Source organism: Temnothorax curvispinosus, unplaced genomic scaffold, assembly GCF_003070985.1.
Source record: "Temnothorax curvispinosus isolate PA1 unplaced genomic scaffold, ASM307098v1 QBEX01007734.1, whole genome shotgun sequence".
Lineage (NCBI taxonomy): Eukaryota > Metazoa > Arthropoda > Insecta > Hymenoptera > Formicidae > Temnothorax > Temnothorax curvispinosus.
In genome coordinates this window covers 16,304-304,661 of record NW_020217514.1, presented here as the reverse complement: position 1 = coordinate 304,661, position 288,358 = coordinate 16,304, and the positions used below count along the sequence as shown (strand labels likewise).

General features: G+C 39.1%; 21 protein-coding genes across 39 annotated transcripts; 11 read left to right on the top strand and 10 right to left on the bottom strand.

Moving 5' to 3' along the window:
- The first annotated feature begins 847 nt into the window (after positions 1 to 847).
- LOC112457374 (putative ATP-dependent RNA helicase me31b) lies at positions 848 to 10,370 on the top strand. Of its 2 annotated transcripts, none has more exons than XM_025020384.1 (8): positions 848 to 1,379; positions 2,706 to 2,880; positions 3,166 to 3,372; positions 3,457 to 3,628; positions 3,717 to 3,867; positions 4,421 to 4,616; positions 4,716 to 4,886; positions 5,084 to 10,370. In XM_025020384.1, exons 2-8 carry the CDS (start codon positions 2,740 to 2,742, stop codon positions 5,378 to 5,380), a joined length of 1,335 nt encoding a protein of 444 aa, XP_024876152.1. In that variant the 5' UTR covers positions 848 to 1,379; positions 2,706 to 2,739; the 3' UTR covers positions 5,381 to 10,370. The 2 variants fall into 2 exon arrangements, with proteins under 2 accessions (XP_024876152.1, XP_024876153.1); XM_025020385.1 differs by lacking the exon at positions 848 to 1,379 and adding an exon at positions 1,738 to 1,845.
- Positions 10,371 to 14,772: 4,402 nt separating this feature from the next.
- LOC112457313 (leucine-rich repeat-containing protein 24) lies at positions 14,773 to 27,258 on the top strand. Its single transcript, XM_025020276.1, has one exon. It carries the CDS (start codon positions 16,019 to 16,021, stop codon positions 17,924 to 17,926), a length of 1,908 nt encoding a protein of 635 aa, XP_024876044.1. The 5' UTR covers positions 14,773 to 16,018; the 3' UTR covers positions 17,927 to 27,258.
- Positions 27,259 to 41,465: 14,207 nt separating this feature from the next.
- Positions 41,466 to 44,574, bottom strand: LOC112457329. Its single transcript, XM_025020310.1, has 6 exons — positions 44,515 to 44,574; positions 43,210 to 43,272; positions 43,038 to 43,100; positions 42,911 to 42,952; positions 42,748 to 42,822; positions 41,466 to 41,540 (listed from the first exon to the last, which is right to left on the bottom strand). Exons 1-6 carry the CDS (start codon positions 44,572 to 44,574, stop codon positions 41,466 to 41,468), a joined length of 378 nt encoding a protein of 125 aa, XP_024876078.1.
- A 738-nt stretch (positions 44,575 to 45,312) lies between these two features.
- On the top strand, positions 45,313 to 48,022 carry LOC112457328 (arginine kinase-like). The gene is given in 3 exon segments (XM_025020308.1): positions 45,313 to 45,325; positions 47,762 to 47,847; positions 47,849 to 48,022. Coding segments are annotated over 3 exon segments (258 nt in total). The 3' UTR covers positions 48,008 to 48,022.
- A 2,999-nt stretch (positions 48,023 to 51,021) lies between these two features.
- LOC112457327 (arginine kinase-like) lies at positions 51,022 to 61,453 on the top strand. Its single transcript, XM_025020307.1, is given in 4 exon segments — positions 51,022 to 51,048; positions 51,051 to 51,246; positions 60,907 to 61,018; positions 61,417 to 61,453. Coding segments are annotated over 4 exon segments (372 nt in total).
- A 5,774-nt stretch (positions 61,454 to 67,227) lies between these two features.
- On the bottom strand, positions 67,228 to 67,941 carry LOC112457293 (venom allergen 5-like). Its single transcript, XM_025020237.1, has 3 exons — positions 67,876 to 67,941; positions 67,419 to 67,589; positions 67,228 to 67,320 (listed from the first exon to the last, which is right to left on the bottom strand). The coding sequence occupies exons 1-3, from the start codon at positions 67,939 to 67,941 to the stop codon at positions 67,228 to 67,230; spliced, it is 330 nt and encodes a 109-aa protein (XP_024876005.1).
- A 1,756-nt stretch (positions 67,942 to 69,697) lies between these two features.
- LOC112457347 (transient receptor potential cation channel subfamily V member 4) lies at positions 69,698 to 94,373 on the bottom strand. Its single transcript, XM_025020337.1, has 13 exons — positions 93,190 to 94,373; positions 92,612 to 92,837; positions 86,563 to 86,678; positions 83,922 to 84,158; positions 81,696 to 81,847; positions 76,416 to 76,632; positions 75,466 to 75,627; positions 74,899 to 75,096; positions 74,319 to 74,431; positions 72,810 to 73,159; positions 72,364 to 72,615; positions 71,966 to 72,278; positions 69,698 to 71,119 (listed from the first exon to the last, which is right to left on the bottom strand). The coding sequence occupies exons 1-13, from the start codon at positions 94,012 to 94,014 to the stop codon at positions 70,945 to 70,947; spliced, it is 3,336 nt and encodes a 1,111-aa protein (XP_024876105.1). The 5' UTR covers positions 94,015 to 94,373; the 3' UTR covers positions 69,698 to 70,944.
- A 7,019-nt stretch (positions 94,374 to 101,392) lies between these two features.
- On the top strand, positions 101,393 to 129,891 carry LOC112457351 (icarapin-like). Its single transcript, XM_025020341.1, has 4 exons — positions 101,393 to 101,573; positions 117,472 to 117,555; positions 126,453 to 126,559; positions 128,118 to 129,891. The coding sequence occupies exons 1-4, from the start codon at positions 101,507 to 101,509 to the stop codon at positions 128,358 to 128,360; spliced, it is 501 nt and encodes a 166-aa protein (XP_024876109.1). The 5' UTR covers positions 101,393 to 101,506; the 3' UTR covers positions 128,361 to 129,891.
- A 1,030-nt stretch (positions 129,892 to 130,921) lies between these two features.
- On the top strand, positions 130,922 to 133,437 carry LOC112457350 (syntaxin-5). Its single transcript, XM_025020340.1, has 5 exons — positions 130,922 to 131,294; positions 131,638 to 131,894; positions 132,193 to 132,387; positions 132,459 to 132,580; positions 132,699 to 133,437. The coding sequence occupies exons 1-5, from the start codon at positions 130,922 to 130,924 to the stop codon at positions 132,856 to 132,858; spliced, it is 1,107 nt and encodes a 368-aa protein (XP_024876108.1). The 3' UTR covers positions 132,859 to 133,437.
- Positions 133,438 to 133,580: 143 nt separating this feature from the next.
- Positions 133,581 to 141,513, bottom strand: LOC112457348 (transport and Golgi organization protein 1). 2 transcript variants are annotated; one of them, XM_025020338.1, is made up of 17 exons: positions 141,317 to 141,513; positions 141,087 to 141,220; positions 139,060 to 140,914; positions 138,809 to 138,952; positions 138,666 to 138,736; positions 138,442 to 138,582; positions 138,098 to 138,214; positions 137,908 to 137,985; positions 137,595 to 137,819; positions 137,120 to 137,287; positions 136,793 to 137,015; positions 136,558 to 136,696; positions 136,382 to 136,471; positions 136,109 to 136,205; positions 135,901 to 136,024; positions 134,986 to 135,498; positions 133,581 to 134,202 (listed from the first exon to the last, which is right to left on the bottom strand). In XM_025020338.1, exons 1-17 carry the CDS (start codon positions 141,438 to 141,440, stop codon positions 134,147 to 134,149), a joined length of 4,299 nt encoding a protein of 1,432 aa, XP_024876106.1. In that variant the 5' UTR covers positions 141,441 to 141,513; the 3' UTR covers positions 133,581 to 134,146. The 2 variants fall into 2 exon arrangements, with proteins under 2 accessions (XP_024876106.1, XP_024876107.1); XM_025020339.1 differs by lacking the exons at positions 133,581 to 134,202; positions 134,986 to 135,498 and adding an exon at positions 134,628 to 134,816.
- A 3,859-nt stretch (positions 141,514 to 145,372) lies between these two features.
- LOC112457302 lies at positions 145,373 to 166,892 on the bottom strand. Its single transcript, XM_025020252.1, has 8 exons — positions 166,409 to 166,892; positions 151,389 to 151,653; positions 148,397 to 148,669; positions 147,888 to 148,183; positions 147,356 to 147,663; positions 147,030 to 147,213; positions 146,770 to 146,948; positions 145,373 to 146,625 (listed from the first exon to the last, which is right to left on the bottom strand). Exons 2-8 carry the CDS (start codon positions 151,552 to 151,554, stop codon positions 146,178 to 146,180), a joined length of 1,854 nt encoding a protein of 617 aa, XP_024876020.1. The 5' UTR covers positions 151,555 to 151,653; positions 166,409 to 166,892; the 3' UTR covers positions 145,373 to 146,177.
- Positions 166,893 to 167,195: 303 nt separating this feature from the next.
- LOC112457304 (EARP-interacting protein homolog) lies at positions 167,196 to 169,692 on the top strand. Its single transcript, XM_025020256.1, has 7 exons — positions 167,196 to 167,283; positions 167,382 to 167,692; positions 168,067 to 168,292; positions 168,461 to 168,678; positions 168,791 to 168,972; positions 169,043 to 169,339; positions 169,417 to 169,692. The coding sequence occupies exons 2-7, from the start codon at positions 167,651 to 167,653 to the stop codon at positions 169,577 to 169,579; spliced, it is 1,128 nt and encodes a 375-aa protein (XP_024876024.1). The 5' UTR covers positions 167,196 to 167,283; positions 167,382 to 167,650; the 3' UTR covers positions 169,580 to 169,692.
- On the bottom strand, positions 169,685 to 171,136 carry LOC112457306 (RNA-binding protein pno1). The gene is made up of 3 exons (XM_025020257.1): positions 170,664 to 171,136; positions 170,416 to 170,505; positions 169,685 to 170,326 (listed from the first exon to the last, which is right to left on the bottom strand). The coding sequence occupies exons 1-3, from the start codon at positions 170,781 to 170,783 to the stop codon at positions 169,796 to 169,798; spliced, it is 741 nt and encodes a 246-aa protein (XP_024876025.1). The 5' UTR covers positions 170,784 to 171,136; the 3' UTR covers positions 169,685 to 169,795.
- A 4,825-nt stretch (positions 171,137 to 175,961) lies between these two features.
- LOC112457301 lies at positions 175,962 to 191,254 on the bottom strand. Of its 6 annotated transcripts, none has more exons than XM_025020245.1 (11): positions 191,051 to 191,254; positions 189,267 to 189,403; positions 188,677 to 188,805; positions 188,371 to 188,537; positions 188,013 to 188,229; positions 185,094 to 187,916; positions 184,622 to 185,002; positions 181,867 to 184,428; positions 180,955 to 181,075; positions 180,336 to 180,754; positions 175,962 to 180,022 (listed from the first exon to the last, which is right to left on the bottom strand). In XM_025020245.1, exons 3-11 carry the CDS (start codon positions 188,801 to 188,803, stop codon positions 179,931 to 179,933), a joined length of 6,909 nt encoding a protein of 2,302 aa, XP_024876013.1. In that variant the 5' UTR covers positions 188,804 to 188,805; positions 189,267 to 189,403; positions 191,051 to 191,254; the 3' UTR covers positions 175,962 to 179,930. The 6 variants fall into 6 exon arrangements, with proteins under 6 accessions (XP_024876013.1, XP_024876016.1, XP_024876014.1 ...); XM_025020248.1 differs by having other exon boundaries at positions 175,962 to 180,003; XM_025020246.1 differs by having other exon boundaries at positions 180,336 to 180,748.
- A 1,051-nt stretch (positions 191,255 to 192,305) lies between these two features.
- LOC112457307 (cytochrome c oxidase subunit 6C) lies at positions 192,306 to 193,675 on the bottom strand. Its single transcript, XM_025020258.1, has 3 exons — positions 193,543 to 193,675; positions 192,759 to 192,916; positions 192,306 to 192,500 (listed from the first exon to the last, which is right to left on the bottom strand). Exons 2-3 carry the CDS (start codon positions 192,914 to 192,916, stop codon positions 192,422 to 192,424), a joined length of 237 nt encoding a protein of 78 aa, XP_024876026.1. The 5' UTR covers positions 193,543 to 193,675; the 3' UTR covers positions 192,306 to 192,421.
- A 2,038-nt stretch (positions 193,676 to 195,713) lies between these two features.
- On the top strand, positions 195,714 to 199,979 carry LOC112457303. 3 transcript variants are annotated; one of them, XM_025020253.1, is made up of 10 exons: positions 195,714 to 196,153; positions 196,732 to 196,920; positions 196,998 to 197,237; positions 197,324 to 197,563; positions 197,682 to 197,777; positions 197,862 to 198,136; positions 198,218 to 198,316; positions 198,419 to 198,692; positions 198,785 to 199,029; positions 199,112 to 199,271. In XM_025020253.1, exons 2-10 carry the CDS (start codon positions 196,780 to 196,782, stop codon positions 199,269 to 199,271), a joined length of 1,770 nt encoding a protein of 589 aa, XP_024876021.1. In that variant the 5' UTR covers positions 195,714 to 196,153; positions 196,732 to 196,779. The 3 variants fall into 3 exon arrangements, with proteins under 3 accessions (XP_024876021.1, XP_024876022.1, XP_024876023.1); XM_025020254.1 differs by having other exon boundaries at positions 195,714 to 196,358; XM_025020255.1 differs by lacking the exon at positions 195,714 to 196,153 and having other exon boundaries at positions 196,780 to 196,920; positions 199,112 to 199,979.
- Positions 199,980 to 201,689: 1,710 nt separating this feature from the next.
- On the bottom strand, positions 201,690 to 205,230 carry LOC112457314 (serine/threonine-protein phosphatase 2A 65 kDa regulatory subunit A alpha isoform). Of its 2 annotated transcripts, none has more exons than XM_025020277.1 (10): positions 204,929 to 205,230; positions 204,405 to 204,596; positions 203,911 to 204,130; positions 203,657 to 203,817; positions 203,424 to 203,579; positions 203,060 to 203,331; positions 202,784 to 202,978; positions 202,469 to 202,712; positions 202,143 to 202,386; positions 201,690 to 201,937 (listed from the first exon to the last, which is right to left on the bottom strand). In XM_025020277.1, the coding sequence occupies exons 1-10, from the start codon at positions 205,010 to 205,012 to the stop codon at positions 201,933 to 201,935; spliced, it is 1,773 nt and encodes a 590-aa protein (XP_024876045.1). In that variant the 5' UTR covers positions 205,013 to 205,230; the 3' UTR covers positions 201,690 to 201,932. The 2 variants fall into 2 exon arrangements, with proteins under 2 accessions (XP_024876045.1, XP_024876046.1); XM_025020278.1 differs by having other exon boundaries at positions 201,690 to 201,932.
- A 1,411-nt stretch (positions 205,231 to 206,641) lies between these two features.
- On the top strand, positions 206,642 to 216,169 carry LOC112457315 (ornithine decarboxylase 2-like). 2 transcript variants are annotated; one of them, XM_025020281.1, is made up of 8 exons: positions 206,642 to 206,782; positions 213,203 to 213,484; positions 213,573 to 213,649; positions 213,936 to 214,108; positions 214,244 to 214,544; positions 214,660 to 214,899; positions 215,202 to 215,410; positions 215,632 to 216,169. In XM_025020281.1, exons 2-8 carry the CDS (start codon positions 213,301 to 213,303, stop codon positions 215,729 to 215,731), a joined length of 1,284 nt encoding a protein of 427 aa, XP_024876049.1. In that variant the 5' UTR covers positions 206,642 to 206,782; positions 213,203 to 213,300; the 3' UTR covers positions 215,732 to 216,169. The 2 variants fall into 2 exon arrangements, with proteins under 2 accessions (XP_024876049.1, XP_024876048.1); XM_025020280.1 differs by having other exon boundaries at positions 213,090 to 213,484.
- Positions 216,170 to 217,323: 1,154 nt separating this feature from the next.
- Positions 217,324 to 223,827, bottom strand: LOC112457336 (dipeptidase 1-like). Of its 8 annotated transcripts, none has more exons than XM_025020325.1 (12): positions 223,562 to 223,591; positions 222,672 to 222,721; positions 221,174 to 221,336; positions 220,603 to 220,765; positions 219,996 to 220,279; positions 219,384 to 219,441; positions 218,799 to 218,975; positions 218,633 to 218,723; positions 218,046 to 218,121; positions 217,804 to 217,954; positions 217,620 to 217,735; positions 217,324 to 217,509 (listed from the first exon to the last, which is right to left on the bottom strand). In XM_025020325.1, the coding sequence occupies exons 3-12, from the start codon at positions 221,296 to 221,298 to the stop codon at positions 217,410 to 217,412; spliced, it is 1,341 nt and encodes a 446-aa protein (XP_024876093.1). In that variant the 5' UTR covers positions 221,299 to 221,336; positions 222,672 to 222,721; positions 223,562 to 223,591; the 3' UTR covers positions 217,324 to 217,409. The 8 variants fall into 8 exon arrangements, with proteins under 8 accessions (XP_024876093.1, XP_024876085.1, XP_024876086.1 ...); XM_025020317.1 differs by lacking the exon at positions 223,562 to 223,591 and adding an exon at positions 223,390 to 223,475 and having other exon boundaries at positions 222,672 to 222,730; XM_025020318.1 differs by lacking the exon at positions 223,562 to 223,591 and adding an exon at positions 223,390 to 223,475 and having other exon boundaries at positions 222,672 to 222,724.
- Positions 223,828 to 226,957: 3,130 nt separating this feature from the next.
- Positions 226,958 to 229,058, top strand: LOC112457345. The gene is made up of 2 exons (XM_025020335.1): positions 226,958 to 227,040; positions 228,762 to 229,058. The coding sequence occupies exons 1-2, from the start codon at positions 226,966 to 226,968 to the stop codon at positions 229,044 to 229,046; spliced, it is 360 nt and encodes a 119-aa protein (XP_024876103.1). The 5' UTR covers positions 226,958 to 226,965; the 3' UTR covers positions 229,047 to 229,058.
- Positions 229,059 to 248,598: 19,540 nt separating this feature from the next.
- Positions 248,599 to 280,737, top strand: LOC112457344 (beta-1,4-glucuronyltransferase 1). Its single transcript, XM_025020334.1, has 4 exons — positions 248,599 to 248,974; positions 264,732 to 265,702; positions 266,093 to 266,273; positions 278,537 to 280,737. The coding sequence occupies exons 1-4, from the start codon at positions 248,876 to 248,878 to the stop codon at positions 278,741 to 278,743; spliced, it is 1,458 nt and encodes a 485-aa protein (XP_024876102.1). The 5' UTR covers positions 248,599 to 248,875; the 3' UTR covers positions 278,744 to 280,737.
- Positions 280,738 to 288,358: the final 7,621 nt, after the last annotated feature.

Genomic DNA, 288,358 nt, shown 5'->3' with positions numbered 1-288,358 from the left:
TTGTAATATATGTTGAATTTATAACTCTGTGACCAACTTCAGATAGAACTCTATAATGACATGATTATGATGACATTATCATGACCTGGACATGTCCAGATAATTTTTAAGTGATGAACAAAGTCACGATAACGTTATCATGATGCCATTATGAGTTTTATGTTCTACTGGGACTTTATTTCGAATATATGAGGCTTGAATATCGCTTTGACGAAAATATTCATGTCTGATCTTATATTTAAGAAACGCAATCTCAAGACACTTCATTGGATGGAAATATTTTTAATTTTAAAAATATCTGAGACTAGATTTAATATGATTTTATATTAAAATTATCTGAAATTACTTTTAAATATAAAATCGTCTCGAAATATTATATAACTATTTTATTGATCGGATGGAATCTCAAGTTCATCTGATATTAGACTTAAAAATGATCTTGAACGCAAGATCGAATTATGAACGCCGCTTTTAGTTTCGACAGCAACGTGTCGCTCTCATATACTTGGCACGCGGTGATTGGCCAAGCCGCCGCATACACAATTCGAACCACGTGGCACGTGATTCGTGCCGGAACCATGTTTCCGGGTCTGTTCTTTCCGGTTGTTTTATGTTGCGCTATCTGAAATGTAAACGACAGGCCCGTATGATCGGAAGACGGAGTTGAAAAACGGAAGAACAGAAGGTATGAAAAATTCAGCAACAAATGACAGATCCATTGGCTGATCTCGCTCGCCGCAATCCGGCCGCGTCGCCGCGTGTCCCTCTCATGAATACCGCCTTAAAACGACGCCTGGCGGCCTGGCCGGGAGCCGGGACCGGGGCGCCACGGTGGCATCGCCGTCTTGCTACCGTCGCTCTTTCATGGTGCGGATCGTGTACACCGAACAAGCAATAATCGTCGCTCGCATTCGACGCAGTGCATCAGTCGGGATTTCGGGATACTGCAAGAGGAACGCAAATTACGAGTCGTAGAGACAGACCGAGAGACTGAGAGTCGGGACCGCGTGTTAAACACTAGAACGCTTTTTTTCCGAAGCGTAACGAGTAGAGAAGCGGTAGAGAGAGGTAGAGCGAGAGGGAGAGTGAGAGCGAGAGCGAGAGAGTGAGAGCGAGTGTGAGAGAGAGAGAGAGAGTGAGAGAGGGCGAGAGAGTGAGAGAGAGCGCGAGGAGAGTGAGGAGAGGGAGAAGCGACAGCGCGGCATCGCACCGAACGAGAAAAAACGGTGCCCCGACGCGGTTACTGGCGCTGCGAGAAGTCGGCGAAATCCATTGACATTGGGGGAACGGCCATTTTGGCGTGTTGTTTCCCACGATCGAGTGCCCGAGGCGCGCACACGCATATACACACACGGCATCGACGTCCATTCGTTTTCAAGGTAAGGAGCAACCACGCGGACGACGACGTTACGCGTCCGCCCGGCGACTCCCGCACAACCGCCACAACCCCATTGTTCTGTCCGTCCGTCCGTCGTCGTCCCCCGGCCCCCGCGGCGGCGCGCCGCGAGAAATTCCACGCGCGGAGCCCCCCTCGTGTTGGAACGGTTCAAGTAATATCGCCCCGGGGGCTTTTTCGTCGCCCCGAAACGCCCCGTTCGCGCGAGCCGATCTAGACAAGGGTGTAAAAAAAAAAAGAACCCCCCTTTTGGCCCCCCTTCGCGATCGGCGTCCGTTGGAGCCGCGTGGAGACAAGCAAGCCGGCCACGGTATATTTAACGCGCAAATCCCTCACTCGCGTGAGTTCTGCCGTTATCGACGGTTCGAACGGTTGAAATTCCCGTGACGGGTATACTCAGTACTCGCCCGGGCGGCGCATATCGGCTACCGTTAATCACTCGCGATTAGGTGAGTACTGAGTATGTACGTGTTTTCCTTACGCCGTTTTTGAATTTACGGAACTTTCGGAACGGTCGCGAACTTTCGTCATTCGAAGATACAACGAAATCTCAAGAATGTTCCTTTGTCTCTTTGTTGTATGAGTAATACTTCAATACATTCCGTACATAACAAATCTTAATAGCGCTTAAGAGCCTCTCTTGTTTTCTTAATCTCTTTTTCTTAACGTGCGTTAAGTATACGATTAAAACGAAAAAGTGTCGCTTTGTTTGAATAAAATCTTTTTGTAAAGCTTAAAATTAGCTTCATAATTCTGTTTTTCTAAAAAAATAATTTATTGAATTCTTTACTTCACTCAAGAAAGTTCTTATTTCTTGTGTAATTATATTAAATTTCGTGTTCATTGAAAGTTACAAACGATATGGAAATCGAATTTTTTCGACTAACACAGTCAACTGCTTCATCTATAGAGTTATTCATGGTTGCTTCCTGTATCCAAACACACAAAAACACTTAGCATATTCGAATGTATTCATAACGGCAAACACAGAGAGATACCTACAGGCATACACTGTAGGTCAATTGTGTTTGGCCTTGCTCCCTTTCCATCTCCTTCTATTTAGACGTTAATATAAAACCTGATACATACTTTCGAATATGCTTACGGGATCAGAACTATTATGATATAATTCAATATTTTACAAGTGTAACTGTGATATAAAAACGTTATGAGTAAAATTTATGTGACTTTAAACATTTACACAAAGAAATTTATATCGTAATTCCTACGTAAGCTTAGCTAGCGTGTATGCGTATATTAAATGTAATTATAGTAATAACGTGTCTTTTATTTTCTTTTCTGTCGTCAGGAAAAGATAGTAGATATACTACAATATTTCCAAAATGATGACCGAAACGCATATGAACTCTAACCATATGTTGAATTCTGGTTTGTCTAATAAATCAGAGATAGAGAAAATGGATGATGTGGGTTGGAAAGCCAAATTAAAGATTCCACCAAAGGATAAAAGAATTAAAACAAGTGTGAGTTCTATGATAGAAAAAGACAAATTAATAAATTATTAAGTAACGAGAAATTAATAACGATATATAAATATGTAACAATAAATTAATATAAGTATACATAATAAATATATAACTAAATGTATAACAAATTTTTATACCTTAAAATTTGAGTTATTCTTGCAATATGAAAAATTTTAATAAGTCTTCAAAATTAATTTTACTATTGTTTGCGGATAAAGATCCTTGAGAAATTGAATACTTAAGTTTTCCACATTGAAATTTAGTTCGAAATATACCTTACAGGATGTTACCGACACACGTGGTAACGAGTTCGAAGAATTTTGCCTAAAACGAGAACTATTGATGGGAATTTTTGAAAAGGGATGGGAGAAGCCATCGCCGATCCAAGAAGCTAGTATTCCTATTGCACTTTCTGGTAAGGACATCTTGGCACGAGCGAAAAATGGAACTGGTAAAACTGGAGCGTACTCAATTCCAGTGCTGGAACAGGTATGATGAAGGCTTTAGCTTGAAAAAAAAAAAAAAAAAGAAATATTTGTTTTGAATGTCGCGTGCTTATTATTGCCACTTCAGGTTGACCCGAGGAAAGACGTAATCCAAGCACTGGTAATTGTGCCTACAAGAGAATTAGCGCTACAAACATCACAGATTTGTATTGAGCTCGCAAAGCACATGGATATAAAAGTTATGGTTACTACTGGAGGAACTAACTTACGAGACGACATTATGAGGATTTATCAAAAAGGTAAGGTCTAGGAAAGTGTGTGATTTATCGATAAATTACATTAAATGAGTCGACCGATGTATAATTTGTCTGTAATTTATGTTTTCAGTACAAGTGATAATCGCAACGCCAGGAAGGATCCTTGATCTGATGGACAAGAATGTGGCAAATATGGAGCATTGTAAAATTCTAGTTTTGGACGAAGCAGATAAGCTGCTGTCGCAAGACTTCAAAGGAATGTTGGATCATGTAATATCGAGGTGCGTTTGTACAAAAATATTACATTTTATTTTACACAGAATTTCTTTATTTAACCACACACTCCTTTTACGGTAGGTGGATAACTATGAAGAACTGTGCAGAAAAATCTCAAGTTCAATATTTTTTTTGTATGAGAGACAATTAAGGTCGACCATTCACAACGCTTTGCTTCTTTTATGCGCTCGTACATGCAATGCTGCATTTCGTATAATTAAAGTGCTTGAAATGTAAAACGTGTCATATTGAATTTAGGCATGTCATGTTGCAATATATTCACATTCCCGAGTGTATCAAATTGACTAATCAATGACTAACTTTAATTGACTCTCGCTTAAAATTCACTGAAATTGTACTATTTATTTCACTCGCAATTTTAACTCGTTGCCATATTTTCTATCTGATACTATTAAAACACAATTTTTAGCTAATATTACAGAAATTTAATACATATCACGCGTGTAATATAATACTATCAATTATTCCAAAAAAAATAACCATATTACTCATCTCTGTTATTTTGTGTTTATTAGTTTTCTATTATTTTCATTCTAGATTACCACATGAGCGTCAGATTTTGCTGTATTCAGCTACGTTTCCTCTGACTGTGAAACAATTTATGGAGAAACACTTGAGAGATCCATATGAGATTAATTTAATGGAAGAGTTGACTTTGAAAGGCGTAACACAATATTACGCTTTTGTACAGGAACGACAAAAAGTTCACTGCCTTAACACGCTATTCTCCAAGGTAAGACTTAATTTGATCTTATGTAATTCTTTATCAATGATATAATAAATCTTTTGGTTTCAAGCAAATATATTATTAATTTATGTATTACTTTTATAGCTGCAAATAACGCAAAGCATAATCTTCTGTAATTCAACGCAACGCGTCGAATTGCTGGCTAAGAAAATAACAGACCTTGGGTATTGCTGTTATTATATACACGCGAAAATGGCGCAGGCACACCGAAATCGCGTATTCCATGATTTCCGTGCAGGATTATGCCGAAATCTTGTAAGTTAATTAATGTATAACATTTTTAATTAGAAAAATTTAAATCTTATTTCAATTTTAATTACATTATATATAATGTATTATCTCTAGTTCAAGTAAATGTAAATATTGAAGCAAATTGTACATTGTACTAATGTATCTATAATTGAAGATTGTAATTTATTAATGTTTTTATTAAATGTTTTCTTTTTTTACAGGTGAGCAGTGATCTATTTACCCGCGGTATTGATGTTCAAGCTGTGAACGTCGTAATCAATTTTGACTTTCCGAAGATGGCAGAGACATATCTGCATCGAATCGGCCGATCTGGAAGATTCGGCCACTTAGGTATAGCAATTAACCTAATCACGTATGAAGATCGCTTCAACCTACACCGTATCGAACAAGAGCTTGGAACAGAAATTAAACCTATCCCAAAGGTGATAGACCCCAGTTTGTACGTGGCGAGACCAGAAGACAATAATAGTATGGAAGAAGGCAACGTGTCCAAGTAGTTTCGATGCATTGTGGTAAAATGAAGCTTCACACACGCTCAAAGAGTTTAAAGTGTGTGTCAAAGTGTGTCAAAGAGTGAGTTTACTTGTAAATAAAACGTACTAAGTATGAGTAATGATGAGTTGAGTGATTGAAGTGTCGGGCAAATGTCAGTGCGAATCATTTCTTTGTACATAAATACATTTAAATGTACATAAGCTAAAGCAAATCAGAGTCAAGCCATTATCAAGATGCACAATATGTAAACAGATATGTGAATAACATAATAATCAATCATTGCATTTTATCATAACTGTAAATACTACATGCGAGGACATACAACATCGTTTTAATAGAGGATTTTTATACAACGGCTTCATTCTTCCAGTATTTTTTTTCCTTCTGTTGTTGTGTAACAATGAAGAAGAGGGCATATATGATTTAGAAAATCTATCGGCCAATCTCACCGAGTACAACATACTGATTCACATGTGCTCATTACTTTTGTACTGTCATGCATATATAAATTGTCCTTAATACCAATAAGGTCGTGTGTATATATATACATATATATAAATTGCCCTTAGCGATTTATAAAATTTGGATATTAAATATCAGTTGTAATATTTGATCATGGCTTGATTTTGCTATCTGTCAATATTGTCATACAACTCTGAAATTCAAATCACTTGTCAACGCTTAAACTATCTTTTTCTGTTCATTCAACCGCTAATGGAATTTGCTTTTCCTTTTTTTTTTCTTTTTTTAAAAACGCAATTGGATTTTCTTTTTACTATATCGTGATTGAGAATCAGAGGTTGTACAATTGACTAGTTTTATATAATTATTTTTTTATAAAGAACTGGCTGGTGGATTCCCTAACAAAAAAAGAGGTTCTATGGCTGATGCTGATAATAACGTATATGTCCAATCGCAGCCTACGTTTAATTATACAACAACAGTCTATCGAGGCTAAAATTGAGAACTAACAAATTGCGAGGATTTATTGCTAAAATTAATAGAAAGACGCGGAAAACGCGGAATAAATGGATTGCAAGTGAATGCACATGAGGAACTGACAGCTCACACTAAAATGTGAGCTTAAGGGTGCACTGTGAAATACTCTATCTCTCGTGAAAGATAAAATAACTGCCAAAGTTATTGTATTATTGATAATATCAACATAGAATCTCTAGAGATCTCCATGAAATTATGGCTAAACACGAGAAAGAGTAGAAAAATATGCAAGAAATGTACTGTTTGGTATGCATGACTATTATAGGTGAAATTTAAGAATTCGAAAGCCACCAGCCAATATGACTTAGGTTTTTGGATGCGAAAGATATGGAACAATATGCGATACCAGAATATTTCATATTTGAGGGGAATCCTCTTTGAATGGAATATTAACGGTGACGAGAAGGCGGTTTAAAATGTATTTAGGGCTGTAATATCAGGCACTGTGAGCTTATCACGGAAACTGTAGATAATAGATAAACAGTAATGAGATAACTGCTGACACAAAAAAAGAGAAAACTGAAATTGCAAATTGAATATTGTGAACAGATGTGTACAGAACGTTGATCTGGACGAATGGTTGTTCATGCTCGCTGCCTTCAACCTTCGACCAATATACGTAATTTTCGTTCGTAGCGACACCGAGTACATGGCTTAAGTTTGACGCAAATTCTAAGTATATTTTCGAGTCGAGATATTTCGCGAATCTCCATTTTCGTAGAGGGTTCCATCGTCAGCTGAATATCGAGAGACAGATTTCGCATTTTTGTAAAATCTAATGTAAATGAATATGCGCTATCATACTCGCGAGTTTAGCTTATCATGGGCTTTGCAAGTTCTCTTCTCGTCTTACGAAATGTAATTCATTTCGTGTATACAACTCTACGATTCTGGAAAATTTACACATTCTTGATTGCGTATGCCATAAATCTGACTCGTCAATATAACATGAAAAAAGAAATATTTAGGTAAACGTAACACAATCCTCGCGCGATTACTGCTTTTGTTTACCGCGGATTTATTGCAAATCGAATTATAAGTTGCAAAATAATCGTTCACCGCGGATTTATTGCAAAGCGAGTTTTAAGTTGCAAAATAATCACAACTTAACCGCGTAAGAAGTTACTAAATAATCACATCGGGTTACAAGTTGCAAAGCAATCGCACTTGCGACTTATTGCCCGGTTTGTAGACACATACACGTGCATTTGTGATTTCTGCGCGATTCCTGGATGAAAGGAAGATAAATTAATATAACGTATCGCGCTAAGATTGAACTCGACCGAAGACGACGATTGAAATACGTTGAAATACGATGTACCGTACTCAACAACCGTTACGCGTCTTTCTATTTCTATTTGCTTCCTCGATAGTCTTCGATTCGGCAAAATTTTTCTAACAACATATTTAGCTATTGTTGTAACTACTATACAGGCAGATAAATATCTATTGAGTACAGGCGAGAAGTCAGTATTGATATTGCGAGAGTTTCGTTATCGGTGATGTCCATTAACGATTACGATCGAATGATCTCTGATCTATTCAGAACGCTGTCTTCTGCTTGACCGAGATAACGAAAGCAAATAATCTGCCAGATAATGATGGTGCCCCGTTGACTACATAAAATGAACAACCAAAGCAGACCGGAAGACCAACAATTATATCTGCTATACGATTTGATAATTTATTGAGTTCTTTTTTGTGTCACTGTTAATGCAAAGATACTGTAATGAATTAAGCTAATGTGCGATTTTGTTGATCAAATAATCTGTCGCCCACTGCATATTAATTTGATCGATCGGAATCGCATACGATTGCGTCATAGTCTAATATTACGGTCCCCTTTCATTTTATTATCTACTTAATATACAAACGTAAATGGGTTCAATGTAATAACAATTGTTTCGCCAAACGATCTGATCCGCGAAATGTTCCCATTTACAAACTACGAAAAATCTGCTCTTATTCTATTAGCTTCTCCTGTTGTTTTGCTTACGGCGATTCTTTGAAAATTCTTTTGGCAATATTACATAGACTAAGAAGAAAATACTTAGTCTTACTGCGCTGTAATTGGAAACATCGATAGATCCATTTTATGGAGTCTATTTTGCGAAATGTATTTTATTCAGCTTTCGAAAGAGTCAATAAGCTAATAAGTGGCTAATAAGCAAGCGGTTCAACTTTTTTGATTTTATAAAAATTTTACAAACTATTCTATTCCAATCAAAAATTATTTCTAACCAAAAATTCTTACTGATCTTTAAATGTGATCGATGCACGATGTTCGTACATTTCACCCATACAAAAAATTGTAAACGAAAACTCGTCCATTGATATTAAAAATCTACAAATTTGCGTGCTGTATTTGACTCTTTCTAAAGAATGATGTTTATGCGAAGTATATAAACTTAGAAAAAAGTGGGCTTAAAAAAATCAAAAAAAAAAAAGAAGAGAAAGAAACATTGATTAGCAATGTTATGTGAGCAGACTGAAGAACGTGGTAATTTTATAATCTTTACCTCTCTTGCAGCCATACCTATATATTGCCTATATTCTAAATTACAGACGAGTATCCTTTTCTGAAAAAAATTCTGGAAAATAAAGTTAATGAGTATGTTCGTGGCGCGTTTCACAGTTGCAAGTTGCCAAAGTAAACATTTTTTACTTTGGTATATTTTACCACGTCTTCACGTCTGCTCCATGAGGTATATTCAAGTGCGGTTCCCGCAACTAATCTTGGATATAACAAGGAGTGCCCTTGATATGAAAGTAAGCGAGTGTAATTCGTGCGACGTAGAAATACCTACGGAAGATTTCGGAAGTAAATGTGTTAACATCCGGGTATATGCGAGAATTGCGGAGGACTCTCTCCGATCCCATCCAGGGGAGGGTAAATTCTACTTCTCAATATCTACGATTTAAATCGTAAGTGTGAAGGGGAACATCATAAGAACGAGCTCTCTAACAGCACATCTAGATCTCGTACCTTCGCCTGAATTTATTTCCATTGGTTGATCCAATGCGGCGAGCTGCGTGTAAGCACATTCCCAACAAACGAGCCGAGAATTGATCGCATCGGAGGTTTAAACATCTAAACAAACGATCTTTCCGCGTTCGAATAACATACGCAGCTCGATAATAATATTGGAATTAGATCTCCAATATACATAAAATATTTTTAAAAAAGCAAAAAAAAAATAATTCGTTCGAAATGTAAAAGTCAGTTTATTGACTATCCTGCTTTACCGTTTTGTTAAAGAACTTATTATTTACACTTGTTTTTAAAAAAAATTGTAATAATCACTCAAATGTCATATCTGAACGGCTACTATATAATGTGATATTTTGTTACTATTATTAATATTGCTGCTATTAACGATATATGAACGAAGGATTTTCGACCCTGTGTAACGGACATCGATTTATTTTGTGACGTTGAAATCTCTGAGTTTGTTGTTCGTAAATTGCAAGCGACATAAGATTGCGAAATTTCTCTTGGAATTCTAGAAACAACTTGTTGAATTTTATAATTGATGCAATTAGGATTACACGATTAATGAAACTAAAAAGTGCGTCTCTAAATGGATAATAAAATGATTTCGCAGTATTATGTAGCTTGCATATCATTTACAAATAACTCGCGGCTCACGCGTAATTGTGCGCAGATGAAATACTCTCTGTATTTCTGATTTTTATGTGCATTTGTCAAGACAATATTCTCATTGTGTGTTATCCTTTCGGAATCTGTAAGCGGTATAAAACAAAATTATAAATAGGTTTTCTTGTTCTAAGTAACATTACCGTTTTTCTTTCTTCAAATTGTAAAGATGGGTTTGCGCGTGACTATGAAAAGAACTTTTTTTTTTTATTTGTCTTCGCTATTCTGTTAGCTCAAACCCATTCTAATAAGTCGTGTCAATTTTGTTTCCTTGAAGGGACAGAACAGCTCAACTGTCGTCCCTTAATAAAAATTCTGTTTCAGTACACACAATACACGAGATTATATCTATTTTTCACGTCATAAATCCCGACGTACTAGATTTCATCGTCCCAAGCTTTTTTCCCCCTTACGTAAAACGATCCTCTCTCATGTAGTCTCAGCAAGATTATTAGATAAACAAGGTGAATTTTCTACGTGTTATATATTACTTGAATTTTCAAGACTATGTTGTGAATCGCACCCTGCATTTTAAAACTTTCTAATTATTAAGGCATTTCTTTATCGAATGAACATTTTAATTAATCTTACTATTTGTTAAAAAGTTCGCCATGTGACCGGTTTCAAATAGCATCGATATACAATTGTTTGCAAATTGATATAAAATTTATGTTATAAATGATATTGAATTATCAAATGTATAAGAGAGAAGGAAATTGTTCTGTGTGGATGTATCTTGTTACCCACAAAGTTATTGCCGAGGTTTATTTATTATTTACTCGTATTTCGAAACATCTGCGGGCACTTATTGTTACAGTTTGCAATATATTTTGTACGTATATCCGAGGATTATTGCGGCTAATGCACGTTTAAGCGGATTACGTCAAATGCGACGTTACATGGAGGTATCGAAGTATCCTCCTTATAATACGGCTCACATAATTTGTCGCTCTAGACGTAGTATGCATTTTCCTCTAATACTACACTTAATACTACTTAACATTTAACGTTTAGTACGATTTATCAGATAAATCAGATAATTGATATCGGACAAATGTAATAAACGTCTCAAGGATACTATTGTTCTCATATCGATGTTGATTTTACAATTTAAAAAAATTAATGACTTGATTGTGGGATATAACAAGAATACGTGCATCATATTTGTAATATCGTTAGCACCCTCAAAAATTATACAACAAAAAATCTAATATAAATGACACGAGCTATTCGTGAAAATAATATTTCCTAAAATTAATTTAAAAAAAATGATAAATATAATATGTATAAAATCCTGTCATATAAGAGGAATGCTTTCTCAAGCCGTCAGCAAAAGAGTATAGTACCAAACGCATTCACTATCGAAAATGAAACATTGATACTTCAATACCATCGGATAACCATCCGTATTTCGATTCTACTGCCGTTATTGTAAGCTTTCCCAGCTCCACGCGATCCTCCGCGGCTCTTTCAAAAGAGGAGGATCTGCGGAAGTAGAGAACAAGCCGACGTGGCTCGGTGAGTGGGCGGAGAAGAGGGCATAAGAATTATGCTGTCAGACCCTTGGCGCGATATAAACGTTGGGCCGCTATTGATTTTAAGTAGTCGCTTAAATAGCGTCGTTCAGCCGTGCCACCACGGCGTCCGCGTCGTCGGGATGCATCGCGCCCGAAGATGCGTTAGCGACTCTCTCTCTCTCTCTCTCTCTCTCTCTCTCTCTCTCTCTCTCTCTCTCTCTCTCTCTCTCTCTTTTTCTTTCCCTTATCTCTTCGTAACGTTTTATGAATCCACCTTCCGATTCCACGCGTTTTGCATTCTCATACTCTCCAGTTATATTTATTTCTTCTTATCTTTGTTACTCTCGGTTCAGTTTTATTGCAGGAAATCATGCAATCAATGATTTATTGTTATATGGAATACATGCGATCACTTACATTTACATGTATTTTTTTCCAATTTTACTGCAAACCTTGGAAAACGGCGAAATTTACTTTCATACCACGCAAAAGGGATGATGAAATTCTTAATTCAATTTTATCAAAGTCCGATACATTTATAAGGTGCTTTCAGTTTATAGGTTTCTGAAATCTTTCTTGGATTCTTTTTTAACTAGTGTGTGGAGGTTGTAATTTTAATTTTAAAGTAATATTTCATCTTAAAGACTTTCCCTGCCAATAAATTAATTCATCGTACTAATTAATGTGTTGCATATCAAAGAAAAAAATATGGTTAAAGTTTTTATTTTACCCTTTTTATCTTTCCTACCGATCGATCAAGTTTCAAGAAGAACATCTACATTTTTGTATACCCATCTCTTCGGCTACGTTCCCTGGCCGGCGTTTCAAACAGTTTATATCAATTTTACTGCTGTTTTTAAAACAAACAAAACAATACAGTCAATTCTATTTATTTTCATAAAGCGCACTAAATGAAATGACGAAAGAAAGCGCAATTCTACGACCGACCCTCTTCTAGACTAATTCTGTAAGATTTATTTTCTCGTCACTTTGAATCGTTACTTCCCTCTTTTTTCTCGAAAAAGAGAAAAAGAGAGAGAGAAAGGGGAAGGGAGGCAGAGAAAAAGAGAGAGGAACACATCGCAATTTTGCCGACAACGGACGAGCAGATATCGATTCAGACGGTCAATTAGGTCTAAGAGGTCCTCCAGGGAGAATTTGTACATGACACACTACGAATCACTCCTCCGTCTCATCCGCCACCGCTAATGTGTCATTCTTCTCGCCGTGTAGCCAAATTCAGCCAGCCGTCCCTATTACCCTCCGTCTCTCTCAGTCTCGACCGGATCCCATCTTTCTACGCGGTCGTGGCTCTCTCATTTTCTGAATTATTTTTCCACGAGTCGTTTGCAGGGTCGAGACTCTGGAGACGGGAGGGGGGGGGTAGAAAAGAGCAAGGGGGTAGAAAAAGAGAAAGAGAGATTCGTACGGTCGAGGAAGTCCGTATGCCACACACATTCCCCTCCGGCTCGAATATATAGGCGACGACAATGCGACGATAGCGACGGAGAAGGATACAAGGATGCTGTGTGGAAGAAGACGGAGCGGTATAAAGAAACGAGAAATACTCTGAGACCCGTATTCCTGCTTCTATCTTCGCCGCCACATTTAGCACACTAAGCGTAGCCATCGGAGTGTGTGACCATCGGGTTTTAGGAGACCGATCCCTGGAACGTATACTTTAACCCCCAGATTGGAGGTATGTTACCCAAGTCCGGAGATACGAAAGAATGGGGATGTTTTCAATTACGGTGAATGATGATGAATAAAATATCTATCTTTCTGTTACCTTCTCTGTAAATTCATCACGAAGGATACTATATTTTTTCGTGGTTTTTAACGCCAAGTGAATCCCCTCTAGCAAGTTCAACGTTGATCTCTTCCGTTTCTTTCCAATCATCGAACGTGGAGGGAAAACGGAGAGACAATTGAACTATCGTTAAAATTAATCGACGCGCGACGTCCCGAGGAAACGTCGCTTATTTGTACGGTACGAGAATCGGGCAGGCACGCGTTTGGCGCCGAGTATGCGACCGGAATACGGGATCTTAGGGGACCACGAAATCTCGCTCGCCTCGCGGGCGGAATTCTACGATGGAATTCTACGATTCCGTAGCCGATATCGCGGTCGGGCCGACGACGGCGGTGCCGGGGCGCCGGGACCGTCGCCCTCCGCCCCGTAATCTGGCAGTGCATTTAACCACTTTGCGAAATAGCCGTATATCTCTCTCGCTGTGACGTAGCATTCGATATGTCGAGAGTGTGGGTTTCGGCGGCGAGATCGGCAGAACGAGGTGGCGAGGAGACGGTGGAGACGGGGGAGAAAGTTCCCGAGGATATAAAGAGACGCGAAGCGCCGAGGCCCTCGTGTGACGGGGATGAGAGGGAACCCGAAGGGGGGAGGCGAGAGTATAGCGACGACTACGATATGCGCGCGCCCCCCGTCATACCCGTTTAGGGATAGAAGGTGCCCCCCGCCCCGCGACCAGGGTGGGGTTACCCGTCCGTTGGTAGGGGGTGGAAATGCTCCCGATTCGACTCGGCGTGTAGGGCGCACGAGCCGACCGCCGCCGCCGGGGGTTGGAAGTGGGGATTTGTTACAGGGAGAGTATCTGTAGGTAGCAGGGGGAGAGAAGAGGGTGGAAATGAGACAGAAAGAGAGACGGAGAGAGAATGAGAGAGAGGGTGGACGTTGGGGCGCTGGAGAACGTACGCGCGCGATTGCAGGGTACGAGGGGTATAGAATCACGATGGTCGCGTATATGTGTGTGCGTCTGGCATACAGGGTGTCGTGAAAAATTCAGATTATAATGGTATTCTCTGACGAATTTTTGCATTATTTGATCTTGATGAAAATTTCACTGAAGATCTGATTCTTGGTTATCAAACGTCGTAGGGGCTTCAAAAAAGATTCTGCTACTCCGATCTCTTAAAACCCTTTAAAGCTTCTGAAGTTAAACAATTCGGACTCCATCTCCAAAGAGAGAATTCCGATACCGTCTCGCTACTATCTCTCGAGTGCTTCTGACCACCCTGTAGCGAAAGCGGAAGAAGGGTGCGCCCTACTTCGCGTCGGCGTTTTCCCTCCCAAGCGGCCCAGCGGGTGCAACGGGGCGCGAGGGTAGAAACGCGGGGATGTTAGCGGGGTACGGACGTACGGACGTACGAACGGACAGACGGAGAGAGACGGAGAGAGAGGGCGACGCGAGATGAAGATACGAGGAGAGGAAAGCCGCGCGAGAGGGTGTCTCTCTGTTTCGCTGCCGGGGGTTTCGCAGTCTCGCATTTCAACAACGACGACGCCGAACGTCGCTGGTGTCGCCGTCGCCGTTTTTTCCCTCGAGCAAGGGAACGCGCGCGCGCGTGTACGATAGATAGAAGCGTTAAGAAAAGAAGAGAGAGGGAGAGAGAGAGAGAGACAGATGTCGACAGATATAGAGAGTGGGTGAAAGGGTGAAAGGGGGAAAGAGAGAAAGAGAGAGAGAGGAAGCGAGGGGGCTCGCTCGCGAACCCTCGTACGTTGGCCCCCGGCGCAACGAGAGCAGCGTTACGCTCGGCTAGCACGACGGGGCACCTCGTGAGAATTCGGGTATCAGGGGTGCTTCCGTATAGTAGCGGCGGTGGTCGGTGATGTGAGTGGTGGCGGTGGTGGCCTGGTGGTAGCGGTGGTGGTGCCGTCGCTGGTGGTAGTGGTGCGGTTACAGTCGATACGGCGTGGCGGAGGCGCCGAGGAGCTTCTCGTCGGGGACGACGCAAGTGGTGCACGTTGGTGGGCGCAGATTTACGTAAGAACGACGACAACGACGGCGACGACGAGGACATGTCCGCCTGCTCGTCCGCTTACTAGTGACGTCGTATGTGCTGGTCGCTGGTCGCGTGTGCGCACGTGTGACGCCGCCAATGGATACTCGACGAAGTGGCTGATCGAAAATCCGAGGGGACGTCCTCGGTGGTTTGGGCTCGTCGAGCGCGCGCCGCTCGCAGAGCGAAGACGAAGGAACGCAGCGAGTGCTATAGCGGCGAGGGGTGCTGGGAAAAGATTCGCGAATGGACGAGACGGGTCCGTTCAATTTCGATTCTCCTCCTCGTAATTCGCCACAGTGCCCAGCGAGGACTCCGAAGAGCGGGCGGCTCCGGATTAATTTCGAGGTGTGTGAAAAAAGCAACAGCCAATAAAAGAAGAATCGTAAGGAAGAAAACACTAGGGAGAAAGGAAGGAAAGGGTACAAGTGCGAGAACTCGGAAAGCAGGAGGATGGGCGTAAGATCGGTCCCGAGAGGCTTCTCCGCGCGGAAGACGCTTCTCGGCCGTCGTTGAGACGACGCGAATCTCGAGTGTCGTCGGGAGAGAGCAAGGCACAGAGAGAAAGAGGGAAAGAAAGAAAGAGAGAGAAGAGTCGAGTCGAGTTGCGGGACGTCGAAAGTTCGCTACGACGACGACGACGACGACGACAATAACGATCCATCATGGGGGTCTCGGTGTTCCTGCTTTACGCGGTAACGGTGCTCGGCGTGGCAGCCAGCGACAATTGCGCCGACAAGTGTTCGTGCAAGTGGAAGAGCGGGAAGCGCACGGTGGAGTGCGTGAATCGCGACCTGACCAGCATACCGGAGTGGATCGATCCAGAGACCCAGGTGCTGGACATGAGCGGCAACAACATCTGCCACCTGCCGAACAACATATTTATACACGTGCGGCTGACGAATCTGCAGCGTCTCTACCTGCGTGAGTGCCGTATCGACCGGATCGACAGCAAGGCACTGGCCGGCCTGACGAATCTCGTCGAACTCGATCTAAGCAGCAATCTGCTGGTCGCGGTGCCGAGTTTGAGCTTCACCGATACGCCATTCCTGCGCGATCTCGTGCTCGCGTACAACCCGATCAAGCGGATCCGTCCGAACGCGTTCAAGAGCACGCTGAATCTGGTGAAGCTCGATCTGTCGCACACGCAGCTCGCCGAGATCGAGGGCAAGGGCTTCCACGGACTGGATATGCTCGAGAGCCTCAAGCTGAGCAACAATGCACTGTCCACTCTGCATCCGGGCACCTTCGAGCCGCTCAACAAACTCACCAGTATCGAATTGCACGAGAACCCGTGGGTCTGCGATTGCCATCTACGCGAGATGAAGATGTGGCTGGTGAAGCATAATCTGCCGATGATCGTGGCGCCCGTGTGCCACGGGCCTCAGCAGTTACTCAATCGTGCCTTCACCGACCTCGGTATCGACGACTTCGCCTGCCGGCCGATCCTGCTGATAGCCAGCCGTTACGCCGAGGCCACCATCGGCGAGAACGCCAGCATCGAGTGTCGCGTGAGCGCGATACCACCCGCAAAAGTCAAGTGGTATTGGAACGGCCGGCTGCTGACCAATCACTCGGCCTTTAGCAGCTATCAAAAGATCCTCATCTTCGAAGAGGGCCAGTTTAGAAAACGAAGTACCCTCATCCTGACCAACGCACAGGAGGCTGACTCCAGCGAGTTCTACTGCGTCGCCGAGAACCCCGCTGGCTGCGTCGAGGCAAATTTCACCCTACACGTGTCCCTGAGAACGGCGGGCATGTCGACTTTAGGTTCGGGTCAGATCGCGGGGATATCCGCCGCGTTAGTGGTGCTCATACTCTTCATCCTACTCATCATCCTCGTCCTGTTCATTCGTCTACGTAGAATGCCGCTGAAGGACGTTAAGTCGTCGGCGCCGATGGAAGCGGCGACCGGCGACGGTGTCGGCAGCGGCAGCGGTGGCGGCAGCGGTGACAACAACCCGCCGTCCGCGACCTCGACCACCCGCAGGAAACACGAGGAGATCGAGACGACGTCGTTCGCGCTGGAATCAAAACCGCCCGCTTCGTTGCACCTGAGCTACGTGCAGAGACCGCACGCGGCCGTGGTGCAGGAGAGCGAGTACAGCACGATCAGCCGCTTCGACGACCAGAATCAGTCCGCGGTGGCGGCGATGCCGGGCGCCGGGTGTTTCTCGTCGACGACGTCCTTGATGCCGATCGATAATCCGGATCTCATCAGGGACACCCGGCGCGGCTCCACCGAGGACATCACGCCTTACGGCGTCGCCGATTACGGCCGCGTCGAAGCGTTGGACGACGCCGGCAAGATGCTCTACACCAGCTGCCTGTGGGAGGCCAGGGACAGCTGCGGCAGGACGTCCGCCGTCTCGGTGAACGCGTACCCGTCGAAGGAGCAGCTCGCGGTGGTCGCGCCGGTCGTCGAGCAGTTTCCGCCCGGGGCGAAGCAGATGAGAGTCTGGCAGAAGGGCGTTCCGGTGCTGCCGCCGGTCTCGGCGCTGAAACGCGTCCTGGGATCCACGCGCAGCTCGCCCGACGAGGGTTATCAGGAGGGCACCGGCACCGACGTCTAGGTACCGCTACTTCATTACTGCGACGCCCGGCACCGTTATCTGGAGCTACGTAGACGGCACCAGGAGGACGACACCGACTGCTAAGAGAGGAACGAAGGAGAAGAAGAAGAAGAAAAAAAAACAAGAGTTGTCCTCGCGAGTGCCGGACGGGCGGTAGTGAACAGGAGTAAAAATGTGTCGGACGAATCTCGCGTTTAAGTGTGATCGCGTCCAAGTGTGACGATGACCGATGATAACGCGCCATTATTGTTGTGCTCGGACTGCTTTTCGCCGCTGGACGAAAGCGTTATGCTCGCGATCGCGTTCGCGTATAGTGATCGAAGATACCGCATTATATACAGTTTCACATCCAACAGATACCACTCAAGTCGGCAGGTGCGATAACACCCTGCGATCGGGAAGGAAGGTATGGTATACAATTGCATGGAACCATGGACAAGGCGCGAGCAACGCACACAGCCCACCCCTAAAGACTGCCATAACTAAACTACCATAACTACGCGAATCGAATATGCTTAGGCGTATGCAAGGAGCTTTCGAGAGGTCGACGAACGCGTGGATCGTTACTGCAATAGGTTGACATCGTGGCCACCGAGGAACGTCTGCGACATGCATAAACGTCTCGCTCGATGCGAATAAACTGGCTCGCATGGTTGACCGTGTTAAGGATCATCGCGTGCGATTAGCACGACCTTCTCGAGCCGGGCGCAATAGGCGACATGGCGAAAACGACGGCTGGGCCTTCTCGAAGAACCACCCGTGCCCGTGCTCGTCGCGAACGAACGCCCGCAAACAAGTGTTTGTAGTGGTGTGACTCTTCGAGGCGGCAATTAACGACAAAGTTAATTAAGTTGAGATGTCTTGTGTGCAATGCGTGTGGTGCAACCAGTTGGTAGATGTTCGGTTCCGTTTGTACGTGTCACGAGGGTTGTTGCCTCCAGTGTTCGATATCGACAATGTCAACTTGTACAGGATGTTCCGAAAAAATGGTCAACGAAAGACGATGATGCCTGTCGTTGCGAGTGAGACGAACCCTCGTAAATGTGTGTTCTGAAATAACTCGGAAGCTACCCACGGAAGTTGTTTGTACTTAAGAATACATAAATATCGTGATTGTTAATAAGACTTTACGATTAAGACCTTCGAGTATGCAGAAATCATCTTCAGATTCGCAGTAATCTCTCGGGAATCGTAACTGCAAATTCGATGAGAATCCAAATTTAGATACGTGTTCATTAAGATTCGCTTACACTCGCAACGATTGACACTATTATCTTTCAAAATATTGGCGTTCCCCTCTGGAAATATTCTGTGTAACGGAGCAATGAAAGATCGGTCGATCGTATCAACCGCAAGGCGACGTCTCGCGCACACGGAGTGCATACAGGAAGTGCATACACATGACGTGCATCAAGTCAGGGACGAGGAAGCGATGACGATACGCTACGTCGGCCACGTCATTGTCTGGGCAGCACAATATCGACGGGTAATACATTTGTATAACGGCTAAAGCCAAAAGCAGTTTGGGGTCTATTGGGAGGCCGAAATCTCCCGGGTAAAAAAAAAATACGTTAGGTGGCACTCCCCTTAAGACGATAAACGGCGAGTACGAAGACTGGCAGTGCACGTTTCCGATGATGGGGATGACGCGTAGAGTTGCATAGGAAGCGAGGAACGACGCTTAATCTACGAAGTATCTCTCGCGGATTTTTTCTAGTCAATTCGGTGAAAGAAAGAGAGGAAGGAAAAGAAAGCGGAAAAAAAATACAGAAAATGAGAACGGATTTTCACGACGGAATTATTTATTCGGCGGGATGGGAAACTCGCGCTGGCAAAATGGCGCGTATTCTCAATTAAGAGAATACGCGAGGTAGTCTCGTTGTGTCAACATCTGGGTTATTCCCTCGAAGCGCTTCGGTCGACAAACTCTCACGATTACGGACCGGCGAGCCTATATTGTTGCTTCGAGTGGCCGGTCCGAGTGGCTCTCGTGTCCGAGACGAAGCCTCGCGAGAACGATCGAGTAAGGGATATGGCGGCCGGATGCCGCTCTGGATCCATACTCACGACTCCACGTTTCCCGGATTCGATCGCAATCGCGGCCTCTTGGCGGATAGTACCAATTTTTCTCGAGTACCCTATATCAAATTTGCTACGTTTTCAACTGATATAAATTTATTTTTTCAATTTCCATTTTATCCGAATACACAGCTTGATTGAATTTCTTATTTTATTTAATATTCAATTTAGCAGTAATTTTCGATATACGATTATTGTTACGCGTGGTATAACAGCAATTTTGTTTATTTCAATATTTATCAGCGTTAAAGATATATGTATATCGTATTAAATTCATACAACAAATGTACAACGGTGCCGATCAATAATATTGATGACATCGGATATTAAAGCTTTCTTAACATAAATAGATAACGTGCCATTTGCAAGCACGTGTGTAGTGACGGTGAATCCAGAGTATATGTAGGTCTCGATCATTGTCTTTTTGTGCGTGCAACGGGAACCACTGGAATCAATTACATAAGGCTGCGTGATAAGTCCTTAAAACCAATCGCGAGCGAATGTATACTATTGCTCAATCACTAAAGCTGGATTTCGCGATTGATTGGTTGGCTTATGTCTGGCGTTGGCGTCTTACGTAAGTGAGACTCTGTCGATCCACGCATTCGACGGTGAACCGTACTGTCAAGTTGAATTACTACGCTCCTAAGGGTAACTTTGAGTCGCGCATTGAGTGATCAATTCAAAGAAAACTCGAATATTTCACAAAATTATCAGTAAGCAACGTGCCTCCGAACAGCCTACAATCATAAAATACGTTATAAAATCTTTGCAGCAATAGAAAAAAAATCTTTTGGTCATATATTATTATATTTTTCAGTTCAGTCATTGGTTTTTATTGGATGTTCTTATTTTACTGAATGTTTTTAGTTTATTACGCGTCATGTATTTTCCAATTTGGTATGCTGTCTTTTTCTGGAAGAAAAAAAAATTACTTTCTTTAATCTATCTGCAACAAAAAGGCTTATGTTCTTGCGGCGAACAATTTAATCAAAGTTACGAGCCATTTCCTCAGGCACCAATTTGTCCTGGAGACATTTTTTTACCCCTACAAGAAGGCAAGCAAATTCGATCTGATAAGTCAAAAACGCCAGTCGCGAGTTTCGTTCGATCCCCATCTAAAGTGTGTCGACGTGCGTTTATTTTGTATGTCGTATATAAGCATGTACCCGTGTGCGTGCGCGTATGTGTATGTGGATGAGTGTGGATGCGCGTGTATCCGTGTTTGCGCGTACGCGTTTTCCGTTCGTCGAAAAAGCTCGCGGCCGAGATAGCGCGCGCGCAATTCGGCGCTTTTGCGTTTATCACCGATTGTTCTATAGCGTATCGCGCGGAACGACCGGGTTTTCTCTGCTCAATGATCTCGAAACCGTATCCGTCATATCGGAAAAAAAAATAACAACAGCGCCCCGGAAATAGCGCCCGCGGCCACTCCGGACGATATGTCGCGTGCACACACAGAACTGGATCGCTCGGACTTTTGCATTAGTTCTTATATCTAGAGAAAAAGGGGGCGAGAGTAGACGACATACACGTGACATATAAGTAAATAAGGTTGACTCTACGAGCTCTGATACGATTGTACTGAATATTCTAACAGCAGTTACAGGGATTACTTACGGAACTTCTCTATCTGACAATTTCTATTTTCCGTTGCCCGTAATTAAAAGTCGTAGTAATTAGCCGGACTTAAGTGACGAGGAAAAAGTTCATAGGGATGTAAAGCGAGTGACAACAGTTACGTTGCTTTGAAACGAACTGGTCGCCGTTTGGCTACCATTCTTCTCACACGGATGTGAGTTGGTATATACGTGTAAAAGAAGACGAGGTCTTCGTGAAGCTAGCGACCCATTTTTAGAATTTTCAACATAATTAATGGAGTCCCCCGTCTTTCTTTTCATTTATTTTTTTATTTCCATGACTTTAATTGCTATCTTATCCGAGTAAACGGATTACGAATAACCGAGTTTCGTTTCCTCCCTTTTTTATTTCTCGCGGAAATTTTCGTTTCGTAACAATTTCGATTTGAGGAATGCGCCGTTACCCAATCCTACCTATCATTCGTAGTGATCCGCTCGTTAATCTACGTGAACCGAATTCGTCCTCGAAAAAAATTTCGTTTGAAACTTCTACGTGCAGTTTCGCTTACATACACGATGCTAAAAAAAATTGTATGGTATACAAAGCTCGCGAGTTTTTCCGCTTTACGGACGTCGTTGCGCGTTACTTCCGAACTTGCAATCCCTCATCTTGGATCGTGTGACCCTTGCATTTCGTAAAATTACATTAAAAACGCGAACTAACGAAAAAAATGTCGCGTTCATTTTTTTACAATTATTACCTGCTTATACTTTAAAATATGCTTTTGGGCGTTCTCGCGCATACCGGCATGTCGATCGCTCAAAGCAGCCGAGAGTCAACTGTTGCGTGCAAGTGAGTCTTTATATCTGATTTCCACTAGTTTTTTTTTTATACCTTTCGATCGACGTGGCACACAACTGAGTGCCGTAACGCCACATGCCAGGTCAATATACGCAGTGATAGCACTCGTTGTCTATAGTGACTGTAAGGCACGTGAGGTCTAGAACCTCACAACTCAATACGAGCTACATCGATCGAGGAATCAGGAAACGCGATGTTAATTGCAATTTATTGTCAAAATCAAAGTGCGAATCTTTGAGGTGTAGTCGTTCATGCGATATCACAATGTTATTTAATAAAAATTTCTACAAAACGCGCTGGATAGAGCAATCTAACGAGTTCGAATCTGATCCAGCTCGTCGGAAAATTACACAAACGCAATACTGCCAGGAAACACTAATTATTTATGAAACTATAAATTGGGACACGATAGAGATCATATTATAAAGAATTAATAATGTAATGAAATACATTATGTATTTCATTATCCGTTGATATCATTCAACTCATAAAGGAAAGATATTCTAAATTTGAACACGTGTATGTGATTTCACTCTTTTACAAGTGATGACGTAGTCGTTTTAATTCTCATCATGTACCTACGCTATTATGCAGGGAAATAATAAATATTTCAAACTTTGGTATTGGACTTAAAATTCTATTTTACGAGAATCACTTTCAATAGTAAGTCCCCGGGGATCACAGAACTAAGAATGATTGGTTGCCCCATTCGTTGCTCCATTGAAAGTTTTGCGTTCTGAGAATGACTCAATAATAAAACTTAGCAAGTATACTCAGAATAATGCTGTTTCGTCTCATCATTGACTTTGGTTTTCGCTTTTCTGAATTACTGATCAATATAGACGCCTTTTATTTTCTGGAATCCTACTTTCGAAAAATAAAAAATTGTGTAGTTAATTATTCACACGTGGCATGCGGTATTGCGTGAAATGAAACTTTCATCGTACACACGAATGTCTGTTCTACACAGGCATAGCGATTTTATATTTGTTAATGAGGATAACTTACCGAATAATTTATTCAAATTGTGTTCAACATTTCCACGTGCTGTTTCGCACACAACATCGGACTAATATTAAATTAATAGTTTTATTATGACATTTTCTATAATTTATCATTGATTAATTTAATACTGTGACAACAATAGCTTAGAATAAATTAAAATACATTTAACGCTAATGAATCATGAATAAACATCAGTTATATAAAGCTAGTTTAACTTTTAATGTATAATTAAGCTTTTAATCCAAGTTTTGACAACGTTTTATAAAGCTCAATTAAAATTTATTTGCAAAGTTTCGTTATGCGTCGATATCATTCGATTTATAAAAGGAAGGATATTTTAAATTTTATGCACGTGACTTTCTTTTTTCTACAACCGACAGGATGATGCAGACATCCTAATCTTTGTAATTTTTGTAACGATAACGCGATTACGTATTTGCATATTTTTACGAGAAAATATATTTGAAACACTGCCGAGAAAGGAGAAGGGGGTACACAAGACGAGCGTAAACAACCCTGTGCACATATTTTCTCACTTCTTAAGGTAATTTCGCTCGCTGGGAGAAGCTCGTTCTTCGCTCCTAGCGTGAAAATATGCTTTTGCGACCGCGACGTTCGATGCCGCGGGTCTTCGTAAAATTTACACACCTTGAATTTTCGTACTTTCGGAACCATATAGACGTATTAACATAATGTTACGCAGCGGCGGATTTAGAATATTTTGGGCGCAAAATGAGGTATTCCGAGCCCTTCGAAAAAAAAAAGATATAAAATAAATCAGATGAATTTTATAACATATATATGTGTATCCTATATCATAAATATTTTTAACTAGAGTTTATAAAATTGTTATAATGTTTTAATGTTTCTTATTGATGTGGCCGAGACCGGCCGTATAGCTTTATTACCTAGGCCAAAGTTTGCATCAGTTGTTACGGGTCATTATTATCAGAATATAGATACAGCATTCAATGGTATTTTCCCGTTGTTGTGACGTAACAAATGAGTACCATCTGTCTTAACAATTGGCAGCAATAAATCGTAGTAACTACCAATCGACCGAAAAGTATTTTAAATTAAAGCGGAAACGGGACAAGTGCATGTGTGAGAGTGAAAGAGAGAACGAGAGAGGGGGGAGAGAAAAGGAATAAGAGATTAAAAGACAAAGTGTTAATTTTACTGAATTCGTGAAGTTTTGTATACATAGGCAATAATGTACGGCAACTTTTATGGTGGACAAGCGAAGTAATGCAAGAAAATCGTGAATTATCTACAGCACTTGATAATAATGAAGCAGAGATGGACACGGCAAATAAAAAAGAAGATATTTATTCGCGGTGGCTTCGCACATACAACAAGGTGTGAATGATAAGTGTTTTCTACAACCTCGAAGTACGCGCGGCAAATTAATTGTCGTTACACTATAATAACGCGCCACGTTGTTAATTTTGTACCCGGTTGAAGTAGCGAGATTAACTTCTAATCCGGCGTTCTCTCTTTTTAACTTAATTGAAAAAAATGTGGACAGACAGAAATTAAAAAAGCAAAAGGATACTGAATTTTAAAATAAGGACGCATATCTTAGTCTTTTTTAAAGACATTAAGGACAAGTTGCGTTTTAAAGTACTTTAAATCGCGTCTTAAGATACTTAAATCGATTTTAAACACATACACGTGACTGCCAGATGTGTAACCACGGGTCAAGAGTTAATTTCGTTCATGATGCGTGACGTTATTTCTCTCCGATTTGTTAAAAAGAATTATACAGATATCCGGAAATATATCTAACATAACATCTATTTATAAATATCCAGTTGTTACATAAATAACGTTCATGAAGGTGCGATGTATTTTTAGATGGAAGTAATTGAATGAATTTCTGATACAAGTACTCAGGTATGATTAGGGTTGCCAGAGATCTTTGTGTATGTGGATTTGCCCTAGATTTCAAGGCGACGAAGATAACGGCGTTATATCACAAATTTAGGAACCTAATTTAATTTTTGAAATCTTATAATTATATACGTTTCAAAACGAGAAGAGTAAACAGATTGAATCGAGGAACATATTGAAGGTATAGAACAGAGAATAACGCCCTTATTTATAAAATACAAACTTTGTCTTTACTGTAATCGTAAACCGTACTAGTTCCTGTATGTCGAAGGGAAAAATCTGGCAATCCTGAGAGCACGAAGAAAGGCACCGAGATACGCATCGACGTAACGCGTCGACCTCGGCCTTAAAAGCTGCCCTTTACAATTAGACCGAGTGTTACAAACCGCGTTGCCGCGACTCGTAACCGGCTATGCGCTCCGTGTTAACGCTAGTAATAACATTAATGAGTAACTCTTTAACGTGCGCCCCAACAAGCGGCCCGAACACGCGAGTCCTGCGAAAAATCCTCGCTACAGGTTGTTGGCTCTGTTAATAACCCGTGCGGTAACACATCCGTAACGTATGCATCATCCTTATTATTGGGACATAGACCTTCGTATATATGTATATATATTATATATATACGTCCTGAGTTTTCTAGCCCCTCTCTATCAATTTTACATTTTTTATCGTAATTTTAAAGCGCTGAGCGCATATCTACGCTTCTATTGCGGACAATAAAAATTTCAGTTTTAAAGATAATAGGACGTCGACGGCGTCTACAGGCTATTGTTTGAAACAATAGTATCGCGTACATATGCGCTCCGTCCGAAGGGATATCACATACACTTGTACGTACCATCGCGACACATCAGATATAATCTGAAAACCGGATGAGAGGAGGAAATGTAAATCTCTCGAAAATCGCGGGAAAATGATAGGGTTGCCAACGAGATTATTTTACAAAATCTTTAGATTTGACAAAATGTAAATCTCTCTTCGAGCTTGGAATTCTTTATACATTCCTCACATATCCACATGCTCACATATCCCATACATTCACATATCTATATGTTTTACATATCTATATGTTTTATTACACATCATTTTACACACTTACATATCGTTACATATCTATACCTATAAGTAGTTTTTCAAGATGTCATAGTTCTCGAAGGAAACTTTGTTATTGAATTAATCCGAATTAATCTAAATTTTTCTCCTCAGCGCGGAACCAATGCATTATTGTTGGCAATCTCAAAAAGTGAGCAGAGAACGTTATTATATATCCTGCGTGCGCGCGTGTACATGTTCGTGTGCGTTGTATATGCGTATGTAAGTATGTATGTGCATTTGCCTGTAAACCGAGTGCTCGCGTGTAAGTTATAAAGGAACCGGACCTAGTTTACGACCCTTAAGACGTGCCCGCCAAAGGGGGCAACCACTTTTAAGGATGTTAACGATGTACAAATGTGTAATTTAGTGTCGCAGAAAGAATCCGTCTAATGGCGCGGTGTATGACGACGAATATATAAGAAAAATAAACGAGAAAAAGTATATAAAAATATTTCTTTTATTTTACAAGTAACGAGATGGAAGGGCGTGCGTATGATTGCGATCCGTTTTAGAGGGCATAGGCGTATCTATATTTCCAAGATTACGCACTTTTTTGAAGGTATACATAAATAGAGCAGAATATACCGTTCAAGACGGAAATTGTTGATGAAAGAAAGGGAGGCGAGAGAGAGGAGAGAGAGAGCGCGCGTGCGATACGCTGTCATAAACCCACATGTACGGTAAAAATCATGTGCTATAAGGGCAGTTGTCGAAATAAAATTTTTTTCGATCGAATAACTGGTTTTTGTTCTTCCTATCCAGCTACAAGTTTGTTATTTTTTAAGATAATAAAAAAAATGCGAAATTGATAGAAGCGAAATGTAGCAACATTTGAAACAAACTGAGAATATGATTACAGAAATAAATATAAATATAAATCCTGTAGTTTTTGTAAGCACCAGAAATAATGAAAAAAAAAGGAATAAATATTTCAGACTTCGTCTGCGCATAACTATTTAAAACTAATGTGATTACATTTTTATTCATGTTCAAGAATTATTTATTTGACCTATCTGTCCATCAAATTTTCTGAATAAAATATGAGAGCCTGATGTGCAATTTATATATAATTTGTTTTCAAATATCTTTACAAAATATATTAATTTCACCGCTTAAATAACTTATATTCCTAAAGTTTATGAATTTAATTTAAATGCATCTTATACACCTAAAATAGTGATTAAAAATTATCGCATATGTTGAAAAGGAACCTCGATAATTCCAGTGCACTGTATCATAAATATTTATCGAGGATTTAACATTATTCGCCATTTTCGTACGTTTATTTTCTACCGTGTTAATGATCATAAATGTCTACGGGCACGTGCGCTAACACGATCTGTCGATATGTCGTTATTTTCGTCATTGCGTTTATCTGTTGACATTAAAAAGAGGTATTGAACGGGAATGTGGACTCGAGCCATGAGATTTCGAGCGACTGTCAAACAAACGCCGGGAACGAAGAGCGGAGAGATAGATCGAAGACAGGCAGGACGATGGTGCTCTTGACGTTTGACGAGGAGGAATCCCCTATCCGTCATTATTATAAGCGGCACTTTATCAATAGAAAGAGGGTCATCTCGTGTCAGATCGATCCGCTTGCATTTGTCAAAGTGAGAAATTATGATGGGTCTCGCATACATACATCATGTAAAAGGATCGCGTGAAAATTCAATTGGAAAGTATTCCGCGACGTATAATATGCGAGTAATATATGAAGGGAGGGATACGCGTCGAATCGTGATGTGCGTATATAACGAAAGAAAATCAGCAAAAAACGAGAGAAAATGAGCGGATAAAGGAAACGTCATGTTGGATGTCAAATCTAGACTGAATTCCGCAATTTTACGTATACCCAATTACGACGTTCATAATTAAAGTCTTGAAGCATGGATTATTAAATCAGTCAGTTTACTACGCACATTTCTCGTAAATATATTATATTATCTTCGCGAAAACGGAACATATTCATCATATTTTATTAATCAATTTCACAAACGTCTCTTCCGGCCTCTTCTGTAACGCGTATCGAGATAAATTATAGATACATATAATTTATCCCGGATCCCGGAGTCGCGAGTCGCGAGTGAATTGTCTAAAACGGATTTTAAGTAAATACGGACACGCAAATTCTACAGCAAGACCGCCGATAGCATTCCGCCGGATTTCTGGCCGAAAACGACGCAGCCTGATTGAAACCTGAACGGCCGAATTGCATCCGGCGACACGGGCGTTGCATTCTGAAATTTCATATCCAACAATCGCGTTATAGCAACAATGCCTTGATTGGTATCATTCTATCTGTGCCGTCTGTCCCGCGTTTCTATTTGTAACAAAAAATCAATATATCCGCATGATGTTCTCTGTCCCCTCCCCGTCAATCTGTCCCACCATTCCCGCGCTCTCCTTTGCTCCCAATCTTTACACGGATAGCACAGTTATTCTACATCCATATATGTATCTCTAACGGGATGAACGCGTTGTTGGGATACACGACAAATGCACGAGCACATGCTTTAGCGTTAGATTTAACGGTATTGTGCGTATTCATGTTTTTTCGAGTGAAAAAGCACGACGGCTGTAAAAAGCTGCAACTGCATTGTACAATGAAGAGAAAGAGAGAGAGAGAGAGAGAGAGAGAGAGAGAGAAAAGGGAGGAAAAAACAATATCGTTTGAAAGGGCAATCGGTTATTATTTTCTGTACTACTGTGATGTATCGGGTATCGATTGTGTGTTAGCAGAAATACCGTTATCTGCGTCTACGAGACAAGGCAGGTATTGTTTCTGATGTTAACCGTAATATTGCCACAGTCGTGCGGTTGTATATAATATTTATATTTGCATCATGCAAAAACGCGCAGTAGCACGACAACGATGCTTCGTTCGCAATAAATACACGCAATATTTTTCGTGAATGCAAAGCAATCATAATGAAGTTGAATCATATATATTTCGTATAACAAGCTTGTCCAAATTATAAAATTGAAAATGTCGGGGGAAAAAATGAAACTTTTTTTTGTACCAAATATATGTATATATGGCCAGATACAAAACACCAGTTTATTTAAATTATTTAACTCACTTTTAAATTAAATGATAAATTTTAACGCATTTGATGAATTTATCTTTTCACGTTCATACTAAAATTAAGAGTCACGATAATTATTAAACATTCCATATTATATAGCTGTTGTATTTTGATCCCTCGTCTCTCGTCCTAATTCTAGGCAAAGTATTCGCTTTATCATTTACATCGGGATCTTGGCAGCGGCTCCAATTCAGCAGCGAGACATGGCACGAAAAAGAGCGCCTACACCATGACCGCGATGCCGAAATGCATATACCGAGTTTCATATCCATGCGCCGAGGCTTCGAATGCAGCGCGCGGACTATCTCGAAAACGTCATTATTGCGCTGCGGCATACAACTCGCGAGGGTAAACACGCGTGTGCACACGTATTAACGTACGCACAACGATACGTCGGGCATACACCGGGAAAACGACATATTATTTTCCCGAATGGTAATCGCGAATTCAGCCACGGTCTGAAAATGCGTATCGTACGGTCTTCATAATACGGCTGTTACCGTGAACTATTGCGGCGCCCGCAATTCTGGCCTGTCTCGTATTTTAGGTCGTACTCTTCAGGGATAACGCGATGTATGCACGCCCATGTTATTTGAAAGAGATATGTACATGCATTCCTATGCTAATACGAAACTTCAGATAGTCCGCAACGATATCACACACATTTTCGGTTAAAATCTAATTTGCTACAATCAATTATATAATTAAAAAGAAATATCTAAAATAAATAATGTGGATCATTTTATATCCTTATTTATGACGATAAAAATTGTATTTTAATTACAGGATTTTTGTATGAATTATAATTGTAATTGCTAATTAATAAGAAAAGGTTTGGCTTCGAAGAAAGAAACCGTAAGCTCTACATATAAATAAAAAGAATCGGTTATAGCATCGCGAATGGAGTATTCAGCGACATGGTTTTGACCTCTTTTTTTTTTTAATCGCCCGTTGCTATTCTCGCTGATTAACCGGATCTCATGTTAATTAGACGCGAGCGGAATTGCACGGGCGACTGGCAATTATTATTTACGCGCGTCGTTCTTTTTCACGCTCTCGCGTGCTAGCTAGCTCGGGCCGTCAGCGCTGCCTCCGCTTCGAATTTACTTCGCGCAATTACCCATGGGTGTGTTCCTGAAATATCGCGTTCTCCACCACGTTTTGCTTTTAATTTCGTGCAGGGCCTCCGCCGCCGCCCGCGTTAGCGCGCGGTTATCCTTGGAGGGCGATATTCATTTTATTAAGCGCGCGTGCGCCGGGCATCGCGACGTGCAAAGTAAAAAAAAAAAGAGGGAAAAGAAATGGGGAAACGAGAGAAGAGAGGAGGAAAATTTAAACGCGTGTGGGATCTTTTTGCGAGGCTCCTAAGCCCGTATTTTATCGTCCGACGTTCAAATTCGCGTGTACGTAATTCGCGCGTTACTACGTAATCTTGGGTGGCCCCGCGGTCTTGTACACGGACTGATTCGCGATCGAAGATATCGCATCGCTCGAAGAACCGCTTTCTGAACCGTCTAGATAAAGCGCCGCTGCAATTAAATCTCGAGTAACACCGAACGAGTTTTTTGAGCGCAAAGTTTGAGTATCGTTAATTGGCAAACGCCGTAGAGTTTGCTGTGCTATCGTAGACGTGTATACCTTCTAAATACCTTTCCCTCTTCTGAGTCACTCGCGAATACGCGGATTCGCGCGATACGATAAAGTTTGTTCTCCGAAACCAATTTAAGAGGCGAAACTTATACGATAATATCGAAACTCATTCGACGAGTGTCAAGGCCATTTTTTCGCATCAAGTCCATTACATTGTGTTTTCTTAACGCACGAAGAGCCCGTCCAAAAATATGACACGTTTACTTAACGTTACCTAAATGACCCACCCGATTAACATTAATTTTAATTGCTGTGCGTAATTTTCCTGCATAACTCCTAAAGTAGATGTCAATTTAAAAAATAATAATAGGCTAACTTAGTTAAATGTCAAGTTATTTACATGTTAAAGTACTATTTAGGCGATTACGATTTTGCAGATATATATTGATGTTTTGGTGAAATTGTCATGAAATCAAACTTGCACAATTTTAAATAAATGTATATGGAATTATTTGAGTTTACATTATGCATTACATAAAATTACATTACTTTGAAGAGTACAGCTGCTTTGAAGTGATATGTAAATATATCTAAAAATATCCATAGTTGCGTGTAATGCACTTTGCGATATACTTATACACTGATAATATTTACAGACGTCATCGCGCGCTTGGCTTTTCCCGGAATAACGATAAGCAAACGCTACGGTAGAGTGGGAGTGAAAAATCTCGTTTTAAAGTCCGCCAGGAGCCGCACCTGTAAATTAAACTTTAATCAAAAATTCCCGCGGAGCAAAGAATAGCCCCGACCGAGTTACGCTCTTGTAGTGAACCATAGGTCCGTTGGGTATACCATGGAAAAAAAGATACGCGCCATGATCTGCTTAACTCCCAGCAGCTTTATCGAAGTTGAATTTCAGATCGGGTCGATAGGTCCGCACCGCGCGTCGCGAATTATTTCCACTTGCGAGATTAGAAATACGTTTTTAGCCGCGATATCAGTAGTATACGGGTTAACGTCGCTCCAAATTACCGCACGGTTGGTCGATTAATTCCATTTTCTCTAATAACTATATCGAACCCACGGGCATGTCCCCGATGTCCCGCTCGCATCCGAAATCGAATCACCGCGCGTCGACAGTCAATCCATCGCGTCAATTTCTAAGTGATTGCGTGTCGATACGCTCGATTAGTCAACCGAAATTCGGTGACAGCTTCGCGGTGGGACGTGTCAAATCGACGAGAAAAAATTTCAAGTCAATTCCGCTGTCTGGGATTCACCCCCACGATTACAGCCATACCGGAACTTCGGCATCTAAACCTATAATCAGTGTATCTTATAGATAATATATATATATTTATATAACTTTGTATTCTCGTAAATTCTATTTTAGTTTTGAAAAAGACTTAAGTGAAGTCGAAACGTTTATCTTATATCCATTACATTTATGAATAAAATTTATTTCTAATATACTACCTTGACTTTAGCTCGTTAGCATTGTTAGCCCATCATTCCCTCCCTAATATAACTTTATATATATCATGTAAATATAGTATATATAATTTTACTTGAGATTACTTGATTTTATCTCAATCTTGTAGAACAAGTTCTAAAACATTCCTCCTATTCTGTAATTACATTTAATAGATCATATTTAACTGAGATATTTAAGTACAATCTAATTAACTTATATTAGTAAAACGATATATTTAATCTTTTAATTAATTATAGTTGCAGAGCTTGCGAGCACGTTACGACGATCCGCGATAAGAAATCACCTCTCTCCATTTCACATTTTATGTGGCACATTTTCATCGTGGGGGAGGGAGGGGGAGGGGGGAGCGCCGTTTAACAGTTCGAAGAAGTTTGCGCAAACGAGTGAAATTACTTCAAATTTCCGTACGGAACAGCGGCCGGAGAATAACGGAGGAACGTTACGCCGCACGGCGGCGTACGTTAATACAGATGTATGAATTACTGTCACGTACCGCGAAGGTTTTCTGTACGCGATGCGTAATTTGTACCGCTGCCTGCGCTCCGTCGTGAGATGAATAAATCATTCGCCACTTATCACGCGGAAACTTTCGAACATGCAGACGCACACACGCACACAGACAACACACAACGTCGTTGATCCCACACGCTGGTCGTTGCGGAGTCATATGTAATATGCGCAGTTTAGCTGCAGTTTACCTATTCCCCGAGAGCCCTTTTTCGCCCCGACTTTCAAACATATAGATATATACGCGTATACGTATATATATATCTTATTTTTATACATATATATATATATATATATATATATATATATATATATATATATATATATATCATATATACGTGTGAAGAACGACGTAACATCCAAACGACAATTTATCCTAGAAGCGTCTCTCTCGAACGACGTTAGATATTATTCATCTGAGAATCTCGGGACTCTTCCTGACCCGACGAAGATCCAAGAGGGCCGACGGGCTGCTTTTCTTCGCGAGAGATGAGAGAAATGGACGAAGACGGATTTCCGGCGAGTCGCTTGAGGGATTAAAATCTTTTTCTGAAAGACATCGCTGTAAAGGGAGTACTTTAAACCGCAACAAACATTAGTTTATTTCGTATGTCTCGTATAATAATTCTAAAAATTTTATAACAAGAAATTAATGATTAATCTTCCCGGTTACAGATGCATTTGACTTTGCTTTAAGAAGAAATTAAAGTGGTTGTCAAGAAGATTTTCTAAAAAGTGATTATCTTAAAAGGCAAATAAACTTTCATAGTGTATTTAATTAAATATAACAGCTTTGAATCAATAAACTGCTCTTTTCATAATTGGAAATAATAGAAGAAAAAAATTTAAAGTGGAATCTTTACTCTATACTTAAATACCTAGATAATATAATATTCAAATTATGTAAAATAATTATTATCCGATTATATATTCAAATTCAGATGTTTTAATTATCTAAAGAACTCGAATTATAACATCTAAAGTCTAAAAAATTGGATCCGTGATAGATATCGTGAATTCGGATCCAGACTAAATTAAAACAATTTGATAAAAAATTGATAGCAACACACACACACACAATATGCTAAAATCTATATTAAAGTTATATAAGTTTCATTTATATACGTATATATAAATCGTTTTAGGTTGTATGTATTTTATTACATCACGGTAAAAAATAAATACGATATTCAAAAAACTTTTGGAATAAATTGATGGAACTTAAAAAAAATAAATTTAATTAAATGTTACTTGATTTTGAAATACTAATCGATTTGCATACACAAATGATAGCTTCTTTCAGCTGTAACAACATTTTCCGATGTAAAGAGCAGTCTTTCGGAGTCAATGGAAGAAACATAACCAGAAGAAAAGCTAAATAAATTCTTGGTACCTTATTAATCAGTTTCCTGATTTATTCTTGTAGCAGACAATTCGAATCCGAATTATTAATAAATTTGCAAATCAGGCTAGATTTGATTCTCATTAAGATTCGACTCATTAGTTCGGATATCCGAACTTGAGTAATCGGATAATTCGGTGAATTAATTATCAGGATATCCGAATATTAGCAAATCCGGATTGTATTTGTAGCCCTATACGTATATATATCTATACGTATATATCAATAGATGGAATATATACGTTATATGCTAGAGGAAATAATAAAGATACATTGCAGTTATCGTTACAATAATTTATGTGGCAGCGGATAACAATAACAACGAGACGTAAAACACAATTAAAGCCAAAGGTATTCTAGTCCATCCCATCTCATAAAATTACAATAGTGCAGATGGCGGACTGATAGTACACTATCCTGTATTAATTAAAGACTGGGCACAAAATGGTAGCATTTGGCGAGCTAATAAATTTTAAGTGCATTAAGCTTTTAGAGCTGAAACTGCGCTCGCGATCTGCATTAAAGCGCTAATTCTGTACTAAACTATCTTGTTTTCTAAAAACTTGTACATAATTGAAGAAGAAATGAAGAAAATAATTGCAGAATAAGGTACAATATTAATTATCTGATTCTGACATTCCATTTTCTTTGGCAGCCGAGTCTAAGAAATAAGTTCGTATTTATTAATACAATCCTGTGCGGAGAAAACACGCGATTTTCGAATTCCCGGTCGCGATAAGGGAGTAAAGTGCCAAGTGTCCGCGGCACGTGGTACACCGGGGATAGGGCGACACCGTGACAAGTGTAAATCACGATTCCGGGGAGAGCTCCGCGCGAGTTCGACTTGCCTCGCTTGCCAGTAGCGAGCTGCGAAATCGACGATGCGGGGGCGTCGGTGCCGTAGGGTGGATGAAACGAAGGAAGAAGGGGGAGAGAGAAGGAAGGAAGGAAGGAAGGAAGGAAGAAAAAAGAGAATGCGCGGCACACGTGTGGCCCATTCGTTCCGAATCCTCCCGCCGCCACCCGGTGTGGGCATCGCACGGGGTGCCGGACGAGGCCGAAGAAGAGGAAAAAAAAGCCGGAGGGTAGTCACGCTCCAGGGGCATTTTTCAGAAGCTGCTTGTCGGCCACCATATCCTGTCAGCCATCCACCCTCTCCCTCCTCTCCCCTTTCCTTCTCTCACGTTCACGAAAAAGTCGATAGTTGCGTAGACAGCGTTCTCGGGAGGCGGTGAAGAGCGGGTGCCAAAACGAAGAGCGGCAGAAGAGAAAGGGGGACCGCGGGCCGTTGTCAGAAGTTACCATCGATTTTTCAAATTCCCCGTGGATACATAGGCAACTGACACAATCGGATTTTCTTCATTCGCCGAGCGTCACCCGGGATATTTGTCAAGAACCCGTGAGTCTGACCATACTCCGGATGCTTACTACTTGCGCGGGCACAAAAAACCGCCTAATCCATTGAGAAATCGTTTTCTCCTATTCATAAAACTTTGTTCAGAATATATGCGAGATTGTATTTTGTTTGAAAATTAATTAACTGTGGGATGATCAGAAATTGAATAATCACCTTGACGAAAACGAAATAATTCTTTTTAAATCTATCTTTTTATAGATATAGTTATGGATATACGAGGGTTGGTACGAAAGTAATGCTTTCTAATATTTTTCTTTCAAATCTGGCGCCATAGAAATTTTTGCGTTTTAATGAGTTATTTGAAGTGATGTGTCTAGTTGCGTTATATTGAGTGGTATATTGTGATCATTTACGTGTGTGTCACACGAGCAGTTCAAACTTATGTGTGTTTCAGATGTGCGTAACAGACAAGGGCGGTGGTTGAATTTCTTACCGTGGAAGAAGTGAGTTCCAATGGCTGCGTTCAGCAGAGAAAACAGCTCAATGAGCGCTCAATGATTCTTTATTACGATTGCTTTCTACACTTGAATCCAGGGAAGAACTAAAGGCAAGCTCCAATTATTTTAAAAAATTACCGATCGCTGAGTTGCTTTTCCTGCTGAACGCAGTCTCATTCGCAAAAATTCATTCGCGTCTCAGAAATGTTTATGATAACACGATTTTTAAAATACGAATGGATTTCAATAGAACTCACTTCTTCCACGGTAAGAAATTCAATCACCGCCCTTGTCTGTTACGCGTATCTAAAACACACACCAGTTTGAACTGTTCGTGTGACACACTAATGTAACTGATCACAACACCACTCAACATAATGTAACTAGAGACTTCAAGTAACAAGTAAAACAAAAAATTTTCTATGACGCCAGATTCGAAAGAAAAAAAATGAGAAAACATTACTTCCGTACTGACCCTCGTAATTATTTTTTGAATAAAATATACGTTTATAGCAATGGCGCAATGATATATCTTGCTTGTCAAATTTCAGATTTTTTTTTCTTTTTTATGTGTTGGGTGTAAACAATACATCTATTGGTTTCGGTCAGTTTGATCTAGATTACATAGTGAGGCAAAGTCTTTATGAGTCGAGTGCGAAAACCACGTCCATAAATGCGAAATCATTGTCAGCCGCGTGTCCGAAATTTCCGAAGTTCGAGCGTTACAGAGATACGTGTCAGAGCTATTGGGTTATTTCGCGGTAAAGCATGGCGACGCGAGACACTTGCCAAACGAGGCTATCGGCGTGGTAACGTAACCGACACTTGCATAAACAACCTGCCTGCTGCGGTACGATCGATTTCTCAAAGGCTTATCGACACGTAGAATAAATGGGGTTTTCGTGTAATTCCGTCTACAACCGAAGTCATTCCCAAATTGTATTACCATGCACTTCTACTACTGCGAGACATTGGTAGTAACATGTCAATCTGCGAAAGGCTTCTTATAAAATATATAATCACTAGCAATTTGCGCATCTCTCGACCGCATTTGCACTGCAGTGAACCACTTCTATGGTATAAAATATGAAATACCAAGTTCAAACAAATCTTAAAAAGCATTAAGTACATTCTTAAATTATTTATTTTTTAATTGCACTGATCGAATCATGTCATGAATAAAAAAGAATAATCGACACGTACATAATCGCGGCACCGGTTTAATTAATAAATTATACTTTTTAATGCTCTAATCTCAAATCGCGTCATGCCACGCTCAACTCTATAGTCTTCTCTAATAAACCTATTTGCACATAATTTGCGAGATTGTTTTCGCTTTAAAGCACCTTCTACACCCGTTACTATAATCGCCTTTGTCGATCAACAAGATCATTGGGCAATGCCCGTTACTGAATACGTGTCAATCGATCTATGCCAGTTGGCACAAAATGCCGATCAGCATATATATGGCTTTGCTGACTATAGTCGATGGACGACAAAAGAAGCCATGCCGAATCGCGTATTAGAAGCACAAACATCAATCAATCCTTCATACCAATTGTTATCAGTTTCAATCTTCACGTACTAGCAAAATTTCTGAACGTATTATGTCCAAATTATATTCTAGATTTGATATTCGTCGTTATTTAATATCAAGTTTATTAAATCTCTGCTGAATCCCGCTACCAGCTAACTTCGATTCTACGTCACAATGCTATGTCTCCGCTATACTAAACTTAATTATATAGACACGCGGCTTTACAGCATGCGGGAAGCATGCAAATTATGCTTTTAGACGTCTATGCTATGCCAGCAATAGTCTGTTTGCTGTAAGGTTTCTTCTACTTTAAAAATTCTCCGCACGGTTCAGTGACCACGTAGTGGTACGGGAGATATAGAAGCTACTCTCTATACCCGATTCTCCAACGTCAACACTACGGTTGCCATTTCACGAGGTTTAAAAATCCGGAGATCGTAGCACGGAGATGGTAGAAGTAGGAGTAGGGGTATATCGCGTCCCCGCTAAATTTTCAAGTCAAATATAAGAAAAATTGTCAATATTTTTTTACCATGTATCTCTAAGACAGGCGCATGATGTCGCAGATATTTAATGTAAGCTGTTTACCGCAGTTTATCGTACGTCGCATTTGTATCAAGATCGGCAATAATTTTCTTTGTGATGTTAACACGTGGTCTGCGGCTTACGGAATATTTCGCACGGAAGAATTAAGCTTTAAGGCCGGTTCTAAACTTCGCGAACATTATCCATTCATCAACGTTACATCGGGCAAACATGAAATATTCCCTCGCGTTAGTTCCCACAAGCATCAAATGTGGCTCCATATATCATAGGTTTAAAATATCGACCGATTTTACTGTTCTGCAAAGTATCAAGATTTTTGACGTTATAAAATAAATTCGTTTTATTCTCGTAAGAATTGTTTCGCGTCGTATTTAAAAAACGATTATCAGATCAATTCAGAATCTAAGAAAACGATCAATAAGAAAGAAAGAAAGTGGTATAATATTGGGATTAAAATTCCTGCATAAGATGTCTTATTTCTTTAGATTCGGTTTGCAGTTTCCCTTTTTGTCTTTCGATCTTATATCGTCGAGGAGGCAGGACAGAGAAATCCGAATTTAACGATACAGTAACGATCTACCCATATATAACGAGGTCCTTTCGAAGCCCGTTCTCTCGCGAATCGGTCGGAATGCAACACTTCCCGTCTCCCGAACCGTAAGCGGCCGCTGCGGTTCGATAGCTGCGGGATCGATGGCCGAATAAACAGGCCGAGCGCGCGCGGCGCAAATCGATCCGTCTCATCCCCATATCGATAACGGATGCCGCGTAGCGCATTCGTTAGATAGAACCTCGGAGTTGAAAGTCCGGTCTGACGTAACGAGGCGTGCGAAAAGCACGGCGTGCCGTGCCGTGCCGTGCCGTTCCGTGTCGTGCCGTGCCGAGCCGAGCCGAGCCGAGCGGAACGGAGCGAACCGAAAGCCAGAGCGCATGTCGATGCCTCGGGCGGCAGCAGCCAATGGACTGGCTAAAATATTAAACGGGAGCAAAGACCCTGTTCTCGTACGCCACGTAGCCGCGTTCAATTCCTGAGCCAGTCTCTCCAACCCCGCCGTGGCGGGGGATCGAAAGTGGAAACAGACGGTCGTGGCCAGACTCGCCGCGCCGCGACAGACCGGACCGGCACTACTGGCGACATCCGTAAGCTCGGGCGAGAAAGGAAGAGGGATGGTGCGCGATATCGGTCGGCACCGGGGTGAGTAAACTTTAATCGGGGGATAGAAATCGAAATTTATAAACGAAATATAGGTCGCATAGCGTAAAGTATTATTTTAGAAGATAATATTATCTTAGCTCAATTTAGAAAGATAAAAGTAATTCGCACGATTCTTTCTATCTCTACTTTCTCTCTCTGTTCTTCTTCTATCCCCAAATTATTTCAATTTATGTTATAGTATATACTTTCACGAAATTTTCTATATCTAAATGTTAGATTAATCTATTTCAAAATATTCTCGAAATGAAAGGATCATTCATTACTTGCACATACAATCAGACATGGTAATCTTGGCTCCAATTTATTTATGTTTTCTCCGCAATGTGGATTTATTATGGCTATAGAGTTATTAATAATTACATTAGTGATACGTTTTGCACAGGTACAGTATTGTGCAAAGTGTGTATTGCAAGCACACGTGATCGTCTTGAGATAATAGACGTTAAAGTTCGGTAGATTGCAATCATGCTAAATTGTCTTTTCTTATTTCCGAGTTAGATAATAGTGTTAAACTTTATTAACGGTTATTGTCTCGAGACAATGGTGTTGTGCTCACAATAGCTCTTATTGTTACATAACGTATATTGCCTATATATGTATTCAAGTAACTTCTCTCGATCTTAAGAATTATTTGATTAATTTTATGTTGGACGAGTTGTTTTAAATGAAAATAACATTCTTAATTTTATCGAAATAAGGTCTGATTTCTTCATAATTATCATTAAAATATAATTTGTCTCACAGAATTTTTAGCAACGTTTTCAGCAACGACTTAGGTATTTTTGAACAGAAAGTGGTTCAAGTTAAACATTTAATTTTTCAACGTATGATTTCTGACACAGATCGTAACGTATCATCGATTTTTACGTATCACATACCTAGAATACTCGAATGAATATATCTATATATATAATTATATGTGTAACGTGAAACGTACTTAAAAAAATTGGCGCATCTGAACAATCGACTTTCGTGACTTTTTACACTCTAAAATAACATGGTCTGACATGGTTGAATATTGAAGAATGGAAAAGTAACGTAAGCGACGTTATGGCGTTTACTTTTTACAGAACGCAACAGCACTCGTCGTTCACATGTGGTCGACCGCAAAAAAGGTCGCCACATTTTTTTTTTTCGGCGAGTTTCGGCACGTACTAGAGTTTCAGCATCCTGCGGCGCCGCCTGTTTCAGTGTAAAAAATTTTGTCAGAAAAACTGTGACGTTTATACGTGATACACAGTTCATTTAATAGGTCATGATTTATACTGCTTTGCATGTTATCCGAAAATTACGTGTGTTTGATCAAGGTGTGTCAGAACAACGATACTTCGATTACAAAACCATTGTTTGCAACTGTTTTTTTTTTTTCACTATGTGTGAAAATGTTTTCGAGTTTTATCGAACGCGGTTATAATACGTTAAGTTTTACAATTTACATCAATTCGTATCTGATATGCATACTATAGTATTATAACGTGTGCTCGGTATCCATAAAATACAGATACAGCGGGCGGACTTAATAATTCCAATATAATTTTGAGACATTTATCAAGTCGCAAAGGGTCATTAATGCTTACAACTGACGGAGATATGTGCAAATATATATTACTAGTTCACTATGCCACAAGATTTATACTGAGTGTTTAAAATATAACGTCAGACAACAACCATTATGTTTATATCAATTATATATCGTTAACAAAAACATCAATTACAAAATTCAGAATAAAATTTTATCAGATTTTACATATGTATGCGTCTTCTTTTCCTGTATATAAATTACTTTCTACTTTGATGCTTCCACGTTAATAGGACGATGGTATACCTTTGGTGATCTACTACGACGCCACTTGGACTGTTCCTACACAAGAGAGTACTATTAATAAAGAATTATATATAATATTTGTATAATAGATACATTATATTAGCATAATAATCGGACGTAGTTACTATCAACAAATTCGCATTATGACGATATTCAATTAGTGCAAAATACGCCGTTATTATATGTCAATAATTTTATTAATAATAATTATTATTTTATCAGACAACAAATAAATTAATTCGCACAATATAATGACGCACGAGTATCGCGGGAAAGATTCGTCACATATATCGATTAAAAGAAACAAAGCTAAGCAGAAAATTCCTAAATTATCACAACTTCGAAAGTTTCGATGATCACTTTGCCGACGAACAGAATATCTTTTGATGCTCAGAATTACCTTAATCCTCTAACGAGAATATGACATGTATAACTCGTAATTTCCGTACGATATACCCTCTCATTAATGATACCTGTACCTTCAATGATTCACTAATTCGGAGGTTTATGCTTCATGTTGAATATCAACTCCATTGTCGGTAAGAAATAGAAGTATGACACGCTTAATTAAAGACAAGTATCGAAATATCCCCGTTCAGAAAGGGTTAACAGATGAGTAAAAATATCCCGTCATGCAATATAAACTGGATAGCCACAGAAAGGTCTGAGATAGGGTCGAATCTAATTTTATGTCTGCCAATCGAGCGCAACTGCCTGCCGGATATACCGAGACTGATCTAATGCCCGACGCAACGACCGAAAGTCTTCGAGGCCATGATACGTTTATACGACCTTTGGTAATTCAGAATTTATAGATCGTCCCGCGTGCAGCAAAAGAGATACTTCTTTCTATCGTAACAATATCCCCCGCGTATACGCGGAAAATCGCATAAATGCGTTTTATTAAATCTCTCATTCTTCGACAGCGGCTAAATTTTAATTAAAAACGAGCTCGTGATCGACACACGGTTTATCCCTTTGTACGAGTCCCCCGCGCGAGTTTCATCGTATTCATCTCCGCGACCTGCTGGTTATTAAATTATTTAAGGTCGATGATCGCGCGTAAATTCTGAATAGGTATGCGAGTTGGCGGTGGAGTCGATTATTTTTATCAATATAGTGTTGAGTTACAGCGCGACAAAGAATACGCGCGTGAATGGCGCTCAAGTTTGAAACGGGTTTTTTTTTATTTATTCTAGTAACGACCCACAATGTGTCCCATTTATTGCGACAAATAATTTACCTCGGGCTTCAATAGCTTCTCGATGCACGACATTTTGCTGTTCATTATTTCCAGCTCCAGTTGCTCTTTGCATAACTGTTACAGCGAGATCCGGAAATCCGGAAATTAAAGTATTTAATTAGTGAGAGTATAGCAAGCGACCGAACAGATTATCGATACCCACCATTTTCTTTGTTTTCTCTTGGAACACGCTCATCCGCTGTAGCTAGATGTCGAAATAATTAGACAGCGTGACGCAAAATATTAATCGTGTTCTTTAAAAATGTTCGGTACTTAAGTAATAAGCTTACATGCTTGTGAATGCATTTGTACGGAGGTATGATGCTAATGACGCTCTCCATTCGCGGTAGCTTCTACAAATTATTGGCAGTCAACGTTGACGCTTTCAAAGTGCGATTCAATATCACTCTAGTCTCGATCAAACTTCAATTTAGCTGTGATTGCCGAAACTGCCCAACTTACCTTCTCCGCTTTCTCGAATAATTCACGAAAAAGTATATCGTTCAACGTCACCGTGTTCAAACTCTAACATCAGAATAAAGATTTGAATATTTGAAGCAATTAATATATAAAATTAAATTTAAACTAACTTTTACACTTTCTTATATATTCGTTTCTGATTTCCTACCGCTCACTGTTTGCTTATCTTTTTACAAATAGTTACGAATTGTCACGAAATTATCGCGTGCTTTCTAATCCGTTTTATCAAGAAATAAACCTCGTAGATGTAAAGCTAAAAATAGCAGACTGAAAATCAATAAAAACTTTTGTTTGTATATTTATTTGAAGTTCGAAATTGTAACTTCTGTACGTCGTTAGCTCGATAAAAAAAAAAAGGATTAAAGCAAACGTTATTCGCGTGGGAAATAGTTGAAATCTCCTTCGTCAAAATTGAAGAGGCATGGTATAGGTACTTTTTCGTGTGTATAAGAATTATATTTGTTACAACGTGGCACGTGCGCGAAAACATCAGTATTCAAGCGATTGCCTCGCAAAGTTGTTTACATTTTCTTTAAGCCGGCAAGAGAGTTCGGCGCTGGCAAGGTTTTCGAAAGATACGTGACTCGTTTTCTTTCGTACGATATATATAACGATGAGCATTATCTATTCAAAAATCGGCCACGATACGACGGGGAATATATCGATAATTCCGCGATTTCGATCGCTTATTGTTCCTTGATTAATTACACGTTGAAATAATATTATTACGTTGGATTTAAAGCAAACAATTAATTATAGAATGGTGTACTCGTATTGTCATGGCGTTTTAATTATTGTATCGAGTCATACGGGTATCATATGCAAATTAATTGCCAGAATAATAAGCTCACTTGAATTTTCTCTGTCAAATGAATAATTGTGCATAGAAGCTTTCGTGCTTGCTATTACGGACGAAGTTAATTAACAGATAAGTTTTTTAGACGTTGCTAATATAATCTAAACCCTTTTGTTAATTATCTGATAAATTCCGTATCTAATGAAATAAAATAATTGCTACATGTATCAAAGAAGCGAAACTATTCTATTACCCGTTCTGTAATTAAAAATGCTCTATATTAAACTTACTGCTATCGAACAGACAGCCATAATCACTACGAAGATGAACGTAATAAAAGTCACCGCTCCGCAATAAGCATTCAAGTTGAAGAACCGCCTGAGATTGTAATCGGCGATGAGAAATCGGTATATCTGAAACGAAGCACGGTTCGTGAAAAATTGAGATCCTCGAACGGAATCGAGGTAACCTAATCGATCGGCATTTCTGACCAGCGAATTCAAACCGTATCCGGACGTTCGATAGTACTTGTACAGTCTGGTGTCGTCCATGATGGGGAGGGCGATAAGTACCGAATAATTTGTCGAAATTGCACGATACCGCGTCGATTCTCGGAGGTGGGAGGCCGGGAAACCGGCGTCCGGCGAGTCTACCGTTCAAACAATTCGGCAGGAGACGGTGGTACGCATCGCGATCAATCGACAAACAAATGATAGTAAATAAGCGAATTGCTGTGACGTTGGTCAAACAATCATCCAGTTCGACACTCTTTAGTAAGAATCTTACCGACATTATCTTCACCAATAATCACATCCAGATGATGTCATTATACATATATCTATGATAGTTACGGACAAGTAGCAATTTTAAGAGAGAAAAAGAGAGATTTTAAGAAATTAATTTTTAAATATATATAAATTCAGATATTAACAAATGCGTGAACTAAATTCAGTTTCTTAACAATGCTAAGCAGCAAGTAACATTTTTTATAGAAAGTTGAAAGTTAAAAATATGTTCATCAACACAGTATTTCCACTTTCTTTAAATAATCAAAAGATCTCGGCCTTCTATTTTATAAGCCATTATTCAAGGAACCTATCGAACATCAATTAACAGCTTGACGTACCTACTTCAGTATAATTAATTTTCACATTTATTCACCTCTGGGTAATATCGCCCCATTTTCTTGCATTTCTCCCTGCCTCTTCAGTATTTACATGAGAGCTACCCCTCGCGTTTTGAAGTTCGAGCATAGTTCGTGTCAGTCGCGTTCGTTACGTGTCATTAGGATGTTCGTGAAAGGTTTGTTTAGTTTTGCGTGCGCCACCGATATTCTTCTCGCACCGAAGTTTCCTAACATAATTTATAACCCGCGGCATTTGCCTGTATATAACACGGAATCCGTTATTAAGTTATAAAAGCGCGGTGTTAAATGGAGAAGCATTATTCACTCAACTTTCTATCACTTTGATTATATCGAAGCTGAATTTATGCGGAAATATTTAATAATATAAAATATAGATAAATATCTCACGCGCTTGTACCCAAAACAATAAAATATTATAATATCTACACTTGGAGTACATATCAAAATTTATAATATACTTACAATATAATTAAACTTAAGATTAAATTAATAAAGGATAAAATTGATTGAATCGATATGAATCAATTGAATGCTGTTTTAATTAACACGTTAAAATCACAGATTTCTATAACTATAACTCCGTAAGATGGACGTGAAGCTAATTTGATAGGAGAGAGGATGACGGCCATCTTTATCTGGTCATGACCAAACTGTAGCATCTTTTAAGAGTCACTTTAACCGTAAGTTTATTGAATACTTTATATACGTGCTCTCAAAGAAAATCCTTCTCTCTGATGCTGTATATATTTTTTTATTTTAATTATTACTTCATTTCTTTATTTGTGTAAAACTAATATTTATTAATTATAGATACACATCGAAATAAAGATATTAGAACTTTTATTGTTGCAATTGCAATGAGAAACTGCACACTTATAAGGCATCTTTTTAATTGTTCCAAAACGAAAAATAAAAAAAAAATATAAGATTTTTTTTTCAATTTTATTGTAATTTTACAAAATATAAATGTAATCAAAGCGAAGTGAGCACACTAACACTACTTCACAAAGCACTGTATGTGATGACCGGGTAAATATGGCGTCCGTGGCCTCAAACTGTCTCGTAACAAATTATATCATGTTAGCGATCTAATTATAGAAATCTGTGGTTAGAATCAAATAAAGATTATAATACGTTTTTAGTTACATAACATTTAAATTAAAAGTGTTTCGATGGTCTCATATATGATTATATCAGTAATACAAGTAAAAGTAGATAATGAAGTCAAGTCTGGATAATATAAAGAGAATAAGAGAATAAAGTATAAAAATATTACGAATTTAACGTCGAATGTAACGATTAAAATAACTATTATTACTTTAAATTATTTTTCTTCATCGTTTATTATCAATTTTCTTCAACGCTTATTATCAATTGTACTATAGATATGCCTGTCATTGCTATTATCACAGCAAGTAAAAAATTGCAGTTTTTTATAAATTTAAGTATTTTCAAAAGGAAATATTCAACATATTTAATGAAAATTAATGTATTCTAAAAATTGATACAAGTCTATCTTACTTTACTTTATTTAATCGTGCATCTTATTCTTTATCTTGTTCAGAATAAATGAAGAATTTTTGCTTGCATAATGCATCGCCATTTTCAGTTGAAATTTCGCGTTCTCTTTCTCTTACAGAGTTCTCCTGACTGCGACGGATGTCAAGAAAGAGGAAAGGGGAATATATATGAAGAGGAAGAGAATGAGAAGTACGTGAAAAAATATGTAATTAAAATCCAACGTTGTGAGTGAAATGCATCTCGAGCATGGGCGAAGAAATCAGGGCGAGGAGACGAGAAAATTAGAAGATATAAACGACGCCGACGGCAGATAGGATAGAGAAAGACAAGTGTGTGAAAAAAAGATTACGATCACGTGAAGAGAGAAAGAAAGAACGAACGAGAGAGGTTGAAAAAATGTGCGACAAGCGATCGTGCGCGGTGCGTTTGCCGAAAAAAAGCAAAGCTCTATCAGAATAGACGATAAAAAACGGAAAAGAACTGGAAGGCGCTTACATAAAAAGTTTATGCAGACTAAAGGTATAGAATAAAATAAAATATATCTTCTAGTTTGCACTATACTCAATTCGATATTAAACTCAATATTAAATACGTATTAATGACGTTATATTAAAAAAATGTAATTCTATCTAACAACAAACTAAACTTCCGGAAAATTAAAAAATTTTTTAATTAAATGTGGTAAATTATTTGCATATAAAACGATGAATATGTGATACTTAGTTAGAATGATATAATGAATACAAACAAAAAAGGTAGAATAAAATTAAATATATTCTCCAGCTTATACTCGTTTAATACTATATGCATTCTATTTAAATCAAACTAAACTTCAGGAGAATTAATAAAATTTTTAATTAAATATGGCAATATTTTGCATAAAACATAACGATGAATACCCGATACTTAGAATATGTACATACTCTGTACATAAAAAATGCATGAAATGACTGCATTTATAAAAGTCCTACATTTTATTAACTTTTTAAAAAGTGTAGTTGAAAATGTCAACCAAAAAATTTGGTTGACATTTTCCGTTACGGCATATTTAATTTTATTTTCGAACAAAGGTGATTTCTCGCTAAAAAAAGATCTGATGAGGACTTTGTTCGATCAACTAAAGACACGCGCAGTCACTTGGGATTTGACCCTAAGACCATGATTCGCGCCTTGGCCCGGTGAATCCTGATTCTATCACGGGCATATACGCGTCTGATCCCGAGACCTATAACGTCTTCACCAGATTATTCGACCCTGTAATCGAAGAGTATCACAGTGGTTTTAGGGATAACGACGTTCATTCCGACCTAGATTGAGGGGTGAGCCAGGAAAACTGAGTAATCTTTATCCAAGAAGAAAGCACATGATCTTGATGCGGATTGCGTAAGGTCGATCAAGGGTTATCCTGTTATCCATTCAATCCTGCCATGAGCGAGATTCATTACCGCGAGCTAAAGTAGAAAATGGAAGACAGTGGAGGACTTATGAGCGAGTTAAACGGATTCTCAGAGCTTTAGCTGTTTCTCAAATCGTTGTGCGAGTTAATAATAATTTATCTTCTTTGTAATTTCTAATAAAAACGAACGTTCGATAGAGAAATTTGTGAAATCTTATTCATTCCATAAGAACGTGTAAATAAATTCTTGCTCTGTCTATCGAACTGATATAAAGCTGAACAAAGCAGGGATCGTCGCATTTAAGGCTTCTGAAGTACTAAATCCGCCATTGGTAGAAAGCGCGCGCGATTTATCCCAAGAAAATGATTTCTGCAATTAGTTTTGTATCGCTTAGTGCCGTGGCGAAAGAGAATTAAAGCTGCCGTAAGAGTGAAGCTACAAGATAGCTTTTATAACACGATTATCCTGTACCTCTGGATACAGGAAGCTTTAACCTCGTTAAAGGACGAGCTCAAAGGGACCTATTACACGCTTGGAGCATTAGACAAACAGATCCGGCAATAATTACTGAATGATCATTTCCCGTTCAAGGAAGGCGACAGATTTCTAAAAGCAGCGAACATTATTAGGTTTTGGCCAACGGGTAAATCTCCCAATGTAATATACAACTAATATTAATAGCGTTATATTTTCTTATTCGCCTACGTTTGAAATTAGTTTCGAATTATGTGTACATAATTCAGCACTAAATTACATTTCCACAGATAAACTAAAATTATCTAACACCTCGCATCTTATTTATAGTAGAAATCGGACGGTGTTGCAAATGTATTCCATTTATCTTAACTGCACGCTAACAGCCAACTTCGACGACTAATATTATACGGGGTCGAACTTCGATCCAACCGTAGTTACTTTCGTTAAAACATTCAATTACAATGTCTTAAGTTCCTTCAGCCTACTCGAAAACATTAATCCCTCAGTAAGCCATACACCCCAAATCGAGGATTTATGTTGAAACGAAGATTAAACCAAAACTTTACTAAGATTAAAGCAAGTTCTGTACGGGAATAAGCAAAACGATTACGCGCGCGTGTGTCGGCAAATGTTCCGAGTTCCGACCCGCAAACCGCAACATGCATTTTTAAGCAGCTTCGTAATAAGGATTTTTATATCCACGTCTTATCATACCTCACTTTAAATAATAATTTAAGTTACAAATCCCCCATGATGTTCGTGTAAACAATGTGTTCTACGGCATAATATCTTACATATATATGTTACGCGGTACAAGAGCGGCAAACAGCTGATTAAATAAATTTGCATTAATGATTTTCGTCACGATGAGGTCTCGAAGATCCCTTCGCCTCTAGGATTAGGGAGTTAAAAGGGTTAGAAGGTATTATGGAGCTTAGTGTTACGGAGCTTAGAAGGGTGTGGCGTACAGTGCTTGAGAGTTTTCTAAGAGAACCGAATGTTTTGTTGAATTCTTTTTTCTTCCCTTTTTTATGAACCGCTCCAGATTACACGCGCCCTCGCGAAATGCACACGGTGTGTTTTGAATCATTAATTCGTTATTATGAAAAACGAGACACAAAAGAGTTTTCGGCTATTTTCCCCAGCCGGTTCTTTTTTTCGTCATTTAGCGGACAGATTTTTAAAATGTACACAATGGAATAATCCAGGTTACGTTGAAAAGGTTTTAAATGGAAGATAAAACAAATTATCACGTCAATTAAAAAAAAACGTTTCATTTTTTACCGCCTGCCAAACAAAGGATCTCGGCGCGCCCTTTCCCGCGTTTACGCAGGGCGCATATGCAGTTATACTTAATTAACATCATAACTCTGTTGGATTTTCCCCTTGCTCCCCTCATTTGACATTGCTGCTAATATTAATTAAATGTGCAATGTGCAGAAATATGATTCGCCATAGGACAAATTTAATTGCGTGCTTTGTTTGATTCGTCTATCTATTGCATATCTCGCTGCATTTCTTTTTCCATTTGTTGCGTGCATTCGATGGAGATTACCGCGCTGCCTGCTTGTTACTCACGGATAATCAGAATCATAGTCGGATCCGTTTTTCCTTTTAATAAAGAGATTCGCCCGACCGGTTGAATCAATACGGACTAGCCTTTGAATACACTAATAGATTAAAGTGCATCGCGCTCTCGGCTTATGCTCATTCGAATATTAGACTTTTCGTATCATGTACTTTATGAGATATTACCTTATCGCTAGATTAATTTAAAAAGCGCTTATTTCGAAGCTAATCTTGACCTTGGGCTTCATTTAATTTCGATATTCGCCACGATTTTACTTTTGTAACTGAATTTAATAGTACTTACAATTTATTAATAAAACTGCCAGACTTAAGTAAGAGCTTGCAAGATCGTGCGAAGTGAGATTTAAGCGAAAGCAAGTTTATCTTTAAGACATACTTGTTTCGTGATAAAGTTTATGCCACGCTTCGAGCATTTCACGTGATTATAAACGAAAAAATGATTCAAATTAAAATGTAAGTGGGCGAGGCAACTTTCCAACTTTCTGAACACGCAATATAATGTCCCTTGACTCAAAATACGACGATTTTGGTTAAAGGTTAAACGGAATTGCTTCCTTGCGACCTATCCATTATTTCTGCCGTACTACAAGAAACTTAGTGTAATATTTATAAGTACACACATACACATACACACACACAATAACAACGAAAACTATCACACAAAAATACTTAAGACAACGGGATGTAATAGAAGACCTTTCGCGATTAAAGGAGAACGGCTTCCCGGTTGAAAGTTCAAGGCATATAAAACTACCGTGCTTGTATCGCGCCGTATTCTTTCCTCCAGGTACCCGGGGATATTTTTTAACGAGAAGAAAACTTTCCTTGTCTGGTGCAACGAGGAGGATCACATGCGTTTGATATCGATGGAACGAGATGGTAACCTCGGGCGGCGGTATACGAGAGACTCGTTAAAGTGGTCCAAGAAATCGAGAAGAAATTGGAATTCCTGCGGCATCGGAGACTCGGCTTCCTTACATTCTGCCCTGCGAATCTTGGCACAGCCATCCGAGCCTCCGTGCACGTTCGCCTGCCAAAATTGAGCGCGGATTATCAAAGATTCGATGAGATCGGCCGCGCACGGTCTTCAGGTGAGAACGATATTAGGTATATGCGGATAGAGTTCAATCACTTGATCAGAGAAACGAATATTATAGTTATTCGATGGATATAAAGATTGTTACGTTTTACGAAATCTTTTTGAAAATTACCATTTTTTGTATTTTAAATATATATATATATATATGTTTTTCCGCACAAATGTTTATTTATAAAATTTTTATCGAAGCATATATACTTCAATTTTTGGGGAATTTTAAAATTTTTAGTAAAATTTTAAATTTACGTATTTGTATTAATTAATAAAATCGTCATATATAACTTTTGTTTTTTGATAGCGTAACTAAAAAAGTAACTAAAAAAAGATTTGTATTTATAGATCTTTGATTATTTTATAAATATTCGATTATTTATTCAAAATAGCTTCCTTTCTTTTAATTTAGTTTTAATTATTTCATTTAATTTTAATAATTTCAAATTTGCGTATTATAACGTTTTATTTATAACGTATTTATATCTTATTTATACCATATAGTATTTATAACTGTGTTTCAGCGCTTGATTATTGCCTAGGAATATTTCTACATTGGATATCGAAGAACAGGATTATTGAATAGCTATAATAATAGAATAGCAAAAATTGCATAAAGAGATACATAAAAACAAAATGCCGCGAATATAAATCTGTAAATAGTAAATTTTTATATATGTGTATGTAAATACATAAAAATATTAACTTGCAAAGAAATGTATAAAAATTTCATAAATGTACATAACTGCTACATAAACATAAACGTTTCATAAATATTAAATATACATACAAATTTCATAGAATACAACAATAACATAAATTGTAATAATAAAAAATATTAGACAAAATATAGGAAATACAAGAAAGTTAATTTTACATACTTGGATTGCATTTGCGAACCAAATATGTAGAAATATACTTTTTAATAATAAGTGAAACGACGCGACGCGCAAAATATAAAATAATAAATTTGACAGTTCATGATTTCTTCTGTTGGAAATCAGTGCGATTATTACAAGCGATTACTACGCATGCAGTATAACCTGTTCTTTTTAACTACATTTTGCACTCTCTTTTTTGTCTTATATATATCAATATATAGGTAAACGAATAATATTGCAAGAAATAAAATTCTCTTATATTTATAGAATTACAAAATTTATATTTAATATTATATAGTATAAATATTTAAGTACTTAAGTATAAGTAAGTATTTAAATATATCCGTATGTATTATATATTTCACGAATATTTTGATTATTAAATATAAATAGATGAAGAGAGAGAGAGAGAGAGAGAGAGAGAGAGAGAAAAAAATTATTATTTTGTAAGAACGATAAAAAAGCTTTTCTAATATTTAATCATTTGATAATAAAAACAGGCTAATAACAGCATAAAAGTTAGCGGTATGTAATTAATACGTCTTGGTCACTTTCATCCCCATATCTCTTTAGTCTATAGCTCATTAAAAATTTCTCTTGATAACTTGTGCTTGGGAAATAATTCTATAAAATATTAAATTAGAGATTGCAATTTTTAAGTGTTCAGAAAATAGACCAGATATATTGTTCGATAAAATTTCAAGTATTGAATTAATTTTTAAAAAGGACGCAATTAATTATGCAATTATTGCGAAGAAAATGCTTATTAAATCATTATTATTTTTTATAATTAAATTATTATATTTTAAATAATTGACGTAAATTTTTTCTGATAATATGTTTAATTATGCGAAATTATGAAAATAATATGTATACATAAACCGCAACAAAGTGCATAAAAATATAGTTAAAACAACAGGTTAATGTAAAATTTATAATTTAAACTCATCATTTCGCGACGTCCCTCGACGTCCACCGATGCATCTTCCACTGCAATAGTACCCAAGTGGTTCGAGAGCCTTCCTGTGTCGTCCCTCGTTGATTGCACTTTATATAAACCACTCGCGACGCGAAATTCACAAAATTGCAATTTCAACTAATTTTATAATTCATTATTCACGGATATATATAATAATTAACGCGAGAATTTATCATAAAATAAAGCGTGTAAATCTTAAAGAGAGAGTTAATTCTAGAAGACTGCAGTGAACTTTACTTCTCAGATCACTTCATTTCACTCACAGTGCATTTACACGAGAAATCTATATTAATTTGCAAACTCATTTACGTAATATGTATGACGCAACATTTTACGAATAGTTTTAATGATAATATCTATCATAAATGATAAATCTATTATAAAGTATTTATAAATTAAGTTTAAAGAGTATTTATCGAAAAATGAAGAATTTGCGGTTTCTTTTAATATAGTTTAAATTTCATTTAAATTTTATTGCTTAGCAATATTCTTGCACAGATCACCTCGTTTCATAATATTCTTGAGAAGATCGCATTGCCTATAACGCAGAATTCAATTTCGCAAATCTTTTGCGAATATCGTTTAACAGCAATTGCAATGTCGAAGTAAATAATGCATAAAAGGAAACAGCCTAACAGTCTAACAATCTAACAATTATAACGATTGTTAGTAGAAAATGCTAATTACTCCGTTTATGTGAAATAATTTGCAAATAAAATTGATGTCGCTAAATTTTTAACGTTATCGTTGAATTCTTTTCGTGAAGTTAATTAAATGAAAATGTTATCAATTTTCCAATTGCTAATATTAATAAAAACGGCTAATATTAATAATCAATAAAATAATTACACGAAAACTGAGACATTTTGTACAAACTTAATTTTGTAAAGCCTCTATTTCTATTTCCGATAAAAGATTTATGATAAAAAATATAGATCAGAAAACGGAAAAAACTGAAAGCATAAAACTAAAAGAAGCAAAGTCTAATATAATTAGAATTTCCGTAAAATGTTTTCCAATATCCGTGGATTTAATGATTTTTCGCACGCGAAGCTGACAGAAAATTAACAATAACAAAATAAACAGAAAAATAGAGAACCAAAAATTGTGTCCTATTGGGACGTGCAAAATAACCACGATTTATAATTCACATGATTATTTTCAAGCTTACAAAGTTCAAGCGTCGATATCGACGGCAAAAAACTTTATACTAAAAACTGAACCATCGAGAACGGATAAATGTTATAAGTCGACGATGATAAAGAATAGTGATATAACGTCACTGGTAAAGCTTAACCAGATATTTTAGAGAAAGAAAATATATATGCACGCACACATTCTGTATTATAAAATTTAACAATTATCAAATTTTATTTAGAAGTCTTTATACGTAATTATTTAATTTTAAGTAAAAAAGTACACACACAAAGCAATCGTTAAAAAAACTGCTATATTGTATCAAGTTATTTATTCAATTATATAATAGCTGTTATAAATTAAATCGATAAAAGTGTTACAATAAAGTAGTTCTATTATAAGTATCTCTATTTTATGAATTTTCTGCTTGAAAAATGTGAGAAATATGACTTATATCCCTTTTCCGCTCGACGTTTCTTATAAAGAAATTCTCGTACATGCAAAAATCTAACGCAAAATGTGAATCGCACTGATTTCAGAAATAGCAATTTCGACGGGAAAAACCATCACCAATACCCTAAATTTTACTCACCGATATCGCCTATCCAGGACCGGCCACGTCTCTGCATCCGGTTCTGAAACAAAAACATAATATGACCGATTAGATATAAATTAAACAAATTTATAATAAACAATGTTAAAGTTTTCTTTTACAATAATCAAATATAACTTTTATATGTATATAAAGTATTATTTATATAAAATATATTATAAGAATTAAGAAATATCTATTATTTTATATATTTGTATATATGTATATGCTTTATTTAGAATTTTTAATACATATTTCACATATTAAATATTAAATTTTACATTGATTGGATTGTAAAAAGAACATATTTAAAACTACTAAATTTCTAATGCAAAATGTTAAAAATAAACATAAAATCTACCTTCGAGCCGGTCCTGCTTGGCCCGAACCGGATCCTCCGGTACTGCAGGTGGCAAATCCGCAGAAAGTGCATCCGTATCTGCATCTGAAACAATAAATAATCGTATTGATTAAAATTACTAATTTAGTAGAATGCCTGTTAGAATTAAGCATTAGAACGTGAGATTGTTAAGTAATATTTTTATTATTTTATTTGTATATTGTTGTTCACGATGCGACGTGAAGAAGGAAGATGGAGATAACGTGGGAACTGACGCAAATATTTCAAACGTGGCGCGTCACTTTATTATACAGCCAAAATATACAAAAGAGAAAAAGAAAACTTTATACGAGGTTTATAGAATTTAGAGGTAGACCGAATTGCGAGTGTTCCGCATTGAATTCGTTTAGTTACATTTTCGTTCACTGTAATTTAGACCGCTCGCGATCGAAAGTAGGTAATGACTAACAACGACTAATCAACGTAAGAGGAAGTTCCGGAGTTTTTTATACTCGCAACGAATATACCAGAGACTCCGAGCCCCTGGCAACAGCGAGTAGAGACAATAGAATTGTTGGCTTCTCGGAATCATTACGACTAACAAAGTTCATGATGTACCGCTAGTATTGCGAGATAGCGGTTTCGTCCTGTTTGATTACGTTTAAAATCAACAAGCTTTCAAACCATCGATCGCCGGAGCAGGTCCGAGAACAACTCAAGTTTCGTTATGATATATAAAATGTTGAAAAGAAGATCGATAAAAATGTCGTGGTGCCTGCTATGAAACAATCGCTATTTTTAGCGATCGTAATCTCGAACAATTATTTAAAATATAGTAATGAAAATTTTGGAGCATTTACTTGTGATTACGATACTCGATAATATAGAGATATTTTAGAACTATTTTTGTGGAACCTAAAATAATTCTTTTACTAATACGTACGTTTCAAGTTTTTGCAAAATTCACTAAGAAATAACGCGTCCAACGGTTAACGTGACTCATTATAACTTCTATTTTCCTAGCGGAATTGTAGCAAACTATATCGATTAAAAGATCCATTTCAAGATATCAACTGAACGTTACAGCATACACCGTAATATACCGTTACGAGATGTAATAAAAGGACAGCATCGATACCTGTATTGTAATTAAATCGTAATATCGTCTCTAATGCGCAACATGCGACGAATGCGCCGTTGTAATGAAATATGATAAAGAGATAGAATTTAGTTAGGGCGTCGTGTTACAGTATTTCAGCGCGTTACATGTTACATGTTATCGCGCGTATATGAGTAACGTGGCGCGTATCACTATTATGTATTTGCTATTCTCGCTCGCTCGGAGAGCACGCGTCTAACGTACGCCGCACATTCGATCTCTATGCAGCTTTTGAACGTGCGTGCTTATACTTTGAAAGTGCGACATACTTTAGCGGCAGAGCGCACCCCGCGCTCGCTCGCCTGGCTGACAATGAATCGGGATGAATAGACGTTACGACCGAGCCTACCTTTTAACCCGCCACGCGTAATCCCCATCCCTTCCCACGTATTTAATAAACGTGTGGTCGGCGCGCGAAGAATCGGTATCGTACGCACAAACTAATTCATAATTATTTTATAGAATATCAAATCTACCGATTGATTGTTATAATTAAAAAATATAAATTTATTCTAGATAAAATGTATTGAGTACATTTTATTTTAGGAATTTATCGTTAAGTTAGATGAGTATATTTTATCATAATTATTTAATTCTTCGAAATAAAAAAAAGAGAAAATTTTTATGATATGTTATAAAATGTATTAGAATTCTTTATATAAAAGAATGTACAGAAACATTAATAAAACATCGTGTTTTGTTACATTATATACCGTATTTTATATACCGTAGGTATACCAGATTGTTAAATTACTTAAAACATTATGAATTAATTTGTTAAATACATTGTAATATTGATTTATTGCAAAATGATGTAAACGTGTTTATCAGGTTATTTTATTTGATTTTATAACGCATTCTGTAGCGTCCATAATACGTTATAGATTCGTCAAAATTATGTAATATATAATATTATTAATTCTTTCTTAACGTGAGAACTAAAAATATACTTCATGAAAAACACTGACGTAGTATTACAGTTACACAAGTGTCGTAATGTACGAAAAAGAGTTACGAATATTCGAATATTCGAGCAGACGTTGAAATAACATCGATATAACTGTTTACACGGTAAATGATCGTTTCGTAACGATAGGACGTCCATCGCCGAAAGCTGCGATCGATCGATTTCTTTCTGCATATTTGTCTCTATTAAAACAAACCATTAAAATAAAATGGTCAACTGAGATACACGTTCGTTTATTTTCACGCCATATTTTTCACGACACGCTACCTTTTTCACATTTCGTTGCATGTGTCGCTATAATTCGCCCATTTACACTTCAAAATTAAAACGGCTCACACGACTATCGTTTTCCTTTTTAATTCCCACGTTACTTACATGCATTTATCACGTACGAAGCTTTTTCACACTCACCTATAGAAGACCTCGCGATACCGCTCGCCGTTTCGCTGACATCGTATCCAATCACTCTTCTTGATGGACTTAGGATTCGAATATTTCAAAAAGCGAAGTTGGCACACTTCTCCACCTTGCGCATTCTCTTCTTTTCCCTTCGCCTTCGTCTTTTTTGCCCGTCCGCGTCACATTCACTTGTTACTACTCCGATCATCGCTATCAGTAGTAATAGTCTTCTTCCTTTCACTCCGGCTGACGTTGAAATTCCTTTCCGCTGTTCGAACTCCTTTATCTCTCGTCGCGCTCGGCTCCTTGATATTTTTCCTCTTTTACTCCGGAGGTATTTTTTCGGGAGAAATCAGGAGTAATGCTTCACGTTGTAGCCTGTTTTTATCGGGCACCTTTTCCATCTTCGCGGAGACTCAAGGTAACTCGTAGAATGATGCGGGAGGCGTAGTCCCCCGGCTTTTGCGGCGGTAGGAAGCCTCAGTAAAAATTCATCAGCTCGAACAACGTTTGCGTCAAAGGGATAAATTCCACGGAATAGAAGAGCCCCCCTCTCTCTCTTTCTCTCTCTCTCTCTCTCGCGACCGAAGCCAGCGCGTGTCTCTCCGCAATAACGTTTTCGAAAATGCAACGTGAGAAACGTTGCAAATTAAGAGCACGTCAGTTTATACACGAGGTGCAAAACGGCATTTTCTCGCAACGAGCCTTTAGGTTCTTGAAGTCCTATAATAATCGACACAAGTCGATCGTCTTTTTCTTCTTCTTCTTTAATTATAATATATTGTAGTTCCTGCCTTCTGTCGGAGCGCAATACGGCCAGCTTCCAGTAACAACTGTAACAAGTCGATCGTCTAACTAGTCTAATATTAATGTACGGCAAGTAATCTAACCATCAAACTGACCGCGGGATCGGAGCGAGTTAAGTTTCGGAGCATTCCGGGATCCGGGATCCGGGATCCGGGATCCGGGATTCAGGAAGAGTAAGTGCGCCGGTTCACACCGCGTCGAACGTTCTTCTAGCGACGACGACGACTCGGCCGCGCGCGACTTTATTTTCCGAGAATTGTTTACCGCGCGCTACCCGACGTGACGCCGCGCCGGCCGACGCCCACGCAAGGTTACCGTAGCCGTTATTCGCGGCATTCGCGCGGCGAGGGCGAGACTCGAGCAGGCAGCCGCGTACGTCATGGCCCCATTATTACTTACCGGTTACCCTACGTCCCCTACGAATTCGCGAGCCATCGCGAACGCGACACATCTCGAAACGCGACGCATCTCCGCGAAAAAACCGCGCGATTCCGCGCTCGCGCCAAAGCGACGACAGCGACGCTCGTCTTTAAGCCCGGTCTACATAGGCCGCAGTTCGCAAAACGTAAGACACACGCACAGTCTACATATCAATCTAATTTCTCTGTGTATAGAGGTTAGATTGACATGTAGACTGTGCGTGTGTCTTGCGTTTTGCGAACTGCGGTCTATGTAGACCGGGCTTTAAGCCCATTCTACAATAGCCGTAAAAGTATGTTTTAAGACGTAAACAGTAAAAATTGACCAACTACAGTCGATCATTCTTGGATTGTAAAAATCCCATTAGTCAATAGCTTACTGCTTACGTCTTAATGCATACTTTACGGCTATTGTAGAATGGGCTTTAGTCCGGTTCTACAATCAATCGTATGTCGGAACGCAGCCGACGGTCCAATGAGAAAATTTCTTTTTCGAAAACAAATTCTCATTGGACCATCGGTTAGAGTGCTTGGAGCGGGCTCGTTCGCACGTTCAAACGCGAGATCAACGCAACAGGGTTAAAAAATTGCCACTTCTCGCGATACTTAACGGGTGTGGGCAATCGTTTCCTCAACGAGACTCGTGTATATTTATATTCCGTATATTTGCGTCGCCCTCCGCGTCTCTCGCTTTCGATATATGGTCGACTTGGCTCGAATACTAAACGTAAATGGCTATTCGTTTCCGATTGGACGGTAATATCTGCGCGAGTCACTCAATCGAGTGATTCTGTTAATTTGAATGAGACAGAAATCGACCGTTTGTTCGTAATGTGTAATCACATGTGCTTCGCGGTATTAATATATATTATCCGCGGACCGTGTGAATATCCTATACCTACCGAATTGTGTAATTTCGAATCGCGATCCATTAATTTGGCCGTTGATTCGACTCATCGTGTCGTACCTCGGATCGGAGTGAAGTTACCGAGACCGATTTTTCGGAATTGATTATCGACGAAGACGAGGCGTCGCGTTCTCAGTATAATGCCAGCATATGGAGCTACGGCTTCTCGGCGACACGAGTGGTGGCGATGGAGTGAGCGCGCGCGTCGCGCGGCGTGCCTAGTGACTAGCCCTAGTCACCCTACCCCCACCACTCGTGCCGCCGAAAAGCCGCGGCCCGCGCCAGCGCCGCCCGCGGCTCCGTTTTGGCTGATTTTGGTATCACTGGTCGTGGACTGTCGTGTAGCTGGTGGAGCGAGTGGAGCGAGAAAGGATCGACGCAGAATCAAACGTCGCAAAGTGGTTTTACGTTTTCAGTAAGTGGAATTGTAATTGGCTTCTTTGTTTCGATACTCGTCGGTCGCGTGGCGCGATTCGACGTTCTTAACCATCGGCGATATCGATGAGACGCGTACCGTATCTCGCGACGTTTATTCGACGGAGATTTGTCGGGACACTCGGCGAAGCGACGTATGACCAACATGGCGAGTGTCTTACCTTCGACTTTAACTCCAATTCTTATTCGCTCGCATCGCAACACGCAGGAAAGAGAGAGAGAGAAAGAGAGAGAAAGACAATGTGCGTGTGATGTGTGTCGGTGTGTGTGTTGCTCCGAAACGCGAACGAACTGTTTCTTACTCGAGGAGCGGAAAACGCACGAACGTGCAATCGGGAGCAACAAGTGCGGCGACCGGCGACGACGTGAAGTTGGTCGCGATAATTTTTGAAACCGCTCCGCCGCTCGCGATTCGATTGATTCGCTGTTCTAATCTGCGACACTTTGCGGATGCCGAACGTATCGCAGTCTCGTACCGTCGCGATTGTTCTTTCGCCTTCGTTCTTCGGTCCCCGTGACGCGAGAGAGTGCTCGTCGCATGCGATCATTGCGATCGCTACCGTGCAAAGCACCGCGCGATCGTTGTGTTACGGGGATTAACGCATACACACGTGCATTAATCGCAGTTAACCCTTTTAGCGAGTGAGTGCCATGAAAGAGCCGCGACGACGAAGGAGGAGAGGAGGAGGAGTGGAGGAGGAGAGGAGGCGGAGGCCCGGGACGGCATCGGGCGACGGCGGAGCGATGATGGGTGAGTTTACTCGATGATTATTTATTTGTTTTATTACCCGACGAATTAATCGTTTTTATCTCCGCGATTGCCACCGTCTGTTGCGTTCGGCGCGTCACTTTGCACCATCATGTAACGTAAAATATTTTTGATTATTTTTTTAGAAGATATCTGATATTTGTTATATACGGAAAATACTCTTGACGTGTTTAATTTACGCGAGCATCAGATCTTTTATTTGTAAATTTTACATTAAAGGAAATAGATTGTTATCTATCTTTTATCGCTACTTTGTTAGCTATCTTTACTGCGAGATAAATGATAAATTTAATCCACGTAATAATTTTTTTTTTTTATATTTATTGAACGCTATAATTATTACTTGAACGCTATAACGCAAATATATTTGTATTTTGCAGATCACAAACTCCGCTGCTGCGCATCATAAAGTGGTGAGTCAAGTTATTTTTTATTTTATTTGAGGTAATGAATGTTTAAGAAATATACATGTGATAAGATGCATACAAATTTAAAATAAAATTGAAACGTTAACGATCCATCTGAAATAGATCATACACATCCATTACTTTGAGTGAAATTTGAGTTTCGGATTAATCATGTAAATTTAATTAGTCGGAAATTTGAATAACTTTACAAAAATTTTTTAAGAGATAAAAGATAAAATTAAATTAAAAAACGGCGATTCAGTGTTAAAATTTCAATGATTTCCACTTTTTCTTTATTTATTGAGACCACATAACATAATTACGCTTAAAATTACGCTTATCTCGGAGCGTAAAATTTTAGAAAACGAGTAATAGTGAATATTAGTCTCCAGTTTCCGATCGAAACAAAGATAAATGTAAATTTAATTAGCAGACATTAAATCTACATAGATTTAACTCGTGATATGTACGATAAAATCACTGTAGTCAACACCGTAATGCGATGTATTTCCACATGTTTATCACATTTCCATAATTTATAAACTAATAATTGTTAAATCATCAGTTACTTGTTACTGACAATTTTACTCACAATTTACTCGCGAATCATAATGGCAATGCTATATTTACTCAGATTACAATGGCATTATTACGCATATACAAATGCGCACAATGTGCATTGTAATTCAGATAAACCTGACATCCGATAGCATTACGTAATGATAGATAGATACACATTGGCTCAATATTTTAGATTATCTTAAAATGATGTTTAGTAGTTTATCTACGATACAACAGTAATCACAGCGTTAAGTATAGCGACATTGTACAGAACAACAATAGCTGACTCAGAGAGACAATATGGACGGTATTAGAAGACGTACGATTGCTTATCTGTTGCTTGTTTCTCACTTGCGATGTTCGGCTTGATTTTCTCAGAAATGGCGAATCCTGCAACGTTCCTAAATGAAATAACATATATCAGTGACGTCACATATGTTCAGATAGAATTTTGGGATTGATACTAAAAATAATCTTTAATTTTATATTTAATCTGAAATTATTAAAACGCCTCAATTATTCTAATCGTGAATGAAAAATAATACGTTTTTATATTAAAAAAAAATCATTCTTTTTAGTTTGACTCCCAACATATTTGGTCTATATTTCTAGATTCTCTGAGACATCTATAAATTTATTTACGAGATCATTTTTCGGAAGCATGTTACGTGTTACCGTGTTACGTGGGAAGAATAAAAATGTCTGAATTATTATCGGGGAACGACGATATGTCCTTTTCGGTGATATTAGTCCATCCATCATTCTTATGTCAAGTTCTTGGTGTTCAGAAAGGGATGAATAATCGCTATATACATCGTACGACAAGGGCGGTGCTGATCGTTCAAAAAAAGTAGCTATCGTTTTTTTTTTTTACATTTTAATACAGCGAGATTACTCAGCATTAATTGCAGTTTCGTCATTCTGTGCACGTCAGCCGAAAGTGAGCACGAAAACATTGATCCACATTGACGGACCTTAACCTGGTTTCGTCTGGTTGACTAATGTGATCAACGCGGGGGAAGATATACGCGATAATGAAAGATAACGAACCTTGTTCCCTTCATCTTAATCGCGTAAGCTGCAATGCAGATATTTTTATATGTAGAAAACAGATCGAGAATTTAAAGTAAAATGATAACACATGATGACGTATAAAATTTTTGCCTTATTGTTAGTTAATATACCTATGTATATGTACTAATAATATTAATAGTAATAATAAAATATAAATAATAAAATTATATCAATATTAATACTAATAATATTAATAAAAATATAAAATTTGACATTAAAAATATTTTTAAAATATTATTATACGAAAAGAGATGATAACAAAAAATTTTCCGTTCTGTTAGTACATATTTATTGAATATATTTATTGAATATTATTTCTATTTCTTTTTATAAGTTTTTTTATATAACGTTACATATTTACGTACCCATCCAACAATGCATAAAAAAATATATAGAAGAAATATGTTTACAAAAATAACGTATCGAAAGGCGGGTCAGCAAGTATTAACGGCGAGAGAAAGATTTCCCACCTTTCCCGACAAAGGTAATCTTCTTACACAAAAGTGCTCCCGGCATCTGAGACTCAGAAACACCGATAAAGATAAACGAGCTTTCGTGCTTAAGGATTAACCGAGTGGTCGCGTGTTCCGTAACGATCGATGAAGCGCGGACGGATAACCGACTCGTTTAAGTGTCCAATCGCTAAATAAGTAGTAATGAATGTGCATGGGCAGACAACGTGACGACAACGGTGCGGAACCTTCGCACCATTATTTAAGATTTGCAAACAAACTGTATATGACTGCTTGCTCACGCAGTATTAACACATAAAAATTATTAGGCCTTGTTAATGTTAAACTTTACGAGATACTTTGTGCATTTCGCACTATAGTATTACATTTGAATATATTTACGTTATCTTGAAAATATATATATAACACAAGCATTCGCTGACATCATAATCGTTACTCTTATTATGATTGATAATAAAAAAGATCGTTAGATAATTTAAAGAGTGCACAAATGGCGATACATTATACATTTCGTTATTTCGAAAGTTATTAATTTTTTTATCTTTTTTCTGCAGAAATATGTTTATTTTTTATTAAAAGACGTAATAGCCTAAGCTTTAAGTTTTCGTAAGATAAGGCTTGTACTTACTGCAAAGGGACTGGTAACGGTCGCTGGGGATGGTCCCGAGCGGGCACAGGCCCGGTCGGCCGAGCTTGTAGAGCTGCCGAGGTGCGGTGCGATCGACGGGTCCGTAATTACACACGAGTACTTCGACCCGATTCCCAAACCCGCCGGGCGTCGCCGCCGCGGTCTTGTTCAAGTCGAGCGTGTAAATCGCGCGGCCGCAGCCAACGTAAATGAACGTCGCCGATGCGAGGGGAATGTAAGAGGAGAGTTGCCACGCCGTACTAGAATAGTTCACTAGTCTGAAAGGTACGATTATCTGGACTAAATGAAGGTGGACGGCCAACAACCAGCCTCGGGCCTCGAGCCCTCTCCATTGACGCGCAGCTTGAATTCAAATTAGGACGGGTCTCTTCCTAATTTGAGATGCTCTCGTAAGATTCGAGAGATTATCGCGCATCTTATAGATTTATCTTGATAATTACGAATGGAAATTATTAATTAAGTTTTACGAGAGAACGTGAAAATAATTAAGATCTCATTTTGACACGAAGTATATATGATAATTCTAAAAACTCAGACACATGTTGCCTGAAAAAAATGCCATAAAAATTGTACATAAAGCTATCGTTTTATTCTTAATATTATGGAAGGAGCGATATTTCTCTCTCTGTTACCAATTTGCTTAGCAAACGTATTCGGATAAAATTCGACATAAAAAGCTGTAGACATAAAAAAGAGATAGGGGTACTACATTTTTGTACAGCTCTCTTTCGAGCATGCTTTACAAGGTTAAAGTTCGAAGTCTGATTGTATCACATTTTCATGTGTCCTGTAGGAAATTGAAACCATTTTTTTCTATCAGACCGAAATAATAAAAAACGACAGAGGCTCGTTCGTAGTTGCTGGGGGGATCCATGTATACCGGAGTATCGAGTAATTTGAACCGGTACAATAGCACTCTCGATTTCCAATTTACCGAGAGAATACGCGATTTTGATTGTTCCCGGTGCGACAGAAGAAGAACACCATCCGCTGTTCCTCTATTTCCACCCTCTGTTCCATGCAATCGGTCTTCGGTCATTTTCCCTGACGGTCAAGTCTTCATCCCTCTCTTTCTCTTCCTTTACTGCCCGTAAACCTCTCGCAGTATCAACTTTAAAGAGTGATCGAAACGAACCGCTGTTCAGTGCACCAAGAAAAGCAGGTACCACAAAAATATGTCAACATTAATTTAATCATCTTTGAAGAACGTTATTTTCTTTCCAAACTTATATAGACTAAATTGCAGATTAATTTATTGTTTCTTTCGAATAAATCTAAAAAAGGAAGTAAAAATATAAAATAACTTTAATATTTTAGAATTAATTTGATGAATTTATTATATTTATATTATGAATTTTATATTTATTTCGCTATTGACAAAACGCTACAAATAAAAATTTTATAAATTCTATCACATGTTTAAGAAATTTTTTTTATATAAAAAGAAAATGAAAGGTACAGATATATATATTCGAAATCTTGTTAGCTTATTTTTTTAAATCTTATTTGATTCACGGAGGAATGGTAAAGAGGGAGCGCGAAAGTCTGCGTTCGGGGTACCGAGATTCCTAAAACCAGCACTGGATTCCCATGAGGGTACCGCGATCGCGAGTGAAAGCAGAAACAAGGGTGGATATGTGGGATGAAATAGAGGATCGGCGGAAAGGCGGGAGAAAGACGAAGGGAAGCGAGAAACAGAGCGGTGGCTGCAAACCTTCCCCCAAAATTTGGGGGACCGAGTTAGGTGTGTCTACACGCCGAACATCGGGTATTCACAAAGGGATAGCGTCTCTCGACACAAAGGAGTCGTTCTGATCAACTCGGTACAAGCTATTGTACCTTTTTCTCGACAGCATTGTGATTCGCGGATGCATTACTATCGACCTATATACACGTAAGGAAAGCGTACGTGTGTTCACGATTCTTGACGCACGATTTGTGTATACATCAGTATATCCCATAGATAGTCAGTTATCTTCCACTTATGGGGGTCTTCGATTAACATAGATTCAATATTTTTTTCTCAACAATAACGTCCCGAGATCATTAATTTTTAAGTTACAAATGATTGAAAGTAACGGATTTTTTGGAAACTCAAATGTCTGAATAGATGATGGAAACGTTCTTTAATTTTAAATAATTTGATTTTAAATGAACTTTATTTTAATAAAATTTTAATTTAAATATTGTTAAAAGTTAATAAGTGAAAAAGATAGATATTATTAAAAATTTAGAACTTGCGACAAATAATAAATGTTCTTCCATCGATGTTCGCCAAAAAGAAATTGGTCGAACCATCTACATAAATAAAAGGTGTCTCGCTAAATATGGGGCATTCTGTACATACATATATACTGTGCGCACTTTCGAGTTTTACCCGACTTCCGCGTTGTCAAAGTCTTCCACCTCATCGTACCACGATGTAATATGAAAGTGAATTCTTTCCCTACTCGTGCTATTTTCCACGCTGTCCATGTCGAGCGCATTTACATTCTGCCACACTCCGAATCGTTCTGCAACAAGCGACTTGTTTCAATAAGATTCCGTATATACCTCGACCTCGTACAGCGTTCGTCTTGAGAGCAATGATCACAAAAACGAAATTGCTCACAGTTCTGTCTTCTTAACAATAAAACTTTTAGCTTGCTTATCCAATTTTGCAGATACGGAAATTGCTGTAATTTCGAAGAGAATATTTGACGTTTTCAAAACAAAAAGATGTTACCGTCGGTTGTCGAGTTTCTTATTTCTTATGAATACGAAGATTATTTTCGCGTGTTCTTATCTTCTTATCACCGAAATCTGTGAGCTCCGAATGAACTTTAAACTGAAATCCGAAAGCTCTCGATAAGAGAATTAGAGAATCGAGAGTACGGTCTTATATTATACATAACGCTGTATATGCACGCGCGTATTTCGATAGTTGTATCGGTAGAACAATTTCGCGTCTGCATGGGTTATTGGATATTGAAAAATAACGGCGCGGCGAGAGAGAGAGGGATGAAAAATGAGATATATCCGTCGAAGTTACTTGCCAACGTCTCGGCACTGATCCTTCTCGAAGAGCTTGCACTGCAACGCCCATCGACGTGCTATAACGGCGAGTTCGTCGTCCCAGATCTGTCGAAACAAATGATCCTTCAGACGCCGTCCACCACCCCCGGGATAAATGATTAAATATCGCGCGCGTGTCGCGCGTGTCCCGTCGATTTTTCTACCAATTCCATCATGGTCCTCGCGGCGGGCTGCGGCCCGGGATTTCCACGGTTCTCCTTGCCGCTCGCAATAACGGCGCGATAAAGATTATGACTGTCGAGTACAGTTGCGATATCCTCCTCGTCGAGATTGTTGTTCTCCATATCAATGCAGTCTGCGCTCTCGCAGTCGGACTACAGGAATGAATAACGAATTGTAAACTGAGGATGCGCGCACGTTCTTTTGTTGTGAAAGGTTTCATTGTTCAGTTTTGCAATTATACAAAATAGCAAATGTCTCGTAGTATTATAATAAAAAAATCTAGGTTAAACGTATTGAATTTCCAAAAGCTCGAACGTATCCCAGCATATTTTATCATGATTGACTATACCGAACGTACAAAATTGTTATTCTTTGTGGATCAAACAAGTTTATGTAGACACGTGCGACATTACTCAAGCAGCCTTAATAAATATTTACAGGAAATAAGCACATGGTGTGATCGGGACAAATACGGCAATAATTTCTATTCTCGTTCGTTGACATTCTCCCTCTCGCTTCGCTGTAATGCGTGAGAAAAGATAAGAGATAAAAGATACGAACTGCCCTCCGGTTAAACCCCATCGTCGTCAACCCATTCGCACGATTAGTCACACGCGTCAGCTACAATTGCGTGCTTCAGCTTCTATCCGCGCTCCGCCCTCCGCCCTTAATCGCGCGACGTATATATAAATTTTCCTTTTCTTTTTTCTCCCCCGCGAGCTGTCCAACTTCAGGTCGCGTGAATCAATTTAGCGACTTCGACAGTTTCGAGATGTCAGATTGGTGAGAAAATTTATCGCGCAACGCGAAACGGAAATTCATATCGCCGCTACGCGAACCGACTCGCCGCGCGCCGCGCCGCGCCGGTCGGCCTTACGCTTGATCGATGCGCGAACGGGAAACGAGACGTGTGTCTAAACAACGCACCGCGCGAAGTATCTCAATTCTGCATTTATTACGGTCGAGAATTCAACGCTGCCATGTAAAGAAATCGCTGCCACAGAGTGGGCCACTGATAAATTATCTCGCGGGCGGAATGCCCGGTACTCGGCACAGACCGATATTTTTATTTGCCTGGGGTGGCACATTGCTTTATATCCAAATTTATATCCTTTTCTTCTTCTTTCCGCTGTTGCGGAATACCGCAGGATCTATATTTTACTTCGTTTAATTCGGACGGATCTGATCGATGCAAATACTTATGCGGCACATTTGAGACCCAAACCTTATTAATACGATAAATAACAATATATTTCAAAAATAATAATAATAAATAACATATTTAACGGTATATAATATTATTACATAGCACTATAATATACCAGAATCAAACAATTATCAGAGATAAAAACATACGGAACAGAAAGTCGAACATTTTAAGTAAGTCTGTTATAGCGAAAGTGAAGGTGAAAGCGATATAAAATAATATAAACCATTCTCTCTTCCGCTTATAAGGTACTGTTTGTAGAGCAATTTTGCAACGCCGTATTTCCCCTTAAGTGCGATTTATAAAGCTCTCGATAATAATATCACGGTGAATTTCTGACGTAGCGGCGGGCTCGAAATTTGTTTGTTCGATCGTCCCCCCACGAGAGATGTTATAGCATGTAAACGTGCCTGTTCGGTAAGTTCGTTTCTTCTCCCGTACCGTGCGCGGCACGTGTTTTCATTTCGGTATCGTAGCTAGGGCCGTCTCTCATATCATTATTGTTTCAATACGCGCGGGAGGTAAGAACTTCTCAAGTTACGTTACGTTTCCGAGACTGCCGAACATCTCGTCGTCTTTCCAGCTGCTTTCGCCGCAACAATAGATGGAGATTGTACACGAAACAAAGCGTATCGTAGACGCAGTGAATTACAATTGCGAATGATTAAAAATTTCCAAGAACGATATCATTTGATATATGTAATATTTTATTAGCGATATGCAGTGCATTTTATTTTATGCATTTAACTGATTGTGAGTATAAAATGTCCAATATTTCTCGAGTAATATATATATATAAGAAGAAATAAATATATAAAATTTAATATTCTTGCATATGTCCACGCATGGAGCAAAAAGGTACACGAGTTTGGACTGCATGACGTGTTTAACGACATTGTAAATTTGCTTAACGTTTTAACGTAAAATAATATGCATATGCGACAACTCAATTTTGCAAGGGTTGATTGTTTTGTCAGTAACGCAATTTACATTTTCCGAGTAATGGTCTGTCAAACATTTTGATTAAAACTGAAAGTGGTGCATGAAACAATGAAACGCAAAAGAATAAAATTAATTTAAGGAATTTATAGGTAATGATATATACCGACTTAAAAATAATTTATTTTATACATGTATTATATACAATTAACATCCATGCTCACACAGAAATTTTAACATATGGAGATATTTTTGTCTCTTGGAATATATCTTGAATACTATTCTAATCTTTAACGTGAACTAAGTACGCGGAAATTAAATAAAAATAAGAAAACAATTAATATTGCCAGAGAAGAAGTTATTATTCTCGCACAATATTGCAATTTGCCAAGCTGCTAAACTTGCTATCTTATTTTACATTTAAATTGCATAATTGGCAAATCTTGTAAGAGTAAAAATCCGAAATCTCCTTCAAAGTTGGAAAATATCTTCTAAAGCACGTAGGTATATGTTGCCTACGCTATATATAACTGTTCTGTATACCTTTAAGAAATTCCTCAGTGGCTTATTTTAATAGATATGTACATGTATGAGAAAATTTCTCATCATGCAACCCCTCTGGAAATTACGTAACGGTAAGTTAACATCATTTGGTCCCCGGCATATGTGTTTACTTTAATAATTATCATATACGGAAGCCTGTTACTTGGCGGCATGTTTTCCATAATGAGATATGCGCCTCGCGAGTAAGATTGAGTAATACCTATATTAATAGTACCCCATACACACAATACCGCTATATATGCAAATCGCTTTGAATCGATCGTTATATCTTTACAAACTGTTTAGCTCGAGCTTATATACTTCCCGTAAAAGCCCAAGTTCTTTTTTACGTTAAGCGCCACGTGGTACCATCAAAAACTAATTTATGCAACACTAATCTATGTTTCAAAGTTCACCCCGGGAAAAACGATAAGCCAACCATTTACATACGTAAAAAGATATTGTCGATTAATTTTATCTCTCAGTTATTGTGCTCTTGTAATTATATTTATAACGATAGTGCGCATTCTTGCTTCTGGTTATTCCTAAATCATAGACATATCTATGCACAACTTTTAGATACGTTATAGAGATCAACTTTGCGTATTGTAGAATTAAATAAAGCGCGTATAATACCTGTCGCGCGTGTCTAGACTTTTTGAAACTTGACTCTATACGCGATATTTAAAATAAATCGCTTCGTTCGGGTGTAAGAGCTCTTTTATGCGGGATCATCCACGTGCGCGACCCCACGGCGTTGACATTGACGTCGTCATCGACGTCGTGATCGGTGCAGCGCAAAATGTCATAAAGTCATATTAAGGACTGTCCGGTGCGTTCTCCCGCCAGGCCAATATTGTGTTCATGTCGGTAATGCCACGCGTGCTCCATGGCTCGAGCGGATCTGAGGACGACGTTGGCGGTGAGGCCGCCTTATTCCGCTCAATCGATTCCCTTCTCCTCGCCGGCTCCTCAATTTCCTTAGGCGATACCCTGCGCATGCATCGTAAAAATGCACCGACCGATTAGGGAAGCAGTCAATCGACTACCGATACCGTTCTATACCGTTCTATACAGGATGCCACTGGCTCTTTTTAACGCTATGGATTTTTTAGTTTAAAACGACTCTCGAGACACGATTCTTCTTCAACAAGAATGTCAAGTAAATTGTTATTAATTTTTGCATATTTGCAATTATTAATATGCCCATATTTGTAGCCAAGCTTCAAACTTCCAATTAGTTTTAAGTGAAATTTACTTTAACAATGATTTTGTCGTGTATTTTTATTATGTTATAAATATAATATCTTTGTCAAAGAAAAATCGATCGGCAAAGAATCTGTAGTACAAACGGTGTGGAACACTGAGTAACTAACGATGTGGGGTAATTATTAGATGAGATTTAATTAATGTGTCATTTAAGTCGTGTCAATTAACGCGTCATTTTGCCGTTATACACTTGGAAACTGTCTGTCGTCACGGTTAGTTATATCTTGTTCAACGTGTATCGACTTCCTGGTTTATGTCAGATATATTTGCCTGATTAGACAAAATGAGATCGATGACTGTTAAAATTATTTAAGAGATATAAGATTATTTTCAGAGATGTTTTTGGATTCATATTGTATTTTTATAGAGCTACCTTTCGCCAAAAAATAAAGTTACGGTTTATTTTAAATTTAACAAGCTCTGAGGTGAAATATAGAACTTGGATAACTTTCTCCTTGAGAATTTTTATATATTAAAGAACATTTCGATGTTTAACTTTACTGTTTTCCAAGTATATAATTTATCGCGAAATCATCGGAAAATTTTGCAATTTATCATTGACTTTATTACCTATTCTTGGCCGTTTTCGGCCGACGTTTTTGGATTTTATCGGGCGGTTTAGTGGGAATGCTGCCGTTCTGCTTGACCTCCGGTTTAATTGTTTCGACAGAGGTCTTTTGTCCTTCGGTCTCGATATGATTCGTCGGTCTCTCTTCCGGATCATTCAGTAGCGGTCGATATCGCTGACTTCGCTCGACAGACGTCGTAGATGAGGAACTGTCGTCATTGTCGTCGCGACGTGTCCGTCTTGATGTGGTAATGAATCTGTTATTCGCGGATTTTATCCTTCGAAGGCGAGCTTCAGTGCCGAGTAAATTATCGCCTGTAAAAACAATGGGCATAAATTCCTCAATTTATAATAATACAAAATTTATGACATTCTCGAACTTCAATAGTTTTGTACTTACCACCGAGGTCATTGTCGCTGGACTCTATGAAATATTGCTTCTTAACGATAGTAGATTTCTCAGTGGTCGGCGGGGCGACCATGGCGAAGTGTGCTAGAATTTGCGGGTCGATCGTGGTTTTCATTGAAGCTTCGCTTGTGGCTACAGCGGACTTTGCCATTTGCAGTAGAGTTTTGTAATCTGTTGTAGTCTCGGAAGCGATAGCGAGCGCCAGAAATGGATCCTTGACAGCTTCTTCGAGTGCTTTCGTTTCTGTATTCGATACTTTTTTTTTATATTCAATTCTATATTCAATTTAATCTCTTCGTATAAAATCGCACAATTTTATATTCCATAAAAAAAATACTCGAAGCATATTTTTGCTTTTAGTATCGGAATATTATTAATGGAAACAAGTTATTAATTATCGATTATCAATTATCAAGAATTTGCATATCAGTACTTACGATTCGTATTTTTTAAGTTCATTGCCTCAACATCTTTCACGGGATCAATAGACTTGTCGATTAAATCCGTGAGACCTGATAATTTAGTTTGCTCCTCAATTGGTTGTTTATGCGGTTGCACACTTGCCACCGTTTCTGGGTTATTTTGGATTGTTTTCGCCTGCTGCTCGTTGAGGGCGGCTTTCGACTGCCCCGTCTTTATCTGTTTCGCGTCGATATTGGTAGGTATGCCCTCCGTCGCGGTGGATAAGTCAAAGTCATGTGCAAAGGCCATTACGTCCAAAGCTGCGGTTAACGCATCACCAAAACCTGCAGTAACTGCCGACACTTGCGGTTGACCGGCATTGGGACTGTAATGTACGCGAAATTAACGCGTGGCCACAATGTTCCATACGGACAGATTGATGTATCATATAAAATGTTATATTTAAACGAATTATTATCAGAATAATTATATAAATAATACTTAATTTTCTCAAGTAATTAATAAATAGACTTGCCACAATTAAAATGACAAATTGATGTTACAATGTAAATATATCGTCCATCCATCCTTCCATCCATCATGATGGTAAAAAGATATATGTGACTAATAAATTAAATTAATAAATTGAATCAATAAATTAAATTAATGAGGAAAAGAATATTTGAAATTGTGTGCACTAAAATCATCAGCTAGTTTACAAGATGTTAAGTTATTGATGCTTCTGCGAAATATCTGATTCTTTATGTTAAACGTATGACCTATTCATCTTACATCCTCCGCTACGTAAGTATTATGTAACGCATCGCGTCGAGCCTCATAAATATTTAATAGACTCGAGATACGGTCACGTTCGCGCCGCTGTTACGCGTTCGTTACGTGGAAGCATATAGCAAATCTGTGAAGGACTCCGATGTTTCTAGACGCTTGCGACGTTAGCTATGTCCGGATTGCAGGTGGCAGGCTCGACGGAATTACGAGGTGATAAAAAGTATCGTCCGCGACTGTCTCTCTGACGGTGAGTCACTCCCCGCAAGGGCGATTGTAAATTTATGCGTTGCAAGTCGCAAACGTGTGGAACGGTCGAGATACAACGTTAGCGAGTATTTGAAACAGATTTATCTGTTTTTTTTGTTCCTCATTGTATATGTGCATGTAAAATAATTAAATAAAATGTAATAAAGAGATATAGCTATTTAAAATTTTTTATCACATCAACAGAGTAATAAAACTAAACAAACAATGATATAACATAACTATGATCAAAATAGAAATATATATATTGCAGTAAAATTAGAATGAAACATAAAATATATATTATTATAAATTTTTGTTTTATAATAACGTGTGATATTTAATAAATATGTATGTTATAATTTATAACAATAATATAACAGTGAACTGAACATAAAGGCGAAAAATTGTAAGACAACATGAGTATTTTGAAATTATACGGAAAGGATAATAAAACAATAAGTAGCTCTGGAGAAATACGGTATGATGAGATGCGATGAAAGTATCATTACCTGACTACTCGCACAGGAGTAGAGAAGGACGCGCGACCCCACATTATACGACGGAGTTCTTCGCCAGTCATACCTCGTTTTCTCAATTCGTGTATCGTGACTTTTCCAACTCGCTGCAAAAGTACACGGAACGAAGTGGTAAAATTATAACGACGTCACCCGTATATTACGATACTTTTATAGGTGCAATTGAAAATGTAAAAAACTGTTTACCAGTAATTACATACAAGCAATGTTTGTCTAGTTCTTTTAATTAATAGCATTCAATTGGCGTTAGTGAAAATGTGTTTATCTAGGAAATAGTGAGATTTAATAAATTATTAATGCCATTAAATTTTAATCAATTTTTAGAGTAAATATTTCGCGTAGTTGTGCCATTCTGACGAAATTTACTACACCGTAGCAAAATTTGCTGCGAGCATTTTACGAGAGTCGATACCAGAACTCGTATCAGTGGGACGCCGATAAATAAATTCTGACGCTTGATGCACTGGTATGGAATAAATCTTTGAATATACATTGCCGCCGGCGCGCGCGCATACGTATATGGAAAAAGAATAAATATAAGTAAATAAATCACCTTCCAATTAGCCACGGCGCCCTTACGCTGCTTCGCTTTGGTTTTCGATTTGCTTTTAATAACCAGTACACCCCTCTGTTCCGACGCGGGATTGTTCGGATCGTCGCCGGGTCCCAACTTGATGCTGTATTCCTGCAGGTAATTATGGGCGTCTTTCTGGGATACGGCGCGTTCCAAGGACACCACGATTTTTGCCCACTTAATAGGAAATCAATAAAAAAAAAGTATTTAAAGCAAATTAGATCAAGAACTATTTGTGCAGGCATTTATTTACGTGATCTATGTCACTGTAGCTATAAATAAATAATTTCACTCATCATTGAACCTTTGTATGGGGCAATTAACAATAGCTCGAGTACTTTTATTTCCGTTTTTACCAAAACTTGTCGACAGTTTCTATCAAGTTAAGTTCACAACAATTAATTTCTAATTTAATAGTTAAAACTTTGTGAAAATATTGAAAAATTATTTCAGCACTTTCTAACACCCGGAAAAATAATCCGTGAACAACGGATTGTGAAAGTGAACGCTAAATTAAGAAAGATCGTGAATTATTTTAATACAAACCTGCTTGACGAATTCTTTTTCGCTTTGCTCGATAACGTGTGCATATGTATTACCCATCATGGCGATTAGCATGTTGAGCAGCAGTATGGGCACCATTACCATGAAAATCGCGAAGACCGCTTTGCTCAAGTTAGGGTAGGTCGTGTTACTCAAATCCGCGTACTGCAATAGACATGCAATAAACGCAATTGGATAAACGCAGTGCCGGTAAATCGTCGCGACAATTATGCGCGGGCGCTAATAAATAAGCGGCCAATGCCCGATGTTGCGTGCCCGCCGCGCGACGACGGAAGCACGTAGAATTTTCAAACGGAAACTCGTATTTTCCATCGTACTACGGTCGCCCCCCTTTTAATTCGGTGCAACGAGTTAATCGTTATACGAACTGCGAAACCGAGCAATGATTTTTACGGGACAGGCAGTATTTTATGCACCCGCCCGCGCGTTCATGCAGACGCGCGCGCGCGCGACCGTCGGCGTCGGCGTCGTGCTAAATCTTTAATTTCGTCAGGAAACCATATTGTAGTGTATTCTGTGCGACGCGGAATTGTCCGTGATTGAAATTCAAGATTCATAGCCATGTGTCCTGATGCACCATATCGGAATAACGGAATGATATAAACGTGCGTGCGACGTTTAATCTTTGTCTTTGACATATTGTAATTAAACTAATGTCTCGCATTGCTCTAATAAAACATTTAAAATTTATTTTGGAACACAAAGAGTAACGGATAAGATAAATAAATGAATCCATTCAATGCAGAGACGGGCAGAAACGTTATTTTTGCAAATGTAGATAAAACAAGTTATAGGATAAGATTCAGAGTAAGAAAAGAGATACGCGTGAGAGGATTATTACGCATTTATGTGCATGCGTGTGTAAGATAAGGGTCTGCAATAGAAATTGCCACGACATGTGCCAATAAAGCGGTAATCTATGGTGAGCTTACGTTATAATCGCCGAGGGTTATCTGAAACAGCGCCATCCAGGTCGAAGGATAGGAATGATAGAGAGATGATTTCACCCCGGGGAATCCCTTGTAAAGAAAGTAAAACGATTGCGAGAATCCGAAGAGCATGACCGTGTAGATGATACCAAAGGTCAGCATGTCGCCCGTTATCATGCTGTACACCATTGTGACAAACGGACCAGTCAATCGAATCGCTCTGCAAAAGAGAAATTACATATAATGTTATAAGAGAGTATATGTATATATATCTTGAAGAATATAAAACATCTTGTTCAAAATTTACAACAAAATTTTATGAGAAGTATAAAAGTAGCGTGGATGATAGTGTCGAAGAAAAAAATATAGGCCTTTATCCCGCGCCGTGTAGTTTATTTTGAATTTAATTACACAGTGTTCCACATATATATTAGCGGTGTATCAACAAAATTATCATTATCGCTGTTACGCGAATAAACTATCGTCGTGTTTCATTCAGTGGTTCGCGCATCAAAGTCCGAGGTAAATCAGTATATTAACGTCATCGCGACATCGATTTTACTCGTATGATTCAAATACGTTTAATGTTATGCACACAAAATCCATCGTAAAACATTTGCCGGCGTGATATATGTGGGACGCATGATAATTGCGTCCCTCTAATCCGCCAAAATGATGTGTCTTTTTGCTCGCGCGCGGCAATCGGCGAAGCTAGATTGAAATATCATCCTATACCGCAAACAAATTCATACACATGTATCTTCTTTGCGGTATACGTAATTAAGCTTAACATCGATTAATATAAAAGTGTTGTTCACGGTTACCGTTGCGCCGCTATCGTGACCGTTGAATGTGTAGAAATACTGGTTGATTTGAAAACCGGTTTTATATTTTGTTTTCGTGAAATGGTCCAGATATCATTTGCATTTACCGGTATTAATTCGCACGTACAAAGAAAGCTTTGGATAACGAAATGTTCAGTTAACAAGTTAAAAAAGTGCATGGCTTTGAACACTTGATATCGGAGTTCAGTTATCGCGTTTCCAGTAGCCGCGATAACACGAATAGGTCAGGCACGAAAAGTGCTTGTGCAGCAATCCGGTGTGCATATGTAAACTACTCTTCTTACACGCAGCTCACAAATTTATAACGAGGAAAACAATTAAATGCTAATAACTCTACCTAGCAGAGAAATTTAAATACATTATTGATTAATCTAAAATGATCGATAATACGAGTTAACTAGACATTTCTTTAATGTTATTTCTATAAAAATAATATGAAAAAATAGTTATAAGTGGTTAGAGAAAACCGTAATATTAATTTTTGATTTTTGGCTATTAAAAGTTAAAAGCTATCAAAAGCTATTAAAAAATATTATATATCGAATAATTAAAATTATTTTGCATGTTGTACATAAATGAATTTCAATAATAAATTGTGAAAATGACAAAATTAAATTGAAAAAGAGGAAATTTATTACGCAGTATGTAGAACGCTTAAAATGTTTAAAGGCTTTTTTATTGATATCCCTATACTCACAGCGAGAGAAAATTTCATTTTAAGTTAGCGTATTACTGATTGCATTAACTTTGTAATATTCTAGTGTAAGTAAGTTACGACTCTTTCGTTATCGCAAAGTTAGAATCGCGACTAATATAAAGCAGACTTCGAATAAAGTATTAACGTATTATACTTCGTCGCCATTAAAACAATTCCCTGAGAAAGATTTACTTCAATACATATTATCTACATTGCCTAACATAAACCGAATTTTTTCTATTTCACACAATCACACATATTCTTATATAATATAATATAATATAAGAAACGTAATGTTAATAAATAATTAACAAAATTTAATTTTTATTTTAGCTAGTTAAATAAAAACATAAATGGAATTATTATATATAAATTATTTTGTTTTACGTTATACTGGATTTTTTTCATTCTTTTTCATCCGTCGATTTTTTACGCTTTGAGAACCGTGCGCTGTGCAGCATTTGCGTATGGTTATACGATTACAACCAACGGTACGCATCGCTAAAATCAAAATAATTCGTAATTCGAGACTCGCGGCATCCGGCGTATCATACGCGAGCACAATAGAGGCACGAGCCGGAACCCGGAACTAGGATCGGGGAATCGAAGGACGAGCACGAGCGATTAAAATCGATGCCGTCGCTGCCGCCGTCGGACGGCAACGGAAAACAAAAGCTTTTTAATCCCGACGCTGCATCCGCGCCCGTCAACAGACAGACAAATTTTTCAGATTCGTCATTCGGCTGGGATTAAGATTGAAGAGACTCGCGTGGCTCTGCGAATGAACGAACGAGCGAACGAACGAACGGACGGACGGACGGATGAACGAATGGCGAATGATCGACGAATAACGGCGGAGGAGAGAACATCGATCGAGCCTCCATTAACTCCGACGACGCCGACGTCGTCGCCGGTCGGTCCTACCCTCTTCCGCTAATCGATGGGTGACCTTATCTTGTCAAGGGTTACCGACGCCCATAAATCTTCGGCCTTTTTCTCGGAGTAAGTTCAAGGGAGGGTACAGCCGCGATAGAAAAGACACTACGGATATACTCCGGTGTAACTCGCACGGTATAGCGAGCGCGGTATAAGCGATGCAACTTGGATGAGGGATATAACATCGTTGTCCCGGGTATCGCGTATACGTTGTCCCGGGAAAATCAATAGGAATGCCAACTTCCGCTCGGCAAACAAGTTTCCGCTACGCGAGTCTTCCTCATCGCTACTTTCAGTAAAGTTCAAGAGGAAGACGTCGCATTCTATATTTTTTTTTCTCTCTCCTCATGCAGGTCTTTTGGTAATTATACCAGATTAATGCCAACTGAGTTACCATATCGATTTTACAACGATGAATTATAAATAAAGCACTTTATTTCTTGTCACTGTAATCAATACTTGATTCTGAGAGAAAGGGACTTCAAATATATAATTAATTTTAACTTGCTATTAGTCTTGCGTATACAGTGTTCAAGAAAAACTATACATTTTAACTCTAGGACTATGTTAAAAAATAACGTCTGTATTTTTGGAGGAGCTACATGAATGATAATTTTATTTCCGTTTAATTCGTATTCATCACTCGTACATGACTAATATGAATTGAGCAAGATATAAAATCTTTAACGGTATCTGTATGAATATCATGATTTCCAAGGAAATGCAGGTTTAATGTATTGACACAGGCTTAATATTGCTTTTGACGCTGACAAAGCGTCAAAACGTATTAAGCCAAAAAAGGGGATAAATTGCATGATGAGTAATATCGCGAGAAAAAAAATCAGAATGTCATTATCGACGCTGTAATTTAATATATCCTTTGAAGTCCAGGACTGTAATGAAGGGCTAACTATGTTACCAGGTCTCTCCATATAAAGTGGACTACAATATATTTTATTTATTTAGAGCGGCACGACGTAGGAAGCCGCGATATTCCCTGCGCATATAATTACTGTCCATCAGGATCCTCTTTAGACTCCCGGCATCACTTCGTTTAAGTACGTATACGTGCAGTAATTCCTCAAAGGCCCTCGATGCCACTCGGGTGTTTCTTGTCTTCCATCACGGCCTGTCGTTCGCCTTGGCAATAAGCCACAGTCACGCCTGAGATTAATTTCGCACAAAATTTAACGGGAGCCCGCTACAACCCGCCTCTAAAGTTACGGCCTAAGTGCTTTACGATGTACCATTTACGAGCCGCCGTTTTACGTCTGTTTAAATTCAATATACACTCTTTGCGCCTGCACCAAGTTCCAGGAACGCCTCTGTATATCTTATAGCTAGCTCCCAGGCACCTTATACCTTAGGCACAGCTGGAGGGCATAGGAAGAGGGTAACAAGAGCCAGCATAATGCTCTCTTCCAAATCGTTGATACTTTGCGCATTTCATCTCTGAGAATCAAAGACGAATTTGATCAAGTCTATTGTATTATATTTCTATATTTCTGCATAAAGATCGTAAAAACGTGAATTATAATGGATAAAATAACAATAATAATATTTGCGAGTACGACTACACTTAAAGAAAAGAAATGAAAAGGGAAACTTCTGATTGGTTTCCTAGGAAAATTTAATAGTATCAAAAGGTAATATTGCTCCAACGATCAGTATCTGATTTGTAAAAAAAAAATAGAAGCGAATTAGTAGCTACCTGACACTTCACGTATCCGCCGAAATATAGCGTTTTAGTGATGTTTACGTGTGCAGTCGGACCGCGGCAGAACAAACCGAGTTTTCCGAAAGGAACAGCTGCAATCCGACTGTTCTATTCCCGATGTCGGTCACGTAGGTTTGATATCACGTATTAGGAACATATAAGCACAATGCGAATGCACGTCCTCGCTTCTCGATAAACCATTTGTCCCATTCTTCGCGGAAGTACATCCGACAAGAGGCGTCGACATTCGTCAAAGTGTCGTTAAGCAAGAAAACGTTTGCTAGAAGCGTGTCGTTCGAGTAAGTAACCGATGTAGGAAGCAGATTCACGATTTGTGGAAGTTCTATGCTAAAACGGGAAACCCTGCCAGCAGAATGCAAATGATGATTTTCTATTATGATGATTTATTACGGTGCCTAAAAACGTACATTCTTATAAAACTGAAATTATAATAGTACTACATAAAAGAAAATAATGAAATAAGTGTCAGGTAATACATTGTAAGCTTCTTTTTCAAACTTACGAATAACTTCTATAAATCGAATTATCCTGTCACCTAATATTAAACATTGTTCGCGTTGCAATTTTATTAAAAACTAATAATGGAGAATGCATCCTTTCAAAAATAGAAGTTATACGCTTTTTTCAGGTTTGCCCTCGATACTGCGATATCTTTTTCTCCCTCGTCAATCTACCATATTTAGATCGCACCTTTTTTTACAATTACGTAAAAATAACCAATCACCATTATTTCCTACACGTACGTGTAATTCTGAGAGATGCAGCGAAAAATACGTTAAATTATACCCAAAGGAAGGATTTGCTATAGAAGAGATCCATTCGATATGGCCAGTGTGTTCCGACAAATAGCGTGTGCTGTACATACAGGTGGCTGTAAACACGTCGCCAGTTTACACGCGGCGATTGTCTGTGGCGGTCGCGCTAAAATGATGCGTGAAACAAATGGGTGGCAGCAATGTAACGAGTGCGACCTGGGTCGCGTCGCGCCAGTAAATTGCAACCACTTTAATTTCGCAGCTCCCTTCCTTGCGCCCTGCGTCCCGCGCGCCTCTTGTTATATTACTTACCCGGCGAAAAACATAAGAAGAAACCATGAGCCCGGCACGGCGTACACCAGTATCGCATCCTCCGCGTGCCGATCGCCAGCGATACGACATGGAATGCACGCGAGAATGAGCAGATTGCTGATCACGAATATCAACTTGGCCGGTTCGTGGCTCTGAAATGCAAATGCGCGCAGGCGGAAGGTTAGCGCGGCCGCATGCACTCTTGCAACAACGTTTCAGGAACGTCCGCAAGGGAATCGATATTTTCGTGCAATTTCGATACCTCCGTATAACGACTGCGTCGTTACGACGACAGCGACGACGCACAGAGTGTAAATTTGCTCGATGCGTATACGGAAACACGCAGGAACAAAGTACTTCGATAATACGATTGTTGCTCTATCGCCTTTAAGATCATTAGATTTCAATTTTATATTAATATAAAGATTTTCAAAAAATTGAAAGGTTTATTTATTTTATATAAAATAAATGAACCTCTTGTAAAAAATATAAGACAAAAAATATTGTATTACGTGTGCTTTTTTGAAGAGAATTTGATGTTACGTAATAGTTGTGATATTAACATATATAGGGAACTAAATTTAGGCTTACATTTACACAAATAAAATATTTATGTACACATAGATTGGGCAAATTACACATTGTGCGACGCGACTTGTGTGGGCTAGCGCGTGTTAACGTTTTTGAATCGTCGCAGTATTAATTACCCACAAATCGAAGCGGATACACGGACTCGCATTTAATAATGCAACGATACAGCTTACGTCCGATTGTATTGGATCAGAGCGACGTATGTGTACTATTGATCCAGCACAAGCAATAACCAACACGATATGTACATGTATATTCGCTCTTAATTGATAGATATGGATAGATAACCAATAGGCACGCTAATGCACGGATATTTTGTACATTTTTGCGAGAATTCTTGAGCCGAGAAGCACATGATATAAATTATATCGTACACGATATATATATTACAAAATGGATTTGGCATACAGCTATACCTAATTTCTTCTGAAATAGAAAATAGATTAAAATTGATAGAAAAGGAATTTTAATTGGAAGTTATACATAGCTCATAATTTGCTGGCAGGAAAGACTCCATCTTTTTACCGAAATATCACATCTACCAAAAATGCTTTCAACGCGATCAATCATTGCCAGCAGTGCTTTTCCTGAGATTTCAATTTTCTATCCGGCTATAATATGATATCGCGAGAAACAATTAAATAATTAAATAAAAACGTATTAAATTATTATGTGACATTAATTATGTGACGCTGATTCATTATGAATATAATAAACAATAATTATCTTTTTATTTATGTAATTATCTTTAGCTGCGATATATCGTTTCTGATTATACATGGATTACTAGCAGAAATTAGCAGAAAAGAAAAGACAGAAAGAGCCAATCGTTAGACCGCTACTCTTGTCGTTATACCGCTACACGTAATGCTTCGGTAATCACCGACCTATCCTTCTTTTATTCTTCGGGCTCATTAATGCGTGAAAAATTAGTACCACGAATGTACAGCCATAGGATATACCTAGGTCCATCCATAAATCCGTGATCCGTTACAGTTCACCAGCCTCAGGATTTGCGTAACTGCATGGCTACACTTAACCGGTATCGCCGTACCGAAATTGCACCGTTGAGTATCGGCATTCGCGAACCATCACGAAACAACGGAATATTTCGCGATTGAGAGAAACGACGAAGATATGCAGCGGAGATGGGAAACAGGAGTGTTTTTGTAGCTTACTAAAGGATCCTAGATCTTACCCGTTATATAAAAAATTAATTATTTGGCAAAGCAATCCATTGGAATTAAACTTTCTTTTAGAGTTATGTTTATACTTCATTATAATTGCGCTTCAAATTTTCTGCAACTTTGTGCATAATAATCTAAAAGAAAATTATATTTCTGTATTTAATTAACTTTTTCAAAGTTATTCCATTTTTTTCCACAAAATCCTAGTTTGACAAATCACACTTTAAAATCTTAAATTATAACTCTTACATATCTCTATCTTATATTCTTTACTTAATAACGCGAAAATTAAATTTGTTGGTTCAGTATCCATCCATATCTTTGCGATTTAATCTGTTTTCCGAATTGTAAGTAAGCTACAAAATCCAGATCGCGATCTCGCGGGCCCAAACGGTAAAACGCTCCTGACGGCGAGGTTACCGCGGCGGAAAAAAATGTCCGAGCCTACCAGTTGCTTCAGGAACGACAGCGGACCGACGTTGATCATCTCGCCGCCCAGCTGCACCAGGATGTAATTCAGCACGCCCAGCACGGTGATGCACTCCGCCGCGGTGCGGACGGCGTCCGTTATTTCCTCGGGCCACTGCAGCAGCACGGCCTCCATGTCCGCGGGCCTGAAGTACACGGCTAAGGACAGCGAGGCCAGGTGAAACACCAAGATAATCAATCGCTTCAGGAACTGCAACTTTTCAGTGGAGAATAGATGTCGGCGTATGCACCTACGGAACTTTCCGCATCGATTGGCCGGAACATAAGAGCAAAGTTTTACGAGCGGTAATATAGGGGCGGACTCGCGAAAATATCGCCGATCCCAGGGCTAAGCTCAAGGGGGCTTGGATACCAGTCGAGCCCCTTGAGAAGATCGATTTCTCTCTCGCATATTTCAGATCGGTTAAGCGTTGTATCTGTTCTCAGTTTCTCAGTATCAAAAACGTAACTTATGGTCGATAGCCTCCTTATATCTCATTACGTCAAATACAACGGAAATATAAATTCTTCATTTTGATTGCATATCTATAATATTGCGCGCTTGTTTATTCACGAATGACATCAGTTCCAAATATAGCAAAATTTTGCAGTTCGCGAACAGCAGCTCGCGCCACGGGATTATTACCCGCATTATCGCGCCACGCTCGTATTATCGCGCGATAATCCAGACGCAACGTTTAACGTCTTTCGTTTTATCTCCAGCTTACGTTATCGCGCCACTTGTTTGTGAAGTGCAGTAATATAGCAGGCGTTGCGTTTTAACGGATAAAACATTCTAACGAACCGCTCCGAGATTGACTCCGGTACGATCCGATAATAGGAAAATCATAGCCAAACGGACACAGTAATACTGCATATTGTGTCCACGTGCGGTCCGAGTGTGGCCGTGATTAGTGCCATAAATGGGACACGTTATGGAAGCGGTGCAGTTATAATATGCGCGATACGCGCCTGTCTGCTGAAGCCTTCGGCGTACGTACGAAAGCTCGTTTGTGATGCGATCGTAATTGCAATCAACCCGCCCGTATAACTTCGATAGCCATCGTTTCGAAATCACTGAGCCACCATGGACCCGCGACAGACTGACTTGAAATAACCGGCGCAATTATACCGCCATCGCCGGAAGCCTCATCGACGTCACTCGACCGATCGACCCGAGTGTTAATCGTTTCAAGTCACTCTAGAGAGAGAGAGAAAGAGAGAGAGGGAGAGAGAAATCGCATTCGACGTCGCGCTGGCAAACAACGCGACAATACAGACGCGCATCTGCATGCGAAACCGCGTAAAAAAATTTGATTCACCATTTTATCAATTTTGAACGAATGTCCGCGCGTCATTCTTCTTCTTCAAAAATTCACGTTTGCCAATCATTTAAATTGCTTTAATCGTTTAACTCTTTCTCAAGTCGTTTATCTGAAATAGCGGTTTTAAAAATACATGAAAATTTAGAAGTTTCAGAAACTCTCGTACTCGATAAAAACTATGTTTGATGATATTACCCGATCTTTCTTGTAAGTGACCTAAGTAGCTTTGCGAAGTAACATGTTATTTATCGGCAATTGTCCAGGTGGCTTATGTGTTGTCAACTACATAAAATATATAAGCGAAAAAGCATCGCAACGTGAGCTGCTCCTGCGATGTAAGCCGATCTTTCTCAAAGTGCTCGCGTAAAGATTTCCCAAAAATATGATCCGACGACAGAAACCTAAAATTGCCTCTTACCAGACAGAGTTATCTTTGACTACATACCGATTGTATCATATATGAAAGATAGATTCGTTAACAAGTTTAGGATTGATTCGTTTTTTTTTACAGATCCGATTAAGAAATTACTTAAGGAAAGTGATAAGCTTTTAACAGAAAAAAATTCGAATAATTTTAAATAAACTCGATGTAAATGACTTTTTTATATTGTCTCAATATATTCTACATTATTTAAATGTATTGTTTAAATATTATCTAATGAAAAGACATCGTTTGAAAGTTGCTTGGGGAAAACATTCGAGAAATATACCATCTCATTAATCACCTAATTTTTAATATACTTCCTAATATAAACTATATAAAACACATTGTTATACAAACGAAATACAAAAAGCGTAAAAATATAAAATTGAGGAACTAAAAGAAACAGCTTTCTTTGTTCGATGTAAGAATCGGCTATACGGACACACAATACAAAGTCATAAACTCTGAATGACGCAGCCATTGTTTTATTAAAAAACAAAGCAAATTCTGAATATCATAATATTAAGTATAATTCTGCAATACTACGTTATTAATACTTTGATATTCATTGAAATATTTTTATTGTCAAATATATTAGATATTATTCAAGCTATTTTTGCGAGAGGCGACTATTTAGTATTCCGAAGCAGTATGCGAAAAAATTGTGTATTCAAAATAACAGTAAAAGATGCTTTAATAAAAGATGAGGTCAGTGTGCGTGCCGTGCGATTCTATTGTTACGAAGAGGATCTCGCGTCTTCGTAGCAAAGTCAAGCATAAAGACGAAGGGACGGTGAAAAACGTCAAAATATAGTAACGTCTTATAATTCAGCGAGAAACGAGCGGGAACGCCATCACGTGGACGCACTTACTCGCGCGAAGGTCTTCCATTTTTCCTCAAGTAATCGCTGAATAATACCACCGTCCAGCATGTCCAAGTGCTCCTCCTTCGTACCATTCAGAATGATAAATAGCGCAGAGTTCCAGTCTGAAATAGAAATTCGGAGAGAGCCATTTGCGGTTAATGGAACATCGCTTTAGGGTTTGCGCCGCGATAATTATGGGTTTTGCATTAGTGAGCGTGCATATAGTGCGATGTATACATACCAGGTGCAGGTGCGAGAGCGGCCGTCTTTTCGGCATTCTCTTTTCCGCCGGCAGAGAAACATCCGGCACGAAAGATTTCCGCTGTATAAGAGACGGAAATTTTCCGTCGCCGCCATGTGTTGCCGCCGGCACCGTACCAGTCGAAGGATAAATCCGTGGCGCCATTAAAGTTTCATTCGAAAATGTTCACAATCGCCGGAGAATGGGTACGGCATTCCCCGAAAAACGCCGGACGTTTATATATATATATATCCGCTGGTACATCTCTCTCGGTGCGATCCACGGCAACAGGAACCGGACAGTTCCATCGCCGGAGGTCGATGTTTAAATATTGGAATCACGATTACTGACTTTTAAACATTTTAGCACGATCGATATGGTACGCCTTTTCGCCCTGCCGAATCGCGTCGTGCAATATTAAGTGCAACGTTCATGTGCAGCGTTACGGAGAGAGACTCGGTTTGTGTATCGATCGTATGCATCTGTCGTCGCACACTTCGCCCGGCTTTGGCGCGATTGCTAAAGTAATTGGAACTTGGAGGATTGTATCCTCGGGAGTCCTTAATTACCGCTCGACACGGGCGAAGGTGTACTACGGTAGCTTGACCCGTCAAAAACATCATTTCCCGGATGGAAAGTGTCTAAAAGTGAGCGCCATTATTTTAGCTATTATTTCAACAGCTTGATATTCACGAATATTGACTTTATTCTTAAATAAAACCTTATAGAACGATGGAAGGAGAAAGATTTGAACAAATCTTAAGATAGAAGTCCAAGTTCTGATAACGAGTTTCGTGACTCGCTCGCTACTATATATAGCAGACGTTACACTGATTGAGATTCTCAAATTGAAATCTTTCTCATTGAGATTGTACATTTATAATTCAAGGAGGTAATTCGGATTTCAGACAAGTCAATCAAGCGATAAAACGCTGTGCGCGGATCCGACGCTAATGTCGATGCCTCTCGATCATCCGGTTCTCAATTTTGCATGACGACCGCTGATCTCCCGGCTCCAAACCGGTTGGTATCCGCGGCGAAGTTACTAACGCGTGTCCGTTACCGCAGCACGTAATTATATCTGACTTTGGAGCATGCAGAGCCGCGATAGTTTTCCCCGAGCTTCCTCCTAGTACAATCCTCGGCCACTATCTACTAACCTCGACCGGACATTGAACCGAGCTCAAATAACAAAGTACCACTTTGGGGGCTTTGTGTATCACGATCGGCAGTAATTATTTCGGAGGACCGGTCGTGAAGTTAATCAGAGAAAATACTTTTGAGGTAGATAAACTTACAATTAGAACTGTGACAGTATAATTTAAATTTACGTAGGCTATAATACAAACGAGACCTCTTTTCCAAATAATAAATGTAAAATATTTAAATTGGAAATAATTTATAAGTCGCTTAAGGAAGCTAAGTCTTTAATAACGCAAAGTCTTAAGCTTGTTTAACTTGTATATATATATATAAATCCGCCTTTGGCTCAAAGTAAAAGAAAAGTATTCGATTACTGAAAATAACCTTAAGAATAAATTTACTATCAGTATTGACTTTATCTGTATAAAATAATCCTTTGTTTGGCTCGTCTTTATGGGATTTACCATCTGTGGAATCTTATTTTCTAAGGATCTCTGTTATTGTCGTCGCGATAAAGCCTGCGATGTGTGATTCTGTGCTGGATACTCTCGAAATAGACATCGGCACGCCTCTATATTTTTCTCGGGTCGAAAAGTCGATAGATTCTGATATCGAAATTAAATAATAGAAGAGAAGGAAGCTCAGTGACTCAGTGAGAGCTCAACAGATAATTAAAATCGCGTGAGCGTCTACTGGGTGTTAAGTTTGCGAAGGTAATTTTTTTTAGCGAGGATTTTATTTATATTCCATGTTTGATACTGATTGTGAGTACTAAATATATTACGAATTAAAAGTGCAAACCAATGTCAAAATCTTTGCATTTACCAGATTTTAAGTGAATATTTTAATAAAAATAAATAAAAAATTAATCAATTGCGATAAATAATGAAATTTTTTAATGCTAAATTCTAAAGTTATAAAAAGATTTTTTTAAATTGTAACGTATTTCAATGGAACACCCTGTATGCTACTGTTATACAATTCCGGACTTCTTGGTGCACATATGTAAGGTCTGTTGTATCACATTGCTCAGAAATATAAATTTTAACATACCCATTAAACGTAAGAGGAGAAAATTGTTTTGTTAACATAATTTTCTGCTCTTTTTTAAAGCATGACATTATCACAAATAATGTTATGACTTTTTATTTGAAGAAAATTATTACAAACCGATATTACATACAAATATGAAACTGAGATGCTTTTTATTTGAGATTTTTGCTATAATGTAACACAACGCGGTTGATGTAAATTTACCTAACCATTAAATATGAACTATTTCAACTAAAACTTTAAATTAACTTTACTTAATATTGAGCTTCATTAATAACTTAGCAATCGTGAAACTACACTCGTGTAAGTTACTTCTCTTGAACTGCGGAAAATAATTTATTTATATTTTCTTATACAGTTAGAAGATTTTCTTTACTTCTAGATATTTTTCCAATATTCTCACAGAATATGAATTTTATATCAATATACTTTAAATTTTTTAAACAATTTTCAAGTAATATATAATGCAGAAAATTTTGATATATAAACTTAAATGATATATATTTTTTTTCCCGTATATACACATGAGGCAAATTTTATATCTTGGGTTGTTTCAAACTCGAAAGCTATACCGTAGTCCTGTTACGTAATGCCGCTTACGTGCGAAGGAAAGTCTGAAATAAGAGCTTGTGCAACGTGAAAGATGGCAAGCGTCTTAACGATCGCGCGTCGTCAGAAATCTGTTCCCGGTCAAGAATACCGTAAGCGGTTCAGTGTAGCACCGTGGTGATTACACGTGTCGGTTATTTTCATCGTCACGATACGATTTCTCGCAGGCTAATCTTTTCACGCTTAAAAGTATATAAGTACAACACAAAAATGTCTCACTTTCTTCCCCCTTCCCCGCTCTCTTTCTCTTTCTCTCTTTTTCTATCTGAACGAAGCATAAACTGCCTGTAATAAAAACATTCCATAATTTTTATTTCAAAACTTTTTCTGACCTGGCATTCACACGCCGCGCTTATACTTTTACATATCTGTGTTGTTAACAGAATTAATTTTTAATTAACCCGCGGATAGTAGCGTCGCGAAAAATGACGGCGTTGATTGCGCGCGGGTTGTCGCGGAGTTGCAGCGTAGTCAGTTTCTAGCACGGATACGATACCGGAAGTTGCGAAAATAACATTTTACGCGAGCATCACGCGTTCACGGCGCGGCCCTCGGATTAAAACGGGAAAAAACGTCGGCAGGACCGAGACGAGGGGAGGAATGGCTTTTCTGCTGAAAGCTCGACCTTTGACCGCCGTCACCGAGGCTCTTTTGGCCAACCGCCACCACCCTCACTTTTCGATTCCGCCTTCTTCTCTCTCCCTCTCTTTTGCTCTTTCACTCCAAGCCTTGGTTTGAAGTAATTAAGCGTGCCCGTATAGGAGAGACGTACCGAAAGTTCGGCTCACCTCGCTATAGCACTGTCCTCTCGCCACTGTGGTTACTTTCCTCCATCCGGGCGCCCCCGCCGATGCGACGTCGTCGCCACCCTTTGCAAAATCGGGCAACGCTCGTTCCCCGGTGGAGACGCCCATGCTACGAGGGGGGTAGATAGGTGGGTTAGGGCGGCGGCCAGGAAGGATCGAAGGGATAATGGATTCCGAAACTAAATGAAACGCAAGCTCCCGACGCCGCATCGCGCCGCGCCGCGTCGCGCCGCGTCGGGTCCGCGGCTAATCTCGAAACTTCGTTAAATGCCCGTAATTGCATCCTGCTACGACCCACCACGCTCCCAGGCATCCAGCGCGTCGCGCTTCGCGGTATACTTCTACTCGCGAACAACTCAGGGAAAACCTGAGGGCAGGTAACGACGACGCGAGACGCATCCATTTCTCGGCGGCGCTTTCCGTGCTCGATCGCGAACTTCGATACAATTTCACGCAAGTTCGACTGACGGCCCTCTTAAAATGCGAACGGCAGCACGCGAAACTTTCTCCTACCCTCCCTTGTTCCCTGCGGTTCTTTGTTGGAAAATTTTGGTGACGTGACAAACGCGAAGGTAAAATCGAATTGCATCACCTCCCTGGACGGGATGCTCCTATGGGGATATCACTATGGCTCACATTCGAATGCGGACAAGCATTCGCTGACAATCTTTTATAGTATTCCAAAGATCAGTTACTTCGTCAAATCGAATCAATTTGAGATCTGCGTCGTAAACTTTAGGATCGTACTCGTGTAGTAAAATTCGGTATAATATTTAAAGTTTCGTGCGAGATCTTCCTCTCTCAAATTGCTTTTAGATTGTCGGTATTGTCGTTGATATACCAATTAATTGAATAAAATAAATTTATATCCGCGGCAATCAAATCGGAAACATATTAATAACGCGGAAATCTATCTGTAAAACTCGCTGCATACATAAAATTAAATGCACCGTGTATAAACCATCGACTTCAAATTACATCGCTGCAGTTTGCATCGCGCTTCCTAGAACGATTTCATTTATCTCGCTGAATTAATTAAATGAGAAATCGACTTCGATTCTAAATTACCGTCAAAGCAGGAAAATATCGACGCGATAACGATGGTAAGAGCGGCGGCGATAACGAGCCAATATCAGCTAGTTTTTACCGGAACGTGTTATTCGCATGTCGGGCGAAGTTGTTGGCAGTATGGTTTACTATCCGCCTGCGTCCTATGTTCGACGTAGGGAAACTTTGTGAAATTTCTTTTTTTCTCTCCGGAAACTTTTCAACCCGATTTTGTCCTCGATTTTGTCCTTGTATCCAATTTTACGAGAGAAGATAGTCTCTTCTTGTTCTCGCTATATTGGTTCTCTCTCTTTCTCTGTCTCTCTCTGTCTCCTTTCTCTTCTCTTGTCATCAACACTTGCAACACTGTCGCAATTTTTGCTCTATTGCCACCTTCTTTTTGTCGGGACGCTTTACACGGGGTTAGAAGCCGTGAGAACAATTTTACATAAACTGCGCATATGATGCACGAAAAAATTCAACGCAGAATAATTTAAGAATATTTCAAAGACGTTCCCCAAAACACACCTTATTTTTGAGGTGTGTTATAACATTTGAGATAAAAAAAGCAAGAATAAGATAGTGTAGAGTAAAATTAAAGTACTAACTTATATCTGAGAGCAAAGTCGCCTTTACAAAGTACAATATGCGCAAACAAATCGAAAAACGCATGAATCATAAATAACAGAAATAATAGCAAAAGTAAAATAAATTGCTAAACAACACACCGCTGAAAGTACGTTGAAACTATAGTAACCAAAGGAAAATTGCATAAATCTAAAAATATTTCGCGCGGATATTTCTTTCAATAAACAATGCTATGTCGTGTGCAGAAAAAAGATTTGATTACCACTCCTCTTTAATTAGAGCAAATCGTAACTTTTGAATGGTAAAAAGATAGAGTGAGAGAGAGAGAAAGGGAGAGGTAGCTATGGGGGGGGGGGGGGGCAAAAAAAGAACAACGAGACTCTCTCTCCCGCGCTGCAGTGTCGCTACGGTGCTACTATTTAGGAACATCTCGGCCTTGACTCGTCGCAATTAACTCGGGAACATGCGACAAAGTGAGGGCCCACTTGAAGATGCACGATTCAGTGGACCGTGAATAACGATTTTCGTAGAACCGGATCGGCGTAATTCGATTAGCTTTACGACGTACTTGTTCTGCCGTCGGGTAGCAGCGTGTCGAGGGCATTGAGAGGGTACGCCGAGCAAGTGATATTACTGTAACGCCAGAACTCCCGCGCGGACAGCTCCAGCATCTCACGGAAGACCTCGGCACGCCCCAGCTGGCAGGCGAGTGTCAACGGGGTCAGGCCTGCGGCATTCGCGATTCCGTTGCGAGCAGGAAGCTTCGGATGTCGCAATGCGTAGCCGAACATGTCCTACGTCAAATAACAGTTCTCTCTATGCGAGCTGTTTTGGAACAGTGAACTATGTTGGCAGAAATGTCAATATCCGTGTTTTACTTCGAAATAAAAATCTTTGGGAGAGTATAAACGGAATTAGAAAAAATATAAATCATCACATTTATTAAAAGAGCTTGAAAATAATTGAAGATAACGCAGTAATAAAAAAAATATATATATTTAAAAATACTTTTTTACAATAGCATTTGCTTAATTGAAATTATAGAGAGAACAAAATTTAAAAACAAAAACGCGAAAGATAACATCGATAAATCGTCAGATTTCTGAAGTCTAGTTTTTACGTCTATACGTTTACGTCAATACGCACCAATTTATCGCAAACCACGACCATGTGTAAAATCATATTTCCAAAAGAATCTTGCTCGTCGGGATCCGCGCCGGAATCAAGTAGCAGGTTGTAGACGCTCTCGTTAGCGCAGCAGGCGGCCCAGGCGAGCGGGTACTCTCCCAGATACGCGAGACCTTCGTAATCGGTATTTCTAGCGGGATTCATCCTTTGTTGATCGCGCGGTAGAAAGAAGCTGCCAATGGCTCGCTGCGAGATAATTGCACCCGCCTCGACCAGCTCCTGCACGAGCTCATTGTTGTTGTAGGCGATCGCTAGATGAAGGGCGCTCGCGCCGAGGTACTCTTCACCCTCAACGACGTCAATGGCCAATCGCGGGAAACACTTGAGCAGGATGCGCGCTATTCTAGTGTGCATCCGCGTGTCACATATGATGAGAACGTGCAACAAGGTCTCGCCCAGCGAGCCCCTGTACTGCATCTGCCAGCAGGCCTCGTGATCATTCCACTGCGCCAGCGGGTCGAAGCGCGATAGGGAAGCCTCGATCGGCAGCACGACCTGCTCGAGGTCGCGAAACTTCCAACGTAGATACTCGGCGCGATTGATTGTCTGACCCTTACCGTCCGTGTACATCAGGATACCGAATTGCTCGCGCATCAGCTTCTCCACCTCCGGCTGACCGCCCTGATTGTACGCCTCGATCAGCTCGCCGCCCTTCTTGTAGTTGGCCAGTCGATACAATAAGCATTGATCCTCGTTGCTCGCCTGGCTGATCACGCGGTCGAGGATCGAACCGGCGTTGACCTGGCTACCGCGACCAACGCGGCACGAGCAAACACCACCCATTCAGACATATCCCTTCGCTGTCGGTCGGGAAAAGCACCGAAAGCTTCGCACTATCGCACCCACTATTCACCAAGCTCGATCTTTCCCGGTTATTCGTCAGCTCTTATCAGCCGACGTCGCTCGAACGGAATCCCTCTCGAGTGTCTCCAGACGTTCTCAAGGTCGAGCAGCGCGCCATTTCCGTCGCGATAAAACGAAAAACCACTTCGCTGTACGGCTATTCGCGGCCGACTCCATTGATGTAACACTCGAGATTCTCATACCCCCGACGAGAGGGTGGCACGGGTAAAGAGAGACAGAGAGAGTGCTGGTATTCGCGCTATAGCAACCAAACAGATCCATAAGCGGTACCTGGTGCGGACGGGCACGACAGGGGCACGACAGGGTCACCACTGCCACGCTGCCGCGAAAATTGGGAACGTTTTTACGGAAATAAATTTATCAAAGGCGCGTTGCTGGAAGGTGAACGCGTGAAACGTCGATGATTTAGAGCGCGTCGTTTAACGAACTATTTTTAAGGCATAATGTCAGCCGATCCGATTTCTTGATCGCACAATATTCGGCAGAGTGGCGAAGACCCTGACTTACTGGTAACCCGCACGTCGATCGCTCGACCTTAGCACACTTTCCAGCAGCTGCATACATGCGCAAATGTTTCTCAAGACCGGCTGCAAGGACGAGTGCACCATCGCGTGAAAATTAGGATATGAAAGAAAAAGTACTGAGATAAATATATTCGAAAAATACCATTACGATTATCCGCTACGACAAAAATTAGATTTACTACGGTGAAATGGAGTATAACTAGATAAATGGATGATATTAGCAACCTGAACTGAACGTGTTATATTCTGTTTTTATTAATTTAATCAGCGTAAAAATATTAATTGCATTTTTTTCATCGTTTCGTATGCAGCCGCTCGCGCCGGGACCTGGTTTCGCGCTTCATTACGTCCATATTTACGACGGGAATGTTGAAATCAATTTCCCATCCCCCAAGTCCGAATAAAACAGTTACGCGCGACGTATATCTCTGTTTGAAGTGCATTCGTATTTAACTGAAACGCAGCGAACATTCCATCGCCATCGAATTGGAACACTGCAATAATACGTATATTGTTGCGTTGTGTGTACTGGCGTCTAGAATTAGTGTCACGTCGATGTCGCACAAAATACTAAGCCATCGAGAGATTGCGGGATCTCAAACGCGCGCGCTATTGACTTAGGCGAGAAGATTCGTTATTTTTAAGGACATAAATTATCTCTTTTATTCGTTCGCGAGAAATCAAGCGATCTCCCATAACGGATAACGAGGCACGACTTTCTATACGGCATGTATTTCATCGTCGCGCGGACAAATCGCCGTTGTCCTCGTTTGGTGAATGGTATAGTCAATGTATTATACAGCACGGTCACGCTATTGTAAATTGATGCCTCGTCATCCTCCGGATAACTGCGAAAAAAAAACACATATTTTCAATTCGACGTTTCACTGACAAGCGCCGCCGGATGGATCGTATCGACGTGTGTGGTGTAACAGCGAACGGATGCGGAACTGCAGATGGTATGTATTATAATCTGTCACACGAATATCTCATTCATATGCAGAAGAAGTAAGTGCTTAAGTGGACACTTTGCCAGCGCAGACATTTAACGTTCTCGCAATTGGAGAACCCGGGCAAGTACCTGAATGCGGTTGCAAAATTCTTGCGAAAGTTTAGTTAATCTTGAGAATAAATTATTAAATTTCGCGCGCGCACACACACATACACACTTCCCTAATGTATCAGGGTATGATATTTAGCCGAAACAGTACAATTGGACGCAGTTTCTGCAATGCGGGACTGACTCCAAAACCTAAGCTTTTCCGCTAAAGCAAATTTCGCGAAACAAATAAAATTCTGCGCCAACGTTATCTTAAATGACCGACTTATAATTCTTCTCAAATACAATTCCATGTTATATGCGTTTTTAGAAAGCTCTCCTGTTCATGATCACTTTGCAATACAAAACTAAAAATGGCAAAAAAACACAAAGATGGCGCTTGGTTTCTTAATTATTCAATAATTACATCCCAATTAATCGGAATTGTCAAACTAGTTTACAAATCGGAAACTTTAACGCTACGACAATGGAAATATTTTGTAGAACGTTGCAAATAACCGTTTTTCTGATATTTTTGGTGCTTTTTATTATTATTTTATCTTTAGATAAACGCTATCGTTTATTCTTCGCTGTCGCTTTTATTCCAAACATTTGTTAACCTAAAAAACATTTTTTTTCCCCCATTATACCGACGAAATGTGCGTAACTGGTTTTCGGATTAAAATATTTTTGAAAATATTGTTAAACCATGCGCTTTCATTCACCAGCCCTTTCAATTAATACATTGTTTATGCAATTCGATATGCAAACTCACTTTTTTTCCGTTCGTTGCGGAGCGACCGCAACAATACCGTGAGTTTGCCCAACGTGATAAACTTCCAAATTTACACAGGCGCGGTAGAATCTAGGGAAAGAGATAACGTTTGCTGGTATCTGACGCCGTAATATATACAATAAAATGTATTCCCGCAAACTGTCACGCGTTTGACAAACGCGAGAGACTCCGTAATATATTCAATATCTATATATATACAAATATAAACGAGAGGATTATCGTCAAATGTCGGTTTGAATTGACGCGAAGTTACCGCCGCGTAATTTATTCGCGAGCCACGCACATATTCGCGAATCGGATTATAGTTCTTTTATGAATTAAGAAAATAATTAATTCTTCCACGACGTAAATATCGTATGCAAATTCGACAAAACACTTTATATCGCTGGCTTAAAAAAAAAAAGAACGCATAAACCATGGCCGACGAGAACTATAATCTTACTGGACGCGTCATCCTCGTTATCTGTACATACACGACGGAGGGAAATGCACCTATATATGTGTACGGACGAGGCAATTACGATATTTCTAGCACGAATGACTCAACATCTGCGTCGCACGTCGATCTCACCGGTACCAGTCTTGACGGGGACGCTTATTTGTCACTGATTCATTCATGCCAGAGCTTCCTCCCTCCTCCCGTGTGCGCGAAAAGCTAATATGGTTTTAAGATCAAAATATGATCAGAGATAATATTATGAGGTTTTACACCGTTTAAATATGACTTGCGAACGTGTCATCGAGATAATATATATCTCGTCGAGAATATATTTCATTCGATTGATAATATAATTAATAATTATATTCTTAATTTTGTTACAAAAATTACTTTTACATTATTGTGAGTCTCGGAGTATATTTATATATGTATATATTTTTCACATTTTTCTTATATTTCTTAACGATGATCTATTGTCGCATTACTTTCTGTACTTTGAACAAGAACTTTTGTATACGATGCTAGTTACAGTAGTTACCCTTAATCGACTCGATCTCGAGCTTTTCAAAGGGGAATTACTAAAGTTTAATCGCAAACTGCTTGCGCTTAACGAGCTAATGCGTTTGTCAAATTGCAGACATATAGCAGATTGAGACAGAAAAAATCCCATTATTACCTTACCTTGTCAAAACAGTTATCATTTTGCAAGAATGTGACGGCGACAGCTTGTGCATAGCACTTGTATAGCACTGTTTTATGCGCAGAGAAACAAAATAATTTCAAATTATGAGGTGGTCGCATTAGTGTATTTTACAGATATTTTATATACTATGCGATGAAGGATTTTGCTCACCTTATTTTCGTGCTGCGAATTGTAATTCTTACAAATACAATGTTCTTATCTCTTAAGGCCGATAGACAAGACAATAATAACTGTATTTATCGCAGTAAATTACGTGTCGCTATTTATTGGAGTTTTTGCAAGAGAGTCTTCTAGCTATTTTTAGCTAAATTATCATTTACATTATATAAACGGATCGACAACGCAATAAGACTAGCGAACATTCCCATTTAAATTTCAAAATCAAGGTGCAGCCTCGAAAGTAAAATAAAAGCACGTTGATATATCCCCGGCGCAGTACGATTGAGATATCCATATGATACATTGCAAATAGCGAGCATAACTATTTTTTTTAGCTGCCTGCGGGGATTCTTGTCGCATTTGTAAAAAGACAACATGGGGAAGCATGAATAATTAATGAAAATGTTTATATCAGCATATAAAGATACGGATTACAATTAGAAACTAACAATAAGTCAAAAAGAAGAAAAAAGTAAATAAAAAGATATCATAAAACTTTATTATGACATTCTAATTTATGTATAATTGTCTTCTTCATGAAAATTGCCCAAGGCTGTATTTTAATGAGGGCATACGAGCAGCGAATAAACGTACAATAACGATATCTCCGTATCGTTAACGATATTTGTCGTTACATTAAATTATTGAGGAAAATACGATAATTATACAACAGTCAGTTAATTACAATGCAATATGTCCCTACATGGTATTTTTCGGATAATCAGGAATTATAGATCAGTTTTTTGTGTCCAATCCACGCGATGTCTTCTTTATAATTAAAACACCCGACAAACGTCGTTAACGCGATGCGGGCAAGTCTCTATGGAGTTCGGCGCTCGATATAGGAAACGGAATGCGGAATTTAAATTATGCACGCTGCGTCTCCCGACGCGCCGTTAAATACATTTAGCCGATTGCTCGCGCACTTTACAGTGGCAAGAGTCCACGACGACGAGAGCAGTCGCCTTCGGCTTGCTCGTGGCCATTATACCGGCTCTTCCGCATCATAAATTATAGCGGCTGGTACGCTCGGGCCGGAAGGATCGCAGGAAGCGAGCACGAAGCCGAAAACAACAGCGTGATCCACATTGCAATCGACCCGTGAAATGCATTTTCGCGAAATTACCAGCGGCCTGTGAATGAACACGGCGCGGTGCGGCGCGCGACGCGACCGATTCGAAAATTCGTCCAAAATCCCGGCTACATCGGACATACGCAATTACTTTTAATCAAACTGTCTGTTGTTTGCAGGCCGCCGTGTGTCGCTGCGGTCACTGAACGCACGACTTAACGGCATTCGACCCGGGCCCAAGCTCTCTCTCTCTCTTTCTCTTTATATATATACATATCTCTCTCTTTTTCTCTCTTGTTATTAACCCATCGCCCATTTGTTCGTTTGTGACTAATCGCATCGACGAACAATAGCTGACGCAGTTATGCCATGAGCAAGGACTCATTTTATTCTGATGACGCGTGCAAAAAGGCTGCGGTTAAAAAATTGTTTCTTACGATAGGTAAGATGAGGCGCATCATGAGATAAAGACTGCTTTAAGAGTCGCTTCCCAAGAAATCTGAATCAAAAGAAAACAAAGCAATTGTTTCAGATTGCTCGACTGATCAAAGGTTTATTATTGCTTGATGTTAATTCACATTTAGATAATGTGCTTAAGACTCAGTTACTCGAATACTCTTTTCCTCGAAGGAATGGAAATTATTCGACGTGGTGAAATGAAATTTTGAACTCATTGTCAGCTAAATTCTTAATTGAATTAATGTAATTGAAATTATAATTATAATTTTATATAATTTAATTTATCCGAGACAGCGATTTCGATGAATTTATTTGATATGTTTATTGCAGCTTTAGCTTCAGTTTCAGCTGTTAACTCAACGTTAGACGATATCTTTCAGGTAGCAGCTATCACAATGATATGTTACGGTAGACGGAAATACCTAGAGCGATAATAGGTGCAAGGTTAAATTCATACGCGGTAGAGAGACGACGAAACGGACGTCGCATAATGCCACATTTATCTATTACAATGAATCGCCCGTGTCTATTTTTGCTATACGATTTTGCGCAGAGCGCACAGTATGAGTCGCGTGCGATGGAAAATCTATGAAAGTAACGAAGCGAGGAGTGCGTGTTCGTAGCTTATATCTTATGCGAGATGATGAAAAAAAATATATGAATTACACGATTCCAACTATTCTTAGAAAACGGCATGGTTACATAAATATACAGTCCTGACGTAACCGATCACAAGGTCCGATCGCGTATTTAATAACAGGGTGTTTCACCGCGCAATTACTACTTTTATCAACATGTAACGGCGAAATTTATAGGTATAGCTTTGACGAATAATACTGAAACGCCGCACTGCAAAGACATAATTTTTATTCCGAACATATTTCACCTTAATTTACTCTGTTAACTTTATACTAAACGCAAATATTCTCTCGAGTACCCTTTTAATACAGGTCTTTGTAGAAGCTTGACATCTTTGCATTTTCATGTCTCCAAGTAATTTTAAAAGATTATAAACAGATTATAGTCTCTTCGCGAATGCGTCAATTTAGTCTAGACGCTGGAATTTTGTGCGGTAACAATTTATTCGAAGTAATCTGTTACGTCTTCGCGGTTGTAAAAGTAGCTCGTGTCTCAGGGTTAAGCATCTTGTCAGGCAAGTCTCGTCTGGTTCCGAAGTTTCTCGGCGGTTTGTGTAACAGACTTCTTACGCGAAAGCGCGCAAGCATGGCAACCGGTACACCGATGCGTGCGTAAGGCGGCCCGCATGTACACACAAGCTTGTTGTGAGACGCACGATAATTATCGTGTTCCGCTGCGCTAGTTCGCCCGCTACACCGCTGCACCGCTGCGGTTTCTGCAATAATAATAATAATAACCTGCATTACAATGCACACACACACACACACACACACACACACACACGAGAGCATATACACGCACGATCGCTTACGTACACACTCGCGTACGCATATCACCCTCGCTTACGCCACGTGCGTACGATAAGGATCCTCCGTGCGAGGCGAGCCACCGTCTCCTCTGTGACCCGTTTTCATCAAGATTGTAAAATTTCTCAACGTCTCTCTCAGCCTAAAACTGAAACTGTTATTCGCGCCATTTGTCTTCGCGTTTTTTTCTCGGAAGGTCTCGTGAGTAATGGTTTTCGAACTAATTGCAAGTCGACGACAGGCGCGATAACGTTCGCGGTGTTTACTTGGAACAAGAATATTACTCACGACGTGTTATGGACTTAGTCTGGCACTCGAATAATTATCAATACACGCGCGATTGTTCGTCGACTTGTAGAATCGCTGTAAAAACCGTAGACACGATTGTCGGCGCACATTATACTTGATCCGATAACTACGTAGAATTATAGAGATTGCCGATACCAGGAAAAGCCGCGACGTGACTCAAAATCGCGCGCCGCGCTTCGCTCGCGATCACGTGACCCCGCGCCACGTGACGACCGATTCGGCGCTCATTGGCGCGTCAGCGATCGGGGGATCGCATATAGCCGTGGCGCGGGCAAAAGCCGCGGGGCAAAGCGTCGGTGTTTTCCACGAGCCGGTCTGGCAAGTAACCTTGATCCTTTCGCGAGTCGTCGTACGTGACAGCCGTCCGTTCGGGTGGACCGTTTTAGTGTCGATCGAGGCATCGTCGAGGTAGCAGGCGGTCCCTGGTCAGTTTCTCGAGTTGCCGACGTTCCCTGTGTGCGACAGGATGAAAACGTTCGTCTACGTTCTTCTCGTTGCGGCGTGCTTCGTCGCGTGCGCACGCGGATTCCCAAGTGAGTGCGACATTCTTTTTTCAAATTAGATTTCGAATTTTCTTTTTTTTTTTTTTTTTACTTGCGCGCACGTCTTGAATAACTGTATCACGGATATAAAGATCGAATTTCCGCGACGAGCTGTCGTGGAGATTTTCAAGCTTACGCGCTACATCGCGACGTCAGCGTTTATTGTATTCAAAATACGTTATAAAATTCCTATTAACTTTCCGATGTCTAAATCAGTTTTTATCCTGGTGTCGATTGTAGTGAACGTGATTATATTCCTTAATTAAATTCTGGTTTCAAGATTTCTCGCAAGAAAATCGTTCTGTATTATTCTTCTTAGCGCCAAGTATTTTCTCGTTTAATAATCACTCGTCAATTGAATCTAAATTAAGACAACTGTTCATGATTGCAATTTAATTTCGTAATTGCGATTTTTTAAGTAAGTAGCGTTCGACAGAATTATCCGTTATTTTCGTCCACGTAATATTTTATGGAATAATATAATTATATTCCGATCTCTCTCTTAATTTGGAATTGCCGTTTAACTATTATTTAAAATTGTCGTTCATAAGCTTCTTAAGATAGTTCATTTATAACTATAGAACCGGATTGTTGAAGTCGGTTAATGGAATATTCCATTGTGCTATAATCGGTTCTTTCAATTTCAAAATGTGCAGATATGCGACAAAATGGTATGTTAAATCAATAAAAGTCGATGTGGTAAAACCACATTCAAATTAATGTCGGATAGCGAATTAATAGTGCATCTACAAGCTCTTTGTTGGTGGATCAATAAGTAAATATTTCAGTTAGCTTACAGATTCAGATCGCAAAAAAAATATTTATTATATTTAACTTCTTGTTTTAAATAACCAAAATTATATTTAACTTCTTGTCCTTTTTAAATAACCAAATATAAGTGCACTATGATATATGTACTATATATGTCGAGCAAACTCAAAGCTAAATAATTTGCTCGTAGTTTAAACATTTGACGAACAAATTATTGAATCTTCCGGTGAAACAGAGGGATAGATAGATAAAGAAAGCTCGAATCTTCACCATCCTAGGTCTTAATTATGATCGTAATTGTAATAAAACGCAATCTACATTTTCACGCCTATATTCTATGCACTCGTCGAAGCACCGACATTTATCGCGGCTCCGTTTGTCGCGTTAAACGATTCTTCGATATTATTTTCGATTCGCGACATTTATGCGTCGTTATAAGGCAAGACGAGTGCTCCCGGCCGGCGAATATCGCGATTGAATGTCAGGTCACGAAGAAATCGTGGAAGCAGATAGCACGCTCGAACTACTTAAGGCCGTTGTTTACTCGATTACAACTCGATATGAAATTCACTTCCAGCCATAGACTTTGCTAATTAGCATCGGACCCGATTTTGCGAGACGGGAACGGCAGAAAGCTCGTTTAATTGGAGCTGCTACGTCCCCAAGATAATTGTCCGAGCGAGTTCCCGTCGAACTCCAATTTATTCCTCTTGATTTTAATGTAACTTTATCTCTCAGGTCGACATTTGTGTGTCTCGACCGTTTTCAACCGTGCGGAAATCTTTACAAAAATAAGTCGACCTGGCTTTTCCGGCAAATTGCGAATTACAATTTCGTCGCTAATTTATCAAGACTCTTTTCTATATCGGAATTGAAAGTTCAATTATACTTTGCGTTATATTCATAAAACAGTTTAACATACAACTCGTAAAACGTTTTTACTTGTAAAACGGTTTGATTAGTAAATATAATAATTTTGAATGTAATATAACTGTTCGAGTATCGAATATAATGTTCCTTTAAATTCCTTTAAAATAAATGAGACACATTTTAATTATTTAAACGAATATTATTTATTATTTATGACATTATTCTTTTATAATTTTTTATATAATTTTTGTATAATATTAATGTAACGTTAAACTTTCATTTCGGCTTTGTGCAGTGCATTTTGGAATGTGAATACGTTCGTTTCCTCATCTGTTTAAAAATATCGTTTATGATTTTTACGACGCAAGCAGCCCTGCGTCTAAAACAGATTAACGAGTTTGCAGTCGAATAATTGTACATGCATAAATGCATGCCGCATTATTGCGGAGAGCAACATTTGTAAAACAGTCTCGGAACTTTGTGCATATTCGTTGAAGCACCAAATGATAGGAATATTTTAACCTGCAGTGCCATCGTGACGCGCCACGTGTATTACGGTATACGTTCTGAATAACTTCGAGCGGTGAAACAACAATCAAAGCTTTCAGATTGTTAATTGTTATTGCAAAAGATACCGGGAGAAATACGGGACGATAGTCGAGCCTCAGGGGAGAAGTTTCGTAATTATTGAATCATTAGTGGCCCGTTCGGCAGTGGCAGGCGCGTACAACCATACGATTAAATTTCTTTCGCCATGGGTGAGCGCGTTACGCGTCCGTTGTTACTTCGGTGAGGAGTACGACGCCTCCGGCGATGTGTTTCTCCTAACGTGATGCACCTGCCAGTTTCCATGCCGCGAAATTTCGCCGTTACAACGCGGTCTCCGCAGGAGAGAGAACGTCTACTCTCATTACGCTCGCTGACAGCCGGGTGACAGCCGGATAATAATGTAATTTTTGAGACTTCCCCGGGACGGCGGCGGCGGCGGCGACTTGCCAACAAGTTACGAAAATCGAGTTTCGGCGAGTTTCGATCGCGGTGAGCTTCGCTTCGTTCGCCTCGCGCCCGGATTGGCAGATAGGTGGCGGTTTGTAAGCATCAAACAGCGCGAGTCCTGTCACGGCGGGGTATAAGCAGATTGCGCTTAATCCTATTAAGAACACATAATCGTCACTGCTGGGTAATCGCACGTCGCTTCCAAGACGAGAGAGGCTGCGTAATCACCTGCAATCGTAAATCTCTTTTGTGCAACAAACATGACGTTTAGTGCCGCAGAGCGGCGTGCTCTCTGCTCCGCTCGCTGCTCTGCGGTTTATCTGTGCGAGTAATTGTACTTTATGCAAAAATCGATACTGTATAATAATTTTCTATAGCGATAACAGTCGAATTTGCGAACCGTTCCATCGGGCATATGTGTGCAGACGTATGAAGGGAGATACGCTTGTTAACGATCAATTGTGTTGCTACTTGATTTCTATATTTCAAATTACATAAGATATATCGGCACGATTTACAGATGCCACGTATATGATTTCATAAACTTCAGAATATAAAGTTACATACGTTTACTTTTTCGACCAGACAGTCAATGTTTAATTTTACTCAACGTTATCGAAATTAGCTTTCGTAACACTGATACTGGTGTACCAGCTGTATGTATTTATCTCATTACGCCAATCGCGGTCGTATTAATAAGTATTTTTCGTTTCATTCAATACACTAGCGCGAGTCATCATCGTGTATCATGCACGCGAGTAAATTCGTATTCGCGATAAAAATGTGTCTTATGTGTCGCGTAAATCACTCAATTCGCTCGACGCCAATTACAGCGGGAAAAAAATCGTGACTAATTACACCTCGCCTCGTTTGGTCTCCGAGTAGTTGATTCAGTCGTCGTCGCCTGTCTATTGCACAATCCGGTAATGCCATTCCTTCTTCCTATGTTCCGCATCGCGTTCGACGAGCCTCCTGTCGCCGGCCTTCCCTTTCACCCGCCCGCTTCACACGTGCAATCGCACCGGTGCACGTGTACGTATTATATTGCGCGCGGTACAATGCGGATGCGTGACGTACACGATAGCGCAGCACGATTGCATGGGCAAAGAGCAATAATGTATACCTCTGGTCGGATACTTTTATGCCCCTCCGTTTTTTACCATTAAGAAATTCTCTTACCTCGATCTCACGTAATTTTTACAGTGGACGACAACGCCAACACGCATCACCTACGGCTGTATCGTATTTATGAATTTATAATGATAAGAACGATATATCTATATAATTTAAGCATTCCTCTTCTCGTTTCTTTCAATGAAGAAAGAAGGAGAAGAAGAACGCTTCAAAGCATTTGTAGCGTCAAGTGGACCGAATGTACATTTATCTGTGATATTTTCCTTGGAAAAATTCAAAAAGAACGACGAAAGACATTTCTACCAGTCATCATTATTTTTCTCGCCTCGCTGTATACCTCGCGCGACTCCGTACATGGAGTGTCCTTGCGGCTTAGTTCGTTGTGCACCTCCGTATCTGGAGGCGAAGTGCTGCCGCGGATTATGACCAACTCATATTATTTTCCTGTCGCGAACAGCCTGACCCCGTTGACGTAGTGTTGGGCTTGCCTTGAGTGGCAGTGGCACCGCGGAATATGCCTCCATTAAGTATGCAGCCTGCGTCCCCGCCGTCGCCTTACAGCCATTTAAATGAAAAAAGGCAGTACGCCGCGAACTTTTTGTCGGCGCATCTTTTTTTTTATTTTGTTTCTCCCGTCTCTCCGACTATAGTCCTGAGGTCAATATCTCGACTGCGATTCTGCGCAATTAACTGCATAGAGCAAAACCTATCCTGTAGACACGTGATTCGACAGTTACGAACGATGATTAATCTGTAACGTATTCGGCAATAAAAATAAATGCATGTAAATTCAAAACATAAAAGCGTAAGAAGTTATATAATACATTAAATCTATAGAATTACTTTCATCTAACAATTTCGTATCAAACGTGTGCTTTTCAATATTGTTCATCTTTAAAGCGAATATATTTCCGATAGGTCAATGAAACTCTAAATGTGAAAACGGTATCTATTAATATTTTTACTTCGCTCCGCCGTTAGTTCAATCTAAAATCTAAATATACATATCTAAATTCAATCAATAATAAGACATATAAAATCAAAGGAGTATCGTGTGATATAAATATTAATATAATTATATTGTCAATAAATATAAATATATATGTAACATTAAATGCATTATCAATCGTTTCAAGGAAATATTACTCGCACATTTAAATTTTTAGTTGAGTATTTTTTCATAAAGTAAATTGTCAGCCTTTACACGTACAATCTTTTTATTTGTGCAAAAGTCCTCTTCGGAGCAATTTGTTATGGGATATCGTGGGATAGGGTGTCTCCTAGGCACACGACATAAGATGAAACGAGTATACATTTCAGGATTAAAGTAAAGCGCGTCCTTAGCTTCAACTCGTGCACTTTTGTCCCGACAATGCATTTTACCATGCGCAGCGTGTAATTTGCGTAAGTAACATGCTGTTATAATAACATTTATACAAGGGTACCATACATTGCCTTGTGTAATCTAAGCCTTTGCTCGTTCCCTAAGTTTCGGACAACTAATCACCTACACGCTGCTAAGCGTATGGCACAAGAATAAGAAGAAGAAGAATCTTTAGAACATACATAATTGCAATTTATATTAAGTAATTTGTGAAACAAAAGCGAAAATGAGAAAATGTCTACATTGTTTAAAAGTAATTTTTAAATTTTCAGAAAGTAAATAATGTATTGCCACTGATGTCACAGAGATAATTAATATTTTATAATACAACGCATTGTGAGAAGAATTAATTTATAATTTTATAAATTATTCGCGTGTCAAGGCTGATTTACATATATTTATTGGTCGTTCACATCGTGCTAGGTATAATATCGACATTGGACCTTGCTTAAAAGCACGAACACTTGCGATGCCATGGCCGTTATAGTGATTTAACGGCGTCGTTTAATGCAACATGTATCGTCGCGATCGTGCATATGTGTGAAAGAAACGCCGCCGTTAAACATCACGCATAAAAGTCTTTACTGGCAGGTAATTTGCCTATCGCCATTTGCTGCACACGCGCAGCAATGAAGCGGTAGATAATAAAAACATTATTCGGGCGTAGTTCTCGAATCAAACAAATCATATTGCGCATTCACGTGGAAAATGCAAGCTTTTTTAAAGAGAAAGACTTACTCTTCAACGCGACGCTGCGCTTTGTCTACAAAATTTATGCGGGAGAAGTATTTTTAATCCTTTAATCTTAGAGAGCCTGGCTATCGTATAGGTTTAAATAATTTTTTTTATTTTAGTAGTAGTATATCACGAAATTTTTTTAAGGTAGTAAATTTATAATTCTACGCATTTAAAATGTACAAGAGACAAGATACATGAGAGGAACGCATTACGTTGACAGTATCTGCACATTAAATTTAAATTCGCCTGATTTGTTATTCCAGGAAATTTTTAACGTGCATTTTTGCTGCTTTTTTCCAACCTTAAAAATAGTTTTCGATTGTTCGAAAACTATTTCGACCCAGACTACTCTTACGATCTAATTATCTAATATTTTATGAAATGAATGTCAAGAACGTTTTTTAAGTTACCCAAATAACGACTAACGAGACGTAAAAACTCTTCAATTAAATACAATCGAATAAAACTTTGCATGCGAAATTTTCCGTATTAACGCTTTCGCGAGAAGCAAGAAAGGGAAATACAGCCAGCTTTTTAGGAAGCGATTACGAAAAGGACGAGCTCGCCGTCAATATTCACGAAACGATAAAATCGAGTTTTGTGTTTAGCAACTACTATATGGCCACGTATTTACGAGCTTTAGCTTTGCCATTTTATCATATTTGCGACTGCTGGTCATAATAATTATTATAATGTACGAATACATTTGCATAGTTTATATCATATAAGCTTTCCAGGTCACGAAAATTTTTATAAATGAGTCAATATTAAAGGTTAAATTTTTTTTTAGTATTTTATTCTTAAAAGTTTTTTTTTTTGACGTTACATAGTAATCAACTTACTTTATAAAATTGGCTTAATTAACTGTTATCACGTCTGAACGATGAAGCGACACTAAAACAATACAAATGCGCTTTCAAGTACAAATAAAAGAAATACTTTATCGAGAAATATCACAGAAGACAAACACTAACGTGTGCAGCGCAAAACGCACAGTGCCATGCCGTAGCCCATTCTTGTTGACGTAAAGAATTATGGGATGGCCGTTCGGTCAGTCGGCGGCAGACAATCCAATTACCCGCGAGTCGCGAAGCCATAAACTGCCGCGACCCTTGGCGATGGTGGCGGCGGGAGAACGATAGAGTAATTATGAATAGGTGAGTGCATATCGCGCACGGACATCGAAATCGGATCTGCCGGGTGGAAATTCGTTTGAAACCAATCATTAGCGTTTCCCTCGTCTCATCTCGCTCGCTCGCTTTTTGTCGCGTATATCGCGCCGCCGTAATCGCCGCCTTTCCGAAAGTCTAATAACGAGGATAACGAATATTCCTCCGAAACAAATTGAAATCCAATCTCGCGTTTCGCCGAATCTGTCGGGAGCAAAAGTCAATGCACCATTGATTTTCAACGCAGTGGCAAGCGTGACCTCGCCGGGAGGACTTACCGTATAATTTCAGGCGGTATGAAACGGTTCGATCCATAGGCACAAGAAATAGATTTTCGTCGATTTTTGGAATCAACAATTATAAAAGCAAAGGTTTTTGCGCGTCAGTCTTGGCTGTACCTTGAAATAATATTGCAAAGGGGACAACTCGTGGCGTGAGGATTGAAAATAAGATATACGTATAAGTCACGATTGCAGAATTATTGGCATATATATAATTATCGGTCGGGAAATAAACGTATCTCAGAGTAGAGCAATATACTAATATTTTGTGAAGGAGAAAACAAGGTGTTAAATAAATCATCTAGAAAAGAAGATTAATGGAGTTGCCAGTTCAATGTAGGGATACGCAAGATAACGGGGATAGTACGAAACTTTTTTCCCTTTCTCTCTTTTTTTTGATATATGTCTCTTGGAATCATGTTACGCGTACATTAGTTACGCGAAAAATGACGCATGTGGTAGACATGAAAAAATGAAGATGCTCTGTATATTTCCGTACATGCGACCTCGACAGTCTCGTGATAATAAGTATATTGCATATAGAAACGGCGCAGGTATAACGGTGACTAATTAGCAACAAGCTGATTGTGTGTTTAAAGGTTCTCAGAAAAAAGTATGTAGCCATAATCAAGTCTTTGTTCCCTGACAGGGAGAAGAGAGATATGCGTGTCAACTGAAATAGGAGAATATATATACGTATCGTTTGCAGTTTGTTTCCCATCATATCTATTCGCGTAAATTCTAAGCTGAGCGATAAGAAAAAAATTCCACATGTTATCTTGTGAATTTTAAGTGCATAACATTAATTATATCTAAATAATGTTAAATAATTTAAATGTTATTTTCAATTAATTTTTAACTTAAAATTATTAAAGCATATTAACTTGATGTATTAAAAATTATTGACTTGAAATTATTAAAATAAAATCAGGATATCTACAAATGGATATTTATTTATTATTGATGCTTTTGCAGAAAAAGACATCCGCCTTTTGCATCTGATTTACAAAAAAAGGAATATACATATATGTATATTCCGTCGTTAGTAGTATCTTTATCGGGTCTATTTTTTAATTGTCTTGAAAGATGCGTGATAGCATGTTATGTCACGCTCAAAATCTCAAAGCGCGTCACATCTCATAGAGCTCTTCTCTCCTTTTAACCGCTCACGCAACATTCACTGAGCCGAGGCGTATATAATCCGTGCGTCTCAAGTATTTAATACCGTTGAAGAACGTGAAGGAATTTATCGTCGAGACATCGTATTGATCTTTACTTAAGCGAAGCGACGTACACGCGCGTGTGTCGGTAATCCTCGCTTTGCGTGATCATCGCATTTCCGAAAACCACCACGTGGTGTGATCGATAAAATCGTGCGGAAAAAGCGCGCGAAACACAACGAGCGCTCGTATTTTCGTTCGCAAAAAAAAAGAGCCTTTCCGGCTTAACGCGAATCGGATTAACACGGTAGTCTCCGATAATGCAGGATAGCGCGCAAATTCGGGACCATCTGCATCCCGTGCTGGAATGCCTTTTATCCTTGTATAGCAATTCGTTCGAACACGAGAGAATTTCCATTTTTGTTTCGCGAACGAAATCTGATGTTTCAACGCGTCTAACTATAGGTTTGTGATCTAGATATCTAGATAGAATTTCTTTTTTATTTATTGTGACAATCAAATCGTTACTTATTAGATTAGGTTAGAGTAGGAGTAATATTTTTGCAACGCATTCTAGCTGTTGAACTATGCATTTATCAAATAATACGTTTCATCGATGTACAAGAAAAGATATGACAAATTACGAGATACAAGACAACAGGATTAAGTACCTGACGGCTTCCAATCATCGTGCAAGAGTGTCTATTTATCACTCGCTTTATCATGATCTTATATTTATCGTGATGTGCATAAGTAATACTTCCTACTATCCTGCGATCAATTTATGCGCTACTCTAATGTATGAATCTATATTTTAAAACTGCATTTATCACAGAATTAAAACTTTTCACTTTACACACATTTTATTTTTATCGCGCATAAAATCATCTTCACAACATAAGTCTGAAGAATCTATATGTAACAATTTCACAGATGCTAGTACTATAAATAGCGTCAACTCGTGTCCAATTGAAGACGTGTGTGTGTGACTTGGAATACGGTCATAATTTTAAGACTTCATTATTACGTCATTTAACACACCTGGGGAGCACAGTCTGTTACGCAATATTGCTACTTAACGTGTAATGCGCTGAAGGCACCTATAATAAGTCACGTTGAGACTTGGGCGTCTTTAGGCTCCACACACACGTGTATATCCTCGGCGCTCAATGCACAGGCGATAAACCCTCAAATTCTCGATTCGTAATTTCTGTGAAATCGAACCTACCGAACCGCCCCATGTACGCAGGGTGCGTAATACGGTGCCGCGTGTCAATCTGATGCATTTGCCTCCACTCAGCGTGCAATAACTCCTTCGAACGCGCGGATGATGTACGAGCGAGTTATTCACACGCGAATTCGCTTGCGCTTGTGTGTATATACGTATACGTGCGTGCGTGTGCCGTGTGCGTTCTATACATCGAGCGAGTCATACCACACGGCGCGCAAGTACTTCCAAGTTATTACGCCTTTGACATCGAGTACGTACTCGTGTGGTACGCGCTATTTCGATTCCAAGTTTCATAATGTCGGGGCTCTGCGCTAGCAACACCACCTCCCGTTTCATCCACCTCGATTGGTAGGTGCCTCTGTCTATCCTTGCCATAACCCATCCGTTGAAACTGCAACTTTGATATAAGCGAAAGCTGGCGCGTCGTGTCGCTCTCACAATAAGATCATGAAAATAATATGGGGACCCCGCCACGTGTTTCATTTCACTCCTGTCTACAACAAAATTAAATTTTAAGCTCTCAAAAGTTTTTTTTTGAAATTACTTCCCTCTATCATGATTTTCTCGCATGCTCAATTTATTCGTATTACCTATCTCTTTCATCTAATTCATTTTTTGTATATACAATTAACAATTAGAAAAATTACATAACTACTTGGAAAATTGTACTTTACAAAAAATCTAATTTCTTTTTCCAAGCTAGGAATTTATCGCAACGATTGGCAAGTTCGTTGTTTCTACGTCTAAAAATGTATACATTTAATTTAGCTGTAGATAAACTTTCATAATAATTGTAACTAATCTATATAAATGCTCAACGTGACAAATATTTTATGGCATGGATGAAATTCTGTTAGAGCAAAAAGACTCTACAGAATTTCTAAAGCTCTCTCTGGAACCGGATGCACTTGCAGTTATACGTACTAGAAGACGTCACAGCGAGCGATAGGTGATGCAATGAGACAGCTTCCTCGGAGATTGTGAACGGTTTTTTCTCGAGCTCGCGATATGCACGAGCTGCGAGATATTACTTTTTTTCTCGGCTTTTTACCTGTTCGTGTCTGCTATCGATTTTTCACATTTCTCTTCGCATCGAAAATATTCTCGCGTCGGCAGACTCATTTTCAGCGCAATCAAGTCGCTTGAAATAACTTCGACGAGACATTAAAACACGTTAAAGAAAATCACTGAAATTCCGCGCGCTTTGTTATTACCGCATAAAAAAATATATATGAACCGAGTATAAAGAGTGCGGGATAACGAATTTAGATGATCGAAATAATTTGGAAAATAATTTTTCGGCGGTGACATCTTGTTCCTTACATAATGCACGTGTACACATTACACCGTCGACGAGTTCTCTCCTTCCGCCTCTTTCTTCTCACTCAGCATTTTTGCTGTAAAAACATACGACCCGCGAGCCTGAGAGCCTCTTGGAAATTTAAATAAACGCAAAACCCTGCGTCTCGCGTCGCTGACGCAAAGTTTAAGGAATTTTAATAAAACGTCGGCCGTAGTTACCGTACGACTTAAGGAGCGCTCTAAAAAGTGTAACGTCGCGCGATCGTAATATCTTTGACAAATATTTATCCATCCTCACGTGATGGCGGGTGGTGGTTCGCGGTAAAATACACGCGTCGCGCGATAGAGTGAAAAGGGAAGCATATTTTACGAGACGTCGCGGCGCAGCGGCGGTGTCGGACCTGTAATTTCTCGTTCCAACGGGGCATGCATTTTTTCATGCAGTTACATCTCTTCCGGTGAACAGACTAAATAAATTACGAGGCTCGTCCGCCGACAATCGAGCGGCCGGTCCCTGTACCTGTCCCGTTTCGTTCGAAAAATGTGTATCGGTGGAAGAGACGTAAAATACGAGAGAATCATATACCTACTGTTTCCCCGTCGGCGAAACGAAGATGGTGTAAATTCATATAGAGGTGAAACAAATTTGGATTAACGAAAACACGGTAAAAAATTTACCTAATCCTGAAAGGTGAAAATAATTGATCTATAGCCGTGTGCAATTACGTGAGACAGAATTCTAATTTCGGGTATTTTTCTCTTCAGATTTTAACTGCGAATTAACTTGTTTGGACGAAATAATCTTGAAGCAGAAGGGAAATGTAGAATATATATATCTTTGAACAACCAAGTGAAATATTTTGCCCTCCAGACAAATTTGCACTGTTCGAGGACGAGGAGCCCGAGAGCTTCGCGCAAATAGGTGCATGATATCTCCGTTTTATAAATAACGCGAGCATAATACTCGAACTTCCCAGTTAATTAAGCGCTCCATTAATATGATATTACGCTGTAAACAAAGGCAATTTCCCCGGAATCTGCGCGAAATGGTTCGAAATTTTATTGCTCCTCGTTCCCCGTAATCGCTTATAATCCACAGGTATTTGTAACTATCGTTCGATGCGAACTTGTTAAGCTGTTAATTTGATGCATCGTCGTCGTCGGTAGCGAGCATTTTTCATGGCGGTTTTATCGCGCAAGCTCCTATTACGAAACTTTCCTATATACGCGTTTAAAAACGGATAATATCCGTAATAGTAGAGAGAGAGAGAGAGAGAGAGAGAGAGAGAGAGAGAGAGAACGCTCGCAATAACAATAGAAATCATCATCTATTCACGTCAATTTCGATGAATCGGATTAATACTCCGTTTGATTGACGGCTTCATTATCTTCTGCGGTAACTGCCGCTATACAGGTCGTCTTCAGCAAACCCACGCTTACTCTTAACGATGCAGTAAGATGACGCGTTTTGAATATCGCGAACGGAAAGAGACGGAAAAGGGAAAGTTCTCTTTCCATTAGTGTGTCTGCTGTCAAATTTTGTACCAAGTACGCTGAAGTTTCGAGACGAACTTTCGGCGTACTTTAAGTGCTAATTAAAATGTAAAGAATACCATTGCGCGTATGCAGCTGCATTCGCCGTATAATATAACACGTACATATATACTCCCCATAAAACTACTAATACTTCACCGCAATTACTGTAATTGCCTTATATCGAACCGCTGCACGTTTGGGTCGATCGATAAGCATTCCAATTAATTAAGCATTCCGACCGGCCCACGACGATTGCATATCCCAAATCTCTAATCGTCGTGTATTCTTGTTCGGAATACAGTTTATTACTTTCAAAAACGAAACAAAAAGAGCCGCTAACTTGATACCTGATCTTGTAATCTTCATTAATCGGCAAGTTGCTGAGTGTTGGTCGCGAAACTGCTATCGAGCAGGGCTTAGGGAAAGCAAAATAAAAAGAAGAGAAAAATGAAATTTGTGCACACTAGAAAATTGTCTTCAACGATAAGAAAGAATTTATGTGCGTTTGTATTCATAATTTTTGCTGTGTTTTTTCTCGCAGTTCTATGAGAATTCATAATCACGCAAATTGCGAACCATACTTCGATATTCATTCGTAAAGTTAGTTCGCGATCCTAATAGAATCCACATGTGCGATAATTCGAGGAGAATACCGGTAATATCTGACGATACTCGTCGCTCTTTTCGCCGCCGGAGGATATCTGTTTTTGACAGCTACACACGTGGGGTGGTGGTCCACCCATAAGAAGTGGAATTTTGCCAGCCGCTTCCGAGGACGCTGTGAAAACGCCGAACTTCAGGGGCGAATCTGTTCGTAAAAGGATCTTTTAAAAAATAATTTTAACGCTAGATAGGATCTTTTAAAAAATAATTTTGTCTGGAAATATTCGTTGATAATACATCACGTTTTCTTTAATGTCTCCTTGAAATTCTCTTAATTCCGCACGTCCCAAAAGTTTCTCGGAAATTTGTCAGCCTTGGTTCGCGAAACGCGTTCACCATCCGTTCCTGGTGAAACTTCTATTTCATCCTGCAGTCAATGGCAGTCGCACCGCGACGCTGCGACTCGCGCTCACGACGTACCCCTCTCCCCCCCGCATCCGCGTTACCCCCTTTTTACCGCGGTACCACATTAAGCCCGCCTAATGTCACTCGAAGAAACGACGGACGGGGTGCATGGGAGCGGAGAGAAAAGTGGGAAGTATAAAAAACGAGCGGACCCGATAGATCGATCCGGCGGAAATTTCTCAGGGGAACAACGCCCGTGAGCGCGGCGCGCGGTGCCGCAGGCCGTTCAAGCGCTATCCTACATCCATCACGCAGAATTTGCACATTGGTGCCGGACAACTAGATTTACTGGCGAAATACCCACCACGGCGGAGAGGGCGGCCCGGTAATCACGAAGGAGTCCACGCAATTTATAAGGCGTATATAAATTGAAAATTATTTACAGAAAGAATTAATTCCGTTGTAGCGTGTATATTTGTATGAATATTTATATTGCTCTTCATACTAATGTAGCTCCTTAACGCGCGCGCGCGTCGCGTGAAAGCACCGAATGTTATATAACCAATCTAGCAAAAAATTGTCACAGATTATATTTTTGAGGTAAAAGCGTACCTTCGTTCTCTCAATTAAAGCGCAAAAATAGCAGCATCGCAATAATCAACAATATCGGTAAAGTATTAAAGCACAACGGGCCCGATAGACATTCATATATTTCGCACGTTGTATTTCGCAATGTAAATAATTAATTGTCACTATTTATCAACGCGGTAATGCATAGTGGACGCATAAATTCGTAACGTATTATTAATCTCTTACGCGATGAAAATTTGTGCTTTTATCGAGCGATCGATAACGGAGCGCGGGCCCGTGTTTTATCAATCCCGCGAAATTAACAATTTAATTTGTGACACGTATCCCCGTTTTCACTGGGAATTAATATCACGCCGGTGAATCGATTTTTCCGCGAATACGATTCGATAAGATCGGCCCTTTAACGCAATTCCGTTTCAGGGGCGTTTCGGGGCTATATGCTCTATCAATCTCCGCCGCCGTTTTTCAGTTGTGAGCTCGCGCGCACGCTCGCGGGATTTTCTCGGGTCCGCCGCGTTACTCCGCTTCTTGCATGCAGAAGGGGAATAGATTGACTGAAATTGACACCTACACTCCCGCCCGTCAATGCGAATTGACGACGACCGAATTGGATAATCGGTGGAAACGCCACGATCACGCCGGCGATGTGAACATATCGTTGGCACATCCTCATCTTTATCCTCACATCATTGTCACTTTCGTCCTCGTTTCCTTTACCCCTAATTTTTCAATATATCTTTTATCGGATCTTTTAACGTACATTATCTGATATCAACGTGACGAACTTTTCATCTTTTCGACAAAACCTAAAATTAATATATATTTTTTTTTTTATCAAAGTTTGTATTCTCTATGGAAAATTTTTCGTTCCATTACGACAGCAGCAACGGAAAAATTTGCAAAAATTCGTGAAATTATTTTTAACATGTTCTTTCGTTTTATTCACCGAAAGTTAAATATTACTACATCGGACAGTTTTGCAGAAAAATTCACATGGATTTGAGGTGTCGTGGCCACACCGGTCGGTAATATTCGTTAGAAATCCTTCACGAGCACACCACTATCTGGATTGGATGATGTATGATGTAATTAATGGTTATTTCGCGGCTAATTGCCCGGGCGATTATGACTTTTCCGTGTGTATATCGTCGCAACGCGCTGCACTGCCACGGTGAACGTGAGAAGGAAGTTTTAAATAGCGCCGTCCTAAATAAATTGCAGAATAAGTCCGATCACATCGATATGACGTATTTTAACTTTTACATGCATCGAAAATGATGTATAAGATATAAAGTAAAATTGATTAAATAATAATAATTGAATAATAGTAATTGAATAGACGATTATATACATATCAATAACGTAATTACTCATGACTTCGTAAGAGCCCATTATCGATCAAGTAGTTGAAAACGCTGAGGAAAATGTAATTTCGACGTATCTAAAAAAAACCTGCAAAACCATTTAACTTTGTCATTAATAAGCAGGTGCTACTGCTACGATGTTTCTATAGAAATCTTTATATGCATCATTATATTTAAAAGAGAACGAAAAGAAAGGAATTTAAAATACATTGCTTTAAGGAAAATCTGATGAAAAATATAAATAATTCGTCTAGACTTGATGTATTTCAATTTTAAGATTTATGTTAAGATTTTGCAAGCACGTTTTATCGTACAAAGTGCATCGCGTACTAAAAATGACTATTTTTATTACAGGTATAGGATATGATTCGTCTGACGAGGACAGAGATGACTTTGACACTGTGGCCTTCGACTTCGCTATGCCGAATTTATTTTCTGGTACGTAATATTCTCAAGAGAAGATCTATGTCTATAAATACATGCAGTTTTGATTTCCAATATGGATTTGTCCCTCTTATTGCTCTGTTTCAAATTTAATTATCTCTCTTTATTTTCTATGTAGTTAAAAATAAGGAAATATGTATATATTCGAATGAAAGAGAAAGAGAAAAAACGAGGAAAGAAATAATTGTAACAAAATGGAAAAAAGTACCATAGTAATTAGCTGAGGAGAATAAAATTTCATGTCATCTATGGTATTTTTCCAAAATAATATGAACTAATTTTTATCAGTACGCGCACATTCGTTCACATTTTCATCGCGTGTTTCATCGCTAGATATACATCCGCGGTAAACTATCGATTTTATTCATCCGATGCAAATGCCTGTATTTAATGAAAATACGAAATGAGTGTGGTATTTTTGACGTTGAATACGCGCTGAAAATGGGAACTTTATGGCCGCATCAAATCAGACGTTAAATACAGGCGCGAACGCAACCCGTTATTTTCATTAGCGCCTCCGCACTTCTACGCGCCCCGGCACAGAGATTCGCGAACGCGCGGTACACGCGAGAGTGCGAATTTGTGTGCCTGTGACAGGTGGATCATAGAGGCGTGCGCAAATATCGCGCACGCATCGTACGGGCGGCCGGAAATGCAATGTGCATCCACGATTGCATCGCGCGCGTCAGCCTCATATCCCGCTTACATGCGGTTTGTCTGAGCGTAACTTCCGTCAGTCTACGCCTACAGGGACATTTGGTATTATTTATGGTATACCAATTACCGCGTTCCGTCGTTCGCTTCGGACGAGTCTTGCTTAGCCGGTGTCCACACGTACGGCCGACTAATCAACAGCCATTTATTTCAATATTAATTATTAGTGCAATGTTTTATTATTTTATGCATACATAAATATCTTTCACAATAATAGTTTGTTGCTTTGAAGCAGATCTCGGCACATATTTATCCGGGTATAAATATATTGAGGTTACAAACAAATTTTAAAGCTAAAATCAGCTTGCAAATCCAATATTTATCTTCATAAATTGTTTGTTACACATCGTGTGGAACACATTGAAATTTATTTAGACGTATGAAGAAATATGTTACTTTTTAAAAATAAGTTTGAACCTTTATTTTGAGAAACAGGTAGTTTGAATAAAAGTTAAAAGAGGCAAGGCTTTTTTTACGAGCAAGATACGTTTTCTGTAAAACATAAATATGTATATCCTTCCTTTCTAAACAGATAATAATAATTAGAATTTCAAATATCCGCGTTGTCGGTGCATTAAGTCGGCACTGCACCATGCGCGTATTCCGCAGATTATCGCTGCTTTACGGAAGGCAACTTCCGCTCTTCCGCGTTCTAGGATGATCAACAATCTCCCAGTAAACCAGTTCGACTGGGAGATACGCCGGTCATACGACTTGCGTGTATATGTGTGTATGTGTATGTATATGCGTATATGCGTGTGTGCGAGACCACGGTAATAATGTCTAGCGGGTAATGAGTCGCTTATTTGTGTTTGGGCGCGTACGTGCCGCCCGTCACTCTCGTTGCGCAACAATTCGAGCTCTGGATCTATCGCGAAACGATATCGTGCCCGTAGGTCATGCCTTCACTCCGACAATGTATCGCTATTTGGTTACCATCGATGATCGCATTTAAGGGAATCCGCATGCGAAACTGGATCCGCATTAATGTGATTCGTGCACGCATCGTATGCCAGATTTTCGTAAAAAATTTACGCCGCGCTCGACCGGAGTCAGCGCCATCAAAATTCCAAAAGATTTAAATAGACGTCATTAAAGGCGAAATAATCGTCGGGAAAGAACAAAAATATCCTGCTGGAATATTTAAGAATAAAATTTGGGTCGTAAGTATTCTTGCATAGGATGAGTACGTGGCGAAATAAAAAAAAAAGATCTTTCTGATTGGAATCTAGGAAAGAAAACAGTAAAGTTGCTGCTCGCTTCCTCTTACTTCCTCTTCCGGAAGAGTAAATATAGAATAGACAAATACAAACCGACGCTGATATACGTAACGTCTCCGTATTCCTATACGGTTATGCGCCGAAGAAATTTGCAGAAGATGAATGTACACGTTACGGTCGGAATCGCAACGAAATACATCTGAAAAACCTGTTTATCATCGAACGTTGTCCCCCCCCCCCCCCCCCGCCGATCGATCTCGAAAACTACTCGGCGTGTGCAAACGGAGTTAAACAAAACGTGAAAAAGCCATTCGCGTTGGATGTATATTTTCGTGCCTTTTTACTAACTAATATTTAACAAAATTCTCGTTAAATATTTTCATGCGTTTCGCGCACGCGACGCGCGTTTTTATAAATATTTATAGAGCCCAAACAATATGCGTCAAACGTCGAATATGCATCCGAATGAGCAAAAATTTTTACATGGGGGAACGAGCGAGCGGGGAATCGCGGCCTGAAAAATTCGCGCGATTCCCCGAAATGGAGGCGACTTTGGCGCAATTTCCTTAATGTACGTATAAGCGCTATCTGCGGTTCTTATCGCGAGATGTATAGCTATATAGAGTGGCTGTACGGTGTTACGTCCGTCGCGCCGTTAATCGATATACGGTAACTACTACAGCGTTACACCCCGGCGAGAGAAAGAATAACAGGTAGCCGTGGTATTCTAATGAAAGCAATTACCAGAAAATATTGTCCTAATTAGCCCCAAGTTGCGATTACAAAAACGCGTTACGAAAAGTTACAGATTTCCTCAGAGCGAGAGAAAGAGTCGATCGATATAAAACTCCGTAAATTCGGATTTTATAGAACGTAATGCAATATTGAACGCCGTTTCTTGGCACCTCAAAAATCCAATACCGACGATATTAATTCGTCTATAAAAAGATATAAGTAAATTTTAACTTTTTGCACGATAATCGTGTTAACTTGGAGCATATGATCATCCTTTTTTACATTTATTTCTTCGGAAGTTTATATTCGTATTTAGTTAAATATACGGTCGCCAAATTTGATTGTCGGCGATAACGTGACATCGCAAATTCGTATTCAGACAAAACAATAATTATTGACAATTGAGATAACATTCTTTGTCTGAAAAAAAAAAACGGAATTTTACATCAGACCTTTTCCCTGTCATCCTCTCGGTCATCCTATTGCGATCCCTGTGTATTACCAACCCGTGGAATTTGGCGCGCGCGTCGCCAGTGACAAATACCTCCGTATACATGCATATTTTTGCGCAGCCGTAAAAACACTGAAAACGCGCGACGAGGAAAGGTGGTCGATCGATCGGCGTGATTAACGGTGTTATCGCGTGGAATTCGTAACAAGGTGATCCCGAGATCCGGCGTGCAGGTAGGTATAGGTGGGCGAGACGCGGCACGTGTGTAGCGCGCCCAACAGAATAAAATCTGTTGCGACTATGAACGTCGCGTTTCATGGCCTTTCAAAGTAGCGCAGCGGGTAAAGGTCGGCGACGTTAAACGCTAAGCTCGCGAACGAGCTATCGATGAAATAATGCGAACGTTATAAATAATCCGTAACTCCCGCATCAACATTAGTGCAAAAAATTATTCAGAGAAAAAACCGCGTATTTAAAAATTATATTAACCCTTAAATGCCACCCGGGGTCCAGCGGACCCCAGGCCCTTTACAATGATGTATTTTCAAATGTTCCCCCCAAAAATGGAGCTCATGCTCCCATTGATGATAGTTGAGTGATTGACCTACTCGGTTGTACACTTAGCAGTACTCAGTTTGCTTAATTTTTTATACTATGTTGAAATTGAAATTTTAACAATATAAGCATTTTATTCTCTTTTCTAAGCCTTGAACAACATTGAAAATAATTTTCATAACTAAATATCAAAAAATCAATGAGTAAGGAGACATTTTTCATGCTGGGGTTTTTTAGACCCCCCTCCCCCCATGTGTCATTTATGAGATTCTTGAAAGGTGTGGCATTTAAGGGTTAAATATGGATACATTTTAACATACAATAGATTAAGCATCTCCCTGATATTAAACACTGCATTAAATTAAAAACACCTATTTCATTAAATAAATTGTTAATGCTAAAGATAAAAGGAGATTGCTTCTGAAGGAGATTGCAACTAGAAAATATATTTTAGATATGCAGTTTATTCGTACCAAACAATTCGTCTAACATGAGAAATAAATAAATTGTGTTGGGTTCTTTTAACAAATATGTAATATAAATTTATGTATGGAAACTATAGATATATAGATATAAAGCACTAGAGTATTGATAGTTTCACAGTTTAATGTCATTACGAGTTTTTCTCGAGCGCTGATCCCTTTTTCAGGCCGCCAGTCCCTTTCAGGAAAGAAAGCTTTTCCCTATCCTGAAATTTAACTTGATATCGCGCGCGGCGTGATTAAAGCGCAACCGAAAATTAAATTTTTCAGAGAAAATTAACAGGTCGCACGCAGGAGAATTAATTGGCGCGACTACTCGCGACCTCCGCTATTTTCAAAGAGTCGCTCTCTCGTGCGGGATATATTTTGCGAGGTAGCAGGATGGACGCGCCTCCGTATACACCGCAACCGTACGCATATGGCAAATTAATAAATTAATGAATTGATAAATTAATAGATAAATTCGGCGAGAACTCGGCGCGGAGTAATTTATCGGGAAAATTTATTAAAGGGAGAGGCTTAATGAATTTCACGATATTTTTTGACATTTTACGAACATATACCAATGTTGAATTTTTACGAGATTCAATCATCCGTCCGAGTAACGATTTGTCAAGCATTTTTAATTTTTACGTAACTATACTATAAGTCACGATGTAAAGCGCTTTAAATATTATAAAGATATATCTAGGGGGAAAAATATAAACAAAGATATGTATAAAAGGTGCGTATAGGCATTAAGAAATGTTTAGATTTTATTACTAAAATTAAACTTTTGATCGACTTGTTGGGCGAATGACAAAGGCTCGCGGACACGAGGACGGAGTTAAATTTGTGAGTTGCATATGCGTAGCCGTATGCGATCCTTTACGTCTATCTCATATATCAAATCCCACCGGGCACTCGTGCAGAATGCAGACCGCTACGAATAGTTTCAGCAGTATGCCTATTTGCAAGTCGCGACACGCTCAAGTCGCCGTGTGACGTCAAGCTCGAAGCTTTGATTACATTACATACTGTGCGTCCGATCGACCGAAGTGAGAGCGGAGATTCGACCGCGCCGCGCCGCGCGCGCGAGCCGAGACCGCTCGTCGCTGCAATGTGCGCGCTGCACGGAATCAGAAATTCGCTGACACGCTTCGAGAAATTCGTGCGCTCCTTTCCCGCGCGATCAGGACGGAGATAAGAACGAGACGTTCGAAGGGAGGGGCGAAAAAAAGGAGCACCTTTTGCCTCACGACAAAGGCAAAAGGTTTTCGCAATGGATTGGAAGGCAACGAAATATCGATCACAAAGCAAAGGTTGCCGGCGGGATCGAGCGCGCGCGGCCTCAAGGTCGGCACACGAGAGAGAGAGCCGCAAAGTTTATCAGATCACTTTCACCATTGAGAGGATTTTAACGGTGCGCCGCCGCCAAAAGCAACGAGAAAGACGATAATCGGTCCCGATCCGCCATGCCGCGCCGCGCCGGTATAATTCGTAATCCGGGGGACTGAAAGCAACCATCGACATCGAATGGGACGGCAATTTACGGTATAATCGTTGATTGCGCGACTCGATGAATCGTTATTCAAATCCGCGTGACGCGGCGCCGCGCCGTGGGAGGCCAGCGGATTGGAAATGGGCCTGGGGAACCGGGAGCGCCAGCGGGTGCCTACGGATGCCAATTTCCCGATCATTTCACGAGCTGTTTATTATTTTAGCATCACGAATAATTTTGGAATTTAATGTGAATGGCGATGACCGAACTATCGTCGTCCACACGAAACCTCAATTCTAAACGAAATGAGAAAAGAGATATAATAAAATCAGTATGCAGTTTACTGAATTTGGAAAAAATACATTATTATATTTTTATAATACAATATTATTATTAGGCTACTACATTGTTACATATGAAATTTAAACCAATACCTTGTTAGGTAAATAACACTTTGTTACTTTTAGCTATCATGTGTGTGTCGAAATTCATTATTTTAACACAGTATTATTTTAACTCCATTGGCTTAGTTAAATTAACATTGTTTTAGTTAAATTAACGATATATTGAGTAGAAGCAGCGACGACTATAGGAATGGATAAAAATGACTCAAATTGAGTTTAATTTAACGCTGAATTTGATAGTGTAAGACTGGACCGTAAATGACATTTTTTCTAATTGAAGATATAATTTTAACAGATTAGAAAATACATATGAAAAAATTATTTAAATTGCGAGGATCTCTTAGAAATTAATTAATTTTCATATAGATCTTATACAACACGTGTGCCTCTATTCGCTATTTCTTCTTAAGCCTTGGATTCATTCGTAGCCGATAATTCCGAGGTTTTTTTCATGTACAAACATTTAGAGCACGATCATGCTACGACGTAACCGTGAAACCGAAATATATTCATGTTAAATATGTCTCAGACCAGTAGTTGACCTTCTATTGAACTTTCGTAACCAGTTCGGCGACTTGTCATTTTATAATTCAGAGCTCTGTAGGATATTTATGTTGCCATCAAAAGCTGATAATTATCAATCTCGTTTGTACTTGTCAACAACATAACATTATCACCGTGCCTAATTTTATAGAAGATAAATCAAAATTAGTTTGTAAATAAAGTTTGCAGAACGTCACGGCGACGACCGAACAATAATCATTTCTATGAGATTTAAATCACCATTAAAAGGTAACGAGTAACGATCGCGCTGATTTTATTTTACGCAAAATCGCCAGCGTAGATTTAATTTCAAATTCGCTCATTTATATCGTTATTAGATAAGCGTAACGTTAAACCGACACTAAATTTCATCCCGATGAAAATATCGCCGAAATTTGCATTTTTAAATATTTTTACTATAAATTACTTAACGATCCGCGCGACTCGTATGACAAAATTGTTACTTGTTGCTCGCTAAACTTGCCGAATCGATTGCGGTATTTCCTTTCGCTGATTTAGCGTTTTTGATAAATTGCGCCGCTTCGTATTCGGCTCGCGTCGAATTTCGAAATAAATGAAAATTACGGACGGGCCATTTTTAACAATAACAGGCCGTTTTGCCAGCTAATTAAAATTATCGCGTGCAAAGAGCCGGTAACGCGCCGATTTCAGCGGCATATCCGATGCCGTTTCCCCTCTCACCCTCATATTGCAAATTTTTCTGTATGCAAACGAAGCCAGTGTCGAATAATATGCTGGCCCGGCGCGCGTCCTCATTGAGATTCCACACAGCAATAATCAGCCGATACAGTCGACTATTTTATTCCGGCAATCGCATTGTAAGCGCAATAAAGTATGCAAAATTTATCAGCACGGTCGACGTCTTCTCCGTTTTCTCGCGTATACATGCTATTCGATCACGGCATAAATTATTATTACATTTTACAAAATACTGGGTCGCGGGATCTCAACCACCATTTTATTTATAACACGTAACGGCAACGTCTTATCGCGTAACTTGCGCGGGAATTGCATAATGACATGCGAGTCCGTAGACATGTAAATATTCTCGCATATAAATATTTATTCAAGGAGATTCAAATTATGTAGAAGAACTGAGATGATGGCGAGAGAGACAGAGACAGCAAGAGGAAGAAAAGAATAGACAGGGTCGATATTAAAAATTAAAAAAAGTACGAAGAATTTGTTAATAATCTCTAATAACTTAAATTAAATTCCGTTCGACTGCATCGCTATTTAAATTACGGTAATAATTACGTAGTAATTACTGATCGTTTGGAGAAATAATTTTACATTATAGCGGAGAGAAAGAGAGAACGTAAACGCGCGCCGTTAAATAGACTCGATTATCACGTTCGTTCCCGAGACGCCTGATTCTTGGATGTGCACACGGTTCTTTTCGAGATCCGAAAGGAGACACAGACATGTTACGTGTCTCATTTATTGTTTGTGATGCGCTGTTTTGTTCGGCTCTTGACTTGCCGTGCTAGCGTGCACACGACCCGCGACCTGATTCACGCCCGATCGCAATAAAGCGCTTTTGAATCGTTTAAAATGAAACGGAACGGTAGCCAGGCGGAGACAACGGCGGTACGCAGTCGTTAAACGGCTCTGCAAGAATCTCGACAAAAATTGCTACGCCAATGCGTATTATACCGATCTTGAGTGTAGCTGTCTGCAACGCGATTTTTAATTAGGCAGTACTTGTCGGATAAACTTAAAAATTAAGCGGCGAACATTCGACAATAATTTAAAAATATAATATTACAGATTAAAAATGAAAAGCGGTAAAAAAGATATATGATATGATAGATATTTATTAAAAATGGTAAATATTAGATGAAAATTATGTGTGCGTCGATTAACGAGAGCTTTACTATAAATTAAATATTTATAGGGATTTTCTCCTACTTTTTTTGTAAATTGATTATCGTTCGGATCAATGGGTCCGTCACTCCATGCTTCATTTCCTAAATCAAAAATCACGGAAGCGCAATTTTGTTGTCCGACGATTGCACGCGATTCTAATAAGCGCGTCATCCCCAGATGCTTGACAAATATTTTTTAAACAGTCACCGGTGCTTACGCCTGCTTTAAATTCGTTTAAATTTCGTCCATTATCGAGGACAGTTTACCGGATGTCGTTGTTACTGACATTTGCAAATGAAATCAAGCAGCCAATTTAAAAATTGACAATTTAAAAAGCATCACACGGATTTACATAGATTACTGTATATATTTACAAGGACTCTCTTTCCAATATTCGCTTCTGTTTCTTTTTTTCAGATACTCTCCAAAGACTTAGGCAAAATCTCTTAAACTACTTCTGGAACATGCCCGATATCACGGACGTCAAGATTCCTGAAGGAGCGAACACGACCTCCACAACTAAGGTAAATATTCGACAGGACCCAATTTACAAATCAGAAATCAATAATCCACAGATTAATTATTTCATCGCCGTTCGCCAAAGATCTATGATTAATCAGTAAGAATTATCGCCGGGGCTCTTTCTAAAATTCTGTTCGGTGCGCCGCGTGTTCTCGGGAAATCAAATTTCGGCTTCGGAAACCGATCGTCGAGAGAGGCGAATCAACAACGGTGCCGATGCGTTCGCCAAGAGAGCGAAGTAAAATAATCCCACGCGGAGAGGAAGCTCCGCGTCGCGTCGCGTCGCGCTGGCCCGGCCCGGCCCGGACCGGACGCTTCGCGGAGAGATAATGCATCGCCAGCAATTTACGTACACGTGTAAACTGCAGCAACGAGATGACGACGGAGTTACACGGGCGGGAAGACGGGTAGAAGGGAGAGGAACCCCTTAACAATGGCACGGGAGTGCCGACTGTGCGGCGTTGAGGGGGAGGGAGGGGTGATCGGATTACCGCATTTCCCGTCGCGTATTGTTACACGCTCGGAATCTGCGCGCCGCCAGATCTCCCCCCGATACGTAAGTCGCTTAACGCGTAATGCGGACTTGCCGCACAAAGCGCGACTACCGGAAGCGGATAACTGCGTCCGCCGAAAAGTTCGCCCGTCGCTCTCGCGAATTCCATTCCTCGGACACCGGCACCGAAACTCGGATATTCGCGCGCGCGACAGTCGCGGGCAGAAAAAAAAAGAGAAAAGAAGAAAAGGGGAAAGGTCTCTTCTGAGACGTCACGGAGCTGAGATAGATCTCTTCCCTTTTTTAGATCACCTTTCTCATTAACGATTATTATCTGCAAAATCGAGATATTTAAAATCGACAGTTCTTCTTATTAAAAAGTATCGAGGTTTGCATCAAGCTCGTTTACGAATAATAAGTACTTCTCTGCCGTTCGGACGTCGAGGAATTAAAACGTGAATGTGAAATATAAGAAGGACGCATTAAAAAGGATGACATGTGAAAATGAGACGTGACTTAGCATTTTGTTAGAAAAACTGTGCAAGTATTGTACGGGACTTTCCTCATTGCGCTTTCACGCGTAGAAAGGTGTAGAAAGTTTAATTAAATAGACCGCTTCTAATAATTCATCCCGAAGCACTGTATCTTCTCGTTAGCGGAGCAAATCGCAGACATCGCACTGTCATGTACTAAACGCGGCGTTGCAGATTCTTCAATAATGAAGCTTAATTAATTTTGATGATGCGTTTGTCAGTTGTAGAGCTGCAAACTGTTCGATAAACCCGTTTGCGCCTCTGTCTGAACCAGTTCTGGTTCCTTCGGGGGGCACGTGTATGTACACATTACGCTATATCTTCCCGAAGAACTTTGCTGTAACGAATCAGATAACATTTGGAGATTGAACGGGAGCTCGAAAATTGTTAAACCAATTCCCAGTAGCGAGGATTGCCTTTTTTTTTTAAACTGAATTCACGCGCGGCTTCGTATCTCGATAAGAGAGACCGAAGACGGCACCGCGTTGATTACACGCAGCTAATCTCTGATTCCCGCAAATGGTTTTATTGCAGATCATTAACGGCCACGTGGTGACGGTCAACGAGACGACTTACATGACCGGCGACGCTCTCAGCGGCACCGCGTTCCGCATTCGCATAATCGACGTGAAGCCGCAGAACGACACCGAGCTGACGCGCGACGGAGGCAACGCGGGACCGGAGTCAACGGTGAAGCCGGAGCCGTCGGAGAGCCGCGAGACGGTCGAGGACTTAAACAACGAGATATCGAAAAACGTGGAGACGCTGACCGCCTAAAAGGCGGTTGATCCGCTCGCGTGACACGTCGACGATCGACGGTATCTGGGTGGATCTCGGACAGAGGAGGAACGACCTTTATTTACGTGGCTGTAGTAGAGTAACTTCGGTGCCACACCGAGTGTGCATCGCGTTAAGATAAAAATATTACTGTAATATATACAATACATATATATAAAGTTGTGTTTCTGTTATTTCCTATCGCTTCTCGATACGGTAGTTTACGACGTTTACTTGCGTCTCTCTGGGAAAAAAGATTGCCGTCGCTGAAGAGGATAAGTTAGGGATATTTATAAATACGTGGTACGAGAGTTGAGAAGAGAGGGGCTAATTGGTTTCAATTAACGATAATTTGTAAAATTTTAATTAATTGATTAAAAAGCTTTTAAATGATTCTGAATCAAATGAAAATTCTCGGTTAAACGTGAAATTGAAATAAATGAGATGTAAAGCTCAATGCGCGTTCACGTTTTTTTACAACTGAACATTTTATACCTTGAACAGTTGAATTTTATATCATGAAATACGCCTGAAAGACGTTCACTAGCGAAGAATATGGAAATAAAATGTTATTGTGTGATTTCTTGTACTTCTCAGATTAATTACTTTCTTTGACTCTTTCTAATTTATAATATTCGTTATACGTCCATGTATCCGACATTTGTGAAAACTGTTAAAGATTTTTATATATTTTATAAATTAGTAGAAATAAAATTGGTGTGTGATAACGTATGATATTTTGTAATCAATATATATATTTCAATATATATGTGTGTAAATTCTCGCATATCTCGTTCTACCTTAGATGAATGTCGAGCAAAAAAGGTGAAAGCACCGTTACTTCGAGTCACATACTTCGTGTATAATTCACATATCACGCTGGTTTACTCGCTAACAGTTATATATATGTATATATATATACGTAAAACCGTTTTGTAATAACTAATTATATTACACTGTCGTCCGCCAAGCGGAATATTTACGCCAGTCCAGTTTGTTACGATTTATGCGACCAAATACGAATATGAAGTAAATTGCAACTGCTGTATCACATTATCATATTACTTTGTATACTTATAGAACGATGCGAGGACTTTTATCCTGTGAAAGATTGCATAGAGCTGATATTTAATAAATCTACACTTCCTATGCATATGGGAAGCGTAGATTTATTAAGTAGGATATATCCAGGTATCCTATTTCTTTTTTCTAGTTTCCCTCACAAATAGTATCTTCAGCGCTGAAAAACGCAAATGTCGATCGAGTAAGGCATGTAATTTTGTGATGAAAGATCCACACACACGTGTAAGTAAACGTCTGTAAACTATTTACGGAGGAAAAGTTTAATAGAAAAGGCTTCCGTGGAACGTCGATTTTTTATAATTTTATAGAAGGAAAAATGTACGTTCCTGTAGTGCTGTTCTAGCGTATTTTTACATACGTACACAAATGTATTTACAGATTGTAAGTCGTGCTGTAAACTGAAATGTTGAGAAAAGTTGACGCAATAAAATAATAGTAATGTATCATATTCCGATAGCACACACCTATCTATGCGCAATGTGCAATTTACATAAGTTTACGATTTAATATCCCATTCTAATAATTTCGATATTTACTCAAAATAATAATAAAGAAAATAAGATTTAAGTTTAGAGATATAAGTCTAAATATATTAAAAACGGATAAAAATTATAAAGATCTAAACGAGACGGGTAATTTTTTACATTATTTGCAGTGCCCATGTGATAGATAACGTCCGGACATATTTTATGTATAATTATATATAAAAAATGTTTTCCCGGGATTACTATTGTAACAGTTTACGTAAAATGTTTTTCACTATTATCATACACTTATTTAATATCATTTATCACATATTTTGAGTCTACTCCTAAAATAACGTGAAGCAAATTTTTTTTAAATAAATAAATAGAGTGACTAACGTATGTACATATACAAAAAAAATAGATATTGACATTTTTGATGTCAGATAGGATCTTATGTCTAATAATAATTTTCGGGAGTTTCATACATTTCGTCTATTTACTTTTGAACGACGCGCTTATCATTATTCGATCTTGAAACGTAATTTTTATGCCAAAACCGGAAATGTAATTTCGTACAATTAAATTGCTGTACAATTGTTAATTACTCTGATGCTAATGAGTATCTTGTAAATCTATTTTCTCTTTTTAAATGTTTTTAACGATGATCTGTCGTTCGAAAGTCGCGCGTCCGCACATTTCCGGCCGTGCGAAAAATGGCGCGGCCGCCACTCGCCACGCGGCTTCAAACTCGCCGCGCGTGACTATGCTCTTTCTATGACCCAGTTGCACACGCGCGCGCGCTCGCGTGCGTGTACGTGTAGAGCATATACGTCATTTGTACGTGACGGACGCATCGGCGGGAGGCTGTCATGTGTGGATGTCATGCGGACGTGTCCGTCGCCGCCGTCGCCGCCACCACCGTTGCTGCAATCTGTTGACGTTACCGGACCCGGTGGTGGTCGAGGCCCTCGGGACACGCGCGCACGTGGTGAAAGCTGAGAGGATGCTGCGATGTCAGCACGCAGACGTCACGTCGTAGGGCCCGTGGCGAATCGCGACCTTGCGTGCTCGGGCGGCTCGCGGCACTATCACGATGAAGACGGAGCGAGCGGCAGATTGCTGAGCGAGGAGACTGTCGATTTCGAGGGTGGCGAGCTACCGACGACGACGACGACGACGACGATGACATCCCGCGACAGGACCAACGAGTTCGCCAACGCGATCCGCTCCATGCAGAGCAGGGCCGTGGCGCGCACCGCCGTGAACCTGCAAAATCCGCGCCGCGCACGCCAGATACAGAGCTACTCGAACTTCATGATGATAGCCAAGAACATTGGCAAGAACATCGCCAGCACGTACGCCAAGCTGGAGAAACTTGCCCTATGTAAGAGCCCGAGACGCCGCCGCCGCCGCGTTCGGCTGCAGGCGTAGCTTAGGCCGGTTACAATATGTTGCGAATAGCGGAATATACCTTTGTTGCAAGAGAGAGATTGTGGTCGTTTTTTGGGGGGAGACAGATTTTGTGTGAAAGTTAACATTAAGTTAGACGTCAAACTGTCGAAAAGCTAGAAAGTAGTTTTTGTCACAGAAACATTTGTTAAGATTGTCATCGATGGTTACCGTTAATTTTTACTGTCCAGGATTTTATGATATACATGACGAAATAAAAGTTAGCCGTTCTAAAAACGTTAAAAATGTTCTACAATAACAGATGTCTCATGTTGCAGTGGCCAAGAGAAAATCCATATTCAACGACAGACAAATGGAGATTGAGGAGCTTACGAATATTATAAAAACAGACCTAAAAAGCTTGAATCTTCAAATCGGGAAACTGCAGGAGCTCGGAAAGTCCCAAAGAGAAAGCTACGGCTCCTCCCCGAGTCATCACATTGCCTCGCATTCCTCCTCGATTGTGATGGCATTGCAATCAAAGCTAGCTAATATGTCTAATCATTTCAAAAGTGTCTTGGAAGTTCGTTCTGAGGTAACCTAAACTAAATAGCATTCTGTCCTAGGCTGCATTTGGGGAGCGCGCTATTAGCGCTATTTGCTTATTATATCTCTGTTTTACGCAATGAGCGATAGACAGGATGATGCAATAACGCTAATAGCCTAATAGTGTGCTCCCCGAATGCAGCTCTACATATATCAAAAAGTTGTTTCATTTAATATCTTCTTTTTGTTGGCAATATTATTAGACAAATTTAATTAATATTAACAGTAGTGATATAAATATTATGGGACATTAAGAATGATAATGTGTAAATTATTATTTGATGCAGAATATGAGAGAGGAGCAAAGTAGGAGACAGCAGTTCACTCAAGGGTCTCTGTCCACTATGCTTCCCCCGAGTGTCGTTTCTGGAAAACAAGGTTCCTTGTTGCTGCAAGAAGAAATTTCGGGTAATTCAGTTGCGATAGATCTTGAACCTGCGATGAGTCAGCAGTTACAACAACAATTTATACAAGATGATACTGTAAGTAATAGCGGCAAGTGTGAGAAGTAATTTAATATAATGGCGAGTACATGTATCTATATTTCTTAAAGGATGCGTACGTGCAATCGAGAGCTGAAACAATGCAGAACATAGAATCTACTATAGTTGAATTAGGGGGTATTTTCCAGCAATTGGCGCATATGGTTAAGGAACAAGAAGAAATGGTTGAAAGGTGAGAAGAAATTATCTGACGATTCTAAAAGAAACAAAGACCGTTATCTTGAAAAAGCATTTAAATTTGTCAAAATATTTCACAAGTATAAAAATTCTCAAATATAATCAATTTACAGGATAGATAGCAATATAGAAGATACTGAGCTAAACGTGGAAGCTGCGCACACCGAAATACTGAAGTACTTTCAGTCTGTGACAAGCAATAGGTGGCTAATGATAAAGATATTTGCGGTCCTGATATTTTTCTTTATATTTTTTGTAGTGTTTTTAGCGTAACCCTACCGATAATTTGTATTTATAATATCATTACACGCGTTATCATCCATATCCACTATTTGTGATATAACGAACAGAGAGAAAACGGTTTTTATATAAAGTTGCGATATACGGTGGAGCAAAAAAGTATTTGCACAACCCAGTTTTCTTACAATAACTTTATTCGAAGGAATAATACATTGTGTTCACGAGTAACTTATTACCTATACCGTATGTAATAAATTACTTATGTACACCAATTCGTACTTATGTATTATTCCTTCGAATAAAGTTAGTGTAAGAAAACTGGATGTGCAAATACTTTTTTGATCCACTGTACGTACAGGCTAAAATGAAAGATATTACGCGCATTCCTCACCCTTTCCCTGAATTGTGAATATTGTAAGTACATTTAAATATTACATTACTTGTATATCTCGCATTTCACTGAATATAAAATGTAAAAAGGAAATATTTCTATAGATAATAAATACATAATTTTCATTTTTGAGGGCAAACGATTTTACAACTAAGTTAAATTTTACAAATTGCGTTTTATAACGAATATAAGCATCGAAAATAAAAGATGATTTATATATACTTATATATCATAAATTATCTATATGTTTTTAACATTTTATTTTGGTTATTTTAATTTTTTAAAAGAGTTAAAAGATATTTAATTCCTTTTATTTTAGCTAAAACAATATAATTAAATCCGCAATAACTCTGACAACAGCCAATCATAATAAATTACAATTTATTTAAATTTTTAAAATCATATAACAATTATCTTTTGTATTCTACATCGATTATGAGAACTTTATTACAATATCTTATCTATTCCGAGTTGAACATTTGATACCTAAAATATGCATGTTATCAGAAATGTATAACTTAATTACGAATATGCAATGCTTCTTTCGTTTTCATAATACAATCAAGATATATAAAAATATTTTTATCAATTGTTACAAATAACTTGTTATACATGTTTTGTAAAATAAAAAAATTACTAATTTGACAGATAACTCATGATAAAAAGATAGCTCCTACATCGCTTTCGATTAACGAAAGCAATAGAAAAAAAGTCTATTATATAACAATCACAGATATAATAACAGCATTAAAGACAGATGACACTGTTTAATGAGTCCTTATATGTATAAATACGTTTCTTCTATTAATATTTGACGTAAAATTTTCATCATCACATATTTATTTATAATTGTTATACAATGAGAACGCTCACTGATACAGTGATGATTTGGCCTTTGTACAAGTGTAATTGAATAACAAGATACAAAACTTAGACTTTCCCATGATGCGCCTTATCCAGTGATTCGCCTGAAGAATGTAAGGAACCTAAAACAATTAATATATAATTTAGTCGAATGTATCTCTTTCAGTGTATATTCTTTAGTTGCTGCGATACACGCAAATAAAAGAGTAAATCTACTAAATAATAAAGAGTACTACAGTTTAGAATGCAGAACGGTAATAAAAAATAGTTATTTGTGTAACAAGTGAGGTAAGATGAAAATTCCCGGGTGCGGAGTTTACGCACGAGCCGAAGGCGAGTGCGGTAACCGCACCCGGGAATTTTCATCTTTACACACGGCTTACACTCCCTATTTTATGTTGCAAGTGCCTGGAAAGTGGTCTATCACGCACGCGTAGCGTGCGTAATGGGGCACTTTCCATGCACGTGTTGCATAAATAAATTTTACTAAATTATTATACAAAATGCAATAGAAAATTTAGAATAGCTTTTAGTTAAAAAAGAAATAGATTTTTAATAACGACAATAATAAAAATGATATATATCAAAAATATGCTAAAAATTTGCGAGTACATTGTGTGTGCCGTTAGCATAAATTAAAATCATTGATTATATACTCTTTAACCTGACATTTATTTGGCATTATTTCCTTCCATAGTACTCCAAAACTGTCTCACTTTAGAGAAACGTTTGCGTCCTTGCATGCACAAAAATAAAAAAAGGCAGATAATAATGACAATAAAAAAAAAACACAAACTTCCCAAAAGAGTGGAAAACGTTAGGCGGATCTAACGGATTAACGCTATGTGGCATGCCGGTGAAATGCGTGTCGTCGCTCAGTGGTGCGTCGTATCGTTTTCACAAACCTTTATGATTGCGCGCACGTTGCTCTCGTTGATGAGGATGAAAACCAGAGTTACGCGGGTGCGGCAGTAAGTCTTCACCCCATATTCCGGGCAATATCGAGCCGGGTGGAGGAAGGGGCGGGATATGATCACCACCGTACAGAGGAAGCGGTGGCGATCTATGGTGATCGAACGGTGGAAGTAAATGCGGCGGAGACATAGGTGGTGGTGGGGAACCGGCGTTCTCGTACCTGCCCCCGGAGACCGGGGGGCGATGTAACGCCGGCGGCGGTAACAACGGCGGAGGTGACGACAATCTGCCGCCGAGTGGCGGAGGACGTTGACTGATATCGTACGGAGGTAGACCGGAAGCAGCGGCGTGCGGCAACGGCGGCAGATACGCCGGGAAACAGTGTAGATAGGAGGGTGGCGGGGGTGGCGGGACTCCCGAGGAACCGCTAAACATTACGGGTGAACTGGACGAGTCTGCGAACAGTTGCGGGGAAGTCGCCGTTTCCCCGTTTGCTTCCAGGCCTGTGTTTGGAAATCAGTTTAAGAAAACAGACAATCGAGAGGGTTCTAGTTCCGTCGTGCGATATTTTGCGATCCATCCGTCTGTAGATGAACGTTGTCAAAGTGCTTATTATCTTGGATGATATTACTGTATAGATTTAATTGTCACTTGCTAAAAAAAACTAAATTACTCTACGGATCGCAACGTTACTGTTAATTGTTACTACGCGTTACAATTTCTACAAGACATTTACAATAAATCATTATCTACGAAAGATGGATATGCATTTCTATATGAAAAAAGTAAAAGTTAATATAAACGACGATAAAATCTGATTCAAGCTAAAGTTATACTTGATGATTCGTTATCAGATTATTCGCTAAATACGGGTATAATTAATATCTCGTAACAGGAATACTTACGATGTAGCTTTGCTTCGGGATCGGTGTCATTTAAATTTTTCTCTACCAGTGTAAGGCGATTACGTAATTGGCCGGCCTCGGCTTTCGATTCTTCCAAACGGCGCTCATTTTGACGGGCAGCAACCTTATAAAATAAACGAAGTTTTATATGAGTACGTCCCTTCAGTAGCATATATACTCATATTCTTCTCACATGTGTCATACATACCCATTGCTCATGTGCTTTCGTTTCTAGAGCGGATATTTGATTTTTGTATTCCCTCTCTTGATCCACGATCTCCCGTTTCAACATCTCCATTTGTTGCCTGAAATTCAATTTCCTGTAATTAACTAATTGCAGCGCATAAACTTGTTAAACAAATTCTCGTAACCGTAACGATGCGCATAAAAGTATCCAATTAGCTCTAACGACATACATTTCGTAAATTAAATTTGTCTTTGACATAAATGTTGTATCAAAATGGTACACGGTCATGCTTACTTGTAATTTTGAATTTCATTTTGCATCGTATGTAGCCTTTCGACCGTCGATACAACTTCTCCTTGTTTTTGCAACCAAATGGCCTCTTCCCTAAGATGATTATAGCGTTAATGATTTGTTCAAGTATAAGATATATAACTCTAAAATGTAAAATTCTACGAGTAATCGTCACTTACTTCTGGCGTTCGGTTTCCTTGTCTTGGAAGAACTTTGATAAAACCTCAAGTCGTGTTTCTGCATCTTTCTTTTCTTTTTCAGCAATTTTACACTGCTCGCTTAGTGCAATTATTTCTTCTTTAACAAGCTTCATATGCTCTGAGACACAAAGGTATTATTATTAACAAGATTTAGTTTAAAAAATGTCGATCATGAAAGGTGAAATTTTAAATATCTTTATCTTTAAGACAGTACCTTCTAGTAACTGATGAGCGCCGTCAACATCGCTTAATCGCATCTTTAATTCATCTCTCTCCTCGCGCAGTTGTACTACCTCAATTTTAATGTGAGATACGTCATATAACTTTTCCAAGTCTAAGTTGTTTGACTTGACTTGACTGATAATTTCCAATAGTTCTTTCACCTCTATCTCTTTGCCTCTCAATTCTTTATATAATGACGACTTCTCAGTAGACAGCTAAGAAAAATTATAATAATCATATATTAAGCATCTATCAATTATTAAACATATTTCAATTTCTATATATTAATTTTGACTAATGTATATAATTACGAACTTACTTCTTCTACTTGCTCTTCCAAACTACATACTTTATCTGTCAGCGTTTGTTCTATATTACTTTTACGATTTTTCTGAGTCATCAGTTCATCCTGTGTTCGCAAATATTCTATTTCAAGTTCTTCACACTTCTTCTTAGCAGAGGCAAGATCTGCTGATAAAGTATCAATCTGCAATAAATTCGTCGTGTATATTAATTAACATGTAAATCATCTATTAAAAATTAATAGACAAGATAATAAATAAATAAGCAGAAAGTAAAAGAAAGAAATAAAAAATATTAATTTAAAAAATCTGAATATACTAATATAAATAATATAATCTTTAAAAATATTTAATTTGTGCAAATATCCAAACAAATATAAACCTCAAGTTTATTAAACTCACGTTCATCACAGAAATAAAAAAATTAATGATTCTCTAATTCAAAAAATCCACCGATTTAGAAACACTATTGTAAAAAAATTGTGCTCTTACCTCTTGAGCCTTAAGATTTAATGCATTCGTCAAGGATTCGTTCGCCGCTTGTTGAGCGTCTAATCGTGCCTGTAGATCTTCCACCGATTGAGCTATCGGATTAACTTCATTGTTCGACGACAGAACTTCTCTTAACATACGCTCGAGTTCTAATCCAGCTTCCGTTGCATTTTCCAAATCTTTCTCCAACATACTCACTTGTTCTTCCAACTCCATCTTCGCGTTCTACGACAGAAAAACGCCGATAACAGAATGTGCATTTTGAATTCGTATGGACATAAAAAAAAAGAACGAAAAATATTTGTGCATGTACCTGTGCCATTTCTAAATCAGCTTTTAGCGATACAACCATTTCGTTAGAACCAAATGATTCATCTTCTATGCAATGCAACTAAAATATTTAAGTTTTAGTACATATATGACCGGATTTTAATGATAGAAAAAGAAAACGTGCGAGTAGTACGAAGTAGCGGAGAATCAGTTTATTCGTGTACACTGCTTACCTTAGTCTTAGTAGATTTTAGATTCTCACTGAGTACTTCGCATTCTTTTGTTGAGATTAATAATTCTTTCTCGAGTTGATTAATCCTCGCGATGAGTTGTCCGTCTCTTCTTGTTTTCTGGAGGAAAATATATATAGGATTATGCTTTATTAAATGACGTTACTTAAATACTTTGCATGATTAGTCATACAAAAATATTTATAGCACAAAACAGCATTTATGACACAAAATAGAAATAAATTATAATTAATGAGGCTGCTTCAAATACGATTTTAGAACAAGCTTAAATTACAGATTTGATTTAATTCGGTTTCGATCTTTAAATATAAGCAAGATATTTTTACCTCAATGTAGTAATATCCAAGAGTGAATACAAGTGTTGTAAAGGCTGTTACACACAGATATATCAGTGTCTTCCAATAATTATGATCCACCAATTTTGATATATCAATCGAATTATCCTCTTCATTTTCAAGGTCTCCCATCTATTGCAAAGAAAAAAAATTGTTATACCGTATACGTAACAGAATACATAAATAATCACACAGAAATTCTCTGCGAGACTTACTTGGTTCAGAAACTCAGCTGTTGTCTCGGTTATGCATTCGTGATCATCCATACAAATTTTATCTGTAGTTACTGTGCAAAAATAATAATATTTTTATACAACTTTTAAAAGTATTATTAAACATATTATAGTAGAATAATTACCCTCCATTTCGCCTGATACAGATGTAGATTCCGGCTTCTCCAAGCTATTATCCTCATCTTTATTTTCAGGCAAATTATCCTCACTGCTTGTGTGATCACCATATTCAGGTAAGGTTTCTTCCTCCTTCACAGGCTGACTTTCGACTAAACATACAAAGCATCTAAATTTAGATATAACCAATATAAACAAAGATTAATATTATATGTTTTATATAAAACACTCTTCTGTATACTATTAATTAATAACTTACTATCTTCGTGTTTCAAATTTTCTTTAATACTCGATAAATCTCGTTTCTTGAGAATATCGTTTAAAGTCATTGTTTGTTCCGAGATAATACTCTCTTGACTAGAATCCATAGATTGCTCTGGCCCGAGAACGTTAGATTTCGCACTGTTCGAGAATTCGTTAGATTCTATAGGAACATTGTCAGAGCTAGTATCATTGACTAAATTATCATTTTTATTTACATTACTATGTACAATTGATTCTTTATTAAATTGAATATCTGCAGCGCTATGATTTAATGCCTCTTCTGCAATTGCTATATTTTCAACAGAATGACTCTCAGGAATTGATTCTGTTGTAATATTTTCTGTTGTTTCAGACGGTAAGCTACTGGTTTCTAAAATTTCAGCAATTACAGTTTTATCAGCTTGGCCAATTGTTTCTTTATTATCTTCCTTTGAACTTTCTAGATATGCTTCACCGCTTCCTGGTAATTTCCGCTCTTTATCGTCGCTGCTTCGAGTAGCGGTTTTTGTGACTATAGTCTCTTGCAAATTAGACAAGATTGTTGAGTCTTCTTTATCAGAAATAATTGCACCGTCGGCCCTTACATCTTCCTTAACTTTCTCTGCCTCACTTGTTGTTTCCTGTATTTGAATATTTTCAACATCGGCTTTTACAGAAGCGAAATTATCGTCCGCTGAAATCGGAGGTGTTGTTGGCAATTCTTTGGCAGGTTCATCAGCATTTTCATGTACAAAATTATTGTGTAAAGGCACGTCACTAGATGTAGTATGTTCCAAAATAATCGTGGGAGCTTCTTTTATATTTTCATCTGAGATTTTTGCACCTTCAATGGTCTCGTGTATAATTTCTTGCTGCGTTTCTACTTTTTCTTTATCTATAATACTTTGGTCTATACTTGAATCCAACTTTATTTGAGGTGAAAGAATTTTTTCGGCATCCTCAACTCCAATATCTTCTGAAACTTGTTCCTCTAATTGCAAATTGCTGTCAACAACAATTTCAGGAGCAACTATGTCATCGCTGCTTTGAGTAGTGGTGCTCTCTGTTGCCACAGTTTCTTCCGAGTTGGATAAAATTTTAAATGTTTTCGTAATGGAGGCAAATATACCGTCGCTTTCGACTTGTTCGATAACTTTCTCTTTCTCGTTGTCTTTTGCACTGCTGTCCAACTCTTTCGTATGTTCTCCATTTTTTAACAAATCTTCCTCGGACTTACTACTTCCATCGAGCTCGGCAATGTCATCTTTGCTCACTGTCTCTAAGGTTGAACTGATTATTGCTTCTGGATTCTCTAATGGTACGTCGGAGCTAGTTGGTTTCTGAGTATCTGTCGACAATTGAATGCCTTCTAATTTACCACTGGCGTCACTCGCATCCGGTTGTAATTCTTTGTCGTCAATGAGTGTATTCTTGTCGGATGATGATCTTTCGTGATCTATTTCAAAATCAGGAGCCACTGAAGCTTTTTCATACGGCAATGCAGTAGCGTGCGTAACTTTATGTACAAAGCTAGGTTGCACAGATGGAGTACTCTCAAAATAAACTGTAGTACCATCTATCACTTCGTAAGAAGGTGATATGCTATCTACATTGATTGCATGAGATTCTTCTGTGGTACTTTCATCTATAGATTTCAATGACGGAGTCTTATTATCATCCCCAGATAAATCATCTTTCAACAAAGTATGCGATTCGCCACTCTCTTCCACTGTCGACTCGAGTTTCTTAGGCTGAACTTTGTTAGCTTCACCATTAAACTTATAAACAGGCACTTCGTATGACAAATCAGGTCTCAGAATTTTATATTCGTTTAGGAATGATTTGGGTGCAAATCCACGCTTGCCATTTATCTGAAACAGAGATCAGTGCATGAAGAAAATATGTATATCTTTTACAGAACCAAGAGATCGATCTTACGACATTTGACAGGAAAAGTTAGTCTTTAAAAATACGACTAATAAAAATGTATCACGTCACGATAAAGTCAATAACATTCAGGTAAAAAGATAATAAAGTATATACCTCGACACCCCATAAATCAGTCCGTTTGCCAGCGCCTTTACTAAAAACTTTTACATCTGCGTTGCTACCAAATGACATCACCTCACGATCGTTCGTTCTGTAAGCGAGTGTGGTCCTGGCCAACGAAATGGGTTCTAAATAACAGCGGAAAGCAATGCAATGATAATGATACGGCTAAGTGGAAGAAAAGTGTGTTATGGGATTCAGGGTTAAAGTATGGCTTCAATTACCCGAACAATTGGGGTCGTAACATAATTGTTTGTCCGACAGGGCGGCTAGGCATTGCGGTATTACGCAGAGAATTGTCGCGGCACGCAGAAACGAGACATATGTAAACGGCTTTATTTTCGTCATATTTTCACCGTTGCAAAGTTCCACATCACTCTACCGACACCGACGTCTCTACATATACAATGACACACACTATTCCACAGACGTGACAGACGCACAAGTCACAACGTGACCATAAACTACGTGCTTACGTAGAGAACGAACTCATTCGTTTTCTTTAATAGCCAATATAGCCGTATTGCGGTTGAGCGCGAGCAGCGTCTTCGTTTCGAAATCCTAAAATTTGAAATTCTGGGAATTCTCCGAATTCCTGCGTTTCTTAAAATTTTTGAAAAATTCTTGAATTTTTTATAGTGCCACCTCCTTATCAATTATATTCTACTTTGTCGATTTTCGGGAATTTAGATTTTCACGATTACAAATCTTGAATTCTTGAAAATTAGGACAATTCTTGGGATTTAAATAGTGCAATCTCCTTAGATTATATAATTTTATAACTGACCAACGTCAGTTTGAAGCTGACCTTTGTCAGCTTTCTAGATTTTTTATTTTCTTGGAATTTAATAATTTAGTTTAAGTTTTTAATTAAGACACACATAAAGTACTTTCTCTTGATATTCTCTTGCAGATATCAGATTCATATGTTGAAAGCTATTAATTTGAATAAAACTTTAACAAAGATGATAATTATAATATTAGCGAGACATTTAATATTAAAAATTAAGAAATGACGATACAAATTTACCTCGAAATTTTTATTACAACTTTTTGGAGGAATAAATGTTTGCTGGAGGATAAATGAAAGACTTGGTGATATATAGAAGGAATTTAATAATATTATCTTAATTTTTTTTAACATATTTTGTTCTACATGACTAGATTATAAAAGCAATTAAAAATTTACGGATTTAACAATATTAAATATTATGCATCACAAAAAATGTTATATAGATATATTGAAATTTCACAATGTAAGTGCGCATTCTGGTCTCTCTTTTAAAAGAGCTTCAATTCATCTTGTTCTTACACATATAAAAAATACTTAAGCCTCTTTTGTATATGACAAAATACAAAATAATTTCTATAGTAATATGTAACACATTTTCACAATAATTTGTCTGTCGAACATTAAATATGTAACAGATATTTCTAAAAAAAAAAAAAAAAATTCAAGAAAGTCGTAGCAAAATTTAAATATTTTATCTTATACAAATTCTTTCAGTTTGTCATTTAATTTTCTCCTGTATTACATAAAGTATACTTGTTTTGATATTCTTCTTCTCCGAGATTCTTTTCACAAATATTGGAAACAAAAACCGTGAGAAACTGCAACAACTCGTAAAATATATTCTGTAAATAACAAAGCAGAATACTATCTAAGAAATATTGTAAAATAAGAAGATGACTAATCCTTATATAAGACACGCGTAGCCATAAACATTGGAAAAATATACAAAGAGAACTGTAATTCTTTTTTTCTTTCAATCGATTACTTAATACATAACGCGATATTATGAACAATTGTATAAATATTTAATCATTCAGTTATATTGTAACGCTATAGATTACGCGCTGACGCGAAGCGAAATTTAGCTGTACATAACTTTATTGTTCTTAAATATCTCCTGCGTAAATTTTAAAATAATAACGACTTATGAAGCAGGTATATATCGTGGAACTTATTATGCAAGTCAATACAGAAACTAATTCTAATTAATCTAACTTCAATTCTCACAGTGTCACTCTCTGCATGAATTCAATTCCAATATTTTCAGCGTCATAACGTTAATATTCTAGAGTGTATACAAATGCACAGCATGATGCTACGTCTAAATATTATTTCTATCATGAAAAATAATATCGTATGACTTCGGAAAAATTTAGGAAACATTTTATATATATATACAATATAATATATATTATATTATATTATATATTATATATAAATATATAATATATATTATACGTATATAAAATATATATTATATACGTATATATATATATATGTATATATTACAAGTATATATTTGAGTCGCATGTCTAATTTTGTGCCATAACGCTTTACAATTGACTACTACAGCAGCGATTATAAACTTTATAAATTCTTTATATCTCCTCGTCGAAGATTGTAAGTATAGCAAATGCTAGTTATCACTACTATTACGCCTATGTATATATAATACTATATACATAGTGTCTCAGGCACTTCAAATTTACTGTCAAGAGTTTAGATTCTTTGGCAATTTTGAAGTCAACTCGATGCCATTTCTCTTCGCGCAATTTCTTAATCTTTAACATTCAACATTTTGGCAACTAAGATCTGAACCGAAAATCTAAAATTTAATTACCAAAATTCTGTAATTTTTCGGTCACTTAACTGTAAAATTGGTTAACGCATCGATAGCGAAGCAAATCTATTTACAATTAGATTTTTAATTTGGCCTCTAACAATTGCAGTCCGGCATAGAATGCCTGAGACACCCCGTATATAAAGACTCTTCAAACTTGCTTGCTCGAAACGAATTCAAGGCTTTATATGTAGATAATGGTATCAACTTCTCTCTCTACTTTTAAATGCTGTATCATATTTTAGTTGCGCGAAACTTGTCGAGTACACATTTAAAACATCTATCTGAAATTAGAGAAGTTCGAGAATAACTGTATTTTGTATTACACAAAAATCGCGTGTTACAAGAATATATGAATCACATAAGTGTCGTGAACGTCCAAAGTTTCTTACACTACCATTTGATTGCCATAGAGTAGGGAGAAACTAAATAGCCGGAGAAGATATTCATTAAGTAAATTCTACGTGAATTATGCGGATGAAGATCACGTTTGTTATCGCACAGCAAAAATAGAAGCGTTCTTTTATTTAAAAAAATAAGAGATTAGATAATGCAGAATCTTCTTATTCGTAAAATACGGTCGAGCCCCCGTTTTACGAAGTTATCAGGATCAAGTTTCCTTTCAGTCTTCCACTTTCTTATCCTAACAACACACATGCGAATCTGCTATCTAAATAACTGCTCTGCCTTTCACTTTCTTTCTCATTCACTGTGGTAAATATCAGTAAAAGGAGAATATTTGACAAAGTTACAATCGATTCAGAAAACGGAAATCACAATACGAAACTTCATAAAACAAAGAGTCGACTGTGATCGATTCTCTATTAATAATATTTTATATTTCTATTCCATCAAAAGAATTGCATAAATACATGTGCGCGGAAATGAGAGATATTATACTTTATGTGTGCATTGTCACATATTAATTGCAATTAAATACAAGATATAAAAATATTGAAAATTAAATAAGCTGTAAGTACAATTGCCATATATTCATTATTAAAATGTAAAATATGCGATTCTTGGAATAAAAAAATATGCGACATTGATTGGCATAACGAAATTAAATTAATTATCTTGTATTATCAATGCACCAAAGTTTCTGCATTACACATTTCCTTGTAAGTACGATAATAAATCTCTGTGCAATAAAACCGGCGAAAGAAAAACTCAAGGCGCGTTAAGATTCATATAGTAAGCTAATGTCATTTGTAGAGTTCACGCAGTCTTTGTAAATATAGCGTATTATCAGATCAGTTTCAAGTAAATTTAGAAAATATATGTTTACTATATTTGTATGATTTACGTTGTATGATTTACGTCGTATGATGATTAAAACAAAAATTGATGAGCGTAAAGGCTAATGCAGTGAAGATAATGCGAACCTTTGTAGATTATTATTAAAATAGAACAATGATAAATGAGCGTTTTCACTTTATACAGTATTAATGTAAATCACATCAATTCCTACTAAACTACAAAATTGGAATCATATTTTCGTCTATCATTTAACACCAAGCTATTTTTGTAACTCATCGATCACCTTCTAAATTTCGTCGAATATTAACATCAATTGAACGCTTATTTCACTTTAAATATATGTGGTTTTTAGAAACCAACAAGAGTAAAGGCAACATTTTTTAATTCTTTTTTTATGAAATTAGATCTATAAGTTTTCATAAAGTCGAGGTAAATATCTTTCGTCTGAGTACTTTCTCACTACAAATCAACTAATCATTCTCAAGATTGAAAATGAGAAACACGCATCGCTAAATTTATACAACTTTACATCAAAATGTAATAAATTCCACGTACCTTACATACAACTTTACTAATAGTCTTGTAATAATCTAGTATTGCTTTGCTAAATAGGAAAAATATTCGCTCAACATATCGTAGACTTATTACAAAATTAATGATATTAAAATATAGTAATAAATTTGTGTCCGAGAATAGTATTAAATGTAAGCAAATTTTTTAATGTGTGTGCCTTCAAAAATATTAAACATTAAAATTGTCTATATAAATTTTAATATACGAATTAACGCAATATCACGTAAAGACGTTTTTTAAGACTTTTTTTCTTTACCCTGAATATGTAACGACAATAAAAGGCACAGAACCGTATAGAACCGTAACAAGTGATTATAAATGGCACAGTTTTGTCTATTGTTATCGTAATAAATTAAAACGATATTAATCTTACGAACAGCTAATACAGGATTAATAAAAATCCTTAAATGATTATTAAATATTATAGTTGTAAAAAGGAAGAGGAAAGGTTGACAATCAATTCCACATTTATGAGAAACATATAAATTCAGAATTTCTGCGGAGTGTCTGATATATCTTATTATGTATCGTTTGTAGAATGGCAAACACTACCACATCGTTGATTTGAATGTACTGTCATTGGAAATGAAGGATTTAGTCACGCTGAGAAAATCGTTGTTTAACTGTATCCTAACTGCACTTTGCGGCATTGGCAAAGCCATTTGATAATACGTGCGTTTCGCTCGACGATACTCGGCGGATCGTTTACCCTTTGGTTAGACTCGTCGTTACCCATGCCGATACTACAGTTGTTTTGCCACTGGCTACCCTGGTTCGTCTGATTAGTGCCGACCCAGGAGTAGAGACCCAACGCCGAATCCACGGAGCTGACGCTGTCGAAGAATACGGGCGACGACGACTTGGACTCAGGTTCCGTTATACGCTGATAGTTATCCGAGTCCAGTCCTAAACGGTCGAAGAAGTTCTCGAGCTGAGTCATCGATCGCGGCGGGCGGGAGGATACTTTGCTGGAACGGCCGTTATCCTGACGCCAATATCGATCGCTGATGTCTGATTTCGATCGTAGGATCGGTCGACCGCGACCTTCCTTCCAACCGTCGGAGAACCTAAAGTCACAATAGAAGGATAAAATTAATGATCAATTATAAAACGTTGTCGTGTTGTTAATTTTCTTCGGGTGGACAATAGGCGTTCTAAATCTTAATTTACAAACATCTCAGGCGATTGAAAGAGGAGGGCATCTAAAATACCTTGAGTTACAAGTCGGGCTGTAGTCCGTTTGACTATTGGTACTTTCAGAATCCGGGCTGTAGTGTCTCACAACGGACGGCGGTGTCCCGCCGATGTAGCTACCTTTCCTCGATCTATCTTTCTCGGTAGAATGTTGCGTGGACGCGCCACTGTCTCTGCGTATGTGAGCCCAGCAATCCTGCGAGAGATCGACGATGATTAAGGTCAAACAGTCTTATGCTTGGGATATATATATCTCGTCAGATATCCCGGTTTATACCTGTATCCTAGGTGCTGGTTCGCTACGATGAGTACAGTGTCCAGAGGAACCGCCGGAGTCTCTAGCTGTCGCACCGTGGCTCAACTTGCTGGAACCCGACGACTTTTGCGTTCGTCCGCCCGAGGATAACACGCTGCTCGCATCGCCACCACCGGATCCCAAAGATCGCCTGATATGGCGAGAACTGAAAGTTAGATAAGAAGCTGTACCAATTAATCACGTTTTCACTTGGAGTCGGCTAGAAAAGTTGCTGTAGAACCGGATATAATGTACTCGGCAATTTTTACCGTTATCAAACGGTGATGATTCACCGCTAAATCACCTACCTGCGATAACAAACGGCGTCGCGTTTAAAACTGTGGTCCGAATAGTCCGAGCTAGTTTCATAGTCCGGACAATTGCTCGTGATCGTAGCTTGGTGATGAGCGGTCGGCTTCGCGGCTACTTTCGTGGATGCGCGCGGCGAGAGGGACGCTCGGCGACGCGTGCTCGTGTGAAGATCCGGCAGCGACTTGTGGCATATCGTATTTTCCACCGACGGGGAGCTGTTCGACTTCCGACCGGACCTACCGGAAGTGTGCGAGTGCGAGTTGCTTCTGCCGAACTTGAAGCGAACGTCTTGAGGCGCGCAATGCTGCGGAACAAATAGCGCAACGTGTAACGATACAATCAACGCAGTGTTCATTGATAAACCGCGTGTATAAATTCCGTTGACAAAAAATACGCGCTCGCGTGTGTGTGTATAATTTATGTACGCTGGAATGCATCAATAAGAAGCTTAAAATAGCGACTATATGCGAAAGATGAGTGACGGTATTATAACACGGAGCGAAGATCAATATGCGATTTCCTCCTCACCAGGACGCGATCCTCGTCCCGACAGCCGGGCGAGAGACTTCCGGGCGAGTATCGGAATTTCTCCTCTCGCGTCGGCAGCCCGTTGCTCTGCGCCGTACTCTGCGGCGGACTGTCCGGAAAGAACATGTTCTCCTTGCTGTCGGTGTTCAGCAGTCGACGCAGCTTTGTTTGCAGCTCGCCCCCGGTACCGCTCGGGGGCCCCGAAATCGTCCGTCTTTGGGGAACCGGAACCAAACGTGGACTCTTCGGTGGCAGCGCGGGTGGCAGTGTTTGTTGAGGACTCAGAATACCGTCTACTGCGAAACAGGAACGACAATAGACTTTAAAAGATAATTAATAATTTAAAAAATGCAAAAATAACGAAACATTCGAAACTGCATCGAAGATATGATTCTTCTAGAACCTAGCTGGAGCTTCTTTCAAACAAAATAGAATTTCGCAGATCTTTTTGATCAGACCGTCCCACGTGTGCCGGGATTATCCTCGCAAGAGTTCTGCCGGTGACTTACGTCTGTCCTGTTCGTGACACGAAACCCAGCAGCAGGGCGGCGTCATGGGAGTCGGTTGCAACTGCGACGGCGACGTCGGCTGCATAGGGCAGGCGGACGAGTTGCCGGTGCATTTCCGCAGCAATCTCGGCGGCGGTGCGCCGGGCGCGCTCAGCTGCGAGACCTGCAAGTGGCCGCTGTTCTTCAGCTCCTGCTTCCGGTCCAGCACGGTCTCGCTCTTCACGTAGAAGGCTTTCGTCTCCTGCAGCAGCTCCACGGCGCTCTTCCGCTTCCCTGCGGCACGCACGTGGCGTAAAAGGAAAAAAATTAAGGAACTGGCGAGACCACTACCGGCGTAAATAATCCGCTTCCTGGAAGGGGACACCGTTTTCGTGCCCGATTTCATATACCCGGTCTATCTGGTTGAACCACGTGCGACGGCGGCGGTGTCCCCCACGTAGCCGCTAAATTTATGAAAGCCGCGGCTCTCCTCTTTAGAATATTAGCTCCCAACAGGGCCTTTCATCTCCGATATTTACGTTAGGCTTATCGAGTGTCCCGGAAGTGTCGCATTTCACGCAGGTATGCGTCGCCTCGGCTTATATTCGTGGCTTATCGTTTTATGAACAAGTATTTTACGGACATCCGCGCGCCTTCGCTTACTCTAAAACCCGTTATCGCGTTTGCTCACGTGCAATTTTCATTTATTACAGAGAGAAAATACGCGCGAGGCGTGCACACTTCCAGGACGCGCGCAGAAAAGTCCATGATCCGAATAAGTCGATGCTACGAAATTGTTTCGAATAATTACGAGCGAGACTGTTTAATATTCAATCCGCGCGCGCGAGCGCGAGGCGTTTATTAAGAAACGTGATGAAATGCTAATGCGGAACGTACGAATCGGCTGTTGCATGCGAAATAGAGTCCCGCCAATTAGAGCGGCTTTCACATATAATCTTACTTATACTAATTGGCAATTTGGCGATAATCTCGTTCCGCGCGCGGATCCGCAAACCGGATATTCCCGATATGTTATAGGAAGAGGAACATATCGGCGCGCGGAGAACGCGGTTCAGTCACCAGCTGGTCCGCTGGGTTTTAATCAACGACGCGCGGCGCGTATCGCCTCGTTATCAATCATTTCTCGCCACCGAGAAACGATTCCTTTCATTGTCGTCAGAACTGATCTGTTCAACACGTTCCTATATGGCATCGTCGACGTCGATCGCGTCATCGCGAAGCGACGTACAGATATCTAGGCGAAGCAACGTCTTCGCTTGTGTGCCGAGGGCAAGTGTTAACGACGAGGGCGAGCAACGCCGACGAACGGCAGAGGCAACATCTGCGAATCTGCGCCTCTTGGTTCTCCTTCTGTTTTCGCGTCGCCGACATGATTGACGACATGTGCCCGCCGTCGTCCGACACGCACATGTCCCCGCGGAGTACGCCGGCCCGATAAAACCCGGCGCTACTCCCCGGAGAAGCAACCACCGACCAGGATAATAGCTGATGGGACACATACCGGCGATGAGAAAAAAGAAAAGAAAAGAAAAAGAGAGCCGGTACGACAGAGGCAACGTCAAGGCCACGTACTGTAACATATGGCGAAATCTCGACGGGGAGAATATAAAAACTCCGATGGACTTTCTATCGCTTCGTGCTTGCTCATTCATGTTGCACGACTATCTCTTCGTTAGGTTCCGGTGTAAATTTCAATCAAATTAAAATTAATTAAGAATTGATTGTAATTTCATGGTATTTACAAGTTTATCAATAATTACTTATAATTACTTGCTTCTAATCATAACTTATCTATATAGTATATAATATAAACGTTATACAAAGAAAAAAAGGAAATGTCAAATCGAAACTTATTTGTATATACGCATATATCTATAATCTTCTTATGAGAATTTCAACTTTTTATTTCAACTTTTTTTTCTTGGTTGAATTCTATAAATGACTTTATTCATGCAAGTCTTCTTCGTTTAACGCAATATAATCTCATTGCATCATTATAGATTATAAACTCAACATTATAGATTGTTGCGATATACGAGAGTATATGAGTGTTCATTTAATACTTCTTTTTTTCTGTGTAATTTATCCTTCTGCTCATTTTTCTTCAAGCTTCCTATATTCAATGCGATTTAGGCACGAGTGATAACGCAACTTCAATAATTTTCCTTTTCCTTTTCAATAGACACTTCATCGCAAGTATTTTCGTAGATGTGAAACTTCGGCTAATATCCATCAGGCATTTCTTTTCGTGTTAAATAAAGGAACCCGTCGCAGTTAGAGAAAATTAATGTCGATCTTTGAGAGAATCATAGTTCACTATCGCGGAGCGTATTGGTTGACGTGCTATCGCAGCGCTGAATTCGTTGGATCGAATCGCGGCATTGCGCTCGCTATAAATTGTCGAAACGAGGCTATCGGACTATCGGCGTCCGTCCTTAATCGGACGTGACGCGATCGCGCACAATGGTACGTTAATGACGAAGATAATCCGTATTGTCGTAAAGCCGAAAAATGGAACGGATAATTTCTCATCGCGGGGGACGTAACTGCGAAACGTATAACTCTCCGCGAGTATATTTAGCCAGTATATTTAGAAAAGCGTATATCGGGAAATAAAATGTTTAAAAAACTGGAACGGAAGCGATGGCAATGAATTCATCGCTGAATAAAACTCGATTTCGAGTTAATTCGCGCACGCAACCTCGTGCGATAACTCAAAACCGACAATATTTCCCTTCCGTACGCTTTCGCTCGGCGTAAGCTCGCTGATTCGCCAGCAACGGAATTTGTCATCGGCACATGGCGGAAATTCGTCTCGCATCTGGCGGGGACTTGGAGCGATTCGAGAAACGCGTGTAGAGATTTCTTTCTTTCATTTTTTTTCCTTCCCCTTTGAAAGCAAGTGCACTCGTCAATAATAGCGACGCCTTGACGCATCGATTCGAGATGCGATTCGCGATGCGCACACGGTTCGCATATACGGGCTCCTCACCTGTATGGTCGATGTGCCGATGATGATTTCTGACGTACGGCGGCGCGGGATGCCGGGCCTGCTGCATGTCCCAGTACGGGTTCCGGGGGTTCCCGAAATTCATTCGCGTCTGCTGCGAGGGCGAAGACGATTGCTTGCAGGGCAGCCGGGCCATGGCAGCCGTCATCTTCTTTCACGGGATCTAAGCTGATTGCCTGATGGTGAACGTCCCGCTCAGTTTGTTACGCCGTCGTCTCGGCCCCATTTTCGAGCTGTTGTCTCCTCTCTGAAAGAGATAGACGAGAGATAAAAGCGATAAGTCACAAGCGGGGATATTAATAAACAGGCTCGAGATCGACGCTATTGTTTTCCCCACGCGATCCTATACGCGATGGGAGATCCTCAGCCTCATCGCGAAATAGATCTTTCCATTTTTTTAGAAAACGTTGTATTCATTACGGAGTTAATGAATTAATTTATTCGTAGTTACGTTATTATTGGAGGCGTAAATTCGTCGCGGCGCGATTTGATAGTTTCAATATAAAGACCATTGTTCCGGCGGGAGTATTAAGAAAATTTCGTGCGCCGTGTATAGAATTAATAAGCGTTACGGAGCTGGCGTTACGGAGTGCGTCGAGTGGGAAAGTGCCAGTTCACGCGGCTGGTTTAATATTTATCGGGCTGATTGCATTCAATGCTATCGCGGCCAGATGCCTTTCATTACCATAACACCGACTGTAATGCTGGGGGGCTACCCCCTGTTTGCCTCACAAAGGGATATAAACGCGCGGCGACACCGGAGGAGCACCTGTACTCCTCTTTACCGGATCCTCCCCTATCAATAAGCCACTCCAATTTAGATCGCGACGAAAAGGTGCGTCACTCGCTCTCGACAGCTCGCGCCCGTGGATCTCGTAACAATGTCACCTAAATTGGTTTGAAAGCCGGCGTTATAAGAGCTTAAAGTGAAAATATAAAAATAACTCCGATCGTTATAAGGTGGGGATTTATCAAGCTCCAGCTAATCTAAGAGCTCAAAACGCAATAACGCACGAAATTGTTGGAATATTTTAAATTAAGTTTGGTCCTTGAACCCGAATTATACTAGTAGAAATGTCAAGATTGTTTTAAGACTTTTTTTAATTACAAAGACACAAAGCAGTTTGTGAAAATAACACAGTGTTTATAGTACCTAGAGTTTATTATTCCCCGGCTTTAGCAAATTAATCCTCGATTGTGGAGTCACCGGAACTTTTGCCGCTTTCTTACACAGAATCAAATTTTATTTAAAGACAAATAAAATTTGATTCTATATGCGTAACTAAAATACGAAAGAATACAACGGTAAATGTGCAAAAAGAGATTATTTTCATTTCTCTTTTTCTCTTCATAAAAATAAGAATCTTTAGAATGTCACATCCATTAATGTGTAATAAAAGTATATTCACAGTTAAGGGTTAAGGCCCTCATCGACTATCCATTTATATCCATTGGAATAATCGCCGTACATGTGGTTCGAGAAGGCGACAGCTCAATAAGTTTCAATCGTAAGCTGATTTAAGGTAATTTGCAGCATGCACAAAGAATCTCTGTCCGTCTATCGTTCAAACGGCGTCGTCTGGTTTACCAATTCCAACTTTGACCAATTAGATGCAATTTATCAAGTTTAAACGTATCGGAGATAAAAAGGACACTTTCTAAATTTTACAAAAGACTAATTATGGAGTTCTGTCGGGAGATTATAAAGGCGCTTTTCGCGTAATGAGAGTTCTCGCTCAATCTGGCGGTAACTTCGGCACCGCCGAGCGGCGAAGGTATCGGTACCCCGCGAAATTTCTGCGTCCCACACGGTCCGAGAACGGGGAACTGGCGAACGGTATACCAGGTATACCTCTCGTTGAAACAGCGAAATCGTTCGACTTGACCGAGCAAAAAGCTCGGGCGGCGAGTCCTTCTCCTCCGCCGCGAGAGAAGCACACGCATACTCCAGCGTCTCCGTGCACGCGCACGCGGGGCCACGTAAAGGCGGCCGATAATATCGCGGCAAAGCGTGTGCCTACGTGTGTCCGTCGCCGACGACGATGCGCTCAACGCGAACGGTATCCATCCGTGGCCAGCGTATACGAAAGCGTGCGCGTAAGCGTGAGATGTCCCAACCTGCGCGACTGGACAACCGCCGTCGCCAGGACACGCATCGCCGATCGCGATCGCGCGTGTAAGTATTCGCACGCCTGGCACACGCGCGCGGGTAAACCGACACCGGCCGCCAGCGAATCGTCATTTCCTGTCGAATCGGCGAATTAAAAAGAAAAAGATATTAAAGGACGAAATTTGAACCAATACCCCGGGTTAAATAACATTTTGTTACTTTCAGCTACCGTGTGTGTCGAAATTTATTATATATTTTTACGCAAAACAGTATTATTTTAACTCTATTCCAGTTAAATTAACGACATATCGAGTAGAAGCAGTGGCCACTATAGGAATGACTTAATATTTAATATATTAAGTATAATTTGACACTGCGAATTAACAATTCGATTATATGCGTCCAGCGAGATGTCGTCGTCGATGTAAACCACGGACGCATATATCTGCTTGACGATCTTCTTCATTTTCTTTTAACGCAAAAAGCTATTCCATGCTCGACCGCTCGCAATGCGCCGAGTCTCGTGTCGCGTCCGTAATCATTTATAGTTCTGCTCCGCGTTCGAAGAAATGAAACTCCGTACGATGAACGAGAAGCTCGCGGAGCCTCCGATCTCATTCCGGCAGTGAAATCATATCTATCTCGCGTTTCAGTGAGCGTCTCGAGCGCGTCGAAAGACCATGTCGGTCCTAATCGTCCGACCGGCGAACGAGAACTCCAAATCAATCTTATTGTCACGGTGAGAAAAATTGCATCGGCGAATTGTGTACACCCGACATGTCGAAATGGACGAGATCGCAGTAACACACCGATGATCGCGTTATTGCGAGCGAACGTGACGGACGTGACGGAACTTCGAAAGGCAGGATCCCACGCGCGCGCACGTTGTGTGCACGTGTGCGTGGAAAGATAAAAATTCTCCCCCCTCCCCGGCGCGTCTCTTTCCTTCTCGCAGCGGGGATTCCACGTTTTCCAGCCGAGTTGCCGAGTTTCCTCCTCCAAATGTTCGCGCGACGGTCCGTGGACCATAAGTGAGAAGAGGAGAGCGTGGTTATATGATCGCCACCTCTCGGAAGCGTTAATAGCAACCCACCGAGAGTGTATCTCGTATCTCTTGAGCACCCCTCTATATTTGAGAACTGATCCTCCAGGTTGGGGGTTAGGCGCTAGGCTAACAACCAGGCTAAAAAAGGTAGGCTAACAACCAGGCTAAAAAAGGTTATTGTTAAAAAAACCAGAAGGGAGGCCTCGGATTTTGATAAAGGCCGAACTTCAGGAATAGGTACAATATTGAGCTGTGGTGCCGCTGAAGAAGAAAAGAAATTCGATTAATTTCTCGAAAAATTTGCGTCTCCGGTAGAGACCTCACGCATATACGCGTTATCGCACGCACGACAACCGCCTACGCGCAGCCACTCGAACCCCTGCCGTCAGTCGTTGTTTGAACAATCTGCTAGATGCAAATAGAAGCTGCCTATGAGGTCCTGCCGAGCAACGGTCGCTCGCCAGGACCGTTAAAAAGAAGGCTGCTTAGGCGACCGAACGATTGCAGAAAATGTTTATTGTAATAAGCGATTATTTCTGACAGCGTGAGATTCGACTCTCTAAGCTCGTCTTTAGAGAAAAGAACGGAAGATTAATTGAACACGTACACACACATGCTGTCTTATAATAATTATGATTTTTAATTATTTTTTGTGAGAATGGATCAGGAGAATTAAATGTTTAAATGTACTTTTGTATGTTTATATGTTGTTTTTTAAATCAAAGTTCTCTTTATGGGTATATATATTTACAGCTTCGATATATTAAATTTGCGCGATCACGCAAAAATACGTATAAATCGAATTAAATTAACTTCTACTTTTAGATTACAATATTATTTTTTATATGAAAACAGAGTAAAGCATGTAGTATCAAACGTGTTTTTATCATTTTTATTATCAATGTTTGTTTGGTTTTGCAAATCAAAATTCTCTTTATATGTCGACATGTTAAAATCGTATGATCGTGCAAAAATGCATATATGTATATCGAGATCAAATTAACACACCTTTATAGATTACACCTTTATAGATTACAATACTGGAGTAAAAAGACGAACTATCTTATATTTGTATCCTGAAGTTATATGTATACGTGGAGCGTGGACCTAGTTTACGATAATAGAGATGAGCAGTTATTACCCCACATACCTATGAAGGGTTAAGATGTGCGGAGGACGACCGCCCTCGCCTTCCGCAATTACGTATTTACCATCTCGAGAAAAACGTGAAATTTTACCGATTATACAGAACATCCTATACTTAGCGTGCCGCGTTTCACCCACGGATCTTCTTCATTGCAATTTGCATCGATTTTTCGCAGCTAGACAATTACAAGTCTGTAGTATTACAAGTCTATCCAAATCCACTCGACATAGAATGCGATTTTACAATCTCTATCAAGATTTTACCGTATCCATATCTCTGAAACTTAGAGTCCCTTCACCTTCGATCGTTTAAAAGCTCAAGAAGCGTCGATGCCTTTCCGGTAAAATCGGACTCGAGATAAATCAAAGACGCCGTGAGATGAAAGGCGGCTTTGTACGTCCGGGTAACGCGTACCCCATGTTCCGAATGTCGACGGACGCGTTAAGCGCGTAGTAGTAGCCGCAAAAACGTCAAGCCGAGCAGCGTCCCCTGGTCGTAAACCATCAACGGATGTGTCGAATGAATCCGCCTGGTCAACAGTTTATGGTACACGCGCAGCAATTGACCTACATTGTGTTGTACGCCGCAGGAAGGGGGTACCCATAGACCATAGCCCGGGACTAAATTATCAGGACACCGAGCGACGCACGAGCGTGAGGGCGACTTAATTAGCCAATTACCGGCGCGCGTATAGAACTGCGCGCAGCCGGTGGTCTTAGATCCGGAGGGTGGACAGAAGGAAGGGGGGACTGCGAGGGCAGTAAAGGGTCCGAATGTCGGACGGATGGAGTTTCGCCACTCGGGGCGAGACTGTCGGGGGAGGTGCCCCATCCGAATCCAGGACAAGGCGATTGAAACGTCAGCTTTATCCTTGAACGGTGCAAAAGGATTCCCGGCTCTCTCCGGCGGAATCAATTCGCCACCACCCTCCCTCCGCGGTTGTTCACGTTCTCACCTAAAACTTGCCTCCTATTGACAGGTCCTATTGAGCGTGGCAGAATCTCGAAGGGGTCGAGAGTGCGGGAGAACGGCTCTGCGGCGCAGATATGTTACATTTAAAATATTTTTGCCCCAGCACGTAGCCTTGCTCCACATACGAGCTCGCTATGTATCCTCCTAAGGCTCACGATGGGAGATATTTTTCTCTTTCAATGAGAGGACGCGCCGAACGGAAATTACTGCGGCTATCGCGCGCTAAACTAAATTCATGTATTGCGGTTGAATTTATACGTACAACGCACGGTGCGTTACATCTCGTAATTTTTGACAAAACATATATTGTACATTACAATGCACTGTAAATATTAAAGGATGAAATTTAAACCAGTACCTTGAATTAAATAGCATTTTGTTATTTTTAACTATCTTATGTGTGTTAAAATTTATCATTTTTAGTTTAGTTAAATTAACGACATATTGGATAGGACTGGTAGGATTAGTGGCGACCTATAAGAATGTTTAAAAATGACTCAAATTGAGTCATTTTTAATTTGACACTACAAATTAAAGTATATATTAAGTATATATTTAAGTATATATTATATAATATTATATTGTTACATTATATATTTTTTCGCGTTTTTTCTTAAGATTGTATGGCTCTCGACCTTTTACAACCAACATCGTCGAGCACGTTGTTACGACGAGATGTGGCAAAGCAACAGTTACAACAAACCTACTTTAGCTGTACAATTACACTCGAGCGCAAAGCGTTAACTCGACATTTCAAAACGCGCGATGAATTTTCGGGCCGCTCGCGCGGAGCCTTTTGTGAATCGCGCGCCGTTTCCGCCTGGAACTTTCTGATTATTTGCTACGCGTAATAAAACGCTAGCCTAGCATATCCGACAGCCGCGGCGGCGCGGAGGGGCCAGGATGCGTTCATCGTGTCTAGTTCCGCGTAATTTCTGCGGGCAACCAATGGTTCGCCATGTGTGCGCGAGCACCGCGTGCGGGCGGCTAAATGCCAGTAATTGTTTGTTATTCCGTTCGTGTTCCGCAAGCGGATTACACGAATTACACGGCCGCGGAGAAACGCGAGGCGACGTAACGCTCCATTTTCCGTAGGAAAAACCGTATTTTCTTCCGGGTCTTCCGGGACTTTTTCCCGACAGCGCATCGACAGTCGTTAGCGCGACAAAGGGGGGATTGAGAACGATCGTCGGCGGCAAGATATCTTTCTTTCTTTCGGCCCTCCCTCGCTCTTTCCCGGCGACAATGACGTTTGAATGGAACAGCCGCGGAGACTTATCGTCTGTCAGTTTATTGAATGAGAAAGGGGCGGTTCTCTGGATTCGAAATAAACGCAAACGCGCGCGACTGAATAGAATGCCATCGGGGTAACACGTGGATGTTCGTAATGACCTTCACGCTCAGGAAAATGCACATGACGTAAAATGTATCGGTCTTTCTGTCACAGATTTCCGGTTTGGTCTATATCGAGCCCGACCGACCGATCAATTGTATACCAGCATCTTCGCCGACTTATATGCATTTCCAACCGCGCCAATTCGCCGCTGGCACAGCCAATCTTTACCTTTCCGATTCCACCCTTGCGATGTATTTCAAGCGTCGAAATCAATGAGATTTAAACGAGCCCGTTAGCGAAACGGGGATAAGGCCGAGGGAAGAGATCGTTGCTGACAGCAACGCCGCGCGCGCGAAAATATCCTTCGCGACGAGCTCGCGGAAGTTTTAAGAATGGAAGCTTCACGAATAGCCACGGGGTCGATTGACGGCTGTCGCGAGAGCTTCGTCAGAAACACGCGGCCTGCGTCACTATTAAAAACTTTATCGCGCGCGCGGAAAGCTTAATTAACCGACGTTTAATTAATCCTCTCTACGAGGGTTGTATTCGCACCCCTGGAGCGGCCTTTGAAGCGCGCACCCCGGTAACCTTCACCAGGCCGCGTAAACGGAAGGTTAAAGATATCTTTTATACGTCACATCGTATATAATGACGTCAGTGCAACCTTATGTTTTTATAGTCCAGTTTTACGACACGTGCCACACACAGAGAGAGAGCGGCCTGCAGCATCTCGTTACGTAAAAGCGCCCTAGGACCCTTGCGTCACTCGTTATTTATTAATTTTATTTTTCACTGACATCAGCGAGAGTTTCATTCAATTTACGTATATCAGAAAAAATTACGTGTCGCCCCCGAGAATTATCTCGCGCCCGAGTAAACCGCGAGCAAACGGAGAACTTTCTTGCGAAACTCCTGAAATCGAAGCTTGTAATATTGGACGCCGCGTTTATTAGGTGACTTATTTTTGTTTTGTTATATCGACTTAATTGATATCGACTCACTTGACGAGCCTACACGCGTAAGCTCTCTCTCGTCGCTATTGTTGGTTGCGCTACGTGGCATCGCGCTCGTTTGCAGAAATAAAAATAAATCCGCTGACATCCGCGGAACGCGTGGTCTCGTCCATTGACTTTCGCCATTACTTTCAATATTCCGGACACTTCATTTCCCGTCTCTCGCGGTGTTTATTCCGAGTATTTAATCCAGGAGGAGAGGAGGGATTTTCTGTTTCTGTTTGCACACAATTCTGCGGCGCGACACCGCGCGGATCGATATACACACACCACTTTCTCTGGCCACTCGACAGCTCGCTATTTCCATCACGCTTTTGACATTGAATTTCAAGCTCGTGCGTTTCCCGAGGAAAACAATAGACGAAGCCACTCTACAGGGACGAGCGAGTGTGGACGAAACCTACATACGATCCAAAACAAGGAGTAATATAAGATCGTTCAGAGCTGCCAAATGTGACGCAGATATTACCGATAGACTCCTTTCAACATTAAATGAACGGCGAATCTAAACGACAAATTTAAATCTAGCGCGACTTCTGTAAACCTGTAGCTTAGAGGTAAAGGATCGTATTTCCAGTTTTGGTCACAATTAGAGTTAATACTTTTTCCAATACACACAGACAGAATTTTCTCTTAGAATTTACCCTGAAAATAGGTAGTTGTGGGACAACATGTGCTACGAAGAATTTTACGCGAGCTATTCTGATTAATATCAACCATAATAAAAAATACTAATATCTGTTACATTAAAATATGAAATATGTTTGATTTTTACTAAAATATATCTAGGAAATTTCAATAAGTTTTCAAAAGTCACCAATCTGTGCTTGGTAATTTTTATCACGTTGTTCGCAAAATGTCTTTTGTATATTTAAAAAATTCCTTGGTTGCCAAGTTGTCCCAAGTTTGTATTGAACTTAACGGTAAAATATAACGAAAAATTCTCTCCGTGCAGAAGTTTAAATTGTATAGTAAAGGGTGTTATGTGTCCATTATTACTAACAAGGGAAGGGTCAACCCTCGGGGTCACCGATTTTGTCGAAATTTTACTAAAATGTAGTATTTATATAGAAGTGACAAATGCTGTACGAAGACGATGCGCTTCTCAACCGTTGCCGAGAAAAAAAATAAAAATATATAAAAATAAAAAAAATATAAATAAAAAAATATATATATATTGGCGGGGATATATTTACATAATATTAAAAAAATTGTATGTATATTTATTGGATTTATTAGTTTTGTATAGGTATAAAAAAAGGTTACAATAAAAAAGGCGTACAAAGGAAGAATATTATAATAAAATGATTGCGATTGTTCGTCGTCTTGCTCTGTAACTTTACAAACTTTAGAGTGATTGAAATAAAAAAAACAAGTGAAACATAAAACTGACTTACACCAAACACACTTTATAAATCCAATTTTTTTGCAAGCATATTTTGTTTTTAATAATGAGACAGGAAAACACACGTCATTAACATTCAAAAAGCTCGGCCGTTCGCTCGTCAGTTTTGATGCAAACTATGCGTATTTAATCATAAGTGAAAATACCGGAGCATTTAACTGATGCAATATTAAAGAGTGAATTTTTATAACATCTTCACGAGATGCTATTTCTCTTTTTTGTTGTAGTAATATAGGAGCATTCTGCAAGCGCTTAAGAAGAATATTACTCCTATATTACTAATATTTTACGAACATTTTATGCACGGTTTTAAAATGATAATAAAATAAAATAAAAAAAAAATTCACATCGCAATTTCTCGGCAACGGTTGAGAAGCGCATCGTTTCCGTACAGCATTTGTCACTTCTATATCAATATTACATTTTAGTAAAATTTTGACAAAATCGGTGACCCCGAGGGTTGACCCTTTCCTTGTAAGTTCCTAAGATACAACGTTTAGAAGAAGTCGTACTATAGAAATAACTTTAAATCCTGTTTTCTTTAAATTTCTAATAATGGAGATACGCTCCTTTATCTCTATAGGTGCAGAAATATAATTTAGTTGAGCTTCGCGAATCTCTTTCCCGTCTTAGGCGACTCATAATTGTCACTCCTCGATCAGAACGCGCGTCGCTTCCTGTTATCGCACGGTTCTAATTGTTAAGCTAATATACCGGCAATTCCATTTTTCCCACCAATTATTACAGCTCGCTCGACGTCGTCATCGTCGACGCTCCCCGGCGTCGCTCTTTCCGTCATCGCGAGAGCGTCGTTTCGACGTCGTCGTCGCCGTCTGCCCCCGCAGCTCTCGAAGTATTATCGCAAAGTATACCGGGGAACACAACCAGCCGTATCTCCCGTGTTTTGAAACGCTCGCGTGGCTTACAAAAGGCCGCGGAAAACCGGTATACGGAAAATGTCACGGCCTTGTCGCCCGATGCGACCGGCGCCGATCGCGGCGCAAAATAGTCTATCGACCCGACCTGGTGTGCCGCACAAAGGCGACGAATTAACGATATAGCGCGGATCGACGAAATTCGACGACCGGATTTTCGCAAAGGGCGACTTTCCAACGCTCGATACATCCATCACGGACGCGGAAACCGGGCATCGGCGGCGCGAAACGTTGAACGGAGGCGAATGCCTGCGATGGTGGTTTAGATTATTTTTTAAGTGGGCGTAATATACGCGCGCGCGGGGGATACGAGGCAGCATCTGCGGTGCAATTTACACCGCGTGCAACGGTGTTAGCGAAGCATATCGCTGGAAAGAGCCAGCTGGCTCTTCCCCCCTCGAGTTCCGGATCGGTATTGAGCGTCATTTTTCAAATGTTGTTACGTTATATATATATATATATATATATATGTGTGTGGCTGAATGTCGATACAACGTAGAGAAAACGTAGGCTAACGGTGATCAAGCTCGGAGTTGCAATCCGCTGCGAATGCATCGCCAATGCTCAATGCATTTTCCGCATTTCTATAATGGTAAAACATCGCGCTCCGGTTAGTTTGCCAAGGCGAACGTTGGATAAATATTATTTCTACAAAGAACAAATAATAATCTCTCGTAAATTTCGCTTCGAAATAGCGATCCCGCCAATCGGAAGAAGTTAATTGAAAATTTAAAAAGGAACTTGCGCGGACGGGAACTTGTTTTTAAGTTTCTGTTTTAACGTGCCGCTGAAATAACGCGAAATAACGAAGGGGAAATGTATAATGAATTAAAAAAAGAGCAAAACTGACGGAATTAAATTTACAATTTTAACTGCTCCTTCACGTTCGTAGACCAAAACGGATCGCCGGGCAATATTGCGAGAGGTCGAAGCTCCATCGAAGGAGGACCGCGGGAAACCTAATAGAAACCGGAGGGAAATCGTACTCTCGAAGCGTGATGCCGCCGCGCGATATTACAAACGTCCCGTACAATTGGGACGAGCGCGCGCGTTGGATGCGCAAAAGTCGGTCGTTCTCGAAATCTTATGTGACCATCAGCGGCGCGTTTCCGGCCGCTGTAAAAACCGCCGCCGCCGACGCTGAGTTCTCTCTGACGCTGCAGCCATTTTTAACGGATCGCAATGCATAAAGCGTAATAAATGACGTGCCGTAATCGGCACGTACGCGCGCGCGTAACTGGGAAATGCTGCGCCTCGTTGTTTTAAAACCTAGCGGTTTCCCACACAGGCCTTTCTCACACGTGACCGTCCCTGTCTGTGCGCCCCGTGTGTGATAAAGCAAGACGCCAGGATAATGCGCGTTTCGCGGCCGATTAGAGGCTAATGCCAAGGTCCCTTTTCTCCCGGTTAAAGGGTGAAGTCATCCTTAGCGTGGCACGAAGCGTGCACTTTGCGTTATCGCGCGGGTTCAATTTTTTGCGACGGATAATACATAATGAGAGCTTATCTCCACGAGCTATCAGTCAACACACGCGGCTCATTGTCAATCTCTTTTTCAATAGCGTTTACTTAAAGATTACTTCAACAAGTACGCTGAGAAAAAAAATTCGTTAATCCCAAGAAATATTTAGTCCGATACGTTCAATTAAACATTTTAGTTAGTTAACTAAACATTGGTTAAATTAATTAATTCTTGATTAAAGAAACTAAATAAATTGTTGAAACAACTAATGTTTAGTTAAACTAAAATGTTTAGTTGAACGTATCAGACTAAATATTTCTTGGGATTAACGATTTTTTTTCTCAGTGTAGAATAAGAGTAATTTCAATAAACAAGAATTGTCGACGAATGGTATTTGAGAGGACAAAGATCAAAGGAGCAAGTCTGTGCCCTTAGAAAGTAAATGATGCCAAGGAAGGACGCTGTATCAGTCTTATGAGAGTCTAATTAAATTGCAGTAAGTTATTTTAGTAAATATCTTTATAACGAAAAAAGAACTAGTTATTTTAACGGCACGATCTCGGATCTCTCAGAATAAAAATTTACGCTCTTATTCGTGCTCGAAATTATCAGAGCTTGATTTGAAAAGGAAGTTAATCTGTTTAATATATATCGGTCGTTTCAGTTCCAAGATACTGTTACGAGAAGAACGAAATTCTGCGTCTCTCTAAAGTCGTGAGATCATACTTTATTCAATGTTACTTGACGTTCGTTTTAATTGTTTGCGATTGTACCTTCTCAACAACGAGCGCAAAATTCCGCTTGAACCTTAATTAGAGGGCTAATTGACTAATTAAATTCAATTCTGAAGATACTGGAAATGACGCTCGGGGCGGATATTTAAAGGGTCATAATCGTTAAAAAGGAATTAGATAGGAGACGATGGCTTAATCTTCCGAAATTAGCGCGCGAAAATTCCTTTTGAAATTTTCCGTCGCATTCCGAGCGTATCTAACTGATCGTAATTTTTCAATGTAAGAAGAGTATATTAAAAATTAACAGTCAATGTTAAGGAAAAGTGAGAATGTCCAACGCTGTCCACTGTCGTGTTCGCCGATAATAAACCACGCGAGATAAAGAGCGAGCGTGGGTCTTCACCGAAAGGGAAATAGTTTTATCAGCGTTCACATTATCAGCGTAGGCTCTCTATCGAAATACAGCCAATCTAAGGGTAAACGTACCCGTCTCGATATCCGTATCGCGACGACAAAATATATAGCGTCGCCGGGTGCGCGCGATAGTAATCGGAAGAACTTACCGTGGCGTGCAACACGCGACACTATATTGATTAAAGTGAAACTCGAGATTTTAAAGCGAGTTCACTGCTTTACGGATCAATTACGATCGCCGGTGGGCGGGGACCGATAGACTCGATGCAGAAATGTGAAGGTCTCGCTTGGCCTTCGGGGTCTCTTTGATGTTTCGCGAGAAAAGTCGTCGTGTATTTTTGCAGTCACGAAAAAATACCCGCGAAATAATATTCCTCCGTTTATTTAAACCTTACTCTTTACGTCCCACGTCTTTAGCCGCTTCGACGGAGAGAAGATCCGAGGTATCGCCTAGCTCTTTCTCTTTCTCTCTCGGTGTCCAGAGAGAGGCATATAGAATCGCTAACTCGCTTAACGTTAACTGGATGTTTACGACCTGCGGTAAAACGCGAAAAATCGATAGGCCGAGCAAGCGTTGTCGTCGCACGCGAATGCGGACGTGAACTTTATCGGGAAGCTGACCGATCTTCGCAGCGATCGACCGACCGTCCGACCGACCGCGCTCCGGCGACGTCGACGTCGGGGTGGCGATGACAACGACGACGGGGGCGAGACGCCGAGAAGGCGGCCGGTCTAATAGTTCAATTAACTCGAGTCTACCGGAGCGCGGTATATGAATATTTGAGCGGTCGAGGAGAGCAAGCTTCCGATGCCGAGACAGGAGAGAACATCTGCGGCATGATGAAATCCGCGTGCCCGGGAGGTCGTCGGAGGAGACACGCGCGTCACAAAGTCGATCTGCAAGCGCATTCTTATCGCGCGTGCGATTGATAGACGATGGCATTCCAATTACGGTGACGGCTCCGTAGACGTAGATACGAGGCTACTCGAGACGAGTCGCGGCAAAAACCCGTCCTCGGAGAGCTGCTGTGACGTAATACGAGCGGATTCCGCGCGAGATTTCTGGAAGAAGCTCGGGAGCTGAAAAGGTGTTCTCGGAATTAAAATCTGAGATTTTAGGATAAGTCGCGATGGATAGCGTTGTAAAGTGAGAGAAATATTGTATCGCGTTAAGTTCAATTATTACGGTAATACGCTATTGTATTGAAATTCTCGTAAAACGAGCGGTTAAAATGACTGTGTTCCGTGCTTTCCCTCGAGCTGGTACTTCTTCTTCTTCTTCTTCTTCTTCTTGAATTAATGGCGCCTGTCTTTCGACAGAGACAATACAGCCAGCTTCGTGTAATATATATATAGTAGGAACCCTTTCTTGTTATATTTTTCCCAAAAGTCTTATAAATTAGGATAGACGCTGTTTTTAAAACTTTCGAGCTGCTGCACGACCCAGCTTGTGATTTATGCGCGTCTTCTGTCGAAAGCGTGAAAAGTAACGTTTGCATGGACGTTATAAGCGTCCGAAATTGAATCGCGATGATCGATGCGGCATTTTTTTTACTGACGTGTATTAAATACACCGTTCAATTAAAAGCAATTGATGGCGGTTTGCGTTCGATAAATATGCAATGCCGTTTCAAAGCCGCCGCGCCGCGCGGTGTCGGGTTTCCGTGTAGAAAATTGGATAAAAATTTGTTAAACAAATTTACGTAGCCGCAGCGCGCGCGCGCTCGTGCGCGTGTGTGTGTGTGTCGCGTGCGCAAAATTCTCCCTTTTTTTTCCTCGCACGGCAGGCTTCCGCTTTCGACGCACATTTTTCGCACGGAAGCCGACACGTCGCAGCTATAGACGTGCCGCTTCGATTCGTGCATGCGAAAGGCCACAAACGGCTGGTTTTTCCCCCTGACAACAATTCGGAGAGCGGAATCGCCGCATCTCTTCGAGCGTGTCGGAGAAGCTCAATGATTAATTCAGAACCTCGCGCGGCGAACGAGAATCAATATTCGACAACGGCAACAGCTGATCGGCCGACGAATCAAAAATATCCCGGCCGTCGCGCCGATCGGCGAGTTTCAAAGACGCGAAGAAGGACGAAGAAAATCGTGAGATTTATAAGACACGCGCGTGTCGGCGACAACGCAAAGGCGGGCAAAAAGTGGAGCGGCCGCTAACTAAGCGATATTTCGCTCCTGGAAGAAAAAAAAAAGAGAAAGAAAGACGGCGGAGAGAAAGAAGAAAAAAAGACAAGAAACGCTTCTCCTCCAAAACGCCGTTCTTCAAAAAAAAAAAAAACGCGTGCGTGGACGAAGCGCGTGCGGTTGCGACACGCACGCGAGTCGGGAGTCGGGAGCCGTGTGTGTGCGTGTCGGAGGGGGGCGAGCAGGGGGCAAGGTGCCTCTCTCGGCCACCGGATCGGACGACAGGTTACTACTCACGTTGGATGCTGCAGCGTCAGCATATCGGCGCACCCGGGAGGACGAAGGACGACGCGTGCGATCCTCGCGCGAGGACGGCACCGCGAGGAGGAGCGCGCATTCGCGTCCTGGGATCCCGGGGGCCGACGATCTCCGGCCGGGGGGGACGACTCGCCTCAGGAAGCGACTGCGGCTACGGCTGCGGCGACCACGGCGGCGTACGGGCAGTCAAAGCGCATCCGGCATCTCTCCGCACGGCCTCCCTCGGTCTCGCGCGCACTCGTGTACGTGAACCTTTGCCGCGTATGTGACCCCGACGACGCTCTCTCAAAGAGTGATGGAGCGTGTGGAGTCCGTGGAGAGGACGACGACGGAACGCTTGCTTCGCGACGCGGCACGACGATACCCGCCGTCCCGCGAGACTCCCGACCACGCAGCAGGTTCCGCGACTACTTGGCTGCTTCTGCCAGTGTTCTGTTCTGTTCTGCCTGCCTCCGCTCACCGCTGTCGATTCGCGTTGTTCGGCACCGAGCGCGCACCGCACGGCCGCAAAGCAACGGGCAGCGCTCGTCGCGACGGACTGGGGAGGGGGAGCGTGCACCGGAGCTGTATACGTATGCGCGTACTCCGGACTCCTCCGTCTCCTCACTCCGGTACTCCCATGCTCCGGTACTCCCACCACTTTTGAGGCTAGGTGCCGCGCCAGCGCCTCGACGACGACCGTTGGAATTGGAAGGTATTATACACGGCGGTATACGGTTTGTCCGGTTTGTCGCTAGGTCGGCCCTTTCCCCTCGTCCCTCCGCGTCGCGGCGCCCCTGGAACCGAGCTTGCCGTGCGTTCGGACGAGGCCGGTGAACGCGGCATTACACATTACATGGAATGGACGTCAGTAGGTGCGTACATACATACGTCAGTTCGCGATGTATTGTGATATTTTTGACGTTTCTACTTTTAATTATTGTAAATGTCTACGTGCATCCTGTTATTACAGAGCTGCGGCTGGATTGACGTTCACATTCCTACGGGATTGTCCGTTCGGATGATTCCTCTTTGAACTGAAACGATAATCTTTTGTTATCACAGGATATGATGTCGATGGAAACCCGAAACGAAGTTTAAATTCTTGTGCAGCTGTCTTTAATGTTATTGTTTGCCATGCGCTTTTGACAGATCACATATGGTCTGAAGAATCGTACGCGCATTTCCCTGGCAGGCTTCAATAAATATCACATTGTGCGGTGAAACGCAACGCAATCAAAAATGGAAAACGATAATCCAGTTATATATGGGCTCGAATTCCAAGTATGAAACCTGTCAGAGTTAATTTTGCGAATACTGACAATGAATAAACCACCCACTAAACACTAACTAGCACTAATTAAGTTATAATATTGTTTCAATATTATAATTTCCTACTCAACGATTTAACTGTCATGTACAACATGTATTGTATTACACTTACGTGTTGAGTGAGAAATTATAATATTGATATAATGTCACTTTTAGAGCGGCATAACTTTTTATTTTATGGTATTTCATGCTGCCGCTAAGTAACATTGTCTGCTACTTCCTACTGCTATTTAAATGTCTAATTTGCTACTTACTATTTGTTCCTCGTTGCTGTAGAAACTTTTAAGTTATACAAGAGATAAACGTAATGCTGTTTTACGTTTTAGACCAGAGCACTGTCGGCTCAAACGGCCGAGACGGATATCGTGAGATTCTTGGTAGGAACGCAGTCTTTAAAATTCAACAACAACCAGGTTCACTTAGTAGAGCTTAATGAGGAAACAGGAAACTTGAAGACGCAGGTGTTTCAGCATTCAGTAGGAGAAATTTGGTCCTTACAGGCTTCTCCGACTGAATCTGATATATTTATTACGTGTTACAATAGCTTGAGTGGTAAATAAGTTTCTCACGTATTCAATTTCCTAAAGTAACATTTTGTTGTTCAAGCTGAAATTAATGGATTGTAAATTTTTATTAATAATAATAATAATAATAATAATATATTATATATTTCGTGACATAAAATATATCTGATGGTTCCAAGAACCTTTATTTTCCTAGAGGAAGGTTCCTGTCAGATGAAAGGAGCTATCTGGAGATTTCCTGAGATAAAAGAATACACTAATGATATTCTGCAACTCGATAAATTAGCTGATATCGATACGACTCCATATGGCACCGATCTTAAAACGATTGCCTATCATCCTATGGATAGTAAGAAGGTTGTGTCGGTAGTAGATAACAATTTTGTTTTATGGGATCTGGCTGAAGGACCACAGGTATTGATCTCCTCTTCATATAATCAAGGATACTCTATTATTGTACATGAAATTTATCTTTGTTGTTTTTAAGATTATCCTCAATAATTTAAATTTTTTTAACCCCACTCAGGTTATGGTATCAGGCACCTTAGCAGGCAAAGGTCAGCCACGGTTTACGAACGGTAAATGGAATCCTCACAACGGTGCCAATCAATTTGTAACCTTGAACGATAACAACGTTCGCGGATGGGATTTCAGAAGTCCAGCCAATGCTGCTTGGTCTATTTTATCCGCGCATTCACAAATCATCAGGTATAATAATGATATAAAGATTAATTCTCGATAGACGTGAATTCATCTCTCCGCGTAACTCGTTTCTCAGGGACTTGGATTTCAATGCAAATCGTCAGTATTTTCTGTCTACTTGCGGCGACGATGGATACATGAAGTTCTGGGATATCCGTCTTCCGACGGAACCGGTGCTGTCACGTATGGAGCACTCGCATTGGGTGTGGAACATAAGGATCAACCGATTCCACGATCAGCTTGTTTTAACGTCCAGCAGTGATTCCAGAGTGATATTGTGCAGCATCGCGTCCATATCGTCTGAACCATTCGGACATATGGTGTCAGCGGAAGACGAGACTTCGCAAAACGAAGAATCTTGCGGGAAAAAGAAGTAAATATATCAAGCAACGATACTTTTTTAACTAATCTACATGTAAAATACAAAATTTTGTACATTTATGATTCTAGATTAGAAGATGGTCTGGTAGGAAGGTACGAGGAACACGAAGACAGTGTGTACGCAGTGGAATGGTCGTCCGCCGATCCTTGGACATTCGCATCTCTCAGTTACGACGGCAGATTAGTTCTCAATAAAGTACCGCGTAAATATAAATATCAAATACTTCTATAAATCCACAATATTCAACGAAAAAGTGGAAGTAATATTACATGCCTTATTTATTGTAAATTTAATTTTGTACCTATATATCATGTACATAATTATTGACATTGTACATATGTGTATACCTAATTTTAGGTATAAAATAATGTTTAAATTGTTATATAACAAGAGAATGTATATATATTTACACGTATGTATGATACAGATAAATAGAACATATGGATATTAGAACTGTTCCGAGATCTTACTAGCTATGTTTCTTAATTGTCCGTAAACCTTGGAGGGTGGACTGCCCAAGATTAAATTGCATATCGCTCTGCGAGCTAATTGTATATTCTGAAAAGAACCGAGTATATGTATCTTGGTATCGGCCAGCACAATTCTGGTCTTTGTTACGTTCTCGATGGTAAACTTCGTTCTTCCACCCTTGCCCGCTAATCTCCCAACCGCCCGAGACCGGTGATCCCCTTTCATTTGCTGCCTGACGTCTTGTATCTCGAACGACTCTACAAACAGGTCGTCCAGGCGTAACAACGCCAAAGCGTCCTCCACCTCGAATCCGCAGATGAACGCTTTCACAAAGTCCGCCGCTTTTTGGAGATACGAAATGTCCGGGGTCTCCGGTGCCGTTCTAATTTCTACATTTCTGGTCTTCAGATTGAAACGTATTTGTAGCTTCAGATGTTCAGTGACGGGTGTAAATATTTTTAACCAGTTTTCCTTCAAAGGCGAGTATCTGTGCGCTGGTACCGATATCTGCAATAAAAATAATTTGTGTTAAAATTAAGTTCATATATAAATTTTTGTAATATACTGTACTATACTATATTATATCATATAATTACCTTCCTCTGTTCTCCTCCTTGTACGTTCTTAGCTTTCTTTTTAGCCGGTTGCTGCTTTACTTTTCCCTTTATTCCATTGACTATCTCTACCTAAAGAAAAAGAAACCTTTATTCGTACTATGATATAACGATAAAAATGAAACATGAAAGAAACGATTTTCAGCGGGTATCTTTTACGAAATACAGTTATATTCTTCGATCGAAGTTGTCTTCAAGCTTAAAACAACACTACTTAAATCAACAAGTACCTCCATGCGATTATCGTCGGCATGGCGTTTCTTGGACGTTTTCGCCACTTCATCAGTCTTCTGCTGAGGCTGAGGTTGAGGTTGATCCGCGATGCTCATCTCTCGCGTGGTTTCCTCCATTTTCTACGAATATATCTGAATGTTTTACGAGAATAATCTGTCCTCTCTTGTCGCGTGGCTCGCACGTGGATGCGTGGATCAATGATGAATGATGCCAAGGCGAAATTGTTCTAGGTTAGGTTTTCTTTCAACTTTCTATTACCACGTGAAAATCGGTCCGCGTCGTAGAAAAGGATAAAGCGTATGTGCGGCTAATATCTTATCTCTTTTCATCCAACACCGTAATATTGGTTATGGAATGAACACTTGTAAACAAGGTGAAAAATGCAGGGCGAAAAGTGAACAAATTTATTAAATTTTGATCAATGAAATCCTAGATACTCTAGTGAATTCTCTCACTTTTCCCATGGTTTCAAGATACGTGAAGCCCGGTGTCCACGATGCAAGAACTGTGTCCAAGTTACTACTACTTTTGCTACTTTTCTGTTAGAGCTGCAAGTTGATTGGCTTAAATCGAAACTTGGACACAGTTCTTGTATCGTGGACACCGGGCTTTAATAGGCTCCCTGAACTTAGAGACTTTTTAGGTATAAAATAATAAGCAAAAGATAATAGGCATAAGTACTATATATATGTATTTTTATGTATATATTACTAATAATGTATATTTTGTAATTTTTAAATACATAATAAAACACATATTGCATTACTGATACGAGACAAATGACTTAAATATCCTCCTATACTCCTATTCTTATATATTTCTACGAACTAAACAGAAATTGCATAAATTGCAATTCCTGGAAATTAAAATTCAAAAATTTTAGCATAAAATCTGACTTCATGATTTCAACACTCGACAAGAATTTTCAATTCTTGATTTATCAACATAAAAAATTTTCAGTTCCTAAGTTTATCAACATAAAAAATTTTTCGATTCTTGATTTATCAACATAAACAATTTTCAATTTCTGATTTATCAACATCAAAAAATTTTAATTTTTATTTATTAACAAAAATTTTTTCGATTCTTGATTTATCAACATAAAGGTTTTTCAATTTCTAATTAATCAACATCAAAAATGTCTAATTTTTAATTATCAACATCAAAAATTTACAATTTTTTATTTATTAACATCAAGAATTTTTAATTCCTGTGTTTATCAATATAAAGAATTTTTGATATGAGATTCAAAGGATTTTTTGGAAGGAAAGGAAAGAAGAGAATTAAGATAGAATAAGTAATACTTTATTGCTTTCTGTAAAATGCTTCAATTTTATTTTTCTTATTTTATTTACATCAAGAGTAATATTATAATTAAAGTTAAGCATAATTATTGTAAACGAAATAAATTAACTATTGCAAATTGTGGTTTCAATTTTTACAAATTACCGCTAAAATTAACAATCTTTAACATAAACAAAATATCAGGAGAACAAAAATTGCTGTGGAAAGATTATGCGCTATTTAAAATCTAGGAATCGCAGAATTCGGGATTTTAAATGATAAAAATTTAAAGTCTAGTAAATGGACAAAGTATTAAGAGAAATAATTGACGAAGAGGATGCACTATCTAAAATTCCAAGAATTCCGAAAAAGCATCTAAAATATTTCTACATCATAATTTTTTAAGGAATTATAAGAGGTAAGAATTTCGAAAGTTACTTAATTCAAAGAAATTAAAGCAATGTACATACAAAATATTGAACAATGTAAAAATATTTTAATAGTTGGAAAACGCTCCTTCTTACAAGTTTATATGTAATGCTATATACTTATGGCTAAACGCAATGTTTAATTTTTTAATTAAAAAATACATATATAATCGTATTCTAATTTACATGAAGTTTATAGACTATACAATAAACAATACCTTCCGCATTATAACGCAAGAAAAAGAGAAAGAACATTACGCGGCTGTCCTCGTCCTACAGTATGCATGAGCGGGATTCAATTGACCACGTCGCCAATTGATTTAAAATAAAAATATCTGATTGGTTGGTACAGGGGAAAACTCCAGGTATCGGGGGCTGAAGAGTGGCTGTGGTCAATCGCTGTGGTCAAACGGGACGCTCCCTTCTGCTTAACAGCGCGAGTTCTGATTGGCTTCTGCTTTCCTGCTTTCTGCTATTCTGCCAAGGTGTGAATTTTTCTGAAGAGCGTGCTTCTCGACCGCAGCCCTGCTGAACGCGTCCATTATTTCTTCTTGCAGATTCTGCAAGCCATGGTGTAAATAGACAATTCCCAGCAAGAAATAACCCATCGAATCGACGTCTATAGACGTCTAATTAGTAGACGTCGATAGATGTCGATTCGATGGGTCATTTCTCGCTGGGTTAAAACAACAAGTACGTAAAATAATGATGTATCTTAATAATTACTTACTTCATTATTGTTGATCTCTGCGACCGTTTACACGTCCTTCTTACGTCGATGTAGTAACCCTAAGCCTCTTCATCAACCGACTTTAAGTTACTACACCGATGTAATAACTTCGTCGTAAAAGAGTGTTTACACGGCATCTAACGTTAGTAGTTATAACATCGATGTTATAACTTCGGCTTAAATCGGGCCGTGTAGACGTAGTCTCTATGTTCATTGCACCAATTTAAACGGGTAAGAGCAATAGCTGTGGGTGTGGCTGCGCCAAGTGTGCCGAACATGATTGATCCCATTCCAGTAGCGCCGAGGGATTGCAAGTTCGCGAATAAAGTTCCAGCGGCTACGTTACCGATGGAAGCGTGCCACGATGCTGCTAACGAATTAGCCGTAACACCACCGTCGAATCCAATGAGTGGCAAGGCATAGTAACCCAATGCGCCGCCACCTATGCATGAACCTATTATAATTTTACGCAGTAATCTCAGATTTTCGTCGCACACTAAAGTACGATCGCACACGCGACATTTTTCGAACATTGTGCATTCGACAGAATGTTATATTAAATTGATGACGATAGCGCGTGTGCAAAGATTAAATTGATAACGATATTGTATGTGCAAAGATCAAAGATCTTCTTCTTCCTCTGGTTTATAGCACACAGGTGCTATTCCGAACGCAGCCATAAGGTGGAAGCACATAAAATTGCAGGAGCCATAAGCAGAAGGCAGAAGCCATATGCGCATGCGCTATGGTATCTGTAGAGCTTTATAAATACCATAGCGCATGCGCATATGGCTTCTGCATTCTGCTCAAGGCTCCTGCAATTTTATGTGCTTCCACCTTTAAGGGCCAATTTCACCAACCACAGTTAGCTTAACCGACGGTTAAAGTTAACAGGATTGACCAATAGAAAGCAGGGTGGATTCATTTCTATTGGTCAATCCTGCTAACTTTAACCGTCGGTTAAGCTAACTGTGGTTGGTGAAATTGGCCCTTAGCGTACCGCAAAATTCAACAGAACTTCTTCTCTAAAGCCTTGTGTACACGATACTAGAAATCTGTCCGAATTTCGGTTTAAGCCCATCAACTTGCAGCTCTTACAGAAAAGCAGCAGTTTCATTGGCTTAAACCGAAACTCGGACCGATTTCTAGTATCGTGTATGTACACAATAAAGCTTAAGAAATAAAAATGCGTGAATCATGTAAAATTTTAAATATATATTTAATAAAATATAATAAAACTTTAAATAAATAAATTAATTAACGGACATAACGGATGACGCGCTGACAGGAGCAGCCATATTGCTTTTCTTGCAAAACGGGTCGCGCGCTGATTGGCTCAAAAACTGAACGAGTGCGCACCGTCGGGAGTGCTTCACCTGTCTACTTACACCATGATTCGTATGTGTCCATGATAGGAGCCAAAAAGCCGTGGCAACCTCGCTATCGCGAGATATCCTTTCCACCCGGCTTTATCTCCTTAAAAACTCGCTTTACAACTGTTTTGTTGCATCATGCTTTATGCCATTATAGAAAAATATTTTTTTTGTTTAGTTGATTATATGCGTCGGAAGATTCAATAGGAACAAATTTTCGTTATAAAATTATATGTTAAAGGATAAGATAATTATGTAGTAATATGTTTATTATATAGCAAATTGCGACAATATATAATTATATAGCAAATTGTATAGAAATGACTCCTCGCAAATTCTCGCTTTTTGTAATCATTACTGCTGGAATATATATTTTTTAGGCAGCGCCTAGATTCGACAAGACGATGCATTATATGCGAATTGTCGTTTTTGTTAATAGAATTGCAAAATAGAGACGGAATTCATCGATTCTCGATAGCATCTGATCTGAAAGGTCAACAGGTTCGCGTGTCGGTCATCCGCGTGAATAATTTCCGCGATGTGATGAGCTTATACAGAAAACTTTGTTCGCAAAATCATTCTGCTTCGATTTTTCTATCATTGTAAAAAATGATACGAGACACAACAATTTTATCAGAGTGTCTTCTTCATTTCCGATCGAGCGTCGTCTTCCAAGAGAGATGACTGAGATACGAATATATAAATGTACACAATTAGAATAGAATCGTATCGAGCGCGAATAAAGAGATTCGGATTAGAAAATTGCAATTTTCATATGAAGCGTGAAAACGAAAAGATCCATCTATTCGTGTTTTTTACATTACGCATTGCATGTATAATACATATACATTACAATTTTAAAATATATTTCGCGTAAGAAAGTAAACGTCAAATCTTTTGTATTATTATATCGATTGACAATTCTAGCAAACGACGAATAACGATGCAAGAGATAGCAGCAAATCGTGGATTATTGTGGAAATTCTGTAATTTTCACGTGGCAATTGTTTTCGATAGACCGAGATCTTTTGGCAGTATCAATTAAAAAATAATCGCTACATAAATGAGTTGCGGTGCATTTGATACAATAAAAATATTGAACGTAAAAGTACACGTAAATTATATAGCAATCCGCTCGCGTTAAATAATTAGAAATAACGGCGAGCCGCTCGATGAAAATGGGTAGAATGCAATACAAAACAAGCAAACGCATCAGTTTTTTTTTTTATAACACATTTTTCATTGTCTTATAAGTCTATGGTAATTAATAATTAATAACAAGAAAAAAACCTTTTTCATCAATGTGTCTACAATAATTATTAAAAGATACAATTAGCAAATTACTATGTTGTGTATTCACTTTGTGTAATAATAGGTAATAATATAATTGTAATATTTTCTCCATATAATCATAGCGCGATATCTCTCACGTGCTCAATCGTTTCTACAAATATAATATGGTATCTAATTCTTTATTTCATATCTATATCTATATATATATATATTTTTTATATATATATATATATGTATATATATAGATTTATATCCACTTGGATTATTATCAATCGTTTACTTCCTTTTTTTACTGCTATTTATATATCGTATAACCAAATACTAAAAATACAAATGTTTTGCATATAGCAGGTTTTAAAATCATCAAACCACATATCCATCTGGTGATCTTAAAACGCACATCCATATACATAATATAATTTTTTTGCGGCTCTGCCTACAAAATTAAGGAGCTCGTCAAGCACGCGATTATATTATACATATATATATTATATATATATATATATATATATATATATATATATATATATAAACAGACGTAAAAGATCATTTGTTATCGGCATAATTATTGTAGATTGCGATGGTAGCATGTGTAGCATAGACTTTACACCGTTTATACGAACCACGAAATATCAACACTGATTATTTATTGAGCTTCTCACACGTACACCCGCATCTCAAAATCGCTGACGGCGCTGATGCCGACAGTTGCCTGCCATCGTTACTCCGGCATCCGATCTTTGGTGCATTATTTAACCGCTCCCTCTTACATTGCATATGCGATTACACGGCAGAGATACTCTTTAGAAGCTCCTTAATTATGCGAGCGCGCTAAAAATGTCCGCTTATACTTAAAGATACTTGTATTTACACAAAAGAGCTTACTCTCGTTTATAATCTATACAATCATATAAATGTAATATTCAATGATAAAATTGTAACATAATAATGCCTAGCCTATCTATCTAATGCGAAAGAGAATATTTTTTTACATCGAAATTACAATCCTTCAATTATTCCTGCATATTCTGCAATTAAATTATTATGTATATTACACTCGATCCTATTTGCGTTATAGGATATGGATTAAATCAAACGCGCGAGTCCTGTACCCATTTTCTTCATATTTTTTATGTACAATATAATCAGGTTGTGTAATTTCCCATCCGAGTAAAATAAGCACGCTATTATATACAATATATGATCCAGTGTATATTTGTATATGTGTCTGTCTGTATGTGTTTCTTGTTTCTACAATAGAAATAAATTCTAATAAACAAGCAATATTCTAACTAAATAATTTAAATCGATATTGAAAATAGGAACAAATTCAACGAAACTACAACCCAAGAAGCAGTCTCTGTCTCTCTTAATTTTCTGGGCATATAGATCGGTGAAATTCTTTCCTATTTTAAATATTATTAAATTCAGTATTTAATCTTAGCGTGAGAAAAGCATTTCTATTAAAGAAGGGTCGCCTGGTAGCCATCGAGCCTTTGGGAAAAGTATTGGAAAATTTCTTTTTTTATGCACACACTACGTAGTTGAGCATTGCGCTTATCGTACTTTGTACATTCTATGCTTGTAACAATTGTTACGACAATCTTTCTTGTATCATATAATAAACGTTTACTTGGTCTGTGACGAGAAATCGGAGATTTATACAAAATCATCTATGTTCAGAAACAAGATTACGATCACATTTTTAATACACAATTTTTAACAGTGTATACATATTGGTATAATTCACAATCACAATCGCAGACAAATACCCTAAGAACGTATTTATCCGTATTGATGTGTCACAGAAAGTTGTCTATAGAGCATTTAACACACATATGTAACATCTACAGAAAATTAAAGGGAATCTGGAGGAACGTAGCTAAGATAAATAATTGATTATTAACAAATTATCAACGTACATATATAATTATTGATAATTCATGAAATATTATTTGCTAAATGATATCCTAAATTTGATTTGTTGTGTGAAAAGAAGGATGTCTATTATTAGAACTGGATAAGAAATGCACATTTTCATGAAAAATTTGAACGGTGCTACGTGATGACTACTGCAGGCTCAGCTAGAACTTTAAAGATCCTCAACTGTGGTGTAAGTTATATTTATACAATACAAAACTAGATTATCTGTTCATGAAAACAATAATCGATATAAATCACATACATAGATTTACATTTGTATATACGTATGCACATATAATTCAATGTGATTTTAAATTTGTATAAGAAGAGTTAGTATCTTAATTACATGAACGCGAGAGAATAATTAATAATAATGACAATTACGACTTCTTGCACGATTTTAATTATTACTAATTTAATAAAAATTTAAACAGTTCCTATATATACAACGGGTAGTGCTTTTTGTCCATCTTTACAAGAAATTATTTACAAAATATATTCATTCATATATTACCTATATCAAATTAACATTTTTTTTGTATTAATTAGTTTTCTTATAATAGTTATTCTTATCATCTTCACATATTCATGCATGTCTTCCAACGTTCACTGTATTTACGTTTCATAAATAAAATAAATCCTTTTTCAAAAGTCCTATATATCCCGGCCTCTGCGATATTATAACTCAAGACGAACCTCTTACTGAAAGACTATGTTTGCTAAGTCTGAAAAAACAAAAATATTACAATAATGTAATTACGAACTTAATCGCTAAATTGCTGGTTAAAATATACATCCATCTCTGGAATATAAATTACAAATGTGAAAAAACACAGCTTTCACGTTTGTCATTGTCCTTATATATCAATATGTAAATTTATTCCCAATATTTAGGTGTAATTGTGGCATAATTGTCCGAATATCGGACCAACGTCTCAAAAACATTTTCATCTTTCGCATAGATAAGTACGAAAGCGTTTTACTGCTTTGTGTCGTGGCGTGGAGCTTACAGCATATGGCAGAAACTAATCGTGCGAAAAATTCATATATTGTTATTTTATGTATATATACATATATAAATGTATATATATATATATGTGCACTTTACCTACATATATATGTACAGAAAACTTTCATAACAAATAGAGATGACACACAATAAATTAATATGTATACACAAACAGAGACATTTGTCTAAACAGAGTCTATCAGCAAAGTCGTCAGAGTAGCAAATCTAAGCTCCACCAGTTAGTAAATTTGTCCACGGTAAATATGTATTTTACTTACGGCAGTACAATCGGATTCGCGTTTTTAATGCCTTAAAAATTTGGACTTTCTTTTACCGTTATTACTTTGTACTGATACATACAATGAACGAAAGGAATTATTATGAGAGAAGATGATTCCCGAAACATAAATATAATTTGGGCTTCTTTAAATTTTCTTAAATCTCTATAAAGCTAGCTCTTCGTCTCGTTTACATCTAATAACGACGTTAGAAAATTGCACATCGAAGAATGAAATTTAGTACTTGTCGATAGAATGAAACATTTGACTGGTAAAAGAAAGTTACATACAATATCTCGGCAGTTTTGGATTAGTTCAGTTACTTAGATCGTAGTGTGATGCATTTGAGCAAGTTATATCTGAGTAACTAAACTTTGCTGTTTATAAGGAGTACGGTATAAACGAGAATGCTAGACGGTGAAAAGATGACTAAAGCAAAATTGCTTTCGTCCTTTAGTTCGTTCTTTATATGCGCTATTCTTAGATATTTAAAGTTATAACAAATAACAAAAAATGGATGGTTCATTAAATATACAAAACTCTTTTCAAACAATATTTTTTTTCAAACTTGCAACAACATAATCCTTATACTCTATACTTTAGAGAAAAAAAAACAGAAAGGACAAAAAAAGAAAAGGAGACAAAGAAAACGTGAAGACGTGAAAGAATGAACAGAAATTCATAGATGCTATCTTTTATCCATGACTAATTTAATATCGAGACCAATAAATGTTTTACAGCACGAGATGCTTTCACACCGTCCAGCACTTCTTTTTAATATATTATACGATACTCCCGGTACACATACAGCAACGTTGTGCGCTAGTGTGACGCATACAGTTTCACCAGGTGGGATCCAGCCACACGGCAATCAAATACCCGTTTATGTCGGATTTACAATCAGACAGATAGGCCTTGACGAGCGGTAGCTAATCACTGTCAAGGTCACTTCCCGAAGGTCATTTGTTTTCTCGGGATATTCGCCTCCGTTTCGCTTGTTCCGCCGTCTCCGCCGTTACTAAAACAATGTTTTCCCGCTGTACGAGGTGTTCTCAGTTAAAATAGTATGCAAAACATACAAAAAAAAAAACGCTAAAACATCTATGTCTCTCAATTAATGTGAAACTTGGCTATATTTGACATAATGACATGCCAAGAACTTGGGAGAGAAAGGATAAAAAATAGAATAGAAACTGCAAATTTTAATGAAACAGACCTTTTGCATATTAACAATAATACTAGAAATAGACATGCTAGTCGACAATAAATTGATAATTGCAAATCTAGAGATTAAGTGCAGTCGTGTACCCTTTAGGTGAGGCTATTCTAAAGAGTAAATCGATTACATACCAGCACCACTACGAGTTTTCCTTCTGTTAATATCGTCCGAGGATTTGGATGCGCCCCTAGTGTTGCTTGCTGGTGTAGCTAGAGGTGAAGCTGTATTCTGCCGTACAGACCTTCTTGTCGTTACTTCGCCCACAGACTCGTTGCTGGATACGGAAGTGCCCCGTAATCTCTCCTTCCCAACAGTAACTGCCGCCGTTGCCGTTGCCACCGTTGCCACCGCCGCCGTAGTCGCAGTCGCAGTCGTGATCGTCGTGATCGTCGTCAATGTCGGCGTCGTCGTTATTGTTGCTGTTGTTATCGTCATCGTCGTCATCGCCGTCGTCGTCGTTGACGTCGTCATCGTCGTCGTCGTCGTCATCACAGTTGCCGTACTCGGTTGCTTGGTGGTTAACAAACGGCTCTCTCTTTGCACTCTATTACTGGCATTGAAATTTGATATATTACTGGAATTAATTTGACTGCCAGAAACAGCTGTTTCTGTTTTAAAAAAAAAACTGCTTAAAAAAATTCACTTTAAAACAAAAGCTTATCTTACGTAGCGGAACTCTCAAATCTCAAGAGATTAGTTTTCTATTACTTTTCTGGCCACCGTTAAAAGAATGCGTTCAGTGTTGCTTACTTTTGATCTTTGGGCTTTGGGGAAGCAGCGGATGTTTCATCTGACAATCGTACTCTTGCTTTTCCTACAGACTCAATCAATGGTTCGTCATCAGACGAATCTACTTCTACCACAATGGGACCTAAAAATATAAAAACGCTTATGTCACATATAAGTCTGGCCCAACAATCGTAAATCAGACAAATCTGTGAGAGAGACAGGCGAATTTAGAATTAGAGGCACGCGCTAGAGTGAGATTGAGAGGTAGCTGTGTGTCGGGTATTATAAGTATTCAATGTTCTTCAGCCATTGTAGTGATTTAAATTACTACATTTCCATAGAGCCGACCGGCCATTATCATAAGCTTGTATTTTCGTATAATAACGATTGGTTCTCGATTACCAATAAATCTTCGGCACGTCCTAACTTACAAACAGTTCTGTTTTTGGCAGTCCTTGTAATTTGCTAACGATACAAAATCTATAATATATACAGGATGTCCACCTACCGCATTAGCTGATAATGAGAAATTCCTTAATGAATTCGGGATTTCCTTAGCGAAAATTTGATGAAGGACTCTATCGTCCGTTACAATATATCATACTACGAGATAGATATCTTTTTGTTTTGAAGAATTCACACACACGCACACACATATGCACATACGTATAAAAAGATCAAGTTATAACATTTAAAATTTCAGAAAATTAAGTCATTCATAAAATTTTCGCTATAAAGAGAAATTTTCATGCAACTTGAAATTCGTCAAAAAATCTGTCATTGATATTTGATGCGCTAATAGCTAAACAGCCTGTATATGTAGAAAAATATTGAATAAGAAAAGAAAGATATTTGGATATCAAATGTAAGAAAAAAAAAAAAAGATTTAACTACTAGACAACACACAGAGAAATAGTAGCGTGAAATAAACACCTTTCTTAGCCTTTGCCAATATGTTGAACCCCTTCTTTGATTGCTCTTCCTTGCCAGGTACTTGTTTCTTTATAGAACCAGTCTCTTCTACACCCATGCAAGCTTTAATAAGTTCTGCAGCATTCTCTGAGCATTTCCGTTTACCTGGTCTTGACTGTGGATCATCAGCTGTGCTCGACGCAACGGAACTCTCGCTCTCTTGCCTTTTCCGTTTCCCTATTTTTATTGTCGCGTTAGGAGACAGTTTCGATACTGCCAGTTTTGGACTTGCTTTCGCGTAGGGCGATATACTACGGCGTTCCTCTAATTTGTTAGGACCGTGAGGGCTGCTCTTCGGCGTCTTGGCGATATCCGGACTGTTCAACTTCTGCGATCTGGTTCTCAGCGATCTTTTCTCGTTGCTGTCGTTCGGGATATCGATCAGCAGCTGCTCCAGCAACGACTTCGGCGGCCTCTTGACGTACTCCTCCGAGCTGTTGGAGTTGAGCCTCTCGACAAAGTGTCCCTCATCGTTGTCCTCTATGCATATAACGTCCTGCCGACCCTCGAGCTCCTGCTTTCTCCTACGTTTACGCTTGAGGTGCTCCAGGTCGCTGGAGTCCACTTCGGGATTCTGCGCCGCCGGACTCGGTGTTTCGTCTCGCTGCAGCACCACGGGATTGGAGTACGTGTACAGGGGCGGGGTGATCCTGATCGGCTGCGGATCTTCGCCGAGGGGTGACTGGATACCCGCGTTCAGATCGCTCGTATCGTTAACCATCTTCTTAACCAAATCGTCCGTAACCTTTTGAAGATTCACGGAAGGCTCTTTGAGCGTGACCTGCTGATGGCTTTGTACATTATACTTCTGGTTCTGTTCGGTGCACGTTTCCAGCTTAACCGACGTTATGCTCAGTGGAACGTTACTGCTTTTTGAGACCTCGAACCGATCGATTTGCCTGGTATCGTCCACTTTTACGTTAATTTTAGATTCTACTTTGATTTCTGAATTGCAACTCTCACCGTTCGAGCAAGAATTATCTGTCGCCGCATTAGCATTGTTCGCGACCGCACTACTATCGAGCTTTACAGTTTCAACTTTATTATAAGCAACGTGATTTTGTATTATAGGCACACCATTATTATTATTATTATTATTAATATTATTATTCTGTCCGTGAGGTTCATCGCTTAGTCTAATTGCACTGTTACTTTCTACAACCGCCTTCGCGCTGTCCTCGGATACGCTCTCCGCAGCTCTCGACTCCTCGTGCTTAGAGTTTGCCTTACCCTGATCATTTTGGTTAACAGTACTCTCTAATTTAACGCTAGAACTGTCCTTATCGGAGAAGTCCTTCGCTTGCTGATGCGCGCATTGCAATAAGTTATTATCACTATTCATACTGCTGGTTATAGACGCTGTCACAACAGTCACTGTACCCGTCACCAGGGGACTGGGCATACTTTTGTCATTATTCGCCGTGTCTAAACTAGCAACCAAATCACTATGTCCACCACCAGTTCTCGGAACTGTCGACGATTTTTCGCTAGACACATTCTTCGCGTCGTGCTCACTGGAGTTTGATATATTGCGATTCAACTGACTCTCAAAATAATTCGTTACGGACACAGGACTTAACCTTTGTGGGCCACTGGACTTGAGAAGTTCCGAATGGGAATTTGAACACATATCACTACTACTAGTTGAGGAAGGCACGTTCTTATTGGTGGTTGATAAGGAGGGTACAGGTTCCCCCTGTATTACATTCTTGGCGCCGCTTTGCGTCACCGATTCGGTTGCCGACGCCGGCCTGTGCAGAGGTGACTCCCCTTGGTTCGGTGACTTTTCCGAAAGAGCGTCCATCGACTCGATGCCCGAATCCTCGCCGCCACCACCGCTACCGACTCTCTCGATATTCGCGTCGACGCCGATCCCAATCGGTACCGCTGTATTCTCAAGCAGCTTCTGCTTGACTTTCGCCTCGGTCACGTTTATCTCGCCGATGGGCAAGGTCGGCTTGCTCGCAGGTACGTCGATACTCTGCGACCTGGGCACTTGATCTATCGAGTTGCCGATTACCGAGCCTGGCGCGGTCTTCAACAGGCTGATCCTTTGCGACGCGCTGTCCATTTTGCTCTCCACCGCCGGTTTGTCGACCTGCTTAACATGGTTTTGAATTATCTTCTTATGACTGAAGCTCAACTGCTCGACTGTCTTGTTGTGCCTGTTTATGATGGAATTCGCCTCGCTCTTGACAATCATATGATTCTTCAGCTTCTGACAGTGTTCTCTTTTAACAGCGATATAATTCTCCATGTCGGATTTACTCTTAACGGAGAGCATCCTAGCCATAGGTGGTTGAGAATTTTTCGTCGTAGTCTCTACGTGCACAGGTATCTTGGTCTCAGGATTGTTTGATGGCTTTCTTGTGTCGCCCTGTTGCACCGACGAATTTGTCGATTTTAATCCAGAATCGCTCTCGAAGGATAGACTGGCGTTTGCTTTTATACTTGGTACCGTATTTGCAGAACTTTCAGAAGCCTTCTGATTATTAAAATGTGTAACTTCTGTATTCGGAGATTCTGTAACATATAAAAGTTAATTACTTAGAGTGTAACTTTGGATATATGAATTATCATTATTAGAATATTGATATAAAAAAATTATTACAAAATTGATATATATATATTTAAAAATATCACAAGAGATATTTAGTTAAATAATATAATAATTTAAATATTTTTGCATATAATGAGATTACGAATTAATATTCACCTCCTAAATGCAGATCTTTTTCATCCACCAAGCTTAACCGTCTTCTCTTGTCTTGAGTAATCAAGTCTTTCTTCACGCCATTAAGCTCCGTTAATTTAGAAGCAACACTGCTCAATGAATTACTTCTCTCAATGGCTGATTTATTGATGTCGCTATCGCTCGTCCTTCGAATTTCGCCAACCTTCTTGATTGTACTAAAGTCACTTCCGGTTAAAAGTGAATCCGGTTTTCTTATTGTATGAGTTATATCGCCCTTGTAACCGAGCTTTTTCCATTTCGCTTGATTATCTAAAATTCGACCTCCCGACAGCAGATTTTGTTCCCGATGTAAACCATCTCCGGATTCGGTTTTCTTCTTAGAATCCCTTCTCTTCGTTTTACCTGTAATATAATCATTACACATAAATACATATATAAATATACAACTAGCAAACATACGATATTTATATAGCTATTAAGTAGAATTTCTCACCTCCTCCTATTTTATGTTCCTGCATATGGTTCTGTGCATCGAGATCCACTTGAGTCTTCGTTAAAGCTTGTGGAGTATTTAAAGATTGATTCGCGATCGCAGATTTATGCTTCGAAGGAGACGGTATTCTACTGTTCAACGGTATATCGTCGACGTCGCTGTTTTTACTCGAACTTGGCTTGGTAGTGGTACCAGTTTGTAATCGTACAGCGTCCACCGATAGTTCTTGTTTTAAGGCATTGGATTTGGCTGCAGCGGCTTGCAACATGTTATTACCGACTTTACAAATGGCATTGTTTATTGTGGAAGTAGACAAAGGTAATTTCGATGCAGACGAAGCGCCTATAATCATGTTCAATGATTTCTTCTGCAGCAACTTGTTCCCATCGATGCATTCCTTCATCTTCTTCAATTTACCTCTCCTCTTAATTGCATCACCCTCACTCTCCTTTAGAGACTTCTTAACTTTTTCTCTTTGTACTACTGAAGCGTTACGTCCTCTTAAAGAAATGTGTAACGGAGGCACTCGCAGCGGTTCGTCACCGGTCCCCGTACTCGGGACACCACCGGCGAACATTTTATTCACGGACTTGTCGGCTTTCCGCATGGGCGGCGTGTTCACGAAAGAAACGTCAACTTTATAAGCCGGTGTAACCGGCTCCGATTTTTCCAATTTCAATCGCAGTTTGATTTTCTCCCCCGGCATCGGGCTATGCGCGGTCTCCCTACTGGATTTTATTCTACTGTGTTTTAAGCTTCCTTCGCTGGCCGTAGACTTCGCCGTTGTCTCGGAATCGGACTGATCCGTGTTCGTCGTCGTGTCGTTTCTTCTTGAAAAATTGCTGTCCGCGTCGTCGTCGGAGAATATGGAATTCGATCTGTCGTTTGACGGAGACGGAAAGGAGAAGAAATCGTCCTGATTATCCACTGCACTCTCGGGCTCTGAATCTGAACTTTCACTGGGCATTGGCTCTAAGTGTCCTGTCAGAGGATTGATCAGAAACTGTCGTATCTTCCCGGTCGAGGTGTACTCTGGTTCCGGTTCCGGCTCCGGGGCCTCCTCTTCCGGTTTCGGAGACTCGAAGGTCTCCGTCTTGTTGACAGACGGAGCAATGCTAGTAGTAGAATTATTTATACGAGAGCCACTTTGAGGAAAGGCACCTGAAACCTGATTCGAGACTGACAGACGTGTGGTGTTGACTTGAGCACCTTGTGGAATAGAATTGCTTTGTGCGTTCCACGTGGTCCCATTAGCATTGCTCGTTGCGGGAGACTGATAATTTCTACTAAGGATATTCTGGCTCTGCCCGTAACGAAAATCAGTAGTCGCGCTGGTATCTGTATTGATGTTCTTCACCTGATTATGATGCAGCTGTTGTTGTACATTGAGAGCCTGATTCTGCTGGCTTAAATGCGTTTGTTGCGGTACAGGTTGCCTCGGATAAGGCGGCGGAGTTTGCTGACGTTGACTATTTAAGTAACCTAGCCGTTGTTGTGAGACATTTAAGCCTACCGTCGAATATTGTGTCAGTTGTTGGGTGAGTTGCTGCTGCTGCTGCTGCTGCAATATCGACTGATTAAACGCAGCTTGCAACATTGTTTGTACATTCGTGTTCTGTTGCTGAAGCAGAGTCGGCTGAGCCGCCGGGACTTGCGGGACAATTTGTGTTTGATTTATCTGTTGCGGTTGCGCGAGGAGCTGTTGTTGCTGTTGTTGAATCAGCAACTGCCGTTGTTGTTGCAATGATGATCTAATCTGCTGTCCGTTTACCGGATGCCTGGCGGAGAGTTGATTCTGCAGTTGGACTTGCGAAGTTCTATGAGCCAAATCTTGCCTAATGGGAAACTTTTGCTGCGTTTGTACTTGATTGTGTAAAACTGTCGCTTGCTGCTGCTGCTGCTGCTGCATCTGCCCACCAGCCGGCACTTGATGCACCGCTTGCGGTGGCATCATACTTTGCCCAGCGCTAGTACCAATCACGTTGACTGCGGTATGTTGCTGCGGTGGAAGCGTCGACGGTTGATTAACGTTGACAGTCGCAAACGCCGAAGGCGTAGAAGTCTGTGGCAAGTCGGGAATAACCGGCGTCGTCGTCGCCGTACCGGCGATCAAGTCTTCGCTTCTCAAGGTATCCAAATTCGCTGGTGGCGATTCGCTGGGCGATGGGAGATCTTTCCTTCTAACCGTAGGTTTCTTGGTGGGTCTCATGCGATTGGTAAGTCCGGGATTGTCGATAACAGCCGGCGGTAACATCTTCTGACCAGATATGACGTTATTCGCGTGCGAACCAGCGTCGTTTTGTAAAAGATTCACGAGCAACGGACTGGACAGGGCGACCTGATTTCCGCTACCGTTCGAACTCCCTGCCAAATTGGTACTGTTGTTTGGTGACAGACTAGATGTTGTAGCAATCGTCGTGGGCTTGTACTGATTCGTTAATTGTCCGACCGTAACGACCGGCTGGGTTGTTGTATGACCGGTCGTCAATGCCGTGACTGTCGCCAAATTTTCTTGAGATGGATACGGGGGCGGCGGTTGCGCATGGTGTTTGAACTGCATCGTATTCTTGATTGTTGTGGACTGCGATTCGCGACTGTGTATTGCTTGGGCAGCGTGCGTCATACTGGCAAATGGGAAAGGACCGTTGTAGTTGTTCCTGGGCGATGCACTAGGATTGATTACTTGCTGATTTCCGGAAACGCCAGGATTCCCCGCTGACGTGGACTGTGCCGATTTCGCAAGAAACGGTGGAATAGGATCACAGTCTGTGGGCGCGACTACATTCGGAGAACGAAACTGAGGAGCTTTCTCTGATGATGTTCCTGAAACAAGAAATTTATATAATTTATGTAACTTATTTCGCTATAGAATATTAATTTTTTTATTCTTTTATTCATTCATAACCCATAAGAACTTACCAGCTGCTATTATCTGAGCAACATTATGTAGCGTCGACGAAATACTGGTGGCGTTACTGGGACCAGGCAAAGCTGTCGAAGGGTTACTGTCAACAGCAGCTGCGTTACTAGTAGCATCTCCTTGTGATTTTGCTCCGCCATCTTGCGTAGTTCCAGAATGTAGCACAATTTCTTGCGCGTCTCCACCGAAGCGACTGGCTATCCTTAAAGATATTACCTGCGAAAAATATACGACAATGTATCACTTAATCATTCTTTATTTCCTACAGTTCTACAATTCACAAAAATGATATCATTAAGATATGGTAATGATATATAAATAAAGCTGTAAAAATCCAATCGGATGGGTTTTAATTACCTGATCTCCTTCGACTTGTACTGAGAGTATGCCAAGTTGTGTAAGTGTTGGAGAACCCTGAGCCGCTAATTCTCGAAGTCGCAAAGCAGCTTCTCTGGGTATCGAGAATGTTACTCTGACAGAATTCCATGGTTCTATCTTATCTACTCTCAGACCATCTCGCTTTTCTGTAAATTATATATCATTTGCTTATTAATAATTATTTTATTTAAACGTAAGATTAATAATTAATATTAATATCAATTATTAATATCCTATAAACTAAACTTGCTTAAGATAAACTAAACTAAAATAAGCTTGCTTTACCTTTGCAAAGCAAAGTATTGAGATGGTCAACAATGATTTCAAACTTTCGGGGGAACTCTGGATCTCCAAGGTCACCCTCACAGGTTACCACCGTCTCGATCAGATCACCATCACTATCTGCCGCCATGACTGTAATATTCATTATTGATATTACCTTAACAATAATACCGAGCAAAAAATAAAGTACATTAGTAATAAATGTAGCAATAATAAACAAAAAATATATTATTTTTGTGTTCTTTATTAAATTTTAAGTGCTTGTGAGTATGTAATGGATAGATTAATAGTAATATAAAAAAAATTTAATCTAAGTTATAAAAAACGACAGTATTAATAAAAGTTTAAGTAATGTTTATTTTGTTTTCTTTATTAAAAGAATCTTATTTAAAAAAACAAAAGTGTATGTATTTTTCAACTTTTCCTTCAAAGATAATGAAATAAATTAAATAAATTCTAACATATTTATGTATTTAATAGTATTCAATAAGATAAAGTCAATTTAATCCCAATAATCACTTCTTATTTGTAACATAAAAAAATCACAATTACAGGAATCACAGGTAATATTTACACAATAATGAAATACGTACCAATCACAAATCACATAACTACCCAGAGAGTGTAGAAACGCCTCGGGGTATTGCTCCAACGTGTGTGATGATGAGATGTCGTGTGTCAGTCGTACACCGACAGCCCCAAATCACACCAGTACCACTAATCTTGTTTACTGTCGAAAAAAATCAGAGAATTGGAACAATTAGATCACACAGAAAGCAAATATTACATTGTTACTTAACACTGTGCATGTAAATAAGTCAATATTAATGCACATCGCCCACTTGCGTAATGCGCATGCATATTAACAAAATACGCATGATAACTTGCACAACAATAATACAATAATTTACATATATGGAACACATTTGAAATATGTTTGAACATATCCAGTATTCTTATAATAAAGTACACACATACACACATTCAGGCAAAATCACTCTCTCGCAGATATTACAAAAGTAGAACATTTTCTAGTTAAATATATAAATATAGATCAACTGTACAAAGTGCACAGTAAATTAAAAACAGTTCGAAACCTCTAACCTTATTTTTTTCTTCTTCAATCTACACACATGACAGTAATGACAAGGTGGTGAAAAAAAAAATCGTACGTAGTGTAAACCTTGGCAAATCATATGCTGGTCAGTATGTATATACACATACATACATACATTCGTACAGTATCATAGTTTTAATAGTGCAATGGGGTACTAATGGTATTTCGGATTGGTTGCGGTTTTATGGAGGAAGCGAGCGCGCGGAAAAAAAAAGTTTTCACGCGAGGATCGCGTATCGCGCGGAAATAATTAAGATCCCATGACAATGAGAGGCGAGAGAGTGCTTTCGATCGGGAAAAGCCGTATTATTCGCCGTAGAATCGATAGGCAGCTGGTCGCGCGAGAACGGCGAGAAAATGACAAAAACACACACGACACACAGCCAAACGCACGCACGCACACACGCGCGCGCGCGCGCGCCACACACATGCACACATCATATATGTACACACGCGCGCGCGCGCGCGCACGCACACGTATATAGGCGCATAAACAAAAAGTGAGGCCCGCTAGGCGTTACTAGGTTATAATTCGATGCGCGATTTCCGGGAGACACGGGGCGACTCCCGCGGGGAGTCGATTCCGCGGTCGGCGGGGCCGGGGCCCTCCCGCCGTCGCCGTCCTGGCGGGCGTACGTGCCCCCGCTAGGCCACGGCTTTTCCCCCCTGCGCGGAGCGGCGACGTGTTGCCCGTCCAACACCTCGCCGTGGTCCTCCGCGTACGGGCAATTAAAGATCCCCTAGGTGCCCGCGAGCGGCCCGCCGCCGCGGGGGCACCGTGCGCGCGACCAGCCTCTCGCGAAATAGGTTATAGAGCGCATTTTTTCGGCGGGGCGCGAAACGCGGACGGGCGCGTCGACGGGGATCGGCGGCTACGCGGCGCGGGACGCGCGTCCCGACGCGCGCCGTAATGATTTTCGCCGAAATACGGCATCCAGACCGTCGGGATATCGGGGGGGCCACCATTTTGTCCGTCGGGGGAGGTGTACGTGAAGTGGGCTCAAGCATGCTCAAGATAGACCGTCAAAAGTCGGGAATTATTTTTTTTTTCTTCCTCTCCCCGCCCCCCTCGGGGGCGCCCCCCGACGACGTGGACGTCGCGCGACGCGGCGCGGCGACCACGGCGGCGGGGCGTACGTATAGGCCCCCGCGTATATCCCGTCGACCGCCGACGGCCGCGGCACGTCCAGCGGGCCTCACCGCGGACGTCGCGCAGCGCCGATCCGATACCGTATGAACGCAGGAAAATTTCAACGTTACCCCATTTCTTTCCGACACTGTCCGGGATTTCACGGGTCCGTACAGCACGGAGGCACACCGCCCGGGCACTGGTCTTAACCTAAAACACCTCGCGCGGGCCCTACTTGACACTCGGCACACAGCGCGCGGCAGGGATCGCGAAAAAACTCGACATAATCGCTAATATAAAGAGACAAGTCATAAAACGCCATGAACAATAACAAGGTGCCGCCATTTGCAATGCGAGCAACTGACATGCGCAAATCAATCGCGCGGGGCACGCTGGGTAACCTCGTCGGGACGGACGGGGCGCCATCTTGCCCTGGTCGTTTTAACGCGACCACGGATCACGGAACTGGGATATACATATACGTGCGGTGCATGTCCCATAACCTCGAACGGCTCGAATCGCCGCGCCGCGTCCCCGATAACGATGCCCACCGATCCGCCTCGCCGCGCCCGGACGTATCTCGCGGAACGCGAAGCGCTATCGGGGGGCCCCGCTGCGCCCTCGCCCTTCATGTCAACCCCCGTCCTTTCGACGCGCGCGGAATCGCGCGTGTCGTATCCCTTTGCACCTAGATAAAGAATGCTTGGACCGTCAAGGTTGCTACAAAGCTGCAATTTAAATTGAACGATAGAATTTAAATACCGACTATAAGTATGTGTATATCGCTACGTGCCGCACGCGTAGTAGAGCTAGAATGTATATAAATGCAGCGAAAAGATCGCAGTTGCTCGTTAAATACGATTTACGAATTCAAAGCTGATCATATAATCAATGGAATGATTTTCGACAAAAACATATACTACTTGCATTGCGATTGTTTTATAAGACAAGTACCGACGCGCCGAAACATAAAAATCTAATGCAGGACTATGCAGATCAACCCTTCGTAGTCACACATGGGTCCATTGGACCCATACTCATTTGGGCCTAAATATCAGCTAAATGTTTAGCTTGAAATGGGGCTCCGCCATCTACAAGAGTTCGAAGTATCCTCTATAGGTAGAGACCGTCAATCATGTACTCGTTCACGATTTTTTTTCAACAACGATGCCATTTGATTTCTCACAAAACCGCAGCTGTTTTATATTCTAGAATGTTCAAGATATGTCCCAGAATTATTTGAACCTGATCGGACCGATACCATTAAAATGGCAACCATTCAAAATCGATTGGGTCCATATGACCCCAGTACGACTAACACGGAATTCCAGAGAAGTGTGACTACGAAGGGTTAATGCGCAGTCAGCAAGAAACTTAAGACATACGTAATAATACTATGTTGAATTTATTTATTATACATATAGATATAATATGTAATCCCGAAGAAGACGATCCTTCACATCCTCTCAAGTTTCTGCTCGTCTATATTTGTACACGTAAATCTACTTTTGTGGGGGAACGAAGGACTGCATGAGACCGGCGTCATTCATTATCTTCAACTGCTTCTCCGCGTCGTAGGTTCTGCAAAACAACAAAGTTAAAAACGTAGCAGAGAGACCTTACCATGTGAAGATTGCATATGAATGCAACGGTCGAAGAATTAGAATGGGATTAGGGCTGCGGTCCACTTGACGCTACAAATGCTTCGAAGCATTCTTCTTCTCTTTTCTCTCAATGAAGAAAGAAGGAGAAGAAGGACACTCCAAAGAATTTGTATCGTCAAATGGACCGCAGCCTAGAATTAATAACGGCGGTGTCCTGGGCATATTTGTCACGTACTTGTAAAAGTCGGCGTATCTCTGTTTCCTCTTATCGGCGACGAGTACCTTGAACGCGAGCGCCGCACTGACACTAATTATCATCATCCCTACAAGATTCCTCTTGATCTGCGACGTGTGGAGGTTCCGGAGCTGCGGTTTATTTTGTATCGTAGACATCTGAAATCCACATGAAACATTGTTATCGTAACGTAAAAACAATGGCTCTGTTTACATTTATCCATTTATGTTCAGTCTATCTTTTTCTAAGTTTCAGAACTAGAAGATAAAAAGTAAGTTGAATCAGAATTGAAGTTAATCTGCATCGATAGAAATAAACATAGGCAAATGCCACTGACTGGAACTTTCTAATCGAATAGTTTTATATTTAATAACAGGCAGATCTTTGTGCGTGAAAATAATTAAATTGATAGATCTTGAAGCAGCGACACAAAGCTGTCGAACGTCACGCTATCAAATCTTCCGAAATAGGTTACTTAAGCAGTTTATTTTAGTTTGTTTTTTTAATAGAAATACGCGCAGGGGATACTTCTTGATCCTCTCGGGGGAAACGAGAAAGTATCCTCGAGACTCGCAGGAGCGTACAAGCGTCGGTCACGAATCCGTGACGAAAATACACAGGTTTATACGATATCTAATCGATGCGGGATTCCTGTGATGCACGAGATATACCTATATTATATAATGTTTCATTTAACGTATACTTAGCGGCTTGTCTCTCGAGAGGAGTATCTCGTGCGAATCGCAGGCTAAAGACAATTTTGCCGAGAGAGAATATATCTTGCCTTGAACGAACTCGCTCGTGCCTATCGCTGTCAAAGCTAGACGCAGTTGAGTCTAAAGAATATCGTTGTGAATCAGACAGGTATATCGACCGTCGGCCACAATACTGCGACAAAATAACGTCAAGTGCCGTGTGCCGTGTGCCGTGCACCTCACATCTGTTTCCAAAACGCGACCGAATTCTTAAGTGAAGTGCATACGTATCGAGACGGGAGCGTCGACGATAACTGGGGAAGCTCTGCGTTTATTGGACACCGCGCGTGTCTCTATTTCATGTCCGTTTTTAACAAGGCAAATTGACTTTAATTTCTGTTTAACTTAAGGCCATTGCACGTAATAAAGTTTTAATTTTAATCGTAAGGCCGTAAGAAAATAGACCAATCACATTCGATTATTCTTCAAGCGCGAGGAGAATAGCCGACTGTGATTGGTCTATTTTTTTACAACCTTACGATTATGACTAAAACTTTGTTACGTGCAATGGCCTGTTTTTATTTTTTTTTTAGTTCTAACAATTAAAAAAAGATGGAAAGTAAGTTAATTAAATCGAGATAAAAGTTAATCTACGTTGGTAGAAATAGACATATGTAAGTAAATCATATGACTGTTTATGATAACAATCAAGTAAATAGAAAATTTGCCAATATATCAGTCAGATTGGATCTTTTGTGTCTAATAATATTTTTCGCGTACACTGTAAAAAAATTCTGTAAAATTACAACTATTATAGTGAGTAATTTTGACACCCACTATAATAGTTGTAATTTTACAAAATTACAGTACGGAAGGAAAAAGTAATTTTGTATTACAATTACACAAATTAAGAATGTGTGGAAATTTACACCTATTATAGTGGGTCTCAAATTACTCACTATAATAGTTGTAAATTTTACAAAAATTTTTTACAGTGTACATAAATTTATATATATATCATGCATATACATTAAAAAAAAAACCGCGCGCCATTATACTGTCGGGGTCTTGAAACGCAGTCCGAAGCTGAAGCTAGAGTAGTACAATCACATAATTAAATTGATAATCAATTTAACAGCACCGATACTAATACGCGTCTTTTAGAACCGTACAGCAAAAGGATGTTGCGAAAAATATCATCCCAGGGTTCGAATCTGGACCTCACGGACGTCTTTTATACCAATTCGATATTTCGATCATCGTGAGACTAATAATGTGATGACATTTATCGTAACAATCTATAAATATTAACTTAAGGAGAACGTCTTTTAAGGCAAACGTGTATAATAAATTATGTATTAAGTGAATCATGACCGCTATGATCTTTATAACAAAATCAAGTAAATAGGAGAAATATGTTAATATATAAGGTCAAACTGCATATTTTGTACTTATAAATAATATTTTTACTTCGCAAACCACGCGCCGTCACTGCGTCGGTCTTGAAACGCAGCTGCGTCTAAAGCTGAAGCTAGAATAGTACAATCACATTTGAATTGATAATCAATTTAACAACATTGATAGAAGTGGACATTATGCGAGTCATTCCTTTTTATTCCTGCATCGAATCTCTTCGTGCGACCTTTTTGTGCTGAAAATGAAACTAATATATACATGAAGAGTATTGTCTGTATTGTAAGAGCCTAGAAGAAAAAGAAAGGCTGAATTACAGATTGACTGAAAGAAAAGGAGAAGTTTGTTGTATAAACGTATCGGTTTTTGTTCATCGAAATCTGAAGTCGGTGAAGTCCCATCAACATTTGATTCCGAACGAATATTCAGCGCGATTTCAATGAAACTCCGATTAACTTAATACGCGATAAAATTCAACTGTTAAAATCGGAGCATAATTTCTAGCTATGTGTAATCGTCCCTAATCTAATCTTTTTTTTCCACATGTTAAACAAGAAATTAATGTTTTTCTATCCATGTTAACAAAACAGTGTACTTTTGATAAGTTAATCATTGATTTAATCGCAATTTAGTTGATCATCATATCATCACTGTTCTCAGAAAGAGGAATTGAGAGAAAAAAATAAGAGACGCGGAGAAGGAGAGAAAGAGAGAAAGAGAGGGGAGGGGGAGAAAAAAAGAAAATAAAAGAGAGAAAAGGACAGAGGGCATTACTGGACCCGCCATTGGGCGAATCTGGACAAATCGAGCGACGCAACGAGACTGCATCGCATCTACGGCGTTCACGGCGTTTGCGTCATCGGACAATTGTTTCGGGATTCTCGAGAAATCGTCGTCGAGGGGTGTCGAAGGGGGGGTCCCTCGATGAGTGATAGTGCGAGGGGGACGTTTCTCGTTTCTCGTTCTGTTCCGACGCGGTTACATAATTATATTTCGGCATGATTTTTCGGTCTCGCGTGTGAATCCTCGGCGGAGATCGCGGTCCCGTTGACGTTGACGCGATCGAGGTCAATGCGTAGGAGCGCGGACTCGCGGAGCGTGTAGCCTCGCTCGTGGCGCGATGGCAGCGTTGCGTTGCGCAGAAGGGCGAACGGCGACAGCTGACTAATGTGATTCGGTCCGTGGGAACTCAACGTCCTCGGCGTCCTCGCTCGCGCGTACATCTGTACTCACTTTGCACCTGCGAGCCCTACATAACGCACGTAGACGCGCTGGCTCGGACAAACGGTCAGTCGACAGGCACGGAGGATATACCCTAGTTTTTCTCCCATTCCCCCCTCGGAGGAGCCGATTAATCCTGAAAAGCGTGTGGGCTCCGTTCCTCGGGACGTCGCGCGTCGCTCGTCCGAGCTAGAAATCTAGAAATCCTAGACACACGATATCGGGGGAATCGATATCGCTCTCGCTCGAATTTGCCTCTCGGGGAGGCCAGGTATTTTGCATCTTGATTATATGTATACTATGGACACGCGAGATACGGTGTACTCGGTTTTTTATCGTGCGATTGTCCCGTCATAGTCAGCGCGAATTGTTCTGTACGTGAGTAATTTGGTGGATCAGTTGCCAAGTTGCACAGACCCACGTAACATGGTCTTGTTTTATTTTTGAAATTTAAGTAATCTGTCTCTCCCCCCCCCCCCCCCCCCCTTTGCGTATCGGGAAGTGATCCCCCCCACCTCGCATGAATTTACGTATTACGCATAAATTCTAAAAATGTTAAGAATTCTTGTCCGTCATTTGCATATTAATCGAATGTGTGGTGTGAAGAATGACCTGAATGATGAGCAATTTGCATTTCAAAACAGAGTTTTCTAGAGGGCTGTACCGGAGCAGTTGCTCTGTATCCAGCGATCATGGAACAGATGATCGCGCTGAGTACACAAAATCCATTGTCCTTATTGGTTAAATTTGGAATGATGGCCTGGAACAACAGCTGTGGGAACGATAACTGTTCCGGCCACGGGGAATGCCATAATGGGACTTGTCTGTGCGAGGTAATAAGTACTTCTGTTGATCTGTTGACCGCGCTAAATCGTTTTGTGACGATAACGTTGAATTATCTCGTTTCCAGATCCAGTTTGACGGGCCGGAATGCCACATCCCAAATCTAAGTTATTACATCGCCTTCGCCACGATTTTTTTCATACTCGGTTTCGTCTGCTTGATACAACTTGTCATGTGTATCGTCGCCGAGTGGCAGCGGATGAAGGCGCCGTCGTTTCTGAGAGCTTGCCGGGTCACTACTCAAAAAGTGTTGTACTTTGTGGTTTTCCTCGCGTCGATGATACGAGGGGCATACTTCACCTCGCCGGTATATAAAAATATTTACATTTTTTTTTAATTATAATTTTTTGTTTTTATTATGCTTTTAATCACACGGTCTTAATTTTCTTGCAGACTGCTTTTAAGGAAGGCTGGTCCAGGAGCTTGCTGTCAGCGTATTACCCGTTGCTCTTGAGTGGATCATCGTTGATCGTCTGTTTCTGGGCCGAAGTGGTTCATCTGAGAGACATTCGCTGGGACAAACCTCAGTTTTTGTCAAAATCTTTTCTGGCCTTTGTTGTCTTCAACATAATAACGTATTCCCTCTTATTAGCGGAGTTTATCACGGCTCAGACCTATTCACAAGTAGATCAAGTAAGTAACAGAATATGGGAAAATGTAATTTATATTTATTATAATATCCTATTGATTTGCATGTGTGTGACATTCTTGATGAAAATAATTTGTTAATAAAATTCTTTTTTCTTTCTAGAGCTTTTATGCACATGTATTCAATGGCTGTTACGCAGTGCTCCTATTCATTGTAGTGATCTTCTTCTTGATCTATGGAGTGGAAGTATTTTTCAAAGTATGCTCCTTTCACATTGTAATACTTTTACTACAACATTTATACATTGTCGAGTTTTCTTATGGGGTTTTTTTTTATTATTAGGTTCGTGGTGGATTCTTAAATGAATGTCAAGTTACTTCCATTGCAACGAATAAACGTGTAGCTGATACAACCAAAGTCCCTGCCGAGGATCAAGTAACGGCGAAGTTGTTCGATCCAGGTCCGTCTACATCTACAGCAGAGCCTGTGCACATGCAGCAAGTGAATACGTCTCAATTACATCAGTCAAGATTTGGATTACTCTCTCAAGCTTTTATGCTGTTTATAGTAGTTGGTTTTCTGTTCAGCGAGACTCTCAGTGAATTTTGGAAAACAAAGTAAGGAAACGAAAGAACAAATCTAAGTTGTAAGTTATAACAGAATTTTTAGACTTTTCCTAACGTATATTCTTATTCTAGGGTGCCATTGTACAGCAGGAATTGGCATGACGTTGTGTTTCGTGTTATTGAAGTTGGCGTCGCACTATGGTTTCCTTGTGTTCTTTGGAATTGTATGAGGTATGTGTTCATACTTTTTCATCTATCTTATAAAATTTCTTTCATAAATATTTTTTTTATAATATGCTCTTCTGCAATATCATTTCGTCATTTCTGTTTCAGTCCAGAGCAATTATGGATCTTAAATCCGAAGCGTTTATTGAAGAGACTGGATCTGGATCAAGGGAAACACATAAAGGAAATTGAGTTGCAAGAAAAGGGCGCGTCTCAAGATACCGCGTTTCTCTCTGCAGATACAGCATCGATTAACAGCAAAGATTGCTGGATCTGTTATGACAGTGAGAGACAAGATGCTGGTCCATTGATACAACCATGCTTTTGTAGGGGTGATGTAAGTGCTGTACATCACGACTGTTTGCGTCGCTGGCTCGTTGAGGTAAAGTGGTTACGACGTTTTATTTTGAATATTGCTTGTCGGATCATCTGTGTGTTTGTCACCTTGTCGATCGTGATTTTTTTTTCTTTCAGAGTTCTGTAAATGCTGACAGTCTCGTTTGTAAAGTGTGCAATACGAAATACAATGTTGAACATGCTAGCCGATTGGATTGGCAAAACAGTTTGACCCCACGCCATTGTCTACAAACTATTGCTATTGTTACCACGATGTGTGGATCTTCTGCTGCTGCCTGGATAGTTATCCAACTTGTAGAAGGACCCATCATTAGAATGCTCGCAGCCGGAACTGCATTACTGATTATGTATGTCTGCATAAGGTAAGTAAACGTTAACTTTTTTTTTTAGAACAATTAACATTAATACGTCCAATTTATTCATTATTGAAATTGTTTGTTCTAGATTCTTGAGCTTGAATACCGTTGTAGCGTATCAACGGGCCAAAATTTCATCGTTAAATATTGTTAACAGTGGTAGTGACAATAGTGGGACTGCACATGTTGCTACAATTAGTCATACGATTTCGGTGGACTTGACGAAATCGGACATGGCTTCGATATAATCTATACTTGCCATTGTGCTACGAGAACACAAGTATCTTCCTACTTGAAGTAGAAAGATTCAAAATAGGATAACTAGGTCCTAGAATAATGCCGATGTGTACGCTTTTCAAGCGTATGTAACGATAATGTACAAAACGACGATGATTAAGGTACGGTATGTTTCCGTTCAAGGTTTTTATATGCTTCTTGTAAAATAACGAAGTTGTTTTATAGAACGCGAATGAGAAAACTAAGAAGAGACATACTGTATCTACATTTTCACGATAGATTTAAACCAGTTGCCAAACTTCCATATTTTACTCCTCCTGATTATTTCATTATATGACATTCATGTTTTCATTATATTCATATATTCGTTACATCGCGTATAACATATATATATTTATATATATAATTTACATACTTGTAAGGTATTATCCACAAAATATGGACGAGATATGTTGTAATTACTTTAATTACTTTATTTTGTTGAAGATATTACGTTATTAATAAGTTGTATCTCATATTTATATATATAAGCAGTAAAAATTTGAATATCAAGTTTTAAAATTGCCATGAAGATTGTATTATAAAAAGTATATCAGTAGTATCAGTAAGCAATCGCTGTTCAAAAAGATAATACAATTTTCACATAGATATGAGTAAAATATAATTTCACTGGTGCAATTTATCTATTTAGTATTTATAATTACGTTAATTTTATAATTTACTAGTAAGTATTGAATATTTAAAAGGAATGTTATATAGAAATATAATATATAGTCATATATAGATTATTAAGACATAATATGTGTAAAAGATAGATTCTTCAGTAACTAAATACCAATAAGAAAAAGATTGGCAATTTTTCAAACTGCTTTACGGATTACCTTACATTTTCATCATCATTTTTTATATAAAAAAACGTGTCAAATTCAGTAAATCTCCATCTCATTGATAAGTTCATAATAAAAGAAGAACTGCGTTATTACAGACTGTATTAACAATTAAATCAGTATATTAAACATTTCTGTTGTATTAACAAATGATGTATTAAGATATAATTAAGAAAACTGAAAAAGCAACAGGTGGTAACATTGTATAAATCATATCTTAAATAATTGCATTAATAATTTGGCTTTTAAAAGTGCATAACAATTACGAATACTTTTTTACAGAGTGCTAAAATTTGCATTATTTCTAGAAGCATCTTTAAAATAGTAGATAATATATTTCTTAACTCATATATGTTTCTAAAATTTTGAAGTTTTGAGTCATAAGGATTATTTTCTTTAGGATGTTTTATATAAAAATATGATACGGATTATTAATGCAATTATATCCTATATAATTCTGAAGTTGTCATGATATGTCATATATATGATAGTTACTTTAATGTCTTAACAAGTATTCAATTTTAGAAAGTATTCAAGCATTAGAAATCCAATAATGGTTAAAGACTCCATACATATTAAATAGATTTTAAAATGAAAAAGAATTGATCTTAATTATATCTGATAATAATCGTATCGTAAATGAAATTTTTAAAAGCTCAAGAAGTATAGTAGATATACAGTGTTACAGTTACATCCCTATATTGTGCAGCAATAGTACGCTTATCTCATGCAATAAGTAAACTAACAAAATTCGTGTTACTGTATACTTCGTTATAGCACAACGTTAATTATATTATAACTTATTACAACGTGTCAAATTCAGTAAATCTCCATCTCATTGATAAATTATATTAACGTTATTACAACGTTATAGAACAACGTTAATTATTTTATAACTTACTTATTGATCGCATTTTTGGTTTAAATCCAATTATATTAAATTATTATTTGCATATAATTGAAAAAGGTAGTTTTATTTTATTTGAAGTGGAAGGAACAAAATCACTTTTTTAATTTACTTTTATAAATATAAATAACTGATTTTAGTTTCTTAATATGTGGATAAAACTTAGAAATGCTTACAATAAGTGATAAACGTCTTCATAATATCGGTATATTCATAATATTGAGTACCTATTAAGTTTAATAAATATATATCGTAAACTTATTAAACAAAAATAGTGATAAGCTGTGATAATATCATGTTATGTAAGATGTTCATATTAATGGCTATGTAATAAAATATAACAAAAATATAATTGATTCTTGTTTCTCTTTGGGGGAAAATATATATATATATATATATATATATATATATATTTGTGTGTATATATATATATATACACACACACACACACATATATATGTATCAAGACGTGAGATTATTAAAGCTTTTGATTGGAAAAACGGTGTAATTAATTAATAACTGGGTATTTTTTGTTTGTAGGAATGATTCAGAGACACTTTTTTTATTATCGTTATATTATTTTTTTTTAAGACAGTTACTTAAATATGTATGAGAAATACACGTTACCAATTAAATCGAATATTGTACTCATTACTGTAATTATAGATATACAAATATAACATAACTTAAAGTACGGTTTAATAATAATCTACTAATTAGAATTTGTATGTCTTCTCGCCAAAATTTACTTTGACTGTGCATAATATTACCTGTTGCCATGTGTTTATAAGTGAAACATATTGTGGCATGTTATTTTTCTCTCTCAAATTTAAGTTGAATATTATTGGATAAGTGATAAATGCACTGTGTCGTTCAACCTACGCTGAAACATTATCATAATTAAATGTAATCAAATGTAATTAAGGAATCAAAAAGAAATTAGAGTGTTATAAAGTACTTTTCATAACGAGACAAGCTAGAAATGCATGCATATATACACGTTCGGACATATTGATTATTCATTCATTACACCTTAATAAAAGATATATAAAATATATATTCATAATAAAATATAGCGATATGTTTACCTGCAATGCCAGCAATGGCTTCCGAAGCAAAGTATTTCACATCTACGTCGCTGTCAGTATTGAGTTTATCGAGGATAGGTTTTACTTGAGTTTGAACTGCTGAGGGTTCTAGGAAAGGTCCAATTCGCTGTAGAGTCTTAGCGACATTAAACCTTACATTCGCAACGTTATCAGTTGCCATTGTCAATACAGTTGGAAGCATCACCTTTGTCGTTATATCTGGACCACATACTTCAGCCAGAACCTATTATAGAAATTGTGTAAATTTACATGTTAGAATACATACTATTACTATTGCCATTGTACAGCATAATGATGTAGCTTACATTAATGCAGAACAAACATGTCATTCTATGAAGATAATTCTGATCCCTGGACATAGCCAAGACTTTAGGTATCACTGTATTCTGTGCCCAATCGGGTCCAAACTTCTCTACCAATTTCTTCAGATTTAACGTAGCTGCTTCTCGAATTGCATAAACATGATCCACCAACCAAGTCATGCACAGAGAATTTAATTTCTCATCAAAGAATTCCACGCCAAGTTGTCCGGCTAGTAATGGCATATACCTGAAATTTAAGCTATTAACACAAGCGGACTATTTTTTAAATTCAATTTAGACGAAAGCAAACATAATTACTCGATAATAGCTAGTCGCACACGCCATTTAGAGTCCTCGGCTAATTCCACGATGGCAGGTAAGAGGGACTGCGAGAGTTGTTGTATGCCAATAACTTCATTAACACATTCTAGATTACTAATGATATTGAGTCGCACTTCGGGACATTCATCTCTGAGCTGGGATAGGAATAGGGGTAACAAGTGTTCGATTGTGCTGCAAAAATATTAAACAATTATCAATCGATTGTTGTACTTTGTAATATTGTATTAAAATTATTATTTTATTTGTCCTTACTTGTGCTTGCCAAGAATGGGGCTTAATCCCATGATTACGCTTGCCAAAGCTGACTTTACGTGCTGATTAGGATCTGCTACAAGTTCTTTAACAATGGGCAATATATTTGTCATTATTATAGACTCCTGATTAAACTGATCAAGATTCTGGCAGAAATCGCGAACTTTATCGGCAGCTGCGGCCCGCACCTCTGCTTCGATATCTTTCAATAATACTTGAAATGCTGGCACAAGATCTGTTTTCGTTATTTCTGGGCCAACAGCCTTTTGGAGCTGCAAAAAAAAAAATATTTAGATGGTATTTTTAATACAAAATTTTCTCAGAATAAATCTCTATATATTAAGTTTTAAACAATGATACGTACGTCTGTAAATTTATCTGCCACCATGTAACGAACGCGCCATGATTGATCGCTAGCGCACTGCCGAAGCGTAGGCATGACCAATTGTTCAACATCCTCTTGTTGTAACAACGCTGCAATACTGACACAAGCTTCAACAGCCAAAAGACGAACTGAATCCTGTAAAATTATAAGTTACTGTACAACAATCTGGCTGATAGAACATTTATCAAGTTTCATCGTTTTAATGCACCTACTTGTTCGTCCTGAGCGAGTATAACAAACATTGGTATTAAATCAGATTTGAGGTACTCGATCTCCACAACTTTTGCAAACTCGCCTAATTTAGAAGCAGCTGACCGTCGCGCCATAGGTGTATCATCCTGGCACAAGCTGCGAAAGTGATTTCGCAATTCCGCTACAACATTCGAGTTCGCAAAACGTTAGGATTATCAATTTTATTTACTTAAAAACTGATCCGCAAAAAAATATAAGATTATTATACAATTACCTTTAATGGCTGGGCTCACCCTCGGATAACAAACGCTGAACAAGCCACATGCCGATGTTCTTGACGTGAACCAGTCTCCTGAAGCCAAGCGTTGCACTAATGGAACAAAGTGCTCCTCCAAATCTGCAGGACTGTGCTGGCTCGCGATATTTCTTAAGGATTCCACAGCTTTGTCGCGGACCACGGTTTCTTCCACAGTGGCCAGAGATTCCAGTGGTGGCTAAATCAGAAATTTATACATATAGTAATTTCTTCAATAGACAGAACGAAGATATTGAAACTGATATTAAAGCAGTATTCATAGCCCAATATTATATTTAAGATCGTCTTAAGCACAATCTTTGGTATGTGTGAAAGCGATCGACTCATAATTGGCAATCTTATTACCACTTAAAATCAGACTTGAGGTAAATTTTAAATATAGAGTCCGATTATAAATATCATTCTTAGACTTGTGTCAATTATTTTATTATCTAAAACAGATCTGTCATTACCAATAGACAATGCACGAATTCTGGCCCACCGACGAGAGGAGTAAACGTGCCGAGCTGTTCGGCCAACGCAAGGAGGACTTCATCCTCATCGTAAATCGTCTCTGTTAAAAACGGTATCAGCTCGCTCCGCGTTCGTTCGACGCCTAGCGCCAGCGCGATCGTCGATAACTTCTTGATAGAATTGAGACGTAGCTGTAACGAAAAGGACAACACATGATGATTTCTATAACAAGTGTTAACTGTGATAAAAGTAGCAATGAAAGCTGTTGCTTTATATACGCTGAATACGTAAAATTTTAGCTCCAACCGAGTATCTTTCTCACAATGACGTGTTCTAACACTATCTTATACTATCACAAGCACTAGTATCTCCGTGATCTTTTTAGCAAGTTCAAAAAAACGCTGTTTAGAGTACCGCTATCTCGGTGTTGTCTCCAGCGAACGGGTAGTAACGGGAAAGAGAAAAGAGGAGGACAAGAGGAAGCGGAAAGCTCACTCGACGCGACCGTTGTCGCGGCGATTACCTGGACGTCCTCATTTTTCAGCTCGTCGATCAGAACCGCGATCGGATAGAGGCTGTCGTCCGTGTTGGAGTCGCTCGCTGCCATTTTGCTGCCGGACAACACTGGTGATTCGGTGTAAACGCTCGTGAGGATTCCTCGTGGCCGCGTCAGATGCGCCTACGTCGATGCTCGCGTCTCCGGGTGATGTGTATCGGACACCGTTCTCGGGCACGCGCGCGTAGTTACAGCATAATTGCGGAACGCCGTTTAGTAATTTAGGAGCTCGCTCGAAATTCACCTGGCAGCCCCATGCGACTCCGTGAATCACTGACGGTAGTGATGGATAGTGATGACTCGCGCCGCCATCAGATGGCGACTCCCTATGCTCTCTTCTCGGCCCGTCCGCGTCGCGGACGAGGACGTCGAGGACGCGAGCTGCAGCTGCGCGGCGCGATGATGCAACTGCGTCCTGCCGGTTCTGCTATTTTTAAGCGTATGGCGATAAAGCTGTAATATAGCTAGAGATCGCGCCTAGAAATGTTTGTTAATGTTAAATGATCGTTTATCTCTTTTTAGATTATATTTGTATAAATTGAAATAACTTCCACTTAAATTTTTATAGCGTTTTTCGTTGGAAAAAACTAGCACTGGCAGCACTGAGTGCTTGAAGCGTATTTCATTGGTAGAATTAGTGAGCATGTTTCTGAAAAATACAAAAACTGAGAGTGCCAGTGAGTTTTTCCCAATAAATGCCGCCTAGATTCTTAGAACTTATAATTAGATTCTAATAAAAAAAATAATTTCGCGATTTTTGTTTACTGTTCTTTTCAAGATAAGTGCTAAAAAATAGCAACATGAGCAATATACTCCTGGAGTCATATAGTCCTGGTCCTCTCTAATATTTAGATTGAAAATTATACATGAAGAAAAATAAATGAAAAATTTAAACGCATAGAATAATAATTTATTTTAATCGAAGAAAGATGGAGCGTGGAGCCGTAACAAGGTGTTGGTGTTCATATATTCTATACTTACGTATAAAGAAATAACGAATTGTAATGTACATACCGTACATATACATATATTTCAATTTAATAAACTGCGCGCCGCAAATTTGTCGGACTTGAAACACAGCTATCTTGGAACATTAATACACTTCCCTACCCCGGAATTAAATCTACACGATTTAATTGTTTAAAAAACGTAAAGAATTTATTGCGAAAAATATTACCTCAGCCAGGATTCGAACCTGGAGTCTCCCTCATTCCGTGAAGGGCGTCGTACCAATTCGACTTAACATATATATATCATAGATATGTTAAGTACTGGTAAAAATTAAAATAGAAAACTATAATGCACAGGAGTGTTACACTAAAAAACTAAACTGCGTTCCAATAAATATTTTACACGGTGTAGCACAGTATAACACAGCGTATATCCCTTGCTGGAAAGTACTAATTATTTATTATTAATGTCTCTTCGGCAGAACTTCGAAACCTCACTGAGAGAAAAAAGTCGAAATATTCAGAAACAAATGTTATTTATGATATTTTCTTCGATATTTGTTGGCTATAAAAAAAAATTGATTATGATGACAGAATATACATTTCTGTGAAATATGCCTAATTTTCCTTATTAATTGTAAAAAAATTTTTATTTATTTATAGCTGGAAAAATAAATCTACTTGCGGCAAACTTACATTTTTTTATAGCAACAAAATATTTAGTTATAATAGAATAGAATTTATAAACAAATGAATTTATAAACAAACTTAATTTCTAGCTTACTGATTCGCATTGCATCGTGCAATATGGCGGACTAGTGGTGGTCGTGGCGGTGCGTTGTCGTTCTGTAGTGACTGTCTGTGATTTTAGGTATGTTGAGTGTAAAAGCGTTGAGTGTTTTAAGTTGAACTGTTAGTTCAAAAAGTGAAAGACAAAGTGAAACAAATCTCAGACACATTACATTTAGAGCCTGTTCACACGAGGCATTTCTGTCTCGCGGATGCCGCGCGATTGCCGCCGTGCGTCAACGTTCGCATGAGTCGCACGTTATCGCGAGGCAAAGTGTAAGAACTCGTGCATACCCACGGAACGGCGTACGCGCGACGGCGAATGTTGTATAATAGATCTAAAATGCCGCAAAGCGTATCGTAGCGCAGCGCACGCGTGCGTTGTCGCACTTCGCCTCGCGACAGCGCGCGTCTCGTGCGAACGTTAACGCGCGGCAGCAATCGCGCGGCAGAAACGCTTCGTGTGAACAAGTTCTTATTACAACGCTAAAGCCAGAATCTAATAAATTAGTTTGCAACATAATATCTTACTCATTAAAGCAAAGTGAGACGGCTGTCAATATACAGATAAACCTTTGCTTTTCTGTTTTGTTGGCTGAGGACCAATGTTCTTAATGTGTTAACATATTGAAAGGCGTCACTTTGCTCTAATGAGTAATATCTTATATTGCAAATTTACTTATTAGAATCTTGCTCCATCGTTGTAAATTGTGGCGATCTATGCCACTTACAGACCGCATCCGTGCATTTTTAACTCGGCGGAATTATATATATATACCAGCAATTAATTCGCAACGACATCGTTAAGCAGCGAATGATGGAAAGCGTTGCTCGTATTTAAAATACATTCAGCCATAATATATAAACAAACCCTTTGCGAGGCGAGAATAGCAGCATCGTCGCTATATAACTAGTTGCTAGTACACATGATTCCGCCAAGTTAAAAATGCGCGGATGCGTTCTGTGAGTGGCGTAGGTCGTCACATAAGTATAGTGTTGTCTAAGATTTGTTTTAAGATTTCTTCACAATTAAATTGTGAGAGAAAATTATAATTATTTAGTGAAATTTAATTTACTTGTCAGAAACATATTGATTTATAAAAAAAGAAAGATTAATATTTACAATTAAACAACTCATGCCGAAGAAATAAACAATTATTTGTAATAAATAATACTTATCTCAAAAATGAAATATATAGTTTATTTACTAAAAATAAAATTTTATTTCGCCGTATTTAAATAAGAGATTTATTTCTATAAAATAAACCTTATATCTCACAAATTCAAGTATTTTTTTCTCAGTGTTCAATAAATTCATGTATCTTTTTCTCTAAGTTGCTTCGGCCGACAATACGAGCTTATACTTGAGCGTGCGAACGCTCAGAACGACCATCTGCGCTAAATCGCTTACAAATTTCGTCAATTCTTTGAATTTCGAAATAACACTATATAGGAGCATATATTATTCTTGAGATGTAGCATAAGAATATATATATATATAGGTATATAATTTTTTTCGATTTTTTAAAAGTTAGTAGACCAGGATCCCCCTTTAACCAAGAGCTATCAAATGAGTTGTCCATGCGTAATTAGTGCACTATTATTGCACTATTAGTGCGCTATCAGCGCTATTGCGTCATTCTATTCTTGTCTTATCTTAGAAAAGGATTGTCAATTTTCCATGTCATTGGATTTGCGCAATGTTGAAATTAGTCATCTCGATACGCGTTGTGCATTGCTTACACAGAAAAAAATATTTGTGTAAAATTACATGATTATGCTAAGTTTTTTCCGACCCAGCATAATTATGCAATATTACTACTCATATTAAGAATTGCAGATTGTATGTAATTTCTCATGAAATAAAACTGTTTTTTTTTTCGTTTATCGTTATGAAAATACAACGAAATTTAAAACTATAAGTAATTTTCATATAAAAATAATAATTTCACCTATATTTTACCATTAATATGTATTTTCAGTTTAAAAAATCTGGGGAAAAAAATTATAGTAATAATTAGATAATTTTCCGATTTCAAACATGTAATTTCCATGTAAAAGTATATGGATTTTTTTCAGTGTAATAATAGATAATTTTCCAATTCCAAACATGTAATTTCCACGTAAAAGTACATGGATTATTTTCAGTGTAATAATAGATAATTTTCCGATTTTAAACATGTAATTTCCATGTAAGTACATGGATTTGTTTTAGTGTATGTTAGTACTATCGAGCGGCTATTATTGCGAAGGTTGCATATTTTTAGTGCGTTTGCGGAGCTCGCTATTAGCGATATTGCGTTAATGTTCCTAGAAGACACGTGCGTAAAAGACATATACATACGTGTCTTCCAAGGATATGCGCAACCTTTTCGCAATGATAATCGCTCGATATATATTATAGCATTAGGTAACGCACAATGCGCATCGAGATAATCAATCAACATCGCGGAAAAACGATGACAATGGAAATTTACCTTTTTTAAGATAGGGTCGTAGATATAGAATCGTAAACTACAGGGTGGTGGGTGATTTACTTAAGTGCTTGAGTCACTCTCTGAATGGTGGCAGGCACGTCGCAAAATTATCGAGACTTAACAACGCTGTTTTTGTGACAATTATTTGTTCAAATGCAACAATTTATATTAATTTATATCTTTGTATTTATCCTTCAACCAACTTTGATGTAATGCATAAAAAACATATAGATTGATTTAAAAAACTAAAATGGGAGCTAAATAATTAATAGGTGTATATATATATATATCAGATTTAAAAAATCATTGGAACTAAAACTTTTTAGATTTCGTAATATTGAAATCTTGAAAAATGTCTTTATAAATTTTGTAGCCAAGGGTTCACTCTTTACAACGATATACCACATTTTACTAAAATTATTTGTTTTGTTGTTAAAAATCGGCACCGAAAAAATAGTGACGACTTCGCTCCGGTCTCCCCTACCGATGCCGAGACACTTGAAACCCATGTCTGCACACCTTTATCATTTTAGTTTTTAAATAAATATAACGCAAATTATAAAATCGAAGATAAAAATATAATACAAGAAAAATATTCTTATTTTTGATTCTTTGATTTTAATTCGCGTTATAACTTATTTAAGGACTAGAATGTCCAGGCACATGTACATTTATTACCTTAGTATGTACTATAATTTACAATTTATATATTATATAATAATTTCAATCAAGTGCCAGGCAATCTCCTCGCAGAAATTAAAAAAACCCGTTTGTATATTGATGCTTTCGTGCCTTTAATTTTTCTTCGTTTTTTCCATTTTGACGTCACAAGGATATCATCTTGACTTTTTGTTCTCCTTGCCTTGGGAATCTTTAAGCGGAAAGGCCTTAGTCGATTACAAGACGTCGTCTGGGATTTTTCAAAAGAATTTGCATCTAATGGTATTTCCCAACACTTATATGTAGCAATGAAGCATTTAATTCTAATAGTACATTTTTTTATAATCGTGCATTAAGATATCATTAGGATAGCATAATAGCATTAAGATAGCATAATAATTAGATAGCACATATAGGGTGTCCCAAGTTTTTACGGCCAATTAAAGAACAATCGACATTTTAAAATGCAACATTAAAATCATATTGTACTCTATTAATAATAGAAGTAAATTTTTTCATTCGCGACGCATTTTATTTTTTTTTCTTATATCATATTTTTTAATAAGGACCTAGCATAGACCTGTGTAGTGACCCGTTTCAATTGCGTTTGCAATTTGAACGAACCGCTGGTGTTTTTGTCACTAATTTTGTCACTAATTGATGAACTCTTGATTTGATACTCGGTACGTTATTTTGATCGAAATCCTTAACGTAACTTGTGTAAAGTCACAGTCATCGACGAATTGCCAGCTTATTTAAATCAGTCAGTTATATTATACATATATTGCTCGCCCGATATAACATTTTTTTCTTACTGTTACCCAAAAATAAGTGATCTTGTTTGGTCGTCAAAACCGCGCAAATATCTTGTAGTAATTACGTGTAATTGCCCTAAAGTCAGTAGATAAGTACCTATAGGTACAGTGTAAGGAAAAAGTCTGGAACCAGTAAAATATCTTGAAAACAAAACATTTTGGGAAAAAATGTTTTATACATAAATTGTAGGGCTTCAACAAACGCATCAAACAGTAGTACTAATTTGACCTTGAGCGTAAGTATGGAGGAGCTTTCAAGGTCAACTTTAAAATTTTAAATGAAAACCCTCACATTTTATTTAATATTCTTGTAACTGATATCGAGAGCTTTTTAAAACACTATCAATAAACTTCTTTCGGTAGAGTATTTTTTGAGATATGTTGATAAAGTTCAAGTACCGGTGGCATTAGCATTAGGTGTACCGTGTGTGTGTGTGTGTGTGTGTCGTGTGTGTGTGTGTGTGTGTGTGTGTGTGTGTGTGTGTGTTATATCAACGTATCAACGGTTATTAAACTACAAAAGCTTGAAAGAGAAAAAACCTCTGAGCGTGGAGTTTAGCTGCTTATCGCCAGAGATGTCGACGCTTGTCCTTATCAAGCGTATCCTTATCAACAGCGTGTTGCTGGCGCTTGCTAGTGTGAGTTTATAGGGCTCCTTAAAAGATCACGTTTATAAAACAAAACCTGCGAGCGTTGAAGAATTGAGGAGCAGAGAATAACTAACGAAATGAGTTTAATAACCGTTGATATGTTGATATAAGACACACACACACACACACACAATGAGGTGTAAATCCGATCGTGCAACCTCCACGTGGTACACCTTAGCTAATGCTAATGCCAGCGGTACTTGAAGTTTGTCAACATATCTCGAAAAGTATTCAACCAAAAAAAGTTTATTGATAGTGTTTTGAAAAACTCTTGATGTCATCTACAAGAATATTAAATAAAAAGTACGGGTTTCCATTTAAAATTTTAAAGTTGATCTTGAAAGCTCCTCCATACTTACACTCAAGGTCAAATAAGTACCACTATTTGATGCATTTGTTGAAGTCCTACAACTTATGTATAACACATTTTTTCCTTAAAATGTCTTGTTTTCGAGATATTTCACCAGTTTCAAACTTTTTCCTCACCCGGTATAAGTATAAAGCACATACTTCTGTATAACGCATAATGCGTAAGCATAAAAAAATTGATGCATATACATGTGCATAAGAAAATAGACCAATCTATTTTCTTATGTTTATGTATTATGCGTTATGCAAAAGTCTGTGTTTCCCGCTTAAATGTTGATCAAGAGATACGGTAGTGTCTCGCGCCAAGTACTTATAGTATATACCTAACTTTAACGTCATTTGCATTACAGTTTACAATATATTCGAATATCTATTTTAACATAGAAAGAATACAATCGGCAGATAACATTAAAGCTGTAATCGAAGAAGACATTAAAGCTGTAATTCTACATCGTGGATATTGGTCATATTATTAATATCATCACGAATAAATTATCAAAATATTTTTACGAATTTATATTGTTATGTTATATCGTATCATGGTATCTTATACATATTATTAGATACCACACTTGTATATATGCGTGTAAGTATGTGTTAAACAAAGAGAAAGAAGAAGCATGAAAGATGCAAGCAGGAGAAGACAATCAATGACTCAAAAGAATTACGGCCTCTGTGAGAAAACATTAGTTCTCAAGTTTCCACGTAAGGTAAATGCACCACCATAGGGGATTTTTCCGTTCTCTTCTCAGAACAGCATATCTTTCTTGCTTCCATAGACGGAAATAAATCTTTCCCACCTGATAAAATTTCCACACGCGTATATTGTTACCGCAACTCAATATCTCACGTATTTACAATTTTTATTTCTAAAATTCTTACACAATAATTTATCCAGACAAATACCTAAAAACTTAACCCTAATGAACCTATAAGTCCTGCTAATTTGTCTAGACACACTCACTTACTTACTTTAATTTGAAACTTTTTTTCTGTATCGCTTAATTAGCTATAAACGACTAGTCCTAACAGATTCTTGCGTTATATACCAAAATTTCAGTTTTACTTGTTCTTTTAATAAGTCGCTTCAATCGCTACTTTTAATATTTGAACGCGTTATCGCTATTCCAATATATGAATATAAGAACGGTTAAAACAAATCAACGAAACTCTCAAAGTGATCACACCTTCGACTCATCACTTGCTCTGTGCCAATTGAAGTCTTATTTATATTAGTGGTACGATCGCCTACTTTTATTTTATTTCAACATTACGTTGCGTCTCGCTCGTAACAATATACGTACATGCAAATCGTCTAATTTTCCACGGTAAGTAAGGCTGTTTACCTGCCCGACGAAAATAACAGAATGTACCCCTTTCGTAATTTGCGTCATCGTAAAAAAAGATTCCATCAATAGAGGAACGTGCATTAACTTCCACGAATCTTATCGTTGAGCAAACGCGCGAGGAGGTGGACTGCGATCGTATTCAAGCAATGCTTCTTATCATAATATCTCGGACCGCTTATAAGTAGTCAACAGTTACACTTCTTCGGACAGCCGCATTTCGTGCTTTGTTACTCTCGGCTCGCGAGTCGCGCCAGTACCTGAAGATACCGAGATCGCGAATATGTCTCCCTGTGATTTCAACGAAATTAAAGTCTTCGACGACTCGGTGGATAATATGGACGTTATTAAAACTATAATCGACATGGAAAATCAAGAAGACGGTTTCTACATCGTGGATATTGGTGATATTATTAACAAGCACCGCGAGTGGATTACCAAGATTCCGATGGTCGCTCCGCACTACGGTACGTCGGCTTTAAGGACATACAAGGCAATGTCGCTTAAATTTGCGAAAGTATTGAGGTTTCTCATCCTCCTTTAAATTGATTTCAGCGGTTAAGTGCAATCCTGATCCGAATGTGATCAAGATATTGGCAGCTTTAAATACTGGCTTCGACTGCGCGTCCGAGGTAATTCACAGTGCCTTTTACCACGATCATATTATAGTCTTCAGTATTTGAAACCTTAAAATTTCTATGTGACTCGTTCAGTCACGAAATCTTCGCGCTTAACACTTTAACGCACAACTTAATTATTATTTTTCTCGTCAAACTTTTTCTTTAAATTAATTTTTTCAAATTATATAAGTTGCAAACTTAATAAAGAAATCATTTTTTTATATAACATCTTTATTGCTTCTCAAATCGTGGGACAGAATAAGCTTAATTTTAACGTGCATATAATGTGTCGTAATAGCAAGAAATCAGGCAAGTGATGCAGTACGGCGTGCAAGCCGACCGGATCATATTCGCGAATCCGTACAAGTGCCCGTCTCACATCAAGTACGCCAAAAAAATGAACGTCGACCAGATAACCGCCGACAGCGAGCTGGAGCTTTTGAAGATAAAGGATCTTTATCCCGAGGCCAAGTGAGTGTGCGAAATCATTGCTATTATTCGCCGTTGTAGCTACAAGCAGCATCCCGGTTCTTTTTTATCCTTTTATCCTTCCGTATATGATTGTGCAATATAATTTAACAATCTAATCGTACAACGGTCTAACAGGATAATAATACGCATACGATGCGACGCGAAAAACTCGGATTGCGATCTCGGACTGAAGTTCGGCTGCGAGCCGGACGAGGATGCTGTGCGACTGATACAGCTCACGATGGACCTCGGGCTCACCTTGCACGGCTTCAGTTTTCACGTCGGTAGCCCGTGCGGGGAGCTAAACGCGTTCAGCAGAGGCATCGGGATATGCAGACGATTGATCGCGATCGCCAAATCGATGGGCTGCAAGGACGTGCAGCTGCTCGACATCGGTGGCGGCTTCCCCGGTGAAAAAGGAACGGATATCGACAAGGTACGTGCTTTTCTCTCACGTCTTCTGCGTATTCCTGCATCGACATGATTCATCGCATCGACATTGTAGCGACATTCAAAATATAGCCTTTTAATTCATTTTTAAATTCCTTCAGCTCGCCAATATTGTCAATGATGCAATTCGAGATCTCGATCCCATCATAAGAGTTATCAGCGAGCCTGGGAGATATTACGTTGACTCGGCGTTTACCTTGGCCTCGTATTTACATTCCAAGAGAATCGTTCATAAAAACGGTAAAACTATGAGAATGTACTACGCGAACGTCGGGACGTACAATTCGTTTCTGGACGAAATAGTGGGCATAAAGTCTAGATACCCGCAAATTCTCTTTGAGGTACTATATATAATCATATATAATATGAATATCGTGTATGCAAGATATCTTTCTGTTCACGGAGAAAATTTTATAGTAAATATTACTATGGTGCCGCATTAGCTGCGGACCATCGAGGAATTTTAAGTTAAATTACTATGTTTATGGTAAAAATTACGTTATTTTATCGTTTTTAAAACAATAATTATAATATTTTAACTTAAAATTCCTCGATGGTCCGCAGCTAGTGCGACACCATAGTAATATTTACTATAAAATTTTCTCCGTGTTGTTGTAAAATAACGTATTATTAATTTATATAGCCGGTGAGTGATGAGAAATTTGTTTCGACTTTATGGGGGCCGACTTGCGATTCGTACGATGTAATTGTCAAAGATGTATTAATGCCGGAACTTCACATTGGCGATTGGCTGGTTTGGGAGGACATTGGCGCTTACTCTTTATGTCTCTGTACCGAATTCAATGGATTTCCAATCCCAAAAGTCATACCGTTTATCAGGAGAAGTCAGTGGTTCGTATAATATTAATTCACTGATATCCTTTTCGCACATGTGCGCCACCCTGTTTTTATCTTACATTTTTTAATATAAAAATTACTTGAACGAGACGTTTGTAAGTTTGTGCAAATTATTCCATCTAGAGCATCTTGTATTAAAATATCAGCGTGATTTAATCTAATTTTGTATCAATTTTGTTTAACTTGATGAAACATTAATATTTTCACACACACAGGAAAAATTTGATGCTGGCCATCAAACTGATGCAAAGACCCACGGAATTCATAGAGTGGTTTAAATCAATGGAACAGGAACATTACATTGAAAATCGCTGACAAATAAAATTATTTAAATACTAAATTAAAATAAAATTAAGATGATATAAGTGTTTTGCTTTCAATTAAATTAGATTTTTAATTACTTATTAATTATCTCTATATTTTATTACTTATTATCTCAATATTGATCTAATCGTTCTCGTTACATAGATGTGAATATATTGATAATTGTGGAATAATAACATGGATACTGCCTATTTTTAATAGTAATAAGCAATAGTAATGTTAATAGTAATAAGCATTGAGTAAAATATTGCAGTCATTTTTTCTTTATGATTTTATATTTAATACAAAATTGTGCAAGATTGTTGTTGTCTTTTATTTGTATGTATAATTATAAGCGTGATGTCAGATGATGTAATGTTGACTATTTTTAAGTTTATATTACTTTATATTATTTTTTTGAAAAAAGAAAAATATATATATAATACGTTCGATAGAAAAATGAAATGTTTCACGAAAATAAAAACGTTATTTATTATTTACACATTGTTATAACTGATTATTACCAAAATCTACTTAATTGTTTAAATGCAAAAATATCTTTCATCAGTTTTTTTCGATAAGTTTTCAATTCGTATGATTATATCTTATTTACACTTCGAGATGGAAAAATACCAAATATCAAAATACTTAAAAATATAAAAAATATATCTTCAGAAAACAAGTACATCTTAATTTATATTTCGCAGATAAATATATTATCATCACAGAGAAAAAGAGTTCTTTACATTTAGTATTTCTATTTGTTTGATTGAAATTTCTTTCATTGAAACAACATATGCTTAGACGTAATATTTTTTTGAATAAAAAATTTTTGTTTTTATTCAAGAAAACCCTGTTATTTAACGGAAAAGACACTGTCATTTGAAGTAATATTTCCCAACTAAATAATACATTATTTAGTATTTTACAATAAATGTGATAAGCGTTTTCACCGCTAGACGGCTGCTAAACTCGTACGTCAAATTCGGCCCCACGGCGAAAGCATCTATCACTCGCAGTTGTACACATCATTAGAATCCATCACCGGTCACTCGAGTGATGCAGATATGACAATTATTTATTATTTATTTATTTATATATGTGGCAGTCAACCGACTACCATATATATAAATAAATAAATAATAAATAAATGTTTCAGACATTTTTTATGAAGCATTGATATTGTTTGAATAAAACAATAGTATCATTAAAGCGACAGAGAATGTCTTTCGTTTTAAACAATTTTTTTATTTAAGACAAAGATATATATTCTTTTAAAAATCAAACATACGTAATCATTAATCGGAACATTAGTTTGTTTAGACCATTCCAATAATCAAATTTGTTTGGATGCAATAAAATTTATTAAATCCAAAGAATCCTTTTTCTCTGAATATTATATTAAAAAAATTATTTACCTATCGTTTGTGTAATATCGCGATCATCTTAATTGTAATCACCTTAGCAAAGATATTTTTAGAAATCTTCCAAAATTAGTACGTTATCTTTATACTCTGCTAAATATTTTATAATATTTTTTATTTATATTGGAATCGAGATCGACTGAAGGAGACTAAAGGGTATTGCCATAATATTATCCAATATTTTTATACTTTGCCTTTTAATGTTAATTATTTGTTAATAAAGTATCACATATCACATGTTTTTTTTTTACATAATCTCTGCTGTTTTAACAACCGTCCACCTCGAGTCTTTTGTACACCGATCTAGTTTTAATAGTATTTAAGTTAACAGATTGTTCAATATCTGTTGCATTTACATTGTCCCATCTAAAACAACAATAAAAAAACTTTGAATATAGAATATTATAAAAAAAGCTGTCACATTTTCCGGGACAAATTAAATTAACAAAATAACGTTTATGCAAAACAGCACTTACTCGATTGCACTTTGGCATGAGCCTGGAGTGAGCCCTTCTCTTTTTTGCGCGATATATAATTCTTTTCCTGTTATAACATCTTCTCGAGGCGATTCAGACGACAACAAAACCCGCACCTTTTATAAAAACATAATTAAAAGATGTGTCATCTGACTTGTATATTTTTTATAATCTTTGTACCTACCGTTTCCACAGCTTGGAAAACTCGAATAAGATTTCTTCCCGCCAATTTTTCTAAATCCTCCTTAGTCCACGTTGGCTCTCCCTCTCGACTCTCATACAAACGGTCGAATAGATCGGGATACTTTGAGACATCTTCCAATCCCACCGGCATTCTAGTTAATTTCATCAAATATATTTCGCCCGCATTTATTTATTGGCTCATCATGTACTAATCGCGTTTTTAGAGCTGATGTGATTACTTACGAGTTTACACCGTCGTAATCTCCACCGATACCCACATAGTCCGTCCCGATAAGATTTCGAATGTAATTTATATGTCCTGAAAATGTATCAATCTATAATTAATCAATGCTGATACCGAATAGAAGATTAATAATGTGTTAAACACGTATTTTGATTGACTAGATATATTAAAGATTGATCAACGAGATAATCAAAATTTGAAAATTGCAATAGATCATATTCATACGTATATCATTTCGTTGTATATACACTGAGAAAAAAAGTTGTTAATGTTAACTTAATTAAATATTTTCAGCTGATAATTTTTTTAATTAAAATATTTATGTATTTAAATTAAATACGACATATTAAATCTAACATGACGTAATTTGACTCAAATACTTAAATATTTCAATTAAAAGAATAATAATCAATCGAAAATATTTAGTCAAGTTAATAACTTTTTTTCTCAGTGTGCTTTGTTATCATTTTTTAACTTTAGAGATTGCCATGCGAAAAATTTACAAGAGCAATCTTCAGCTTTTTAATTTTACGATTGTTATATAAATTATAAATCATATGCTGCGCTCCCCGATTAAAGACAGTACTTATGACATCCTCCAACGTTGCGTTCCTCGAAGAGTTGCAGTTCACGAACTCGCTGTAGAAGTTCACCATAACGATACCGTTGTTCTTTTTCTGAAAGAAAGAATGCTCTTGTAATTTACGCGGTCCTTCCGGGGAACATTTTTGCGAAATGTCGACGACACTCACGACCAAATGTAGGACATCGTCGGGGACGTTTCTGTAGTGGTTGCATACGCTGAAAGCGGACGAATGCGAGAATATAACGGGAGCCCTCGTTACCGCGAGCACTTCTCGCATGACGTTGTGAGAGACGTGAGACAGATCAATTAGCATCCCAATTCGATTCATCTCGTGAACCACCGTCTATAATTCATAAAATACCATTGTTACTTACATTGAAGTTTTCAATAATTGAGCTATTCACAGTTTGATACGATACGTGAATAATAAGTGATAAAAGTTATACAGCTATCGAAAGTTAACATAAGTAGCGATCGTGCGTTTATTCTATTTTTATTTAATCAATTATTGACATTTTCGCCTAATCGGTTTTAATGTATCTCATCGATCTTGACGATGCGCGATGTGTCCACGTTTCGTGATTACTGTGAGTGCCGATAAATTCGTATCAATAAATCGTTACCATCTCAATTATCAAGATATGCTATACATACTAATAATAATTTAAGATTTTTCATTATTTGATGATATAAAATGAGAACTAATGCGTTACATCAAACTTAAAACAACAGAAACTGCAAGAATTCTCACCTGCCCGAATTCCGTCAGATTGTATACATATCCATCATTCACAGGCGATGCATCGGCCCTGTCAAGATGAAGATACACTATTAAAATTGTAGGGTCAAATTATACTCAATTTGAATCATTTTTAACCATTTCTATATAGGTCGCTATTATTCCTACTAAATATGTCGTTAATTTAACTAAATGAAGTTAAAATAATACTGTTTTGTGTTAAAATAATATTTTTCGACACATGGTGGTTAAAATAATAGTTAAAAATAACAAAATGTTATTTAACGTAAGGCATTGATTTAAATTTCATTCTTTAATATTTAACGGTGTAAAACTCATAGTAAAAAATTAAAGTTTAATCTTATTAATCTTATTTAGGATAACCGAGAAATAAAATGTTTCTGACGCAAAAACGCTTCTATCTCACTATCGGTTATCTGAAGAGAGATAAAGAAAATTGGAAAGTTTGCGTGTGGAACAGGACCGAAAGTCGCACTTTCGCATCATGCAATTTGCATCTTCAGGAATGCGCGCCTAAATAGCATAGGGCATTAATGCATTTAATTGTGATAAACGAAAGGATTCTGTGCGTTTGTATATGCACGTCGTACCCGTGCGACGTACCACGGTGTGTTGCAGTTGTGGGTCATGGTCAGATAACGAACCCCGAGGTCGTAGTAGAGCCTCAAAACCGCCAGGCTCGAATCGAGAGAGTGACCACCCTCGACGCCTATCATGGACGCTATTTTGCCGCTCCTCCACGTGGTCTCGATGTCCCCCGCGGCGGTGACCAATTGCAGGTTGTTCGGATATCGCTGAATGAATCGCCGAATCGCATCGATCTGTCGTAACGTCAGCTGTAGCGAATCCTTGTATTGCGATGCGCACGATACGTACGCCACCCAGAACTGAAAAATCGCGTGATTCGCACGTTATCGCGTAAACAACAGGTAAGATTATCCTCCTTGGCAGGGAATCCCGCGATAGGGACTTCTTCGCGGGGGGAGTTGAGATAATGATCATCTTGCGGGTACGCAGCGAGAAATGAAGTGGCGGACAACGACACGAGAAAGAGATGGTGGTAAAAGGAAAATTTCTTGCAGCGAAGAAAAGCTCGAGATAAAAAATGGCTAATCTATTAATTGCGGAGCAAATAGGTTGCGCGGTTCTTAGATAATTAATCTCGTATGACGGTCTCATGCGGGGTCTCGTGACCGAGCTCGTGACTCACCTGTCCACCCACTTTTCCCTCAATCAAACGAGGCAGATCGGTAAAGCACGAGGAACAAGCGGTTTTTCCCCAGACGTCGTCGTTACTTAGATTGCTCTCGAAACGAAAGTCCGATAAGCGATTGTTCAAAATCTTATAAAAATTGTACGGTAAATCGTTGTGGCTGCAAATATAATAAAATGTACATAAATTAACTGATCGAAAGAAAAAGAAGAGAGACAAGATGCAGATGAGACAAGAACACCTGTTACATGATAATATTAATCGCATTTTATATGAAAAATTATCGGAAATAATTATTTTTAGATGTTGACGTAATATTTAATTAAGTCAAGGAATAAAGATGTATAAAGAAAATCATGAATGTGAAAAAAATATTAACGCGTAGAAGAATGAGCTTTTGAGTGTCAACTTTAATTCATGGCCATTGATCTCCGATTGACGTAATTCTCACTGTGAGTTCCGGAATTACCAACATCACTATGTCGAATGATATCGATTGAATAATGATACGTCAAAGTCACTTGTGTTTTCTTATCGGCACGCCTCTACGATTATACTATTAAATTACCCATCGATAAGAGGCGCCGAGTCGAGAGCATCTCGCCCTTTAAAGGTGTTTATGCTTAGCCCCACGGATAATCCGATCACAAGCAGAAGAACTGACAGGCAAACGGCGACGTTAATGTACACCATTTTTCCCGTGCAATATTTATAAATGTTGCGACGAAAATCTAAAAAGCGACGAGAAAGTTAGAACCCCGATTTAACAGTAGTAACAGTAACGAAGTAATAGTAACGAAGACTGAGCAGCATTACTCAAATATATAGTTGATGTAAATAAAATAGAAAATAAAATATAAAAATATCAGTTTTAACAATGTGTATTATTTACGTAAAAGGCACGTAAGACGAAAAATAAGTAATATTTACATAAACAAAATACGCGCCTCATTATCGTAAATTAAAATCTCTGAAATTTTTTATTATCTGTATTTATTGATAAATTACTGAAATACAAAGGAAACGGAATTTTTTCAAAGATATGCGCTCAGACACGTTTCAATAACGTTTATCTTTAGTCGTAATTCTTCGTGGAGTATTCACTCGACGAGTGAATGACAAACGCTTTTAACTCGTTTAGAGCACTTATGTTAGATTAAGTGTTAGTTATTGATGCTATTGATAATACATGAAAGCACAGCGCGGTCGTCGTTTGAAACATGCTCTCGTAATATGATGCTTGATAATTGCTTATATAACAAAATAACACAATATAAATCCGAAAAGTGTATAGATATAATTTAATTTGTTAGATAATGTTAAGAATTTTGAGATGGATTTATGTATGGATTTATCAGGATTTATATATGTATATTTCCTTAAAAATCTCTATACATAAGATATGTACAATTTTAAAATTACCAAAAAGTAACAATATAAGATCAAAAATTCAAAGTATTAACGACGTTACTTCCTATTGTTATTAAATTAGATTTTTAATTATTACAATCAAATATTTTCTTGTTGACTTATAAATGTAATAAAGTTTGTAAAAAATGAGAATACATAACCGAAGAGTGAAGAATCATTGTCGATATAAGTAACACCGGAAATATATATCAAAGAAAAACCATTAGGCATCGTAACGGAAATATTTATCACTGATAATAATTATTTGAAATCTCATGCAAGCACGTGCCGTGATCTTTGATAAGCCTGATAGGCGAGAAAAAAATTACGGCGATTACTTAGTAATATCAGTGATATATATTTATCGCGATACAGCTTGTTATAATTATTGTTTGTCATCTATTTCTTTCTTTTTCTAATTCGGTTATTTCTTTTTTCTCCAATCTGAAGAGAATAACTTTTTGAAGATTGCTAATTAAACAGTCAAATTTGATTTTTATCAATAACACAATATCATTAATAAAGTCAAACAGCCCAAAATCGTAAGAAACTAGATTGATTTTTATTATTATATGCACAATTTGTGATTATATAAATTTAAGCTTATCTACTACACTCTACAGCAAAAAACTTATAATATAAGGAAACAAATTTACCAGTATTTCTGTTGTTATCACGTTGTCCAACTGGAGAGACAAATCGAAGCCTGCTAAGACTTTATATATACATTTGTATACATATATACATATCATATTGGTACTCATTGCGATTAGATTACCAATCGTAATTAAACGTATCGGGACAAACGTCTCCTTAATTAAATGCATTTATTTGAAAGGTAACGTAATGAAGTCCATTCGCTCCAATCGCGTAAAAAGCTAATCGTCCGAATTAATCGAAATTCGGATACATCGACTCGACAGTAAGAAGCGAGATAAGAAAATTTACAAATACCGACGTATCAGTTGTATCGTCAGTTTGTCGCACTGCAGCATCAGAAATTTTTATTTGCGCGTTTTCACTTTTTTCACTTCAATAAGAGTGCAGAATCGCATAATAAATGCATTAATTAACAAGTCAAATTCGAAGCGGCGCGGCATCGCTGACGAAGCGAGAGCTGCGAAGTTAAGCATTTCTTTTAATATCAAAGATTATGTATTGTATACATACGATTACGTTATTATAATTCCCTTTATTACATCAAGATAAAATCGATAAGCTACAATGACGCGGCGAATTTTTAATGATGAAAAATCCGCCTCTCAATAATCTTTAGCTATCGTTATCGCGCGTTCCAAATTTTTTATATCTGTCAAAATACGTTTATCGGACACTATGGATCAATGTGATAAGTACTAAATTTACTAGATTCACCCATGGCGAACGTAGCGAAGAATTCCCCCGACGGTGATGAGATCAAGATGTGTACTGTTGCGAGACAGCATCGCCTTGAAACGCGTTTAACGCGTGTTTCTACCCATTATACATACATATCTACGTGATGGAGCGATGGTACATAATACATTAGCTCATAATAGGTGTATACCTGCTGCGTTTGATGTCTCGCTCTAAGAGCGATAAAGCTCAGTTGCGTTTGCCGCTGCAGCTACAGCAACACGACGAAATCTATCTCTCTCTTCTTCCGTCTCTATTTGTCTTACTGTAATCCCTCGGTACACGCTACAATTTGATATCAATGATGAAACACAAAAATTTTCTAATTATGTAACGCGCACAGAGAATAAATGCGCTGCTTTCGCGTTTTTATCGACCGCCTACGTTTCTCAACGTATGACGTCTAGCTGATGCAGCCGTCCACTGAATCTTTCTCCTATCGGTCAGTCTAGATAAAATGTTATCTTTTATACTTTTTCAATTTTGAAGATACAAAATAACGCATCATGGAAATGTTATAATTAGCATATAAGATATACGTTTCTTATATCTCCAATATCAAAGATTGAATTTATATGGAGCTGTTATTAATTTCTATTTTTATTTTTCATGCAATTTATCACTCAAATATATTTATATGAAAGGCAAATATAGTCCGTTGCTTTTATTCTGGATGTATTAAAACGCAAAAGTTTTTCAAGTAAGAGATATTTTTTTATAAGTATATTACGCTAATTTCTTGATTTGGAGATTTTACGATAAATATAATTTTGTGTCATATCCATTTAAGCTATTTAAAAAATTTATGAAAATTTATTTATGTGTATTTTTATTCAGTAAGAATTAGATGAAATATCAAAATAAAAAAAAAGAATAAATAAAATAGGTTAGCAACTAGTGCTAAGATATCGACCATATTCTTTTCAAGTGAATATAGACTCATAACGTTTGCAAGTCATGGATAACAGTAAAAGTTACTGAAGTATCCACTTTATCGTCAAATGATAATTTACTTTTGTATAAAGCCTAGAGATGTCATTGAGTGTGTTGCTTAGGAGATGCTACCATCTGATGAGCCATAAGCTAATTCCTCATTCGATTTGATTAACAAATCATAGCCAATTTCTATTCTCCAATACATCTTAATAATTACTATAATTATTATGTTATAAAACGTAAAAGATTTTAATCATCTCTAATAAATCATAGGAAATATCTGTATAAGCCAGAAATGTAAATATCAGAATGTGCACGTAAGATTTTGTGGAAATAATTCTTTGACTTTGAAAAGTACGATAATAATAAATAGTTAAAACTTCAAGAGTAATTTTTGTACATAAAATACATATGAAATACTTTAAGATAAATATTTCTGTTATACACTCGTTTAAAATGCAATATCGAAATAATTGGGTCAAATAAATATTCCTCGAAATTTTCTCAGAGAGTCTGCTCCGGGCTTTAAAGCAAAAATAAGATTAGAGAAGATTATGATCTCCGGCACTTTAATACACTCGGTATAAAAGTTTCCTCGAAATTGACACACATTTTGCACACGATTTACCGCATGCTGTACACTTTTTTGGGGTCAACTAATATAGATAGAAAAAAAGGGCGAAGTTTGCCGCACGAAAAACGAAGATCCATCAAGATTAATGTCGCTACTTTACACGCTGGATGGCGTGTTTATTAACTTTTACGCCAGATGACAATTTCGCGGCAATGTCGGAATATTCCTTGGACTCTTTGGACAGCGTCGAGGATGATTCCTTGGAGAAACGTGTTTCGATCAATAGCGATAACGACGATAACCTGGGAACAGTCAGATCCGATGACAGATCCATCAAAAACGCTTCGTTTCAATTGAATTCTGCATTAACATCGTTACCCCAGATTAAAGGTACGAGAGATCACCTGATTTCAATTTTAGATAATCGAAAAAAAAAGGATTAAATAATGATTGTAATATGCGATAAATTATTCAATATATTTTCGACAAAAAACTTTCCCTTTTGGAAACGACGATATTCTCAGAAGATTAACAAACTAAATTAATTCCGTCTCATACGTTAATTAAAAGAAAGCCGCGAATTGAAAGGCAAAAGAAAAGCCTATGACGATATGTCGATATTAATAAACAACGTGAGATTTGGTTGAAATAAATACCTTTTCAAGATCTCCCGAAGGTAATGCTTCAGGATTAAAATTTTATATTTCTGTATTATATTGTATTGGAAACGGCTCTCGGTTTTCCTCGTTAACGGGAGATAATTGCGCGCGGGAGCGCGCATACGCGGCGCGTAAACAATAAAAAAGACGGGGACATCAGTGACGAGAGACGATCCGCGTAATGCGATTCGATTCGCCGTAATCCGGGAAGTCGCGGTTTTCGTCGACGTGGACGGACGGATAACGCGGGCTAATTAATTAATGATCGGCGCATAGTACCGTCGACGTGGCGCGGGCGGCGGTCGTCGGTCGTCGGGAAGTCGATCGAAAGTTCGACGATAGTCTGCAAGCTCGCGAAGCCGGGCGATCGATCGCCTCGTTAACGACAGTACCAATTATATAATATAAAGTAATATATCTGTGGCTGATTTCCTCTGGCCGTTCGCGGTAATATAAAACTCTGCGGGATAATTAAAGCGACGGACAAAGTTAGGTGGGATAAAGTAGCGTGGGTAACGTGAATGGCAAGGAAATCCGCTATTGATTCCAGCAGGAAACATGGGGTGAGGGATGGAATAAGAGAATTTTATTATGTTCCGGGTGAAAATATATGCTGGAAACGTTAAACGGTATAGAATGTTGAAGGGAGAATCTTTATGAAAAAAGTTACTGTAGTTGCGGGAAATGTACACAAAAAACTATAGCAATTACTGTAATATTTACTATAGTTTCGTGTACTTTTTTCGCGACTACAGTAGTCTTTTCTGTAGTATTTTTCCGTAAGGGAAGAGTCGTTAGAGGAAAAGAAGATACATTATACACATTACTACCGCATGAGAACAGAAGTCTAGTGCAATGCACGCAAATTGTGTAAATTAATAAATAGAAAAATTAGACGGATATAAATTGCTAATTGTAAAATGTTGAGAAAAGCATCCTGTTTCACGATGACATGGACTTATTTAGTTTTTATGCAAATACAGCTGCGAGAAAGAGCGCATTCGCATTCTATATAACCACGCATTCTGTCGACAATCTTTTTAGACATTACGGAGACCAACTGCACCGTACGTGAGGACAGGTGCACGAGCACAACCAGCTGCAGGAATTCGATAATTACGAGCGGAAGAGGATTCGCCCGACGACAACAGGAATGCCGCGCGACTCGAGAAGAACCGTGGCTTTGCATAAGAAAGAGGAATGACGTCGGGGAACGGCGAGAAGGCGACGCAAATCGCCGTCGTTGTCGTCGTACGTCGTCGAGACCGACGACGACGACGACGGAGACGGAGACGAAGCGACGTTCCCCGGGGGCGCGAAATTCTTCGTCAAAATGTAGTCTACACGACAGCGGAGGTGGCATGAGAGCCGACAAAAAACTCGGCAATGTTCTCACACTGCGCACCCGGGGAGGACCGTCCAGGACCACATCGTATTCGGAGCTTTACCGCCGCAGATTCAGTTAGTTAACGAGATCAGATTCCTCCTTCAAACGTGGAACAATGCCGAAACGCGTCATCACCCCCTGCCCCGTCGCATCCTTCGCCGTCGCCGGGCTCTGATAAAAAAGACGAGGCGAAGCGATGCAATTTTCCACCGAGAACGTTTACTTTCTTTCGCGATTAGAAGCGGAGTGCGTTTCTGCGTCGTGAGAGAGATTGGCCGAAAGGGACAATGAGATTCCCAATCCGGCGGACGAATCTCGTCAGATAGCTTGACGTTGTCATTTCGTTTCCTAAAACGGCAAGATTTTTAAATTGCGAGAGAGCGAGTGGCCAATTGGAATTCTAGGCTACGTGTTATCTACGTTTACCGTTTTGATCCGGCATGAGAAAAGCATAGCGACAAATGTACTAATTTAAGAGTCCAATTTTCATGAATACAAAAGTTAAAATTATCATTTCAAATACAATGCAAAAAAAACGACTCGTTTCTCCTCCCTGAACTTTTAAATTAAAGTAAGCTTTTTAACTGAATTATTTTCCCGCTCAGAGGAACTATTGACATTGAATTATAAATGTGAATGTGCTCTCTCTTTCTCCCTCTCTCTCTCTCTCTCTCTTTCGCTCGCTCTATATTTTTGAAAAGAGAAGCTTTTTTTTATGTAATTTGCAGGAGTCTCACATTGTGTCAAATTTGCCAGCAATTTTTTCTTCGTTGTACGCATAAATCTCGACTATCTACTAATGTACCGTCATACATCGTGTCCGACACGGTGAGGTTGGGAATATTAAATCATATGTTTGAGTTTTATTCAAACGCGTTATTGTAAGGCATGGAGTTTTATTTTGTGAGATGCTCGCCGCGAAGGGAGATTTTACCGCGGTGCGATGCAGGCATAGCTGCCACAGTTTCTACATGTTATGGCGCAGTAAAGTTGCACGATGAAAAAAGTTATATTTTTGCGAAAGGGGATTAAGCGTCTGCCCCCCTGTAAAATATTTGAAACTTTCGCCAGAAATGTTCTAACCGCTCCATGTTTCGTTTTTTTTTTGCGATGCGTAGGTCTGTCTCCTAATTGCAGAGATAAACTAATTTTATGCACGAAAAAGAGGACAAGTCCATTGTTGTAAAAAAGAATATTTTTTTGTCAAATACTATTTTTTATTCAAAAAGAAACTTTAATTATCATAAAAGATATTCAGGAAAATAGAATAAAATTAACTATGTTGTTTTAAATTCTTTCTCAAATAAAATTAATTGGAGTAAAGACATATTTTTTAACCAAAATTGAAATTTAGTATCACATTTATAAATATTTTGCCAATTCAATATATTTTTAAAGAGACAGAATTTTCCAGACGACAGCTAAAAAATATGACGGCATCTCGTCCCTTTGCTTCTAAAAATCCTGTCACTCTATGAGAGAAGTACGACGCGCGAACTTTTCAAGCGCTATTTTCTTCAACGAAGAACCGCCGCTGCCTCGAAAAGTCGACAGCGTCATTTTTCACGTCGCTGTCCGCCACTTTTCACATCACTTTTCCTTTCTGCGCGGAATTCGTGCCCCTCGACTTCGCCAATAGGCGGTAGCCCATGGTTAAACTAATTAAGGCACCTCGTGTGCGCGGTCGTTACCGCGCGATGACAAGCGAACAATTGTTCTCCTCGTCAGGGTCGCCAGAGCTAATTTCGTGTCGCCGACGGGAAGTTAGGGTTGCCACGCTCTTTTTTTTTTCCAGACATTCCGAGGTACCCGCGGATCCAGTCCCCGGAGGGTTCCACCCTGTCGATTTGTGGCGACAGTCAGCTCGAGGAGCTCAGCCTGGATGAGGGTCGCTCGTCCCTCCCGGGCACCTCGAGGGACGACAGCAGCGAGCTCAGCTTCTATCGTCGCTTTGTCGAAGGTCACGCCGTTCACGCAACGCATACTAGACGATCCTGCGAAATATTGCGTCGAGGAATACCTTCAGATACCGTCTCTCCGAGAGCGCAGCGCGAACGTAGCGTGTCGGACAGCAAGCTGAGGAAACCGACGTATCGTCCGTATACAATCGAGGAATACAGAAGTTTATCGGTGCCGAGACCTGATCGATCTCTGGGTCCTGATAAAGATGAGGTGCAGATAAAGGTGCGTTTTCGCGATAAAGTAACAATTTTTAATATTACTGTTTCCTTTTTCTTTTTTTTTCGAGATTAGATATTAGTTGAGCGATACAAAAAAAAAAGATATATTATAGTGCGAAATAGCAAATTAAGCACAAAAAAGTAAAAAATTGTTTAATAAAAAAAAAATTTATTTAGCAATATTTAAAAAATTGTTAAAATATATTAATTTTTGTTATGTGTGACATAGAATAGAGAAACACATTTTTCTTAAGGTATGTTTTATTGTATATTAAGAATTTTGACGCGCTTCGTTTGTCGAGAGGATCAGATTTTGTTGAAGCAAAATTCAGAGATGCGGCACGCAATTCTCATTTCCGAAAACTTATCTGTCGCGCGCGCGTTCGATCAAAGTTTCCGGGACAAGGAAAGTTCCCTCGCTTCGATAATTCACGTGTTCTATATTGCTCTCTCTCTTGATAATGAGTATAAAAGTATTTTATATTACTCGGGAACGTCATTAAAACTTGGCGTGCCGAGTTCTCTTGTGCTTTTATCGCGAGAATTTATCTTCGCCTCGTTTCTTTTATCCTTATCCTTTTATCTCGCTAGATGTTTATTGCTGCGTCTTCCCCGTTAGTGTCCTCAATGTGAGGTAATTACGTTACGGACTGGATCGCACCGAGAGTACGTACGTTAATAAACAACGTTCTCTTGGCCCGACGAAGTTACACCGTTACCGCGCAGGAACGTAACGCCGTGATTCGATTTAATGCCGGTAATTCGATTACTTCTTCAGCATCATCGATGCTCATCGTCGACCGATGCAGCTCGTTGCAGGCCGTCTTAATTGCAGCGCTTCGCAGTCGCACGCAAAGCGGCATCAGTTTCGACAGTAAAATGTAGAATAAAGCGCACTCATTTCCAATACCGCGGTACAGCGAGAGAAAATTCGAGCGGTATCGGATCCGACGAAATAATACGGAAATATGGACATAGAGAGAACTTTTTCGCGCGAAGTAGCAGAAAGCTCGATTTGCGAAATGAGAACTTTTACCGTGCAATTTTATTTCGCGCCGAGCCGGCCTTGTCGATAAGTCGCCACAGTCGGGAAAGGCTTCCTATGCCGGAAAAGCGAAACGAAGGAAACTCCGTCGAGTCGTATACTGCTGAGAATCCGGCGATGCAGTTAACCCTTTCACATTGGAAGACCTAGCGGGCTAGCGCTCCTTCGCTGAAGGAGTTGCGTCGACGGCGACGCGCACGGCTTCAATCTAATAAGCACGCAACTCGTTTCCGGGATCGAGCGGGCCATTTCCGCTCGCGTCTGTTCTCTAGTTTCCACCGACGTGGATATACAATATCAAATTAAGGGGCTGCGTACGACAAATTGCAGCCCCGACAATCGCGCGTGACGATGAGCGCGTCACGACGACGAATCTTCCTCGTCTGTCTCCGGAGGACGACGCGCGCGGACGCGCAAGAAGCGCGTCGCAGTTTGTCGCCGAAGCGAAAAATTCAATTCACGAAGTACTTTAATCCGTTAATTGCGATAATCGTTTCTCCGATGTAAAAGCCGAGAGCACGTTACGCCCCCCGCGTGTCTCTCTCTCTCTCTCTCTCTCTCTTTCTCTTTCTCTCTCTCGGCAACTGTCTGAAGGGTAAACTGTTGCAGCTTTAACGAAATTTTGAATTGTTCCTCGCAAGACTCGTAAATTATTCTTCGCGCGAGTTTTCATAAACTCCTCGGCCTCGCGTGTACCTTCTCTCCCGTAAAATATAATTTTTCGTCAATTTTGCCAGACGTAGAAGGTAGGAAACGTCAGGTTCTGATGTTTCTAACAATAAGATACACGTAATTCGTGCCTTCGCAGGCTTCTTTAGCCTCAAAGCTCTCCTACATGCTACTTCTTTAATATATGCTTTTTATACGGTCTCAAGAGAGCCCGCTCTAAGCCCCCGTCAATAATCGCAAGTATTACGTATACTATACGGAACTGTATCTGAATCTTAATATTTTTTACAGAAAGAATGTCTGTCTCTTGCGTCTCTCCACCGTCGGTAACGCAAATTTCGTAAATCAGATATGCAATAAGTAAACGAGGAATGCTGTCAATGACATCTGTAGATTCGCGAAATGACATTCCGCAGCGTCGTTCCCGTTGTTCTTCAGGACCCGCTGTCGCGATGTCGCGGAATTCCGCGCACGGAGTCCTCTCGTTGCGGATCGTCGTGCGGCGGCAGGTGCGCAACGCAGGAAAATAGCTGTCGCTCTCATAGTTGGAGGGAATGCACTACATTCCCGCGGCCTTTGAGCGTCTCGGCCCGGCTCGGCTCGCGAGAACGGGCGTTCTGTGAATTTTTCAAGGCGCTCCCAGCACTCCCAGCGCGCGACCAGCGAAATACACGGAAAACAGCGAAGACTTTTCTTACACGCGCCACACGCAAGCGGCCGCGCTGCGCGCCGATCGATGTGTTTGTTCGCTCGTGTGTCTGGAAGGAAGCGGAATTCCAAGTGCTCTGTCGTGGCCCCCTGTCGTGCCGTTTTCGCGGAAACAATTTTAGCAGATTGGAAATTAAAATTTCACGCGACTCCGTCGCGGTAGCGCCAGCCCCCTCGCCCTTCCCGAGACGTCGAGAGCCCCTTTCTCTTTAAACGCGCCTCGGGATAAGCGGAAGTGCTTCGTTATTGCGTCACGGAGGGGCGTTCCCCAACATCGTTTCCGTGAACCACGCGGGCGGAGATGCCGAGCCCGCCGCGATGAAAAGTTTCAAGGTGCTTCGCCTCTGTCGCGGACGAGAAAGAACGAAGATGTCGGGCGTCATTTTCCTTCTCTAAGCGCCGCGAGCAGTTGGAAAACGAACTTGATAAAACTCATTTGCGTATGCATATTGGTTCGCATTACATAAATTGTCTTGAGTTACCTTTGTTTATTTAAAATTTACATTATGTAATATGTAATACATGCATAAATATTTTGATTTTAATTAATTGTAAGAAAGACTGAACTATATTCAAAGACAACTTCAGCTTTTGGACTTTTTGCTATAGGATCATTTAGAAATAATTTTTGAATATGTGTTAAAAGTTTGATAGAATTATAAATGAATGCAAGACGAACTTTTTGGGATATATTAATTGAAGGAAACATTAAGATATGCTTGTCCATAAAAAGACACGAGATAGTTTCCTTAAATACTAATATTTCGTTAAAGCAAGTACATTATTTATAAATCTAAAAAATTATCTATAAATTTATTATCTAATAATTTATTATCTAAATGATTTTAGGTTAATTTTAGATTAGATTAACATAAGGTAGAAACAGCTAAAAGTAAGTTTAACTCCTCAATCAATCCAAAATTGACTTTAATTCAATGGAATTTAAATTCCATTTTAATTAGAAAGATTTTTATAAAATCAACGAGTTCAATTAAACCGCCGTTGATTAAAAATTGACTTCGAGTTGATCAAAGAATCTTATCAGACGAAAGAGCGGAGTGCGCTCTATATGTAAGGTATCGCAAAAGGGCGGCGGCGTCACGCCAATACGTTGTCCGCAATTAGACGCTGTAGAGAATCGCGACACGTAAAGCCGTAAAAAGCTTCAATTGCGCAATCGAACTTCGCCGATACCACGTCCAAGTACAGGCGAACAGGAATTTCCGCTCTAACGGCGAACACCGTGAAGAAAGAGAAAGAAGGGGAGAGAGAGAGAGAAAGAGAGAGAAAGAGAGAGAGAGAAAAAAGGAAAACCAGGCGGGGACTTTTATCCAGGTGTTTCTTATAAGCGTGGGCGCTCGTTGTACACTCGCAGGCTATTATCCGGGATTACCGGGCCCGCCCGGGTACGAGAGGAGATAAGTACAGCAATATACGGGAGCAAATTTGTTCCCGACGAAGCCGCCACTGGCATCGCCATCGCCGTCGAGGGTAGTTTAAATGAAACGCCGGCAAGGTATAAAGCTGGACGAGGTGTCCGCGGATGACAGCGGCGGCTAAGGCGCGAGACCGGCATGTTCATAATTATAGCGACTCCCGAAAGCTTTGCGTTAATATCGCACCCAGTAATTGCGCGCGGCATTAATTGCCCTCGGCATTAACGTTGTAGATGTCACCGCTGAATTGGAGAATGTCGTCGAATGTTGATATGAGTTCGTACAAATGGCCATTAATTTTCAGCAAGCAATTATTTTAATTAGTTATTATATATGCAATAGATTATATTGTTATTAGTATTATTATATATAGTACTATATCTATGTAAAATGTAATTTTACTGGTGTGACATGTTTAATACAGCTATGTTGTTATATTATAATAATATTACTATACATGATATTAAATGTATAGAAACGGAAGTCATGTAACCTTCCCTCTCCCCCCGGGAGAGCATATAAAGCTAATTGACTATATGTAAATAATATTACCATGTAGATTAGTAAATAGTAATATTATTTTACTTAACGTTAACTATATACATATGTACAGATCGATATAACAATATTACCATGTAGATTAGTAAATAGTAATGTTATTTTACTTAACGTTATACATGTGATTACATGATATAATTATGCCATTTTATGATCATACGGTAATAAAGGTAGATTCAGTGATCAATCATTCAGTGATCACTTATCGGTACTTTAAATGTTAGGCAAGAAGAGATGCGACATGCTCGTATCGCATATTTCATAAAATACGAAAAGTTGTACGTTCGACTTATCTATTTTTAAGGGTGGTGCCGTTCGATCCGTCGTGACTGATCCGTTCCCTCTGCCAGATGCAATTTCTTCTTGCGTTTCCTTTTCCTTCTATCCGTCTCGCACGATCGTCACGTTTATCTTTTCTCCCGTTCGCCCATTCGGTCTATCCTGTTTCTGTATTTCTTTTCGCTGTCCCACCCCGAGCCTGCCTGTCGATTTCTCCGTCATCGACCCCGCTCGATGAGAATTTGCATAATCTACTTTGTATCGGATTCGAGTGGGTCGAGTTGGTAGCCGGCGATTTTCGGTACGACTCGCTCGATCGATCTCATTGCGTCTGCAAAGACCGAGTTCACGAGCGCGATAGTTTGCAACCAAGATGAGAAATATTTAACTGCAATATATCCAGCACTAAATGTGACTTTCTAAATTTTTAACATTTTTCGCTAATATATATCATCATATTATCATATCGATTATAATAACAAATTAAGTTACACATTAATATTTCTACATTTACGTGTTCACACTAACAAAAAATGGTATATTGCGGTTTTTGAAATTTTTATAAGTTCTAACATTTAAGAATACTTCTCTCTAATAAAGAAATTATGTCGGTACTCTTATCCTGTCTGAGTCAAGTGCTAATTTGATTAAATTAATGTTTGATGTTTGTGCATCTATAAATATATAAAAAGAAATATTTAATAATTAAAGTTTATTTGATATTAAATAAGCGTGAAAGCATATTAAATATTCAATTTGTTAAATCATTATCTTTTAATTTTGTTGTGTTCAGACTTTATTTAAAACATGAAGGATAATATTTTATGTATCAATCTAATTATCTGTAATTTATTATTATTAAGTAATAATTAAATAATACTTAATATTAATAGTTAAATATTTATTAGTAATTTTTTTATTAAAATACGACCAGTAATATACTATTTATGCAAACTGTCGCAAAAATGTATAAGCGCACGAATGATGATATATTAGTATACACCCCCAACTTCGTTATATGCCGAAAGATATTACTCGTGCGTTGGATTTACTCGCACTTTTGTCGACGTATGCCTCTTCATGGCAAACAGCAATCTACAACCACACCTGTCTGCAAATTTGCGGGCGCCGCGCCAGTATAGGTACTCGCGCGCGTGCATACAAGTGTAGGCGTATGCGCGCGAGTCGAAGGGGCTACCCCCTTGTTGCTAAACTCGGGCAAAAAGTAAATAAAGCCCTTAGTCAGACGTAACGTCGGCGTGTTTAGCTTGAAAGTTTCGCCAAACCAGGCTGGTGATGTTAGTACTAGTATAGTCATAGTCGCTGCAGCAGTGGTGTTAGTAATGGAAGTAGTAGTAGTAGTAGTAGTGGTAGTAGTAGCAGTAGCTTCAGGGGTTGTTTGTTGTTGCAGAGAGAATGGCTGATGCGCCGGAGATCGTATGGGGATTCGGTTAGCGCGCGCAATCGCGAGCAGATACTGCAGCGAACGAGAAGATTCAAGGTACGAGACGATGCGATCCGCGCGTCCGGATGGATTACCGATCGCGGTTTATCTTAGACATGAGAGGCTAAATCGATAGCTTCGACAGTTACGCCGTTGCTGCGCCAAACTACAGCGTTATCTGTGTCACGTTTATGCATGGCTGATCGCGAATTACGTTGTTTTTCAACGCAAAGACGGTAGCAAAACTACAAGATCTTTGCTTATTTCCTTTGAATTTTTGTTTTACGTCTTCCCATTTCCGCTCGTATCTATCGATCGTACAAATTACACATGTCGATCCGTGCGAAAGGAAATACAAAGACTTCGCTAAATAAATAAATTTTATTACTTCACATTAAAATAAATTTTAAGGGAATGTTATTTTCTATTCTATTCTACCAAAAGAGAATTTATTTAATAATAATATTGTTTATTTAATGTGTTAATTGATAATAATTTGTATTATTTACTTATTTATTTAGTATAATGGTCCGTCAGTTTTAAGGAAAATAAATTATGTCAGGAATGAACTTACACATCCCGCGTCCGCTTAACTCTTACGCGCGAAGATGTCGGACCTTCGATCGCGATCACGCGACTCTCGGCTAGCGAAGGCATCTTATATTCCATGTCCAATCGTATATACCCGTCTGAGGAATCTGGGCATTATCGGAAACGAAATTCTAGAGAGTTTTCGTCCATCGTTCGGTCGCGCATTGTGCATGTCTGAGAATCCGTAATTGCGTTTCCGCGGTCGCGCGTTGTCTCTTTTCCGCGAGTCGCGACGGATCGCTAATCACGATCGAGTTGCCGGGTAGCTCAGCGGAATATAATGCTGTAAAAAATAATGGGCGAGGCGAGAGCCGCGGCTCGTGTTTGATAAATTAGCATCGATGGCATTCGGTCCCGTTACGGTCGATATTTAATTGCCAATTAGAGGACGCAAAAGAGGCATTGCTGACGGGTGCTGGCTCGTTTTACCCGGCGCACTCGTGAAAGTCAAGCCTCGTAATGACCGGCCGCAAGATTTATAAACGAAATTAATTACGTACGTACCGCCTCCGCGTTAACAATGCCGCGATCGTATTTTTTTTCTATTTCTCTCTTCTCTCTCTCTCTCTCTCTCTCTCTCTCTCTCTCTCTCTTCTCTTTTATCTTCTATCTCGTTGCTCGTTCTGTCTTTCCACGGTGGCGTATCTTGTCCCATCTGTCATTATCCATTCGCTTTCGCTGTCATATCAATTTCTCGTTTAATTTCACGATAGCATTCTAACTATTAAATATTGATAAATATTATTCTATTTATTCGCGTGGTCAGAGCTGGGTCATGATAGATAAATGACATTATAATTTATACACTGACAGATTAAAAGCATCAATTTTGCCTTTTATTGCTCGGCTTATTAATCAATGCACACATTAAGTTAAATATGCGTCTGGTTCGAACTTTTATATAAAACGTCTATCGAATTAGATATGTCTCCACTGCAAGAAGGTAAATATTAATATTCGACTATATTTTTATTTATACGCAGAACTTTTTCCTCTCAGTCCGCCAATCTCATCTATATTATGGCTCGATATTTTCAATCCATGCAGCAACGGCGTCAGCGCGCGGCAATTCGAGTACTCTTATGTATGAAGTTTATTATGCATCGAGGAGAGAACGGGGTAGAACGTTAGGAGACGCGTTGCGATTCGCAAGATGAAAGATAACGCGGGCGCGCCGCGGAAAGTCTCGCCGGGACAAAATATTCATAACGGTAGAATGAAATTCTGCCGGGTCGGGGAGGATCCCTCCCCATTCACGCTTCACTCCCGGGACAACAATTCCGAGAATAACTTAGTTTCGTATCGGCCGCGGCTAAGTCAATTGCACTTCGGCAACTTGTATTCAATTATTCCATTTCAACCGGGAATGCGCTCACGACCTGATCTCGCGAGATTACAAAGGTTCGAGCTTAACGATTATTCGCGCGGAACGCCGCGCCGTGCCGCGCCGTGCTATACGCCGTTCCTGTTACGTCTGCTTCCACTTGGCCGACCCAATGCCGGAAGAATCTACTGTGTGTACACGACGGTAGCGTAGCATTACGCCGCCCGTTACGTTAAAAATCTATTTCGCTTAAACTTCCCAAATTATAAAAGTAATGGAAATTTTACGTCGCATTGAGTCGCGCATAGATGACGCAGCGTTGTATCCCATCGCCCGTTACGTCAAGATAGCTTCTCAAGTTTTGCATATTATAAAAGTAATGCCAATTTTACGCTACATCGATTCGCAGATATGGGCGATGTAAGTGCGATTACGAATCCGTGTAATTACCTTATGCAAATACCGAATCTTGATCAACGCTGCGAAAGCGATTCGCAATATTGTTTTAATATCTAGAAGCTCCGTTAACGAACGTAACGCTGCAACGTTTGTTTACGAGAATGTTTCTTGTCGCTCTAATGAATCGCGCGCTAAATTAGAAACAATATTTGACGAGAGTGGAAAAAAAATTCAATTTAATCCAATTCCGATTGCAAATACATTTTCAGATTGTTCGAAATTACATTTTCAGCTTTGCGGCAAAAGCTCAACGATTTACATACGATTTACATAAAATTTAAACATTCACAAATTATTATATATATGCAGAAAAAATCGCAGCACAACGAGAGAGAGTGTTGGTAAAAAATTCGGCATTGCAGCATATGAAATTTATACACATAAAATTTTTTCGCGATTTTATCGCGGCTGCAATGTCTAACACATTACGTTACAATTTTCATATGCCTGTACATTATATACATATATTTCATTATCTGCGGATAATTATGTGCCAAATTCTCTTAGTATCCGCGTATCGTTCACCGACCAGTCGGTGTTCTGACGATTAGGTTCGCATACGAAATGTAAGACGGGCTCGCTGCGGAGCTAACAGATGAACAGTCCGTGTAGAAGTGGCCCATGCCAAAGTACCGTTATCCGCACGTAAATTCAGTTATACGTACAAAGCTACTACTGCGAACCGCAACGACCACGAGCGTAGGCAGAAATTGAGGGTATGAGGGGCGAACGAGCGGGGGTATAGGAGAGTGGCTCTACACGCAGGGATGAACCTATGCTACGCCTCTCACAAGGAGAAGCAGCCTCGTGACTCGCATATACTACGGCAGAAATTCCATTTGTCTGTTTCCTATACACGAGTATACGTATACACGATATACGCATTTCTCAATTCGTCGATCGGTTGACATCGATCTTCGCCTGATATAAAGGGGACAGCGATATTTAACTATATTTACAAGGATCTAGTGTCACTGAACTTTAATCGCAGTTTAATTTACGCTTTGCCATTCTTAATCTTGATTTTGGAAAAAATTAAACTATTATTGATGTTAATTGGAGTTTAATTTATACTTTGCTTTTTAATTTTAATTTTAAAAGAAGAATAAACTACCATTGGTTTTAATGGCAGTTTAATTTGTGCTTTGTCTTTCTTAATTTTGTTTTTGGAAATAATTACACTATTATAAACTTTAATCGCAATTTAATTTGTGCTTCGCCTTTCTTAATTTCGATTTTGGAAAAGAGCAAAAGGTTGACTTAAGTACGTCAACGTACTTAATTTATAATCGAGTAATATTCAAAGTCTCTCTCTCTCTCTCTCTGTCTTTCTCTCTCTCCCTCCCTCCCTCTTACATCTTTCAATAAAAAAGATATTAAAAGTTAATTTAGATTATAAAAAATATAGTAATTTTTTTAAAAACATTCACGTTATATTATTTATTTTATTTTTTTTTTCATTACGCGATATTGTTATTGTATCCTCTCGTCGCCGCAAATTCGTATACTCTTTTTGAAGTAAAATATGTTTGATCTATGTCGTTCCCGCTGGAAAAGACTTGCGAGGTTATCGACGATGGCGTGGAACAAAATGTAAAATCACGAACCGTGAATATCATTTGATTCTTCCGTCTTTTCTTCCTATTTATCTGATCAAAGCAACTCGCCCATTCGTCCCGCGAGCACTTATCTTCTTTGTGTTCACAGTCGAGACGCGCCATCGCTCAAAAATGTTTCTTGCCCCCTTTGACGGATTGGAATGCCGCCGCATCAAAGGTAAATTGAGCCCTTTTGCGACCTCGCCTTCTTGTACTCCGGCTGGCTTTCCGCTGGAGGACGTTGCGCAATTATTCGTGGATCTCCGTAATGGAGCGGAGAGACCGAAGGAGATCGTGAGAGCAACAGCAATTCGATGATCATTGCCAATGGGTAACATCTCTCGTTTATCGCAGAACCGTGAAAACTCGAGGATCTCTGAGACGAATAACGCGACACAGGAGAGTCTCTTGAAACGTCCCGTCGGGTGCCCGAAGGAAAGGATCGCCACGGACGAAGCATCGCCGTCCCGAAAGAGTGATACGTTCAAGGAAACAGCGAATTTCGGCTCGTCTCTCGTTTTATACGCTTCCCACAAAGACTCGTATTTAGAGACATTGCAACAACGTCATTCGCAGGAAAAAGAATTGGCGGAACGTCTTATGCGTCAAGCATTAAACTCTTGATCGAGACTGTATTCGTGTGAGAAAAGCAGCATGAAAGGCTCTCCAATTTTTGGATGTTTGTTCTCGAATTATATCACCATTCTGTCTATTTTTATAACTTACTGATCGATATTTTATCGCGGTTTGCTTTCCGTTTGTTATCATATGCTCGTTTTCTATATACACCTTGTTTACGCCTACTTTATACTAAAGTGTATATGCCAGTCGATACGTTGATACGAAATATTTAATGCTTTATACAATGCTTTATTTCAAATAATTTTCTTATACATTTCTAATTAAATCAAATAGACTATATTTATATAAATTAATTTATTATTATACTAGTTTAAGCCAAATTTTTGCGTTTCAAAAAGAGTAAAATTATGTAATTATAATAAATAAAAAATACTTGAAATACAGTGAAAAATGTAGCTATTCATTATTCATTCCTTCTCGATTAACATCAAGCAATTTTATTTTATTCGTAAAATTTGAAAAGGGAAAACATTGATTCATTTAATCTTCATTTTTCTATTACAAAACGAAAATAAATTTTATTCTTCAATTTTGAAACTTCTCAAAATGAAGCTGTTATCGGTGTAGCGTGTCCACACATGCGGATTTCATAGTTAAATTTATCTTAAGCAATTATGTTAAATAGATTACGTCTTGGAATAAATATTATTGTTTTATTGCAATAGTTGCGGATGGATATGATCAATCTGTTTAATGCTGCATAAATCTGGGCACATTTCTTATCGCACGTTGAATTTTCCAGTGATTTAAATATAATTTGTCTGCTATCTTTCAATCGCAAAAGCGAATTCAACTAGAATGATTCAGCTAACAACAAGCTATATGATAAATCGACCGACATCGATACGATGTTTATTAATGATATGTGCGTGAAATTTGTGTATTTGAAATGTATTACATATGTAATAATTCCATTGCGTATTTTTGGATGATAAATTCTATCCTTGTCAGCCATTAACTTGATTCGTGTCGTGTTGCCTGGTTTTAAGACGAAGTTACCGTCGTTTTTTTTTATCATGAACGCAGCGTCTCGGATACAGAACAGATTAATTCCAAGTCGAGTAGGTGTGACGCAGTTTATCAGTAAGTATAGTCGTTATTAACTCCGTCTTTAATCGTATTCCAATATTATGCAATTGTATAAATTTGTGATTTTTACATTGGTTATATGCTAAAATATATTTCATCGACATTTTTCGATCGAGCAACCGGCAAAGAAACGATCATATTTTTATATGTTGCATTCCGCGGATTTATTTCTAAATCTAACTCAAATATTTATTTATTCATGTTATAATATAAAATAATAACAGCAAGATGTGAGCGAATATTATTTGATATGTAAAATTTGAAAAATGCAATTAAAAGCAACAAGTATTTGCGTGACAATCGTTCTTGTATAAAATTGACCGCGCGACTTACGAAATCTCGTCGTTGTCTTAATTAGATGCGCTTTGTTGTGTCCGTGCTTCATTTGCGAAATGTTCGCGAGTATCGAACGTGTCGCAGTTTTAAGATGCTTTTCACGATGACGCTCGACGCTCGTTTTTAGCAAGCAAAAATCTTCAGAAATAATATCTTTTATATATATATATATATATTTATATATATGTATATATGTATATATGTATATATATGTATATATGTATATATGTATATATATATATACACCCATAAAATATTTTATTACTTAAAAATATTACTTGAAAATAATTAATATTTTACGTATTTCGAAGTCTATGTTTAATTGTGCTGGGACGATTAACGACGATTCAGCGACGACACTGCATATTAAACAAATTCAACTTCGTTTCTTTGACGCTAGCGTCAAAGCGAATTCACCACGTTCACCTTGTTGACGCTCATTTTCAGCGTCTCATGAATTGGCACCTTTATGCAGCTCTATCTTTTTACTGTTGCAACGTGATTAAGATATCTATTATGTGCGATTAATATTGAAAGTGTCGTACAAAGTGTCGCGGTCGTTGTATTCTAGTGATTAATGCATGCCTAATCGTAATTAACGTATTTTCGCGAACAGATGTTGTGTGAAGGCCATGAAGAAGCAACAATGGAGAAAGGAGGAGACCAGGAGAGGAGGAGGAGGCTAGGGAAGCATCGGGTGACGGCGGAGCAACCACGAGGTGAGATCTCATAATGTATCCCATTATCCGTTGTTGGTGGAAGTAATTGTTTGTTTACGCAGTAGTGTGTTTCAAATTTAAATATAATAATATATACTGCACATAACTTATCGTGTAATATAAAATAGAAAACATTTTGAGTATATTAAGATTCTCAAAATATTTAGTTTCACGTTTGTAAAATATTTATAAAATAATTTAACAAATATATGTAAATAAAAAAATATAGATATATATATAATATAAAATATAAAATATTTCACAAAATGTTCAAGATTTATAATTATTCAAATTACATCAAGATTAGATTTTTTCTAATCAAATTTTATGAAATTAATAAAAAATTAGAAAATTATGTAATTTTTAAATTAAATATTTGTTATTACGAATAAAAATCTCTTAGTACGGGATAATTATGAATCGACGAATTTATTTTAGACATTATTTTAAATTTGATAGATTTGAATTTGTTATAGATCAACGTTGTATGTATTATATAACTTCGCTGCTACGCATCGTACCGGTGAGTAACTAATTATTTTCTGCTTTATTTTTGAGGTAATAGATTTATAAAAAAAGATTATGCTAGATACATAGGTATAAAGCAACCTTCTTCAACTATTATTATAACATAAATGTTTAAGTTTTCAAAAACAATAAATGCAGCAGTAAAATATCCAGTAATATATGTTTCTTTAATGTCGAAATATATTACCTATTTCTACGGTTATAAATATAGAGAAGATTAAAATTTTATATTACGCACGTACGAATATTATAAATATTATTATGATATCTCATAGATCCATTGTTTTGTAATGGATGAGCTATAACGGATTATGGTAGATATTTAATTATGGATTCACCTTTCATTATTGTATTGAAATCGATGTGTTATTATGCTTGAGGCTACATTTGCATAAATATATGTATACACAAAGTACAAATATGAGATAAAGCTCATCAATGTTCATTGAAGTATAAATATTATATCTAAAAAAGGTAATATTAAAAAAAGTAAAAATAAAAACTTGAAACACGTTTTAATATTATTTAATCATTATTTGTCTCAATATATTAAAATTAATTAAGTTTCTCAACCTAAAAGAATAATTGTAAGTTCCTTCTTTCTACATGGGTAATAGCAGTTAGAACAAAATAGTTGAATATAGAATTTGAGTTTAATAAAAATAAACAGTTCTGTGGATATCAGAGAAAGATTATTAAAACAATTTTCTTAGAATAACGTTGCTTAAAAAAGGAATAAAAAAGAAATAAAATTATAATGCAAATAAAATATTAACGTTCTAAAAGTATAAAGCAGTGGAGCTCGATGATGCAAGAAAGTGATATATTTAGATATTCTTCAAATATACATGTAGATATAATATATAAGTACAAGCATAATTAAAAAAGAATTATTTCAGTAATGCCATATTGCACATAATTAATTTTATAAAAAACGCATTAATGGATATTAATAATTGATATTTGTTCTGATCATTTTTTAATTCTCATTAATATTTATTCTCATAAAGCACCAATTTTAATATAATTTTTTGTAGCCCATCCATCTAATTAATTGACAAAATAATTTTAATAATTTTACTGATCCCGAATGCATTTGTTAACGCCTATCTGTCGCGACAGGTGAACCATTGATAAAATCCGTTTGTCGAAATAGCGATCGTGCATAGAAATGCGGAAAATACACGCTATTGTGCGTACAACAAATGTCTAATGCGAGCTGCAACGCGAAATTAGTGAATAAATTCGTGATAAATAAGTTAAAATATTTGATAATAATATAAATCTTTTTTAATATCAAATATTTAAATATATAAATATATATATAAATATCTGAAATATATATACACATATCTGTGTGTGTGTGTGTGTGTGTGTGTGTGTGTGTGTGTGTGCATATATTGCTTGAGAATTAAATATTTTAATATAAATAATATAAAATTGCTATTAATTCTAAATTAACCTGTATACAAAAATATTTTTTTATTCTATGACAAAATAATTATTAAATCACATCATTTTACTTAGCTTTGTTATAAAGCTGAGTTATTATTATAGACTGTAAAAATTAGGATATAAAATTAGGATACTGTTACCAAGAAGTACAAATGAAAACTATTAGCGCGGTTTTCATTAATCGGTACAATAATGTACGTAAGTAAAATATTTCGTCTGCTAGAATTTATATAGCACTCACTTTACTTTTATTTATATATAACTGTAAGAAATACCTATATATGCACTGCAAGAATCTTAAAATTTACAATATTTCTTTTGTAAATTAAAATTCTATTATTTGTGACTTTTTACCAAAATCACAAATACACACTATCTGTATAACATACATTTTACTTTTATTATTTATATTTATGAGATTGCTTTATAAATTGCCTCAGACAATTAGTAATTCACGACATATATGAAAATGTGTCACCAAACAAATAATACATTGATGCAGTGAACTCTCATTTCTCTGCGTATGCGAGAATGCAAATATTGCAAATGCATCGATCCGGGATCAAATATTCTTTCTAATTCTATTTTGGCCCGTCCATTTTAAGGCACCAAATGTCTACGAGATATATCATATTTTTTTATATTTGCGTTAACTGTGGATGCATATTCATACATGCACATATATTATTGGATACAATTTTTTTAAATAAATTTATCTCCGTTATCTGAAAATAAAACAAATATTACTTTATCACTCAACGATCGATACGTAATAGCGAAATTATTGACTAGATCGATAATAATCTTGGGCTAATCCCGTAACATATAAGACCCACATATAAGATTTCAAATTATCACAATAATCAATATTTCAAAAAAATTGCATGTATCGAATTATATATTCGTTCTTCTAAATAAATTCTTAAATAATTGTACAATTTCTTAGAAAAGTTTTCTTTTTCAGGTAGAAACTTTTACAAAATTTCATATATATATATATATATAAATAAATTTTTTTCTGTTTCTTGTTTAAATTATCCAAATAAACGAATTAAACAGATAACACAAGGAACATAAAAATATTATAATACTTGCCTCAATATTGTTCCACCGGCATTCAATGCCTCCTTTTGTTCCCAGAACGAGATAGAGTTGTCAGGTTCATCGTACTCGCAAAAACACTCACGAAAATACTCGCGAAAATACTCGTGGCTAATTATGATGGCGGAGTAATTATCAAAAAAGTTTTTTGCGCGACCTTTTGTACGGCAGTCTCGCTTATAATACGACAGAATATCTCGTTCTGTAATTATGTAAAATAATAGTTCATTGTAATAATTGTAAGATATGAAAGCATTTGGTATCTTTATCCTTGTCATGTCTCAGGAAGTAATATAATGACACATGGAACATGTAAGTACCGCTACCTGCTTGCTCAAATGTCAGCGAGAGAATGGTGTGGCGACTTTGTGTACATAACAATGTGCTGAATATCGCAAGACAAAGACCAAGACCAAGATCGTACGTTAACCAGCTTGTTGACATAACAATATATTCAAACTATAAATTTATTTAAATTATTTTGTCTTTTGGTTACATTTCTAGTCAATTTAAACGAGCTGTTATTATAGATTAAATTCATTAAATTTAATGCTTATTTGGAAAAGAAAGTTTATTATTTTGATCGGAAAAGATATCTATCTATATACATGCACACATACTTAAAGTTAAATTTAAAAATTTTATACATGTATGTGTATCACAAAAATATTAGTATACCTATATACATATATTACAATTGTTATAATTTTATTCTTTTAGCAGGTTTTTAATGTACATTGTGTGCAAAATATTAATTAATTCTTTTCTTTAAAAATATGATTGATTACTCCGCTTTAAAAAATTATTTTTATTAATTATTTTACTTTGAAATGCCAAAATATTGATTATCTGTTTCCGCGGATGAACAGTTTTATTTTTGATCGTGTCGCGATATCGTTAGTTTCTTGGCAAGCTAACTGGGTAGCGAATCCTACCAAGAACTCACACTCACATACTTTGTCGCACGAACGTTTATATTGTCGAGACTCGGTTGGCGGGTCGACAAGGTATACCCGTAAATAAATTGCGCCCGTACCCAGGAGATTAGTTTGAGGATAAAATATTTAAACTTAATTCCATCCAAATAAATAATTCACTTAATATCCGGCGATTCGTATGCCCGCCATATCGTTACCCCCTTGATGCCGCGACGAGAGTAATATATCTGAGCGTAAAAACATGAATACGTACATTATACGCGACTGATACAAAATATTTTTCCAAAGTTGGAATAGCCCTAATACGTTATTATTGAAGATTGAAATTTTAACAGTGTTGAAAGAAAAAAGTGAATCACTTTAATTTATACAAGGAGAGTAAAATGTTTTGAAAAAAATATTACAAGTAAGTTATATATGAGTATTGCTTAAAACTCTAATAAAACTCGTTTATTTTTCTCATTTTAATTCTCTATGTTTGCTTTTAAGTATTTTCTATATCTTTGTAACGTGTGCGTCTTTACATGCAAATGGATACGTGTGGTATACATAATCGTTACGTACAGCAAACTTGTCTTCCACACGATTCTGAAATTATTCAAAGTTCTTTCTACTTAGTCGACGACGATCGTGGAAAACGCTTGCCAAGAACAGAGAGATGACTGGAGCCGACGAGCGTCGAAAGAGCATTTTTATCGGCCATGATAAAATGGTGTTCTAGTCGAGTTAAAGTTAAAGATCTGGAAAATCAGCGACTGTAAAGTTCGTCCCCTCCGTGTTGCGGTTGTTCTCCTGAATATGTAAACGCGCTACGGTTATTCGGGAAGATGATTCTGCCGCTACGGCCATATGGCTAAATCTGTTATTACGCTTCTATAATCATGCGCTGTTCCTGAACAATTCATCGCCCGCGGCCAAAATTATTTTCACAGATTTCATAGAAGCGCCAGCGTTGCTTGTTTTTCAATTTGCCCATGCTGAAATATTTTTCTCATTTTGCGTCGCTCTGGATGTTTTTGACTTTTGAACTTTTTATTTATAAAAATTGATAAATAATTGATGCAATAGAAAAATATGCATATAAGTGTGTGAAATTTGGTAGGACATACATACAAAACCATTTTTGTTATTTCTGAAGTTATAAATTATATAAAGTTAATCACACATTATATGCTGTGTGCTCTGAAAAAATAATCAATTATCCTACTTCACGCTGTCAAGAGCCTTCAAATAAAGAGGTGATTTATAATTCGCATTAGCTTTCAGAATAGAATTCTACTCATAATTTTACACGCTGTATATTTTAATTTAATATATGCGCACATTATTATATATCTTACACTGTCAAATATTAAAGAATGAAATTTAAACCATACCTTGAGTTAAATAACATTTTGTTATTTTTAATTGCCACGTGTCGAAATTTATTATTTTAACACAAAAACAGTATTATTTTAATTCCATTGGTTTAATTAAATTAATGGCATGTTAAGTAGGAGTAGCGGCTACCTATAGGAATGGTTAAAAATGACTCAAATTTAGTATAATTTGATACTATATGAATTTAATAATCATATCTTTTAATATATCTTAAATATATCTTTTAATATATGGGACAATCTACGTCATTATTTTACCCCCCATCTGTCCAAAATTGGTATGGACGGATTTTAATGACTAAGGGCGGAAAATGTTCGTCTTGAAAAGAGCTTTCGAAATATGCGCAATTCAACATGGCGTCATGTTGGATCTGAAATTTTGAATTTATCCCTTTAAGCAGTCATAACTATGATGCCATGTTGAATTGCGCATATATGCCACACGCCTTTCGAAAGCTCTTTTCAAGACAAACATTTTCCGCCCTTATAATCATTAAAATCCGTCTATACCAATTTTGGACAGATGGGGGGTAAAAGTGACGTGGAGTGTCCCATATATGCATAAAAATATATATGTATATATCCATATTATACATATAGAGGTATAATACTTTTTAATTCTCCAAATATAATATTATAAATAAAATTACATCTCAGAGTCTGACATGTGATTATATGTATAAATTGTCTGAAACAGACTTAAGAATTTGAATAGGTCAAATATGAGGATATTATTTTGTTGAGAATTATAAAAATATAACTTAATCTGAAAAAAGAAGAAAAAAATATTTAAACATTTTAATTACTGTAAAAATATATTTGTCCGCGATAGATTTTTCATTTCTCTTAAAAATTAATCTTCTTTCCAAATTTATTTTCTATTTTTGAATGCGGTTGCCGGTTGTCCTACATTTGGTCCAACCATCCAAATTGACCAGTCAATATAAATCGAAGATATCCAAACTTTTACTTGAGAATCTCCATAGCTGTCCTGCTCTATTCGACCCCTATCGCGGCGGTGAATCTCTATCTAACATTCTAACTGAATAACAAGAGAACGGCGCGTTACCAACCGTGAGGGTTGATCGATCCACCGGTTGCGCGCGCGCTCGCCGCATGCGCGGAATTAACCCGCCGACACGCCGCAAGTCGCGCGAGCGAGAGAAAGAGAAAGGCGCTGCCGACCGATAACTCTTGCGAGGGTGCCCGGGATCTGTAAATAAACGCACGAGTCTTTCCTCCTTTTTTTTGTCACCCTTTCGGGGTATCTCTCTGACGTGTCGCGCGCGGCAAGGAAAGACGCGCGGGCGTGGCCGCGCGAGGGGTGCGTGCGTGCGTGCGGTTAGCTCGCGTCAGCGCGCGACGTGTGCGCGTCGTCGCCCATCGTGCGGACGTACCCGGAGTCGATGATACCATCGACGGCGACGGCGGATGTACGGTGAACGTCGATCGGCTAACTACGCCATCAGGCTGCCGCCAGCAAGAGGGGAGGACGTCTGTCTCGCGTGCCAGCACACATCAATGGTTCAGGTGAGTGCGCGAGAGTAGCACTCGGTGCAACGGCAAGGGGGTGCACTCGTGGCGAGTGTGCGTCGTGGGGGCTCGCGCCGCTCGCGGTGACGTTGGAGTTGGAGGAGTTGCTGCTCGCCTTGTTTGTTGTGTTGTCGTTTGTCGTTGCTGGCGAACATCAGCTGTGCCCGACGACGAGCAGACCGCGAGAGAGATGTCGCCACTCGAGACGAAACCACCCCTCACGTGGTGGTGGTGGTGGTGGTGGTAGCTTTCGGTTGCTCTTGCTTTCCGTTTCAATTTTTTATCTCTCCCCCCACCCCCCGTTTGATATAGCGTCGAGTTATCGACGCGTTGCTAAGGGTTAGATAGTCTATCCTGATTTTTAATTGATGTAACAAGTTCGTGCAATCCATAACGTCGGCAGCTACGCTGCTATCCTGCTGCCTTATTCATAATTTATGACATTGATGTACAGCTTTCCTGCGCGCGCGGATATACGCTTCGTCCGTGATGGATGCACGTATTTGCGCGCGATGCGTTATTATTTGTATCCGCTGTCATCGATGGTGGCTAAGATATCCAGGGTCGATAGGTACGCTTATGAGTTTTCATATCGAGCTATGATATTTTGGAGAAACTTTATTTGCAGCTGTAGGAAATCACGTATTGATAAACAATAAAAACGTTATAATATCATACGTGATATTAAATCTATATTTTACCTGGGGAATTCAAATACATCGTGTGCAAATAGATTTTTTTATCAAATAAATGTGGAATAAAATAAAAAATCTCGATAAATTTATACCTGTACTCTTGCTTGTAATAAAAAAATTGTATGTACCAAATATCATTTTAAACTCTTTTAAATTCGGAACAGCATTAATTGACGAATCAATTCAATCGCTTCGTAATCCTTAAGTCCTGCGATAAAATCGTACGCATGGAACAGAAGTGGAGAGAGGGAGACGGTTTTGAGCACAATGAGTACCAACACACACGAATCGCCTCGTAATCACATAGTTCCCGTATAACAGTGTTCAGCATCTTGCGATCGCGCGAGTGCAGGACCATGAAAATCGCGCAGCATTCAATACAACTATTAATCCGCGATCCGTGATGAGGAGGGGTGGCAGATGTTGGAGAAAGGGAGAGAGAGGGAGCGAGGTGCGCGCGGCTTAAATCCTGTATAATCAGTTCCGGTTCTGTGGCGGTCCTTTATGTAAATGGATAATGGTTCTACAGCGGTTGTGGCTGGGTTCCTAGACGGCGAGTACGTTGCTACTGCCGAAGGGCAGTTCATTAACTGCCAGACCGGGTTCGATGAGAGAGTTGCGATTCGACAGGGAGAGCGAGAGAGTAAGAGAGAAGAACAGAGGGAGAGAAACGAATGAGCGCGCGCGCGCGCGCGCGGTGTGGCTTTGAAGTGGTAGGCGCCTCGCGGGCGTCCAGCGCGGAACAACGAGAATTATCTTCTATTTCTCTACGTTCGCTCTTCTCCCTCGGCATCCGTTTATGCCCCGTCCATCCCTTGACACGCGCGCATCTATACAAGAATACGCTCCGTTGATTGGGACGCTTTAGGCGAGGCAATAATCGTGCCGATTATCTGGCCCTGTAAAAGCTGTCTTAATGAGTTGACGGCGAACGAGGGGTGTTAATACACGGTGCTTTCGTATTCATTTCGTATTAGGTTTCACGATCTCGCGATAAAAAATTGTTGGCTCATATATTAACGTGAAGAAACAGGGCGCTTCGATTTTCGTCCAAATAATGAATATATTGCATGCAAGTAAATGGATTAAAAGTGATGAATATTGCCGAGCGAGCAGTTCGTATGTTGCTTATCTAACAAAATATACAATATACAATTACTCGATATAAACTTCGTCACAGTTTATATCAATCGCTTGAGAAGTCTCGCGACGGTTTAATTTCTTTACGTGCATGTAATTAAGGACTGCTCCAAGTTATAACGGATATAGAAATAGATTATAGTATTTGTGTCACGGTTCCAGAATGAGCAATTAATGTTTGAGGGTACATTACTCGCTATTGCATCGGAACTGATTTCGCGTAATCTAATTTCTTTATTTTCTGAGAGCGGCGATCTCTATGAGAGTGTAAAATGCACCTAATATTTTATTTCGATACAGTTTTCTACAAAAATTTATATAACGTGGCTTAAGATAGGAACGCCAATGCATGCGTGCGTAATTGTTCGTAATCTAAAAAGCAGATTATAATGATAGCAGCTTATTTAATGACTCCCTGTCGAAATAATCTTTAACGGCGTAATCACTGTCCGCCTAGTGCGTAGACAAAGTTTCTCAAACACGCGAGTGATGATTTTATCCATATTTTACGCTTCCATAAGCCTGTATATTGCATGAATGCCCGTGTGGAATCGACGGCGGTTTTTTCCTAATTACGGATTCATCGCGCGTTAATTCGTCCACTCTGCTACGTTGTCCCGTTAATTATCGGCTCGGCTCATCACTCCGCTTGGCAATTATTAACGAATAAATCTAATAATTAACAGCGTTTCATTAACGGCCACATCGATACCGACGATTATTTATGTAAACTGTTATTATTTATGTTTTAATTGCGGCACGTTTATTATTCTACATCAGGTACATTAAAGCCCTTTTTCCCACGATGCTAGTCGACGAGCTCGTAATGGTTTACGCCAATAGTTTTTACGCAAGTAACAATAGGAGCGTTAAGTTTGCCATGTTAAATGATAATAATTATTACGCTTGCAAAATATTAAAGAAGATTATTATTCATTGGAAGTATAATCATTTCTGGCATTGATTAACGGAATTTATTAGTGTTCTGTGTTCTCTATGTACATAAATACGAATGCACATTCAGCAGAAGAGATTAAAAAGTTCTACATTTCGTGTTTTTTTTTTTTTTAAATATGTGGTGCAATTTCTCTCACTGCTTTCACCTTCTCATTCTGTTCATCGATATTCCCACAATAACTCGCTGCCGATGAACGTTTGATAAAATATTCCGGTCATCTCAAAGCTTTCCACATATTTCCACAATGAATAATTAAAACATGTGGTGCACAAACAATACTCAAAATTCTAAAAATAAAAGAATAGATCAAGATATTTGCAATATGACAGTTTTTATTAGATCGGTGCAAATTTTCAATTTTTAAGTAGTTGGCAAAAATGTTACGATTCTAAAATAGGATCAATATAATTCGTTAACGCTATCGGTATTGATTTCAAATAGGTATTGATCATCAGTGTCCGACTGACGGGCTGAAATGGATTTAGAATTACGGTGCTCAGGTGTGCGCGCCCTGCAGAAATGTATCGTCGAACGTTCGTAACTGGTTTTTCGCTTCGCGTTACGTCACGTCGTCGAATGAGCTGACGAAAATCAGCGTCCGTATAATCCGCCGGATGCTTGATCGGCCAGCCCGGAGCGAAAATATAGAGTACTCGACGATATACCGACCTCGAAACGACCAATTTATTCGCGGTCGAGTTACCCTTCTGTGCCACTGCTCTCGTTGATAGTATCTCCTGCCAGCGAGCAGCGTCCGAAATCATCGGTCTGAACTATCGACCTCCCGTGTATTTGGGATGCGAGGATGTCCGATAGAGTCCTCTTTTTCATCCCCCCCTCTCGTCCATCCAATCTCTCGCTCTTTCGCTCGTCAACCTCGTAACTTGTTTGATTTCAATCATTTTCGAGTGTTTTCAATACATTTTCCAAGTGTTTTCGATGCGAGGCTCGCGAGAGCGCGACCAGGTATATTGTTTTATCGTTTCCGGCTGTTTTCAATGGGCTCGGGGATGCGTGCCGGATATGCGAATCGAAAACGTTTGCATTATAGTGGATGCCGAATACCGACACCGTCCGTCTGAAGTCCCTCGGCGCTCTGGACGAAATATTTTTATTTGTTTATTTATTTATTTATTTTTTTCGACATCCATGCACGCTTCCGTTTTGCACGCTTACACTCCCCGTCATTTTTCACATGATACACAGCGCTGATTCTGTATGATGAAGTACGATCTTGGAATACGCGCTGCCGTACCGTGCTGAATTTGATGAAGGGCCCTTATTAGAGAACGAACACCACGTATTTTCGCATTCCAATCGCCGAATATAATATTTACAGATTCCCCGAAATAAGAGATATGCGAGAGAGTAATTTAATTTCACGTTCGAAAAATTCTCGAAAAAATTTTTCCCGCGTTGTTACGCATTGTTATACGTCAGAGAGTATGAATTAAAGTAATCCAGGTCGTTCGGCATTATTTAATTTATTTTTCCCAGAGAAGTATGCAGCTGAATTTATCACTCTATTTAACGCGAGTTTGTCGAACATTTTTTTTCTTTGCTTAATTAAGATTCGGCATATTTGCTCGGGAATTTAAAGTAAATTATTGTATAGGAAGTAAATTGTTTCCAATTAATTAAAATTTTGTGCGTATCTCGTTACATTTAGAGGCAATATATTATTAAATTACACCGCTAAATGTACTCCTACGGGTATACGTATGCGTATTTCAACAAATTAAAAACCGTATTCACAATTCACATTTCACGTTTAACGTTTTTAGGATATCATTTTTTATTCGTTACACCGGCGCATATTTAATCAGTCCCGGCTGATTTTCAGCGTTAGCAATGGCGCTTCGTGCATGAGATGCAATAATTACTCGCCGAGACGACTCCGGGTGACGTAATTTACATGTCTGAGAAACAGAAAACTCGACGAAGTAGGCTTGACTGCCTGTCGCGTCTTCCGTGTTTCCCAAGTCGTCGTGGACCACTGTTTGCATCGTCGCGTCGCCGCGCCGGCTGCCAGTGACACGTCTTAGAATCACAGCTTGTTTAATTATCTCAGAAGTTATGCAAAGCAAATACGTGCAACGGCAGGAAAATTGAAGATGCGCTAATTATCGCGTAAAGACGCAAAAAGATGGGTTCGCGAGTAAGACAGGGGATGAGAAGGAGGAGTAAGAAGAAAGAAGAGGGCGAAAGGGAAAAGGTAGTTGCTTAATTGCAGTGGTTTCGCCACTCGACGAGGATAACTCTCGTCTTTAACTCCTGCGGCGGTGATATACTTCTACTCTCTGCGCGACTTTGCCGTAAGATTCCCTTTCCAAGCACTCCCATCGAAAGCGACTAACTAGCTTTTGCACCCATATGCAGTCGGTAATTACACGGGCAACGTTTCTGGATGACAGATTAAAAGGGTTCCTTGATATTTTGCTTGGAGCGCTCTCGCAACGGTCTTTAAATACGAAGACAACAAATTAAAAAAAAAAATACTTTTAGTCACGTTAGAACGTTTGTAATTCTCGTCTTTCTATCTTTAAAGTACCTCTTAAAGTATTTTATTTCATTGTTATCCGACGTTGTTATCCATAAAAAAAATCAGGCGAATTAAAAGAAAGTAATAAAAATTTAACTTGTGAAGTTACAAGTAAGAAATTGATTTTGCACAGCGAATTTCTATCAATTCCCCTTTTAATCCACTTATTTTCCGCCGATGGAAGATGAAGTAGAAATTTATTAGCAGATAACGAAGTCTGGCATACATTTTCATGAGCAAGCACACCGGAAGCGCTGGAGACAGACATCAAAAGAGTGGCGCCCCAATGATAGAGTGATTTTTGCTTCCTCATAGAGGAAGCTTTGTTTTCGTAAAAATTTTATCAGCGTCTGCAATGCTTAGTATAAAACGACTCAACGAGATATCGGACGTTCTAACGCTGCTCCCGGTTCGAGAGATACCGCTCTCGAGGGTTCGATAATACGCACGTCGGCCTATCGTCTCGGCCAGGGGAATGGGCGAGATTCGTTTATTATCGCGGACCGCATCTCTCTCGAATGGCCCTTTTCAGCCGTTGTATCCGATGGTTGGCGGTAAGGGAGCGAGGATAGAGAGAGGTGAGGGACGAGTTTCAAAGAATTTCCAATTCTCAGCTTTTCAGTGGCGCCTTCGACGTTGGCGCCCGTGCACGAGATGGGTTACCGTAATGAATGGTATTCAGTTTATTCTCGAGCTAAGTTACGTTGCAGCGCGCCGACGTTGCACCGGCGGCGGCGTAGCGCGGCGCGGCGCGGCGAGGCGCATCCAGGCACTGAACCAGAAGTAAAATGGGACTGCGGCGAAATTGAAAGGCGGAATTTAGTCTTTATCCGTTATCTGCACGCGAAACTCCGCGCTCTCTCTTTCTCCCTTTTCTTTCCTCCCGTTATACGTCGGCATTCGCGGCCTTTCTTTCATGCCATTTCGCAGCAGCATACTCCGATACGGAATAGAATTTATCGTATGTTTTTAGGACGGCGGAATACAAAATATACGAAATAAAAGCAGGCACGTAAAAAAAATGTATCATTAGCAGAGAACGTGGATTAGCGTACTAGGAGATAACAAATCAAGATTGATATCGGGCAAAGTGAATGGAAGCAGTTTGTAGCGAAAAAAAGCAATAAATGTGAGAAAACTGTTCATGCTAGATAAACCAATAATTTGATAAATAACAATGAATACATGAATATTGTGCAACAAGAAAAGACTTATTGTATGTAACGTATACCTACTTTTCACAAATGAATGATAATTAAAAATATCTGAAACGTAAATGTGTTATTGAAATATGTATAAAGAATTTAATTAGACGAAAGCAGCAACATAGGCTAGAAATACATTATCGTTCATTGGTCACTTTTCTATTCATTACAGATACCTTTATTTGTAAGTTTTTTATATATATGTCGAAAATATCTCCACGTATTTCCACGATGCATAATAAAGAAAATTATTTAAAGAATGAATAGCGGATGTGAATAATTAGCAATAAAAGCACGAAAAATATATCTGTCCGATAAGAAAAATATTTAAAGAATGAATAGCGGATGTAAATAATTAGTAATAAAAGTCCGGCAAATATATATATCCTTCTTTCATTCCCTTAATTTATTAACAACAGGAGGTATTGTATCCGGATTTTCTCGTCAATCTAACATACGGGGTACGCGGATCTCCCATCAAAAACTGCGAAATCGCGCGTCAGCTCGCGGTTTTCGGACAATGTCATGCATAGAACATGCGTTCGTTATCGAAGCCGTCCGGATGGCATCCGGAACGTCGGGATATGAGAGAAAAAAATACACGAGAGTCATCCTGGATCTCTTGTGGTGGTTGAGCGTGCGGAAATGTGATCGCGCTGCACGTGTAGCTGCGTTGTAAAAGTAATTTCGCACGGATGTGCGAAGGCTGCGCGCTATCACGCGCTGTGGAGCAGAATAAACAATCGGCACTCTCGTAATCTCCTGTCGCCCGCTGAATTACAGAACATTATTGATGAGCGTATAAATGCGGGATTCCGGCGGTCACCGAGTGCCGGTCTATCGCTTCGCGCGGAACCAAGAACGTTCAAGAGATTCGTTTTCAAGATGTATTATTGGTCTTTAACACGTTGATTGCCAAATACGATAATTAACTCGTACTGCCTCGATTTGCATTTAAATCGCAGTTACGAAGAGATTTGTAGGAAATATTTAATAAAATTGACAGTGGGCTTCTGGGGTAAAAATAAAAAATTAATTATGGCGTCAAAAAACTGAAAATTTATTCACAAAAAAATTTGATTTTCAAGTCCATAAAAAAACTAAGGGATTTTTTCCCAAATATGGCTTGGTAGTCAACATGTTAATTACCATGATTTTAGTAACAAGATTTTGATACTTAGTTTAAACCATGGTGCCAGTTTTTTTTTATGCTTATATATAGAGAACCGTGCATCGCATACGCGAGTGTGTAATTGCCAACGTAAAAAGTCAACGAATTAAAACGCAGCCGAAGAAATTTAGTTCCTGGATGTCTAATTTTCTAAATTGGACGGGAGATTTTCACAGACGGGTTCGATCCGGGGTTTTATCTCCGCCCGGAGCGATACGGTCGTTCCGCGATCCGTGAGCGCGAGCGAGAACCGCAGCCCAAATACACAATTTGATAATGGATTAGTTGTGTAATGTGCACACATTCGACGGTCGATTCCAGCCGGTACACGCGCGCTACACGCTGCAGACTGAATCAGTGATAACAGCATGTTCGCATAATCAATCATGCCGTGACTCCACCTTCCGTACACATCGGCACCGTCGCCGCGCCTCCGTTAGAGTACTTCACGTACCTATCGTTAGTGTCTATACCGTCCTCGTGTACCATGTAGAGACGTGTAGAGCTGTGCATTGACAAGCAGCTACCTGGGTGCGCACATGAGTTTCCATCCTGTTCGAATTACCCATAGGTCGTCGGAACTTCGTACGACTATCGATGTCCGTGTGTTCTGACAGCTTTTGGCTATTTGACTGTAATTGATACGTTCGATCGTTCGTAAGAACGCGGAAAATGTGCGCGACAATTAGATGCAAGGACGGTTTGAGATTTCCGATCAGGCTCAATATTATTAGCGATCCGTGCTCGCTATCGCTGTATTTTGCCGCATCGAAAATACATCTCTTGTTTTTTATTTTTTTACCCCCCTTTTTTCCTTTTTTTTAGTTACAACGCTGTTTCTGAGCCTGTTACACATTTGGGTAAATGCTCTTTGCCTCGGGAATGAATATCGACTAACCGCGCGCGCCCTCGACAGTTGTGTTGTCCGACCGACGTTGATCGGCTTCGGCTACGCAAAGCGCAGATCCGCCTATCGATCTTCCTCTTTCATCTCCTTCACGTGGATCATAGTTGCCGTTACCGCCGCGCCGCAATCGCCGCGTATTTGCAAGCGACGTCCGCACGAGCTCCCATTGCTTACCAATGGGAGGCGCGGCATTTATCGGAGAAACGATGCTATTTTGTGGTGGACTCGATTGACGAACGTTTGATGTTACTGTGTGACGTCGAACGCCGATCGGATTCCGCAAGCAAGCATGATGAGATCAGAGAAAGATCATCCGTATTCAAACAGTTTGAAATTTAAAATCTCACGGACGAAAGGGAGAAAGTGTATTACATACACTTTTCAAATAGTACACACGTACACATATCAATCTAGAATCGTAATAAATATCTCATACGAATTCGAAACGCTTTTCCGCAAATTCTGCTGGTTTAATTAAACTCCCCTCTCCTCCAAATCTTTAAATATCAATCGATACAGAGACTGATCGCACGAGGTCGCTCAGTTATGTACATGATCTCATGCCGTGGTTCATTTTTAATGGACTTCAAGAGAGTTTCCCCTCGAGCTCGAAAATATTAAATTTCTCCCTCTTTATGCGGCGGCTGCGTCGCCGGTCGCGCGCCGCCGGGAGGGTAAAAGCGGATAAGAGGGGTTGGATGGCCGTCCCTCGAAGAATCGCGGAATCGAGACACTTCCGAATGCACATCCCAATGCATTCTGATATTACCCCGCGACGAGAGCGAGAGAGCCTCGAAGCGCGCGCCCGGCCCTCTCTTGCAATTGTAATGAGCGTCCGCTGCGCGCGACGTAGGGGATTTGCCGACAGTAATAGTATGCAAACATCCTTGCGGAGGGAACACGACGGAGGACGTCTCTCGTCCCTCTTTTACCCTCTTTTCCCGCCACAGCCGTGCGCGACGTCACGACGAGTTAATATATCTGCCCACCAGACACGGAGGACACACCAGGACACCGGTGCGGTGGTTGTCCTCTTCGGGGCGGGACGTCGACGGCGGCAGGAATTTTCTCGCGTTTTACACCGGCGTGCACGGATGCACTCGGGGGTTTCCGCACTGGGTTGTAAAAATACCTGCAACTGATGTTCCTTCTCAACGGCGACGCTCCGCGTCCTTTCGCGGAGCGTTAGCGACGTGTGCAACGAAGGGCATCACGTAAACGAGAAGGAACGCCTGGAAGTTTCGCAATAACACGCGGAAGCTTTTCAGTAACCTTTTATCTTGATATTCATAATGTGAATGTTGAGAGGTATTTATTAATTTGTTTAACGGACACGTATATTTGTTTTTTTTTTTATTCCTATTTGCTTACTTATCTCTTGCTGTAATCTCTTTTACCACTTCAGTTTTTGTCACGTTGTTGCTTAAACTTTGTGCGATGCTTCCGTTTTGAGAAAAATTTTACCGGAACGGAATAATCTGTTTTAATCCAAACATGGACATTTATGAAAAATCCTTCTATTTACAGCTTGCATTTAAAATATACCAAGTATCATCTTGTATTTTTCTTCGTCGTATATTGACTTACGTGACCATGATTAAAACATATGTCTTAACGGAGGATCGCTGGTATTCTATTTCCTAACAAAAGCACCCTGCAAGTGTACTCTCACTTCATTGCGCGACATTTCCATAGGTTTTTGCGCACGTTGCAACGTCGCTTCCGCGTTTTTCTTTATGCAAAACAAAGATGATTGCGCCATCGAGGTACTCGTCCGCACTTTTTTTCGTAATAATGATACGACAAGCAGCGAAATGGAACGAAAACATGATGGTGGAAAAACCGCGTTTGTCGAACAGATTATAAGAAAATAGTTATGACGAAGTTGGTTGGTTTACGTACCGCCGCGGTGTGTAATGGCAGTCTTTCTCGGCGCGCACTAAGAAAAATATAGTACGGAATTTTTTCGCCAGCTTCGCGGTTCGCCGTCGTCGTTGCTTTAAACAATTTCGCCAAACGACACCGTTTCCCGTATTTTTTTTTTTTTACGGCGGTACGTTTAATAGCTGTCTGGGGCTTTATATGTAACGCTGTCGTTTTCAAATATTATCTGTGAAAACGCGCGGTAAACGTGCCAAACAAGCGCAACTGTGTACGTTACTGCTTTGTGGGCGTGTTACAAACGAAAAGCTCGATAGCATAATAAAACTGCACCGGCCGTTCGCCAGTATTGAGGCAACGGTATTAAGCAATTAATTCGCATGTTAACATTTTGTTTTCTCAATAGTGCAGCCGCGCGGTACTTATAATTGCGATAATTTTATTGGCGGCTGGTAATTTTAAATTAGAACGCGCGTGCAAACGTGCTGTCTGCAATCTACGTTGAAAATTGAAACTATTTCACTCAATTATTACATCAGATGTAAACGTGTCGGGTGAAATCCATTAAATTTATAATCGACGGAGTTAAAAGAGTTAAGGAAAACGACAGAAACTTCGTTCTTATTCATGATTCCACACCTGCTCGCTAAGATAACACACGGAATATCGTCGAAAATGTCGTCGTTCCCGCCGGTTTCCCGTCGACGCGACGTCGTCGGGTTGACGTACCGCGCTGGATGCGCCTTCGAATCGTCAAACATTTGCGCTTGCCATACCCATCGAGTACAGCTTGTCCCGCGAGAGGAACGGCGTGTAATGCGTTGCGGTATGCATACATGCGTTACACATACATACACGCGCGCGCGTTCCGCATACAAGCTGTAACTCGCGGGAGGGTAACATCGCGCGAGTGAGTACATTATGCGAGCGACTCGTTTCGCACCCTAATGCATTCGATATCCGCTTCCTCAAAGTCGGTCAAGGCTCCTCCAGAAGATGCATTTCCACTCGAGACCTCCCCGCGCTCGCGCTCGAAAAGACGACCACCGCACGTTCCGAATAGCCAACGTTTGTCCGTCGGTGAGGCCGCAGGTCGATGCGGGATGGTTGAGGGGGCCCGGAGAGAACGGGGGAAGGAAATGGAGAAGGAGGAATGATTTATATCCCTCGGGCGCGAAGATCTTACCTCGGGTGTTAGTTCCGCCGGTTGAACATCCAGATGGAAAGCGGGTGAGCACGTGGGGCGCGGTGCGAGGAAGGGTTGCCCCGCGAAGTTCTTATCGGTGTGTATATAATTTTCGGTGGGTTTGCAGTTAGTAGGTAACGCCATGGCCGCCCTTTGCCCTCGGCGCGGAACTTGCTGCGGCGGGATACTTATGACCGACCTTTATGCCCGCGATGCACATTGTTCCCCCAAGGCGCATTAGGGCGGATTTTCCGCGTCGAGTGGTTCGCCGCGGTTTAGCGATTTTTGCCGAGGGCCAGTATTGGAGCGTTCGACATTTCAGGGTGGGTAACTCGATACGCACCAAGTTTCAGCATCGCATTTCATCCCGGAATCCTTACTAGAACAGTAAGGGCAAGTCTCAGCTGGGTTTTTAAATTATTCATTACAAAGATAAAAATATAAAGAGAAATACGAAACTAGGTTCATATTAAAATGACGATATTAAACAGGAAAGAATTTTTGGATTATTTTAAAAGCAACTTAAAAAGTTAAGGTTCCCCAGGGCCTCTCGTATTGTTTTATCCGCGGCAAATTGAGAACGAAATATTGGAGATTTCACTTGCTCTGAGGAAAAGCAAGTCGACGTCTGTTCTACGAGAGCTGTACAGTGATTGCATTTTTCTACCTGATTAGACAAGATGTTACATCAGTTTACAATTGTGATTATGATATAGAAATAAAAATTCATTCCTTGGACATTTTATAATTCTTATTTTATGTTATTTTTGTATTGATTGGTTTTGCAGAGAAAATATTTTATATCAAGACAGTAACTAAACAAAAAAAAAACAGATATTTCTCGTTCGCTTTTGTCTTTTTCATTGTTTTCGATAGTAATTGGATTAAGTATCTTACATGTAGGTTCGAATCTGTTGGCATAGTTTCGAACTCTCTATGATTACTTCGAAAAATAAAAACAATACTTCAAGTATACTCAAACTTGGACGAAAGGGTTCGAACCCTTTATGAGTTCCTCGAAAAACAAGAGTGTTAATTCTAAATAAACTCGAGCCGGATATATGTTCGAACTTTTTACGAGTACTTTATTAGAAATTAAATGTGCGAAACATAATGTGTGTGTGTGTATATACACACACACAATTATATCTTTATTACAATTTTATATATGGTAACTTATATATTATATTGAAATATATTTGAACTGCTTTACTACTTGTAAAAGATTCAGTTCGTTACGATAAAAATTACTTATAAGTACATTTCGAATCCTGCGGGCACTTATTCTAAAATTTGAAACTAACTAATCGGGATTCGATTACTTCGCAAGAACAGTGAAATATTATTTCTTATGAATATTACTCAAATTAAAAAAAAATGAAACTTGATTTAATCTTGATCCCATGCCTAGTTTTCGACGTTCGATGCTGTCGTCCCTGTTATCTTGTTATAGGACTGACACTGATTTTTACAAAGGGTTCTGTCGGATAACAGACTCACGATAATTAGGACGGTAAAGCGGTCCTTGCTCTGCACTCGACAGTCACAACAGACTGTTGTCAGTAAGTTGTTCGGCAGTTCGGCACTTTCGCCGGTGACCGAACCACTTCCATGAGTTTGTTTAAAAACAACTTCAGCCGTTGCAATGTTATCGTAAGTTCCTCACTTAGAACGTCGCACAGTGAGGTATTTTTGTAAAAACTTTCTAAAAATATTTGGCTAAGAGCCAAAATATGAAGTTGCGAATTTTGTGTTTTTGAAATTGCGTTTCTATTTCATGAATTTAATTAGTGAAGTTATGTAACTGTATTGTATTATTATTTAAAAATGACCTATTATAGATCTGTAGGATTATTCGCACAAGTGATTCGAATGTATAATTTAAAAAAAGAAAATACTTTATTTCATGCGTAGGAAAAGATCTTTTATCTCTCTATAGATAAAAAATATTTTCGAAATTTATGTGAGAGTATATTGTAGGCATTTAAATAGAATACTAAAAGGATGTTTTGAATTTGTATCTTTTATGATAGTATAATTACATTAATTCTGATATATGTAATTAATTCTTTCAGTATACCTATATATCACAAATATTAAAGTTTATATTTTTATGCAATCATTTTTTATTTAAATTTAGTGCATATTATAAAATGACATCCATAAAATATTTAGTTGTAATTTTAAGAAGATAATAAATAATGTTTCTTATAGCCTCACCATTATTTAAATTCAAAATACATTGAAAGTAAAATATTCGAATACATATTGCACCTTCTTTTCCTTACTTTTGAACAAAAACTATGCTTTTGGCCATGTTTTTCTGAAATTACCCCAATGCGTGCGACGGTAATCTCCCTATTTATAGAAGAGAGCGAAATATCCCCAGTTTAAACGCACCTTGCTTGACTTTCTTGACTTCTCTCGCAAATACGTGCGAAGGATATAATCCGATTACACATTTTGATACGTTCAGAGAAGGTGTAGAACAATGCGCGCGTGCTTGACTGCACTTTACCAGGTGTATTTTCCTGCTGTTTGCTTTAGTCTCGTATTCTAGTCACACGAGCGATTTTTTTTAGTTTCAAAGCTAATCATTTTTCGAAATTATAGCAGCTGCACGACTAAACAACAAAATGCTGAATTGTACATTTTCTTATTTTTTGTATCTGATTAAAAAAATTAATATCTTTAATTAAATTATTCCGCGAAGTAAACTGTGCTTTTTTGAGCAAACGAACATACGAGGGTGGTTCAAATATAAACGGAAATGTAAGTTGAAAAGTTCACTTTCCCGGTCTAATCAATCTGTGTCGCCTTGCATGTTGTAATGCGTTCTGACAGGCCATATCTTGCAGGTCGTAACAATCCGCGTCTTCACAAAGTCATCAGTCAGATGCTGTCACAATGATTGAGTGAGTAATGCCAAATAATGTTGCGCGAATAATTATCAAATTTCTCTCGAATAAAGGGATCAATCCTTTTGAAATTTTAATCAGACTTTAAGCACAGTTTCATAATGAATGTTTGTTACAGACAAGAGAGTGTACGATTGAACAAAATTATTTTGAGAAGGGAGAAATCGTGTGGAAAAAAAAAATAAACCTTATGCTCGGCGACCAAGCTACTGATTTGACAAGCTACCTAAAACCTTCTTTGATTGAGAAATCAGGAAGCTTTTAAAACGATGAAACAATGTATTGCAGTCGAGGGGAATTATATTGAATAATAGTATATGAAACATTCCGGTGGTGTTGCACATAACATGTATAGAAACAAATTCCCATTTATATTTGAACCATCCTCGCGTATTTTACGTACAAATTATCTGCTACAAATAAATAACAAACTTTACACGTGCTCCGACTGTTTTTATATAAAGAATTCGCTTTATTCGGAGTAATCTTTCTCGAGGCGTTAGTCCGCCACCGGGGACTAATGCAAGATTCGTCGTTATACGCCGGCCTCATCTCGCCACCGTCCGTTTTATTCCGCTCACGTATCTCTATGAAATTATTCACGCTAGCCGGCGACACATTGTGCCTCGCGGTTCTGGAAGAATAAATGGCGAACATAAAACGCGCCACGATGAAGGGAGCTACTCCTTGGTCTTAACGCGAACACGTTATGACGAGAGAACACACGATATTCGCCTCACGATTATTTTCTATGTCATGTTTTCAGCGACTTCGTCTCGTTCCTCGAGCACGAAAATGGTAATTCGACGATAACTTACGTCTCGTGGCAGAGCTTTTATAATTATCGTAGCATATATTATCACTTTGTTTTATATATCATTGCTATATTATCGAGACTAATATCATTCTGGTGAGTTTAATTCTTGATACATGGAAGATATACATATACGTAAAATGTATCAATCCTAATTTTTTTGTTTCCAAAATTGTGGACACCTTACATTGCTGATCCACCAAACTGTCTAATCATCAGTCAGAAATCACTCTTGCATATTTTTGAAGTCGAAATCTGAACTCTAAGATGATATCCGCGCAAAACGACGCGAACGATACACGCGATCAGAGTCCGTATGTTCGTTTTTTTCTTCTAGCTGGGATGCCGGCCATGGAATCTCAGTTTGACGAGCGTGATCATCCTGGCGCTGTCGAACATGCTGCTGACGTTTTTGCTGCTGCAATCGGAGACCTGCGCGCCGGAAGCGATCCCGCGGGAAGTGGAGGTGAGCGCCGTCACCGAATGGAATCTCGGCACCCTCGTCAAGCACGAGCAACAGTCGGAATGCATCACCCAGGATTACCAGCCCACGTCACCTGACGCTAACAGTCTCAAGCTGGATATTAAGCTCGGCAGATGGGACGCCCGGCGAATATTCCGGACGTTCGACTCGGTGCTGGTCGGCAACAGATTCACCGAGCTCTCGCAAACTTATCGGGTATGTCTGGCTACCCAGAGCTCCGTGGAGAAGTTACATTCGCTGGTACAGGTCGCCCTGCACTGGACCGGGCCGATGTCCGTCGCGCTCTATGCCGCCGGCGACGAAGAGTTCGAGGTGTTGCAGCGTTACCTGGTGTACCTGAGGAGATGCTACGAGTCTATCAGAGAGAGAGTGGTCTTCTCCCTAGCCGTGCCAAGGATGCGAACGCCCAAGAAGCAACCGCGCGTCTTTGAACTACCGGACATCGTCGACTGTGCCAAACCGGAAGCCACGCTCAACGAGCTCATGACCCGCGTGCCCAACGAGCAGACCAATTGGCGGATACGGAACGTCTATCCGCAGAACCACATGCGGAACCTAGCGCGCAAAAACTGCCAGACGGACTACGTGTTTCTAACGGACGTCGACATCGTGCCGAGCTTCAATCTGACGATCGTACTCGACGAGTTCCTCAGAAATGACAACTGTGATAAGTGCGCCTATGTAATACCCACGTACGAGTTGGACACGCGCGTGAGGTTTCCCCCAAATAAGACGGAGCTGATCAGGCTCGCCAGGAAAGGCTTGGCCAGACCATTCCACCAGAAAGTTTTCATACACAATCAGTTTGCCACGAATTTTACAAGGTAAATGACATTTTATATTAAATACATTGTTTAATAACAATAATAACCTATTAATTTTTTATAAAGTTCTTGAAATTGTGTTAGCTTTAATTAATTGAAAACAATTAAAATACTAATCGATTTGGTACTCGTTGATTGAAATTGATTGAATGCCAACGTGACAATTCATGAATTCATAATGGTTTTTTTACAAGTTATATTATTTGTACGATTTCAATAATAATTTGTTGATAATAATTTGACAATTTTGCCGTTATTCAGAGATTATTTTTTTAATTTTATATATACGCACCTCGTAATTTTGTATGTATAAAATATAAAGTTAATCAAAAATATAAAATTTTGGACGGTACGTAGCGCATAGATGTTTAAAGTCTTTTTATTTCATAGGTGGCTGCAGGACGTGTCACCGAACCATCTACATCATGAAAATGTAAAGACGGGCAAGGTCTACATTAGTCACGATGTGACGAATTTCGAATTTCTTTATGAGCCATTTTACGTGGCAAAGGATATCGTGCCACCTCACGATGAAAGGTTTATGGGATATGGATATACGAGGAATACCCAGGTACGCGATATTTCCTAAGATACGTAGTTTTTCTTTCTAGTAGTTTGCACTTGCTATCCGCGTGACGAATATGTTAGTGGCGGCGTGGAATCGAAAATGCAATTTTGCCGCCGAGCGCGAGATAACATAAAATGATACAATATGAAAGTTTACGTTCGATCCGAGGAGGTTGATGATATACGAACGCAATTCCTTCCGCTAATGTGTGAAAATACTCGTATTCGGGAAGATAAGCGCGGCGAATGTAGTATAATCAATGTACCAAAAAGAAAAAAAAACCGGTGCTTATGGCTATTATTTATGAAATGTATCGAATCAATTAGCAGCGATATCATAGAACAGTTTAAATTAAAAATGCTCCCGCGGCAACGTTGCCATTAATACCCTCGATGGAAAAGCGCAAATGAATGATAAAGAACATAAATGGCTCAGATCCGAATGTATCCATAATAATTGCACGCGTGTGTATCGCATATGAGCGTGTATTTCATCAAGCGTGACCGGGTTTATATCCAACGTCGGGGAGAGATAAAAAGTATTACATCGAAAATTAATATATACCTTTCGGGGTATTAATGGGATTAGTGGATAAATGGCAATAATGGAACCGGCAGCTACCGGCCATTACTACGTTTCTATACGGTTCTGTAAATAGTCAGCATAAATTACACTAAAAGATGTACATTTTGGGATATTAACGGTAAAAGCGGGATACTCTGTGTACACATATTTCCGTGTTTCACCAACCGAAAGAGGGAGAAAGACAGAGAAACGTATTTCGGATTACGATATTTCGCTAACTCGCCGACGCGGTAAAACGCGTGCTGCGGGAAAATCATCAATGTGGATGTAGCGGCCATAAAGTTACACGCGCCGGCAAGGGAGTATTAGCGAGATCATGATGCGAGCCAGGAAAAAACAACTGAAGAGGGTACCAACATGCGGCGAGAGCAGCAAACTAGAATGAACGTATTCCGTCGCGCGCATGGGACATTAATTGAATTATATATTATCATTGCCGCGGTGTTATCGGACGATGGAGGCTCATTTTGCGGAACGGAACATTATTCAATTTAAACTTGATGCATCTCCGGTGTAATCGAACGTTTGCATATCGCGCGACAGCGTCGCGCAGCTAGGTCGTAAATTGCGTTCGTTAATGTACTTTTCAGGCGCGTCATCCTCGCGCGAATTACGAAGATTCGCAAATTTCTTAGATCGATAATGCCGAACTTCGAAACTTCGTCACGTAACTCATGGCGAATCATGCGGCGAGACTCCGATATCCTTGGAATGGGGAGAATCGATCTCAGTCTAAAACTTGAAAGTGCAGGAAACAGGAAAAATGATACGCTTCGATGTTCACTCTTTTCGAAATCTAATCGTTTAAAGTTATCTAATCGTAAAGATTTTTCCCCACATTCATTTAAATAACTAAATTATTTAAACGGCCGCGAGGAAAAAGGTCGCGGTGACTAAAATTGCAGCGATCCTTAAAATGTTATTTGTGCCGAAAGCCACAAAACGAGCGCGAGGACCTTTCCACTTCCAGTCCATATATACTATATACGGAGCATTGTATTCCCCTGAACGTATAAATGTTCTTTCGTGGCATGCGGATCCCGCATTGTTTTGACAAGAAAGTACGACGGTACTGCTTCCGACTCTGCAGCGGATATAGCGAAATTCCATCGCGCGGCAAAAATCCGAGCGCGACGAACGTGCACAGCTGCAATTCGTAAAACGAACACGCGAAGTATATGCGACGGCAATAAAACAGGCGTAAAATCTACGTATGCATGATATCGGCACAACTGCATTCGCAAGGAAATTTCACGATCTATGAGATTCACCGGTTCTCTCGTCCTTCTTCAGATGGGATAGTTAACACATTCACCGACAGGCGTATTTTTGACTTTCCGTTATTCACGTCAGTTAGATGATTTTATATTAACAAGAACAATGAAATATTTAATTAATTGAGTTGCACAAAAATCTGATATGCAATGTGATATTAGACTTCTTCTATATAACGGTCACCGGTGATCGACAAAGCGTAAAAAATTCAGTGTCGGTTACCAGTGGCCGTTATGGCGGTGAATGTGTCAAATCATACTATTTTAATAGTATTATTTAAGTGAAAAGTTACGTTCTTTAAACATTACATACAAGTTTCACCAAACACTTCAACTTCGCCACCAAACAATCCTTGTTGATGGTGGCGATGGTGGTGGCGATTGTGCGGCCGGCATTACACACCGACGGATATCGGAAGTACGTATTCCTACATTGGTACTCGCGTTTCTCCCCTGTGGTTTCCGTCGCACAACATCTATTCCCTCCGCGAAGGAGAATGGGTATCGTTCGTTTACTCTCTCTTTACCATCTCTATAACCAGTCGCCAAAGATTCATTTCCGTTTTGTACGCAACACTCAAGCTCAGTTATCTCGTTCTCTCAGGAAAGCAACATCTTCCACTCGCTTTTAAAATTTTCCTTGCCTCCTGTTTTTTTTCTCTCTTTTATTTTCATTACAAAAGATTCTCTTACACTGTCGTACAGCAAATTTTAAAATGGATTTTATTTAACTATGTATATCTTGGTTTCTGAATATCCAGTTGCTGTTTCCAAAATTGATTTCCGCGCATTCTACCCGATGTCAAATTTGAAACCGTAGCCGATGTCTTTTTTATTACTCCGCATATATATAGATTGCATTCTTTTCGAGAACGCAGCGTCGCCGGCCCGATTTTATTCTGCTTTAATTAATCTTCAGCTGTTTATGTATACAATGCGCGAGGACAATGCGGTATGCGCCATAATTACGATGCAATTACGTCGGTTCCCCGACTCGCCTCGATTGCCCGGTAAAATGAGCATGTTAATTGCCGATCGATTCGTTAATTCTCCGTGCCGGCCCCCGCGTAGCCTTTGTCCGACCGCGAGCGGGCTTATAACATTTCTCTCCGTCCTCCCCCTCATACAACCTTCAATTACCCGTCGATGCACCGGGCGATTGTCGACGTGGTCAATATAAAGGATTTGGCCCCCGACGATGTACGGCACGCGCTGCTCCCGGCGCGCTCGCAACTCTACATCCGCGATCGATTCTGTCATCGTCGATTCGACACGCCAATGTAGTCGGACCTGGCGGGATTCTTTATTGTCGTGTTTATCGAGTGCGCCGATCGCGCCGGCACGAACCGCCCCGGCTTGATATCTCATCAGACCGGCGTTATCGGATTGATTCCGGCACCCGGGGCTGGCGCACCGCGATAAGCGAGATAAGCCTGGCGTGGAAGGCGTTGAAGTGTAGAGGAGCAGAAATAAAAGTCATCGGGAAATGAGCACATTTTGCGATGTATTTTGAAAGCGTGTATCTCGGATCGTAATTAGTTCGGGACGATTTTTGTAAAATTTGATAATTTGAGAACCGTACGAAAAAATCATAAGAGAAATTATTATTACAGCAAATGATATTTCGAGGAAAAATGTCAATTCGTAAATATATTTGTAAAAAATACAATGATTATGATATAGGATATTAATATTACGATATAGAATATATTTTTTGATATTATATTATTGATGCAATAAGGAAAAAATACCTATTTACATTAGGAGGAGTTAAATATTCCAACGCCGGTATTATCGGCTTTGCGAAGTGACTTCCGGTCGCTCTATGAATAAGAAATGGCATCGATTTCGTTTGTTTTGTCTAACGTTTTATTTCTCGATCTATTATTCATTAGTAACTCAAACTAATCCATAGTGGCAATACGATCGATTCGGGGACGCCGTTGCGACTGCAGTAAGCAGTGTCGTTGTCGCGAGAGAAACGACATCAAAGTGGCGCACGCGAACACACCTCGCAGGTCACTACGATCAAGTCAGAAACGAGATAGTCCGTTCTAGACGCTTCAGCGTAGCAGTCATTCCGCGGTGATTGAGCGATTCCGTCGGCCCGGGGTCGTAAATCAAAGGCGGACCGGCACGAATAGAACGAGCCCCGATTGCCTGAATCGGTTGCGAGTGGACGAGTGACTCTGTCGAACGTTCGCGATTTGCCGGAAATCACCGTGCACGAAGTTGAAACTCGCATGCTGCAGATGTAAAAGTGCGAATGAGGGAACAAAGACGCGAGTAAAACGAATCGAATCTAATTTTTCGCAAAACGGAATTTGGATTCACAGAAGAGAGTATTATTTCAAGCCTGGCGCGCTCGCTTTGCCTGATTTTTCCCACTGATTAAAATGATCAACGTATTTGCAGAATTATGCAACGTGCGTTCACGAATTATTTTGCAATGCGATTCGTTAATGCTTGATCCGGCTTTCGACATAATTTATTTCAGCTTAATTCGTCCGATAGCACGCTGCTAATTTTTGACGTAACGCACTTTTGCGTCAGATATGATCCGCCACATTTCGTAGATATATATTTAATACGGGATTAAACGATGCTGAATAAGTAAATTTTATTTTATTTCACATTACGCGTATTTAAATTTACATTTTGCTGCAAAGTACCGAGCAAATTAACCTGCGAATTCAAATTATCTGCGCATATATCAAACGCTATATAGCGCGCAGTGGCTGCATTTCATAATGCAAATTCGATAATGGAGCAACAAAAATCTTACTCGACTTCCGAATATGCGGACGTGTCTCTGTATCGGTGTTATTTTAATGCCTCCATGCGTTTAATTATTTCCGCACGCATCTCCGGCGCGATCTTTTTCCGCTAACCATTTTATCATAATTGAATCGGGGTGAAAGTGATTTTCAATTAGGCTGTTCGGGTATTCCGCGCAGCATGTCGGTAGTCAACGATCCAATTCGATCCAAAGGGTGTCCGTAATTTAGCGGCTAATTCTCTCGTGGAAGATCAATGGCTCGCGGCTCGCAGGCACCGTGTAACAAGCGGCAATTTAAGTGTCTCGCAGGATAATGCAAGTTCTCTCTCTCTCTCTCTCTCTCTCGTACGAGAGGATCGATCGGGTTTAACCGTATCGTACGAAGTTCACGCAACCGGAGTTGTTGCCGTATCTAACCGACGAAAAAGGACGCACGGTTTTTATAAACTTTTTTTAATATCGCGCGTATATCGCGAAAATATCTTTGATTTCAATTCTCAGGAAATAACATCAAAATCTGTGAATTAATCTAAAGTTAAACCGGCCTCCGATTTCTGACTCCACCTAAAGCGTCGTCAAGATGAACGAAAGAGGCTTCGCGCTCTCTTTGGCCTCTCGTTGCTTTAATTCTGTACCAAGCTGCATAGGATGCCCCCTTAATGCTGAGAAGATAAGTGGAGGCGCCGCGCCGTACGAGACGGCGACGGGACACGCCTTATTCGCGGGGATTTACGTCGACGTGCGATGGCATAAAACTCAATTATCAGATTTAGCTCGCGGCTTACTGCCGCGTAGCCGGCATATTACTCGACGATGCCATTTGGAAAAATTATACGACCCTGTTTGCCCGTCACCTATCCCTGCTTTATGCCGACATGCGCCGGCACGTCTTCATTTTAATGCGTGTCACTTCTTTGCCGCGCTTCGTTCGACGAAACACACACGTTTTCTGCACAGCGAGAGATTCGACGTTATCCGAAAAGTGCCACTCGCGGCTTTACCGTTCTGCGACGGATATTATTCAGCGTTTCGAATCGCGGCTATGGATGTACCGTCGCAGAAATATGGGATATCCGACTGTCGAGCTGTCGAAGTTGCCATGGTATTATATTGGCGTCATATCTAAATCGAGCGAGAGGTCTCGATAAAGGGAATTTGGGGAAAAAGCGTATTATAATTATAATTAAATGAATATACAATTATGGTAGTTGACAAACTGTAATGAGCCATTTCAGTGCATTTGAGTTTATATCGTTGAATATTTTTGTCATAAGTTATTCTCAAAAAAACATTTAATAGTACAACTGTGCTGATTTGATTGATATATGTATAACATATTACAAGGAGAATCATATTACTGATATTACAAAAGAGATATATGAAAAATATCGCGCTAGACATGTAATAAATAATTTTAGGAATATATATATCACATTCCGAAAAGAATATTGTCACGGTATTAATTGCTCAAAAAATTTCAATTTTGAGTTAAGCCCATAAAAAGTCTAAGATATTCTTCTCAGGGTGCGATATATATATTTAAGCGTATCGTTCAAATCATGTTGAATATTGAAACTCGCACACTTGAGCAATTTTTATAAAATATTATTTTTATTTTACTCATTGAGAATAATAAACATTTCAATATTATTTTTATAAAAAAGATTGTCAAAGATTGTTCTGTGGAACGGAATCTCGCGAACAAATGGGTGGCCAAATTGAAGAGAGCCGTTGCGGTTTATGCCGCAACTAGAGAAATTGGCACGGGTCTCTCGATGAGATTGCGTCAACAAAGCTAAACCGTTGGTACGCAATGATTTCGCTGAACCGCCCGAAACACGTCGGTACGTAAGGAATTCGCAGCGAGCTATGGGGGGTTCTTGAATATCAAAGGGACACTCTGTCTTTGAATTTCGAGCATCGGGATGCCACGAGATCCTTCCGCAAACGGTGAGGATTGAGTCGCGTAGCATGCGCCGGCGCTGATTTTAGTCAATATAACAACACGGTAATTACGTCACGTCTAATTTGCGAGATGCATAACGTGACGCAACCCGGTATGCATTCCGTTGCTTAGGCTGACACGTAATGCATTGTGCACGGCAATACGGAGGCAAACTAAACCTAAACTTAATACTTCAATCATAACGAAGAAACATTTGTATTACGTACGGTATGTTTCATCCATAAATTATTAGGTATCACGTATTTTCAAAAGCCTTCAATACGGAGAAACTAGAAAGGGGTCGAGTAATGTCTATCATGAAAATGTAACAGTAATACGTTTAAAAATACGCGATTTTAGAAGTCGCGTAATACATTCAATGCTCTTGATTTCTTTCGAGCAATTTAATACGACCCCAATTTTCATCGCGTTGTCCAAACTGTCTAATATCGGCGATCCATTTCGATTAGCAGACGAGAAAGGTAATAAAATATGTTGGATATTACATACGTAACGCTGCATGGCCTGTCATCTGGCCGGTCGGCGACTTTTTCGAGCGAAATCGAACAGGAGCTGCCGTGACGGTGGAATGAAATAAAGAGCGTGAACTGTCAGTGTGGTGTCAGGATCGTAATGGTCCGCAGCGATGATAGTGACACCGTCCATTCGATACCGAAGCGTGAAATTAACCCGAGTGCATTTCCCCCAGGTACCAGGAACGTAAGCTTGTCGTCCGCGCGACATGCAATTCCATTTTTGCGAGAGAGCGAGATGTACCGCGCTCATGTTTCCGCTAGTTGTAAAATTTTAACTCGCTGCCGTGTGTTTGAACGTACCTCTTTGGGTCCGGACGTGGCGATGCCTCCGACGTGAAATAAATAAAATGTCAAATAAAAGTTACGAGGCACGTTATGAGTTTATTAATCAACGCGAGCGACTGCCATAAATTACACTTTTTTTATGGACAAAATTATGCGAGTTATATATAGGATCAATGTAATTGATTTTATAATATAAAAGATGCATGTGGAATAAATCATTTTTATTTTTTTTCTGAAATAAGAATTTGTTATTTCAGAATTAATTGCGTACTATTTAGATGTAAGATATTTTATTCATCGTGATTGTAAAATATAATAGCGGTAATGCCGGTAATACGTTCTCTGTATGCAATCGCACGTACTTATAAGTATGTAGCCCGATTATCTGACGTGTTATGCAGATGCATACACGGAAACGCATACTCACGATTAACGCAAATACAAACCGCGCCGCGTTAGTGACTCACTGCAATATTCTGCGTTATCGTTCGAAAGCTGCAAACGGTTGCCTTATCTCTCTATTAAAGCGACAAGCGGTATATCATCTCTAGTCTTAAAAACACGATTTCTCTCTGCATCATTATAACGGTATAAATTTATACGATAGAATAGGTAACATAGTAAATGTTTGTACTATGTACAATATGTACATAGTAGCTCATTTTCTCAAGTTTTGCTATTTGTTACTGGCTTTTAGCAGCAGGTTTCCGGTGCTTTACCATTTGCATGTACTATTTTCTATCTCACTTTTCTTGCATCTTTTATAGCTATGAAACTTATTGCTTTTTTACATTAGCAATAAAAATTAGTTACATTCTTTTTTTGTTCCTTTTACTTCCTAATTATTAATTTCGTTCATAAAAAAGATGCATGAAGAGTAACGAGTATTTCGAGAGGAAGAGCTAAACGTTCTTCTCATACTTGTTAAAAGGGCCATTATGAAACACACAGAACAGAAGATAGATTTATGTGGATAATATATTCCCCCTGCTTCTTCTTGCATAATACTTCTCCTTCGCCTCCCGTGTACTCTCTCATTATTTATTTTTTTACGCACATACGGTACCGTCGCGACCGCCCTTTGAGTCCTTTGAGCCGCGTTGGAAGAGAGATCGCGCGTCGAGTTCCGCAAATTGTTCATCCCGCCGCAGAAAAGTTTCAACGGGCCGCTTTGCCGCGCACTATTTTCGCATCCTCCCGGGAGCTTTGACGTGCATTATGCGTTATCGCGCGTTCGCGATTCGCGGAATGTTTTCTACGTGGCTACGACGGTTAGTCGTCGATATTACGCGCGGTGGTTCGAAAGGTTCGCGTCGCGGAATTCCAGGGGAGCAAGTTTTACGGAAAGCACGTCGAGCGTCGAGCTCGCGTCGCGCGTTTTCCCTCCGTTTTCGTATTGTAGCTTACGTCGGCGCGCACTATCGCGTACTATACGCCCATTAATGCCCGCGGTGGCCGTTGTACATTATGCATTACCCAATAATCGTCGCGATGACGAAAGTTTCGCGTGCAAACAGAAAGCGCGCGCCACAGCACGACGTACTGGTATGCATTCGCGAGCGGTATCATGGCGCGCATAAGTTCAGCAAACATCATTACGCCCCGCGACTCTGTAACGAATGTGAGGCCGCGGGGTTTGTTAATTAAGAAGATACGTCAGCCTGCCCGTGTTGTTTAATCCAATCTGTTCCCCGGGAAACCCTCGACAAACAGTTGGCCGTCCTCTCTCTCTCTCTCTCTCCGCAACTCGGGGCTTGCGCGAGATGTGCACTTTAGCCGCCTCCGCAAGAATGTGATCTGCGCGCGAAACTGAAAGGAATTTATTATCTGTCCAATTAAGACGGATAATTATGCAGCGGTGTCCACCGCGCGCTGGGCTGCGCTAGCTTGTTAGTCGTATAATTCATGCGGGAATGTCATGCATTTCGTGTTGAAACCATCACGGATCAGACTTGTATCATTTCTCATTCAAATCGCGTGCTCTTGAAAACGTGGCGCCCTAATTACGTTTTTATCTCCAACTTTTTTCTCGCCATTATTACGCTGTCGTACCTCGGTGGAATTTCCATCCTTAAACGTATATTGTTCTCGTATGTATCTTTTATCGAGAAAATATTATTTTTACACATTATTCCAATCATATTTGTTATAATTATATTCCTACAGTGAAATTCTCATCAACAGGCGGAACGATTGATAATTCCTCATTAATATTAATCATTCGAAATGTTTCCGAGAATACAATTTCGATTCTCGTTACGCACTACCTCGTTACGTTACACGAGCGTTCCGTCACCCTTCTGTCAGGTTCGCGGCGTATCATGTTAGAAGTTTTCATGGCAATTGTGACGGGATCGGACTCGAGCAAGGAAGGAAATCGATGGGGGTTATAAATGAGAATCGGTCCCGCCAATCGCGCGACGGCGCGCGGCGGCGTATATGTTTTGGCAGTGTCAGCACTGTAGTAACGTGACGAATTGTGTGCATCCATTGCGACACGTACTGCGGAGACAATCCCGGGGCGTCGCGACGCCTGTCACACGCATGTCGCGCCGTCGTTACGTATAATTATTCACGGAGCCACGTCTCCAAGATCTAGAACACGGCAGATTAGATTCTGTCTATCAATTTCATCCGACGATGTAATCCGCGTGCACTGCTATCCTCGTGGGTTACTGCTTCGTCGCGTTAACTAACAATATCCCCGCTTAGTCTGTCCTATTATTATCCAATTAATACCATTATTTGTCATCCGCTCAATGTGTTCCAATTTTGATCTGTCATTTAGTTTCTAATGCGATGAGGATCTAATTTAGTGCTAAGTCCGCTGTACATTCTGCCTCTTTGAATTAACGTGATATATTGTGATCGCTTTGTACTCACGATGAATAATGATATTAGTACGTTCGACATAATATACCTATAACAAACGTAATATACTTTGATCGTTTTGTACTTACAATGAATAATGATATTGATATTGATAATGATATTAATATAATTCGACATTCTTATACATCTCTTCAATTATTATTAGATCTCTATAGATAAAAAAAACTGTGAAATTATTAACTAGTTAATTGAAGTAAATATAAAAAGTAGAATCTTAGCAGGTAGAATCTTATAAATAATCATGATTCATTATTTTATAATAAGCACCGAGTATAGTTCTTAGAGTAATATCTGTCAACATAAAATAAGAAAGCAAATCGAAGCGACTTTACGGTACTTGTGCCGTACGTAGCTCTCGACAGCAAGATGCGTCGTTACGCGTTAAATTGGGAGGCGGAGAAGGGTCACTTGATACGAGGTCAATCGTTTCCGACGAGGATGCATCTCGGTTGGGTGAACAGAACATACACAGACATATTCGCCGTACATTGTTACGTGCGATTATTCACGAAGACGTATTCAGACCGGAGGAGAACGGGCGGACCGGATCTCGTCCGTTAGGTCTGTCTGGCTTGTCCCGGATGGCAAACCGAGGAGGGCGAGATTACGACGCCATTCGCTTTTCTCCTTGCTGTCGCGCTGCTTACGCTGTCGGAAACACAGGGCTTCCCGCGAAGATGTCACTATCCGGACGAATATCAGCGGCATGTTCCGAAAGCCACTTCCGTCGAAATGGAACGCACGTTCGAAAGTTTGGCGCGGGACTCGCGCTCATCCGGAAATCTCGCAATGTCATACTTTCGCGGAAATACGTTCGCCGGTCGTATGACTCGTCGGTGTCTGATACGTCGTAAAGATCTATTTGGACGAAATAAGTCTCGACACAATGCAACATCTACCTATGCCAAAGTTCTATCACTTTTTATGCGCGCGTAGCTCTAGCATTTGTTATACGACTTTATAAACCAATTCCCTTACTAAAGTAATAATTTCTCCTCTAATAATTTGACTGCTTCAGCTTTTCTCTTATTTTCAGAAACTTTGATGAAAGATTTTTCAGAAAAATTGTGATGAAAGATATTAAAGATCGTCTAAAATTAATCAGAGGATAATGTGATTTTATTTATTCGCGATTGTGCATTCTTGCACACTAAATCGATATTTTGGATAAAGGAGAGCCATCTCGATTCTCGACAGGTAATAAAGCCCCGTTCATCAAACGTGTCTCTACTATCGAACGTCCCTTATAAGAGACAATACCGATATATCACCGAGTATTCTCGCGCACATATTCACAGGCGAGACGCATTGCGACACGTGCTCGTATTAAGATTGTCGTTTGCGCCGACCTAAACGTCATTCCCCCGGCCCGGGTCGTATTCCACAGGAATGACGGGCATGCATGTCGCTCGTTTCGCACACATGCACGCGCACGCAGATGCGCAGCAGGTGCACGGCGGCTTTACGTAGACGCTCCGCGTTTATTACGTCGCGCGCGCGGCGGCGACGGCGGAATCTCCGCCCGTCGGAGTTTCGAACCCAGAAACACTCGGGGCTTCGAAGCTCGAAGCGGGCTCGTAAAGAATCCGGGCGCACTCGTTCCGCCGTTCGTCTCCTCCGCCCGCAGTTGCCGCAGATCGACGCAGAATTTCTCCGTTGTTGCTGTTCCGGAACGCGCGGGTCTCGCCCGTATATATAGGAAACTGGATTGGCGAACGAATCCCGCCACCGCACACACCTCGCAGCTCCACGACCACATGACGAATTCTTGTTTTCCCAATGTTGCTTTCGGTCGAGATGTAATTGGACAACGGATAAATTAAGTCGACTAATGTCTAAACGTGGACGATCGATTAAACCGCGTTCGGTTCTCTCTCGGTGCGATATATATATTTCAATTTTCAACGTTAATTTTATTTCAAACGGTAAATTTGTCTCGTGTAACACCGGGCCGCTCGTTTTTCTTGCAGGTTTACGAGATGTACGTGACGGGTTATCAGTTCAAGGTGCTATCGCCGGTATTTACGGTCCACTGGGGACTGCAGACCAGGAAGACCAGGCCCGCTTGGCGCGAGCGTCAAAACAGTGCCAACAGAAAGCAATTCGAGACGTTCAAGAAGGAGGTGTTCGCTCGTTACATGCGAGATCCGTTGAAAATGATGAAGAACACTAACTGACGCAAGGCTCATCGAGGGGTCTCATTGACTTAAGACTCCTCCGTCGTTCACGTTCGTCCTTAGGCTCAACATCGAGGTACCCAGAGTAGAATTAGGCCTCTGACTACTGTCAGTGCTCATCACGTAATGTAGTTAATAGATTCGAAATGTTTCACACATGATCGAACAAGTCAACGAAGAATTCGCCCGTCTAACGTTTCTTTCTTTATCTTCTACTATTATTTCATGTAACGTTACAGTGTATCATATAGATCCTTGTAATTTTTCTCTCTCAGTTTTACACTTAATTTTATATGAATCTGACTTAAGGAATCACTTTTCTATTTAATGATATTCCATTTATATGTTACATAAATTTAAGAAGTATTAATACATTCGAATATTCTAAAGCACGTTTACGCAGAATGGATAGAAATTTTTTGCCGAAGGCTGGTCGATCTTATCCTTCGGAGCGGGAACAATAGTGAAACCGTATTAAGCGCAACGATGGAGTGCTCCGGTATGCTCGAGAGAACAGATGCCAGATCGAGTAACCGCGATCGGCGGATTCGCGCTACTTATCGAACCTTCCGGTTCAGCGATTCGGCTAGACGGAATCAACCGCGAGAGCTCTTGTTACTTCCACTCACGATTTCCCAAAGTCATCAGAGACCCGCCATGCGGGGATCGCGGAATAAATATCTCGTCGTGAGTTTCGCGGCACGTACTCGCGCACGACGAGCGGGAAAACGAGGGCAGGGGATCTTAAGTGAGCGTACCTCGTTAGCTGTCTGGGGCTTAAGAGGGTGGCGTTTAAATCCAAAATCGATACTCCGCTTGACGCTACTGGCGTAGCACCCCGAACGTAAAATAAACAAATGGCATAAACTATCACCGTAGCGTATCGTTTCGGATTTGTATTGAGAGAAGGAAGACGCGAATTGTAATTTATGTATGAGATGTCTCAAGTCGCAGTTCCTTCTCGATCGATGGATTCTTTATCTAATATCCAAGTTAATTTTTTTTCCTAACAAAAACTGGCACCAATAATCTTTTAATTATAGAATTTTTACGGCTTAGAAAACTTTATGAATTGAAGATTAGGATGAAAATAGACAATAAAAATTTTCAGAAGGTAATACTTTGGCCGAATTTTAATTTAAGGTACGATTAGACTAGACACTTTCACGTAATTAAGTCGACTTGAAATAATTTGTAGATAACGGGAAATAAAAAGAATTTGAGATACTACCGTGTATAATCGAGTGGAGAATAGCAAATATGGAGTGAATGGAAAGTAATAATTTTACATCGTCGAAACACATCGCGCCCAACGAGTCAAAGGATCGACGATATACGTGTGACATCCCGAGGCGTAATGCACGCGTTTCATTTAGCAATATAATCAAGCCGCTTCGCAGGATGCGCGCTATGTCTTTACCTTAATATCGCCATATTTGCTTTACGTTACGAACTTACAGGATTAATTATGTTGGACGAGATGTCACGAGATTTGCAGGCACGTATGCGCGGATGTGGTCTCCATTTGCTCGCGCGTTGTGTAAGCTCAACAGCGACAACGATTGCTCAATAAATATCACCGTTGACAACGTTTTATCCGATTGATCCTTAGATAACATGCTCTCATTCGCTCTTTTAACTGACATGGTATATGCTTTTTTCAGATTTTTGTTCTAATAACGACTTAAATAAAATTTTATTTTATTGTTCATGCTTAAGAAAGCTTGCAATAAAAAACGTATAAAGAGGAATATATATAATTTATATAAATATAAATAAAAAATATATATTTCAAGTGTATAAGATTTTTTTAAATGTATTTTAACTTTTAAAACTACAAGATGAAACTGCCGATGTCAGTTAAGAGTCGAAATGTCAACGTTTAATTTAAGACACAGAGTTATCTTTATATTGTAATGTTTTTACTGATAGATGTATAAAATATAGTGTATAGATGGTGTTGTGAAATAATAAAATATAAGAGAATTATAAAATTATATACTGTTGTCTTTCTGGTCGTTACGATGAATTCGGTGATGAGAAACGTAATATATAATGTACTTTTAAATTAATCGAAAGATAATTTTAAAATCCTACTTTTTTATATCGATGCTTCACGAGATAATAATATTCCATGAAATCTGAATATATCAAATAATTGATTGAGCTATTATTACAGGCAAAGTAATTAAGCTAATATTACAGGCAAATACATTTTGTTTTCTATTTCATTACATTCTGTCAAGCATTTCTGTTATTTAATTATTTGTAACATATTTTCCCTCTATATATTTTTTCTTCGGTATAAAAAAATTAGATAATGAAAGAAGTAACTTTTATTTATATCAAAACTTCTTTTCGGCTTTTCGGCTTAAAAGGAAATTGTATTACGAGATGAATACGAAATCTCGTTTTTCACACATCAACATGTGATGTCTCGAAGACAATAGCACCGCTCTCGTATGTGGTGTTGTTCCGTAAGACAACATTTGACTCTCTCGTTCATCCCCTAATCCCAAGGAGCTATATCCTCTACGCAAATAATCCGATTAAGTATGGCGCTATTGCGCTTTGCGAGCTAAAACGCGTCAGTTTTTTTTTTACGGTTATCTGGAACAATCCCGTGAACGTTCTGAACGTTCGGCAGTTAACTCGAATCGCGGATACAATAGCTGACAATAAAAAGTATCTATATATAGTGAAACTTCACCGAGTGTGTGGGATGAAAATGCTAACGATCGGGCGATTTCAGGGTACATCGACGCGGCTCTATGGCGCCAGGTTGCGGCGCGTAGGTACATTTTATCGTGTTACCGCAGTTGCATCGCGTGTCATAGGTGTCGGCTTCGAGTGCATGAGACTTTCGAGTATACCGTGAAGAGATATCGAGAACACGTGCGCGTCTAATACATAAGGAAGCTATAAAAATGCGCGAATATCTTCGGGGATAGATTCTTCGACGGATCTGGAGTCGATTTTTTCATAATAAAAATATCGAAAGACGACATAATTCTCTAAAAATGTTAATATTAGAGAAAAGAGAGAGAAAGGAGATACCTTAATTAAAACCTATTGCGAGTTAAAGTTTTATTTTCTCAGAGTTGTTCACTGCTGATAGCCTTCAACTTGAAAATTATTAGCTTTCTATAATATTTTTACAAATAAATGCTCGAGCTTTGTCAGATCTATCTCTAAAATATTAGTCGGACTTTCTGACACATCTTGTGTACATAGAGATAAACGATTCCGTGGCTTGCTTTGGGCGCATATGACTTCCGCGGAGATTATTTATTCTCGATTTCTATAATCGTATTTGTGAGGCTATTTTGATGCGAGGGAAAGCATTTACGTATATCACACAATCTTTCCTCCTGACAGTTTTTCGCACGTCAGGAGAGTTTTCGTAGTCGCAGTTACGTCTATGCACTCGGTGACGTAACTTAACGTTTACGCTCGAGATATAAACCATTTTCCCGGCCTTCCCCGCGATCGTTTCGGTTTAGTAAAGTTTGTTTACGACTATCGTATCTCGTTATGGAAGATCGGGAAGGATGCGCGCGAGAATCCATAGTCGTAGTCGTAGTCGTCGTCGTCGTCGTCGTCGCTGTTATCGTCGTTATCGCTTCTTGTTGGACCAACGTACGCGCTATCCTTGCTGTTGTAAAGGATTACCGTGCACGAGAGAGCGGAAGTCCTTTAAAGGGAAAAAATGCGGATTTACTTACTTCGCAGAGCGCCGAACGCAAGGAAGAAGGAGATTCTACCACACCGCATGCGCTATATTATCAACGTATCCTCGCGTATACCTCGCCACTTGTGTGTATCGTTAATCCTGGGACGAATTTCTTGAAAGAGCACGCGTCGCACACCACGGTTTAAGTATAATATATTCCGGCGCAAATGTTAAAGCTCTCGTTGTATATTCAACGCCGTATATACGGGTATATGTATATGCTCATTAATAATCATAAGAACGCAGAAGCGCATCTCTAATTGCGTAATAGTGATCATGGTGATTAGAATTTGAAGAGAATATTCAGTTTGGCTGATGAAGAGACGAGATCGCTTCTCGCAAAACGAAACGACAAAAGATAAGAATAATTGTCTATCATCTGAAATTTATTATTCGCGTCTCGCTATCGAAATAAAGATTTTATTTTCTGTTCTAATATACATATTTTATTGAGATAAACTTTCCATTATTATTTAAAATGTTAATGTAGATACATGTATGTCTTATACAACCGTTTGCATTTAAATAATTAATAAGAAACAAAGAAAAAATGGACTTTGAGTACGGCTTGCTTAACGTTATGTAAGATTTAATTAACATTTCAATACAAAGTTGCATTTAATATTTTTTATTCGTTCTTTTTCCATTGCGTTTTCATATAACGACAACTTAAGCGATATAATAGTCATACTTATAAGCAGCGACGATCTCTTACTTTTCATGCCGCCGCGGCGCACTGATTCGATTCGAGATGGCTTAATTTTCTAACACATACCTTCTTGAGATAAACTTTTTTAATTACTATTTTAAATGTTAATGTAGATATATGTGTATCTTTATGTGATGGTTTGCACTTGTATTTAGCGTTTAAAACGTTTCCTTCTCCGCTGCGTTTTTATACTATGACAGTAATTACGCAACGTAACAGTTTTACTTAAGGAGCGATGATTTCCCTTACAATTTTCATGTCGTCGACTCGATTCGGGAATGGTTTAATTTTTTAACACATGTTTTCTTGAGATAAATGCTTTTTTTAATTATTATTTTTAATGTTAGTGTAGATATATGTGTATCTTTGTACAATGGTTTGCACTTACATTTAGCGTTTAAAACGCTTTTTTCGCCGCTACGTTTTCACATTATAACAGCTTAGTTAGACAATGTAATAGTTTTACTTAAGCAGCGACGGCCCCCTTACACTTTTCATACCGCCAACTCGTTTCGAGAATGGCTTAATTTTCTACACGTTGCCGGCTATTTAGCTAGTTCTCTGCCAGTTTGCACGAGTCTGAGGGAAAAAGGGGATGTTGGATGATGTGTGCGCGAAAGGGATTCGCCGCGGGGCACGAAGGATGCAGACAGAACGGCAGATAGGACGCGTGTATGTGTACCTGTAGATACCATGTAGGTGCGCGTCGTATAGGTAGATATTACGCGATACACCCACCTACCCCTGTACCTGACTGAATTATTAGATTCACTCTCTCGACTCCTCGTCTCCCGTTTTTCTTGTCGTAGTCGACTTGGTAACTTTTTTCCCTCCTCCGCCATGCCGTTTCTCTCTTATCCGCGTCTGGATTTTTCTATTAGACCCCTCAAAGCGGCTCGAAAAGGTACGCAAAAAAGAGTCGCCCCGTGAGAGAAAAAGCTACCAAGGAATGTAACGAGGATATTAAAATGGAGTTTTGAAACGGTTTGCGTGTCGACCTGCTGCTGCTCAGAAGACTAGCGGTTTTAAGATTAAACCATTTTGCAGGATGGTGGCGAAGTGGTGGAGCGTAAATAGATTTTTCGTTGCATTCGGTGTTATGCCTGATTAATTCATCACCGAAAGCCGTTCACGCAATTTATCTGTGTTACGGCGTTATGTTTCATTTACATAATTAAGAAATAAATTATTTAACATTTAGTCTATTACAGATCTATTAGTATTAAATGCGCTCTACGTAGAGCAATGAATTGACAATCGGAGGAAATGACAGATAAGTGAAAAGAATCTCCGAGAGAACGTATGGAAGGAACGTCACGCGCTCGGGAGAGCGAAACTCGTCTTCAAGCGCTCTCACGATTCAATTCTATTTCGCCCCGTCAGATGTTTGACGCTTGGTTAAATTCGCTTATCGGCACTGTCGCGAATTTTTCGTTGCCGGTTCCGAGGACAAGTTCCGGGCGCACAGATTGCACCATCCTCGCGACTCGCTAAGTTCCATCTCGAAGAAGCGAAAATTCTCGCTCGCTGGCAGATAGAATTCCAGTTGTCCAGTTCTGACTCGAGAAGTTTAAAATTCGTTACAATAGTTTGCGCGTTGCATTAACGTTATATCTGTCAGCAATTTTTAAAGTATCGAGAGTATCTCGTCGACGAGAATGATGAAAGTGTAGGAACAATCGGGTTGTTAACTTGATGTTGTTGTAATCGCAGTTTTTAAGTAATTAAGAGATCCCGGTAGCAGCACACGGTAAGCGAAATAGCCGTATAACGTTAAGCGAACGGGTCGCTAACGGGTAACACCGGTAGCCGGTGTTCCTATCTAACGTCGCCTAATACGGGGACGACTCTAATCCCGTCTGATCTTGAATAATCTGAACTAATCTCGTGCAATCTAACGGCAGCTTTCGGCGCCGGGTATGAGCGTCGGTGGAATAGGTCCGTTTTCAATTAGAGGGAACATTTTGCTGATGGCGCCTTCCCCCGCCCGCGCCGCCCCTACCGGCTTGGATGTCTGCCGAAACTTCGTCCGGATACGGAAGGAAGGTTTACGGATACGGATGCCGGTGGGAATCTGTCAGTAGGAGCAATCCCCATAGATAATCGCCGGATTATGCAACCGGATTAAGATTTTCTACAATGCGCGCGTGCGTGCACAACTTTCTTACGGACACGTATCTTACCTTGATTAAATTTTAAGCGCGATCAGTCGAGAGGTATAGTCTCGCGTAATCTTTCACTTTAATAAAATTCCTCGAATATTTTTCAATGTTCTCTCTTCGCTTTCTGTCAGATATAGACATGAATAGTGCAAACTTCGCGAAAAAGCTGTGTCCATTTGGAAATTGCCGTTCATCAATTGTACCTTTCTCGGTAGAACCGCCGAGATCGAAATGGAATGTCAAGCTGATGTTTCGACATATACTGCGTGCATTGTTTGAGCAAGTTTTTGTTTGCTAGCGACTATTCCTGATTGCTAACGGTACATACAACGGGGCTGCATACGCTACTTTTTTCTCAATTCACGGCGCATTTCAGTAGCATTGCAATCAATCTCGGATTTTTATAAAATATCGCGAATAAAGTGAAATTTAACGATTTTCTAAAACTCCTCACTTTGTTCACTTGTTCCTTTTATAAACGAGAATGACAACTTACGTAGAGGATGCTATATTTTTGCAATAATCATTTCCGCATATCAAATATAATTTTCCTCATTACATCCATAAAAAATTTATTTATACACAATAACATTCAAGAACTAGCAAAACTGATAATTCACTGTAAAATGCACGAAGCTTTCAACACGGTTGTTAGCGGTAATATCTTGGCGATGTCGGTTAAGGATTCCGATAGGAGACGCCCTTCGACGTCAGATATATGATGAAGAATGGTAAAGGCGAAGTCGCAGCATAATACGACACTTCGTTATTCGTCGTCGACGTGATGTCGGTTCCCCGCGCGCTATCAACAGCCGCTCCGGGTTGACTTCGGCGTGCGTTAAACTTGCATGGCACCGTCGGATCGTCGGAAATTTTGGAGATCTGACGCGGACACCCGACGGAACTTTTTGAAGTCGCAGTAGCGATAGCAGTCACGAAACTTGGTACTTCACGTCTCGGGAGAGAAGTTGTCCTTCTATACGCGATCCGGGGTGAAGCACGTGCGTGCTATCTCACCGCGTCTTCTTAATCGAAATATATTTTCGCACTGTGTTGCCGTTAGCGTTCATATATAGTAGGAAATATACTCAACTTATAGATGCCTTCACACCTTTCTAGATAACAACTATTTTCAAGAATAAACACATACATAAATATATGCAATCGCATCTATCATAGATATGCATGCATTTGTAATCAAATTATGCGTTCGTTCTATCTAGAAAGGAAAATGATAAAGCAATATTCAATTATTGCAATTAATATTAATAAATAATAAATGTATATATGTATACGTATATTACATCAATAATTAATTGATATTGTAATTATTACAATGTATACTAATTTAATTTTAACAAGTGAAAAAACTCCAACGACTCTGCAACACCAATAAAAAAAATTAATTTCAATTTTCTTTATTTTTCATTTAGAAAACAATTATTTCTCTGCTTACTTTTTTCAAATTATTTTTTTCCAGACACGTTTTTAACTCGAGGCATTTCCCAGAAAATATCAATTTTTAACACAATCGCGAAAATATGGTTATTGTTGTATGCTCCAAATTTAATTATTTTTAAAGTTTTGCTTAAAATACTTTTCATTTGAAAGTACAATAATTGTCACATTATAAATAAATTTTGCGTTACAACCGCATTACGTTTTAATATGTGTATGAATCAAATTCTGCAACTCCAAGTTTTTTGTATCATTTTTGGGCTGCTATAACATATGTCATATTTTTGTTTGCTTTTTTAATAGATGGTAAAGCATTTCTCTGGCAGCTTGTGACATGAGTTACGGGTACTTTTCACAACGTACATTGCATAATTGTACATTGTAGTGGAGAAGAAAGTATTTTTCCCTTAACAGCTGGGTACGGAAAATGATATAAGCAAAAAAAATGCTTTAATCTATCTTCGTAATCCATTTTCCAACTGTGACTTATTTTCTACGGATAGCACCTGCTCCCTGCAATCGTGCACGTCGGATTCTTCCCGAGTCTTCTTCACTCTTCCACATTAATTTACCGCATCCACCTTCTTGCGATTTGATTTCACAACGACAGAATCGTCTCCTCGTGATTCGCGCGGATCGTAACTTCGCCGTCTTTTTCCTCATTGGATTTTGAGTGTCAAATATTTGCGGAGTCTGACGGGGAGGGGGCGGCAGAAGGGGACGGAGAAAGGGACGGGCGATCACGAGATCGTCCTCTAGATTGCACGGGGATGCGGGTGATCAAAAGTTCAGGACAGTTGAGGCGGAGAGGATGCGAAGAGGACGGCGTCGTACGACGTCGCGACGACGGGAATCGTCCTGCAGAGCCGGTAGACGCTTTGGGCGCCTGCAGGACGAGAATCGTTTTGTAATTGATAGGAGTGTTTGTTCGCGTTTGTAAATACCATTCCATTAGTGCCGCCGCGAGCACGAACTACACGAACTTTGGCGCGCACGCCAAAGTTTCGTATTTCCCGGAGCCGGAAGTACGACTAATCGTGCCGCTGCTGTCTGCCTTCCCTCTGCAACTCTCGCGAGTAGTACATGATAACTATACACATAATTCGATGCATCATGCACTTTCTTTTGTACGCGTACGAAGACTGCATGCAAGAAGTGACCGAAGTGACAAGAAGTGACCGAATCGCATTTATCATTTTGAAGCTAATTGGATAATTTTCTAATTGGATATTTAATGAAAATTAAATAGTTAAATTGCATTTTCATAAATGTCAATTAATGTTAGGTAACATTTAACTACTTTTAGAGAGAAACGGTCCTAAGTAACTAATTTAAATTTAAATTTGATTTAATTTTATATAAAATTTTAAGTCGTTTTAAAAATGAGCAAGTTTTATTTCAATTTCTCTCGCTACGATTTTCGAAGTTATTATGAAAGACGTAAATTGTATATTCTATATATAATATATGTAATCATATTGTATATAATATTCAACATCATAACTGTATCATATAGGAGAGGCTAAACGGATTACGGTAATCATAGTCCAATG

Excerpts from the sequence above, each read along its gene's own strand:
- LOC112457302 (XM_025020252.1), bottom strand. The coding sequence starts at position 151,554 with ATGACGGCTGCCATGGCCCGGCTGCCCTGCAAGCAATCGTCTTCGCCC. Across the intron at positions 147,664-147,887 it reads GGGACGAGGATCGCGTCCTG|CATTGCGCGCCTCAAGACGT; the intron begins GTGAGGAGGAAA and ends TTTGTTCCGCAG. Across the intron at positions 146,626-146,769 it reads AGCCCGACTTGTAACTCAAG|GTTCTCCGACGGTTGGAAGG; the intron begins GTATTTTAGATG and ends TTGTGACTTTAG.
- LOC112457303 (XM_025020255.1), top strand. The coding sequence starts at position 196,780 with ATGGAACAGATGATCGCGCTGAGTACACAAAATCCATTGTCCTTATTG. Across the intron at positions 197,778-197,861 it reads GAGTGGAAGTATTTTTCAAA|GTTCGTGGTGGATTCTTAAA; the intron begins GTATGCTCCTTT and ends TTTTATTATTAG. Across the intron at positions 198,137-198,217 it reads AGTGAATTTTGGAAAACAAA|GGTGCCATTGTACAGCAGGA; the intron begins GTAAGGAAACGA and ends TTCTTATTCTAG.
- LOC112457306 (XM_025020257.1), bottom strand. The coding sequence starts at position 170,783 with ATGGAGGAAACCACGCGAGAGATGAGCATCGCGGATCAACCTCAACCT. Across the intron at positions 170,506-170,663 it reads CCGACGATAATCGCATGGAG|GTAGAGATAGTCAATGGAAT; the intron begins GTACTTGTTGAT and ends CTTTTTCTTTAG. Across the intron at positions 170,327-170,415 it reads AAGGAGGAGAACAGAGGAAG|ATATCGGTACCAGCGCACAG; the intron begins GTAATTATATGA and ends TTTTTATTGCAG.
- LOC112457345 (XM_025020335.1), top strand. The coding sequence starts at position 226,966 with ATGTTCTCACACTGCGCACCCGGGGAGGACCGTCCAGGACCACATCGT. Across the intron at positions 227,041-228,761 it reads GCTTTACCGCCGCAGATTCA|ACATTCCGAGGTACCCGCGG; the intron begins GTTAGTTAACGA and ends TTTTTTTTCCAG.
- LOC112457348 (XM_025020338.1), bottom strand. The coding sequence starts at position 141,440 with ATGACGAAAATAAAGCCGTTTACATATGTCTCGTTTCTGCGTGCCGCG. Across the intron at positions 137,016-137,119 it reads TGGAAGAGCAAGTAGAAGAA|CTGTCTACTGAGAAGTCGTC; the intron begins GTAAGTTCGTAA and ends AATTTTTCTTAG. Across the intron at positions 136,025-136,108 it reads CGAAAGCACATGAGCAATGG|GTTGCTGCCCGTCAAAATGA; the intron begins GTATGTATGACA and ends TTATTTTATAAG.
- LOC112457351 (XM_025020341.1), top strand. The coding sequence starts at position 101,507 with ATGAAAACGTTCGTCTACGTTCTTCTCGTTGCGGCGTGCTTCGTCGCG. Across the intron at positions 101,574-117,471 it reads GTGCGCACGCGGATTCCCAA|GTATAGGATATGATTCGTCT; the intron begins GTGAGTGCGACA and ends TTTTTATTACAG. Across the intron at positions 126,560-128,117 it reads ACACGACCTCCACAACTAAG|ATCATTAACGGCCACGTGGT; the intron begins GTAAATATTCGA and ends GTTTTATTGCAG.
- LOC112457307 (XM_025020258.1), bottom strand. The coding sequence starts at position 192,916 with ATGTCTACGATACAAAATAAACCGCAGCTCCGGAACCTCCACACGTCG. Across the intron at positions 192,501-192,758 it reads AGATACGCCGACTTTTACAA|AACCTACGACGCGGAGAAGC; the intron begins GTACGTGACAAA and ends GTTGTTTTGCAG.
- LOC112457344 (XM_025020334.1), top strand. The coding sequence starts at position 248,876 with ATGTACGGTGAACGTCGATCGGCTAACTACGCCATCAGGCTGCCGCCA. Across the intron at positions 248,975-264,731 it reads AGCACACATCAATGGTTCAG|CTGGGATGCCGGCCATGGAA; the intron begins GTGAGTGCGCGA and ends TTTTTCTTCTAG. Across the intron at positions 266,274-278,536 it reads GATATACGAGGAATACCCAG|GTTTACGAGATGTACGTGAC; the intron begins GTACGCGATATT and ends TTTTTCTTGCAG.
- LOC112457293 (XM_025020237.1), bottom strand. The coding sequence starts at position 67,941 with ATGTCAACGAACGAGAATAGAAATTATTGCCGTATTTGTCCCGATCAC. Across the intron at positions 67,590-67,875 it reads ACACCATGTGCTTATTTCCT|TCCGACTGCGAGAGCGCAGA; the intron begins GTAAATATTTAT and ends TCATTCCTGTAG. Across the intron at positions 67,321-67,418 it reads CGAGGACCATGATGGAATTG|ATCTGGGACGACGAACTCGC; the intron begins GTAGAAAAATCG and ends TTGTTTCGACAG.
- LOC112457350 (XM_025020340.1), top strand. The coding sequence starts at position 130,922 with ATGTCAGCACGCAGACGTCACGTCGTAGGGCCCGTGGCGAATCGCGAC. Across the intron at positions 132,388-132,458 it reads AATTTATACAAGATGATACT|GATGCGTACGTGCAATCGAG; the intron begins GTAAGTAATAGC and ends TATTTCTTAAAG. Across the intron at positions 132,581-132,698 it reads CAAGAAGAAATGGTTGAAAG|GATAGATAGCAATATAGAAG; the intron begins GTGAGAAGAAAT and ends ATCAATTTACAG.
- LOC112457329 (XM_025020310.1), bottom strand. The coding sequence starts at position 44,574 with ATGGACGACACCAGACTGTACAAGTACTATCGAACGTCCGGATACGGT. Across the intron at positions 43,101-43,209 it reads TATTCGAGAAAGCGGAGAAG|AAGCTACCGCGAATGGAGAG; the intron begins GTAAGTTGGGCA and ends AATAATTTGTAG. Across the intron at positions 42,953-43,037 it reads ACAAATGCATTCACAAGCAT|CTACAGCGGATGAGCGTGTT; the intron begins GTAAGCTTATTA and ends TTCGACATCTAG.
- LOC112457304 (XM_025020256.1), top strand. The coding sequence starts at position 167,651 with ATGGAAAACGATAATCCAGTTATATATGGGCTCGAATTCCAA. Across the intron at positions 167,693-168,066 it reads TATATGGGCTCGAATTCCAA|ACCAGAGCACTGTCGGCTCA; the intron begins GTATGAAACCTG and ends TTTACGTTTTAG. Across the intron at positions 168,679-168,790 it reads ATCTGGCTGAAGGACCACAG|GTTATGGTATCAGGCACCTT; the intron begins GTATTGATCTCC and ends AACCCCACTCAG.
- LOC112457314 (XM_025020277.1), bottom strand. The coding sequence starts at position 205,012 with ATGGCAGCGAGCGACTCCAACACGGACGACAGCCTCTATCCGATCGCG. Across the intron at positions 203,818-203,910 it reads GGTGAGCCCAGCCATTAAAG|CGGAATTGCGAAATCACTTT; the intron begins GTAATTGTATAA and ends CGAATGTTGTAG. Across the intron at positions 203,332-203,423 it reads TGGCAGATAAATTTACAGAC|CTCCAAAAGGCTGTTGGCCC; the intron begins GTACGTATCATT and ends TTTTTTTTGCAG.
- LOC112457336 (XM_025020317.1), bottom strand. The coding sequence starts at position 223,460 with ATGCTGTCTCGCAACAGTACACATCTTGATCTCATCACCGTCGGGGGA. Across the intron at positions 220,766-221,173 it reads TCGGCGCCTCTTATCGATGG|CCACAACGATTTACCGTACA; the intron begins GTAATTTAATAG and ends TTATATTTGCAG. Across the intron at positions 220,280-220,602 it reads AGGGAAAAGTGGGTGGACAG|TTCTGGGTGGCGTACGTATC; the intron begins GTGAGTCACGAG and ends GCGATTTTTCAG.
- LOC112457347 (XM_025020337.1), bottom strand. The coding sequence starts at position 94,014 with ATGGGTGGTGTTTGCTCGTGCCGCGTTGGTCGCGGTAGCCAGGTCAAC. Across the intron at positions 86,679-92,611 it reads GCTACCCGACGGCAGAACAA|ACTGGAACTCTGCGCTATTT; the intron begins GTACGTCGTAAA and ends TTTCTATTTCAG. Across the intron at positions 75,097-75,465 it reads AAAAAGAATTCGTCAAGCAG|TGGGCAAAAATCGTGGTGTC; the intron begins GTTTGTATTAAA and ends TTTCCTATTAAG.
- LOC112457315 (XM_025020281.1), top strand. The coding sequence starts at position 213,301 with ATGTCTCCCTGTGATTTCAACGAAATTAAAGTCTTCGACGACTCGGTG. Across the intron at positions 214,109-214,243 it reads GATCTTTATCCCGAGGCCAA|GATAATAATACGCATACGAT; the intron begins GTGAGTGTGCGA and ends ACGGTCTAACAG. Across the intron at positions 214,900-215,201 it reads ACCCGCAAATTCTCTTTGAG|CCGGTGAGTGATGAGAAATT; the intron begins GTACTATATATA and ends TAATTTATATAG.
- LOC112457301 (XM_025020245.1), bottom strand. The coding sequence starts at position 188,803 with ATGGCGGCAGATAGTGATGGTGATCTGATCGAGACGGTGGTAACCTGT. Across the intron at positions 188,230-188,370 it reads TACAAGTCGAAGGAGATCAG|GTAATATCTTTAAGGATAGC; the intron begins GTAATTAAAACC and ends TATTTTTCGCAG. Across the intron at positions 181,076-181,866 it reads ATTGGCAAAGGCTAAGAAAG|GTCCCATTGTGGTAGAAGTA; the intron begins GTGTTTATTTCA and ends TTATATTTTTAG.
- LOC112457374 (XM_025020384.1), top strand. The coding sequence starts at position 2,740 with ATGATGACCGAAACGCATATGAACTCTAACCATATGTTGAATTCTGGT. Across the intron at positions 3,373-3,456 it reads CAATTCCAGTGCTGGAACAG|GTTGACCCGAGGAAAGACGT; the intron begins GTATGATGAAGG and ends TTGCCACTTCAG. Across the intron at positions 3,629-3,716 it reads TATGAGGATTTATCAAAAAG|TACAAGTGATAATCGCAACG; the intron begins GTAAGGTCTAGG and ends TTATGTTTTCAG.
- LOC112457313 (XM_025020276.1), top strand. The coding sequence starts at position 16,019 with ATGGGGGTCTCGGTGTTCCTGCTTTACGCGGTAACGGTGCTCGGCGTG.